This window comes from Neoarius graeffei, chromosome 18, assembly GCF_027579695.1.
Source record: "Neoarius graeffei isolate fNeoGra1 chromosome 18, fNeoGra1.pri, whole genome shotgun sequence".
Lineage (NCBI taxonomy): Eukaryota > Metazoa > Chordata > Actinopteri > Siluriformes > Ariidae > Neoarius > Neoarius graeffei.
The window spans coordinates 64,918,577-65,188,065 of NC_083586.1; the positions used below are offsets into that span (position 1 = coordinate 64,918,577).

The window sequence follows — 269,489 nt, forward strand, 5'->3', positions numbered from 1 at the left end:
TCCCCATTCCCCCACCGCGGAGGCGGGGGCCGGCTCCACCCCAGCCGGCCCGCCGCACCCGTGGTGCCCTCCCATTTCTCCCTTCTGTGTCTGTCTCTCCCCCCCTTCAGGTGAGTGAGCCCCAGAACACAGCTGCAGAGGGAAGGCCTGGGCCAGTCTGCTGGCGCTGCGGGGAACCGGGCCACCTGCAGCAACAGTGTGCAGCGATGGAAGTGGGGGCGGTGGTGTGGATCCCCGACGCGCCAGAGGCTGCCCTCGATCGGGCCGGAGCGTATCGCATACCGGTAAGTGTACAAGGGGCTACATATCAGGCGTTGGTGGATTCAGGTTGCAATCAGACCTCAATCCGCCAAAGCCTGGTGCAAGACGAGGCATAGGGGGGAGCACAAGGGGTGAAGGTGTTGTGTGTGCACGGGGATATTCACAGCTACCCGTTGGTGTCGGTCCACATACATTTCAGAGGGGAAAAATCGATAGTGAAGGCGGTGGTTAATCCTCGCCTTACCCACTCTTTGATTTTGGGGACTGATTGGCCGGGATTTCGGGGTTTAATGGCACGCCTAGTAAAGAGTGGGTCCTGCCAGTTGACAGGGGAGGGTCCCGGTGTCGCTTTGGCTGGAGCTGCGGTCGCAGAGCCGTCTACGTCATCTCCACGACAGAGTGAGGAGCCACCGGCCCCTCCTCTTTCTATTGGGGAATCCCTCGCAGATTTCCCACTGGAACAATCGCGAGACGAGACTCTGCGACACGCATTTGACCAAGTGAGAGTAATCGATGGTCAGACGCTCCAGCCGAACGCCACCCCGTCCTTCCCCTATTTTTCCATTTTGAAGGATAGGTTATACCGAGTGACGCAGGACACTCAGACAAAACAGCGAGTCACCCAATTGTTAATTCCAAAGAGCCGCCGGGAATTGGTATTCCAGGTGGCTCACTTTAATCCCATGGCTGGACACCTCGGGCAGGATAAGACACTTGCCCGGATAATGGCCCGATTCTATTGGCCGGGGATTCGCGGCGACGTCCGTAAGTGGTGTACGGCGTGCCGCGAATGCCAGTTAGTAAATCCAGCGGCCATTCCAAAAGCGCCCTTGCGCCCCCTACCATTAATCGAGACCCCGTTCGAAAGAATTGGGATGGATCTCGTAGGGCCATTAGATCGGTGAACACGAGGGTACTGCTTTATATTGGTTCTGGTGGACTATGCAACGCGATACCTGGAAGCGGTGCCTCTTCGCAATATCTCAGCACGCAGTATTGCGGAGGCCCTCTTCCACGTCATCTCCCAGGTTGGAATCCCGAAAGAGATTCTGACTGACCAAGGCACCTCGTTTATATCACGGACACTGAGCGAACTGTATGGGCTACTGGGTATTAAGCCGATCCGCACCAGCGTGTATCACCCACAGACGGACGGTTTAGTTGAACGGTTCAATCGCACCCTCAAGAACATTATCAAAAAATTCGTAAGTGAGGACGCACATAACTGGGATAAGTGGCTCGAACCCTTGTTGTTCGCAGTGCGAGAGGTCCCCCAAGCCTCCACGGGGTTCTCCCCGTTTGAATTATTATATGGGCGTAAGCCGCGCGGCATCTTAGATGTCCTGCGGGAAAATTGGGAGGAGGGACCTTCACAGAGCAAAAACGAAATTCAGTACGTTATGGATCTGCGCGCAAAACTCCACATGCTCACCCACCTAACTCAGGAGAATTTGCGGCAGGCCCAGGAAGGCCAAGCCTGCCTGTACAACAAGGGCACGCGCCTTAGAGAGTTCACTCTGGGAGATAAGGTACTCGTCCTGTTGCCCACGTCGAGCTCCAAATTAATCGCCAAGTGGCAAGGACCCTTTGAGGTCACACGGCGAGTCGGGGACGTCGACTATGAGGTTAGGCGAATGGACAGGGAGGGGGCGCTACAGATCTACCACCTCAATCTGCTGAAACTCTGGAACGAGGAGGTCCCCATGGCATTGGTGTCGGTAGTTCCGGAGAAGGCGGAGCTGGGGCCAGAGGTCCAAAAAGGGTCATTGGCAACACGTACCTCTCCGGTCCCCTGTGGAGACCACCTCTCCCCGACCCAACTCACGGAGGTCGCCCAGTTGCAGGCCGAGTTTTCGGATGTGTTCTCGCCCCTGCCCGGTCGCACTAACCTCATAGAACACCATATAGAGATGCCCCCGGGGGTGGTAGTGCGGAGCCGTCCTTATAGATTACCCGAACACAAAAAAAAGGTGGTTCGGGAAGAACTTCAGGCCATGCTCGAAATGGGCATCGTCGAGGAGTCCCACAGTGACTGGAGTAGCCCGGTGGTCTTGGTTCCCAAGGCCGACGGCTCGGTCCGGTTCTGTGTGGACTATAGAAAAGTCAACGCGGTGTCTAAATTCGACGCGTACCCAATGCCTCGTATTGATGAGCTGCTCGATCGACTAGGCACGGCTCGCTTTTACTCGACACTGGATTTAACGAAGGGATATTGGCAGATCCCCTTGACTCCATTATCCTGAGAGAAAACAGCCTTTTCCACACCGTTCGGCTTACACCAGTTCGTCACACTTCCTTTTGGGCTGTTTGGGGCGCCCGCTACGTTTCAGCGGCTGATGGACCGGGTCCTCCGGCCCCACGCCACCTATGCGGCCGCTTACCTAGATGATATCATAATTTATAGTAATGATTGGCAGTGGCACCTACAACACCTGAGGGTTGTCCTTAGGTCGCTGAGGCGGGCGGGACTCACTGCCAACCCGAAGAAGTGTGCGATTGGGCGGGTGGAAGTACGGTATCTGGGCTTCCACTTGGGCAACGGGCAGGTGCATCCCCAAATTAATAAGACGGCAGCGATTGCGGCCTGCCCAAGGCCCAAGACCAAAAAGGGGGTGAGGCAGTTCCTGGGGCTGGCTGGCTACTATCATAGGTTTATACCTAATTATTCAGACGTCACCAGCCCGCTGACTGACCTCACTAAAAAGGGGGCGCCAGATCCGGTCCAGTGGACGGAGCAGTGCCAGCGGGCTTTCTCTGAGGTAAAGGCTGCACTGTGTGGGGGGCCACTTTTACACTCCCCTGACTTCTCTCTCCCTTTTGTGTTGCAGACCAATGCGTCAGACAGAGGGCTGGGGGCCGTTTTGTCCCAGCAGGTGGAGGGGGAGGACCGCCCGGTCCTGTACATCAGCCGGAAGCTGTCAGTGCGTGAGGGGCGCTACAGCACAATTGAAAAAGAGTGCCTGGCGATTAAGTGGGCGGTCCTCGCCCTCCGTTACTACCTGCTGGGGCGCTCTTTCACTCTCTGTTTGGACCACGCGCCCCTCCAGTGGCTCCACCGCATGAAGGATGCCAACGCGCGGATCACCCGTTGGTATCTGGCACTCCAACCCTTCAACTTCAAGGTGGTCCACAGGCCGGGGGCGCAGATGGTCGTGGCGGACTTCCTCTCCCGTCAAGGGGGGGGAGTCGGCTGCGGGCCGGACGAGCGCCCGGCCTGAGTCGGGCGGTGGGGGTATGTGGCAGCGGGGGCTTGGTCAAGCGCCGGTCTGTGACAGGAGGGTGGAGCCGGGGAAGGTGAGTGGCAGAATCGCGACACCTGAGGATAATTAACCTGTTTGTGTGTGTGTTTTCCCAGTAACCGCTCCCTATTTAAGGAGGCAGAGAGAGAGGAGAGGGAGCGCAACCCGGGACCAGACAAGTGTGCGTGTGTGTGTGTATGGAAGGAAATATTTAGACTGAAAAGTTGTTAAAATAAATAATTTATCTGCCTCCAAGCTTTGTCCTGCCGTCCTCTGTGCTCCACCCACACTCGAAACTCGCTACAATGACCTAACATGGAGTTGCGTTGTATCTGGAACTCCTGAAGTTTATTTTTACCTCAAAGTATACAACAATTTCTAAAGGGCTGCTCACCACTCGAGGTTACCGATCAAAAACAAAACAGCACTCCACTGGTTTGGTACTCTGACATCCCATTCTTCTTCTGCCCTTCCTGGTTCTTAAGTCCCATTTCAAAATGAAAGTCCTTGCACATTTTAAGTGCTACATTTGGAAAATAACCATCTTCCGGGTGCTATTGGAGCATCCATCAGACAAGTCACAACTACTCCTACTGTCAGAACTGCTGTTAGAGAAAATGAATCAACAAGTGCTGTGAAAATCTTTGAAATTTCCCTTCATAAAATGTGCATAAAAAGGACCTAATGGTTAGAGAAGCAGCTTTGAGACCAAAAGTTCTCCGGTTTGATTCCCGGGACCAGCAGGACTGGTTGAAGTGCCCTTGAGCAAGGCCCCAAACCCCAAACTGCTCCCCAGGCTGCTCCGGGTATGTTGTACTTCACTCTGGATAAGATCGACAGCTAATACCATTAATGTAATGTCATGTGCTTGTGATGGCAGAATGAAGCTTTCACACCATTGTTATCAAAAAAGAGTTAATTTCTCAAAGCATTTTATCACAGCATGTGGTAGTGACACCTAGTGGTCAAAAGCAGGAAATTCAGCTTTTATTGCATTGAATCTTGTAGATTTGAACTCTGTCCAGAGCACCAGCACAGATAAAGAAATAGGTATGGACAAAATACAACAAAGAAATATAGAAAATCATCCAATATATATGTGGGGGGGAAAAGTTGATCTAACTGATCGTTATCAGTATGTTGATATAAATGGTGATATTTCTAGACGTACTGAGGTAAAGTTTGGTGTTCCACAAGGTTCTGTCTTGGGTCCACTGCTTTTTTCTCTATACATGTTACCTCTGGGCGATATTATTCGTAAACATTGTATTAGTTTCCACTGTTATGCTGATGACACACAGTTGTATGTCTCTGCAAAACCTGATGAGAGACACCAGCTTAATAGAATTGAGGAATGTGTTAAGGACATTAGACACTGGATGCTTATTAATTTCCTTCTGCTTAACTCTGACAAGACTGAAGTACTTGTGCTAGGACCACATACAGCTAGAAGTAAGTTTTCTGATTACCCAGTGACTCTGGATGGCCTTTCTGTTTCTTCACGTGCAGCAGTAAAAGACCTCGGAGTGATTATTGACCCCAGTCTTTCATTCGAAACTCACATTGATAACATCACCCGGATAGCTTTCTTTCATCTCAGAAATATTGCAAAGATAAGAAATTTAATGTCATTGCATGATGCAGAAAAACTAGTCCATGCTTTCGTTACCTCCAGGTTGGATTATTGTAATGCCTTACTGTATGGATGTTCCAATAAGTGCATAAACAAGCTCCAGTTAGTTCAAAATGCAGCAGCAAGAGTCCTTACTAGAACTAGAAAATATGACCACATCACGCCTGTCTTATCCACACTGCATTGGCTCCCAATCAAATTTTGTATTGATTATAAAATACTACTATTGACCTTTAAAGCACTAAATGGTCTCGCACCACAGTACCTGAGTGAACTTCTGCTCCTCTATGACCCGCCACGCCTACTTAGATCAAAAGGTGCAGGCTATCTGCTGGTACCTCGTATAGTGAAGGCTACATCAGGGGGCAGAGCCTTTTCTTACAAAGCCCCACAGTTATGGAACAGCCTTCCAAGTAATGTTCGGGAATCAGACACAGTCTCAGCATTTAAGTCTAGGCTGAAAACATATCTGTTTAGTCAAGCCTTTTGTTAATGGTGTTTATGAGGTAAAGGAGTAGATCTGGAGGGTCCTCAGACAGAGTGTTTTGGTAAACTGGGATGTATGGATGCTGTCAGTCCCCACTCGCTTGCTCACTCGAGTTTGTTGACGGTGTAGTGGCTTGCTGCTTTATGTCCCGGGGCTCCCTCATGCCTGTGTTACCTTCTGGCTCTCTCCTTTTAGTTATGCTGTCATAGTTAGTTGCCAGAATCCCTGCTTGTACTCGGTGCAATATGTATACTGCTCCTACTTATTCAGGTGACATTGGGCATACCTAACAACCTGTGTTTTCTTTCCCTCCCCCCCACCCCAAATCTGTCCCTCTGAGTTACATGGAGTCAACAGGAAATCTTTTGGTGGAGAGGATGGAGACCTCGACTGGCTATCATAGCCTGCAGGGAATCGGCCGTCAGACATTCTGTCGCATGTCCCAGACCCGGTGAAATGTAACTGAATTGTCTTGGCCAGCCCTAAGGGTCCCATCTGCATCTCATCATTGCTGAGGAGTGTGCTCCCATCACCCAATCAAGCATCCAGCCAGAGCAGGTCATGATATTTTTTACCATATTAACATGCCATTGTTGTGTGTTATGCCTGATGTAAAGACTCTCGTCCCTGTGAGCCTACCACACAGATTTAATACTTGTCACTTTTAGGGCATACCTAACAACCTGTGTTTTCTTTCTCCCCCCCCCAGTCTGTCCCTCTGAGTTACATGTTGATCCTGGGATTGAGATGCTGGCCACTTCTGCCCCTCGGACCTGCTTGATCCATCCTGGTGCCCTGTGTCTGGTCGGAGTTTTATCGCACCGCTCCTGTGAAGGACGGCCCCATGAGGACAGTTGAGGGTTATACCTGTTAAAACTGTTAATATTATAGTCAGGCTGTCTGTTGTTGCCCAAATGAGGATGGGTTCCCTTTTGAGTCTGGTTCCTCTTGAGGTTTCTTCCTCATGTCGTCTGAGGGAGTTTTTCCTTGCCACCGTCGCCACAGGCTTGCTCATTGGGGATAGATTAGGGATAAAATTAGCTCATGTTTTAAGTCGTTCAAATTCTGTAAAGCTGCTTTGCGACAATGTTTATTGTTAAAAGCGCTATACAAATAAACTTGATTTGATTTGATTTTGATTTGAAAAAATTTAGTAAGAAAGATAAGACTTGTTCTGTCTAAACACCAGGTGGAGATGAGTCGAATGACATCAGTGTACATGACATGAAGTATTTCACACCACTGTAAAACTGATTAAGAATGTGACATGATGATCCAAACGCAGTTCACCTTCAAAATAAAAGTTAAATAAGCTTATCAAGGTTGGAGTGATAATTATGGAGATGAGTCATTGAAAAGGAACAAATTTTGTTTTGTACATAAAAAATGGAGATATTTGAAACGCTTGGTCATTCCCAACCACCTTCAGACACCACTTTGGCTTCACATCCTCAGACTGAGTGAAGAAGAAACCTTTATTTGTCACACTTCAAGCACAGTGAAATTCATCCTCTGCATTTAACCCATCTGAAGCAGTGAACATACACACCCAGAGCAGTGAGGGGAGCATTCAGGGGTTAGGTACCTTGCTCAAGGCCACCCCACGTTAACCTAACTGCGTGTCTTTGGACTGTGGGGGGAAACCAGAGCACCCGGAGAAAACCCACACAGACACGGGGAGAACATGCAAACTCCGCACAGAAAGGCCCTCACCAGCCACTGGGTTCAAACCCAGAACCTTCTTGCTGTGAAGCGACCGTGCTAACCACTACACCACCGTGCTGCCCGTGATGTGAAGAAAGCAGACGAACACATGTACTGCTTCAGAATCATAACAAATGAAGAGAAAAAAAGGTGGCTGGGTTTTCCTGGAGTTACACTCACTGTCACAGGTAAATATTACAAATCTTATTTTCTACATACCGTTACTCCAAAAAGTATTTGGACACTTACAGTTATATAACTTTAAAAAATAGATATAAATTTCACGATTATAGTTTTCACTGCATTAGAAAACAGCGTCGGACCAAAGAGGATTATTTTATAGAAAAATGAATACCGCAAGCACATTTTTCAAGCCAAACACTTCCCAAAAAATACACTTTTATGCTTAAATATATAAAAATAATCGACTAACAGTTTATATATAATTAGACGAAGTACTTCACTCAATAGCGGCTTCAGTAAAGATCACAGTTACATTCCAGGCATTTAGCAGACGCTCTTGTCCAGAGTGACGTACAACAAGTCCCTGTTGTACTTACAGCAGGGGGCAGCCTGGGGAGCAGTTGGGGGTTGGGCACCTTGCTCAAGGGCACTTCAGTCATGCCTGCTGGTCCAGGGAATCAGTCCAGCAACCTTTTGGTTCCAAAGCTGCTTCTCTAACCTTTAGGCCAGAGGTCACCAACCCGTCGATCGCGATTGACTGGTCGATCTCAGAGGCTTTCCAAGTCGATCTTGGGGGATGAGGAAAGAAATTGTAAGATTATACAGAAATACACTGCAGTATATCTGATTGGCGTTCATATTACATGTCTTCCAATAGGCCCACTACAGCTTTCCCCCTCTGTGTCGCAGGGTTCTTTTTTTTAACTCCTGCTGCTTACGTCTTACGTCTCTGAGCGTCGTCACCATGGTGATAGCCTCGCAATACAGTTCAGGGTTCTCCACGAGGGGTTTTAGAAGTGCGGGCCGCCCCCCTTTCTGTGATTCCCGCCCCCGTTTAATTTCTGCCACCCCTTTACAAAAGGAAGCATGATATTGCCTATAAAACCGTGAGGATATAACCTGGCTGTCAGTGTTACTGTAGCTCTTGAAGTGTTTCCACGGAGTGGTGGATCGGACTCGAGCCTCGCACAGGCCCGGCGCCATGGGGGGGGCGAAAGGGGGCGTCACCCCCTCGTGGCTACAGCCCCGCCCTCTCAATGGAGACTCAGATCGCTTAATTGTTTTCTTATGAAAATATAATGTATTATAGATGTATTAATAATTTGCTTTGTGTGCAAATAGTGTAAGAATATGTGTCGTTGACGTCACCCCCCATGCAGCGGGGGTGAAAATTCATCACTTCAGAGTGTTTTGTCCCCTACACGCCTAAACTGGGATCGCGGATTAAGTGGTTAGCATTGACTCGGTGCGAGTCAGGAAGGCTATTACTGGTGCAGCCGCAGGGTGTGTTGATTTTTTTTAAATTATGATTTTGGCCGCCGAGCCAAGAACCTTAGACTTGCATTGACATTTTGTTTTCATGCCACGGAGCTATTTGTATGTATTTTAAATGTAAAGGACTTGCCTGTAGGTTTGTGTGTGTTGTTTTATGTTTGGCATCTTTCCGGTTGTGACGTGTGTCTGTGAGAAAATTGGAGGGGAGGGTTAACAGGTGGGCACGGGTGTTGATAAAGCGCAACTGCCCTGGTAATATGTCGCATGATTTTCCCGTACTAAAGCAACCTTCGGGGCCGTAGTTTGGTTGGCGCAGTTAATTGTTTGAAACACGTTGTCAGACCGCCATCACTACTACACACTATATGAAAAATATTTGCCCCCTTGCGATTTCTAATTGTCCCCTTAGTAAACTGTTCCTGGCGCCGGGCCTGGCCTTGCATGAACCGCTCCGACGCGCTATAATGACACCAATCTATCACCAGCCAATCAGGAGACTTAATCAAACGCATCCCCCGCCCACCAATCTATCACCAGCCAATCAGGAGACTTAATCAAACGCATCCCCCACCCACTCGTGTCCACGTCTGAGACGTTGAATTTTCACAGAAGGAGGGAAGAAGTTGACTGAGGTAAGACTGTGTGATAAAGTAACGAACGAATAAGAGAGGAATTTCAACATATAGGGCTCAAGTTTGTTACTGTTAAATAAGCATTGCTTATACAGTAACGTTATGTTGTTACAACGCTGACCCACTTTTAACGTGCCGAGTACCGACTGTAGCCGCTAACAAATGCTAACAAATTGCTGTCAAGTTTTTCCTTTGTCGAGCTTTAAGCGTAAGGTCATGGATGTTCCTACTGCTTGTTCCTGCCGTAATATGATACGTGATATGAACCTAGGGCGGCACGGTGGTGTAGTGGTTAGCACTGTCGCCTCACAGCAAGAAGGTCCTGGGTTCGAGCCCCGGGGCCGGCGAGGGCCTTTCTGTGCGGAGTTTGCATGTTTTCCCCGTGTCCGTGTGGGTTTCCTCCGGGTGCTCTGGTTTCCCCCACAGTCCAAAGACATGCAGGTTAGGTTAACTGGTGACTCTAAATTGACTGTAGGTGTGAATGTGAGTGTGAATGGTTGTCTGTGTCTATGTGTCAGCCCTGTGATGACCTGGCGACTTGTCCAGGGTGTACCCTGCCTTTCGCCCGTAGTCAGCTGGGATAGGCTCCAGCTTGCCTGCGACCCTGTAGAACTTGGGTGGCCAACCCACGGCTCGCGAGCCGCATGCGGCTCTTTGGCCGGTGTCATGCGGCTCTTACGTTCATATCGAAGTTTGCGTGTTTTTTTTTTTAATGTGCGTGTGCGCTTTGCTTGAGTTCAGTATGGTATTTTTGTCAAATGCAGCTTCGCTTTGCTTGGGTATATTACGGTATTTTCAGGTCATGTCAAATGCGCATGTGCGTGTGATAATCGCTAAGTTTTTGGGCAAGGTGTATCTTGTGTCAAGTAGCCTCTCAAAATGGCAATGAAAAAATGCATAGCAAAACGAAAATATGAAGACGAACATAGGACATTTTTAACAGAGTGGGAGAGTTTATACTTTTTTGTTGAACGTAATGGCAAGCCATTCTGCCTTATATGTCAGTTGTCATTAGCTCATTTCAAAGCTTCCCGCCTCCCTGAATAAGCAAGGAGCCAGATATGCAACACTAATTGAAAACCTGCACGCAAGCTTTGTAACCCGGTTCCGTGATATACTGTACAACTGAAAAGGCCACAGGTTACGTTCCTCGTCGACCCATTCAATGCAGAGATGGACTGTTTGAAAGCCCTGCTTGTCACAGATGAGGCTGCGGCTGAGTTGGAGATGATCGATCTTCGTGAGGAAGACCAACTGAAACCTGTTTTGAGGGAAGGCACCATTGAGTTTTGGAAAAGTGTGCCATTGGAAAAATACCCGAATGTGAAACGGGCTGCGCTTAAGATACTGTCAATGTTTGGGTCAACATACGTCTGCGAGTCTGTGTTCTCTACCATGAAACACGTGAAGTCAAAGCATCGTTCTGTTCTGACTGAAACCCATGTGAAAGAACTGCTTCGAGTGGCAACGACGGAATACAAGGCAGATTTGAAGAGGATTGTTCAAGGCAAGGAATGTCAGAAGTCCCACTAAGCAACATGCATAGTAAGTGCACACAATATTGATTGCTGTAAATGACTGGCCTGTGGTATTAGTACTGACTGAAGGAGTAAATTTCTCTCATGTTGGCGTGTGACATTTACTATTAATCTGGCTGAGCAGAGGTGCGTGTGTGTCTGTGAGAGAGAGAGAGAGAGCGAGGGGGGGCGATGTTCATGTGCGGTCATGTGTATGGTGTGGCTTTTTTTTGGTAATGCCATAAGTCCCAGTAAGCAGCATGCATAGTAAGTGCACACAATGTTCATTGTTAAAAATGACTGGCCTCAGCCTGTGGTCTTAGTACTGTAGGAGTAAATATGTTGGTGTGTGACATTTACTATTAATCTGGCTGAGCAGAGGTGTGTGTGTGTGTGTGTGTGTGTGTGTGTGTGTGTGTGTGTGTGTGAGAGAGAGAGAGGAAGGGATGGGTGATGTTCGTGTGCCCATGTGTATGATGTGGCTCTTTGCGGTAATACAGTAAAAAATGTGGCTCTTGGTCTCCAACTAGTTGGCCACCCCTGCTGTAGAAGGATAAAGCGGCTAGAGATAATGAGATGAGATATGAACCTAACTATAAGGCACTCACTGACCGTGTTCAGTCACAGCCATCACATTGACTTGAGTTGCGTGATGAACTGTAACCTCTGTAGCATGACAGCAGTCATTGGTAGTAGCATCACTGCAAGTCCATATTTGTCTTTATTGTGTATGTATGGTTAAAGAAAATCAGTCCATGTTGAATTGAAGTTGTCATTTTGTCACTTAAGTTACAATTTGTGATATATCATCACTGTTGTGTTGTAATTTCAGTTGACAATTTCCATTTTATGTTTCTGTGAAATTAATTAATTTAGTGTTACAATACAAACAAGACAGTGCAACTGATGTTAACAGTTCAGCTTTCTCATTACAATATTATTAGTTGATATTAATAACAATCTGAGTCATTGGTGGTTCATTCATTCTGCTCACTACAGATATCGGCCTATATATTTTTTGTGTATAGTTAATTTCCATTGTATGTTGTACTGAAATTAAGTCATTTAGTCAGCTCTCACAAGAAATTAAAAAGTTGGACCAGGGTCTTAAATCTTATTCAGTTAAAATTAGGCTAAATAAAAAGCCTCAACTTGAAACAGTCTAGTCTGGATTTGTTTTTCTGTCAACGCTTCAAGGGGTAGATCTTGCTTGCCATCTAGGCAGAGGTTAGGGATCTCGGGCATAAAAAGGTTGGTGACCACTGCTTTAGGCCAAGGCTTCCCCAACATGGTTACAGTGTTGACATACTTTGTTGGGCAGAACTTCTTGACAATGCTTGTGACAAGATTCATGTCATGTACTATGGACTTGTACAGCCATCTAGTCACACTTTACATCACCCAGGGGCCTGCTGGCAGACTTATGCTGCATCCAAGAACCATCGACTTCTGAAACACACATGTTCACTTGATCAACTCCGAAAACAATAGAGATGCCAGCAGCAACATCTGTCATCTCACCTGCATGGCCTCTGAAATATGTTAACTTTACATTTATACACTTATTATTATTAGCTCACCTGGTCAACAGGTGATGAGTTTATGCCATTATGTGTTGTCCATCAGCTGGTGTCCGTATGGCATCATCCACATTTCACAAAAATCACTTCTCTCTCAATTCTTCACTGATTTTTATTCTTTTTGGCAGGAAGGTTGGTCTGCCTGGGGTGCATATAACTTCTACCCAAATTTGCATAATTGCAATTAATAATGAAGATATGGAGTAATTAAGCCCTAATGAGCAGTTTCCACACAAATCGCTTCTTCTCCCTCAATTCTTCACTGATTTTAATTCTTTCTGGCAGGAAGGTAGGGGTCCCTAGCATGCATTTAACTTCTACCCAGATTTGCTTCATTGCAATTATTAATGAAGTTATGGACTAATTAACCCTTAATGAGCAGTTCAACAAAAATCACTTCTTCTCGGTCAATTCCTCGCTGTTTTGAATTCTTTCTGGCAAATAGGTCAGTATTCCTAGGGTGGATATAGCTGCTATATAAAGCTTGTATATTGCTTGCAATATTTATTGCACAAGATGTCCCACTTTAGATCATTCCTTCTGGACCAGAGGGGGCCGGAGTGAGCTACAGTACGTTGTCCCTGATGGTTTTATAACGCTTATTTAGATTTTTATTATCATAATTATTTCTAATTATTTATTATTATATTCAAATTATGTTATATTGTTGAATTATTTATAGCCAATGTCTGGGCCTGAAATCAGCCAGTTTCTGCTGTGGTAGAAGTTTCTCAAAGTTCGTCCACACTAGAGCATTGACAACCTGCTAATTTCTAAAAATTTTGCATCCATGGATGCTCTAGAGGGATTAAGTCACAGTTTTGGGAAATATTGTTTCAAAATGCAGGTGGTACATTGGATCCTAATCCTGCTGAAAAAATCCATTTCTGTATCTTGAATAATTTCTTCACAGATTTCTGCAAGTTTTCATCCAAAATGCCTTGTACACCTCTGAGATCTTAATGCCATCAATGTGAACATGAGTTGCCCAACAGCACTGTAGGAGACACAGCCTCAGCCTCCTGTGTGTATTATAGTGCCCTCGTGCTCTAGTGTGGTTTGGTTAGATCTCTTCTGCAAGCTGTTTCCTCACAAACCCTCTACCATCAGATCCCTCCAGGTTACATTTGGAGTCAGCTGAAAATAAGACAGTTCTGAGAAGCTGCTGTGTTTCTGTTCATGTTCTTTTGCACAGTTCACCCTTGCTTTTCTAATTCTTGAGGTTGATCAGTGGTTTCTGCTGCATTACCCTCCCTCTGTATCTGGGCTCGTTGATCCAGTTTTGAATAGTTTGTGTCGTAAAGTTGTATCTCTATCATTAATGTCTGAAGAAATCTTTGCTGCTGTTTCTCATTTTTCTTGATTTTACTCAGTTACCCTGCTCAGTCTGCTGGTGGTCTTTCTGGGTCTGTCTGTCTGTTGTCATTTGTATGTCCTTCAGCTTTGAACTTTAAGCTGTTCCCAAGCTAATTTATCATGCACAATTTATAATTTATAATCCATAAACAGAGATGGTTCAGAAAATACAATCCATGAGAGAAATATCCACAAAGACAGAAGTAAGTCCACTTAGGAAAAGTAATAAAATCAAAGTAACCTACAAGGAAGGTGGTTTGAGCAGACTCCACCACAGGAACTAAACAACACCCAGGAAGATCACGACTGAATACTGAGGCCTGTCTCAGCTCAGTTTAAATCCCCAGCAAACACGTCATGTGACCACCAGATGAATCCGTTCTTGAAGCTCAGCTAAAAGTGTTCCAGAAGACTGTTTCCACCTAGTGGTGACCACCAGGAACTGTGTGAGGTCTGAAATCTCATCTCATTATTTCTAGACGCTTTATCCTGTTCTACAGGGTCGCAGGCAAGCTGGAGCCTATCCCAGCTGACTACGGGCGAAAGGCGGGGTACACCCTGGACAAGTCGCCAGGTCATCACAGGGCTGACACATAGACACAGACAACCATTCACACCTCACATTCACACCTACGGTCAATTTAGAGTCACCAGTTAACCTAACCTGCATGTCTTTGGACTGTGGGGGAAACCGGAGCACCCGGAGGAAACCCACGCGGACACGGGGAGAACATGCAAACTCCGCACAGAAAGGCCCTCGCCGGACACAGGGCTCGAACCCGGACCTTCTTGCTGTGAGGCGAGAGCGCTAACCACTACACCACCGTGCCACCCTAGGTCTGAAATCTTTAATTTGAAATATAATTTCATTTGAGATGCTGATTAATAATTCAGTGAAGTGACATATGTTTGTAAGTGTGGCTTCCAAGTTCAAGTACTTTTTAGGGCCACTGTCTGTCCCTCAGGCCATAATCTGTCTTTATACACAGGACTGTCAGAGTTATCTAAAAGAAAAAAAAAAAAACTCTAACATCTTTCAGGATTGGTTGTTTGTTTATTTATTTATTTATTTATTTATTTTAAACCTGATTAATGAGAGTCACCAAAACATTCATACTCTGTCAATGTTTTTATGTCAAAGTACAAAGTGTTTTCTCTCACCTGATCAATGAGGGGTTGATATAAAATGACTCACCTCCAGAGTGAAGGTTATTAACACTGAAAATAATTGTGAAAAGAATATCATTAGACTGAAAAACACTTTGAGAGAGAGCAGAGTTTTAAAAGTAGATGCTCTACAGGCTTCAGGACAGCTTTCCTGATTGAATGTTTCTCTCGTTGTTTCAGATCTTCAGGTGATCGTTCCAAAAAAAGTGACAGAGGGACAGTCGGCTGTTCTGACCTGTAAAACCACCTGCAGTCTGACTGATCCAACATTCATCTGGTACAAAAACAGTCAGGATTTAACCACAAAGCCCACCAGGGGCAATGAAGTTCACCTGCAGCGGGTCAGCAGTGAGGATGCAGGCAGTTATAGCTGTGCTGTAAGAGGATATGAACATCTCCCCTCTCCTGCTCAAACCCTCAGCGTCAGATGTGAGCTTTATTCACTTTCTTCTTATATACTGTCAAAATAAAAAGGTCATAAATTACTTCATATTTACGGGAATGAAGGAAAAAGTCCTGGTGTAAGTAAAGAAAGTGAAAAAGACATTGACTGTGACCTTGAACTACCTTCATTGTCCTTGTAATGTTACAACATAAAAATTGTTTCTTATATTAGCAAATAATTGCAAATAACTTGAAGCATTTATGGATCACAAATCTATACAGAATCCCATCTTGACCATGAAAAGAGAAAAATACAAGCACATGCAGGATTGATTAAAAGGTGTCCCAGAATTATCACAGGATAAAAAGATGATCAGAATTATGACTGTATAACGGCAGTGAAGTGGGTTTTATATTCAGTGGGAACGACACATAATGAGATGAGCTGAAAAATGTAGTCAAGAACTGATGAAAGGAAAAAAAAAACACTCGGCTTATGACCATGAACTGCTTTCTTCACTCTTATCATGGAACTCTTTAGATCCTCCAAAGAACGTCTCAGTGTCCATCAGACCCTCTGGTGAGATAGTGGAGGGAAGTTCAGTGACTCTGACCTGCAGCAGTGACGCGAACCCTCCTGTGGAGAACTACACCTGGTTCAAGGGGGCAACATCAGTAGGAAAAGGAAAGACCTACACCATCTCCACTATCAGCTCTGAGGACAGTGGAGAGTACAAGTGCAAGTGCAGGAATGAACTCGGAGATCAGGACTCCATCAGTGTAACTCTGAATGTTCTGTGTAAGTTAAAGCTGAAGATCTTCTCACAGACAATAACAGAAAACAATATCATAGATTTACTTTAAAGTTTATCTTTCTGTCCATTTTAGATCCTCCAAAGAACGTCTCAGTGTCCATCAGACCCTCTGGTGGGATAATGGAGGGAAGTTCAGTGACTCTGACCTGCAGCAGTGATGCGAACCCACCTGTGGAGAACTACACCTGGTTTAAGGAGAACGAATCCTCACCTGTAGGATCTGGACAGAGTTACAGAGCTCTTCAGAGTGGACAGTACTCCTGTGAGGCTCAGAATAAACACGGCTCTGAGAGATCTGCTGCAGTGTCCGTCATTTTCAAAGGTGAGAGCGATGGTGTAAATCTATAAATCTGAATGAGGCTGATAAATATTCAACACTGATTCATGATCACATCATTATCTACACAGGGTTTCAGAACATAGTTGTGTATGCAGGAGTTGGGGTTGTTGTGTTTGTGTGTGTTTTCTTCATCGTCATCTTCTGGTTTCTAAGGCAAGAAAATATGGATTTTTTTCACCTCAATATCAAAAATAGAGTGAGGTTATAGTCATAAGTTTTACAGAATTTTCTGCTGTACAGCTCTGTGTGTTTGAATGTTTGTCCAGTAAACACTCCTGTTTTTAACTGACCAAGGTTGATGTAAACTCTTTGGTCACTGGTTTGTGCACCTTCACTCTCACCATCAGATATCCCTGCTGAACATCTCATTCCAGATTTATTCTCATTGTTACTGTTATAATAAGGCTTTCCACTAGATTTTGGGGCGTGGCTGTGGGGATTTATATTCATTCAATTCAGTGACAAGAGCATTAGTGAGATCAGACTCTGATGTTGGGATGTTGAGGCTCCAGTTCCAGTTCATCCCAAAGGTGTTCAGTAGGGTTGAGTTCAGTCAGGGCTCTGTGCAGGACACTCGAGTTCTTCACTCCAACCTTCACACACCACATCTACATGGTGCTCGCTTTGTGCTCAGGGGCATCATCATGCTGGAACAGGTTTGGACCTGAACATTCTGTACAGTTGTGAGCTTCCAACATTGTGCTTAGAGTTTCAGGAAGCACCACATGTGGGTGTGATGGTCAGGGGTGGTCCGGTATCTTTAGTGTTTACTGTAACATGACTTATTGATTTATTATTTCATTTTACAGGAAAAAGAAGAGAATTGGTTCAACAGCAGACCGAAGTTTAAAACAGGTAAATAAATGTCCAGATAATTGCTGAGAAGTGTGTTTAGATAGCTAGAAGTTTAGTGTCATTGTAATTCACAAGTAGAGGACAATGAAATTGGTTGGCTGTCCTTTTCTGGTGCACATAATGTAAAATTTAATTAATCGATCAATATTACGATACACATTTCAAAAAAAAAAAATCAAGAGATATTTCACATTTTAGGTGTTCATGCTATTTGTGTGTCCATGTTCAGTGCTGTTATGGCTTTGGCATAAAAACTAGTTTTCAGTCTGTTAGTTCTTGTTTTTCTTGCCCTGAAACACCTTCCAGAAGGCAATGGTTTGAATAGATGATGTCTGGGATGTGATGGGTCCTTGAGGATGCTGTGAACTTTTCTGAAGCTGTGTCTTATGTACATATCCTCCAGGGAGTTTAGGGAGCAGCCAATATTTTTTTCAGCTATGGAAATGACCCTCTGGAGTGCTTTCTTCTGTGCTGCTGAGAAACTGGTGAACCAAGCAGAGATGCAGTATCTCGGTGCACTTTCAACTGAACACTGGTAGAAGGACACCCACAGTTTGTCAGCCAGGTTGTCTTTTTCTGAGTATCTTCAAGAAATGGAGATACTGCTATGCCTTCTTTCCCAGTGCTGTGGTGTTGGTGTTCCAGGACAGATCATCATCCACATGTATGCCCAGGAACCTGAAGTCCGAAACCCTCTCCATGCGGACTCCATTGATGTACAGAGGATGCAGATCAAACTTTTTCCTTCTGTAGTCGATGATCAGAGCTTTGGTTTTGGAGGTGTTCAGGACCAAGTTATTCTGTGTGCACTACACTGGCAGCCTCTGGACCTCATCTCTGTATGCCACCTCATCTTCTCCAGAGATGAGCCCCACCATGGTTGTATGATCCACAAATATAATAATGGCATTACTCGGATGTGTGGGTTTGCAGTCGTGCGTGTAGAGATTGTAGAGCAAGGCGCTGAGCACACAACCCTGTGGAGAGCCAGTACTGAGACTGAGGGCGGTGTAGAGATGGGGGCCTACTCTGATTCTCTGAGAGCAATCTGTCAGTAAGTCTCTGATCCAGTAGCAGATGGTGTGTGGCAGTCCTAAGTCCAGTAATTTGTTGACCAGTCTGCTTGTGATGATCGTGTTGAAGGCAGAGCTAAAGTCTATGAAGAACAGCCTTGCACAGCTCCCCTGATGTTCCAGATGGGTTAAGACTGTGTGAAGAGCTGTGACATAGGCATCTTCTATCGATCTATTAGCTCTGTATGCAAACTGGTGGGAGTCCAATGTGGGTGGGAGCCTGGAAATGATGTGATGTCTGACCAGTTTCTCAAAACACTTCATGACCTCTGGTGTGAGTGCCACTGGACCGTCATCATTAAGGCCGCTGATGGTGGGGTTTTTTGGCAACGGGATGATTGTAGCAGCTTTCAGGCAGGGTGGGATCATGGACTGAGACAGGGACAGCTTGAAGATTTTTGTGAAGACCCCAGTGAGTTGGTCTGCACAATCCTTCAGCACCCTCCCTGACACTCCATCAGGTCCCGTAGCTTTCCTTGGGTTCACCACCCTCAGTGTGCGCCTTACCTCATGTTCCTGCATTGTGAGGATATGGCTTCTGTGGGCTGGTGGGTGGGATGTAGCTGCCTCTGGTGCCTTCACCTCAAAGCAGGCAAAGAAACAGTTCCGTTTCTCAGCCAGCATGGCATCTCCATCAGCAGCTGTGGTATTACTGGACTGTGTTGAAGTCCCTGCCACACCTGCCACATGTTGGGACTGTAGAAGTTGTCCTCACGCTTCCTTTTATAAGCTGCCTTGGCTGCTTTGATGCCGCTTCTCAAGTTGGCTCTGGCAGCACCAACCTGTGCCCCATCACCAGACCTGAAAGTGGTGTTCCTACCCCTCAGCAGGATCTGAACTTCTTTTGTCATGTCATTTGTACTGTCATTTAAACACTTGAGCTCATCTGAGCTTACATTTGAGATTCTTGTCAGCAATAAAAGTCAAGAATGAGTGTTGCGTGTTTGTAACATTTAGATTAGATTAGATTAGATTTGACTTTATTGTCATTGCACATGTCACAGGTACAAGGCAACGGAATGCAGATTGCATCTAACCAGAAGTGCGAAGTAAATAAGTGTAATATACATAAATATAAATATAAATGTACAAGAATTACCAGGTATGGAATGGTATAATGATATAATAGAAATTTACAGTGTGTTCAAAATGTGCAATATGAACAAACTGTAGTGCAATGGTATGATACATTGATATTTGGAAGATATACAGAACACGGTATGAATAAACAGTAGTGCAAATAGTGATAGTGCAATGAAGTCAGTTCAAGTCAATTCAGTTTGTTGGGGGGGGGGTTGTTGAGTGTCTGGGGGGGCTTTGGGGGGTGGAGTTCAGCAGTGAGACAGCTGAAGGAAAAAAAAACTGTTCCTGAACCTGATGGTTTCGGTCCGAAGGCTCCTGTAGCACCTTCCAGAGGGCAGCAGAGTGAACAGTTTGTGTGCTGGAAGGCAGGAGTCTTTGATGATGTTTATGGCTCTCCTGAGACATCGCTTCTTGTAGACATCTTCAATAGCAGGAAGCGAGGCTCCCACAACACACTGGGTGAACTTCACCACCCTCTGCAGTGCCTTCTGGTCCGAGACAGAGCAGTTGATGAATAATATGGAATTATCATCATAAGCAGCAGATGAATAAATTACATTTTTCAATTGATCCAATTAGGATCAAGGTCACATCAAGGTCAAATGTCAAATATGTTTATCGATGCACTAGTGTCAGAGAAGCTGTTATAGAAAATTAATCAACACCTTCTGACCAATCAGAATCAAGGATTCAACAGAGCTGTGATGTAGATGTTCAGCATTTTCACCCTTCGGTCTCTGTGCATCTCCCTCAGGATGATATTCACGGCAATGTTGCAGTGACAAAGCCAATCAACACCATATCTGATTCAGCTTCAGCCAATCAAGACGAAGTTCTGTATGCCAGTGTGGTACGCCAGAGAACCGCTGACCCCGGGAACGCTGAGAGTTCTGCTGTAAAAGCTACTGTCTCTGAGGAAGAAGAGGTTCAGGACGCTAGTCTTCGATTTCCTCGCACCGGTGCTGATGACAGGTGAGAGGATCAGGTCTGTTTCCTCCACTCTAACAGAGCTGGATATGATCTTCTGCTGGATCTGAGTGTGATCATTTCCTCTCTTTCTGTAGGCCTTCCAATGCTGAGGATCCCACTGTGATCTACAGCAGTGTGAAATAAACAACATTCAGCCATTTATTCAACCTCACCACAACTTCCACCTGCTCAGTGGAAAGCTTCAGGAAACTCTCCAGATGGACACAGTCACAGGATCCTTATTTTTCGAAACTTACTGATGTATTGATGTGTATATCATGTTTTCCAATGTATACCAACTTTAAACTTCACAACTGGAGAACACTGGATAACTAGGAAAAAAATTATATCTCGATGAAACTGTCAGCTCCCATTCACATTTGGAATATTTAAAGAACTGTTTTTATGCAACTTTTTTTAAACGTGTTAGCTTCATGAGATAAATATAAATGTAGATGACTCGCTTATGGATCATAGATGACATCTTTTGTTTGCTCTCTCAGAGAATGTGAAGCTCAAAAAGAGCGAGTTTAACCACAGTGTTGGTTCTGTTCTACTGGAGTGAACTTCAAAAAATTATCCTTAGCAGCAAGCTAGCTGGCTAACATTAGCAATAACTAATGTTGATTATATTTATACCTTCTCAATACTATACTGTCTGTATATTAACTTATCTGAAGCCAGTACTGTTATAAACTCATTTATAATTTATCATTTAACCCTCTGGGGTCGAGAGCTTCTCCGGTGAAGCTCGGCAGGTTTGGAATGAGTAGGTCATGTATTTAGATAAATATCTTCAAGGTTTTTGTTTTTTTTTGTCATACAAGCATGAGAAACATATTGACAGAAACTTTATACTTTACACTTTCCTGTGTGCCCACTGCCAAAAAAATGATAGTTTTTAAATTACCTAAATTCAATGAAACATAAAATTGTCACCTTCCTCAGTCACACCAGAGTCGGAGCACTGAGCGCGCAATTACACGTTCATAAAAGATAAACATTCACAGGGTAATGGCATGATAATCATTTTCACTCTTTCGGTTTCGATTGGTTTTCTCTTTTGTGGTGGGAACGCCCACCATGAACAGAATAAAATCTGTCTGACATAGTTCAGGCTATTTGGAGGTAAAACTTGTTGAGATGGCACGCGGATTTTATGCACTTTGGATGATTCAGGACAGCGATTCAATTCATTATTCAATTCATGATTCAGGACAGTGATTCAATTTCAGGACAGTGAATTAATTTATGATTCAACTCATATTTCAGGACAATGATTCAATTCAATCTTGAGAACTGCGACACTGATGATGAACGGTGCCTTTTTTTAAAACTATGACTCCATCCCAGCACAGATCAACTCGAGTAACTGGAATTTTTCTTCTGTTTCTGATGAGCAGTTTGGTTGATATGCGGGCGCTGTAGTGCATATGCAGGAGAAATGACTGAGCAGGGCTTTTTTCCAGATTTAAAAGTATTTTCCTCAAAAAATAGTTAATTTTGCTCTATTTTGAGTTTAGAGAGTAAAATTTGGAGTTGGAGTTGGAGCAATATTGCAGAGTAATTGTGTAACAGAGTAACAGAGTTGACTGTGGCTCTGAACTGAGTAAAACAGTACAAGAGTTAATTTCAAGACACACTGAATAGAGTCAAATACCAAAATGAAGTCAAATACCAAAATTAAGTCAGAGACCAGATAAATGAAGGTGTTGTATAAATCAGTTTTAGAACTGTGTTGGAATGTGTGAAAAAGCATGACCTTACCCATTGGGACTTGACCTGATGGGATTAAGAGTTAACCTGATGGGATGAAGAGTTGGCAGTGTTTTCACTCTTCTCATTGAATGGAATGGATTTTTTTTAAACTTCTCATTGAATACCCCTCCCACTGCCAACCCTTTATCCCAAAACTTCCATCTATCCATTATCTGTAGCCGATGATCCTGTTCTACAGGGTTGCAGGAAAGCTGGAGCCTATCCCAGCTGACTACGGGCGAGAGGTGGGGTTCACCCTGGACAAGTCTATCCCAAAACAATCGGAGATAATTTTTTGACGGCCAGTTAATTGTGCAAATCAAAGGAGCAGATTTAAGTTTTTGTGCTTGATCCATTCCTCAGACTGAACAGAATCACCTCAAGTGACCAAAATGGTTTGACACAATGGATAAGATCATGTTTGTTTTTTTTTCACACTGTTAGGACTGGGACTGTTTTGGCCTCTAGAGGCCGCTGTTATTTCCTTTTCTGGTCATGTTTGTTTTGGCCTCTAGAGGTCACCACTGTGTTCTGTGTTTTGTTTTTGTCTTATTGCCTGTTTCCTGCCCCACCCTGTCCTTAATTAGTTTGTGTATTTATACCCCTGAGTTCAGTCCTCTTGTCACGGAGTCTTTGTGCTGTTATGTTTAGCTCCAGTTTCCTCTGTACCGTGTTCCTTGTCTTTTTGGTTTTGCACTTTGCTTTTCTTTTTGAACCTAGTATTTACTGTGTTTTTGGATCTTCTGAGCATTGGTATTTTTGCCTTTTCTTTTCTGTTTTTTTGGCTTTTGTTTTGTACTTTGGATATTTCTTATTCCCTTCATCTTCTGAGTGTTTTGGATAATTTTCGTTGGACTGTATATATTGTAAATAAACCTTTTGATACTTTTCTACTTCCACCTCACGCCTCTGCATTTGAGTCATCCCCCTGGTGGCCTAGTGGGGGTTTGCTGGATTATCACACCAGCGAACCAGGTTCGAATCCCAGCAAAACCCTAACAGAAAGACTCCGTCATGACAGACTCAGCAGAGGCTGCTTCAACTGTCTACCAGGCCAACCTTCAGGGAATTATGGCAGCTTTGACATGCTTCGGAGCGACCATGGACGCTCATGGACGTACGCTCACCAGCCAATGTGAGGACCTTGCTTGCCACGAGGAACTGCTTCAGCAAATTGGGAAAACCCTGGCACAGCTGACACCTCTGCCTGCATCTCCTCATCCTGATCCCGCTCCAGTGCCTCCTTCAGTGTAGGAGCTCCAGCCTACCACCTACACTACGGATCGCCGCAAGATTGCCTTGTTAGCTGGTAAGGCATGAGCTTGGGCAACGGCCATCTGGCAAAGACAGGGACCTGAGTGTTCTGACTTCAAGCTATTTACGGAGGAGATGCTTCGGGTTTTCGATCAGGCAGACATCAGTAAAGATGCAGCCAGGAAGCTCATGTCTGTCCGACAAGAGGGAAGCGTTGCAGACTACGCCATCTCATTCCGGACCCTTGCAGCAGTAAGTGGATGGAACAAGACTGCCCTGGTGTCAGCCTTCCACCATGGTCTGTCTGACCCCATCAAAGATGGTCTGTCTTCTATCGGATGCCCAAGTGACCTCGAAACTCTGATCTCACATTCTACTCGCCTTGACAACAGGATGAGAGAACGCCACCAAGTCCTGAGCCTCCCTGCCTCTACCTGGAGCCCGTCTACCTCCTCCAGTGACTGTCCAGAGCCCATGCAAGTTGGCCGTACTCGTCTCTCCGTAGCCGAGAGGGAGCGCAGAAGGAGGGACAAGTGCTGCATCTACTGTGGCAAGCCTGGTCACTTCTGAGCATCATGTCCCGAGCTCTTGGGAAAAGGACCACCCCGTCCAGCCGAGGGAGGGTTGTGACAGGGCCTACCCTCTCTCCTGGACTCCCTGGCCAAGGAATCTACATCCTGGTCTCCATCTCCTGGGGTGAGTCTGTCCACTCTTGTCAAGCCTTGTTAGACTCAGGGGCGGCTGGAAACTTTATGGATATCCACTTCGCCCAAAGCATCAATGTCCCGACTGCGCCTCTTGAAGTCCCACTGTCTGTGTCTGCCCTCGATGGCCAAGCGTTAGGTGATGGAAGAGTCACCCAAGTTACTTCTCCAGTCTTCCTCCAGTCTCAAGGTCACAAGGAAGAAATATCCCTGCACCTGATTCCTTCACCTGAGTGCCCAGTTATTCTAGGTCTTCCTTGGCGTACCCGCCACAACCTTCGTATAGACTGGGTCACTAGCCAGGTTGTGGAGTGGGGTCCTGCTTGCTATGCCTCGTCTGGTCTCTAGCTCTCCTGTGTCTCCTGCCGAGCCTCCCGATCTCACCAAGTTATCTCAAGTTCCCACAGAGTACTGGGATCTCAAGGAAGTTTTCAGTAAGAGCAGGGCCGCCATTCTCCCTCCGCACCGTGCCTACAACTGTGCCATCGACTTGCTCCCTGGGACTACCCCTCCTCATGGCAGACTGTTTTCCCTCTCTCAGCCAGAACGCAAGGCCATGGAGGAGTACATCAAGGAGGCCTTGGCCTCTGGGTTCATTCGACCCTCCACTTCACCCGCTGGTGCCGGCTTCTTCTTTGTCGGCTAGAAGGATGGGGGGCTCCGGCCATGTATTGATTATAGGCGCCTGAACAAGATCACCATGCGCAACCGCTATCCCCTTCCGCTGATGTCCACAGCATTCGACCTGCTCCAAGGCGCCACCATCTTCACCAAGTTGGACTTACAGAACGCATACCATCTCGTCCATATCCGACAGGGAGACGAGTGGAAGACCGCCTTTAACGCCCCATCAGGGCACTACGAGTACCAGGTCATGCCCTTCAGACTCACCAATGCACCAGCTGTTTTTCAGGCCCTTATCAACGACATCTTGAGGGATATGATTAATCAATACATTTTTGTCTACCTCAACGACATCCTGATATTCTCGAAGACCTTACAGGAGCACCGCCACCATGTCCGCCAAGTCCTCCAGAGACTTTTACGGAATAATCTGTTTGCTAAAGCCCAGAAATGCGAGTTTCATGTCCCCGAGGTCTCCTTCCTGGGATTTATCATACGAACGGGGCAACTCCAAATGGACCCAGCCAAGACCCTGGCCATCCGGGACTGGCCTACTCCCAAGTCCGTTAAGGAGGTTCAGCGGTTCTTAGGATTCGCTAACTTCTACCGCAAGTTCATCAGGAACTTCAGCTCCGTAGCAGCACCTATGTTGGACCTCACCAAAAGGACTGGTGGTTCCTATGTCTGGTCCCCTCAGGTGGAAAAGGCATTTAATGACCTCAAACACCGCTTTTGCACGGCACCTATTCTGGTTCTCCCGGACACCTCCCAACCATTCATCGTGGAGGTGGACGCCTCGGACAGTGGTGTCGGCGCGGTGCTCTCTCAACGCTCGGAAGGGAAGCTGCACCCCTGCGCTTACTTCTCCCACCGCCTGAGCCCTGCGGAGTCCCGCTATGATGTGGGGGATCGGGAACTGCTAGCGATTAAATGGGCCCTTGAGGAGTGGAGGCACTGGCTGGAGGGAGCGCAACATCCATTCCTGGTGTGGATGGACCATAAGAACCTGGAGTACCTCCAGCAAGCCAAGAGGCTGAACCCACGACAGGCTAGGTGGGCTTTGTTTTTCAGCCGTTTCAATTTCACCCTATCATACCGCCCGGCTCTAAGAACACCAAACTGGACGCGCTCTCCAGGCTGTTCTCACCCAACAACAGGGAGAGTGAAGTTGGGCCTATCATCCCTGTATCCCGGATTGTGGCTCCTGTCCGCTGGGGTATTGAGGAGACCGTTCGACAAGCTCAACGCCGGGACCCTGATCCTGGGACGGGACCACCGGGCCTCCTGTACGTCCCTCGTCAAGCCCAGGCCAAGGTTCTCCAGTGGGGTCACTCTTCCCCACTCACCGCCCACCCGGGAGCTCGGAGGACCCTGGACTTCCTGAAAAGACGCTTCTGGTGGCCTAACATGGAGAAGGAAGTAAGGTCATTCATCCTGTCCTGTGAGGTCTGCACCAGAACCAAGAACCCGCGACAGCGTCCCCAGGGTCTCCTGCATCCTCTGCCCATTCCCCAGCGTCCCTGGTCCCACGTGGCAGTCGACTTCATCACGGGTCTCCCTGAGTCTCAAGGTTACACTGTCATTTTGGTCATTGTGGATGGACAGATTCTCCAAGGCCTGCTGCTTTATACCACTGTGCAAACTCCCTTCTGCCCTTGACACTGCTAAATTGCTATTTAATCACGTCTTCCGAGTCTTTGGTCTTCCACAGGACATCGTCTCTGACCGGGGGCCCCAGTTCTCCTCCCGAGTGTGGCACGGCTTCTGCAAGGCAAGGCAAGTTTATTTATATAGCACATTTCATACACAATGGCAGTTCAATGTGCTTTACAGAAGTAAAAACAAAAACAGTAAACAATAGAGAAATAAAATTACATAAAATAATTTTCTTTATTCTAAAATAATTAATTAAAAGAATTAAAAGAAAATAATAAGAATTAAACAATAGTAGAAATAAAATATTAAAATGCCAAAAAGAAAAAGGAGAAAAAGAAAGAGAGAAAAAAAACCTAGCAGAATAAAATAGAATAAAGTTAAAATAAATTTAAAACATGCAGAGAAAAAGATTATAAAAAATGTAAAAATATTAATTATTTAACAGAAAGCATCTGAAAACAGCTTGGTCTTTAACCTAGATTTGAAGCTGCCAACAGCAGAAGCATTTTTAATGTCCTCTGGCAGTTGGTTCCATAGCTGTACTGCATAGTAGCTAAAAGCTGCTTCCCCACACTTTGTTTTAACAACTGGTTTTAATAGTAAATTTTTCTGTTGCGATCTGGTAGATCTGATTGGGTTAGGCCGCTGCAACTTATCAGAGAGGTAATTGGGCCCTGTACCATTTAGAGATTTGTACACCAGCAGCAATGCTTTAAAGTCAATTCTGTAGCTTACTGGAAGCCAGTGAAGGGACCTTAGAATTGGAGTAATGTGCTCTGTTCTTTTTGTTCGTGTGAGAACCCTAGCCGCTGCATTTTGAACCAGCTGAAGTCGTTTAATGGTCTTTTTTGGCAGGCCTGTGAAAAGGCCATTGCAGTAATCAACCCTACTAGAGATGAAGGCATGTATTAGTTTTTCCAGATCATGTTTTGACATAAGTCCTCTTAGTTTGGAAATGTTTTTTAGGTGATAAAATGCCGTTTTAGTGATTGCTTTCATGTGACTGTCAAAGTTTAGCTCGCTGTCAATGAAAACACCAAGATTTTTAACCATTTCTTTAGTTTTAATCCCTTTTGTGTCAAGAATAGTGGTAATCCTGAGTCTTTCATCTTTTTTTCCAAATAGAATTATTTCTGTTTTATCTGTGTTCAGCTGAAGAAAATTTTGTGACATACAGCTATTGATTTGATCGATACACTGGTAGAGACATTCAAGGGGGGCATAATCATTTGGTGATAGAGCAAAATAAATTTGGGTATCATCTGCATAGCAGTGATACAAAATTGAATTTTTATTGATAATTTGCCCAAGTGGGAGCATATAAAGGTTGAAAAGTAATGGTCCAAGAATCGACCCCTGGGGGACACCACAGGTCAAGGGCATTGACGTTGAGGAACAATTTCCCAGGGTAACAAAGAAGCTTCTATCTTTAAGTATGATTTTAACCAATTGATAACTTTACCAGTCAATCCAACCCAGTGTTCAAGTCGATATAGCAGTATGTTGTGATCAACAGTATCAAAAGCTACACTGAGGTCCAGTAATACCAGGACCGATGTTTTGCCTGCATCAGTATTAAGACGTATGTCATTTATAACTTTAATCAGCGCTGTTTCAGTGCTATGATTGGCACGAAATCCTGACTGAAAATTATCAAAACGGCTGTTTGATATCAAGAAGGCAGTTAATTGATTGAAGACAATTTTTTCCAGGATTTTCCTGATAAATGGTAGATTTGATATTGGCCTGTAATTATTTAACACTGAAGGATCCAGATTATTTTTTTAAGAAGGGGCTTTACAACAGCTTTTTTTAGGGACACAGGAACAACACCAGTCTCCAAGGATGTATTTATAATTTGAAGCACATCTGTAATTATAAGATGAAGAACAGACTTAAAAAAGTTGGTGGGCAGAATGTCCAATTCAGATGTTGAGGAACTGAGATTTTGTACAGTTTTTTCAAGAGTCTCATAATCAATTAAACAAAATTCTGACATTGTGTTGAAGTTATCTATCTGTGTCATTGGTGATTGCAGTTTTTCAATTTTTTGCAACTGAGATATATTATGAGAAATATTCTGCCGTATTTTATCAATTATACCTTTGAAGAAGGATGCAAACTCATTGCATTTATTAACTGAGAGAAGTTCAGGTGCTAATTGTGGTGGGGGATTAGTTAGCTTCTCTACTGTTGAAAATAGCACACGGGCATTGTTCATATTCCTGCTGATGATATTGGAGAAGAAAGACTGTCTTGCTTTACGAATTTCATAATTATAATTACAAAGCATCTCTTTATGGATTTGATAATGGATGTGAAGTTTAGATTTGCGCCATTTTCTTTCAGTCTTTCTACATTCTCTCTTTAGCAGTTTAACAGCCGGGTACTGCTTCCATGGTGCTTTCTGCTTATCATTGATTCTTTTGATTTTGAATGGAGCAATATCATCCATAATTTGGGTCATATTTAAATTAAAAAATTCCAGTAAATCATCTACAAATCTTCTGCAAGCTCATCGGGGCCACTGCCAGCCTCTCCTCTGGGTTCCACCCCCAGTCCAATGGCCAGACGGAGAGGGTCAACCAAGACCTGGAAACCACCCTGCGAGGCCTGGCTATGGATAATCCGACATCGTGGAGCACCTGGCTGCCATGGGCTGAGTACGCCCACAAACACCCTGCAGTCATCGGCCACCAAGCTGTCGCCGTTCCAGTGCCAATTTGGGTTCCAGCCACCTCTGTTCCTGGACCAGGAGGAGGACGCTGGGGTGCCCTCGGTCAACCAATACATGAGATGGTGTCGCAAGACCTGGAGCAAGGTCAGGAGGACACTCATCCAGACCTCCAGTACCAACCAGACTCAGGCCAACCGCCATAGGAGACCTGCCCACACCTCCCGCCCTGGGCAGTGGGTTTGGCTGTCCACCAAGGACCTTCCGCTATGGGTGGAGAACCGCAAGCTTACTCCTCGCTACATTGGCCCCTTCAAGGTTGTATGCAGAGTTAACCCTGTCTCCTACCAGCTCCAGTTACCACGTACACTAAGGATTAACCCCACATTCCATGTTTCCCTGTTGCGGCCCGTACTGACATCCACGTATGCCCCTGCCCCTAGGAACCCCCCGCCCCCCCGCATCTTCCAGGGTCAGACTGTTTTCACCGTGCACCGCCTGCTGGACTCCCGCTGGGTTCGCGGGGGTCTCCAATATCTTGTGGACTGGGAGGGCTATGGCCCTGAGGAGCGCTGCTGTGTCCCAGCTCGGGACATACTAGACAAAGAACGTTGTCGGGAATTCCATTCGGCCCATCCTGATCGTCCTGGGAACGTCAGGAGACGCTCCTGGGGTGGGTCCTGTTAGGACTGGGACTGTTTTGGCCTCTCGAGGCCGCTGTTATTTTCTTTTCTGGTCATGTTTGTTTTGGCCTCTAGAGGTCACCACTGTGTTCTGTGTTTTGTTTTTGTCTTATTGCCTGTTTCCTGCCCCACCCTGTCCTTAATTAGTTTGTGTATTTATACCCCTGAGTTCAGTCCTCTTGTCACGGAGTCTTTGTGCTGTTATGTTTAGCTCCAGTTTCCTCTGTACCGTGTTCCTTGTCTTTTTGGTTTTGCACTTTGCTTTTCTTTTTGGACCTAGTATTTACTGTGTTTTTGGATCTTCTGAGCGTTGGTATTTTTGCCTTTTCTGGTTTTTTGGCTTTTGTTTTGTACTTTGGATATTTATTATTTTTCCCTTCATCTTCTGAGCGTTTTGGATTATTTTCGTTGGACTGTATATATTGTAAATAAACCTTTTTGATACTTTTCTACTTCCGCCTCACGCCTCTGCATTTGCGTCATCCCCCTGGTGGCCTAGTGGGGGTTTGCTGGATTATCACACCAGTGAACCAGGTTCGAATCCCAGCAAAACCCTAACCCACACATTCCAAAGCAGTTCTAAAACTGCTTTTTACAACATCTTCATTTATCTTTTTTTAAGTACAAGCATAACATACAGACTACAGAGATATTATTGTCACAGAACTTGTGCTGAAAACAAAAAAAAAAAATCCTATGACTTTGAAAACACTGCTTAGAGTTGTTGAAATTGACAACAAAATCAGAGCAAACCAAAATCGTTAAAGTGCCAGAACATACCCTCAGAGCCCAGAGGGTTAATCAGTTTATATGCGTGGGGTGAGGTGTGAGATCAGTGTGAAGGTTGAGGTGTGAGATCGGTGTGAAGGGTGAGGTGTGAGATCGGTGTGAAGGGTGAGGTGTGAGATCGGTGTGAAGGGTGAGGTGTGAGATTGGTGTGAAGGGTGAGATCACTTTTCGATGTGAGAGTGTGCTTTATGATTAGTGTTGCACCGATACCATTTTTTTTGCCCCGATACCTATACCTGGCTGTGCAGTACCGGCTGATACCGATACCATACCGATACCACTCCGTTTGAAATGTGTGTGTGTGTGTGTGTGTGTGTGTGTATATATATATATATATATATATATATGTGTATATATGAATGAAGAGCTGCATACTTGGATGTAAAATCATTGCTATCATGGCTTTGTCAGGCTGCTGCTTACCTTTGTGAAACAGGAAAAAGACTAATACAAAGTGAATCCAGTAGAACTTTTTATTGCCTACCTGGTATGGATGACTGACAATAGTTCAATAAACTTTTAGCTCTCACAGGCCAAAATAGTGAGAAAGTAAAATTACATTAATAATTGAATAAACTCTTTTAAACCCTGAGTTTTGGCTCTCAAAGGCCAAAATAGTGCAACTTTCATGAAATTATAACATGTATAATACTAGTGCAGCAGTAAGAAAGTAAAATTATATTAAAATAAGAAATAATATACATATGAGGTATATTTGAGAGATAGCAGCATTAAGGAGTATCTGAGGTAAGAACAAATCAGATTAATCAGAATTGACATAAGAAATGATTTCTTCCTGTAAACTAGGTCTAGGCTGATGTGCACTACTCTAAGTGCAGCCAGAATTTGGTAAAATAAATAAAGGACTATTTTACCAGGGTTTGTTGCTGCGGTCCATCCCCCTTTCTCTTGCTAGCAGTTGCTGCAACCTCAAAGTCTTTGTGTTCGTTCACATGTTTCGTCTTCAAATGTTTTATCAGGTTCGAGGTATTGAAACCGGCCGATTTAACTCCACCTTTCGAAACTTTCAGGCCGCAAATCTTGCATGTAGCCATTGTACTCGCCGGAGTTTCTATGCTGAAATATATCCAGAGCGCTGACATTTTCTTCTCGTGGTTTGTTTTTCCTCCGCATGAAAAAAAAAAAGCTGCCCCTGTATTGGTTAAGAGCGGCTATTGGCCCGCTCTCATTGGTCTGGAGCAGGTCAATAGCAATAGCTGCTTGGCGTGCTTGGCAGGCATGCACAGTGATCATGTGTGATCACACAACACAGAGTGTAGTGAGTGTCGGGAGAGAGAAGGCTGCGTTCAAGTGTCATACTAGCATCGGTAAATGGTATCGGCGCCCTATTTCTTGCTACTCGCCAATACCAATACCACCATTTTAGTGCCAGATCGGGGCCCCGCCCGATACTGGTATCGGTATCGGTGCAACACTATTTATGATCATTGTTGTGTTGCTTTCTGATGTATAAATGCATTATGATGCTTTGTATTTTATAATATGAATTATTTTTTTGTTAATGAGTTTCATGCTACTTATTATTTTTATCTTATGGAGTATACCAGAATATTTTAAATATTTACACCTTGCCCTGAGTATATTTTATTCCTGTTTATGACTGTTGTCGTGTTGTTTAGTATATATCCGTTACTTTAGCATTATTTTTGTGTATTTAGTTAATTTTTTTAACTGTAACTCAATAACATATTAAATAAGAAGGTTCAATCTCAATATGACTTACAGGATCCAGTGAATTATATAAATATACTGTATAATGTTTATCATGTGGTCTCTGTTGCAGTTTGCCTTTAAATGAGCTCATTTACTTTTTTCTTGAATAAATTTACATTAAATACATGTCAAATGGAGGTCTGTTCAAATTTCAGTGCTCACATCAACCTACAGTACACACTGTATATACTGTACACACACTCCTGATGTCCTCATGTGACTCCCATCTTCTGTCAATCCCAATATCAGACACTAGAGGGCAGAGTTACTCTGGATTCTCGGATTATGTGGAATGAGGTTGAGTGCAGGTGGAGATGGTGGATCTGTCCATGGTGCTGATTCTCCTCACATCCACAGGTGATGGAGAGATTGATGATTTTAATTTTATCAGAATGTGTTACAAATATTTATTTACATCTTTCATTTTCACAAAATCTCCGATTTCTTCACAACATTCGCTTACTATTACTGTCGAGAAAATAAAAATAAATCAGAGTTAGAGGTGTGTATTGTAGTGCTCATGGAGCATGCAAATCATGTTTTACTCATTATTATTATTATTATCATTATTATTATCTTAATATTTTTAGGATGATATTTCTCACTCAGGTTTCAACCATCCATTATCTGTAGCCGCTTATCCTAGACAGGGTCACAGGCGAGTTGAAGCCTATCCTAGCTGACTATGGATGAGAGGTGGGGTTCACCCTGGACAAGTCACCAGGTTATCGCAGGGCTGACACACAGAGACACACAACCATTCACACTCACACCTATGGTCTATTTTGAGCCATCAGTTCGCCAAACCCGCATGTCTTTGGACTGTGGGGGAAACCGGAGCACCCAGAGGAAACCCACACAGACACGGGGAGAACATGCAAACTCCGCACAGAAAGGCCCTCACCGGCTACGGGGCTTGAACCCGGACCTTCTTGCTGTGAGGCGACAGCGCTAACCACTACACCACCGTGCCACCCCACAGTCAATTATTATTATTATTATTATTATTATTATTTTATATTCCCTGTATAATTTATTGAGTTACTTTTAAAATCAGCATTGACAGCTACACACAATGGAGCGAACTGGCAGCCAAAATTCTTTTAAAATCTTCCATTTTAAGGAAGCAATTGTCACTGTCGCTCACTACCACAGAAGTTTTATGTCACTGATGTGTGATGTCATGTTGTCTTGACAATGTGCAATATCTCATCTCATCATCTCTAGCCGCTTTATCTTGCTCTACAGGGTCGCAGGCAAGCTGGAGCCTATTCCAGCTAACTATGGGTGAAAACAATGTGCAATATTGTAAGAATATTGCATGCTCATTCTCCATTGGGTAGAGTGACATAATACATATAGGATAAGCAATATGATAAGAACATTCCATGTTACCTCACCAAATATTTCAATATTTATGAATATAACTCATCTATGGCCTCATGGTTAAAGAAGCAGCTTTGGGACCAAAAAGTCACAGGTTTGATTCCCTGGACCAGCAGAAATGGCTGAAGTGCCCTTGAGCAAGGCATCAAACCCCCAACTGCTCCCCAGGCTGCTGTGCATGTGTTTTACATCACTCTGGATAAAAGCGTCTGCTAAATGCCATGAATGTAATTTAATGATCTTCACTCATGATTATTTCTAGCTGTAATATTCTCTGTAGCTGCAGTGTTTTATGGATTTATGAGTGATGAAGGGAGACATTTAAATCAGGATTCAAATGTGAGGAGTGTTTGAAAAGTAACTGCTCATTACTGCCCCGTGTGGCAGAGCAGCAGTACTGCACTACAGGACAATTCAACACCATGTTAAAGCTGAATTAGTCAAGACTCGAATGGTTCAGGAGTCGGGTTCAACATTTCAGTGTTTTTTTTTTTTTTTTTTTTACTCCCTCAGCTGACCCCAATCCGGCCCCTGTTCACAAAGATCTGCCCCCAGGATGTACAGTGGGCCCTAGAGGAATTTTCAACAAGCATTAGCATTAGCAAGGATTAGCAATTGTAAAGATTAGCATCAGCATCAGCTCAATTTCAAGCAATGAGTGAAGCTGTTTATTTATGAAGGGTTTACATCATCATTTAAATATAGATGATAAAATTACTGAATGTCTGTTGTATCACATTATGGAGAAAAGAAGTTCTCATAGTAAGATAAAATAGACCACACAATCTGATAAAAACCCATAATACCTATAAATTACTTTAAGATGTGTATCTTTTATCTCTTCTTTTCTGTGTAATTTCTTCCATTCAGAAGAAGGGACTAATGCAGCAAAAAGAGGAAACCAAGTGGTGTGTTAATGCAAACATCTGCAACATGTCTTCACCACACCCTCATTTCCTCACACATTTCTTTATTCCTTGTTTGTTTGCTGGACATGAGGGTTGAGAACGCACAGTAAGAACACATTTATGTTTAATATGCTTTAATTGCTAAATTTCCTCATTATGTGTACATTTCCTGAACATAGAGAGGCTCAGTGTTGATTATTTTAATGCAGTTGTAGTTTGTGGTGTTAAATTTGGAACTTTGTGACTTTTGATAACTTTTGCTGATGACGTATCTGTGCTGGGAATGATGGATATACAGCATAATACTGATTTCTGAGAGATTATGTCTGTGTTAATTGTGCAATTTTATGTATTTTTAGAACAATTTCAATCTGTGAATGTTAAAATATTTTTTTTATTGAATGTTTAAAATGGTAAAATGTTGCGTTTCCCCCATATTTTTCATGGTTCCTTATTTTCCTTGATGAATAATGATGTTTATAGTTAATGAAACAATATGACATGAGCTAGAATGCTGTTATAGTGAATATCGGTGTGGCTGTGACCCAGCCATAGGGACGAAGCGGCAGATAAACAGGATATAAAAAATATAACAGATAGAAAGGACTGCAAGTGTGATGGATCTGTTACTAAGGAATTAATATCAAGTAACTGACATGTCAGACACAATCTGGCCAAATATTTTGGTTATTTTTGCTCCGTCAATGGAAATAGTTACCAAAAAAGCCACAGTAGCATGTTGCCATGGTGATGCACAGACCAACTGACAGGCCACAGCAACTGTCATAACCGGTGGGTTTTTTGTTGTTGTTTTTCTCCTGACAGTTTCTTCAGAAGTCTTTAGTAATGTATTCTGTGTACCTGAAAATGTCTGCAAGTCTGGTCTGTAGTTTGATTTGGTCTTGTGGCCCCACCCCTATTGTCATGTTTCTGAGCCCTGCTACAGGAATAATGTAATCTTAGTCCTTTTGTCTGAGAGAGTATTTTCCTGCTTTAACACACTCACGTCTGCTTTGGTCATTAGCTGAAGTGTTGAATCAGGTGTGTTGTCTCATCTCATCTCATTATCTGTAGCCGCTTTATCCTGTTCTACAGGGTCGCAGGCAAGATGGATCCTATCCCAGCTGACTACGGGCGAAAGGCGGGGTACACCCTGGACAAGTCGCCAGGACATCACAGGGCTGACACATAGACACAGACAACCATTCACACTCACATTCACACCTACAGTCAATAGAGATCTTGCAGTCACGTGACCGGAAAGTACACAACCGCCATCGTGTCGGTCAAAAACACCGCTGAATACTGCTGCACTCGTGTACAGAATGGATCGATTTCAACGGATGGACTACACGGCTCATTTTTCTAATGAACAGATAACTAGATATATGTCTAAAATAAATGATCTACAGATTTGTGACCCTTATGGCTTTCCGGACGGAGTTTTCACGACCGGATTTTGAACTGCCAGCGTGAATACCCAGACTTGTATGATTACCTCATTAACTTTCACTCGCTGTTCAGTGGTGAAGCACTGCGTGCTTATAAATCTCTGGACAGTTTTCTTTACAGAAATTCAGGATTTGTCAGCGACTCAGATGTGGCATCTTGTAAACAAGAAAATGATCCTCACTGGATGGGTAAGTCACTTAAGTATTGAGTATAGCACTGACCAGCCGATTATAGAATAGAATAAGGTAATTCCAAATCGTCCGTCTTGTTTACATGGATCTGGCGTTGGAGAGGTAGAGGCTTGGCAGTGCAGGTTTGAGTGGCTGTTTTCTGAGCTTAGTCAACAGGCCGGCTCTGCCTGTAGCCTCGCTTTTGCTTCGGCTCCCGGCGCTGCCTCCTTCGCTTTGCTTCCGATAACAATCCACGTAGACCCCACTGGTCTCGCAATCTGGTCTCGTCCGGAATGTTTTTTTTTTTTTCTCATCCGGAATGTTGTGCATGCGATGGAAATCACTACAAACCGTCATTTTCTGCTGGAAACCAATGTCCAGTAAGTCCATACGGTTGTAGTGGATATTGAAGTCCGGTACAGACGAACAACACGCAAAAATACACACAAAAAACATAAAAACCGTGCACAGGTAGGGAGAGCTTGTAGCCGCAGCCGTTGTAGTAGAATTGTATATAGTAGGGTTTTCCAGAAGAAAAGGTAGAAGTAAAAGCAGATCCAGAAGGCGGAATATGGCGTTTGACCGACACGATGGCGTCTGTGATGTCACATGCAAGATCTCTATTAGAGTCACCAGTTAACCTAACCTGTATGTCTTTGGACTGTGGGGGAAACCAGAGCACACCCACGCGAACACGAGGAGAACATTCAAACTCCACACAGAAAGGCCCTCGTCGGCCACGGGGCTCGAACCTGGACCTTCTTGTTGTGAGGCAACAGCACTAACCACTACACCACCGTGCCGCCCCAGGTGTGTTGTGAAAAGGGAAAACACTGACATTAGTAGAGCAGGAGGACTCCAGGAACAGAGAGGAGAAAGGAGGATGATGGGGCAGGGGCTGTTGGTTGGATTGTCCTGAGGTAGTGTGGAAGGCCATCAGGGTCAATACATGTAGCTCCTGTTCATTGATCAAATGTGTTTCGTTTCAAGTTTCTGATGAAATCTTCTGCTGTTCAGAAGATTCAGCTTATTGGTGACGATATTGAGACTTATGTGCTTCATGCACAGGGAATAAAGCGGCAAGGGGGGGGTTGAAAGGTGTGAGAAGGGTGCAACTGATGTCTGTGTTAACCTGGGGGAGGGGGGGAGAGGTGTGGCAGTGGGGGAGTGATTGGGTCACAGGTTGGTCTGGGCTCTGTTGGGTGGGGGAGGAAATGGGTGCAGAAACCACCTGTTGAGAAAGAGGTTCATGTCATTTGCTCATTTCAGGTCTCCAAATTCAGGGCCCCTCCCACTGTCTTTACTGTGGCCAGAGATGGTTTTCAGGCCCCTCCCCACCTCTCGTGTGTTGTTCTGTTGCAGGTGCTCCTCCAGATTCCTCCTATAGCACTCCTTGCTCTTTCTTATATCCCTTTTGAGATTGTTCTGCACTCTCCTCTGTTCCTCTTTGTCCCCAGATCTGAAGGCCATCTTCTCCTCATTCAGCAGGGTTTTCAGGTCAGGAGTCCCCATGGTTTGTTGTTGGAAAAACACTGTACCTTCCTGGTTGGCACAGTGTTCTCCACACAGAAATTAATGTAGTCTGTGATGCAGTGTGTAAGACTGTCAGTGTCCTCCCCATGTGGACTACACAGCACTTCCCAGTCTGTGGTCTCAAAACAGTTCCTCAGTGCCATGCTGCTCTCCTCCGACCATTTTCTCACACACCTAGTGCTGGGAGGTTGTTTGTTCACCATAGGAATGTAAATGGGGATGAGTTGAACCAGGTTGGTGGACTACATACTCTGCAGAAGGGGTAACCTGAAGGAGATTGGAGACTGTAAAGTGATGTCAGGGAAGAGTGTAGCTAGACAACATCGAGTGGTCGTGTCTTGAAAGTGACAAAGAGGATGCGTGAAATAGTGGAGCCGAAGATTAAGTGGTGGAAACTAAAATGGGTTGAACGTCAGAAGGAGTTTAGGGAAGAAATGAGACGAGCATTGAGTGGTAATGGAAGTCTGCCAGAAGATTGGGATACTACTGCTGTACTTGTAACAGAGGCAGCAAGGAAGGTGCTAGGGTGGTCATCGGGAAGGAGGAAGGAAGACAAAGAGAAATGGTGGTGGACCAAAGAAAGGCAGGAAATTATAAAAGAGAAGAGGTTAGCAAAGAAGAATTGGGATGATCAGAGAGATGAGGAAAGCAGATGGTTATACAGAGAGATGAGACAAAAGGCAAAAAGAGTGGTAGTGAATGCAAAAGCAGATTATCCTGTAATATTGCACGCTCATTCTCCATTGGGTAGAGTGACACATAGGATAAGCAATATGATAAGAATATTCCATGCTACCAAACCAAATATTTCAATATTTATGAATATAATTCATTCATGGGGAAAGCCATGGCCTCGTGGTTAAAGAAGCAGCTTTGGGACCAAAAGGTTACAGGTTTGATTCCCTGGACCAGCAGGAATGGCTGAAGTGCCCTTGAGCAAGGCATCAAACCCCCAACTGCTCCCCAGGCTGCTGTGGGTGTGTTTTACATCACTCTGGATAAAAGCGTCTGCTAAATGCCATGAATGTAATTTAATGATCTTCACTCATGATTATTTCTAGCTGTAATATTCTCTGTAGCTGCAGTGTTTTATGGTTTTCTTTTTCCCCCATGCTACACACTTCTGAGTGATGAAGGGAGACATTTAAATCAGGATTCAAATGTGAGATGAGTGTTTGGAAAAGTAACTTCTCATAACTGCCCCGTGTGGCAGAGCAGCAGTACTGCACTACAGGACAATTCAACACCATGTTAAAGCTGAATTAGTCAAGACCCGAATGGTTCAGGAGTCGGGTTCAACATTTAAATGTTTTTTTTTTTTTACTCCCTCAGCTGACCCCAATCCGGCCCCTGTTCACAAAGATCTGCCCCCAGGATGTACAGTGGCCCCTAGAGGAGTTTTCAACAAGCATTAGCATTAGCATGAATTCGCAATTGTAAAGATTAGCATCAGCATTAGCTCAATTTCAAGCAATGAGCGAGGCTGTTTCTTTATGAAGGGTTTACGTCATCATTTAGATATAGATGATAAAATTACTGAATGTTTGTTGTATCACATTACGGAGCACAGAAGTTCTCATAGTAAGATAAAATAGACCACACAGTCTGATAAACCCCATAATACCTATAAATTACTTTAAGATGTGTATCTTTTATCTCTTCTTTTCTGTGTAATTTCTTCTGTTTAGAAGAAGGGACTAATGCAGCAAAAGAGGAAACCAAGTGGTGTGTTAATGCAAACATCTGCAACACGTCTTAACCACACCCTCATTTCCTCACACATTTCTTTATTCCTCGTTTGTTTGCTGGACATGAGGTTCGAGAACACACAGTAAGAACACATTTATGTTTAATATGTTTTAATTGCTAAATTTCCTCATTATGTGTACATTTCCTGAACATAGAGAGGCTCAGTGTTGATTATTTTAATGCAGTTGTAGTTTGTGGTGTTAAATTTGGAACTACGTGACTTTTGGTAACTTTTGCTGATGACGTATCTGTGCTGGGAATGATGGATATTCAGCATAATACTGATTTCTGAGAGATTATGTCTGAGATAATTGTGGATTTTTATGGATTTTTATCACACTTTCAATCTGTGAATGTTAAAATATTGTTTATTGAATGTTTAAAATGGTAAAATGTTGCATTTCCCCCATATTTTTCATGGTTCCTTATTTTCCTTGATGAATTTGATGTTTATAGTTAATGAAACAATATGACATGAGCTAGAATGCTGTTATAGTGAATATCGGCGTGGCTGTGACCCAGCCGTAGGGACGAAGCGGCAGATAAACAGGATATAAAAAATATAACAGATAGAAAGGATTGCAAGTGTGACGGATCTGTTACTAAGGAATTAATATCAAGTAACTGACATGTCAGACACAATCTGGCCAAATATTTTGGTTATTTTTGCTCCGTCAATGGAAATAGTTACCAAAGAAGCCACAGTAGCATGTTGCCATGGTGATGCACAGACCAACTGACAGGCCACAGCAACTGTCATAACTGGTGTTTTTTTTTTCCCCCTGACAGTTTCTTCAGAAGTCTTTAGTGATGTATTCTGTGTGCCTGAAAATGTCTACAAGTCTGGTCTGTAGTTTGATTTGGTCTTGTGGCCCCACCCCTATTGTCATGTTTCTGAGCCCTGCTACAGGAATAATGTAATCTTAGTCCTTTTGTCTGAGAGAGTATTTTCCTGCTTTAACACACTCACGTCTGCTTTGTTCATTAGCTGAAGTGTTGAATCAGGTGTGTTGTGAAAAGGGAAAACACTGACATTAGTAGAGCAGGAGGACTCCAGGAACAGAGAGGAGAAAGGAGGATGATGGGGCTGTTGGTTTGATTGTGCTGATGGAGTGTGGAAGGCCATCAGGGTCAATACATGTAACTCTGTTCATTGGTCAAATGTGTTTCGTTTCGAGTTTCTGATGAAATCTTCTGCTGTTCAGAAGATTCAGCTTATGGAGCACTTGCATGTGACGTCACAGCCGATCCAGATTGTGACAGACGCCATCGTGTCGGTCAAACGCCATATTCCGCCTTCTACTTCTGGTTCTACTTCTGCTTTTACTTCTACCTTTTCTTCTGGAAAACCCTACTATATACAATTCTACTACAACGGCTGCGGCTACAAGCTCTCCCTACCTGTGCACGTTTTTTATGTTTTTTGTGTGTATTTTTGCGTGTTGTTCGTCTGTTCCGGACTTCAATATCCACTACAACCGTATGGACTTACTGGACATTGGTTTCCAGCAGAAAATGACGGTTTGTAGCGATTTCCATCGCATGCACAACATTCTGGACGAGAAAAAAAATAAAAAATAACATTCCGGGGTCTCCGTGGATTGTTATTGGAAGCAAAGCGAAGGAGGTGGCGCCGGGAGCAGAAGCAAAAGCGAGGCTACAGGCAGAGGCGGCCGGTTGACTAAGCTCAGAAAACAGCCACTCAAACCTCCACTGCCAAGCCTCTACCTCTCCAACGCCAGATCCATGTAAACAAGACGGACGATTTGGAATTACCTTATTCTATTCTATAATCGGCTGGTCAGTGCTATACTCAATACTTAAGTGACTTACCCATCCAGTGAGGATCATTTTCTTGTTTACAAGATGCCATATCTGAGTCGCTGACAAATCCTGAATTTCTGTAAAGAAAACTGTCCAGAGATTTATAAGCACGCAGTGCTTCACCACTGAACAGCAAGGGAAAGTTAATGAGGTAATCATACACGTCCGGGTATTCCGCTGGCAGTTCAAAATCCGGTCGTGAAAACTCCGTCCGGAAAGCCATAAGGGTCACAAATCTGTAGATCGTTTATTTTAGACATATATCTAGTTATCTGTTCATTAGAAAAATGAGCCGTGTAGTCCGTCGGTTGAAATTGATCCATTCTGTACACGAGTGCAGCAGTATTCAGCGGTGTTTTTGACGGACAAGATGGGGGTTGTGTACTTTCCGGTCACGTGACTGCAAGATCTCTATTGGTGACAAGATTGAGACTTATGTGCTTCATGCACAGGGAATAAAGCGGCAAGGGGGGGTTTGAAAGCTATGAGAAGGGTGCAACTGATGTCTGTGATTACCTGGAGGAGGGGGGAGAGGTGTGGCAGTGGGGGAGTGATAGAGGCACCGGTTGGTCTGGGCTCTGGTGGGTGGGGGAGGGAGTGGGTGCAGAACCCACCTGTTGAAAAACAGATTCAGTTCATTTGCTCATTTCAGGTCTCCAAATTCAGGGCCCCTCCCACTGTCTTTACTGTGGACAGAGATGGTTTTCAGGCCCCTCCCCACCTCTCGTATGTTGTTCTGTTGCAGGTGCTCCTCCAGATTCCTCCTATAGCTCTCCTTGCTCTTTCTTATCTCCCTTTTGAGCTTGTTCTGCACTGTCCTCAGTTCCTCTTGGTCCCCAGATCTGAATGCTCTCTTTTCCTCATTCAGCAGGGTTTTCAGGTCAGGAGTCCCCACGGTTTGTTGTTGGAAAAACACTGTACCTTCCTGGTTGGCACAGTGTTCTCCACACAGAAATTAATGTAGTCTGTGATGCAGTGTGTAAGACTGTCAGTGTCCTCCCCATGTGGACTACACAGCACTTCCCAGTCTGTGGTCTCACAACAGTCCCTCAGTGCCATGCTGCTCTCCTCCGACCATTTTCTCACACACCTAATGCTGGGAGGTTGTTTGTTCACCATAGGAATGTAAATGGGGATGAGTTGAACCAGGTTGGTGGACTACATACTCTGCAGAAGGGGTAACCTGAAGGAGATTGGAGACTGTAAAGTGATGGCAGGGAAGAGTGTAGCTCGACAACAACGAGTGGTCGTGTCTTGAAAGTGACAAAGAGGATGCGTGAAATAGTGCCGCCGAAGATTAAGTGGTGGAAACTAAAAGGGGTTGAACATCAGAAGGAGTTTAGGGAAGAAATGAGACGAACACTGAGTGGTTATGGAAGTCTGCCGGAAGATTGGAATACTACTGCTATACTAGTAACAGAGGCAGCAAGGAAGGTGCTAGGGTGGTCATCGGGAAGGAGGAAGGAAGACAAAGAGAAATGGTGGTGGACCAAAGAAGGGCAGGAAATTATAAAAGAGAAGCGGCTAGCAAAGAAGAATTGGGACGATCAGAGAGATGATGAAAGCAGGCGGTTATACAGAGAGATGAGACAGAAGGCAAAAAGAGCAGTAGTGAATGCAAAAGCAGATTATCCTGTAATATTCCACGCTCATTCTCCATTGGGTAGAGTGACACATAGGATAAGCAATATGATAAGAATATTCGATGCTACCAAACCAAATATTTCAATATTTATGAATATAATTCATTCATGGGGAAAGCCATGGCCTCATGGTTAAAGAAGCAGCTTTGGGACCAAAAGGTTACAGGTTTGATTCCCTGGACCAGCAGGAATGGCTGAAGTGCCCTTGAGCAAGGCATTGAACCCCCAACTGCTCCCCAGGCTGCTGTGGGTGTGTTTTACATCACTCTGGATAAAAGCGTCTGCTAAATGCCATGAATGTAATTTAATGATCTTCACTCATGATTATTTCTAGCTGTAATATTCTCTGTAGCTGCAGTGTTTTATGGATTTCTTTTTTCCCCCGTGCTACACACTTCTGAGTGATGAAGGGAGACATTTAAATCAGGATTCAAATGTGAGATGAGTGTTTGAAAAGTAACTGCTCATTACTGCCCCGTGTGGCAGAGCAGCAGTACTGCACTACAGGACAATTCAACACCATGTTAAAGATGAATTCGTCAAGACCCGAATGGTTCAGGAGTTGGGTTCAACATTTAAAAGTTTTTTTTTTTTTACTCCCTCAGCTGACCCCAATCCGGCCCCTGTTCACAAAGATCTGCCCCCAGGATGTACAGTGGGCCCTAGAGGAGTTTTCAACAAGCATTAGCATTAGCAAGGATTAGCAATTGTAAAGATTAGCATCAGCATTAGCTCAATTTCATGCAATGAGTGAGGCTGTTTTTTTATGAAGGGTTTACATCATCATTTAGATATAGATGATAAAATTACTGAATGTTTGTTGTATCGCATTACGGAGCACAGAAGTTCTCATAGTAAGATAAAATAGACCACACAATCCACTAAAAACCCATAATACCTATAAATTACTTATTTTAAAGTTAGACCCAGTTTTAAACAGTGTGTACTGTGTGTTTGGTGATTGGGGGGGGGGGATTTCACTTCCTCAGTTGCTGGGCAACTGGTTCATTTGTTCACACATTGGACTGAGGTGTTAAAATGTCCTGTACACGATACATACGATGCAGTTTTTACTCTGGTGCAGACACAATCTTCCAGATGCATGAGCAGGTTAGCCAAAAGCTAACAGCTAGCAGCTCAATGTCCCGTGTGCAGCGCTGTTCTTTAACACCAATATGCCCGGGGTTACCTCATCTCTCGTTCACAAACATCGTGACCCCCCACCCTTCCTCTTACCAGTGTCATTCGCTCTCCTGTCCGCGAGTTGAAAACCATCCAGAGTGACAAGTGAAATCAGAGTGAGTTCATTCAGCCAGGTCTCTGTGAGGCACATGATGCTTCTCTCCCGATCCTCCCTCTGCAGCCTGGTCAGCACTGTGAGCTCTTCCATCTTATTAGGGAGGGATCTTACATTCCCCATAATAACAGACGGTATGGATGGTTTATACTGTTTTTTCCTCTTGTGGCGCTTAACTCCAGCTCTGCATCCCCTTGTCCTCCTCCTTATTTCCACGGGGATCTTGTGTCTCTCCTCGGGGAGTATCCTCATGCTGCGCAATGCCATCAGCTGATCGTGGGTGGAAACAATCGAGCTGTGACTGAATGGTTCTCCTGATATTGTGATAAGTCACAAAACAAGTAAAAAACACAAAAGGATTCTCACCAAAAGCACATCCATAGTTGCACGTGAACGAATAAGATAAAATACTAAGAATGGTACGACTAAAAGTAAAAAAAAAAAGAACAAAAAAAAGTCAGAAAAGTAAGAGCTGCTGAAACTGGCTGCCACTCACACGGTGCTGAAAGTCGTCAAAACATCTGGTTTGTAAAATATCTGTGATTTTTGTATTCTATTCTACAACCCCAAATTAGAAAAAGCTGGAGTGGTGTGTTGAAATTTAAATTCAAACTGAACACACTGATTTGTAAATGATCTCTGACCTCTACTGCACTCAATACAATACAACAGCACATTATTTGATGTTTTACTTCAAGATATTTTTCCCAAAATGAACACTACATACACAATATACATACAAAATAAACATTTCAAATTTGATTCACGCAACACATTTCAAAATAGTTGTTACAGTAAAGTGTTTCCCACTTTATAATGTTCCCGTTCCTTCTCCCAACACTTCAGAGATGTTTATGGACTGAAGACTCCAAGTGATGAAGTGTTTCAGGTGTTATTTTTGTCCTGTTCTTCCTGTAAACAGGTCTTAAGGTGTGGAACAGTACAGGGTCGTCACTGTCATATTTTTCATTTCTAAATTCTCCACACATTCTCTGTTGGGGACGGAGGGGACACGCCCTCTTCTTCCACAGCTTTTGTAATGGAATGTGTGCAGAATGTGGTTTTGCAGTCTTGTTGAAATCTCCCTGGAAAAGACGTCGTCTTGAAGGCAGCAGATGTTGCTCCAAAATCTCAGTGCACTTTTCTGCATTAATGCTCCATCACAGAAGGTGCCTTTACCAAGGGCACTGACCCAACCCCATACCATGACACACCCTGGCTTTTGGACTTGTTCCTTTTAACAGTCTCGATGGTGACAGTCTTTTTGTCTTTGGTCTGGAGCACATGATGTCCATTTCGCACTGTGTGATGGTCCATCCCAGATGCCTCCGAGCCCAGAGAAGTCGACGGCGCTTCTGGACACAGTTAACATAAGGCTTCCTTTTTACACAGTAAAGTTTTAACTGGTGTTTGTGGATGTAACTCTGTATTGTAACTTCACAAATGTTTTCCAGAGTAATCCCAAGCCCATGTGGTTCTATCAGCTGTAGATGAACGACGTTTCTTGATGCAGTGAGGGATTGGCGCTCACGGGGGTTCAGATTAGGTTTGAGCCCTTTGGACAGTGAAATTTCTTCAGATTCCTTGAATCAGTTAATGATATTATGCACCGTAGAGGGTGAAATATCCAAATCCCTTCCTAACTTTCTTTGAGGAACATTGCTTTTAAACAATTCAAAAAATTTCTCATGAATTTATTGACAAACTGGAGATCTTCAGCCCATCTTTACTCCTCAAAGACGAGTGTCTTTGAAAATTAGAATACTGATTTTGCCCCAAATCATGATTACAGTCCCCTGTTTCAAATCACATCATTATTTAATTGTTGTCCCTCATTACTTGCCCTAAATTGCCCCTGTAACAAATTTTTTTTGAATGTGTTTCAGGGGGCGGCACGGTGGTGTAGTGGTTAGCGCTGTCGCCTCACAGCAAGAAGGTCCTGGGTTCGAGCCCCGGGGCCGGCGAGGGCCTTTCTGTGTGGAGTTTGCATGTTCTCCCCGTGTCCGCGTGGGTTTCCTCCGGGTGCTCCGGTTTCCCCCACAGTCCAAAGACATGCAGGTTAGGTTAACTGGTGACTCTAAATTGACCGTAGGTGTGAGTGTGAATGGTTGTCTGTGTCTATGTGTCAGCCCTGTGATGACCTGGCGACTTGTCCAGGGTGTACCCCGCCTTTCGCCCGTAGTCAGCTGGGATAGGCTCCAGCTTGCCTGCGACCCTGTAGAAGGATAAAGCGGCTAGAGATAATGAGATGAGATGAGATGTGTTTCAGGTCTGAAACGCAGGAAGGGATGTATATTAAAAAATGACCCCAGATAGCAGGCTGACATTGAAACGATGTAGAATCAACATTGCATTGTCGACGTTAAACCATTGAATCAACGTCAGATTTCGATGTTGATTTAACATCAGTTTGCACCCTCCGCTAACATTGAAACGATGTTGATTTATTAACTATGGACACACGTAACTTCAATTGTATTTCAATTCGCGTCGATATTGAAACAACATTGAAATTTCGACATAACTAAAAATCAATGCGCTTTCAATGTTATTTCAATTGATAGCCTACCAGAAATATCTGGCTCATATATCCTGCTTTATCTACAGCCAGGATCTCCATTTTAATTGCCTAAAATAGTAAATATGAAGCACATGCCTTTTTTTAAGAAAACAAGATTTTTATTTTAAGTTCATTTAATTTTCATGTCTTTCGGCGCGAGCGACACCTCCAGTTCTGTCTGGCGCATATCGTAGCCATTTCTGCACAGCCTGGGTGAAGACCAGATCATTCATGCCAGGCTGTTGAGTGAGGGCATCTGAAACACACACAAAACATAGTTTTCAGTTACACATTGTACTACTGCTGCTAATAATAGGCTGCTACCAAAAAAAAATAGGCTATATATTTTGTGGAATACTATTATTTAAATGTCATCTATCCTCATAAAGGTCAAACACGCTCAGGGAGGGGGAAAAGATAACAAAAAGTAGGCAAGTAAAACTCGAGGATCATAATTACAGTAAACTAGAATGTCCGAGCTAGCTCGCTAGTGCTGGCTCGCGGCCGGCTAGCTCGCAGCGGCTCAGAGCCAGCGCTAGCGAGCTAGCTCGGACGTTCTAGTTTACTGTAATTATGATCTGGCAGCTATTTACACCGGATCCAGTGTAAATAGCTGCCGGAGCCAACGTCCGAGGTTTCGGAGTCAGCGCTAGCTTGCGCCCGGCCGGAGCCAGCACTAGCTCGCTAGCTCGGACGTTGGCTCTGGCAGCTATTTACACTGGATCCGGTGTAAATAGCTGCCAGATCATAATTACAGTAAACTAGAATGGAATGTTAACAGCAATGTAATGCCTTTTCTGGCTAATTTCATTCGTCTTACCTCCAACAAAGTGGTCACTACACAAGCGTTGGTATGCCGCTATCCATCTTCTCTGTCGGTCAGCATCTACCGGGATCCGATAAAACGATAAACCTTGCCTTGTTTGTTGATGGTTACTACATCCAGGTACACAACAATATAGTGGCATGATGGAAGTCTTGCTGAAAGTAAAAACTTTCTTTGCTGTCGTTCCTCAGTGTTGGCTGTGGTAAACTACTGGTAGTACATGTCCAAAATGACGTGAAAAGGGTCCATACATTGAACTATGTGTAAGGATTAAATGCTGAAAGTGCTGCTTACCTGTAATTGATCCCGGATCCGAGAACGGGTGCCTGTGCGCCGCTGCCGGTCTTTGTCTCACGCTGTCCCCTGTCCCGTTCAACAATGATCGATGACTTTTCAATCATCTTTCCCGGTCAACTATATATCGATGGCTTTTCGACCATACGTGATTTCCCGGTCAACACAAAATCAATGACTTTTCAACATGACTGTTATCACCCGGTAAACCAAATATCAATGATACATCAATCATAATAAGGACGACTATGAATCAATGTTGTTTCAATATCACTGCTGTCAACTTTATTTTAGGTCGGGTTACATCGGTTTAACAATGGTGATTCAACATCTATTTTGCATCAAGATTTCAATGTCGACCATTCTGATGATTCAGATGGAAAATCAATATCTATTCAATGTCAGCTTGCTATCTGGGACATGAAGTTGACCAACAAAACATGAAATATCTTGGGTTCATTCTGTCTGCAATGAAATAGAAGTCAAAATAAATTCAGAAATCACCGCTTTATTAGTATTTTTTATTTGCATTGTCCACACTGTTCCATCTTTTTTCTGATTTCTGGTTGTATTTTAGACATCTTTCCAGAAAATCTTTCTTTCAGGCATCAAATTTTGATGCGCAAATAATTCATGCACTTCTGTGAATATGCAAATTAGTTCCTGACAGGTAAATAAAGTTTTTTTTTTTAATATTTTCATTACATTTTCTCAAAACACACCGAACTGCTCAGACATGACAAAAAAGAAAAAAAAAATACAGCAGAATGTGGGCATGTGGGTACAGTAAATAGAAAATAAATATGAAAATAAATGACAGTGGGCACAGTCTCCATCCAGCCCCCTCCCTTTCAATCTCCTGCAGCAAAACAGGGCATTATCCAAATAGGAATCAATACAGAGCATACAAACATAGCAAGGCTACAAGGTGCTTGTTAGATCGTGAGCACTTAAAACAAAGTCACAGAGACAGGCTAGGCTGATCTGGGAAATCCACGAAGCAAGGAAGATGACAGCGTGGGCCCAATATGCTGCAAGTAAGGGTTCTTGACAACAGGTGTTATATGCGTTCGATGTACAATTCTGAACTGGATGGATTTAGTGCGGTTACACACAGAAATGTTCATGGCCTGAGACCAGACTTCCTGCCAGTCAGCATCATCTATAGCAATGCCTAGATCTTTCTCCCAAGCTAGCTTGATGGTTTGTGAGGTAAGAGGAGAATTAGAGTTCAGGGCTCTGTAAAAAGCAGGCATGCATTTCGTATTAATCTGTAGAGACAGGGCCTTCTCCACACATGAAGTGGTGTTATTAGTCATTAAGGTGGTGTCTTTAACTATGAAATCTCTAATTTGTAAATATCTGTAGAAGTCACCTTGATTGAATAAACCAAATTGCTGTTGCAACTGCTGAAAGGATAGTAAAATCTGGGCTTTAAATAGATCACCTATTTTCTTCAGCCCTTGGGTGCTCCACACTTTAAAGCCCTGGTCCTTACAGCCTGGCAGGAAGTCCAGGTTATCAAGAATGGGAGTGAGAAGAGATGATCAATGAGCCCGGCCTTCTATAGAGTGAATGGATCTCCAGGCTCTGATGGTACTGAGAGTAATAGGGTTAGAGCAGTGTTTTTTTAACAGATTCAGGATTAATCAAAAACAATAGATTCAACAAGGGACACTTCGACTGAGAGGATTCAATATCATGCCAAATCGAGGTTGAATCACAGTTGTGCCAGCTTGCAATCACCTGCAGGTGTGATGCCAGTTGGTAAAATGTAAGATTTGGTACATCTAACCCTCCATCACAACCTGCCATTTGAAGTTTTGTCATCTTGAGATGAGGCTTCCTTTTGCTCCAAATGAAGGAGCTTAGTCAGCCTTCAAGCACCTTAATAACCTTGTTGGATAATAAGATAAGATAGGGATCATTTGCAGTGGGTATAGCAGTCTGGGCAGGACGCAGTGGCGGAACAAGTCAGAGCCGGGCCGGGGGCGGGGCAAATGACCGGGCCCTTTATTAAAGCTTATCATAACATCATTTTAGGCTACAAAATGTCCGCAACTGCGGTGTTTACCAATTTCAACACTACCGGGTGCAACTATGTTATTTAGTACATCAAGTCCTTCAAACGAACATGTAACTCAGAAACAAAAAACATTAGGATACTGTACATGGCTCATAATAAAACATCAATAGCCTATACTGCGCACATTATTTGAAGGGCATACGAATGAGCGCTCAGAGGTTGCAACGGTGACGGGAAGAGTCAGAAGTAAAAGGAGGGCGGTGCAAACCTCACTGAATGCACTGTGTTTACCAATTTCAACACTACGGGGTGCAACTATGTTATTTTGTACATTAAGTCCTTCAAACGAACATGTAACTCAGAAACAAAAAAACATTAGGCGACATACTGTACATGGCTCATAATAAAACATCAATAGCCTACTGTGCGCATTATTTGAAGGGCATACGACGAGCCTTGCGCTCCGCGAACTCGTCCATGATGCTCTGTATGTCCAGTTTCTTTGCTCTCTCATTCTCTATGGACAACATGGCAAGTCCACTCAGTCTCTCCTGTCCCACTGCGCTCCTCAAGTGGTTTTTAATCAGCTTTAATTTGGAGAATGAGCGCTCAGAGGTTGCAACGGTGACAGGAAGAGTCAGAATGTGATGACGATTTTACCCAAAATACACTTGGAGACAATATCTTATTAAATTTGCACGTTGTAAAGCAAAACGCGAGAGTGAAAAGCAGGACAGTTATACAAAACATTTTATTCTATATTTTACAGCTGTTGAATCTTGAGTTCAGTTTTTAGCAACTATGAGGCATAACTCACCCTGACTGTGTCAAGCTATAAGCCCTAACACAACCCCTGAGCTAGGGCAACATACATTATCTTACAACATTGTACACGCTCGTGCGCTCGACTATTTGCAACACATTGCAATGATTTTAAGGGGTGCATCAGATAACTCCCCGGGCCCTCACATGGGCCCGACGAATGTAATCTCGATGGACTGAGTGTAAGCGATATATCGGGCTTATCTCCGGGCCCTCCCACGGGCCGGGGGCGGTTCGCCCTCTCAGCCCCCCCCCCCACGGTCCGCCCCAGGCAGGACGTTCATTTTTTTTTTTTTTAAAGATATTTTTTTGGGCTTTTTGCACCTTTATTGGATAGGACAGTGTAGAGACAGGAAATGAGCGGGAGAGAGAGACGGGAAGGGATCGGGAAATGACCTCGGGCCGGAATCGAACCCGGGTCGCCCGCATTCATGGTATGGCGCCTTAACCACCTGAGCCACGACGCCCCCCAGGACGTTCATTTTTATAAGAGCAACTCTACCAAGCCAGGAAATAGGGAGAGGGGCCCAGAGGTCTAAGTCTGCCCTTATGGCATCCAAAGCGGGGGAGTTGAACTTAAACATCTGACCAAAAGTGGGTGTTACATGCACTCCTAAGTAAATGAAACCATTGGGAGACCAGCAGAACGGGAAGGGACCAGCCATATCTGGAACACATGTTAATAACCCTAGGGGCATAGCCTCGGATTTTGCAAAGTTAATTTTATATCCCGAAAAGACACTGAATGACGAAATGACCTTAATCAGGTGGTGGGGAACAGAAGTTTGGGGTTGCGATAAATGTATCAAAATGTCATCCACGTATAAAGTAATTTTGTGTTCCTTTTCACCAGCGAAAATACCAGAAATTAAAGTGTTTTGCCTGACTGCTTGGGCCAGCGGCTCAATAGCAATATCAAAGAGCAAGGGGCTGAGGGGGTCGCCCTGCCTATTCTCACGGTGGAGGGGGAAGTTGTCGGATCTCAGTCCATTAGTCAGAACCGCCGCCATCGGAGAATTATACAGAACCCTAATCCAATTCACAAAAATTATCACCTAGGCCAAATTCCTCCAGAGCGTAGAACAAATACGACCACTCGACCCTGTCGAACGTCTTCTCGGCGTCAAGAGACAGCACGAGGGCCGGGTCCTTGCAGCTCTGGGTTAGTTGAATGATCTTAAGGAAACTCCTCATATTATCATAGGAGTTCCGGCATAGATTTCAAAGCAAGTAGTGCTTCCTCTGTAGTAATTGGGGCATTCAGACTCAAAAACTCCTTTGTCCCTCACGCCATCAGACTGTACAGCTCCTCTCTGGGGGGGATGAGGGGTAACAGGAGGACAGAGGATGGGAAGGAGCAGTAGCCTAACCTAACAATAAGCAATACTGGACAATGTGCAATATAATGTGCAATATCTCTCCTGCCGCAGCCCCCCCTTCTCCCCCCCTTTTTTCTTTCCCTCCACCCCTCCCCATTCCTCTCTTCCTCATATCTTATTCTTTTTATATTTGTATATGTAAATACTTAATTTATATTATTTTATCTAGAAGTTTTCCTCTATTTCTTTTCTCTGTTTATCTGTAATGATGCTGCTGGAATCTTAATTTCCCTGAGGGAACCCTCCCAAAGGGATCAATAAAGTTTTATCTAATCTAATCTAATCTAATCTAATCTAATCTAATCTAATCTAATCTAATCTAATCTAATCTAGTTGTAATTTTTGATCATCCGTAGCTTTGGGGAGTCTTAAGTCTGCAAAAAACTGATGCATAAGGGTCAGGGCACCATCAGGCTGCTCGGAACTATATAGGTTGGAGTAAAACAATGCAAAGTGTTTATTAATGGTTCAAATATCGAACGATCTTACACCATTAGAGTCAGTAATAGAGACTATATTTTGAGAATCTGCCCTCTTTTTGACAAGATTAGCAAGATATCTTCCAGGTTTATCCCCAAACTCATGTAGTTTCTGCCTGGCAAATTTAAGGGACTGTTCAGAGTCCTGAATCAGAAAAGTATTTAATGCAGCACATGTGGATAACAGTTCCTTAAACAAATCAGGACTCGGACTAGATATATGATTTTTCTCTAATTCAGCTAGTCGAGATTCGAGAAGTTTACGCTGTTCATTCTTCGCACGTCTTTTGGATGCAACAAAAGACATAATCAGTCCACGAGAGTATATTTTACACGTCTCCCAGAGGACAGAGGGATTATCTGTGGATGGTGAGTTGATAGAATAAAACATCTTAAATTCTGAAGTAAAGTAGGAGATAAGGCTGAAATCTCCAGCACCATGACAATGCCCTGTCCTCAGCGAGAGAGTATACCAAGTAAAGGGGGGCATGGTCTGATAACACAATGTTGCCTATAGAACATGATAAAGCAAGAGACATTTTTGAAGAGGGGATGAAAATGTAATCAATTCTGGTATAGCTTTTATGTGGGGCCGAAAAAAGTGAACTCTGAATCAGTAGGGTGAAGCTGCCTCCACACAACAGAATATTCAATATTGTGACATATATTAGTGAGCACCCTCGCTTGTTTAGAAGGGGGAGAAATGTCAAATGGAAGTTTGTCAAGAGGGATTAAGGTGACAATTGAAATCTCCCCCCACAAAAGAGTCCCCTGAGGCCCGATCCATAAAAACTGCAAAAGCCTTGGAGAGAACATCAGGGGAAAAGGCTGGGGGACAATATAGAGTCATAAATGTTACTTATTTTCCTGCGAGTATTCCTTTAACAATTATATACCAGCCCAGGCTGTCTTTAACACAATCAAGAGACCTAAATGCCAGCTTTTTACAAATCAAAATGGCTACACCCCTACTGAAATAATAATGATAATAATAATAAATAAAACAAATAATAATAATAATAATAATAATAATAATAAAAACTTTATTTGCCAGATATGTGAACACACATGAGGAATTTGACTCCGGTTTCACTTAGCTCTCTTAGTACAAACAGATAAAAAGCATAGACAAAAGCAAAAAGCTATGCACATGTAGAAGGGTAAATGTATAGACAGCATAGTGCATGGATGAAGTAGTACAACCCCGATTCCAAAAAAGTTGGGACAAAGTACAAATTGTAAATAAAAACGGAATGCAATGATGTGGAAGTTTCAAAATTCCATTTTTTATGCAGAATAGAACATAGATGACATATCAAATGTTTAAACTGAGAAAATTTATCATTTAAAGAGAAAAATTAGGTGATTTTAAATTTCATGACAACAACACATCTCAAAAAAGTTGGGACAAGGCCATGTTTCCCACTGTGAGACATCCCCTTTTCTCTTTACAACAGTCTGTAAACGTCTGGGGACTGAGGAGACAAGTTGCTCAAGTTTAGGGAGAGGAATGTTAACCCATTCTTGTCTAATGTAGGATTCTAGTTGCTCAACTGTCTTAGGTCTTTTTTGTCGTATCTTCCGTTTTATGATGCGCCAAATGTTTTCTATGGGTGAAAGATCTGGACTGCAGGCTGGCCAGTTCAGTACCCGGACCCTTCTTCTACACAGCCATGATGCTGTAATTGATGCAGTATGTGGTTTGGCATTGTCATGTTGGAAAATGCAAGGTCTTCCCTGAAAGGGGATGGTCTGGATGGGAGCATATGTTGCTCTAGAACCTGGAAATACCTTTCAGCATTGATGGTGTCTTTCCAGATGTGTAAGCTGCCCATGCCACACGCACTAATGCAACCCCATACCATCAGAGATGCAGGCTTCTGAACTGAGCGCTGATAACAACTCGGGTCGTCCTTCTCCTCTTTAGTCCGAATGACACGGCGTCCCTGATTTCCATAAAGAACTTCAAATTTTGATTCGTCTACCACAGAACAGTTTTCCACTTTGCCACAGTCCATTTTAAATGATCCTTGGCCCAGAGAAGACGTCTGCACTTCTGGATCATGTTTAGATACGGCTTCTTCTTTGAACTATAGAGTTTTAGCTGGCAACGGTGGATGTCACGGTGAATTGTGTTCACAGATAATGTTCTCTGGAAATATTCCTGAGCCCATTTTGTGATTTCCAATACAGAAGCATGCCTGTATGTGATGCAGTGCCGTCTCAGGGCCCGAAGATCACAGGCACCCAGTATGGTTTTCCGGCCTTGACCCTTACGCACAGAGATTCTTCCAGATTCTCTGAATCTTTTGATGATATTATGCACTGTAGATGATGATATGTTCAAACTCTTTGCAATTTTACACTGTCGAACTCCTTTCTGATATTGCTCCACTATTTGTCGGTGCAGAATTAGGGGGATTGGTGATCCTCTTCCCATCTTTACTTCTGAGAGCCGCTGCCACTCCAAGATGCTCTTTTTATACCCAGTCATGTTAATGACCTATTGCCAATTGACCTAATGAGTTGCAATTTGGTCCTCCAGCTGTTCCTTTTTTGTACCTTTAACTTTTCCAGCCTCTTATTGCCCCTGTCCCAACTTTTTTGAGATGTGTTGCGATCATGACATTCCAAATGAGCCAATATTTGGCATGAAATTTCAAAATGTCTCACTTTTGACATTTCATATGTTGTCTGTGTTCTATTGTGAATACAATATCAGTTTTTGAGATTTGTAAATTATTGCATTCCGTTTTTATTTACAATTTGTACTTTGTCCCAACTTTTTTGGAATCGGGGTTGTAAATATAAATATACAGTGTGCACAGGATGACGGTATGATGGTATGAGCGTGCAGATATTTCACAGCATAGTGCAAGGATGACCTACTAAATCTCATCTCATTATCTGTAGCCACTTTATCCTGTTCTACAGGGTCGCAGGCAAGCTGGAGCCTATCCCAGCTGACTACGGGCGAAAGGCGGGGTACACCCTGGACAAGTCGCCAGGTCATCACAGGGCTGACACATAGACACAGACAACCATTCACACTCACATTCACACCTACGCTCAATTTAGAGTCACCAGTTAACCTAACCTGCATGTCTTTGGACTGTGGGGGAAACCGGAGCACCCGGAGGAAACCCACGCGGACACGGGGAGAACATAGAAACTTTGCACAGAAAGGCCCTCGCTGGCCACAGGGCTCGAACCCGGACCTTCTTGCTGTGAGGTGACAGCGCTAACCACTACATCACCGTGCTGCCCGACTAAGTAAATATAAATATACAGTGTGCACAGAATAACGGTATGACGGTATGAGTGTGCAGATGTTTCACAGCATAGTGCAAGGATGAATTAGTAAACATAAATATACAGTGTGCACAGAATGACGGTATGAGTGTGCAGATGTTTCACAGTTGATGTTACTGATATTTGAGTCTGGTTTTAGCTGTTCATCACAGAGACAGCCTGAGGGGGAAAAAAAAAAAAAAACATTCTTGTGTCTGGTTGTTTTTGCATACAGTGTTCTGTAGCGTCTCCCAGAGGGGAGAAGTTTAAACAATTTGTGGGTCTGCAGAGATGTTACCTGCCCGTTTCCTGACTCTGGACAGGTGCAGGTCTTGGATGGAGGGCAGGCTGACACCAATAATTTTCTCTGCAGACCTTATTGTCCATTGCAGTCTGCCCTTGTCCTTGAATATGAAGTAGCAAAGACCTGCCCCACCCAACTCCTTTAGTATTATCCTTGTCCTCCAGGTGAGTCTCCTGGAGGAATGCAATAGAAACATCTTCCTTATTCAAAAATGACAATAGTGCCATCCTCTTGGCAGGTTTTTGGAGGCCACGGATGTTCCAAGAACAGATCTTAATATTATATAAATCGGACATGGCCATAAGATACTATTTGCCATAAGGGCAGGATAAAAAAGTCAGAGCCGTTTACACCTACACTCACCCTGTATATGCATCCCATGACCCACATTATCAGATACATAGGACAGTTACATTTAACAGGAATGGAAAAAGCCACACTGATACCCCACATAAATCTTATACATAAGTCATGTCCTGAGCTAAACACATGAACTACACTAAACAAGCATAACAAACGTACAACAGAGAAAAACAAACTGAGGGTCTTTCCCCAAATAAACAGGGACTGTTCACCATACTGTACAAGCACCTTTCAAACTCACCATGAGCGAACTGACTGCATATGATGAATAGCGTGCCAAGAAAGCGAAAAAAGTCCTCCCTATGGGAGTGAACGAAATAAGGTGGAAACAAAATATTCACGTTATGAGCGGCCGCGCCACTCGATTAGAAAATGTTCAATATCTTCAAAATGTTAAGAGTGTTCAAGAGTAGGCGACGTCTAGAACACAGAGCATGACATACCAGCCTGAATGGGAAACCTACGTCTGTTACAGAAAAAGTATCCCAAACCAGACAAATGGAGCGCCGTGCTCCGCAAAGTTATCATCCAGGCCTCCTCCGGGGTGGAAAACCTCTTTTTAGAGCCTCTGTGTATCACCTGTAGAGTAGCCGGGAAAAGCATAGCATATGGCATCCCTCACTCTCGCAGCCACTGTTTCACCGCATCGTATGCCTTGCGTTTCTTCATCACCGTCGAGGAAAAATATCTGTAGAAAGAGACCCTGGATCCATTGTAGATTAAGCCACCGTCCTGGCTCGCCCGGCGCACCACTTCCATGACCCTCCGTTTGTCTCTGAACGCGTGGAATCATAGCAGCAGCAACCTGGGCCTCATGTTCGGGTCCAGTTTCGGTGTGAGGGTGCAGCGGACTCTCTCCAGCTTTATGCAGCCGGGCTTCATGCTCATCTTTAGGATGCGGGGTAGCCATGACTCGAAAAACTCCACCGGCTGCCCAGTCTCCGTATCCTCCGCCAAGCCGACGACTCAAATGTTTAGTTGCCTACTATAGTTTTCGGCCATGTCCAAACTCTCCGTGAGGGCACTAACCTGCTTTTCCAGCTTCACAATCCACGGCTCTTGTGCTGCGGTGGAGTTTTCAACTGCTAGTAACCTAGCCTCTGCTTCATCTAGCCGCTTGCTAGCGGCCTGGAGCTCCGTAGCATGCTTGTGGATAGTCTCGGCCAGAGGGCTAAGTTTTTCATCAATAACTTTAATAATGTTGGAAGTCATTATGCCCAGGGCTTTAGCAAGGGCAGGGTCAAGCCCATCTGCAGTTACAAATTCGGCCTGATCGCCATCTTGTGTGTCGTCGCCGGGCTCGCACGGGACGTCTTTTTTGTCTTTATTTCCTCTGGTTTTTCCCATCTTGTCGAAAGACTGTGGCCAAAAGTTTTCCAAGGACATAGCCTGTTATGTTCATAACAAAAATGGCTTAAAGTGCCCGGTTGTTGTCAGGATAATGAAAAAATTAGCACCGAGTGACACGGAGCTCTGACAAAAGCGTCTGCTCAGCTCACCACCATCATGTGACCCCCAGGTAAATAAAGTTTTAATCATGTGTTAGCTTCTCTGAGTCGAGCTGCTAACAGTGAATTATTGTACAGATTTTCATTTGTGGCTTGTGAATGTGTGATTTTTTTGTGATTCATTAAAATATTCATAAAAAGTTAATAAGCGCAGTCCTCATGTTCAGAGAATATAATCTGATTATTCTGTAAGAAATGCTAAAAGAGTGTGTGTGGTGTAAAATACTGGTGTGATGAAACGGAGTTACTGTTACCAGCCTGCAGTTGACTGTTTTTCTTCCAGCAGCGCGTCCACACTGTTTATTCCTTTTATACCACAGCAATTGGCCAATAATGAGATTTATTTTTCTTAAAGAATGAGACATCATACTTTTTCATCTCCTCTGGTTAGGTGCCTTGCTCACGGGCACTTCAGCCATGAATACAGAGGGAGGTGGAAGTGCTGTTCATTCACTCCCCCCACAGTGTTCCTGTAGGTTTAGGGAATTGAACCTGCAACCCTTTAGGCCCGAGGCTGCTTCTCTAACCTTTAGGCCATGGCTACCAGCATGAGCTGTTACTATAGAAACAATAAGGTATTATAACAAGTGCATTAATATAAACATGTGATTTGCAGCTGCACTGCTGTCAGAGCTGCTGTGACAGAAAATTAATCAACACCTTCTGACCAATCAGAATCCAGAATCCCACCACACTGTGGTATGAAAATAAATAATCCCTCAGCTAATGAGAGACTTCTGATGGATGCTGGGATTGCTGTATGTCATCACATCATATATCTGTATGTTGTTGCTGTTCTTGTTGTTGTGACTTATTATTAGCTCACTTTATTATTTTTTTTTTCTCTCGAAGCTTTCCAGCAATGATGTCTCTCAAAATGGCTTCTCCACTTTATCTGGTTTTTCTGTTCATGATCTCAGGTGAGTCGCACATTAACATCATCACAGCTACACACGCCAGAGACAATAAATACAAGTTTAACCCCAGGATATTTTAATACTTGTTATAATTATAACATTATAAATATAATATAACGCTGCTCCTCGCTGATATTACGTGTGAAAAATGTGCTTAAGTTCAAGGTCAGAATCATGTTTAACTCAGACACGCCTCTGTTTTTGGAAAAACTCCGCCCCCGTACATAACTCTGACATCACGTGTGAATAGTGTTTAATTCTGAGGCCTGAATACTGATGTGTGTTTTCTGAACTCAACTCTGAATAAGATATAAAATAGAATAGAAGAAAAAATGTCATTTCCTGCCACCAAAAGCTGAAGTCTGGGTGAAATATTGTTGTTAAATTTTCCTGGATTTAAAGAAAAACAGATGTGAGTGAAGACTGAATAGTAGTGGACGCTTTTAAATATTAATTCCACACAACGAGCCCTGAATTCAGAAGTTTGTCAAAATCCTGCACACAGTTTTCTTCCAGTGGTAAAGAAATGTTTTTATTTCTCCAACTCGGACTTCCAGAGGAGGGAAGTGAAGCTGTAAGTGAACTCACTGTTTTACGGGGCTCAGGATAATGACCTCTAATCACCTCTTTCATGTGTCATGTTTCAGGAGCTCTTGGGAATGAATGGAGTGTAAAATACAGCCAAGAAAATCTCTGTGCTTTAAACGGATCTACAGTGTTTATGAACGGCACGTACACACGCCCAACACGTCTTACAGTGAAGGAGGAGTTTTGGTTCATAAGAGAGTTTACTGACCTGCGTATTGTATCAGGTTACTCAGACAGAGTGGAGTATTTAGGAGATAAACAGAAACACTTCTCCCTCAGACTGAGTGATGTGAAGAAAACAGATGAACACGTGTACTCCTTCAGAATCACAACAAATGAAGAGGAAGAAAGGTGGGCGGGTAAACCTGGAGTTAGACTCACTGTTACAGGTAAATAAAATCATCTTATTTTCGACACACATCACTCAGACCATAATCTCTTTAGATACAGGAGAGTCAGAGTTTTGTAGCAGATTAATGAAGAGCTCGAACACATTCTTACTGAAATGAACTGAACAATAGGTGCTCGGGGAAAAACGTGACTCGCCTCCAGAGTGAAGGTTATTAACACTGAAAATAATTGTGAAAAGAATATCATTAGACTGAAAAACACTTTGAGAGAGAGCAGAGTTTTAAAAGTAGATGCTCTACAGGCTTCAGGACAGCTTTCCTGATTGAATGTTTCTCTCGTTGTTTCAGATCTTCAGGTGATCGCTCCAAAAAAAGTGACAGAGGGACAGTCAGCTGTTCTGACCTGTAAAACCACCTGCAGTCTGACTGATCCAACATTCATCTGGTACAAAAACAGTCAGGATTTAACCACAAACACCACCAGGAGCAATGAAGTTCACCTGCAGCGGGTCAGCAGTGAGGATGCAGGCAGTTATAGCTGTGCTGTAAGAGGATATGAACATCTCCCCTCTCCTGCTCAAACCCTCAGCGTCAGATGTGAGCTTTATTCACTTTCTTCTTATATACTGTCAAAATAAAAAGGTCATAAATTACTTCATATTTACCGGAATGAAGGAAAAAGTCCTGGTGTAAGTAAAGAAAGTGAAAAAGACATTGACTGTGACCTTGAACTGCCTTCATTGTCCTTGTAATGGTACGACATAAAAATTGTTTCTTATATTAGCTAATATTTGCGAATAACTTGAAGCATTTATGGATCACAAATCTATACAGAATCCCATCTTGACCATGAAAAGAGAAAAATACAAGCACATGTAGGATTGATTAAAAGGTGTCCCAGAATTATCACAGGATAAAAAGATGATCAGAATTATGACTGTATAATGGCAGTGAAGTGGGTTTTATATTCAGTTGGAACGACACATAATGAGATGAGCTGAAAAATGTAGTCAAGAACCGATGAAAGGAAAAAAAAAACACTCGGCTTATGACCATGAACTGCTTTCTTCACTCTTATCATGGAACTCTTTAGATCCTCCAAAGAACGTCTCAGTGTCCATCAGACCCTCTGGTGAGATAGTGGAGGGAAGTTCAGTGACTCTGACCTGCAGCAGTGATGCGAACCCTCCTGTGGAGATCTACACCTGGTTAAAGGGGACGACATCAGTAGGAAAAGGAAAGACCTACACCATCTCCAATATCAGCTCTGAGGACAGTGGAGAGTACAAGTGCAAGTACAGTAATGAACTCGGACATCAGGACTCCATCAGTGTAACTCTGAATGTTCTGTGTAAGTTAAAGCTGAAGATCTTCTCACAGACAATAACAGAAAAAAATCATAGATTTACTTTAAAGTTTATATTTCTGTCCATTTTAGATCCTCCAAAGAATGTCTCAGTGTCCATCAGACCCTCTGGTGAGATAGTGGAGGGAAGTTCAGTGACTCTGACCTGCAGCAGTGATGCGAACCCACCTGTGGAGAACTACACCTGGTTTAAGGGGATGACATCAGTAGGAAAAGGAAAGACCTACACCATCTCCAATATCAGCTCTGAGGACAGTGGAGAGTACAAGTGCAAGTGCAGTAATGAACTCGGACATCAGGACTCCATCAGTGTAACTCTGAATGTTCTGTGTAAGTTAAAGCTGAAGATCTTCTCACAGACAATAACAGAAAAAAAAATCATAGATTTACTTTAAAGTTTATCTTTCTGTCCATTTTAGATCCTCCAAAGAACGTCTCAGTGTCCATCAGACCGTCTGGTGAGATAGTGGAGGGAAGTTCAGTGACTCTGACCTGCAGCAGTGATGCGAACCCACCTGTGGAGATCTACACCTGGTTTAAGGAGAACGAATCCTCACCTGTAGGATCTGGACAGAGTTACAGAGCTCTTCAGAGTGGACAGTACTACTGTGAGGCTCAGAATAAACACGGCTCTGAGAGATCTGCTGCAGTGTCCGTCACTTTCAAAGGTGAGAGCGATGGTGTAAATCTATAAATCTGAATGAGGCTGATAAATATTCAACACTGATTCATGATCACATCATTATCTACACAGGGTTTCAGAACATAGGTGTGTATGCAGGAGTTGGAGTTGTTGTATTTGTGTGTGTTTTTTTCATCGTCATCTTCTTGTTTCTAAGGTAAGAAAATATGGATTTTTTTCACCTCAATATCAAAAATAGAGTGAGGTTATAGTCATAAGTTTTACAGAATTTTCTGCTGTACAGCTCTGTGTGTTTGAATGTTTTTCCAGTAAACACTCCTGTTTTTAACTGACCAAGGTTGATGTAAACTCTTTGGTCAATGGTTTGTGCACCTTCACTCTCACCATCAGATATCCCTGCTGAACATCTCATTCCAGATTTATTCTCATTGTTACTGTTATAATAAGGCTTTCCACTAGATTTTGGGGTGTAGCTGTGGGGATTTATATTCATTCAGTTCAGTGACAAGAGCATTCGTGAGATCAGACTCTGATATTGGGATGTTGAGGCTCCAGTTCCAGTTCATCCCAAAGGTGTTCAGTGGGGTTGAGTTCAGTCAGGGCTCTGTGCAGGACACTCGAGTTCTTCACTCCAACCTTCACACACCACGTCTACATGGTGCTCGCTTTGTGCTCAGGGGCATCATCATGCTGGAACAGGTTTGGACCTGAACATTCTGTACAGTTGTGAGCTTCCAACATTGTGCTTAGAGTTTCAGGAAGCACCACATGTGGGTGTGATGGTCAGGGGTGGTCCGGTATCTTTAGTGTTTACTGTAACATGACTCATTGATTTATTATTTCATTTTACAGGAAAAAGAAGAGAATTGGTTCAACAGCAGACCGAAGTTTAAAACAGGTAAATAAATGTCCAGATAATTGCTGAGAAGTGTGTTTAGATAGCTAGAAGTTTAGTGTCATTGTAATTCACAAGTAGAAGACAACGAAATTGGTTGGCTGTCCTTTTCTGGTGCACATAACATAAAATTTAATTAATCGATCAATATTAAGATACGCATTTCACAAAAAATCAAGAGATATTTCACATTTCAGGTGTTCATGCTATTTGTGTGTCCATGTTCAGTGCTGTTATGGCTTTGGCATAAAAACTGGTTTTCAGTCTGTTAGTTCTTGTTTTTATTGCCCTGAAACGCCTTCCAGATGGCAATGGTTTGAATAGATGATGTCTGGGATGTGATGGGTCCTTGAGGATGCTGTGAACTTTTCTGAAGCCATGTCTTATGTACATATCCTCCAGGGAGTTTAGGGAGCAGCCACTAATTTTTTTGAGCTATGAAGATGACCCTCTTGAGTGCTTTCTTCTGTGCTGCTGAGAAACTGGTGAACCAAGCAGAGATGCAGTTTCTCAGTGCACTTTCAACTGACCACTGGTAGAAGGACACCCACAGTTTGTCAGCCAGATTGTTTGTTTTTTTCTGAGTATCTTCAAGAAATGGAGATACTGCTGTGCCTTCTTTCCCAGTGCTGTGGTATTGGTGTTCCAGGACAGATCATCATCCACATGTACGCCCAGGAACCTGAAGTCCGAAACCCTCTACATGCGGACTCCATTGATGAACAGAGGATGCAGATCAAACTTTTTCCTTCTGTAGTCGATGATCAGATCTTTGGTTTTGGAGGTGTTCAGGACCAAGTTATTCTGTGTGCACTACACTGGCAGCCTCTGGACCTCATCTATGTATGTCACCTCATCTTCTCCAGAGATGAGCCCCACCATGGTTGTATCATCCACAAATATAATAATGGCATTACTCGGATGTGTGGGTTTGCAGTCGTGCGTGTAGAGATTGTAGAGCAAGGGGCTGACCACACAACCCTGTGGAGAGCCAGTACTGAGACTGAGGGCGGTGTAGAGATGGGGGCCTACTCTGATTCTCTGAGAGCAATCTGTCAGTAAGTTTCTGATCCAGTAGCAGACGGTGTGTGACAGTACTAAGTCCAGTAATTTGTTGACCAGTCTGCTTGTGATGATCGTGTTGAAGGCAGAGCTAAAGTATATGAACAGCAGCCTTGCACAGCTCCCCTGATGTTCCAGATGGGTTAAGACTGTTTGAAGAGCTGTGACAATGGCGTCTTCTCTAGGTCTGTTAGCTCTGTATGCAAACTGGTGGAAGTCCAATGTGGGTGGGAGCCTGGAAATTATTTGATGTCTGGCCAGTTTCTCAAAACACTTCATGACCTCTGGTGTGAGTGCCACTGGACTGTTGTCATTAAGGCTGCTGATGGTAGGTTTTTTGGCAACGGGATGATTGTAGCAGCTTTCACGCAGGGTGGGATCATGGACTGAGACAGGGACAGGTTGAAGATTTTTGTGAAGACCCCAGCGAGTTGGTCTGCACAATTCTTCTGCACCCTCCCTGACACCCCATCAGGTCCGGTAGCTTTCCTTGGGTTCAATGCCCTCAGTGTGTGCCTTACCTCATGTTCCTGCACTGTGAGGATATGGCTTCTGTGGGCTGGTGGGTGGAATGTAGCTGGCTCTGGTGCCTTCACCTCAAAGCAGGCAAAGAAACAGTTCCGTTGCTCAGCCAGCGTGGCATCTCCATCAGCAGCTGTGGGATTACTGGACTGTGTTGAAGTCCCTGCCACACCTACCACATGTTGGGACTGTAGAATTTGTCCTCACGCTTCCTCTTATAAGCTGCCTTAGCTGCTTTGATCCCGCTTCTCAAGCTGCCCGATATGATTGAAGTGGTGGGCAAAGCTGTCGGCACTCAGACTGTGGCAGAACTTGAACCACAACATGATTGTCATCATGGAGACGCTTTCGGCTTTCAAGGAATGAGTATTTCGGAGACCAAATGGAATTTCATTGAACAGAATGGACGAAATGGACAGATATGGATGAGTGGTGTGGACGTGTAAAGACTGCGTCTGTTTGAAAGACCAAACAATCTCTATCTTATTGACATTCGGCTCCCTGAACAGCACCGGCCTCGATCAAGGCCATTGCTGGGGCAACATTTCCCTCAGAAGGTCACTGCTGGGAGACACTCTTGCATTCTTCACATTCCTTCCCCAATTTTCCACAGTCGCCGTTTTTTCACCCCCAGTGTGACAAGCGGGTGCGTGACCAGCACCGCTTGCATGGCTGCAGGAGCGGATGGCTGCTTGCTTGCGCTGGGTTACCTCTACCTCCTCCCCTCCCCTGTCATGTCATTTGTACTGTCATTTAAACACTTCAGCTTTTCTGAGCTTACATTTGAGATTCTCGTCTGCAATATAAGTCAAGAACGAGTGTTGTGTGTTGCACTATTCCGCACTACCTCACCTTCACAGTTATTAGTTTATTGTTTATACTGCTTATTTCATGTTTACCTGCTATACCTCAAGTGCCCTTGACTGTTTATTTTGTCCTTTTGCTCCAATTTGTGTGTGTGTGTGTGTGTGTGTGTGTTTAGTCTGTGTCTATTTCTCATCTAGAGTGTTTATACTGTTTATATTGTTTATTTCAGTTATTCTATTTTTATTTATTGCATTGCCTGTTTGCACCGTGGGTCAGAGAGGACTGAAATTTCATCTGTGCTGTATGTCGAGCATGTATAGCATATTTGACAATAAACTTGACTTGACTTGACTGATAACATTTAGATTAGATTAGATTAGATTAGATTAGATTAGATTAGATTCAACTTTATTGTCATCGCACATGTCACAGGTACAAGGCAATGAAATGCAGATTGCATCTAACCAGAAGTGCATAGCAGTAAATAACATAAGTGTAATATACATAAATATAAATATACAGGAATTACAGGGTATGGAATGGTATAATGATATGATTGAAATTTACAGTCTGTTCAAAATGTGCAATATGAACAAACTGTAGTGCAATGCTCTCCTGAGACATCGCTTCATGTAGACATCCTCAATAGCAGGAAGCGAGGCTCCCAGACGCTGGGTGATCTTCACCACCCTCTGAAGTGCCTTCCGGTCTGAGACAGAGCCGTTGATGGATGATATGGAATTATCATCATAAGCAGCAGATGAATTAATTACATTTTTCAATTGATCCAATTAGGTTCAAGGTCACATCAAGGTCAAATGTCAGAAATATGTTTATCAGTGCACTAGTGTCAGAGCAGCTGTTAGAGAAAATTAATCAACACCTTCTGACCAATCAGAATCAAGGATTCAACAGAGGTGTGATGTAGATGTTTCCCATTTTCACCCCTCTGTCTCTGTGTATTTCCCTCAGGATGATGTTCACGCCAATGTTGCAGTGACAAAGCCAATCAACACCGTATCTGATTCAGCTTCAGCCAATCAGGACGAAGTTCTGTATGCCAGTGTGGTATGCCAGAGAACCGCTGACCCCGGGAACGCTGAGAGTTCTGCTGTAAAAGCTTCTGTCTCTGAGGAAGAAGAGGTTCAGTACGCTAGTGTTCGATTTCCTCGCACTGGTGCTGATGACAGGTGAGAGGATCAGGTCTGTTTCCTCCACTCTAACAGAGCTGGATATGATCTTCTGCTGGATCTGAGTGTGATCATTTCCTCTCTTTCTGTAGGCCTTCCAATGCTGAGGATCCCACTGTGATCTACAGCAGTGTGAAATAAACAACATTCAGCCATTTATTCAACCTCACCACAACTTCCACCTGCTCAGTGGAAAGTTTCAGGAAACTCTCCAGATGGACACAGTCACAGGAGCCTTTTTGTTCGATACCTTCTGATGTATTGATGTGTATATCATGTTTTCCAATGTATACCAACTTTAAACTTCACAACTGGAGAACACTGGATAACTAGGAAAAAAATTATATCTCGATGAAACTGTAAGCTCCCATTCACATTTGGAATATTTAAAGAACTGTTTTTATGTGACTTTTTTTTAAACGTGTTAGCTTCATGAGATAAATGTAAATGTAGGTGATTCGCTTATGGATCATGGATGGCATCTTTTGTTTGCTCTGTCAGAGAATGTAAAGCTCAAAAACAGCGAGTTAACCACAGTGTTGGTTCTGTTCTACTGGAGTGAACTTCAAAAAATTATGCTTAGCAGGAAGCTAGCTGGCTAACATTAGCAATAACTAATGTTGATTATATTTATACCTTCTCAATACTATACTGTCTATATATTAACTTATCTTAAGCCAGTACTTTTATAAACTCATTTATAATTTATCATTTAACCCTCTGGGGTCGAGAGCTTCTCCGGTGAAGCTCGGCAGGTTTAGAATGAGTAGGTCATGTATTTAGATAAATATCTTCAAGGTTTTTTTTTTTTGTCATACAAGCATGAAAAACATATTGACAGAAACTTTATACTTTACACTTTCCTGTGTGCCCACTGCCAAAAAAATGATAGTTTTTAAATTACCTAAATTCAATGAAACATAAAATTGTCACCTTCCTCAGTCACACCAGAGTCGGAGCACTGAGCACGCAATTATGCATTCATAAAAGATAAAAGTTCACATGTTAACGGCATGATAATCATTTTCACTCTTTCGGCTTCGATTGGTTTCTCTTTCGTGGTGGGAATGCCCACCGTAAACAGAATAAAATCTGTCCGACATAGTTCAGGCTATTTGGACATAAAACTTGTTGAGATGGCACGCGGATTTTATGCATTTCGGATGATTCAGGACAGCGATTCAATTCATTATTCAATTCATGATTCAGGACAGTGATTCAATTTCAGGACAGTGAATTAATTTATGATTCAACTCATAATTCAGGACAGTGATTCAATTCAATCTTGAGAACTGCGACACTGATGATGAACGGTGCCTTTTTTTAAACTATGACTCCATCCCAGCACAGATCAACTCTAGTAACTGGAATTTTTCTTCTGTTTCTGATGAGCAGTTCAGTTGATATGCGGGCGCTGTAGTGCATATGCAGGAGAAATGACTGAGCAGGGCTTTTTTCCATATTTAAAAGTATTTTCCTCAAAAAAATAGTTAATTTTGCTCTATTTTGAGTTTAGAGAGTAAAATTTGGAGTTGGAGTTGGAGCAAAATTGCAGAGTAATTGTGTAACAGAGTAACAGAGTTGACTGTGGCTCTGAACTGAGTAAAACAGTACAAGAGTTAATTTCAAGACACACTGAATAGAGTCAAATACCAAAATAAAGTCAAATACCAAAATAAAGTCAGAGACCAGATAAATGAAGGTGTTGTATAAATCAGTTTTAGAACTGTGTTGGAATGTGTGAAAAAGCATGACCTTACCCACTGGGACTTGACCTGATGGGATTAAGAGTTAACCTGATGGGATTAAGAGTTGGCAGTGGGAGGGGTTTTCACTCTTCTCATTGAACGGAATGGAATTTTTTTTAAACTTCTCATTGAATACCCCTCCCACTGCCAACCCTTTATCCCAAAACATCCATCCATCCATTATCTGTAGCCGCTTATCCTGTTCTACAGGGTTGCAGGAAAGCTGGAGCCTATCCCAGCTGACTATGGGTGAGAGGTGGGGTTCACCCTGAACAAGTCTATCCCAAAACAATCGGACATAATTTTTTGACGGCCAGTTAATTGTGCAAATCAAAGGAGCAGATTTAAGTTTTTGTGTTTGATCCATTCCTCAGACTGAACAGAATCACCTTAAGTGACCAAAACAGTTCGACACAATGGGTAAGGTCATGTTTGTTTGTTTTTTTCACACATTCCAAAGCAGTTCTAAAACTGCTTTTTACAACATCTTCATTTATTTGTTTTTTTTTTAAAGTACAATCATAACATACAGACTACAGAGATATTATTGTCACAGAAGTTGTGCTTTCTGATGTATAAATGCATTTTGATGCTTTGTATTTTATAATATGAACTATTTTTATGTTAATGAGTTTCATGCTACTTATTATTTTTATCTTATGGAGTATACCAGAATATTTTAAATATTTACACCTTGCCCTGAGTATATTTTATTCCTGTTTATGACTGTTGTTGCTTTGTTTAGTATATATCCGTTACTTTAGCATTATTTTTGTGTATTTAGTTTATTTTTCTTTACCTGTAACTCAATAAAATATTAAATAAGAAGGTTCAATCTCAATATGACTTACAGAATCCAGTGAATTATATAAATATACTGTATAATGTTTATCATGTGGTCTCTGTTGCAGTTTGACTTTAAATGAGCTGATTTATTTTTTTCTTTAATAAATTTACATTAAATACATGTCAAATGGAGGTCTGTTCAAATTTCAGTGCTCACATCAACCTACAGTACACACTGTATATACTGTACACACACTCCTGATGTCCTCATGTGACTCCCATCTTCTGTCAATCCCAATATCAGACACTAGAGGGCAGAGTTACTCTGGATTCTCGGATTATGGGGAATGAGGTTTAGTGCAGGTGGAGATGGTGGATCTGTCCATGGTGCTGATTCTCCTCACATCCACGGGTAATGGAGAGATTGATGGTTTTAATTTTATCAGAATGTGTTAGAAATATTTATTTACATCTTTCATTTTCACACACTCTCCCATTTCTTCACAACATTCGCTTACTATTACTGTCGAGAAAATAAAAATAAATCAGTTAGAAGTGTGTATTGTACTGCTCATGGAGCATGTGAATCATGTTTTACACATTATTATTATTATTATTATTATTATTATTATTATTATATCTTTAGTGAGTAAAAGTTGTACTGTTCTTATTTATGTATTGTTTTTAGCAATTTATTTTCTTTCTAAATTTAAAAGCAAGAAAACCTGTGATGATAAGAACCAGGCTTGTAATACTCGAGTCCGACTCATGTCTTAATTTTAAGGACTCATGACTTGACTTGGACTTGAGCACTGATGACTCAGACTTGGACTCGGACTCGTGCATTAACTGCATTCAGACTCATAAATTGGAGATGAGGACTCAGATTTTTTCTTTATTTTTTGTATCATGCCATAATAATTTGGCATAAAATATTTATATCTACATGAATTTTTGTACAAATTTTGTGCAAGAGTGTCACACCTGTGCGCCTTGGCGTGTGCATCAGATAGACTCTCGGGCGTGCTCCAGACAGCATGCGCGCTAAGTGGACTCTCATGTGCCATAAATGTTTTCACATAAAGGCAGCAACAGCCACTGCCAAATGGTGCGGTTGGAGTCTTGTTCTCGGACTCGACTCAAAATTTTATTTAATGACTTGGTCTTGAATTTGACTTGAACACTGGGGACTCGAGACTGGACTCAGATTTGAGGTTTAGTGACTCGACTACAACACTGATAAGAACGTATAAGTTATTGATGTCAGGGGTCAGCCTCTGTCTGCTCCAAGAACAGGGAGGCTGTTAAACCCACATCACCACCAGAGGGAGACAGAGAGCTTGTAGAAAATGCACCAAGTGCAAAAAAAAATAAAATAAAATAATTTATACAAAAGAATGTTACCCCACATAAGTACCATATTAGAGAATATAAAGAAAGAAAACTAATAATAAAAAGAAATTAATTAAATTCAAACAGCCAAGTTCTAGTCTTCAGCAACCTCAGAACAGCCAAGAATGTCTTGAATTTCTCTTCATGAGTGTAAACATCTCAAAGTCTCATAGAAGTGAAAATATTTCTGAGATCTCAGCATGTTCCAAGAAGTCTCTGTTCTCACAAAAGCAACAGCAGCCACATGAGTTTCTCCTTCTCTTTTTAGCTAATTAACTCAACTGTTATAGAAATTTTAGAGGTTCTGAGGTTGTGCCTGTTCACATTAGTGTTGCTGTATCGGAATAAATCCGTCTCACTCCTCCACAGAATAATGGTTAATGATCATGATTAATAAATATTTTGTTTTGTAAGTGTACATTGGTCCTGAGAACCTCTGGGATGCAGTTTCCTCTTTTTTTATTCGTTTTGCAATGAGTGAAGAGTTGTGCAACTTGTTGAAGCAACCTTCTGGAAATTTTGAACGCGTAGTGCAAGTTTTTTGAGAGAACATTAAGACACAAAATGCCATTTTAAAATCTGTTCTCCTGTTTAAAGGCTCTACACGGCACAAATCTGGCAGCCCTGAAGGTTTAAACTACTCACAGGTCATTTTAATCATCTGGATCAACCATAAATAAGCATGGTTTTATCATTGACTCTGGAAGCCTTCCTATAACAGAGGAATGCACAGTGTGAAACAAGCGGCGGTTTTTGTTGCCGAATGTGGTTTCTCTACACTGATGTAATGCTCTACAGTGATATAATGCATGCAAGTTCCCACCGTTTTAATTGAGGATCTTCAAAATTGCAGAATTGTGGCATTTCCCCCATCAGTCCCCTGATTCTCATCTCATCTCATCATCTGTAGCCGCTTTATCCTGTTCTACAGGGTCGCAGGCAAGCTGGAGCCTATCCCAGCTGACTACGGGCGAAAGGCGGGGTACACCCTGGACAAGTCGCCAGGTCATCACAGGGCTGACACATAGACACAGACAACCATTCACACTCACATTCACACCTACGGTCAATTTAGAGTCACCAGTTAACCTAACCTGCATGTCTTTGGACTGTGGGGGAAACCGGAGCACCCGGAGGAAACCCACGTGGACACGGGGAGAACATGCAAACTCCGCACAGAAAGGCCCTCACCAGCCACGGGGCTCGAACCCGGACCTTCTTGCTGTGAGGCAACAGCGCTAACCACTACACCACCGTACCGCCCCCCTGATTCTCTTGACTTTAATATTTATTTTACACGGCTGACTATAAAGAAGAAATATAAAGAATATAAGGAAGCACAGAGTTGGCCGAGTGGTTAGTGTGTCCACCTCTGCTGTAGTATGCTCTGGCCCCATTCCAGTGCGGCGTGGCGGTGTAGCTTACAGCAGGTTATGGTAGCTGAACTGCTGGTTGTCCAGGTGGTGCTCTGAAAACAGTGTGGGCTTTATAGATAATTGGACTAATCGGGAAGGTGCTGCTCTCATTTCTTGCAGTATAGTCATAGTCTCAGAACAGGTCTAGTTAACTTCTGACAATCCAGAGCCAAGGCCAGGGAGCAGACGAACAGGCTAAACCGACTGTCTGCTAGCTGCACAGAGTCGTCACTCAGGGTCCACTACATCGAGACTGTGTCTGTTCCCCGAGCTCAACAAAAAGGTAGAAATATTCAGAGAGTTTGTTCCAGTAACCTAATCAATATCCTAGTAACCTAGATCATACTGACTGTACAGCCGTTGCCAGCACCTTTGATCTAAAGGTGAGGCTATTAAATATTAGATCTCTTAGATCTACAGTGGATATAAAAAGTTTACACACACTGTTAAAATGATCGCTTTTTCTGATGTAAAAAAATGACACCGCAATAAATTATTTCAAAACTTTTCCCACCTTTAATGTGACCTATAACCTGTACAATACAACTGAAAAACAAACAAATCTGTTAGGGGAAAACATTTTTAAAAAAGGTACAATATGCTGGTTGCATAAGTGTGCACACCCTTAAACTAATACTTTGTTGAAGCACCTTTTGATTTAATTACAACATTCGGTCTTTTTGGGTTCACACCTGCCATCGATTAAAATGACTCTGATTAACCCCAAATAAAGTTCAGACATTTGCTCAGTTGCCTCCTCCAGCAAAAGCCAGGGTTCACAGACAGCTTCCAAAGCATCAAAGGGATCTCATTGTTGAAAGGTATCAGTCAGGAGAAGGGGACAAAAACATTTCCACAGCATTAGATATACCATGGAGCACAGTGAAGACCGTCATCAAGAAGTGCAGAAAATATGGGACAACAGTCACATTACCGAGAACTGGACATCCCTCCAAAATTGATGAAAAGACAAGATGAAAACTGGTCAGAGAGGCTGCCGAGAGGCCTACAGCAACACTGAAGGAGCTGCTGGAATTTCTGGCAAGTACTGGTTGTCTACTACATGTGATAACAATCTCCCGTATTCTCCATATGTCTGGACTATGAGGTAGGGTCAGAGAAAAACATCCAGGCCTGGCTAAACTTTGCAAAATAATACATCAACTCTCCCAAAAGCATGTGGGAAAATATATTATTGTCCGATGAAACCAAGGTTGAACTTTTTGGCCACGATTCCAAAAGGTATGTTTGGTGCAAAATCAAAACTGCGCATCACCAAAAGAACACCATCCCCACGGTGAAGCATGGTGGCAGCAGCATTATGTTTTGGGGTTGTTTTTCTTTAGCTGGAACAGAGGCTTTAGTCAAGGTGGAGGGAATTATCAACAGTTCTAAATGCCAGTCAATTTTGGCCCAAAACCTTCAGGTGTCTGCTAGAAAGCTGAAGAGGAATTTCATTTTTCAGCATGACAATGACCCCAAAAAAGTTTTGGAATGGCCCAGCCAGAGCCTAGACCTAAATCCAATTGAAAGTCTGTGGGGAGACCTGAAGAGGGCTGTGCACAAGAGACGCCCTCGCAATCTGACAGATTTGGAGCACTTTTGCAAGGAAGAGTGGGCAAATATTGCCAAGTCTAGATGTGGCAGGCTGATAGATTCCGACCCAAAAAGACTGAATGCTGTAATTAAATCAAAAGGTGCTTCAACAAAGTATTAGTTTAAGGGTGTGCACACTTACGCAACCAGCTTATTGTACGTTTTTTGTTTGTTTGTTTATGTTTCCCCCCTAACAGATTTGTTTGTTTTTTAATTGAATTGTACAGGTCACATTAAAGGTGGGAAAAGTTTTGAAATTATTTATGGTGGTCTAATTTTTTTTTTTTTACATCAGAAAAAACAATCATTTTAATGGGGTGTGTATACTTTTTATATCCACTGTACACCAGCCTCGTCTAACTGGCAGAGGAGGAGGCATCGCAGTTATTTTTAATGATTATCTCGGTGTAACACAAAAGCCTGGTTATAAATTTAATGCATTTGAAGTTTTTCATACTAATATAATGTATGTAATCTTTTTTGTTCAACGGCCCAACATCGTAACTGCTGAGCTGTTTTATAACTGAACGGTCAGTAAGTATCCTATTGTGTGCTCAGGAGCACTAAAGCCTCGGACACGATGATTTAACAGAGAAACAGAAGATACAGAGCAATCAGTAATAGATCCAGACCTGTTTATTCATTATTCCATCCGTACACATCAGTAGGGACCTGTTCGTTTCTTTTTGGACTTCTTTCTTGCTTAAATAATCATAATTATGTTTCTCAAAAACCCAACTCTGTTTCTTTTTCAGTTCCAGCCTCAGGCAAATTCCTACTTTGTGCCTCCTACATACCCTCCCTGTCCCGTCCTGCCACCCCACTCCTGCCCCGTGTCCTACCCTAGGATCCAACACCACCCCGTCATGCCCTCAATCCAGGTAGAACACTGTACAAGTCGAAGTGAAACATTTGGCTGTAATATAAACACATCTTTATTTCTTTGCTGATTAAGATTGAAGACTGTAATGTAAAGTGTTGTCTTTTGCATTTTTTATGTTTATTCCTGATCATGAACAGTACTTTTGATTCTTTCTTGTAATTTTTATCTTACCCTGACTCTCCGTCTGTTCAACAGCAGTATCCAAGACCTGCTGCAGAGGATATTATGATGGCCACTTGTACGGTAAGGAGCATTTAAACTGCTTCTTTTTCTCCGTAGTCTTTTGCCCGGAGGCGGCACTGCGGTGCAGCAGGTCGCGCTGCTGCCTCATAGCTCCCTGGTTCGATCCTGAGCTTGGGTTACTGTCTGTATAAAATTTCACATGTTCTCCCAGTGTCCATGGGCCTTCTCCCAGTTCTCATAAACATGGCTGGAGACTTTAAATCGCCCCTTGGTGTGAACGAGTGTGTGATGCTCTACGATGACGCAGTCCGGATCAAACCCTTGTTTTATTGGTGTTAAGGAGAAATAAAGCCCAGTAAACATTTACATCGGGCTGTAATATTTCTGATTTGGTCCAGGCCCTGAGATGTTCCTTGACTGACCTGATGTTGGTTGTTACCTCGCCCGAGATGGAGTCCACCGGAGGGCGAGGTATTGCTTTCGGTGGGGTTTCTTTGTTTGTTTGTTTTTTTTTTGTCTTTTTTTTTTGTTAGCAACATTACGGGAAACGGCTGAACCAGTCTTCATGAAACTTTCAGTATAGATGGGTATTGGACTCAAATAGAACAACCAACATTTTGAGGGTCATCTGGTCAAGGTCAAGGTCACCAAAAAGGTCTTTTTTTCATGATATCTTCCTTCATATTTATCATATTTAGTTCTAACCAATTCCAAAATGTTCATCTTTCAATTCTGCATCCATTGATACACTACATGATGGGCTATCTCTCATAGTTTTCTTAGCAGTTGGGGGGCAAATGTCAGGGGGGTCAAGGTCATTGCTAAAATTTGCATATTTTCCATTATAACTCAAAAACCATTAGAGATACAGTAGAGAGATGTTTATCATTATCAACATATAGGAAGTCATATATGGGCTTTCATTTAGCACCATGACCTTTGACCTTGTTTGTTTGTTTGTGTCTGTTAACAATCTAGCGTCTAGACGGTTGCACGGATTGACTTCAAATTTTCAGGGTATGTGGACAATGGTGCGTAGATGGCCTGATTAAATTTTGTGGGTAATCGGGTCAAGGTGAAGGTCAAGGTCACCAGAAAGGTCAACCTTTCGGTCAAAATAACATATTTTCCTTTTTAACTCAAAAACGGTTGCTGATAGACAGATGTTTACTATTATGAGCATATAGGAACTCCCATATGGCCTTTCATTTGGCACCATGATCTTTGATCTTGAGTGACCTTGAAAGGTCAAGTTCAAAGTCACAGATTTTCAGAGGGCTTGTAACTTGAAAACGATTGATGGTAGACAGATGTTTACCATTATCAACTTATAGGAAGTGCCATATGGGCTTTCAGTTGGCACCATGACCTTTGACCTTGAACAACTTTGAAATGTCAAACTCAAGGTCATGGATTTCCATAGGACTATAACCTGACAGCTGATGACTGAGAAATATTAACATTATCAACATATACGTATAAAATAAGTGCTGCTGGGCGAGGTTTGTTTTGTCTGGAAACACTTGTTTTTCTTGTTTCAGATGGAGTGTATTATCCTGCTCCTGAGTCTCCTCAGCGTGACTACCCACGTCTAGAAAAAAGGCAGCCCACGCTGGTAAGAAATAAAACAAGCATGACAGTAAAAATGTTTCACGTCCCCATCATGGTGTCTTCACATATGAACCCTAGATGTTTCACACCTCTAGACTTTCATAGATTTCCTTATTTGCTGCACATTTCTTTCTGAGATCATTTACAACCACAATAGTACAGATTAATACACACACACACACACACACACACACAGAGGACCATAATGAGTTTCATGATGTCACAGTTGTGAATATTGTAACATATAGACTGTAAAAGTCACTTTAAAGCCCACGCTGTTCAGGAGACTAAAGGTCCGAAATAATACACGCTTTTAAACATGCTCTGAATATCCGGTATTATAATTCTTGTTCATATATTTTAGTTATTGTCATTTTTGTTTCTTCATTTAATGGTGCTCCTCAACTGCTCCGATCTCCAGGAGCATCACATTTTAACTTGAGTGTTTAACTTGTATTCCCGACTGATTAGAATTCAAGACCCCAGTGGCCGAGATGTCACAGTTGACGAGCTCCTGGGAGGAACAGCGACGTCTCCCCTGCCATCACCTCCTGTAAGATTCGTGCTCATGCTTTTATACACACACTGGCTCTGCTTTAAAACAGGACTCCAGAGTCCAAAAGACATTCATAACAAGCAGAGAATTATTTCACAAGACATTTTGTTCTCCTTTTTTCTCTCTCAGTGTGAAGATGAAGGTGTTCAGGATGGCAGTGATGTCACCACTCAGGCTCCTGCTCCTGTTGCCCTCACACTTGGTAAACAACATTAAAATATCACTTGGCTTTCCACTGTTCAATCTTCTGCACATGAATTAACATGGCAATGTTTCTATGCACTCTTCTCTGGATTAAAATTCCATTTTATCTGCTTTTTGTCCTGGACTTTGTGCAGATGAACAGGAGACACCTTTCATGACACCACAGCAGGTGATTGAGCCCAAGTCTGAACCTGCAGAGGAGGTAGAGTCGTCTAGATCACCGTCACCTCAAGCACTTCCATGGGGGATTATTATGAGCTTTGAAGATGCCAAGATGGAGGAGACAGAGTGACAGAAGGAGGAGACTGAGGAGAATGTGCAGAAGAAGGAACAGATTGTGGAGGGAGAGGAGAAGATTGAGGTGGTTGAGCACCAGAAAGAGAAATATAAGGAGATTGTTGAGAAGAAGAATGAAAAATCTACACCACCATCACCTCAAGCCCTTATCTGGGGGGAAAGTATGGATGTGGAATACACAATGATGAAGGAGGCAGAGAGACAGAAGGAGGAGGCTGAGGAGGTTATGGAGAAGAAGGAACAGAGTGTGGAAGGAGAGGAGAAGATTGAGGAAGTTGAGAATGACAAGGAGAAGATGATTGTGGAGCAGGAGAATAAAATATCAACACCACCATCACCTCAAGTACTTCCCTCAGGGGACGTTATGGATTTGGAAGACGCAAAGATAGAGGAGGCAGAGAGGCAGAAGGAGGAGCCTGAGGAGGATGTGGAGAAGAAGGAACAGATTGAGGAGACTGAGGATGAGAAACAGGAAGATAAGGAGATCATAGAGCAGAAAGAGAACACTAACGAGGTGGAGGAGATACAGCCGGTGCCTGATGACAAGAGGCTTCTTATGGACAACTCAAGCTCCAGCAACAACACCAAGACAGCAGTAAAGTCTGTCTGAAGATCACAGGCCTGAGAGGATGTCCCTTTGTGTCCATGTATGGACATGGGGGTGTGTCTCTGAGTTGGTCTGTGGATGGAAATGTTGGTGTGTCTTTTGGTCTTTTAGGGACTTTGAGAACATGGGAAGTGGGGAACATCACAATGTGGAACTGTGTGTCCATGTTCAGAGAAATGACTCATTATGAGTCTGACATTGTAGAAGGTATTTAATGTTCCACAGTAAATCTGATTCTCATGAAACCAGCTAGCGGCTAACAAGATGACACAAACCCAGCTGTCACTCAAATCGGCCCCACCCCTAATTATGTATAAATATATGGCTCAATATAATTTAAACAGGGCGGCACGGTGGTGTAGTGGTTAGCACTGTTGCCTCACAGCAAGAAGGTCCGGGTTCGAGCCCCGTGGCCGGCGAGGGCCTTTCTGTGCGGAGTTTGCATGTTCTCCTTGTGGGTTTCCTCCGGGTGCTCCGGTTTCCCACACAGTCCAAAGACATGCAGGTTAGGTTAACTGGTGACTCTAAATTGACTGTAGGTGTGAATGTGAGTGTGAATGGTTGTCTGTGTCTATGTGTCAGCCCTGTGATGACCTGACGACTTGTCCAGGGTGTACCCCGCCTTTCGCCCGTAGTCAGCTGGGATAGGCTCCAGCTTGCCTGCGACCCTGTAGAACAGGATAAAGTGGCTAGAGATAATGAGATAAACTGTTGAATCCTATAAAATTTACCTCCTGTACAGTTGTCATGAAGGGGGAAACTAGCTATAGAGACTGAAACTGTTTTTTGTCGCAGGCTGTATATGTTTGTTTTCACTGTAAAGTCAACATTTTAATTAACATGGGGCTCTTTGGGAAGTGACTTGCTTTTGGACCCTACCACAAGTGGCCATTTGAGGAACTGCAGATTTTAGCGCTTCTGCACTGGCTTCACTTTTCAGGTTACCACTTGATTTTAACTCACACACACTCCTGAGCTCCTGTTCCTCTTTGTACAGAGTTTCTGGGTGTGTTCTCCTCAGCGTTTGTGTGGGTTCCTCTGGGTTCTCCGGTTTCCTCCAACCTCCTACAAACCTGCCAGTAGGTTGACGGGCTACATTAAAGTGCCCCTGTGTGTGAACAAGTGTGTGAATGTGTGTCTTCTGTTGTGTTGTTTGTTACTTCAGTGAGTTAAACTTCTAAATGTATAAATTACAGCCAACATCGTTTGTATAGAGACATTAGTGATCATTGTTCCACATGGACAAGAGTGGAATCGTAATTTAAGCGTGCTTCATGTGCAGTATTTCAAGCTGTTGTGCTTGTTATAATCAGATGCTAATTGTGAGCAAAGATTCTGAAGAATTTATTATTAATTTACGCTGGCAGCTGTAGAGTAAATTGTGACTCTCAGTCAGGATCTTTCTACTTTATTTCATTATTAATTATTATTATTATTATTATTATTATTATTATTATTATTATTATTATTATTATTATTATTATTATCCTAACATTTTTAGGACACTCTTTTCCCCTCAGTTTTCAACCAATCATCACCATATTTCACATGAAGAATCCCTCTGGGCTGAACTGAGTTGCTGTGACTTTTGATGCTGATCTGGATCACTGATCCGGAATGATCCATGAAAAACAGGATTTCTTTTTCAATCACTTATAACTCTGGCAATTTTCATGATTTATTCAATTTTTAATTTTAATTTTATTTTTATTTTTTTGTTGTTGTTGTTCAGGGAAGCAGGGCACAACTTTTCCTTGACCTTCAATTGAGAAAGGTCAGCTAGCACAAATTACTGTGACTTTAGTCACAGTCTCTATCTAGTTATTATTATTATTATTATTATTATTATTATTATTATTATTATTACACATGTATAACAGGTGCAGCTAACATAAAACTGCACTGCATTATACGAGACACACACACACACACACACACACACACACACACACACACCAATGAAAAGTTTGAACACACCTTCTAATTCAGTGTTTTTCTTTATTTTTATGAATTAAAAGTCACTTCATATCTTACAGTAATGATGGATGTTGTTTCTCTTTACTCAGTTGTTCGGCTCTTGACATAAAATGGATTACTACAGTTGTGGTGTTGAATAAGGCTGTTTATTTACTGTATGTTTATTATTTACTATTTACTGTTTGATCTCAAATGCATTAAGAAGGTAAGAAACTAGTCCACTAATGACCTTTTGATGAGACACATCTGTTAATTGAAAAGCGTTCCAGGTGACTCCCTCATGAAGCTGGTTAAGAGAATGACAATAGTGTGGAAAGTGTCATCAAGGGAAATGGTGGCTATGCTGAAGGATCAAAAATAAAATATCAAACATTTGGGGTTTTTTAACACTTATTTTGTTTACCATATAATTCTGTACATGATCCAGATGTTATTTAATAGTTGTGATGTTTTCAGTATTGTTCTCCAGTGTAGAAAATAAATTGAGAAAATGCAGAAAAACCTATGAATGGGTCAAGTAGGGGTGTACAAACTTTTGACTATATATAAAATCTCATTAAATGAAGATATGGATTGGAATAAGAAAAAAAGGTTTGCTAATATTTATCCTTATGTGATTAACAATTCACATATATAAGGCCATTAAATCCATTTATAGACATATTTATTAATTTCTCGCTAAAAAGTGTCTTATTTCAATTGGCAGGTTTCAGATATTTAAATCTTTACAAAGCAACAATATCTACAGCATTAATAAGTTTATATTTGTGTAAAATGTATATTTTGACCCAGGCTAAGTGCAGGTGCGGTTAATAGTGAAAGAGCTGAGCTGATGGTTCGTCCATTTCCTGCATTTTCAGAGCAAAATCTCACACCATGCAGGATAAACCTGTTACACTCACATCTTCACATGAGCTTTCCAGTTACGGCCAATTTAAACATCACATTACTCTTTTCTCCATCATCGCGATCGAGTTTAAAGGGCTAAAACCCACTGGGATCTTCTCATAGTCAGAGGAGGTGTGTGTGTCAGCAGGAGGACTGAGATGGGCGATCTGTGTGACACAGGAAAGGCGTTAAAAAACAAACAAAAAAATTTGGAAAGAAAAACTGACCATGTTGGATTTGACCAAGTCTAAAATTTAAATTAATTAATTAATTAATTAATTAGTTGGAAAGAAAAATTGACCAAGTCTTTAAAAAAAAATAAAAAATAAAAAAAATTGACCATGTTGGATTTGACCAGGTCTAAAATAAAAATTCAAAATATAAAATAATAATAATAATAATAATAATAATAATAGGCGGCACGGTGGTGTAGTGGTTAGCGCTGTTGCCTCACAGCAAGAAGGTCCGGGTTTGAGCCCCGTGGCCGGCGAGGGCCTTTCTGTGTGGAGTCTGCATGTTCTCCCCGTGTCCGCGTGGGTTTCCTCCGGGTGCTCCGGTTTCCCCCACAGTCCAAAGACATGCAGGTTAGGTTAACTGGTGACTCTAAATTGAGCGTAGGTGTGAATGTGAGTGTGAATGGTTGTCTGTGTCTATGTGTCAGCCCTGTGATGACCTGGCGACTTGTCCAGGGTGTACCCCGCCTTTCGCCCGTAGTCAGCTGGGATAGGATCCAGCTTGCCTGCGACCCTGTAGAAGGATAAAGCGGCTACAGATAATGAGATGAGATAATAATAATAAACCTTGAAAAGAGACACTGACCATGTTGGATTTGACCAAGTCTAAAATTAAAAAAAAAAAAGCCCATTCCCCTCACTCCAAAACTGAATGAATATCGGTGCTGTAGTGTGGCTGCCCACTGCTCTGAGTATGTGTGTGTGCTCATTGCTCACTTGTGCGTGTGTGTGTGTGTGTTCACTACTTCAGATGGGTTAAATGCAGAGGATGAATTTCACTGTGCTTAAGTGTGCATGTGACAAATATAAGCTTCTTCTTCTTTACCTGAGCACTGCTTCAACTGTAAATTTAAAACTATGCATAAAATTATATATACAGTATATATATATATATATATATATATATATATATATATATAGGGTGGCACGGTGGTGTAGTGGTTAGCGCTGTCGCCTCACAGCAAGAAGGTCCGGGTTCGAGCCCCGTGGCCGGCGAGGGCCTTTCTGTGTGGAGTTTGCATGTTCTCCCCGTGTCCACGTGGGTTTCCTCCGGGTGCTCCGGTTTCCCCCACAGTCCAAAGACATGCAGGTTAGGTTAACTGGTGACTCTAAATTGAGCGTAGGTGTGAATGTGAGTGTGAATGGTTGTCTGTGTCTATGTGTCAGCCCTGTGATGACCTGGCGACTTGTCCAGGGTGAACCCCGCCTTTCACCCGTAGTCAGCTGGGATAGGATCCAGCTTGCCTGCGACCCTGTAGAACAGGATAAAGCGGCTACAGATAATGAGATGAGATTATATATATATATATGCCTTTGAAAATACAAATGAAAATATTCACAAAACTGCCATTGTTTCTGTGAACTGCCACTGACTTCCAAAATATTATTTTTATAATTCTGTGTCTTATTGGCTTTTTGCAAGCCTTTCCTTTCCTGCATTTGCATAATTTTCTCTGTTAATTTGAAACTGCTGAGCTGAGAGTTATAGGAAATGCAGTGTTTCCTCTGTATTCAGACATTTTCAACTACATTTCCCATAATGCACTGCAGCCAGGAAGCCAGAAGCATGTGACTGTTTTTTTTTCTTTTCAGAAAATATCCAACTTTTTTTTTCTCTCTTTTAACCTCCTAAGGCCCAAGCTGTTTTTTTACATGCATTTTTTATTTCTCTTTGCTATTTGGGCTGATTAGAACCTGATTAGAATAAAAACTAAGCATCATCTTTTGATAAGATGTACGTTTAGAGAAAAGGTACGTCCACATATGTGGATTCTTGTTCCGAATTTCTAAAAAGTGCTGTCCACGCATGTGACCTAGGAGGTTAAATGTATTACTTTAATTTCAGAAATTCTTGGAACTTTTTTTCTCTGAATATTACCCTCTCTCTCATGCCATAATTTTTAATTATTATTATTTCCCCACAGTGACCCTAATATGGAGTCTTGTGGAACACATGAAATTGTTGAAAAAAAATGTAAAAAAGTAAATAAATAATAAATAAATAAAAACATTTTAAAAATGAGAAAAAAAGCTATAAAATCTATGGGGTGAGAGAGATAGAGAGAGAGAGAGAGAGAGAGAGAGAGAATGGTTTAAGCCATGACCTTATGATGCATGACGTGTCTGAAAAAAAAAAAAAACATTTATAAAATCTGTAAATTCACTTCACTCTGGAATGGTTTGGATGGGCCTCGTGTCAGTCATTTTCCTCGATGCCATAAGATTCTAGGAGGAGGAGTCTCTCAACCGTCCCCATAAATCAGTACGAGCCAAATTTCTCTAATTTCTGGTGCTATAATTTGTACGGCTGGATGACCAAGTGGACAAAAGCTAAATGCTAGCATAAGCCACTCAACACACTGGAGATACAGAGCTCGGATTCTAGCTGCTGTGAAGGTACAAGTGAAGTACCTGTGTGACATGTCCCTCAGGATATGGAAATCTAATGTCATTAATCATAATGAGCTGAATTTAATGTGTTTCTAACACTATAACTGGACTTTCAATTACTTGAAGGCCCAAGTGGGCAAATGCTAAAATGCTAACATGGTGACAAGACGATAAAGTCACTTGGATAAATTCGGTATGTCGTTAATCGTCAAACACAAGAAATCAGTGCCTGCTGAGGGGAGATGCGAATCAAAGAGCGAAGTTAGAGGCTAAGGAACAGACAGGTGAATAAAGAACAAAACTTCAGAGGAAACTTCTCGCTTTATCAGCTAATTCAGTATCAGAACTGTGTTGTAAACTGTAAAACAGAATGAATTAAAGTTGCTTGTTGTATCGAGAGAGTGCCACAGTTCCACTGCAGGGCCTAATGATCGTACTCGTTCTTATGGTAGTACAACTTGATAACTTTCGCTGAACTTTACTCTCCCGGCCACTGTAGGTCGTGGGGGCGGAGCTTTGTGAAGATAGGTAGGATTTGGGATGGGCTCAGAAGGTTTAAAAAATCATTCAAATTATGAACCCACCCATTTAACTGTCAAAGAATTAGTTTTTTGGGGAAAAATTATATATATATATATATATATATATATATATATATATATATATATATATATATATATATATATATATATATATTTCATTTTCTGTGGCAAAATGATTATACAACATATTTCTTTAATAAAAAAAATTTAGTGCAGAAGTTTTAATTTATTTGGGGTTTTCTGAAATCAACACAGGGTCAAAATTATACATACAGGGTCAGAAATTTACATACTATCACTTAGATTATCAATTCAGAGGTGCTGAAATTTCCAAAATGTCTTGTATCTTGCCAAGGCCAAGGTCTCTTAACTTCCTGTTAGTAATTATGATTGACTACAGCTGGTAGCTTCTCTGTGCCATCATAAAAAGGGTTTGCTTATAGCACTCATTGGATTGACCAATACATCGTAAAATGGGAAAGTCCAAGGAGCTCAGTGCAGATCTGAGAAAGAGGATCGTAGATATACACAACTCCAGAATGTCTTTTGGAGCCATTTCTGAACAACTGCAGATCCCAAGACAGGTTCAAACAATTGTATGCAAGTTATTGCAAGGTGTAGACACTTTGCCAAGCTACTTTGCTTTAAGAAAACCCAAACTGTCACCCTCAGCTGAAAGGGAATTGGATTGTATGGTCAGGAACCATCGTGGCACAGCCCTGCCATGAACTGGAAGCTGATGGATCACTGTCTACAGTTCAGTGAGTTTCACATCACCATGGACTAAGAGGCTGCTATCCAAAAAATAACCCCCTGCTCCAAAATTGACAACTTTAAGCTTAACTAATGTTTGAAGCTGACAACACAGACAAAGAAAAAGCCTTCTGGAGGAAAGTTGTATGGTCAGATGAGACAAAGATTGAGATGTTTGGCCACAATGACCACCATGTACAGAGGAACACTGTACCAGCTGGTGGTGGTGGTAGGATCATCATGCTCTGGGGCTGTTTTGCTGCCAGTGGAACTGGTTCATTGTGCAAAGTGGATGGAATAATGAAGAAGGAGGACGACCTCAGAATTCTTCAGCATAACCTCAAACCATTGGAAACGTGAACATGATTGGGAGTTACAACAGGACAATGAACTCTAACACGCATCAGAGCTGGTTGTGGAGGATAAAGCAGGCTAACATTAAGCTTAAAACAAGTCCTGACTTCAACCCTATTGAAAATATATACCGTGCTTATAAGTTGCGTCCATGTCAAGAAAAAGGAAAAAAAAAAATTCAACTCTACCAATTCTAGCATGAAGAGTCATGAAATATCCAACCAGAATTGTGCCAGAAGCTTGTTCATGGTAAACAAAAATATTTGGTCAAGGTGAATCTTGCGAAGAGACATTTTACCCAAATATTAGGTGTGCTGTATGTAAAATTTTTACCCTTTATGTATACTTTGACCCTGTGTTGATTTCAGAAAACCCAAAGAAAATTGTGCACCGAATTCTAGTTGTTTTTTCTTTTTTAAATATGTATGTTGTATAATCATTCTGCCACGGAAACAGAACAGTTCAGAGAAATCATTGAAAGCCCAAATATTGCCATGACATTCATATCACTGTATGTAAACTTCTGACAAGAACTGTAAAAAAAACAAATATCTCATCTCATCTCATTATCTCTAGCCACTTTATCCTGTTCTACAGGGTCGCAGGCGAGCTGGAGCCTATCCCAGCTGACTACGGGCGAAAGGCGGGGTTCACCCTGGACAAGTCGCCAGGTCATCACAGGGCCGACACATAGACACAGACAACCATTCACACTCACATTCACACCTACGCTCAATTTAGAGTCACCAGTTAACCTAACCTGCATGTCTTTGGACTGTGGGGGGGAAACTGGAGCACCCGGAGGAAACCCACGCGGACACGGGGAGAACATACAAACTCCGCACAGAAAGGCCCTCGCCGGCCACGGGGCTCGAACCCAGACCTTCTTGCTGTGAGGCGACAGTGCTAACCACTATGCCACTGTGCCGCCCAAAAACAAATAAACAAACAAACAAACAAACAACAAAAAAAAAAAATATATATATATATATATATATATATATATATATATAAATAACAGTTGTTGTCAGAAGTTTACATACAGTGACATGAATGTGATCTTGGATATATCCTTTATTTAAAAAATAAATAATGAAATTAAAGCAGAGATTAAGATGAACTGTATTTTTCAGTAAATTTTTCACTTACTGCAAGTGTGTGATACACATCATCAGATATCAGATGTCCGTCCTGCAAGGTTGAGAGCTGCGTACGTGTCGTCTTTAGCACTCGGCCCAGCGTTCTGCAGAGAGGAGGGGTGGAGAACGTGAGCAGGTTCTGCTGAAGACCTTTACAGTGAAAGTTTATTATGAACACGGCAACCACCTGATGGACATTTCTGTAATATCTCACCTGATCGTCACCTTCATCTGCCTTTTTCTTCTGTCTCTTGCATCTGCTCACACAAAGTTAAATATTTATCCATCGTGAGCATCTTCAGAGTAATTAGTGATGAATTTATCAGCACAAATATTCTCACCTCAGCCAGAAGAGCGCAGAGAGAAGAGCAGCAAGGCCAAAAAATCCGAGTCCAACAGCCACATAAACAATTACAGAATTACCTGGTACCACACACACACACACACACACACACACACACACACACACACAGCAGAACTGAGATCCACAGTGCATGATGTATAACGGTGCAGTGATCAAACAGGAACGAATAATCATCGCTCTCACCTTTTAAAGTGACGGACACTGCAGCAGATCTCTCAGAGCCGTGTTTATTCTGAGCCTCACAGTAGTACTGTCCACTCTGTAGAGCTCTGTAACTCTGTCCAGATCCTACAGGTGAGGATTCTTTCTCCTTAAACCAGGTGTAGATCTCCACAGATGGGTTCGCATCACTGCTGCAGGTCAGAGTCACAGAACTTCCCTCCACTATCTCACCAGAGAAGTTCATGGACACTGAGACATTCTTTGGAGGATCTAAAATATTGTAATACAAATATGACCTTTATAAACAGAATACCTTTTGCTCTGGTTATACAAAATACTAAAAACTAAATCTATGCAGACAGCAGATAATCCAGAAATCCAGAACCTTTTGAGAGAACTTCTGAGATAAAGATCTAGCCACAATAGATTTAGACAGATTCGTTAAGTGTGTGTAGATGAATGATATTGTTCACCTGCCTTACATTTCATAGTGATGTTCACAGGTGAGGAGCGCAGGTCTTCATGCCCACTGATGGAGCACTGGTAGCTGCCTTCATCCTTCACATTCATGTTTGTTAGCTCCAGCTGGTAGTCTCCACGCTTTTGCTTGTACAGATGCCCATCTTTGTACCAGGTGTACATGGGAACAGTGAGGGAAGGAATGCAGGAGCCACAGATCAATGTCACCCAGTCTCCCTCCAACACCATGTCCAACATTGGCTCGATGTCCACTTGGAGCTCTGCATTAAAGAGTACACTTTTAATTAGGGCTGTAGCTTGTTTCAAGAATATTAACGTGGTACAAATGTTCATATGGATAATGGAACTAATAACATGCTGTGTGTGTGTGTGACTGTTGCAGTAAAATCCTGAGTGATGGGATGGTGTGATGAAAAGCAATTACTCTCACCACCCCAAAATTGATTATTGTCCTCTAACACGACACCCTCAAGTGTTTTATTCCTCTTATACCACAGCAGCTTGTCAACAATCATGTCATACTTTTTATCCATTTATAGTTACATTCCTACACTGTTAGAAATGGGGTACAGTAGGAGTCAATTTCTGTCCCCCAGGGTACAGTCTACGCTAATGTACCCCTGCAGCTCATTATTAGACCTCAAGGGAACTATGTGTCCCTTTTTAGTGCCAAAAAGGTACATAGAGTGCTGTGAAAAAGGATTTGCCCCCTTGCTGATTTCTTCCATTTTTGCTTATTTGTCACATTTAAATGTTTTAGGTCATCCAACTAAGTCTAATATAAGATAAAGACGATGTAAGTAAACACAAAATGCAGCTTTTAAATGATTGCTTCATTTCTTCTTCTTCTTCATTTAACATCCTTTTGTTCCCATATTTCATGGGGTTGGATGAGCTATGAGCGTTCTCCATCTCAGTCTGTTGTAGACCATCTCTTCTTCGAGGTTAAGTTCACTCAGATCTTCCTCTATACACTTCTTCCATGTTTTCAGGGGCCTTCCTCAGGGGCGTCTTCCATCAGTTACAGCTTCTGCTGCTCTCCGTGCCACACTACTCTCTTCTTTTCTTTTGATATGCCCGAACCATCTCAAACGTTGTCTTCTCATTAAATTCCATATGCTTTCCACTTGACATCTCTCTATCAATTCCTCACTTGATATTCCCTCTTCCCAATTTATATTTGCCATATATCGGAGCATCCGGCAATCACATCTCTTCACCATGTTTTCAAGGTTCCTCATCATCAGTCATGTTTCTGCTCCGTATCTAAGTACTAATGCATGCACAGTATATTTGTACTCTACTTTTTAGGGGAATTCCTTGATTTATCAAAAGACTAGATATCTGTCTCCATTTTGACCAAGCAGCTGACATTCTGGTTCAAACTGCTCTCTCTGCACCTTGACCGCAGTCAATAGTGTTGCCTAGGTAACAGAAGCTTTCAACTTCTTCAATAGTACCATCATCAACCCTTATTCTGTCACGTCTCCTTATCTCAGCACCTTGTTCTCTTCTTTCTCTTCTTCTTGTACAGGCAGAGCAGACAAAGTTTTTGCCTGCTTGATTTACTCTCCTTAGTCCAGAACATCTCATGTGGCACCACTTCCTGCATTCTATACATAATATAGATTTGGCACCTACTCCCATTCTACAAACACTGCATAGATATCTACCTTGATCCCTGATCTCAACCTCCTCCTTTCCCGATATCATCATCTTCGTCTTTTCTAAGTTTACCTTCATACCTCGCCTTTCCATCTTTCTTATCCAGTTATTAAACATTCTTATTACTTCTTCTTCTGTCTCTGCTGTTAACACCACATCGTCGGCATACAAGAGTTCCCAGAATTCATCACTGCATCCTTCCTTTGTTACTTCCTCCATGACAATTATGAAGAGGAGTGGAGAGAGAGGGGAGCCTTGGTGGACTCCCACTCTGATATCAAACTCCTCAGAGATTCCAGCCTTAGACTTGACCTTTAGCCTAGAGTTTGTATAGATAGCCATTATTGCCTGTATCATATGCTCAAGTACAAGTTGCTTTCTTAAAGCCCAGACAATTACATCTCTAGGCACCCGGTCAAAGGCCTTTTCAAGGTCCACGAAGATGTGATGAAGTTTTCTTTTTCTTTCTTGATACTTTTCTTTTAACTGTCTAATGATAAATTTTGCATCGGTTGTTGATCTCCCAGCCTGGAATCCAAACTGGCAATCTGTTTTCGAGAACCTTCTCCCAAACCTTCATCAGATCTTCTAGAAGCCGAACTCCTCTGTAGTTATTACAGCAAAGAGCATCCCCTTTACCCTTAAAAATCGGTATGGTAAAGCTGCTGCACCATTCCTCTGGTGCCTCCTCACCTTGTAAAAGCTTTTGGAAGAGCTTTGTGAGCTCCTGTACTCTCATCACTCCTGCAGCCTTTATAAGATCACAAGCGAGTTCTGTTGGTCCTGCTGCTCTTCCATTTTTCATGCTCCTGAGGGCTTTACATACCTCCGCTGGCATTATCTCATCAATTGGTCCCTCTACTTTATCTGCTTGCTCAATCTCATATTGATTTTCTTCATTCAGAAGTCCTTCATAGAGCCTCCTCCATACTCCCATTATTTCTTTCTTGTTAACTACTACATTACCATTCTCATCCTTCAGATATATAGCTCCATTGATGTCCTTGCAGTCCCTTTTCATCTGTTTTGCTACTTTGAACATCTTCATCCTTCCTTCTGCTGATTCTATGTCCTCTGACCATTCTTGCCATGCCTTGATCTTTGCTCTTCTAATTTCTTGTTTCACAATTCTCTTTTTTCTCCTTATACAGTCTCTTACTATCTTCTGTACTTTGTCTCTTCCATATTCTAAAAGCTCGTTTCTTTTCTACTATTGCATCTTGAACCTCTTCACACCACCACCATGTTTCTCTTTCTTTCTGTTTCCTTCCTGATGTCTCCCTCCAAACGTGTCTGGCCACTTCTATGCAGGCGTCACTAAAAGTCTCCCACCTTCTTTCTTCTTGGTTATTAAATAGTTCCTCTAGTTTTCTCTGGTACTCTTTTTTTCACTTCTGGATTCTTTAATTTCCAGCTTTTTATTTTCCTCTCTCTTCTCTCTGCCTTTGGCCTTCTCATATATTTTAACACAACATCTGCACAAAGAATTCTATGCTGTGTGAGACATTCTTCCCCAGGTATTACTTTGCAGTCCTTTGCTCTTATTTCACGGTCTCTCCTCAGTAAAATAAAATCTATTCGAGTACAGTTTTTGCCACTTTTGTATGTTATTAGGTGCTCCTCTTTCTTCTTGAACCATGTATTTACTATTTGAAGGTTTATTTGTTGGCAGAGTTCCAACATATCGTCCCCTTCTTGGTTTTGTTTGCCAAATCCAAAATTGCCTATAACTTCCTCGTAGCCACCCCTCTCTCTACCAGCATGACAATTGAGATCCCCGGCTACAATAACTAAATCATTTGCTGGGATCTCTGTTATCCTTCCAAGAAGTTTTTCTCTAAATTCCTCTTTCTCCTCATCAGGTCTGCCCTGTTGAGAGGCATATACCGAGATAAAGTGGAGGATCTTCTTCCCACATAGAAGGACAATTTTCATAATTCTATCATCTGTCCTTACTATTTCAATAACATTCTCTGTCCATTCCTCCTTGGCCATAATCCCAAATCTTCTCTTACCACCCTTATTACTGCTTCACCATATTTCTCTTCTCCAGTGCCAAATATCTTTGCTCCTCTGTCCTTGTATCTTACTTCCTGTATGGCACAGACATCTACTTTTCTTCTTCCTAGAATTGCTGCTACTTCTCTTCCTTTGTTTTTCACTGAACCAACATTTTTCGAACAAACTCTGAATTGTCCAGCTTTATGTGATAACCGGGAGATTCTTAGCACCCCTTGCCAATTTAAGGGCTGCCTGGGACTAGGGGCCATTTTGATCTGGAGGTTCATAGCTTGAATCGATTGGAGCTGTATTTTTTTTTTCAGTTGGCGGATGCCCTTCCGGCATTCATTTATTAAAAGAAAAGGGTGAATCAAAACCTGTATCACCCATGTGAAAAAGTAATTCCCCCCCTTAAACCTAATAATTGGTTGGTGGCAACAGCTGCTATTAAATGCTTGCAATAACTTGCAATGAGTCTTTTACATTGTTGTGGATGAATTTTTGCCCACTCTTCTTTGCAGAATTGTTTCAATTCAGCCACATTGGAGGGCTTTCAAGCATGAACTGCCCATTTAAGGTTTTGCCACAGCATCTCAATTGGATTCAACTCAGGACTTTGACTAGGCCACTCCAAAACTGTAATTTTATTACTTTTGAGCCACTCAGAGGTGGACTTGCTTGTGTGCTTCAGATCATTGTCCTGCTGCAGCACCCAGCTGCACTTGAGCTTTAGGTTGCAAACTGATGGGTGGACATTCTCCATCAGGATTTTCTGGTAGAGAGCAGAATTCATGGTTCCATCAATTATAGCAAGTCGTGCAGGTCCTAAAGCAGAAAAGCAGCCCCAGACCATCGCACTACCACCACTGTTTTTTACTGTTGGTATGATGTTCTTATTTTGGAATGTTGTGTTAACCTTACGCCAGATGTACCGGGACCCGTGTCTTCCAAAAAGTTCTATTTTTGACTCATCAGTCCACAGAATATTATTCCAAAAGTATTGGGGGTCATTAAGATGCTTTTTGGCAAATGTGAGATGAGCCTTTGTGTTGTTTTTGGTCAGCAGTGGTTGGTTTGCACCTTGCAACTCTCCCATGGATGCCATTTTTGCCCAGCACCTTCCTTATTGTAGAATCATGAACACTGACCTTAACTGAAGCAAGTGAGGCCTGCAGTTCTTTAGATGTTCGTCGGGGTTCTTTTGTCACCTCCTGGATCAGTCATTTAATTGCTCTTGGTTGAATATTGGAAGGCCGCCCCACTCCTGGGAAGCTTTGCCACTGTTCCAAGTTGTTTTTTTGTTTGTTTGTTTTTTTCATTTGTAGATAATGGCTCTCACTCTGGTTCGCTGGAGTCCCAGAACCTTAGCAATACCTTCGTAACCCTTTCCAGATGGATAGATTTCAATTATTTTGTTGCACATCTGTTCTTGTAACTCTTTACTTCACAGCATCTTTTTAAGATCTACAGTATGAGCCTACTTCAGACTTCCAGCCCCAGCCTGATTCTATTTATGTGATATTTAGATCAAACAGGTCTGGCAGTAATCATGCCTTGTTGTGGCTTGTGAAATTGAACCCAATTATCAATTAAGTTTGGTTAATTGTTTGATTGGTTGTGGGGGTAATTACTTTTTAACATAGGGCCAGATAGGGTTGGGCAACTTTTTTTTCCCCCTTAATAAATGAAATCATCATTTGAAAACTGCATTTTGTGTTTACTTGGGCTATCTTTGTCTAATATTAAAATTAGTTTGATGACATGAAACATTTAAGCGTAACAAATATACAAAAATAGAACAAATCAGGAAGGGGGTAAATACTTTTTCACAGAACTGTATACGGTCCAAAGCAGTATATAAAGGGCACAAATAAATACCTTAGAGGGTCCTGATCCAGTAACAAACCATTGTACCCCGAAATGTACTTAATTTTCTGAGGGAGTAATCGGTTCCTATTCTCTCTTACATTATCGCAGCTCTCGTCAGCTCTTCCCTTACCAGCAACTCTTCTCTCTCAAAGTGAATAAGATGTATTAGAACAAGGGCATAAAAATAAATCTGATTTGTTGCTGCACTACTGTCAGAACTGCTGTTATAGAAAATTAATCATCAGTTTATAAGCATCCAGAATCAACAGTGCTATGCTGCAATACTTTTAGGAAATATTTTATGCTAAATTTTCTGTTGCTTAAAGTTCCTCTGAAATCAAAACAATTGTTTCAGCACTTTTTAAATCCGTCCCAGCTATGAAACTATTTCATAGAAACTTGAAGTCAAGAGGTCAGTTTGGTCAATTTATACAAACACATTTCCTTTTAGGGAGACCACTTCATTTCCTTGGAAGTATCACCATAGATACATTGTGATTATTATTGCGACAGGAAACATTGATGCTTATAAAAACTCTCCAATGAAGCGTGAAAAAGATGAATATAATCAAACAGAAGAAAATACTGATCATAAGCATGGCAATAATTCAGGAGAAAATGCAAGACAGCTTCATGAGGATTTTCTGCAACAAACACACCCATTATAAGAAAAGTGTCCATTTTTCAAAGGCTTTCTCTCTACTCACTCCTCACCTGTTATCTCCAGTGTAACTCCATCTTCATTTGTCAGATCCTGGGTGGAGCCGCTGGTCCTGAAGCTGAACTGATAAAAACCAGCATCACCTTGAGTTACACTGTCCAGTGTGAGAGAGCAATTTAACCCATCAGCTAGAGAATGCGCTACAGGTCTTTCAGTCGCCGCGCCCTTTGACGTCCTATAGTGCCATGTGGAACTGGTGACCGTTTGACCAGTGGGATAGGTGTATTTGCAGGGTAACACAACAGTGGAATGATGAACAGCACACAATTTGCTTGGTGTGTGAGACACACTCCAGTTCTGAGCCACAGACCCTGAAATACACATATATATGAAAGAGTGAAATTATTTATCACAGCTCTGACAGTAGTCCAGCTACAAATCACAGGGGCCCGGAGCGTTTACTTTGGACAAATTAGAGTGTTCAAAGTGGGCCACCCAACCTGCCTGAATACCTGAGCTAGGAATAATGGAATAGGGTTCTGGGTTGATTTTGTGGGTTTTTCAGAACCTGGGCCATGATTAAGAGGGACGGCCGGGGGCATTCATATTGCGCCGCTAGAGGTGAAATTCTTGGACTGGCACAAGACGGATGAAAGTGAAAGCATTTGCCAAGAATGTTTTCATTAATAAAGAACGAAAGTTGGAGGTTTGAAGACCATCAGATCCCATCGTAGTTCTGACCATAAACCATGCTGACCTGCGAACTGGCAGGGTTACTCCCATGACCCGCCAGGCAGCGTGCGGGAAACCATGAATTTTTGGGTTCCGGGGGAGTCTGGTTGCAAAACTGAAACTTAAAGTCATTGACAGAAGGGCACCACCAGGAGTGGAGCCTGCGGCTTCCGGCCTGGACACAGAAAGGATTGACAGATTGATAGCTCTTTCTCGATTCTGTGGGTGGAGGTGCATGGCTGTTCTTCGTTGGTGGAGCAATTTGTCTGGTTAATTCCGATAACAAATGAGACTTCAGCATGCTAAATAGTTACGAGGCCCCTCGTGGTGGGCGTCCCAAACTTCTTAGCGGGACAAGTGGCATTCAGCCATGCAAGATGGAGCAATAACAGGTCTGGGATGCCCGTAGATATCTGGGGCTGCACACACGCCACAATGGCCAGACTAGCATGTGCCTACCCTAGGCTGAGAGGTGCGGGCAATCCACTGAACCCCAGTCGTGATTGGGACTGGGGATTGCAATTATTTCCCATGAACGAGGAATTTCCAGTACTGTAAGTGCAGGTTATAAGCTTGTATTGATTAAGTCCCTGCACTTTGTACACACTGCCTGTCGCTACTAACAATCGGATGGTTTAGTGAGGTCCTTGACTCGGCCCTGCCGGGGCTCCTTACGGGCCTTGGTGGAGTGCTAAGAAGTTGATCAAACTTGACTATCTAGAGGAAGTAAAAGTCATAACAACGTTTCCATAGGTGAACCTGCAGAAGGATCATTAACAGGTAGCGCCCCACAGGGGGTGCACCGCCTCCTCCTCCATGCTCACAGGGAGCTGAGGCCAGGGGAGTAACCCTCTGGGGAGAAAGATTGCTGAGGTAACCCTTTTTTTTTTTTTTTGTCGGTGTCCTGAGAAAACAAACGAGACAAAAACATCCATGACACTGGGCAAACAGCTGAAAGAGAGAGGCTCTATTAGAGGGGCCATTTCCCCTTTCCCAGAATCCAGTTCAGCAGTTCAGCAAAACCTCTGCAAATTGCACTGTTCATAATCCCTTTGAAATCCATCTTGAACTATTTCTTCATCCATGTGTCATCTGTAGAAAACATGGAAGCTTTGAACACAATATGCCTGATATTTTCTTTCCTTTCATGGCTGCCTCTGGTCCATTACAACAGAATCATCATACAAAAACAAAACAAGGTGTTTTTTTGTTTTTTAATCTGCTATAATATAAGTGAGAACAGCAACTAACTTGTTTTGCCACTGTAACACATCATCGCATGTAACTATAAGTGGATAAAAAAGTCTGTTAAGTTCTTTCAAAAATAAATAATTGTAATTGTAACAGTAACTCAGCTTCATCACTCCACACTGTCACTCAGTGTTTCACTGGAACAGTAACACAGCGTTTCATAATGTTCACTTCTTTTTTCTCCCAGTCATGTAATATTACAGCTGTAACTCAGATAAGAAATAAATATTACCCAGGTGTGAAATCAATCAGGATAATAAGGAGCACGTGCAAGAACACTGCAGGTCATCGTGTATTTATCAGATCAGCAATACGCAGTGTCATATTCAGGAATGTGGAGTTCTTCTCCATGTTACAGCTCACACTGAGTTAATTTACAGACTATATTTCTACAAACTTCTCTAGAAATGCAGAAGAAGGGATCTTCCATCATAAGAGCTAAATGTGATGACTTTACACTCCAGACTTCAACAAGAAACATTGTTTTAAGTGTCTATTCATCTCATCTCATTATCTCTATCCGCTTTATCCTGTTCTACAGGGTCGCAGGCAAGCTGGATCCTATCCCAACTGACTACGGGCGAAAGGCGGGGTTCACCCTGGACAAGTCGCCAGGTCATCACAGGGCTGACACATAGACACAGACAACCATTCACACTCACATTCACACCTACGCTCAATTTAGAGTCACCAGTTAACCTAACCTGCATGTCTTTGGACTGTGGGGGAAACCGGAGCACCCGGAGGAAACCCACGCGGACACGGGGAGAACATGCAAACTCCGCACAGAAAGGCCCTCGCCGGCCACGGGGCTCGAACCCAGGACCTTCTTGCTGTGAGGCGACAGCGCTAACCACTACACCACCGTGCCGCCCCTTAAGTGTCTATTGTTTACAAAAAAAAAGGATACCTGGTATCACTTGGAAAAGGATCGCAGTTAATTTTAGCAGCAGCAGCAACAGTGATGAGGCGTCCTGTAAGAGTCAGAAAGGGTGAAAATGTTTTTTACAATATTATTTTAACAATATTTTGCCAGTAATCAGGTTATCAGTGTCCGAGCATAATGCATTACTCATAGAAGTGTAAAGGAATGAAATAGATATTTGTCTTACCATGAGTTAATGTGTCTATGTCTTTAGGAGGAGAACTCCAAGTCTGTACCAAATTCTCAAACCTGCTGAGTGTCTGAGAAAGAAAAAAAAACACTGAGTGTCTCAAAACTGAACTATAAACTTCCTCCTTGGGATTAGGATCAGGGCAGTGATTAACTCTTTAACTGCTTAACTGCTCTGTGCTGTTTAATCAGAACAAACCCTGGTCTGGTGTGGATTTGTGCAGATGGTGAAATAGTAGTGGATGTGTGCCATTGTGTCCTACACTGTAAAAAATGTCCATAGAATTAACAGTGAATTTATGTAAAATCATGACATAAAAAACTGTAAATACAAAAACAATGAAGCAGTGTGTAATTTACATCAATATACTGTAAAACTCCTAACCAAATTCCACTGTTAATTTAACAGTAAGAATATGTTGAATTGATCATATTTTTTTGTAGAATTTACAAATTGTTGTAGTTTAAACACAGACAAACTGTAATACTAAAACAGAATGTGATAGTTAAAATTACATCATTACCCTGTTAAAAAAACAAAAAAATGGCCACTGTCGTGGCTCAGTCAACTAAGGCGCCATACCATGAATCTGGGGACCTGGGTTCGAGTCTGACCCAAGGCCATGTCCTGATCTCTCTCCAGCTCATTTCCTGTCTCTACACTGTCCTATCCAATAAAGGTGAAAAAGGCCCCCCAAAAAATATCTGTTTTGTAGATCATTGCTTGTAACCATTTTGAATCATTGTTTATTGTACAATGAATATCCGTAAAATTAACAGTTATGTATTCATTATTGTACATTGAATACCTGTAAAATTTACATTTAGTTATCATTAATTGTACATGGAATCCCAGTGAAATGTACAAGTTATTCTGTAATGTTGTTTACATTTCACTGTATTTTTAACAGGATTATTCTGGCAACCACAGCTGCCAGTGTTTTTCCGTAAAAACAACGGATTTTTTTTTACAGTGTAGTTAAGGGTTGGGGAACTGAAAAGGTGAAAAGGTGTGGTGGGGAAATGTGGAGGAGCTTACATCAGGCTGACCCAAGCCAGCTGTTAGGAATTAAGGACAAAGGGACAAAATATTGGGCTCCTCATCCACACCCACTCCTCCACCACCACCACCACCCTTAGCTCTAATACCAAAATGATCAATTTCAAATCAGATTTTATCCGCAGCCTTGTAGAGACACAGATGGAGTCTCTAACAACATTTCCAAGTCCAGTGTTACACACCCATCCAGGCCATGTGCTCGTTTGCAAACATTTCCTCAGTACGATTATAAATATACAGATCACAAATCAGGACAGGGATGGGATGGAAGTGGATGATCTGCTGTGACGACGCCTAACAGGAGCAGCTGGAAGAAGAAGAAGAAGCTCAATATGCTTATAAAGCACACAAGGGCAAGTCAGTTATTTTAAAAATAATTATTTCGAATTAGTGTGACAGTTATCCATCCATCCATTATCTGCAGCCACTTATCCTGTTCTACAGGGCCGCAGGCAAGCTGGAGCCTATCCCAGCTGACTATGGGCGAGAGGCGGGGTTCACCCTGGACAAGTGTGTGACAGTTATATTCCTCCTTTTAACTTCAAATCAAACAAGAGAAGAAAAAAATGGAGGAGAGGAAAGAATGCTCTCACTAGTGACTGAATGATGAAAGAAAAGTAAAATCACAAACACTTACTGAAGAAATTACTGCAAGACACTAAATCATGAGAACAAACAATCATGAACAGTCATGAAATCATGAACAAAACAAATTAAGTTGTCTTTCATCGTCTGCCATTGGAATTACATCCTGACCCTCTTTTGATGGATTTTTTATTTTTTATTTTTTGGTAATTGTAAAGTGATCTTGGGTGTGAGAAAGGTGCTATACAAGTTGAAATTATTATTATTATTATTATTATTATTATTAAAACATATATCAAATTCAATCTTGAGATTTACATTAATCAAAGGATTAGTTACATTTTTTTGCAGAACTGAAATACTGTATCTAGTATAAATCTCATCTCATCTCTAGCCACTTTATCCTGTTCTACAGGGTCGCAGGCAAGCTGGAGCCTATCCCAGCTGACTACGGGCGAAAGGCGGGGTACACCCTGGACAAGTCGCCAGGTCATCACAGGGCTGACACATAGACACAGACAACCATTCATACTCACATTCACACCTACGCTCAATTTAGAGTCACCAGTTAACCTAACCTGCATGTCTTTGGACTGTGGGGGAAACCGGAGCACCCGGAGGAAACCCACGTGGACACGGGGAGAACATGCAAACTCCACACAGAAAGGCCCTCGCCGGCCACGGGGCTCGAACCCGGACTTTCTTGCTGTGAGGCGACAGTGCTAACCACTGCACCACCATGCCGCCCCTAGTATAAATCTGTCAGCTGAAAACATAATAATAATAATGATGATAAAGCAGGGTGGCATGGTGGTGTAGTGGTTAGCACTGTTGCCTCACAGCAAGAAGGTTCTGGGTTCGAGCCCTGTGGCTGGCGAGGGCCTTTCTGTGCGGAGTTTGCATGTTCTCCCCGTGTCCGCGTGGGTTTCCTCCGGGTGCTCCGGTTTCCCCCACAGTCCAAAGACATGCAGGTTAGGATAATTGGTGGCTCTAAATTGACCGTAGGTGTGAATGTGAGTGCGAATGGTTGTCTGTGTCTCTGTGTGTCAGCCCTGTGAAGACCTGGCGACACAGAGTGTACCCCACCTCTCACCCATAGTCAGCTGGGATAGGCTCCAGGTCACCCACAACACTGTACAGGATAAGCGGTTACAGATAATGGATGGATGGATGGATGGATGGATGGATAAGAAAGCAGAGGTTTCTCTGCCTGTTTCTTATGCTGGTCATGAGTGCTCCTTTTGACTTTGCTGCCCTCTAATGGTGATCTGCATAATCGCTGAAAAGGAGCCAAAGTTCTAACTCATGCTCTATTTGAGTGAGCTTAAATAAAGAAATAAAAAGGTTAATAACATTAGAAAAACTACAACATTGAGCATATGTAAATTATTAACCCTGCATGTATAATGTTGACCCTGTGTTAATTTCAGAAAACCCAAAGAAAATTAAAACTTGTGCACAAAATTCTATTGTTTTTTCTATTAAAGATGTATGCTGTAAAATCATTCTGCCACAGAAAAAGAACAGTTCAAATTACTGAAAGCCCAAATATTGCCATGAAATTCATGTCACTGTATGTAAACTTCTGACCACAAATGTACATCCCTTCCTGCGTTTCAGACCTGAAACACATTCCAAAAAAAAAAAATTGTTACAGGGGCAGTTTGGGGCAAGTAATGAGGTACAACAATTAAATAATTATGTGCTTTGAAACAGGAGACTGTAATCATGATTTGGGGCAAAATCAGTATTCTAATTTTCAAAGACACCCATCTTTGAGGAGTAAAGATGGGCTGAAGATCTCCAGTTTGTCAATAAATTCATGAGAAAAATTTTGAAATGTTTAAAAATAATGTTCCTCAAAGAAAGATAGGAAGGGATTTGGATATTTCACCCTCTACGGTGCATAATATCATTAAATGAGTCAAGGAATCTGAAGAAATTTCACCGCCCAAAGGGCTGAAGCCTAATCTGAACCCCCGTGAGCTCCGATCCCTCACTGCATCAAGAACCGTCGTTTATCTACAGCTGATAGAACCACATGGGCTCGGGATTACTCTGGAAAACATTTGTCAAGTTACAATACGGAGTTACATCCACAAACGGCAGTTAAAGCTTTACTGTGTAAAAAGGAAGTGTTATGTTAATTGTGTCCAGAAGCGCCGTCGACTTCTCTGGGCTCGGAGGCGTCTGGGATGGACCATCACACAGTGCGAATGGGTATTGTGGACAGATGAATCAGTATTCCAGGTCCTTTTAGTAAGAAATGGACACCATGTGCTCTGGACCGAAGACAAAAAGACTGTCACCATCCAGACTGTTACCAGGAACAAGTCCAAAAGCCAGGGTGTGTCATGGTATGGGGTTGGGTCAGTGCCCTTGGTAAAGGCACCTTACACTTCTGTGATGGAGCATTAATGCAGAAAAGTACACTGAGATTTTGAAGCAACATCTGCTGCCTTCAAGACGACGTCTTTTCCAGGGAGATTTCAACAAGACGATGCTGTGGCAGCAGGGGCGTGGTCAAGCACCGGTCTGTGACAGGAGGGCGGAGTCAGGGAAGGTAAGTGGCAGAATCACTACACCTGAGAGCAATTAACCTGTGTTTGTGTCTTCCCAGTGACCGCGCCCTATATAAGGAGGGAGAGCAGAGAGCAGAGGAGATCCCTGAACGAGACACCCGTCGTGTGTGTGTCTGTTTGAGTTATGGTTAGACTGAAAAGTGAACCAATAAATGCTCATTTGAACCTGATCTCTGTCCTGCCGTCCTCTGTGCTCCACCCACCAGTACTGAACCGTTACAGTGGTGCTGAAACCCGGGATCTGGAGCACAGCAGCCTCACAGCCCCATGGAGTCCTCCCCGTTGGCTGAACTGGTCCACGCCCTCGCCACGGCCCAACAAAGCCAGCACCAGGCGCTACTCACCCTCCGAAAGGAGCAAGAAGAGCGGTTCGAGGCCCTGGTGTTGGCCCAACAAGAAGATCGACAGGCGTTCCGGCACCTCCCCGCGTCGGCGGGGTCCACCAGCGCTCCTACCGCGGGCCCGTCTCCCCTCACTGTCACCAAGATGGGCCCGCAGGACGACCCCGATGCGTTCCTCACATTATTCGAACAGGTCGCCGAAGCCTCGGGGTGGCCGATGGAGCAGTGCGCGGCGCGCCTTCTCCCCCTGCTAATGGGAGAGGCACAGCTGGCCGCGCTACAGCTCCCCGCCGACCGCCGACTGGCCTACGCAGACCTCCGCCGGGCCGTCCTCCAGCGCGTGGGGCGCACCCCGGAACAACAGCGCCAGCGCTTCCGCGCGCTGCGGTTGGAGGAAGTCGGCCAGCCATTCGCGTTCGGCCAGCAGCTCCGGGACGCCTGCTGGCGGTGGCTGAGGGCCAACGATCGCGACGCCGAGGGAATCGTCGACCAGGTGGTACTGGAACAGTTCATCGCCAGCTTACCAGCAGGAACCGCGGAGTGGGTCCAGTGCCACCGCCCAGCGTCGCTGGATCAGGCAGTTGAGCTGGCAGAGGATCATCTGGCGGCTGTCCCGGCGGCAGGACAGCAGATGGCATCATCTCTTCTCTCCTCTTCTCTCTTTCCCCCTCCTCCTGTGTCCCGTCCTGACCCCATTCCCCCACCGCGGAGGCGGGGGCCGGCACCACCCCAGCCGGCCCGCCGCACCCGCGGTGCCCTCCTGTTTCTCCCTTCTGTGTCTGTCTCTCCCCCACCTCAGGTGAGTGAGTCCCAGATCACCGGTGCAGAGGGAAAGCCCGGGCCGGTTTGCTGGCGCTGTGGGGAGCCGGGCCACCTTCAACAGCAGTGCACAGCAATGGAAGTGGGCGCGGTGGTTCGGATCCCCGACACGCCAGAGGCTGCCCTCGATCGGGCCGGAGCGTATCGCATACCGGTGAGTATCCAAGGGGCTACATATCAGGCGTTGGTGGATTCTGGTTGTAATCAGACCTCAATTCGCCAAAGCCTGGTTCAAAATGAGGCATTGGGGGGAGCACAAGGGGTGAAGGTGTTGTGTGTGCACAGGGATGTTCACAGCTACCCTTTGGTGTCAGTCCACATTATGTTCAGAGGGGAAAAATTTATAGTGAAGGCGGCGGTTAATCCTCGCCTTACCCACTCTTTGATTTTGGGGACTGATTGGCCGGGATTTCGGGGTTTAATGATGCACCTAGTAGAGAGTGGGTCCTGCCATTTGACAGGGGGAGGTCCCGGTGTCACTTTGGCGGGAGCAGCTGTCACAGAGCCATCTACGTCATCTCTGCGTCGGAGTGAGGAGCTGCCGGCTCCTCCTCTCTCTCTTGGGGAATCCCTTGCAGATTTCCCATTAGAGCAGTCGCGAGACGAGACTCTGCAGCATGCGTTTGACCAAGTGAGAGTAATCGATGGTCAAACGCTCCAGCCGAACGCCACCCCGTCCTTCCCCTACTTCGCGATTATGAAGGATAGATTATACCGAGTGACGCAGGACACTCAAACTAAGGAGCGAGTCACACAGCTTTTAATTCCGAAGAGCCGCCGGGAATTGGTATTCCAGGCGGCTCACTTTAATCCCATGGCTGGACACTTGGGGCAGGATAAAACACTAGCCCGAATAATGGCCTGATTCTATTGGCCGGGGATTCGCGGCGATGTCCGTAGGTGGTGTACAGCATGCCGCGAATGCCAGTTAGTAAACCCAGCGGCCATTCCAAAAGCGCCGTTGCGCCCTCTGCCGTTAATCGAGACCCCGTTTGAGAGAATTGGGATGGATCTCGTTGGGCCATTAGATCGGTCAGCACAAGGGTACCGCTTTATATTAGTTCTGGTGGACTATGCAACGCGATACCCGGAAGCAGTGCCTCTGCGCAATATCTCAGCATGCAGTATTGCAGAGGCACTCTTCCGCGTCATCTCCCGAGTTGGAATCCCGAAAGAGATTCTGACTGATCAAGGCACTACGTTTATGTCACGAACACTGCGCGAACTGTATGGGTTACTGGGGATTAAGCCGATCCGCACCAGCGTGTATCACCCAAAAACAGACGGTTTAGTGGAACGGTTCAACCGCACCCTCAAAAATATTATTAAGAAATTCGTAAGTGAGGACGCACGTAATTGGGATAAGTGGCTCGAACCCTTGCTGTTCTCAGTGCGAGAGGTCCCCCAAGCCTCCATGGGGTTCTCCCCGTTCGAATTATTATATGGGCGTAAGCCGCGCGGCATCCTGGACGTGCTGCGGGAAAATTGGGAGGAGGGACCTTCACAAAGTAAGAACGAAATTCAGTACGTTATGGACCTGCGCGCAAAACTCCACACGCTCACCCACCTAACTCAAGAGAATTTGTGGCAGGCCCAGGAACGGCAAGCCCGCCTGTACAACAAGGGTACGCACCTTAGAGAGTTCACACCGGGAGATAAGGTTCTCGTTCTGTTGCCCACGTCGAGCTCCAAATTGATCACCAAGTGGCAAGGATCCTTTGAGGTCACACGGTGAGTCGGGGACATCGACTATGAGGTGAGGCGAACGGACAGGGGTGGGGCGCTACAGATTTACCACCTCAATCTGCTTAAACTCTGGAACGAGGAGGTCCCCATGGCGTTGGTGTCGGTGGTTCCGGAGAAGGCGGAGCTGGGGCCGGAGGTTCAAAAAGGGACATTGGCATCACGTACCTCTCCGGTCCCCTGTGGAGACCACCTCTCCCCGACCCAACTCACAGAGGTTGCCCAGTTGCAGACCGAGTTTTCGGATGTGTTCTCGCCCCTGCCCAGTCGCACTAACCTCATAGAGCACCACATAGACGCCCCCGGGGGTGGTAATGCGTAGCCGCCTGTACAGGCTACCCGAACACAAAAAAAAGGTGGTTCGGGAGGAACTTCAGACCATGCTCGTAATGGGCATCGTCGAGGAGTCCCACAGTGACTGGAGCAGCCTGGTGGTCTTGGTACCCAAGGCCGATGGGTCGGTCCGGTTCTGTGTGGACTATAGAAAAGTCAACGCGGTGTCTAAATTTGACGCGTACCCAATGCCTCGTATTGATGAGTTGCTCGATCGACTCGGCACTGCTCGCTTTTATTCGACGCTGGATTTGACGAAGGGATATTGGCAGATCCCCTTGACTCCACTATCCCGAGAAAAAATGGCCTTTTCCACACCGTTTGGTTTACACCAATTCGTCACCCTTCCGTTTGGGCTGTTTGGGGCGCCCGCTACGTTTCAGCGGCTGATGGACAGAGTCCTCCGCCCTCACGCCACTTACGCGGCTGCATATTTAGATGATATCATCATCTATAGTAATGACTGGCAGCGGCACCTCGAACATCTGAGGGCCGTCCTTAGGTCGCTGAGGCGAGCGGGGCTCACAGCCAACCCAAAGAAGTGTGCGATTGGGCAGGTGGAAGTACGGTATCTGGGCTTCCACTTGGGCAACGGGCAGGTGCGTCCCCAAATTAATAAGACTGTAGCAATTGTGGCCTGCCCGAGGCCCAAGACCAAAAAGGGGGTGAGACAGTTCCTGGGGCTGGCTGGCTATTATCGTAGGTTTATACCTAATTATTCGGACATCACCAGCCCGCTGACTGATCTCACTAAAAAGGGGGCACCAGACCCGGTCCAGTGGACGGAGCAGTGCCAGCGGGCTTTCTCTGAGGTAAAGGCTGCACTGTGTGGGGGGCCACTTCTACACTCCCCTGACTTTTCTCTCCCTTTTATGTTGCAGACCGATGCGTCGGACAGAGGGCTGGGGGCGGTTTTGTCCCAGGAGGTGGAGGGGGAGGACCGCCCTGTCCTGTATATCAGCAGTAAGCTGTCGGTGCGTGAGGGGCGCTACAGCACCATAGAGAAAGAGTGTTTGGCCATCAAGTGGGTGGTTCTCGCCCTCCGGTACTACCTGCTGGGGCGCCCTTTCACCCTCTGTTCGGACCACGTGCCCCTCCAGTGGCTCCACCGCATGAAAGATGCCAACGCGCGGATCACCCGTTGGTATCTGGCGCTCCAACCCTTTAATTTCAAGGTGGTCCACAGGCCGGGGGCGCAGATGGTCGTGGCGGACTTCCTCTCCCGTCAAGGGGGGGGGGGGGGGGGAGTCGGCTGCAGGCCGGACAGCCACCCGGCCTGAGTCGGGCAGTGGGGGTATGTGGCAGCGGGGGCGTGGTCAAGCACCGGTCTGTGACAGGAGGGCAGAGTCAGGGAAGGTAAGTGGCAGAATCACTACACCTGAGAGCAATTAACCTGTGTTTGTGTCTTCCCAGTGACCACGCCCTATATAAGGAGGGAGAGCAGAGAGCAGAGGAGATCCCTGAACGAGACACCTGTCGTGTGTGTGTCTGTTTGAGTTATGGTTAGACTGAAAAGTGAACCAATAAATGCTCATTTGAACCTGATCTCTGTCCTGCCGTCCTCTGTGCTCCACCCACCAGTACTGAACCATTACAGATGCAAAACCACATTCTGCACACATTACATTACAAAAGCTGTGGAAGAAGAGGGCGTGTCCCCTCCGTCCCCAATAGAGAATGTGTGGAGAATTTAGAAATGAAAAATATGACAGTGACGACCCCGTACTGTTACACACCTTAAGACCTGTTTACAGGAAGAACAGGACAAAAATAACACCTGAAACACTTCATCACTTGGAGTCTTCAGTCCATAAACATATCTGAAGTGTTGGGAGAAGGAATGGGAACATTATAAAGTGGGAAACGCTTTACTGTAACAACTTTTTTTTAAATGTATTACAAGAATCAAAATTGAGATGTTTATTTTGTATGTATATCGTGTATATAGTGTTTATTTTAGAAAAAATATTGAGGTAAAACATCAAATAATGTTCTGTTGTATTGTATTGAGTGCAGTACAGGTCAGAGATCATTTACAAATCAGTGTGTCAATTGAAATTTAAATTTCAACACACAATTCCATCCATCCATCTTCTGGCGCTTATCCAGCTCCAGGTCATGGGGTAGCAGCTGTGAGGGAAATTTAGTGGATGAACATTCCTATTCTCTGTGTTTCTGTGAGTTGAGCTCAAGTGGCCTAGTGTACTGAGAAAGTTGTTTTTCCAATGCTGTAACCGCCTTTCTGTGGTCTTGGCTGATGATAAGCAGGGTGCCTGAGTTCTCCATAACTACGCGTCCGCCTGCACATACGAGAGCACGCCAGGTGCACGCTTTAACAAAGCTCCATAGAAAATCTTGAGCCAATCACATGAAGATGCAAGCAGTAAGCGAATGCCTTTAGAGTATAATACGGTAGATAACAGCCACTAAAACACAACTCAGATTGCGCATACTCTCGGCATCATCAGAAGTGGTGTCTTCTTCTATTCTCTTTCCTTTCCTATTTTATATATCTGTTTTATATGATCTATTATAATAAATAACTGAAAAGACGACTGCTAAGTGTTCTGAAGTGTTTATTAGAAATTTCCATTACAATTTAGCATCCCCTGGGTGGGCCCTACGCGTCTGATCCTCGGACGACGGACCATTCCCAAGGTTACGGTGCGGAGCTGAGAACTCGGACGAGAGACCAGACCATCAGGGCTCACCGAACCAGTAAGTGATAACTTTGCATTCTTGTGTAAAGAAATTAGTGGAAACAGTATTTAAAGAATGATACCGTACAAGAAATGGACAGAGATTTGTCCTAGTATTTAAAGAATGATAAGAGATGGACAGAGATTGTCCTAGTCAATGAAGACTGATATAAGAGATGGACAGAGATTGTCCTAGTCAAGGAAGACTGATATAAGAGACAGACAGAAGTTTGTCCAAGCCCAGAAGGACTGCTAAGCTGTGGTACCATCAATATGTTTGCTGAAACAGATAAAACACAATTTTGAGACAATAAACTGCGCGTAGTTTATAGGGTTGTGTAAGAGAATTATCCGCCTAAGTGACGACTGGGTAATCGCTCACCTACTTGAGGAGGGGAAGTACGGGTGCGTGTCTCAACAGACTCACATTCAGCGATTCGTAGGAATTGAATCTTGCTCCCTTTGTTCTGTGTGAACAACTGGCCCATTGGGGGAACGGGATAGAGAGCTTCGATCACGAAGTCACAAAGACACACCGGTGTGCACGCGAAATATTGATGAATTAACAGAGTACTGTCCTCCTCCAAATTCTGAAACAGAGAAACAGATTTTGTACACGTGCGTGAGTTGTCTTTGAGGTTGTTGTGCTAAATGATACCGACTTTAGTTTAAGGCAAATGTCAGATAATTTTTTATTAATAAGAACACACTGAAAGGATTATTGTGTCACATTTTTGGACATAGTCCAACTTGCTCTTCTTGTGATCCTAATAAAAACTCAGCCATTGTTGTCATAACCTATTGATATAACAGTGTACAATGAGGAACAGAAACGGTAAGTTAGGGAAAGAAAATAAAAAGCAAGTACACAGTAAAAAATGGAGTGTCAATATTGCAGTGTAAACCTATTTTCCTCTGGATAGAGTAGTTATAACACTATGCAGAGTAAAATCGTCTAAATGGTAGTGTCAAAAGTGAGAGTTAATTCCCACTTGCACACAACGACAAAATCTACTCTGCAGGGTGATGATTCCCCATGAAAATACAATATACACGGAGTGCAGAATTATTAGGCAAGTTGTATTTTTGAGGATTAGTTTTATTATTGAACAACAACTATGTTCTCAATCAAACAAAAAGACTCATAAATATCAAAGCTGAACATGTATGGAAGTTAGAGTGGGGCGTTTTTAGTTTTGGCCATTTTAGGAGAATATGTATGTGTTCAGGTAACTTTCACTGTGCAGAATTATTAGGCAACTTAATAAAAACCAAATATGTAGCCATTTCACTTATTTATTTTCACCAGGTACACTGATATGACAACTCCAGATTTGCAAATAAACATATCTGACATTCAAACACAAAACAAAAACAAATCAGTGACCAATATAGCCACCCTTCTTCATGAGGACACTCAAAAGCCTTCCATCCATAGATTCTGTCAATTTCTTTATCTGTTCACGACCAACATTGTGTGCAGCAGCAACCACGGCCTTCCAGACACTGTTCAGAGAGGTGTACTGTTTTCCCTCTTTGTAGACCTCACGTTTTATAATGGACCACAGGTTCTCTATGGGGTTTAGGTCAGGTGAACAAGGGGGCCATGTCATTATTTTTTTCACCTTTCAGACCTTTACTGGCTAGCCACGCAGTGGAGTATTTGGATGCATGAGATGGAGCGTTATCCTGCATGAAAATCATGTTCTTCTTGAAAGATGCTGACTTTTTCCTATACCACTGCTTGAAGAAGGTTTCTTCCAGGAACTGGCAGTAGGTCTGGGAGTTGAGTTTGAGTCCATCCTCAACTTGAAAAGGTCCAATAAGCTCGTCTTTGATGATACCAGCCCATAGCAGTACTCCACCTCCACCTTGCTGGCGTCTGAGTCAGAGTGGAGCTCTGTGCCCATTACTGATCCAGCCACAGGCCCATTCATCTGGCCCATCAAGAGTCACTCTCATCTCATCAGACCACAGCACCTTAGAAAAATCAGTCTTAAGATATTTCTTGGCCCAGTCTTGACGTTTTATCTTGTGTGCCTTACTCAATGGTGGTCGTTTTTCAGCCTTCCTTACCTTGGCCATGTCCCTCAGTATTGCACACCTTGTACTCTTTGACACTCCAGGAATGTTGCAACTCTGGAATATGGCAGAACTGGATGCTAATGGCTGCTTGTTAGCTTCACGCTTGATTTTCCGCAGATCATGTGCAGTTATTTTGCACCTTTTTTCCCCCGCACGCTTCTTTCGACCCTGTTGACTATTTGCAATGAAACGCTTGATTGTTCGGTGATCACGTTTCAACATCTTCGCAATTTCAAGAGTGCTGCATCCGTCTGCAAGACATCTCACAATTTTATACTTTTCAAAGTCTATCAGATCTCTCTTCTGACCCATTTTGCCAGAGGAAAAGAGGTTGCCTAATAATTATGCACACCTGATATAGGGTGTTGATGTCATTAGACCACACCCCCTCTCATTACACAGATGCACAGCACCTGATATACTTAATTGGTAGTAGGCTTTCAAGCCTAAACAGCTTGGAGTGGGACAACATGCATTAAAAGGATGTTGTGGTCAAAATACTCACTTGCCTAATAATTCTGCACTCAGTGTAGAGTCAGATTAACTCTGAAAATCTTACACTATCTATAGTGTTAAATATTTTTACACACCTCATTGTTAATTTTGACACAAAATAGAGTAAAATTAACTCTAAAAATCTTACACTGGCTATAGAGTAAATTTTACACTGATTTTGAGTGGGACCAAATGTTATCTGACAGAGAGTTAAATTCAACTCTTAAAGAGTAAAATTGACACTATGATTTTTACTGTGTAAGCCTGAAGCTACATGTGCTATAATAAGAAGTGGGTGTTCCTATGACAGCCCAAACATCCAGTTTATGAAAACCTCATATGGTGAGGATTGCTTAGCACAGTTTGATATATGGATAAAGGACTTAGAATTCCCTGAAAAGGACAGTTTTAGTCCCAGGCAGATAGAACAGTTAGAAGAAAAGTTGAAACGGAAGGAAAAAGAAGAGCCTACAGATAATGTTAAGTTCTTAGGGGACTGGAGGGCGTTTTCTGCATGGAAAGAAGAAACACTTAAGAGAGAGTACAAAAGAGAGAAACAACAGGCAGGGCTCTCACCCTCTTCTCAGTGTTTGAAATTTCAGATGGACCCTGACCTGGAGTCTGCCCCACCACCCCGACGCACACTGCCTCCTCAGCAAGACAGAGCATCACTCCCACAAGTGCTTCACCCACAGAAAGGGGGAGAAGTCGAGACAAAAAAAAAACTGAGCCTCTGGAATCTCTCCCAGCCTACCAGCTGCCTCCAGCGTCAGCGCCTCCCCTTGCTTCTCCATCACACACGAGATCTGGTCTTGCATATGGCAATGGAAAAGACACCATCAGGGACCTGACCACATGCTCACCAGTGGGTCCACAAGGCCGTAACCTAAAGTCTGAAGTCCTTCATCTTCCAATGATGGAAGTGGCTGGAGCTGACAGCGTGCTTCTAGTTCACAGACCCTGGATGACAGCTGACATGAAGGAAAGCATGGCTTCTCTTCCCAACATGAGAGAGATAGGAGGAAAGAGATTTAGTAATGAGCTGTTGATATTTTGCAGAGAATTCTGACCAACCACCCATGAACTTCGCTGCCTACTCATGATCAAGATGGGTATAGATTGGAACAAAGTTTCCAAAGAGTGGCCAGAAGCTGACCAGTGAGCAACTACACCAGACTGGAGTGTGGCTGTCAATGGTGAGTGCAGAGATACCATCACTGCTCTCTGTGCTTGTCTGGACAGTGCTTTCCCTTGAATATAGACATTACTAAGATCAGTATGTGTAGGCAAGAAGATGGTGAAGTGGTGTCAGCGTTTCTTGCCCGTCTCACCGCCGTGCATGAGAAAAAAAACACAGTGGCCTGACCAGGCCCATGACCCTGGCTGCAGTGGAGGGCACTCCTGAGCCTCACCAAGATCGAGCAGTATGCTGTGCATGCAGAAAAGCTGCTGAAAGAGAAGGAGAAGACAAAGTCAGCACAAAGAGACCAAGACCTACACGCCGCCACTCACTCTTCCCCAGACTGCTCAGCCTGGACCTAGAGGAAAAGGTCGAGGTAGGGGCCGAGACAGGACAACCTGGAGTGACTCGTCCTGGATAAAAGGTGCAACCTGCTACAACTGCAATCAGAAGGGACACATTGCTCGAGATTGTCTCCACAGTAGCAGCCAGAGGCCCTGTGAGGAGTACAGCAAAGCAGACTGACGGGCGGACTCCGGGAATGGGCCCCACACAGAGAACAGGGGAGGTAACACACACACACACCTGATGATACACATACACATAGACAGGAGCATTCACATAACGTTAAACACATTAGTAGCAGCACCTGCATGCAACAGCAAGACTACACAGAAACGCCCGATACACCAGTCCAGATAGATACACCTGAAGTTGCATTAAGTTTGTTAAAAGACACAACTACTCCCTTCTCTAAACTCCCTTGTATGCCCCTCACTGTGTGTGGGCATGTGTTAACCTTTTTAGTAGATTCTGGAGCAGGACATTCAGTGATACAACATGGGGTATTTCCAGTAGACCCACCGCTCAGCTCAAATTCTATTCAGACAATGGGCATCTCAGGACGACCTGTAACCAAAACTTTCTCAGTCAACCTCCCGTGTGAAAGCGAGGGAGGAATAGTTATGTCCCACTCATTCCTCATCTCACATACATGTCCAGTAAATTTGTTAGCGCACGATTTAATGTGCAAATTAGGAGTAAATCTCACGTCCACTCCAGATGGACTAACTATTGAAGTAAGTGAAATGTGCAGTGTGCAGTATGGGTTTGGAAGCCCCCTGTATGTGTATGTCTGGTGGCTCTGCTCAGATCAACTCACACAAACTCCAAAACACCTTGTACAGCTCGCACACTTGAACACCTCATCAGTTGACACAGATTATATGAAAGAGGAAGATTTACATTGCACAGCACATGTTCACCAAGGTCAAGATGTAGAGTTTGAAAAGACTTGGTTTGCAGACCCCCACGCACGTGAAAGATTGACCCTCAAAACTACATATTGGTCTAAACATTATTGTGCTGTGCAGGTCCATTTTACTCGTTGTCCGAACAGCTGCATCAATGTTCATCGCAGTGTTCTCAAACATGTTATACGCGGCCTCGTGTCAGAGGACTCTGAAGTCGACTGCTGCCAGTATGATTTCTTTGACATCGTTAATTCTATACCCCATGTCTCATTAGCAAAGCCATGAGCCGCCCATTGGAAAGACGTGGGGGAGTGGGTCAAAAAGTGCGCAGCCAATGGCAATGATTGGTCCCAAACAGAGGACCCTAGTGTGTTGTTTTGCCAAAAGCTTGGGGTCTACAAACAAAGTCATGCTATGTGTGTGTATGTTAAGCGCAGCGTAATATTAGCCACTGATGACCGGGATCCTGGGGACCCCAGCCATAGTGGCCTGTTTGTCTCTGTTTCCACAGGCATAACTCCAGCAGAGGTGCATCCCAAATTGGCGGAAGTTCCAAATTCCGTTTGGGCGAAGGGTAAACATGATGTGGGCCTAGTAAAGAATGCTGAACCAGTGGTGATCACCCCAAAATCAGATTTCAGGCCTAGACAGACCCAGTACCCACTCAAACCAGAAGCAATCGCAGGTATAAGACTGGTCTTTGATTCGTTGCTGAAGGCAGATGTAATTGTCCCTTGCCAGGACTCTCCAGTGCGCACCCCTATTTTTTTCCAGTTAAGAAGGCAAGAAAACCATCCCAGCCCGATGAGTGGAGGTTTGTCCAAGATCTGCAAGCAGTCAATGCTGCGGTTGTTCCGCGCGCGCCTGACATCCCTAAAGAGCGCTCTGCAGACCACACCCACTCTGGGATTGCGTGACCCCAATAAACCATTTGTTCAAACTGTAGATGAAAAAAAGGGTTTGTGACCTCTGTTCTTTTGCAGAAACATGGGGATAGATTGAGACCTGTAGCCTACTTCTCCAGCAGGCTGGATCCAGTGGCGGCTGGACTTCCTGTTTGCCTGTGTGCAGTTGCTGCAGCTGAAAAGGCGGTAACTGCCTCCAGAAATATTGTGGGGTATTCTAACCTCACCCTTTTGGTCCCACATGCTGTCTCCCTGCTTCTGTTGGAGAAAAAGACATCACATTTGTCAGCACAGAGATGGTTGAAGTATAACACTGTCATACTTGATATGCCTAACATTATTGTGAAACATTGTTCTGTTCTGAATTCTGCGTCTCTTCTCCCTACAGAGGACGATGGAGAACCACATGACTGTGTTGCTCTCACTAATGATTTTTGTTCCCCCAGGGCAGACTTAAAGAGTGACCCTTTGGAAAATCCAGACATGATCCTCTATGTGGATGGTTCAGCCTCCAGAGACCCAGAGACGGGAAAGAACAAAGTAGGTTTTGCTGTAGTCTCAGATCACGAGGTCCTCAAGGTGTCACGTCTGCCCTCGAACCTGTCGGCGCAGGCTGCAGAGCTCTGTGCCCTCATTGAGGCATGCAAATTGGCGGCAGGGCAATCTGTCAATATTTTTACGGACAGTAGGTACGCATTTGGCGTTGTGCATGATTTTGGCACCATTTGGAAACAGAAATTTTCTCACTAGCACAGGATCTCCCACTGAACATCATAAACTGGTCTCCAAGTTGTTGGATGCTATTCTACTCCCTAGAGCCATTGCTGTGTGCAAGTGTGCTGTGCATACTAACAATACTGATCTTGTGTCTCAAGGGAATGCCAGGGTGGACGCGGCAGCTAAGTGTACAGCCTCAGCTTCCAGTTCACCCTCTAACCTTGCTTTTCCTCTGGTTTCTACCTCCTTTTTACAGCTAGCAGACCTTCAGAGCACTGACACTCAGGATGAGAGACAAGTCTGGAAACAGACAGGCTGTATCTTTGCAAACTTGGTCTAGGTTTGTCCCTCGAGCCATCCCTGTCTACCAAACGCATGTTCCCTTTCTATGCAAAATTTGCCACATGGGCTCACCCATGTGTCAAAAGGGGGGATGGTAGCAGAAGTAACAAAGAGATGGTTCACAAAGGGGTTTTCAAATTATGCTGCAAAATTTTGCAAGCAATACTTGAAATGCACACAAAATAATGCAGGTCAAGGTATCAAACTAACTCAAACAGCACACCCAATACCAGACAAACCATTTGATCATTTCCAAATGGACTTCATTGAACTGACATCTAGTGAAGGGAAAAGCTATTGCCTGGTAATAGTTGGCATGTTTTCAAAATGGGTTGAAGTATTCCCCACAGCTAAACAAGACTCAGAGGCGGTAGTCAAAGCACTCCTGAGAGATATAATTCCTAGGTGGGGTATACCTAGCAAAATCTCAAGTGACAATGGAACACCCTTTGTTAATGCAGCCCTAAAGAAAATACGAGCATTCCTAAGGATAGACCTGAAACAACATTGTGCCTACCATCCTGCCAGTGTGGGAGCAGTAGAGAGGGAAAATGAGTCCCTTAAAAATAAACTAAGCAAAGCTTGTGCAGAAACAGGGCTAGGATGGACAAAGGTCCTCCCTGTAGTACTCACACAAATGAGGATGCAAACTAGGCCTAAACATGGATTAAGCCCATTTGAAATTCTGTTTGGGCAAGTACCCAACACGGGGATAGGGCCAGCCCAAGGAACACTGCCGGACATCAGACTGTGTGATGATGCAATGTTGAATTACTGTGCAATGTTGTCCTCTGCTTTGAAGTCTATCCACAAACAGGTAAAAGAAGCACTTCCCAAGCCCTCTGAGGGACCTCTGCATGATCTACAACCAGGGGATTGGATCGTGGTGAAGGACTTCCGACGAACCAAGTGGAACAAGCCACGGTGGAATGGCCCATTCCAGGTCCTGCTCACAACCCTAGTGGCAATGAAGGTCACAGGCAGAGTGATGTGGATCCACGCTAGCCACTGCAGAAGGGTTCCTGAACCAGCTGAGCAGGAGGGAGAGGAAGGCCTAAGTGACCCGAATGTTGGTAAAGTGCGTGAGGAAGAAAGGCATCACTACATGGAACAGTGCGAGTATCACATCAATCACACACGCACCCTCAATAGGCAAGAGTATTTCAGTGTCTAGCCAATAGATAAGTCTTAGGGTTTTGAGTTTCCTCCAAGTCCCAGTGAGGTGGGACAAGGGCTGATAGGGCGTGCCCGCCCTCTGAGCACCAATACACATCAAGAAGGGCAAGGGTTAACTTGGAGACATAGTTAACATAAAATGAAGGGGGTAAATCATTATAAGCTAGGTCCAGTCGTGGGCCTGAGCATCCTGATCCTGCTGGGGCTCACGGGAGGATTCGTGTGGTGGTCGATACAGGGAACCCAGGCTGACACAGAGTCAAAGACAGTTGGTTTAGTGGATGGAAGACTCTGATTCTATCCACCATACCGGTCCTAGGTTTAGTGATTGTGATGCTATGTTTGCTCCCTGTTTTCTGTCAATGTTGTATGTCTGTGTTTCAGAGGCAGCTGACAAATATTGGTTACCAGATGGTGAAAATAGACCCAGATGACTTACCTGACTGGCCTCCAAACCCACACGAAGACTACAACCCACCGTTTGACGACATCAGCACAGCTAATATGAAATTAGCCCCAGCTTAAAACACTCTCATTTGTGGTTGTTTTTCTGTTCTATTGTTTCCTGATCTATGTATATAGCTTGCTAGCATTAACTTAAGACATCTATGTCTTACAAAACAGCCTTATCCCTGTACACTCAATGACGTGTTAAGTCGAATTTCTCTGGGAACTCTTACCACTGAAATTGTGTACATTTCTTTCTTTAGCAATTATTATCCTGTAGGATAAAAAGGGGGGAAATGTGAGGGAAGTTGAGTGGTTGAACTTTCCTATTCTCTGTGTTTCTGTGTGTTGAGCTCAAGTGGCCTAGTGTACTGAGAAAGTTGTTTTTCCCATGTTGTAATCGCCTTTCTGTGGCCTTGGTGGTGATAAGCAGGGTGCCTGAGTTCTCCCTAAGTATGCATCTGCCTGCACATATCAGAGCATTCCAGGTGCATGCTTTAACAAAGCTTCATAGAAAATCTTGAGCCAATCACGTGAAGATGCAAGCAGTATGCGAATGCCTTTAGAGTATAATATGGTAGATAACAGCCACTAAAACACAACTCAGCGTGCGCATACTCTCAGCATCATTGAAGTGGTGTCTTCTTCTTCTCTCTTCTTCCTCTTTCCTTTCCCATTTTATATCTCATCTCATCTCATTATCTCTAGCCGCTTTATCCTTCTACAGGGTCGCAGGCAAGCTGGAGCCTATCCCAGCTGACTACGGGTGAAAGGCGGAGTACACCCTGGACAAGTCACCAGGTCATCACAGGGCCCCATTTTATATATCTGTTTTATATGATCTATTATAATAAATAACTGAAAAGACAACTGCTAAGCATTCTGAAGTGTTTATTAGAAGTTTCCATTACACAGCCTAAGCAGAGCTGCCCAGACTTCCCTCTCCCCAGCCGCCTCCACCAGCTCTTCCGAGAGATTACCGAGGCATTCCTAGGCCAGCCGAGAGATGTAATCTCTCAAGCGTGTCCTGGGTCTGCCCCGGGGTCTCCTGCTGGTGGGGCATGCCCAGAGACCCTCTGCTGGGAGGTGTCCAGGGGGCATCCTAACAAGGTGTCCGAGCCACCTCAATTAACTCCTTTCGATGTCGAGGATTGTTGTTGTTGTGGATCTTTTTATCATCTTTAGTTCTACCTTTCTAAATATTTTATCTTACTCATTCACACGCAACTATGGATGTACTTTAGGTGAGCCTACTCTTATGATTTTTACTTGTTTTGGGACTTTTTATCACTATATTAAGATAACCACTCAGTCACAGCTCGATTGTTTACACCCACAATCAGCTGATGGCATTGCACAGCATGAGGATACTCCCCGAGGAGAGACACAAGATCCCCATGGAACTAAGGAGGAGGACAAGGGGATGCAGAGCTGGAGTTAAGCGCCACAAGAGGAAAAGACAGTATAAACCACCCATACAGTCTGTTATTATGGGAATGTAAGATCCCTCCTTAATAAGATGGAAGAGCTCACAGTGCTGACCAGGCTGCAGAGGGAGGATCGGGAGAGCAGCATCATGTACCTCACAGAGATCTGGCTGAATGAACTCACTCTGATTTCACTTATCACTCTGGATGGTTTTCAACTCACGGACAGGAGAGCGAATGAGACTGGTAAGAGGAAGGGTGGGGGGGTCACGATGTTTGTGAACGAGAGATGGTGTAACTCCGGGCATATTAGTGTTAAAGAGCAGGACTGCACATGGGGGGCGGCACGGTGGTGTAGTGGTTAGCGCTGTCGCCTCACAGCAAGAAGGTCCTGGGTTCGAGCCCCGGGGCCGGCAAGGGCCTTTCTGTGTGGAGTTTGCATGTTCTCCCAGTGTCCGCGTGGGTTTCCTCCGGGTGCTCCAGTTTCCCCCACAGTCCAAAGACATGCAGGTTAGGTTAACTGGTGACTCTAAATTGAGCGTAGGTGTGAATGTGAGTGTGAATGGTTGTCTGTGTCTATGTGTCAGCCCTGTGATGACCTGGCGACTTGTCCAGGGTGTACCCCGCCTTTCGCCCATAGTCAGCTGGGATAGGCTCCAGCTTGCCTGCGACCCTGTAGAAGGATAAAGCGGCTAGAAATAATGAGATGAGATGAGACTGCACATGGGACATTGAGCTGCTAGCTGTTAGCATTCGGCTAACCTGCTGAGGGAGTTCAAACATATTATTGCAATAACGGTGTACATCCCACTGGTAGCTGATGCTGCAGCAGCCTGTGAGCTTTTACGCACTGTTGTATCACAGCTGCAAACATCACACCCACCAACTTTCCTCATAATCTCAGGGGGCTTTAATCATGCTACCCTCTCCTCCACTCTCCACACTTTCACTCAGTATGTTGACTGCTATACCAGGGACAATAGAGGCTTTGCACCATCACATGACCCCATAACAATGGTAGCTAGGGTGCCATGACAGGGGGCACACTTATAGTGTTCATTCAGCTGAGTTAGTTGCTATTGATCAGTCTGGGAAGGTTTTGCTGAGTTTTTGGACATGCAAATCATTTTGAATGAAATAAAGACATCAGATTTTTTTAATTTACCAAACGTAATTCAGGGAAAACCTTGAAAGATTTCTAAATGTAGAAGGGAAAAAAAACATTCATCAGGACTGGGTGTGGAATGGAGAGGTCAAAAACCTGATGGTTTGCTCACTTCATTGATTGCACTCAAATCAGCATCAGGTGTTTCCCATAATGACTGGGTCTCAAGCACACAACATGCTCCACAGGATCCCAAATGTAAATGCACCTCGGTGAAAGTGACTCTGCAGAGCTGCTGTGTTGTTGCTCATGTTCAATAGATAAGAATGAGCATCTTGCTGTAGTTGTGATATTATTATTTTTTTCTTATTCTTACCTTTGTGGAAATGAAGTGAGTGTACGATAGAGTTTTTGACTTCTCTGTTTGACACCGAGTCCCGCTGAATGTTTTCCCCCCATTTTTCCCTTCTATGTTGAGAAATTTTTCTATTTTTTCCCCGATGATGAATTAGTTTTGGTAAATATAAAAAGAAATCTGATGCCTTTGTTTCGTTTGAAACAATTTGCACATCCAAAAACACAGCAAAACCTTCCCATACCAATCAGTAACAACTAATTCAGCTGAATGGAGCATTTTAACCATGCCGCTGGTCATGGTGCCCAAGTTACCATTGCTATGGGGTCACACGATGGTGCAAATCTCTATAAGACATTGGACTTATGCCACTTTTCCACTACCAACGTGGCTGAGTCGGGCTGAGCCGTGCCGTGCTAAGTCGAGCTGAGTGGGGCTGTTGGAGTTGCATTTCGACTACAACTGCGCTGAACCGTGCTGGCTGGAAGTGGGTGGACACATTGGGTGGAGTTAGCGAAAGTGGGTGGACGTCACGTGATGTCGTTAAGCAGCGCAAACAGTGACATCAGTGAGCTTTTAAGCGGTAGTCTCACGACCCGAATAGTAAACAATAAACATGGAGTCGTTAGTGTTGCTGGTCTTGGTGCTGTGGCTTGTTGTCACTGACAACGCCAACAGATACTGGCAAGAGCGTATAGATGAGGCGAGGCGCATAAGGCTTCAGAAATTCTCGTAATTCGTAATTCTTCTTCTTCCGGGTTTACGGTGTTTACAGATCTCAGCGTGCTTGCGGGGCGTGTGTGGGCATGTGAGGACACTCCTCCTCACCAATCAATGCACAGGGGAGTGTCTGCTCACGCCCCCAGCCTCACTCGGCTCGCTTTGGCTCGCTTCAGCCCCACTCCAAAACGGTGCGAGTTTTAGGGGCTAAGCAGGGCTGAAGCGAGCCGAGTCGTGCTGTTCTTTGCTCTTTGCAAAGCCGAGTCATGCTGTTCTTTGCTGTTCTTTGCTCTTATCTCAAAAGGGAGATAAGAAAGAGCAAGGAGTGCTATAGGAGGAATCTAGAGGAGCACCTGCAACAGAATAGCACATGAGAGGTGGGGAGGGGCCTGACAATCATCTCTGGCCACAGTAAAGACAGTGGGAGGGGCCCTGAATTTGGAGTCCTGAAATGAGCAAATGAAATGAATCTGTTTTTCAACAGGTGGGTTCTGCATCCACTCCCTCCCCCACCCACCAGAGCCCAGACCAACCAGTGCCCCCATCACTCCCCCACTGGCACACCTCCCCCCCTCCCCCAGTTTATCACAGACATCAGTTGCACCCTTCTCATACCCTTCAAACCCCCTCCCCACTTGCAGCTTTATTACCTGTGCATGGCAACAGGTAATAAAGGGCCACAAGACCAAATCAAACTACAGACCAGACTTGCATACATTTTCAGGTACACAGAATACATCACTAAAGACTTATGAAGAAACTGTCAGGGGAAAAACAAAAGCAACAGTTACAACAGTTGCTGTGGCCTGTCAGTTGGTCTGTGCATCACCATGGCAACATGCTACTGTGGCTTCTTTGGTAACTATTTCCATTGACGGAGCAAAAATAACCAAAGTATTTGGCCAGATTGTGTCTGACATGTTAGTTACTTGATATTAATTTCTTAGTAACAGATCCGTCACACTAGCAATCCTTTCTATCTGTTATATTTTTTATTTCCTGTTTATCTGCTGCTTCGTCCCTACGGCTGGGTCACAGCCACGCCGATATTCACTATAACAGCATTCTAGCTCATGGCATATTGTTTTATTAACTATAACCATCATTATTCATCAAGGAAAATAAGGAACCATGAAAAAATATGGGGGAAATGCAACATTTTACCATTTTAAACATTCAATAAAAAATATTTTAACATTCACAGATTGAAATTGTTATAAAAATCCATAAAAATCCACAATTATCTCAAGCATAATCTCTCAGAAATCAGTATTATGCTGAATATCCATCATTCCCAGCACAGATACGTCATCAGCAAAAGTTACCAAAAGTCACGTAGTTCCAAATTTAACACCACAAACTACAACTGCATTAAAATAATCAACACTGAGCCTCTCTATGTTCAGGAAATGTACACATAATGAGGAAATTTAGCAATTAAAACATATTAAACATAAATGTGTTCTTACTGTGCGTTCTCGACCCTCATGTCCAGCAAACAAACGAGGAATAAAGAAATGTGTGAGGAAATGAGGGTGTGGTTAAGACGTGTTGCAGATGTTTGCATTAACACACCACTTGGTTTCCTCTTTTTGCTGCATTAGTCCCTTCTTCTGAACAGAAAAAAATACACAGAAAAGATAAAAGATACACATATTTGAATGAATCTAAAAGAAAATACTCTTGATGTTCGCTTAATATATAGTCACGATATATAAATTTAACCTGATGAGACTAGCGCTGAAGCAGAGAGTTTTCACCTCAACTGTGATAGGCATTTGATGCAAAAGCAAATTATTTACACCAGAAAGAGAAATATAAGGAGATTGTTGAGAAGAAGAATGAAAAATCTACACCACCATCACCTCAAGCCCTTATCTGGGGGGAAAGTATGGATGTGGAATACACAATGACGAAGGAGGCAGAGAGACAGAAGGAGGAGGCTGAGGAGGTTATGGAGAAGAAGGAACAGAGTGTGGAAGGAGAGAAGAAGATTGAGGAAGTTGAGAATGACAAGGAGAAGATGATTGTGGAGCAGGAGAATAAAATATCAACACCACCATCACCTCGAGTACTTCCCTCAGGGGACGTTATGGATTTGGAAGACGCAAAGATAGAGGAGGCAGAGAGGCAGAAGGAGGAGCCTGAGGAGGATGTGGAGAAGAAGGAACAGATTGAGGAGACTGAGGATGAGAAACAGGAAGATAAGGAGATCATAGAGCAGAAAGAGAACACTAACGAGGTGGAGGAGACACAGCCGGTGCCTGATGACAAGAGGCTTCTTATGGACAACTCAAGCTCCAGCAACAACATCAAGGTACAGCAGTAAAGTCTGTCTGAAGATCACAGGCCTGAGAGGATGTCCCTTTGTGTCCATGTATGGACATGGGGGTGGCTCTGAGTTGGCCTGTGGGTGGAAATGTTGGCGTGTATTTTGGTCTTTTAGGGACTTTGAGAACATGGGAAGTGGGGAACATCACAATGTGGAACTGTGTGTCCATGTTCAGAGAAATGACTCATTATGAGTCTGACATTGTAGAAGGTGTTTAATGTTCGACAGTAAATTTGATTCTCATGAAACCAGCTAGCGGCTAACAAGATGACACAAACCCAGCTGTCACTCAAATCGGCCCCACCCCTAATTATGTATAAATATATGGCTCAATATAATTTAAACAGGGCAGCACGGTGGTGTAGTGGTTAGCGCTGTTGCCTCACAGCAAGAAGGTCCGGGTTCGAGCCCCGTGGCCGGCGAGGTCCTTTCTGTGCGGAGTTTGCATGTTCTCCTTGTGGGTTTCGTCCGGGTGCTCCGGTTTCCCCCACAGTCCAAAGACATGCAGGTTAGGTTAACTGATGACTCTAAATTGAGTGTAGGTGTGAATGTGAGTGTGAATGGTTGTCTGTGTCTATGTGTCAGCCCTGTGATGACCTGACGACTTGTCCAGGGTGTACCCCGCCTTTCACCCGTAGTCAGCTGGGATAGGCTCCAGCTTGCCTGCGACCCTGTAGAACAGGATAAAGTGGCTAGAGATGATGAGATAAACTGTTGAATCCTATAAAAATTTACCTCCTGTACAGTTGTCATGAAGGGGGAAACTAGCTATAGAGACTGAAACTGTTTTTTGTCGCAGGCTGTATATGTTTGTTTTCACTGTAAAGTCAACATTTCAATTAACATGGGGCTCTTTGGGAAGTGACTTGCTTTTGGACCCTACCTCAAGTGGCCATTTGAGGAACTGCAGATTTTAGCGCTTCCGCACTGGCTTCACTTTTCAGGTTACCACTTGATTTTAACTCACACACACTCCTGAGCTCCTGTTCCTCTTTGTACAGAGTTTCTGGGTGTGTTCTCCTCAGCATTTGTGTGGGTTCCTCTGGGGTCTCCGGTTTCCTCCAACCTCCTATAAACCTGCCAGTAGGTTGACGGGCTACATTACAGTGCCCCTGTGTGTGAACAAGTGTGTGAATGTGTGTCTTCTGTTGTGTTGTTTGTTACTTCAGTGAGTTAAACTTCTAAATGTATAAATTACAGCCAACATCGTTTGTATAGAGACATTAGTGATCATTGTTCCACATGGACAAGAGTGGAATCGTAATTTAAGCGTGCTTCATGTTCAGTATTTCAAGCTGTTGTGCTTGTTATAATCAGATGCTAATTGTGAGCAAAGATTCTGAAGAATTTATTATTAATTTACGCTAGCAGCTGTAGAGTAAATTGTGACTCTCAGTCAGGATCTTTCTACTTTATTTCATTATTATTATTATTATTATTATTATTATTATTATTATTATTATTATTATCCTAACATTTTTAGGACACTCTTTTCCCCTTCAACCAATCATCACCATATTTCACAGGAAGAATCCCTCTGGGCTGAACTGAGTTGCTGTGACTTTTGATGCTGATCTGGATCACTGATCCGGAATGATCCATGAAAAACAGGATTTCTTTTTCAATCACTTATAACTCTGGCAATTTTCATGATTTATTCAATTTTTAATTTTAATTTTATTTTTATTTTTTTTGTTGTTGTTCAGGGAAGCAGGGCACAACTTTTCCTTGACCTTCAATTGACAAAGGTCAGCTAGCACAAATTACTGTGACTTTAGTCACAGTCTCTATCTAGTTATTATTATTATTATTATTATTATTACACATGTATAACAGGTGCAGCTAACATAAAACTGCACTGCATTATACGACACACACACACACACCAATGAAAAGTTGAACACACCTTCTAATTCAGTGTTTTTCTTTATTTTTATGAATTAAAAGTCACTTCATATCTTACAGTAATGATGGATGTTGTTTCTCTTTACTCAGTTGTTCGGCTCTTGACATAAAATGGATTACTACAGTTGTGGTGTTGAATAAGGCTGTTTATTTACTGTATGTTTATTATTTACTATTTACTGTTTGATCTCAAATGCATTAAGAAGGTAAGAAACTAGTCCACTAATGACCTTTTGATGAGACACATCTGTTAATTGAAAAGCGTTCCAGGTGACTCCCTCATGAAGCTGGTTAAGAGAATGACAATAGTGTGGAAAGTGTCATCAAGGGAAATGGTGGCTATGCTGAAGGATCAAAAATAAAATATCAAACATTTGGGGTTTTTTAACACTTATTTTGTTTACCATATAATTCTGTACGTGATCCAGATGTTATTTAATAGTTGTGATGTTTTCAGTATTGTTCTCAAGTGTAGAAAATAAATTGAGAAAATGCAGAAAAACCTATGAATGGGTCAAGTAGGGGTGTACAAACTTTTGACTATATATAAAATCTCATTAAATGAAGATATGGATTGGAATAAGAAAAAAAAGTTTGCTAATATTTATCATTATGTGATTAACAATTCACATATATAAGGCCATTAAATCCATTTATAGACATATTTATTAATTTCTCACTAAAAAGTGTCTTATTTCAATTGGCAGGTTTCAGATATTTAAATCTTTACAAAGCAACAATATCGACAGCATTAATAAGTTTATATTTGTGTAAAATGTATATTTTGACCCAGGCTAAGTGCAGGTGCGGTTAATAGTGAAAGAGCTGAGCTGATGGTTCGTCCATTTCCTGCATTTTCAGAGCAAAATCTCACACCATGCAGGATAAACCTGTTACACTCACATCTTCACATGAGCTTTCCAGTTACGGCCAATTTAAACATCACATTACTCTTTTCTCCATCATCGCGATCGAGTTTAAAGGGCTAAAACCCACTGGGATCTTCTCATAGTCAGAGGAGGTGTGTGTGTCAGCAGGAGGACTGAGATGGGCGATCTGTGTGACACAGGAAAGGCGTTAAAAAACAAACAAACAAAAAAACTTGGAAAGAAAAACTGACCATGTTGGATTTGACCAAGTCTAAAATTTAAATTAATTAATTAATTAGTTGGAAAGAAAAATTGACCAAGTCTTAAAAAAAAATAAATAAATAAATAAAAATTGACCATGTTGGATTTGACCAGGTCTAAAATAAAAATTCAAAATATAAAATAATAATAATAATAGGCGGCACGGTGGTGTAGTGGTTAGCGCTGTCGCCTCACAGCAAGAAGGTCTGGGTTCGAGCCCCGTGGCCGGCGAGGGCCTTTCTGTGCGGAGTTTGCATGTTCTCCCCGTGGCCGCGTGGGTTTCCTCCGGGTGCTCCGGTTTCCCCCACAGTCCAAAGACATGCAGGTTAGGTTAACTGGTGACTCTAAATTGAGCGTAGGTGTGAATGTGAGTGTGAATGGTTGTCTGTGTCTATGTGTCAGCCCTGTGATGACCTGGCGACTTGTCCAGGGTGTACCCTGCCTTTCGCCCATAGTCAGCTGGGATAGGCTCCAGCTCGCCTGCGACCCTGTAGAACAGGATAAAGCGGCTACAGATAATGATATGATTATGTATATATATATATATATATATATATATATATATGCCTTTGAAAATACAAATGAAAATATTCACAAAACTGCCATTGTTTCTGTGAACTGTCACTGACTTCCAAAATATTATTTTTATAATTCTGTGTCTTATTGGCTTTTTGCAAGCCTTTCCTTTCCTGCATTTGCATAATTTTCTCTGTTAATTTGAAACTGATGAGCTGAGAGTTATAGGAAATGCAGTGTTTCCTCTGTATTCAGACATTTTCAACTACATTTCCCATAATGCACTGCAGCCAGGAAGCCAGAAGCATGTGACTGTTTTTTTTTCTTTTCAGAAAATATCCAACTTTTTTTTTCTCTCTCTTTTAACCTCCTAAGGCCCAAGCTGTTTTTTTTTACATGCATTTTTTATTTCTCTTTGCTATTTGGGCTTATTAGAACCTGATTAGAATAAAAACTAAGCATCATCTTTTGATAAGATGTACTTTTAGAGAAAAGGTATGTCCACATATGTGGATTCTTGTTCCGAATTTCTAAAAAGTGCTGTCCACGCATGTGACCTAGGAGGTTAAATGTATTGCTTTAATTTCAGAAATTCTTGGAACTTTTTTTTTTTTCTCTGAATATTACCCTCTCTCTCACGCCATAATTTTTAATTATTATTATTTCCCCACAGTGACCCTAATATGGAGTCTTGTGGAACACATGAAATTGTTGAAAAAAAAAGTAAAAAAGTAAATAAATAATAAATAAATAAATAAAAACATTTTAAAAATGAGAAAAAAGCTATAAAATCTATGGGGTGAGAGAGAGAGAGAGAGAGAGAGAGAGAGAGAGAGAGAGAATGGTTTAAGCCATGACCTTATGATGCATGACGTGTCTGAAAAAAAAAAAAACATTTATAAAATGTTTATAAATGTTATAAAAAAAAACATTTATAAAATCCACTTCACTCTGGAATGGTTTGGATGGGCCTCGTGTCAGTCATTTTCCTCGATGCCATAAGATTCCAGGAGGAGGAGTCTCTCAACCGTCCCCATAAATCAGTACGAGCCAAATTTCTCTAATTTCTGGTGCTATAATTTGTACGGCTGGATGACCGAGTGGACAAAAGCTAAATGCTAGCATAAGCCACTCAGCACACTGGAGACACAGAGCTCGGATTCTAGCTGCTGTGAAGGTACAAGTGAAGTACCTGTGTGACATGTCCCTCAGGATATGGAAATCTAATGTCATTAATCATAATGAGCTGAATTTAATGTGTTTCTAACACTATAACTGGACTTTCAATTACTTGAAGGCCCAAGTGGGCAAATGCTAAAATGCTAACATGGTGACAAGACGATAAAGTCACTTGGATAAATTCAGTATGTCGTTAATCGTCAAACACAAGAAATCAGTGCCTGCTGAGGGGAGATGCGAATCAAAGAGCGAAGTTAGAGGCTAAGGAACAGACAGGTGAATAAAGAACAAAACTTCAGAGGAAACTTCTCGCTTTATCAGCTAATTCAGTATCAGAACTGTGTTGTAAACTGTAAAACAGAATGAATTAAAGTTGCTTGTTGTATCGAGAGAGTGCCACAGTTCTACTGCAGGGCCTAATGATCGTACTCGTTCTTATGGTAGTACAACTTGATAACTTTCGCTGAACTTTACTCTCCCGGCCACTGTAGGTCGTGGGGGCGGAGCTTTGTGAAGATAGGTAGGCTTTGGGATGGGCTCAGAAGGTTTAAAAAATCATTCAAATTATGAGCCCACCATTTAACTGTCAAAGAATTAGTTTTTTGGGGAAAAATTATATATATATATATATATATATATATATATATATATATATATATATATATATATTTAATTTTCTGTGGCAAAATGATTATACAACATATTTCTTTAATAAAAAAAATTTAGTGCAGAAGTTTTAATTTATTTGGGGTTTTCTGAAATCAACACAGGGTCAAAATTATACATACAGGGTCAGAAATTTACATACTATCACTTAGATTATCAATTCAGAGGTGCTGAAATTTCCAAAATGTCTTGTATCTTGCCAAGGCCGAGGTCTCTTAACTTCCTGTTAGTAATTATGATTGACTACAGCTGGTAGCTTCTCTGTGCCATCATAAAAAGGGTTTGCTTATAGCACTCATTGGATTGACCAACACATAGTAAAATGGGAAAGTCCAAGGAGCTCAGTGCAGATCTGAGAAAGAGGATCGTAGATATACACAACTCCAGAATGTCTTTTGGAGCCATTTCTGAACAACTGCAGATCCCAAGACAGGTTCAAACAATTGTATGTAAGTTATTGTAAGGTGTAGACACTTTGCCAAGCCACTTTGCTTTAAGAAAACCCAAACTGTCACCCTCAGCTGAAAGGGAATTGGATTGTATGGTCAGGAACCATCGTGGCACAGCCCTGCCATGACCTGGAAGCTGATGGATCACTGTCTACAGTTCAGTGAGTTTCACATCACCATGGACTAAGAGGCTGCTATCCAAAAAATAACCCCCTGCTCCAAAATTGACAACTTTAAGCTTAACTAATGTTTGAAGCTGACAACACAGACAAAGAAAAAGCCTTCTGGAGGAAAGTTGTATGGTCAGATGAGACAAAGATTGAGTTGTTTGGCCACAATGACCGCCATGTACAGAGGAACACTGTACCAGCTGGTGGTGGTGGTAGGATCATCATGCTCTGGGGCTGTTTTGCTGCCAGTGGAACTGGTTCATTGTGCAAAGTGGATGGAATAATGAAGAAGGAGGACGACCTCAGAATTCTTCAGCATAACCTCAAACCATTGGAAACGTGAACATGATTGGGAGTTACAACAGGACAATGAACTCTAACACGCATCAGAGCTGGTTGTGGAGGATAAAGCAGGCTAACATTAAGCTTAAAACAAGTCCTGACTTCAACCCTATTGAAAATATATACCGTGCTTATAAGTTGAGTCCATGTCAAGAAAAAGGAAAAAAAAAATGAACTCTACCAATTCTAGCATGAAGAGTCATGAAATATCCAACCAGAATTCTGCCAGAAGCTTGTTCATGGTAAACAAAAATATTTGGTCAAGGTGAATCTTGCGAAGAGACATTTTACCCAAATATTAGGTGTGCTGTATGTAAAATTTTTACCCTTTATGTATACTTTTGACCTTGTGTTGATTTCAGAAAACCCAAAGAAAATTGTGCACCGAATTCTAGTTGTTTTTTCTTTTTTAAATATGTATGTTGTATAATCATTCTGCCACAGAAACAGAACAGTTCAGAGAAATCATTGAAAGCCCAAATATTGCCATGACATTCATATCACTGTATGTAAACTTCTGACAAGAACTGTAAAAAAAACCAAATATCTCATCTCATCTCATTATCTGTAGCCGCTTTATCCTGTTCTACAGGGTCGCAGGCGAGCTGGAGCCTATCCCAGCTGACTACGGGCGAAAGGCGGGGTACACCCTGGACAAGTCGCCAGGTCATCACAGGGCCGACACATAGACACAGACAACCATTCACACTCACATTCACACCTACGGTCAATTTAGAGTCACCAGTTAACCTAACCTGCATGTCTTTGGACTGTGGGGGAAACCGGAGCACCCGGAGGAAACCCACGCGGACACGGGGAGAACATGCAAACTCCGCACAGAAAGGCCCTCGCCGGCCCCGGGGCTCAAACCCGGACCTTCTTGCTGTGAGGCGACAGTGCTAACCACTATGCCACCGTGCCGCCCAAAAACAAATAAACAAACAAACAAACAAACAAACAAACAAAAAAAATATATATATATATATATATATATATATATAAATAACAGTTGTTGTCAGAAGTTTACATACAGTGACATGAATGTGATCTTGGATATATCCTTTATTTAAAAAATAAATAATGAAATTAAAGCAGAGATTAAGATGAACTGTATTTTTCAGTAAATTTTTCACTTACTGCAAGTGTGTGATACACATCATCAGATGTCCGTCCTGCAAGGTTGAGAGCTGCGTACGTGTCGTCTTTAGCACTCGGCCCAGCGTTCTGCAGAGAGGAGGGGTGGAGAACGTGAGCAGGTTCTGCTGAAGACCTTTACAGTGAAAGTTTATTATGAACAAGGCAACCACCTGATGGACATTTCTGTAATATCTCACCTGATCGTCACCTTCATCTGCCTTTTTCTTCTGTCTCTTGCATCTGCTCACACAAAGTTAAATATTTATCCATCGTGAGCATCTTCAGAGTAATTAGTGATGAATTTATCAGCACAAATATTCTCACCTCAGCCAGAAGAGCGCAGAGAGAAGAGCAGCAAGGCCAAAAAATACGAGTCCAACAGCCACATAAACAATTACAGAGTTACCTGGTACCACACACACACACACACACACACACACAGAGCAGAACTGAGATCCACAGTGCATGATGTATAACGGTGCAGTGATCAAACAGGAACGAATAATCATCACTCTCACCTTTTAAAGTGACGGACACTGCAGCAGATCTCTCAGAGCCGTGTTTATTCTGAGCCTCACAGTAGTACTGTCCACTCTGTAGAGCTCTGTAACTCTGTCCAGATCCTACAGCTGAGGATTCGTTCTCCTTAAACCAGGTGTAGATCTCCACAGATGGGTTCGCATCACTGCTGCAGGTCAGAGTCACAGAACTTCCCTCCACTATCTCACCAGAGAAGTTCATGGACACTGAGACATTCTTTGGAGGATCTAAAATATTGTAATACAAATATGACCTTTATAAACAGAATACCTTTTGCTCTGGTTATACAAAATACTAAAAACTAAATCTATGCAGACAGCAGATAATCCAGAAATCCAGAACCTTTTGAGATAACTTCTGAGATAAAGATCTAGCCACAATAGATTTAGACAGATTCGTTAAGTGTGTGTAGATGAATGATATTGTTCACCTGCCTTACATTTCATAGTGATGTTCACAGGTGAGGAGCGCAGGTCTTCATGCCCACTGATGGAGCACTGGTAGCTGCCTTCATCCTTCACATTCATGTTTGTTAGCTCCAGCTGGTAGTCTCCACGCTTTTGCTTGTACAGATGCCCATCTTTGTACCAGGTGTACATGGGAACAGTGAGGGAAGGAATGCAGGAGCCACAGATCAACGTCACCCAGTCTCCCTCCAACACCATGTCCAACATTGGCTCGATGTCCACTTGGAGCTCTGCATTAAAGAGTACACTTTTAATTAGGGCTGTAGCTTGTTTCAAGAATATTAACCTGGTATAAATGTTCATATGGATAATGGAACTAATAACATGCTGTGTGTGTGTGTGACTGTTGCAGTAAAATCCTGAGTGATGGGATGGTGTGATCAAAAGGAATTACTCTCACCACCCCAAAATTGATTATTGTCCTCTAACACGACACCCTCAAGTGTTTTATTCCTTTTATACCACAGCAGCTTGTCAACAATCATGTCATACTTTTTATCCATTTATAGTTATATTCCTACACTGTTAGAAATGGGGTACAGTAGGAGTCAATTTCTGTCCCCCAGGGTACAGTCTACGCTAATGTACCCCTGCAGCTCATTATTAGACCTCAAGGGAACTATGTGTCCCTTTTTAGTGCCAAAAAGGTACATAGAGTGCTGTGAAAAAGGATTTGCCCCCTTGCTGATTTCTTCCATTTTTGCTTATTTGTCACATTTAAATGTTTTAGGTCATCCAACTAAGTCTAATATAAGATAAAGACGATGTAAGTAAACACAAAATGCAGCTTTTAAATGATTGCTTCATTTCTTCTTCTTCTTCTTCTTCTTCTTCTTCATTTAACATCCTTTTGTTCCCATATTTCATGGGGTTGGATGAGCTATGAGCGTTCTCCATCTCAGTCTGTTGTAGACCATCTCTTCTTCGAGGTTAAGTTCACTCAGATCTTCCTCTATACACTTCTTCCATGTTTTCAGGGGCCTTCCTCAGGGGCGTCTTCCATCAGTTACAGCTTCTGCTGCTCTCCGTGCCACACTACTCTCTTCTTTTCTTTTGATATGCCCGAACCATCTCAAACGTTGTCTTCTCATTAAATACCATATGCTTTCCACTTGACATCTCTCTATCACTTCCTCACTTGATATTCCCTCTTCCCAATTTATATTTGCCATATATCGGAGCATCCGGCAATCACATCTCTTCACCATGTTTTCAAGGTTCCCCGTCATCGGTCATGTTTCTGCTCCGTATCCAAGTACTAATGCATGCACAGTATGTTTGTACTCTACTTTTTAGGGGAATTCCTTGATTTATCAAAAGACTAGATATCTGTCTCCATTTTGACCAAGCAGCTGACATTCTGGTTCAAACTGCTCTCTCTGCACCTTGACCGCAGTCAATAGTGTTGCCTAGGTAACAGAAGCTTTCAACTTCTTCAATAGTACCATCATCAACCCTTATTCTGTCACGTCTCCTTATCTCAGCACCTTGTTCTCTTCTTTCTCCTCTTCTTGTACAGGCAGAGCAGACAAAGTTTTTGCCTGCTTGATTTACTCTCCTTAGTCCAGAACATCTCATGTGGCACCACTTCCTGCATTCTATACATAATATAGATTTGGCACCTACTCCCATTCTACAAACACTGCATAGATATCTACCTTGATCCCTGATCTCAACCTCCTCCTTTCCCGATATCATCATCTTCGTCTTTTCTAAGTTTACCTTCATACCTCGCCTTTCCATCTTTCTTATCCAGTTATTAAACATTCTTATTACTTCTTCTTCTGTCTCTGCTGTTAACACCACATCGTCGGCATACAAGAGTTCCCAGAATTCATCACTGCATCCTTCCTTTGTTACTTCCTCCATGACAATTATGAAGAGGAGTGGAGAGAGAGGGGAGCCTTGGTGGACTCCCACTCTGATATCAAACTCCTCAGAGATTCCAGCCTTAGACTTGACCTTTAACCTAGAGTTTGTATAGATAGCCATTATTGCCTGTATCATATGCTCAAGTACAAGTTGCTTTCTTAAAGCCCTGACAATTACATCTCTAGGCACCCGGTCAAAGGCTTTTTCAAGGTCCACGAAGATGTGATGAAGTTTTCTTTTTCTTTCTTGATACTTTTCTTTTAACTGTCTAATGATAAATTTTGCATCGGTTGTTGATCTCCCAGCCTGGAATCCAAACTGGCAATCTGTTTTTGAGAACCTTCTCCCAAACCTTCATCAGATCTTCTAGAAGCCGAACTCCTCTGTAGTTATTACAGCAAAGAGCATCCCCTTTACCCTTAAAAATCGGTATGGTAAAGCTGCTGCACCATTCCTCTGGTGCCTCCTCACCTTGTAAAAGCTTTTGGAAGAGCTTTGTGAGCTCCTGTACTCTCATCACTCCTGCAGCCTTTATAAGATCACAAGCGAGTTCTGTTGGTCCTGCTGCTCTTCCATTTTTCATGCTCCTGAGGGCTTTACATACCTCCGCTGGCATTATCTCATCAATTGGTCCCTCTACTTTATCTGCTTGCTCAATCTCATATTGATTTTCTTCATTCAGAAGTCCTTCATAGAGCCTCCTCCATACTCCCATTATTTCTTTCTTGTTAACTACTACATTACCATTCTCATCCTTCAGATATATAGCTCCATTGATGTCCTTGCAGTCCCTTTTCATCTGTTTTCATCTTCATCCTTCCTTCTGCTGATTCTATGTCCTCTGACCATTCTTGCCATGCCTTGATCTTTGTTCTTCTAATTTCTTGTTTCACAATTCTCTTTTTTCTCCTTATACAGTCTCTTACTATCTTCTGTACTTTGTCTCTTCCATATTCTAAAAGCTCGTTTCTTTTCTACTATTGCCTCTTGAACCTCTTCACACCACCACCATGTTTCTCTTTCTTTCTGTTTCCTTCCTGATGTCTCCCTCCAAACGTGTCTGGCCACTTCTATGCAGGCGTCACTAAAAGTCTCCCACCTTCTTTCTTCTTGGTAATTAAATAGTTCCTCTAGTTTTCTCTGGTACTCTTTTTTCACTTCTGGATTCTTTAATTTCCAGCTTTTTATTTTCCTCTCTCTTCTCTCTGCCTTTGGCCTTCTCATATATTTTAACACAACATCTGCACAAAGAATTCTATGCTGTGTGAGACATTCTTCCCCAGGTATTACTTTGCAGTCCTTTGCTCTTATTTCACGGTCTCTCCTCAGTAAAATAAAATCTATTCGAGTACAGTTTTTGCCACTTTTGTATGTTATTAGGTGCTCCTCTTTCTTCTTGAACCATGTATTTACTATTTGAAGGTTTATTTGTTGGCAGAGTTCCAACATATCGTCCCCTTCTTGGTTTCGTTTGCCAAATCCAAAATTGCCTATAACTTCCTCGTAGCCACCCCTCTCTCTACCAGCATGACAATTGAGATCCCTGGCTACAATAACTAAATCATTTGCTGGGATCTCTGTTATCCTTCCAAGAAGTTTTTCTCTAAATTCCTCTTTCTCCTCATCAGGTCTGCCCTGTTGAGAGGCATATACCGAGATAAAGTGGAGGATCTTCTTCCCACATAGAAGGACAATTTTCATAATTCTATCATCTGTCCTTACTATTTCAATAACATTCTCTGTCCATTCCTCCTTGGCCATAATCCCAAATCTTCTCTTACCACCCTTATTACTGCTTCACCATATTTCTCTTCTCCAGTGCCAAATATCTTTGCTCCTCTGTCCTTGTATCTTACTTCCTGTATGGCACAGACATCTACTTTTCTTCTTCCTAGAATTGCTGCTACTTCTCTTCCTTTGTTTTTCACTGAACCAACATTTTTCGAACAAACTCTGAATTGTCCAGCTTTATGTGATAACCGGGAGATTCTTAGCACCCCTTGCCAATTTAAGGGCTGCCTGGGACTAGGGGCCATTTTGATCTGGAGGTTCATAGCTTGAATCGATTGGAGCTGTATTTTTTTTTTCAGTTGGCGGATGCCCTTCCGGCATTCATTTATTAAAAGAAAAGGGTGAATCAAAACCTGTATCACCCATGTGAAAAAGTAATTCCCCCCCTTAAACCTAATAACTGGTTGGTGGCAACAACTGCTATTAAATGCTTGCAATAACTTGCAATGAGTCTTTTACATTGTTGTGGATGAATTTTTGCCCACTCTTCTTTGCAGAATTGTTTCAATTCAGCCACATTGGAGGGCTTTCAAGCATGAACTGCCCATTTAAGGTTTTGCCACAGCATCTCAATTGGATTCAACTCAGGACATTGACTAGGCCACTCCAAAACTGTAATTTTATTACTTTTGAGCCACTCAGAGGTGGACTTGCTTGTGTGCTTCAGATCATTGTCCTGCTGCAGCACCCAGCTGCACTTGAGCTTTAGGTTGCAAACTGATGGGCGGACATTCTCCATCAGGATTTTCTGGTAGAGAGAAGAATTCATGGTTCCATCAATTATAGCAAGTTGTGCAGGTCCTGAAGCAGAAAAGCAGCCCCAGACCATTGCACTACCACCACCGTTTTTTACTGTTGGTATGATGTTCTTATTTTGGAATGCTGTGTTAACCTTACACCAGATGTAACGGGACCCGTGTCTTCCAAAAAGTTCTATTTTTGACTCATCAGTCCACAGAATATTATCCCAAAAGTCTTGGGGGTCATCAAGATGCTTTTTGGCAAATGTGAGATGAGCCTTTGTGTTGTTTTTGGTCAGCAGTGGTTGGTTTGTGCCTTGCAACTCTCCCATGGATGCCATTTTTGCCCAGCACCTTCCTTATTGTAGAATCATGAACACTGACCTTAACTGAAGCAAGTGAGGCCTGCAGTTCTTTAGATGTTCGTCAGGGTTCTTTTGTGACCTCCTGGATCAGTCATTGAATTGCTCTTGTTTGAATATTGGAAGGCCATCCCACTCCTGGCAAGCTTTGCCATTGTTCCAAGTTGTTTTTTTTTTTTTTTCATTTGTAGATAATGGCTCTCACTCTCGTTCGCTGGAGTCCCAGAACCTTAGCAATACCTTTGTAACCCTTTCCAGATGGATAGATTTCAATGATTTTGTTGCACATCTGTTCTTGTAACTCTTTACTTCACAGCATCTTTTTAAGATCTACAGTATGAGCCTACTTCAGACTTCCAGCCCCAGCCTGATTCTATTTATGTGATATTTAGATCAAACAGGTCTGGCAGTAATCATGCCTGGTTGTGGCTTGTGAAATTGAACCCAATTATCAATTAAGTTTGGTTAATTGTTTGATTGGTTGTGGGGGTAATTACTTTTTAACATAGGGCCAGGTAGGGTTGGGTAACTTTTTTTTCCCCTTAATAAATGAAATCATCATTTGAAAACTGCATTTTGTGTTTACTTGGGCTATCTTTGTCTAATATTAAAATTAGTTTGATGACATGAAACATTTAAGCATAACAAATATACAAAAATAGAACAAATCAGGAAGGGGGTAAATACTTTTTCACAGAACTGTATACGGTCCAAAGCAGTATATAAAGGGCACAAATAAATAACTTAGAGGGTCCTGATCCAGTAACAAACCATTGTACCCCGAAAGGTACTTTATTTTCTGAGGGAGTAATCGGTTCCTATTCTCTCTTACATTATCGCAGCTCTATAAAAATAGAGCAGGCATAAAAATAAATCTGATTTGTTGCTGCACTACTGTCAGAACTGCTGTTATAGAAAATTAATCATCAGTTTATAAGCATCCAGAATCAACAGTGCTATGCTGCAATACTTTTAGGAAATATTTTATGCTAAATTTTCTGTTGCTTAAAGTTCCTCTGAAATCAAAACAATTGTTTCAGCACTTTTTATATCCGTCCCAGCTATGAAACTATTTCATAGAAACTTGAAGTCAAGAGGTCAGTTTGGTCAATTTATACAAACACTTCCTTTTAGGGAGACCACTTTATTTCCTTGGAAGTATCAGCATAGATACATTGTGATTATAATTGCGACAGGAAACACTGATGCTTATAAAAACTCTCCAATGAAGCATAAAAAAGATGAATATAATCAAACAGAAGAAAATACTGATCATAAGCATGGCAATAATTCAGGAGAAAATGCAAGACAGCTTCATGAGGATTTTCTGCAACAAACACACCCATTATAAGAAAAGTGTCCATTTTTCAAAGGCTTTCTCTCTATTCACTCCTCACCTGTTATCTCCAGTGTAACTCCATCTTCATTTGTCAGATCCTGGGTGGAGCCGCTGGTCCTGAAGCTGAACTGATAAAAACCAGCATCACCTTGAGTTACACTGTCCAGTGTGAGAGAGCAATTTAACCCATCAGCTAGAGAATGCGCTACAGGTCTTTCAGTCGCCGCGCCCTTTGACGTCCTATAGTGCCATGTGGAACTGGTGACCGTTTGACCAGTGGGGTAGGTGTATTTGCAGGGTAACACAACAGTGGAATGATGAACAGCACACAATTTGCTTGGTGTGTGAGACACACTCCAGTTCTGAGCCACAGACCCTGAAATACACATATATATGAAAGAGTGAAATTATTTATCACAGCTCTGACAGTAGTCCAGCTACAAATCACAGGGGCCCAGAGCATTTACTTTGGAAAAATTAGAGTGTTCAAAGTGGGCCACCCAACCTGCCTGAATACCTGAGCTAGGAATAATGGAATAGGGTTCTGGGTTGATTTTGTGGGTTTTTCAGAACCTGGGCCATGATTAAGAGGGACGGCCAGGGGCATTCGTATTGCACCGCTAGAGGTGAAATTCTTAGACTGGCACAAGAGAGATGAAAGTGAAAGCATTTGCCAAGAATGTTTTCATTAATCAAGAACGAAAGTCAGAGGTTTGAAGACGATCAGATCCCATCGTAGTTCTGACCATAAACCATGCTGACCTGCGAACCGGCAGGGTTACTCCCATGACCCGCCAGGCAGCGTGCGGGAAACCATGAATTTTTGGGTTCCGGGGGAGTCTGGTTGCAAAACTGAAACTTAAAGTCATTGACAGAAGGGCACCACCAAGAGTGGAGCCTGCGGCTTCCGGCCTGGACACAGAAAGGATTGACAGATTGATAGCTCTTTCTCGATTCTGTGGGTGGAGGTGCATGGCTGTTCTTCATTGGTGGAGCAATTTGTCTGGTTAATTCCGATAACAAATGAGACTTCAGCATGCTAAATAGTTACAAGGCCCCTCGTGGTGGGCGTCCCAAACTTCTTAGAGGGACAAGTGGCATTCAGCCATGCAAGATGGAGCAATAACAGGTCTGGGATGCCCGTAGATATCTGGGGCTGCACACACGCCACAATGGCCAGACTAGCATGTGCCTACCCTAGGCTGAGAGGTGCGGGCAATCCACTGAACCCCAGTCGTGATTGGGACTGGGGATTGCAATTATTCCCCATGAACGAGGAATTTCCAGTACTGTAAGTGCAGGTTATAAGCTTGTATTGATTAAGTCCCTGCACTTTGTACACACTGCCTGTCGCTACTAACAATCGGATGGTTTAGTGAAGTCCTTGACTCAGCCCTGCCGGGGCTCCTTACGGGCCTTGGTGGAGTGCTAAGAAGTTGATCAAACTTGACTATCTAGAGGAAGTAAAAGTCATAACAAGGTTTCCATAGATGAACCTGCAGAAGGATCATTAACGGGTAGCGCCCCACAGGGGGTGCACCGCCTCCTCCTCCATGCTCACAGGGAGCTGAGGCAAGGGGAGTAACCCTCTGGGGAGAAAGATTGCTGAGGTAACCCTTTTTTTTTTTATTTTTTTTTGTCGGTGTCCTGAGAAAACAAACGAGACAAAAACATCCATGACACTGGGCAAACAGCTGAAAGAGAGAGGCTCTATTAGAGGGGCCATTTCCCCTTTCCCAGAATCCAGTTCATCAGTTCAGCAAAACCTCCACAAATTGCACTGTTTCCATCTTGAACTATTTCTTCATCCATGTGTCATCTGTAGAAGACATGGAAGCTTTGAACACAATATGCCTGATATTTTCTTTCCTTTCATGGCTGCCTCTGGTCCATTACAACAGAATCATCATACAAAAACAAAACAAGGTGTTTTTTTTTTATCTGCTATAATATAAGTGAGAACAGGAACTAACTTGTTTTGCCACTGTAACACATCATCGCATGTAACTATACTAAGTAACTTTAAAAACGCACAATGGAATTCAACACGATATCACTTTAGATCCATGCATATATTTGAAATTTATGATATTGTATGTAATGCACACACATCTTGAAACATCGATAAAGGACATTTATTGTCAAACTCAAGAATTAATTCACAATAAAAAAATTCAAAGTGACAGTTGGTCCATGTTCGGACCGTCATGCTGGAGATTCTGGGTCTGTGTCGTCCAGGGGTCTCAGCAGCAGTGACTGAGGGGGTCAGGAATCTGTCACGGAGGTGAGCTAGCCTGATGTGCTGATCCTGAACTGGCGTCGTGACTCGAGGCTGACCAGGGCGTGGACGATCCCTGGTGCTCCCTGTCTGTCTGTAACACTGACTCAAACGGGAAATGGTCGAATGATGAACACCGAAGTGCCGGGCGACCTCTGTCTGTGTACTTCCGGCACGCAACATCCCGATGGCCTGTTCACGTTGATTTTGGCTTAGGCGTGGCATCTTCAATAATGACAATTTTCCCATCATTTCCCCCGGGTATTTATAGGCAAGATTGTGTGTGTACAGTGTATGCAAAATTTGTTTGAAAATTAAAGCCTGTCCATGTCATTGACTCAGGCCCGGCGCCAAGAATAGTTTACTAAGGGGGCAATTAGAAATCGCAAGGGGGCAAATATTTTTCATATAGTGTGTAGTAGTGATGGCGGTCTGACAACGTGTTTCAAACAATTAACTGCGCCAACCACAAAACCACCACGGCCCCGAAGGTTGCTTTAGTCTGGGAAAATCATGTGGCGCATATTACCAGGGCATTTACGCTTTATCAACCCCCGTGCCCACCTGTTAACCCTCCCCTCCAATTTTCTCACAGATACGCGTTACAACCGGAAAGATGCCAAACATAAAACCACACACACAAACCTACAGGCAAGTCCTTTACATTTAAAATACATACAAATAGCTCCGCGGCATGAAAACAAAACGTCAATGCAAGTCTAAGGTACTTGGCTCGGCGGCCAAAATCACAATTTAAAAAAATCAACAGACCCCGCGGCTGCACCAGTAATAGCCTTCCTGACTCGCACCGAGTCAACGCTAACCACTTAATCCGCGATCCCAGTTTAGGCGTGTAGGGGACTAAACACTCTGAAGTGATGAATTTTCACTCCTGCTGCATGGGGGGTGACGTCAACGACACATATTCTTACGCTATTTGCGCACAAAGCGGACCATATATGAACACATACACCAACATAAACGGAGATAAACTTAGCCTACAAAGAAAGAAAATGGATTCACAATATTGTGATTGAATTCATTTAATTCGGTGGGGGAAAGACTACTCCCGTAAACTGACTGCATATTACAGGATATTGCAGAGACAGTGCACTTGTAAGTGTACATGTAAAACCCCCGCCCGCCCTCACGACCCCGCCCCTTGTCCTTATCACAGGTCTGTGTGTGCGCAGCTGTGTCAGCATTACATATCTATGTCTAAAACAGGTGATTTATGTGAAATGTATTTTTGTGCAATGCGCAACCACTTAATATTTCGTATTTGAAAATGCAAATTATTAATACGTCTATAATACATTATATTTTCATAAGAAAACAAGTGATCTGAGTCTCTGTTGAGGGGGCGGGGCTGTAGCCACGAGGGGGCGACGCCCCCTTTCGCCCCCCCACGGCGCCGGGCCTGCATTGACTACCCGAGTCATATTGTACGTTATTGAGTACAACTCCCTTAAATTCTGATTTGAGCACAGATTTGGAACTTATTCGGGCGGAACGAAGTTATTTTTCCATTGTGATATATTTCTTTTCTTCTTGAGATAAACTCAGCACGAATTCAGCAAGTTTTATCAATGTGCGTTTTTAAAGTTACTTAGTGTATAAGTGGATAAAAAAAGGCCGTTAAGTTCTTTCAAAAATAAATAATTGTAATTGTAACAGTAACTCAGCTTCATCACTCCACACTGTCACTCAGTGTTTCACTGGAACAGTAACACAGCGTTTCATAATGTTCACTTCTTTTTTCTCCCAGTCATGTAATATTACAGCTGTAACTCAGATAAGAAATAAATATTACCCAGGTGTGAAATCAATCAGGATAATAAGGAGCACGTGCAAGAACACTGCAGGTCATCGTGTATTTATCAGATCAGCAATACGCAGTGTCATATTCAGGAATGTGGAGTTCTTCTCCATGTTACAGCTCACACTGAGTTAATTTACAGACTATATTTCTACAAACTTCTCTAGAAATGCAGAAGAAGGGATCTTCCATCATAAGAGCTAAATGTGATGACTTTACACTCCAGACTTCAACAAGAAACATTGTTTTAAGTGTCTGTTCATCTCATCTCATTATCTCTAGCCGCTTTATCCTTCTACAGGGTCGCAGGCAAGCTGGAGCCTATCCCAGCTGACTACGGGCAAAAGGCGGGGTACACCCTGGACAAGTCGCCAGGTCATCACAGGGCTGACATATAGACACAGACAACCATTCACACTCACATTCACACCTACGCTCAATTTAGAGTCACCAGTTAACCTAACCTGCATGTCTTTGGACTGTGGGGGAAACCGGAGCACCCGGAGGAAACCCACGCGGACATGGGGAGAACATGCAAACTCCACACAGAAAGGCCCTCGCCGGCCACGGGGCTCGAACCCAGGACCTTCTTGCTGTGAGGCGACAGCGCTAACCACTACACCACCGTGCCGCCCCTTAAGTGTCTATTGTTTACAAAAAAAAAGGATACCTGGTATCACTTGGAAAAGGATCGCAGTTAATTTTAGCAGCAGCAGCAACAGTGATGAGGCATCCTGTAAGAGTCAGAAAGGGTGAAAATGGTTTTTACAATATTATTTTAACAATATTTTGCCAGTAATCAGGTTATCAGTGTCCGAGCATAATGCATTACTCATAGAAGTGTAAAGGAATGAAATAGATATTTGTCTTACCATGAGTTAATGTGTCTATGTCTTTAGGAGGAGAACTCCAAGTCTGTACCAAATTCTCAAACCTGCTGAGTGTCTGAGAAAGAAAAAAAAAACACTGAGTGTCTCAAAACTGAACTATAAACTTCCTCCTTGGGATTAGGATCAGGGCAGTGATTAACTCTTTAACTGCTTAACTGCTCTGTGCTGTTTAATCAGAACAAACCCTGGTCTGGTGTGGATTTGTGCAGACGGTGAAATAGTAGTGGATGTGTGCCATTGTGTCCTAGTTAAGGGTTGGGGAACTGAAAAGGTGAAAAGGTGTGGTGGGGAAATGTGGAGGAGCTTACATCAGGCTGACCCAAGCCAGCTGTTAGGAATTAAGGACAAAGGGACAAAATATTGGGCTCCTCATCCACACCCACTCCTCCACCACCACCACCACCCTTAGCTCTAATACCAAAATGATCAATTTCAAATCAGATTTTATCCGCAGCCTTGTAGTGACACAGATGGAGTCTCTAACAACATTTCCAAGTCCAGTGTTACACACCCATCCAGGCCATGTGCTCGTTCGCAAACATTTCCTCAGTACGATTATAAATATACAGATCACAAATCAGGACAGGGATGGGATGGAAGTGGATGATCTGCTGTGACGACGCCTAACAGGAGCAGCTGGAAGAAGAAGAAGCTCAATATGCTTATAAAGCACACAAGGGCAAGTCAGTTATTTTAAAAATAATTATTTTGAATTAGTGTGACAGTTATCCATCCATCCATTATCTGCAGCCACTTATCCTGTTCTACAGGGCCGCAGGCAAGCTGGAACCTATCCCAGCTGACTATGGGCGAGAGGCGGGGTTCACCCTGGACAAGAGTGTGACAGTTATATTCCTCCTTTTAACTTCAAATCAAACAAGAGAAGAAAAAAATGGAGGAGAGGAAAGAATGCTCTCACTAGTGAATGAATGATGAAAGAAAAGTAAAATCAAACACTTACTGAAGAAATTACTGCAAGACACTAAATCATGAGAACAAACAATCATGAACAGTCATGAAATCGTGAACAAAACAAATTAAGTTATCTTTCATCGTCTGCCATTGGAATTACATCCTGACCCTCTTTTGATGGATTTCATCTCATCTCATCTCATTATCTGTAGCCGCTTTATCCTGTTCTACAGGGTCGCAGGCAAGCCGGATCCTATCCCAGCTGACTACGGGAGAAAGGCGGGGTACACCCTGGACAAGTCGCCAGGTCATCACAGGGCTGACACATAGACACAGACAACCATTCACACTCACATTCACACCTACGCTCAATTTAGAGTCACCAGTTAACCTAACCTGCATGTCTTTGGACTGTGGGGGAAACCGGAGCACCCGGAGGAAACCCACGCGGACACGGGGAGAACATGCAAACTCCGCACAGAAAGGCCCTCGCCGGCCACGGGGCTCGAACCCGGACTTTCTTGCTGTGAGGCGACAGTGCTAACCACTGCACCACCATGCCACCCCTAGTATAAATCTGTCAGCTGAAAACATAATAATAATAATAATAATACCATAATAATAATAATAATAATAATAATAATAATAAAGCAGGGTGGCATGGTGGTGTAGTGGTTAGCACTGTTGCCTCACAGCAAGAAGGTTCTGGGTTCGAGCCCCGTGGCCGGCGAGGGCCTTTCTGTGCGGAGTTTGCATGTTCTCCCCGTGTCCGCGTGGGTTTCCTCCGGGTGCTCCGGTTTCTCCCACAGTCCAAAGACATGCAGGTTAGGATAATTGGTGGCTCTAAATTGACCGTAGGTGTGAATGTGAGTGCGAATGGTTGTCTGTGTCTCTGTGTGTCAGCCCTGTGAAGACCTGGCGACTTGTCCAGGGTGTACCCCGCCTTTCACCCATAGTCAGCTGGGATAGGCTCCAGGTCACCCACAACCCTGTACAGGATAAGTGGTTACAGATAATGGATGGATGGATGGATGGATGGATGGATGGATGGATGGATGGATAAGAAAGCAGAGGTTTCTCTGCCTGTTTCTTATGCTGGTCATGAGTGCTCCTTTTGACTTTGCTGCCCTCTAATGGTGATCTGCATAATCGCTGAAAAGGAGCCAAAGTTCTAACTCATGCTCTATTTGAGTGAGCTTAAATAAAGAAATAAAAAGCTTAATAACATTAGAAAAACTACAACATTGAGTGTATGTAAATTATTAACCCTGCATGTATAATGTTGACCCTGTGTTGATTTCAGAAAACCCAAAGAAAATTAAAACTTGTGCACAAAATTCTATTGTTGTTTTTTCTATTAAAGATGTATGCTGTAAAATCATTCTGCCACAGAAAAAGAACAGTTCAAATTACTGAAAGCCCAAATATTGCCATGAAATTCATGTCACTGTATGTAAACTTCTGACCACAAATGTACATCCCTTCCTGCGTTTCAGACCTGAAACACATTCCAAAAAAAAAAAAATTGTTACAGGGGCAGTTTGGGGCAAGTAATGAGGTACAACAATTAAATAATGATGTGATTTGAAACAGGGGACTGTAATCATGATTTGGGGCAAAATCAGTATTCTAATTTTCAAAGACACCCATCTTTGAGGAGTAAAGATGGGCTGAAGATCTCCAGTTTGTCAATAAATTCATGAGAAAAATTTTGAAATGTTTAAAAACAATGTTCCTCAAAGAAAGATAGGAAGGGATTTGGATATTTAACCCTCTACGGTGCATAATATCATTAAATGAGTCAAGGAATCTGAAGAAATTTCACTGTCCAAAGGGCTGAAACCTAATCTGAACCCCCGTGAGCTCCGATCCCTCACTGCATCAAGAACCGTCGTTCATCTACAGCTGATGGAACCACATGGGCTCGGGATTACTCTGGAAAACATTTGTCAAGTTACAATACAGAGTTACATCCACAAACGGCAGTTAAAGCTTTACTGTGTAAAAAGGAAGCCTTATGTTAACTGTGTCCAGAAGCGCCGTCGACTTCTCTGGGCTCGGAGGCGTCTGGGATGGACCATCACACAGTGCGAATGGGTATTGTGGACAGATGAATCAGTATTCCAGGTCCTTTTAGTAAGAAATGGACACCATGTGCTCTGGACCGAAGACAAAAAGACTGTCACCATCCAGACTGTTACCAGGAACAAGTCCAAAAGCCAGGGTGTGTCATGGTATGGGGTTGGGTCAGTGCCCTTGGTAAAGGCACCTTACACTTCTGTGATGGAGCATTAATGCAGAAAAGTACACTGAGATTTTGGAGCAACATCTGCTGCCTTCAAGACGACGTCTTTTCCAGGGAGATTTCAACAAGACGATGCTGTGGCAGCGGGGGCGGAGTCAGGGAAGGTAAGTGGCAGAATCACTACACCTGAGAGCAATTAACCTGTGTTTGTGTCTTCCCAGTGACCACGCCCTATATAAGGAGTGAGAGCAGAGAGCAGAGGAGATCCCTGAATGAGACACCCGTCATGTGCGTGTCTGTTTGAGTTATGGTTAGACTGAAAAGTGAACCAATAAATGCTCATTTGAACCTGATCTCTGTCCTGCCGTCCTCTGTGCTCCACCCACCAGTACTGAACCGTTACAGATGCAAAACCACATTCTGCACACATTACATTACAAAAGCTGTGGAAGAAGAGGGCGTGTCCCCTCTGTCCCCAATAGAGAATGTGTGGAGAATTTAGAAATGAAAAATATGACAGTGACGACCCCGTACTGTTACACACCTTAAGACCTGTTTACAGGAAGAACAGGACAAAAATAACACCTGAAACACTTCATCACTTGGAGTCTTCAGTCCATAAACATCTCTGAAGTGTTGGGAGAAGGAACGGGAACATTATAAAGTGGGAAACGCTTTACTGTAACAACTTTTTTTGAAATGTATTACAAGAATCAAAATTGAGATGTTTATTTTGTATGTATATTGTGTATATAGTGTTTATTTTAGAAAAATATTGAGGTAAAACATCAAATAATGTTCTGTTGTATTGTATTGAGTGCAGTACAGGTCAGAGATCATTTACAAATCAGTGTGTCAATTTAAATTTAAATTTCAACACACAATTCCATCCATCCATCTTCTGGCGCTTATCCAGCTCCAGGTCATGGGGTAGCAGCTGTGAGGGAAATTTAGTGGATGAACATTCCTATTCTCTGTGTTTCTGTGTGTTGAGCTCAAGTGGCCTAGTGTACTGAGAAAGTTGTTTTTCCAATGCTGTAATCGCCTTTCTGTGGTCTTCCTGATGATAAGCAGGGTGCCTGAGTTCTCCATAACTACGCGTCCGCCTGCACATACAAGAGCACGCCAGGTGCACGCTTTAACAAAGCTTCATAGAAAATCTTGAGCCAATCACATGAAGATACAAGCAGTAAGCGAATGCCTTTAGAGTATAATACGGTAGATAACAGCCACTAAAACACAACTCAGAGTGCGCATACTCTCGGCATCATCAGAAGTGGTGTCTTCTTCTATTCTCTTTCCTTTCCTATTTTATATATCTGTTTTATATGATCTATTATAATAAATAACTGAAAAGACGACTGCTAAGCGTTCTGAAGTGTTTATTAGAAATTTCCATTACAATTTAGCGTCCCCTGGGTGGGCCCTACGCGTCTGATCCTCGGACGACGGACCATTCCCAAGGTTACAGTGCGGAGCTGAGAACTCGGACGAGAGACCAGACCATCAGGGCTCACCGAACCAGTAAGTGATAACTTTGCATTCTTGTGTAAAGAAATTAGTGGAAACAGTATTTAAAGAATGATACCGTACAAGAAATGGACAGAGATTTGTCCTAGTATTTAAAGAATGATAAGAGATGGACAGAGATTGTCCTAGTCAATGAAGACTGATATAAGAGATGGACAGAGATTGTCCTAGTCAAGGAAGACTGATATAAGAGACGGACAGAAGTTTGTCCGAGCCCAGAAGGACTGCTAAGCTGTGGTACCATCAATATGTTTGCTGAAACAGATAAAACACAATTTTGAGACAATAAACTGCGAGTAGTTTATTGGGTTGTGTAAGAGAATTATCCGCCTAAGTGACGACTGGGTAATCGCTCGCCTACTTGAGGAGGGGAAGTACGGGTGCGTGTCTCGACAGACTCACATTCAGCGATTCGTAGGAATTGAATCTTGCTCCCTTTGTTCTGTGTGAACAACTGGCCCATTGGGGGAACGGGATAGAGAGCTTCGATCACAAAGTCGCAAAGACACACCGGTGTGCACGCGAAATATTGATGAATTAACAGAGTACTGTCCTCCTCCAAATTCTGAAACAGAGAAACAGATTTTGTACACGTGCATGAGTTGTCTTTGAGGTTGTTGTGCTAAATGATACCGACTTTAGTTTAAGGCAAATGTCAGATAATTTTTTATTAATAAGAACACACCGAAAGGATTATTGTGTCACATTTTTGGACATAGTCCAACTTGCTCTTCTTGTGATCCTAATAAAAACTCAGCCATTGTTGTCATAACCTACTGATGTAACAGTGTACAATGAGGAACAGAAACGGTAAGTTAGGGAAAGAAAATAAAAAGCAAGTAAGCCTGAAGCTACATGTGCTATAATAAGAAGTGGGTGTTCCTATGACAGCCCAAACATCCAGTTTATGAAAACCTCATATGGTGAGGATTGCTTAGCACAGTTTGATATATGGATAAAGGACTTAGAATTCCCTGAAAAGGACAGTTTTAGTCCCAGGCAGATAGAACGGTTAGAAGAAAAATTGAAACGGAAGGAAAAAGAAGTCTGCAGATAATGTTAAGTTCTTAGGGGACTGGAGGGCGTTTTCTGCATGGAAAGAAGAAACACTTAAGAGAGAGTACAAAAGAGAGAAACAACAGGCAGGGCTCTCACCCTCTTCTCAGTGTTTGAAATTTCAGATGGACCCTGACCTGGAGTCTGCCCCACCACCCTGACGCACACTGCCTCCTCAGCAAGGCGGAGCATCACTCCCACAAGTGCTTCACCTACAGAAAGGGGGAGAAGTCGAGACAAAAAAAAAAACTGAGCCTCTGGAATCTCTCCCAGCCTACCAGCCGCCTCCAGCATCAGCGCCTCCCCTTGCTTCTCCATCACACATGAGATCCGGTCTTGCATACGGCGATGGAAAAGACACCATCATGGACCTGACCACATGCTCACCAGTGGGTCCACAAGGCCGTAACCTAAAGTCTGAAGTCCTTCATCTTCCAATGATGGAAGTGGCTGGAGCTGACGGCGTGCTTCTAGTCCACAGACCCTGGATGACAGCTGACATGAAGGAAAGCATGGCTTCTCTTCCCAACATGAGAGAGATAGGAGGAAAGAGATTTAGTAATGAGCTGTTGATATTTTGCAGAGAATTCCAACCAACCACCCATGAACTTCGCTGCCTACTCATGATCAAGATGGGTATAGATTGGAACAAAGTTTCCAAAGAGTGGCCAGAAGCTGACCAGTGAGCAACTACACCAAACTGGAGTGTGGCTGGCAATGGTGAGTACAGAGATACCGTCACTGCTCTCTGTGCTTGTCTGGACAGTGCTTTCCCTTGAACATAGACATTACTAAGATCAGTATGTGTAAGCAAGAAGATGGTGAAGTGGTGTCAGCGTTTCTTGCCCATCTCACCGCCGTGCATGAGAAAAAAAAAACACAGTGGCCTGACCAGGCCCATGACCCTGGCTGCAGTGGAGGGCACTCCTGAGCCTCACCAAGATTGAGCAGTATGCTGTGCATGCAGAAAAGCTGCTGAAAGAGAAGGAGAAGACAAAGTCAACACAAAGAGACCAAGACCTACACGCCGCCACTCTCACTCTTCCCCAGACTGCTCAGCCTGGACCTAGAGGAAAAGGTCGAGGTAGGGGCCGAGACAGGACAACCTGGAGTGACTTGTCCTGGATAAAAAGTGCAACCTGCTACAACTGCAATCAGAAGGGACACATTGCTCGAGATTGTCTCCACAGTAGCAGCCAGAGGCCCTGTGAGGAGTACAGCAAAGCAGACTGACGGGCGGACTCCGGGAATTGGCCCCACACAGAGAACAGGGGAGGTAACACACACACACACACCTGATGATACACATACACATAGACAGGAGCATTCACATAACGTTAAACACATTAGTAGCAGCACCTGCATGCAACAGCAAGACTACACAGAAACGCCCGATACACCAGTCCAGATAGATACACCTGAAGTTGCATTAAGTTTGTTAAAAGACACAACTACTCCCTTCTCTAAACTCCCTTGTATGCCCCTCACTGTGTGTGGGCATGTGTTAACCTTTTTAGTAGATTCTGGAGCAGGACATTCAGTGATACAACATGGGGTATTTCCAGTAGACCCACCGCTCAGCTCAAATTCTATTCAGACAATGGGCATCTCAGGACGACCTGTAACCGAAACTTTCTCAGTCAACCTCCCGTGTGAAAGCGAGGGAGGAATAGTTATGTCCCACTCATTCCTCATCTCACATACATGTCCAGTAAATTTGTTAGCGCACGATTTAATGTGCAAATTAGGAGTAAATCTCACGTCCACTCCAGATGGACTAACTATTGAAGTAAGTGAAATGTGCAGTGTGCAGTATGGGTTTGGAAGCCCCCTGTATGTGTATGTCTGGCGGCTCTGCTCAGATCAACTCACACAAACTCCAAAACACCTTGTACAGCTCGCACACTTGAACACCTCATCAGTTGACACAGATTATATGAAAGAGGAAGATTTACATTGCACAGCACATGTTCACCAAGGTCAAGATGTAGAGTTTGAAAAGACTTGGTTTGCAGACCCCCACGCACGTGAAAGACTGACCCTCAAAACTACATATTGGTCTAAACATTATTGTGCTGTGCAGGTCCATTTTACTCGTTGTCCGAACAGCTGCATCAATGTTCATCGCAGTGTTCTCAAACATGTTATACGCGGCCTCGTGTCAGAGGACTCTGAGGTCGACTGCTGCCAGTATGATTTCTTTGACATCGTTAATTCTATACCCCATGTCTCATTAGCAAAGCCATGAGCCGCCCATTGGAAAGACGTGGGGGAGTGGGTCAAGAAGAGCGCAGCCAATGGCAATGATTGGTCCCAAACAGAGGACCCTAGTGTGTTGTTTTGCCAAAAGCATGGGGTCTACAAACAAAGTCATGCTATGTGTGTGTATGTTAAGCGCAGCGTAATATTAGCCACTGATGACCGGGATCCTGGGGACCCCAGCCATAGTGGCCTGTTTGTCTCTGTTTCCACAGGCATAACTCCAGCAGAGGTGCATCCCAAATTGGTGGAAGTTCCAAATTCCGTTTGGGCGAAGGGTAAACATGATGTGGGCCTAGTAAAGAATGCTGAACCAGTGGTGATCACCCCAAAATCAGATTTCAGGCCTAGACAGACCCAGTACCCACTCAAACCAGAAGCAATCGCAGGTATAAGACCGGTCTTTGATTCGTTGCTGAAGGCAGATGTAATTGTCCCTTGCCAGGACTCTCCAGTGCGCACCCCTATTTTTTTCCAGTTAAGAAGGCAAGAAAACCATCCCAGCCCGATGAGTGGAGGTTTGTCCAAGATCTGCAAGCAGTCAATGCTGCGGTTGTTCCGCGTGCGCCTGACATCCCTAAAGAGCGCTCTGCAGACCACACCCACTCGGGGATTGCGTGACCCCAATAAACCATTTGTTCAAACTGTAGATGAAAAAAAGGGTTTGTGACCTCTGTTCTTTTGCAGAAACATGGGGATAGATTGAGACCTGTAGCCTACTTCTCCAGCAGGCTGGATCCAGTGGCAGCTGGACTTCCTGTTTGCCTGTGTGCAGTTGCTGCAGCTGAAAAGGCGGTAACTGCCTCCAGAAATATTGTGGGGTATTCTAACCTCACCCTTTTGGTCCCACATGCTGTCTCCCTGCTTCTGTTGGAGAAAAAGACATCACATTTGTCAGCACAGAGATGGTTGAAGTATAACACTGTCATACTTGATATGCCTAACATTATTGTGAAACATTGTTCTGTTCTGAATTCTGCGTCTCTTCTCCCTACAGAGGACGATGGAGAACCACATGACTGTGTTGCTCTCACTAATGATTTTTGTTCCCCCAGGGCAGACTTAAAGAGTGACCCTTTGGAAAATCCAGACATGATCCTCTATGTGGATGGTTCAGCCTCCAGAGACCCAGAGACGGGAAAGAACAAAGTAGGTTTTGCCGTAGTCTCAGATCACGAGGTCCTCAAGGTGTCACGTCTGCCCTCGAACCTGTTGGCGCAGGCTGCAGAGCTCTGTGCCCTCATTGAGGCATGCAAATTGGCGGCAGGGCAATCTGTCAATATTTTTACGGACAGTAGGTACGCATTTGGCGTTGTGCATGATTTTGGCACCATTTGGAAACAGAAATTTTCTCACTAGCACAGGATCTCCCACTGAACATCATAAACTGGTCTCCGAGTTGTTGGATGCTATTCTACTCCCTAGAGCCATTGCTGTGTGCAAGTGTGCTGTGCATACTAACAATACTGATCTTGTGTCTCAAGGGAATGCCAGGGTGGACGCGGCAGCTAAGTGTACAGCCTCAGCTTCCAGTTCACCCTCTAACCTTGCTTTTCCTCAGGTTTCTACCTCCTTTTTACAGCTAGCGGACCTTCAGAGCACTGACACTCAGGATGAGAGACAAGTCTGGAAACAGACAGGCTGTATCTTTGCAAACTTGGTCTAGGTTTGTCCCTCGAGCCATCCCTGTCTACCAAACGCATGTTCCCTTTCTATGCAAAATTTGCCACATGGGCTCACCCATGTGTCAAAAGGGGGGATGGTAGCAGAAGTAACAAAGAGATGGTTCACAAAGGGGTTTTCAAATTATGCTGCAAAATTTTGCAAGCAATGCTTGATACGCACACAAAATAATGCAGGTCAAGGTATCAAACTAACTCAAACAGCACAGCCAATACCAGACAAACCATTTGATCATTTCCAAATGGACTTCATTGAACTGACACCTAGTGAAGGGAAAAGCTATTGCCTGGTAATAGTTGGCATGTTTTCAAAATGGGTTGAAGTATTCCCCACAGCTAAACAAGACTCAGAGGCGGTAATCAAAGCACTCCTGAGAGATATAATTCCTAGGTGGGGTATACCTAGCAAAATCTCAAGTGACAATGGAACACCCTTTGTTAATGCAGCCCTAAAGAAAATACGAGCATTCCTAGGGATAGACCTGAAACAACATTGTGCCTACCATCCTGCCAGTGCGGGAGCAGTAGAGAGGGAAAATGAGTCCCTTAAAAATAAATTAAGCAAAGCTTGTGCAGAAACAGGGCTAGGATGGACAAAGGTCCTCCCTGTAGTACTCACACAAATGAGGATGCAAACTAGGCCTAAACATGGATTAAGCCCATTTGAAATTCTGTTTGGGCAAGTACCCAACACGGGGATAGGGCCAGCCCAAGGAACACTGCCGGACATCAGACTGTGTGATGATGCAATGTTGAATTACTGTGCAATGTTGTCCTCTGCTTTGAAGTCTATCCACAAACAGGTAAAAGAAGCACTTCCCAAGCCCTCTGAGGGACCTCTGCACGATCTACAACCAGGGGATTGGATCGTGGTGAAGGACTTCCGACGAACCAAGTGGAACAAGCCACGGTGGAATGGCCCATTCCAGGTCCTGCTCACAACCCTAGTGGCAATGAAGGTCACAGGCAGAGTGATGTGGATCCACGCTAGCCACTGCAGAAGGGTTCCTGAACCAGCTGAGCAGGAGGGAGAGGAAGGCCTAAGTGACCCGAATGCTGGTAAAGTGCGTGAGGAAGAAAGGCATCACTACATGGAACAGTGCGAGTATCACATCAATCACACATGCACCCTCAATAGGAAAGAGTATTTCAGTGTCTAGCCAATAGATAAGTCTTAGGGTTTCGAGTTTCCTCCAAGTCCCAGTGAGGTGGGACAAGGGCTGATAGGGCGTGCCCGCCCTCTGAGCACCAATACACTTCAAGAAGGGCAAGGGTTAACTTGGAGACATAGTTAACATAAAATGAAGGGGGTAAATCATTATAAGCTAGGTCCAGTCGTGGGCCTGAGCATCCTGATCCTGCTGGGGCTCACGGGAGGATTCGTGTGGTGGTCGATACAGGGAACCCAGGCTGACACAGAGTCAAAGACAGTTGGTTTAGTGGATGGAAGACTCTGATTCTATCCACCATACCGGTCCTAGGTTTAGTGATTGTGATGCTATGTTTGCTCCCTGTTTTCTGTCAATGTTGTATGTCTGTGTTTCAGAGGCAGCTGACAAATATTGGTTACCAGATGGTGAAAATAGACCCAGATGACTTACCTGACTGGCCTCCAAACCCACACGAAGACTACAACCCACCGTTTGACAACATCAGCACAGCTAATATGAAATTAGCCCCAGCTTAAAACACTCTCATTTGTGGTTGTTTTTCTGTTCTATTGTTTCCTGATCTATGTATATAGCTTGCTAGCATTAACTTAAGACATCTATGTCTTACAAAACAGCCTTATCCCTGTACACTCAATGACGTGTTAAGTCGAATTTCTCTGGGAACTCTTACCACTGAAATTGTGTACATTTCTTTCTTTAGCAATTATTATCCTGTAGGATAAAAAGGGGGGAAATGTGAGGGAAGTTGAGTGGTTGAACTTTCCTATTCTCTGTGTTTCTGTGTGTTGAGCTCAAGTGGCCTAGTGTACTGAGAAAGTTGTTTTTCCCATGTTGTAATCGCCTTTCTGTGGCCTTGGTGGTGATAAGCAGGGTGCCTGAGTTCTCCCTAAGTATGCATCTGCCTGCACATATCAGAGCATTCCAGGTGCACGCTTTAACAAAGCTTCATAGAAAATCTTGAGCCAATCACGTGAAGATGCAAGCAGTAAGCGAATGCCTTTAGAGTATAATACGGTAGATAACAGCGACTAAAACACAACTCAGCGTGCGCATACTCTCAGCATCATTGAAGTGGTGTCTTCTTCTTCTCTCTTCTTCCTCTTTCCTTTCCCATTTTATATCTCATCTCATCTCATTATCTCTAGCCGCTTTATCCTTCTACAGGGTCGCAGGCAAGCTGGAGCCTATCCCAGCTGACTACGGGTGAAAGGCGGAGTACACCCTGGACAAGTCGCCAGGTCATCACAGGGCCCCATTTTATATATCTGTTTTATATGATCTATTATAATAAATAACTGAAAAGACAACTGCTAAGCATTCTGAAGTGTTTATTAGAAGTTTCCATTACACAGCCTAAGCAGAGCTGCCCAGACTTCCCTCTCCCCAGCCGCCTCCACCAGCTCTTCCGAGAGATTACTGAGGCATTCCTAGGCCAGCCGAGAGATGTAATCTCTCGAGCGTGTCCTGGGTCTGCCCCGGGGTCTCCTGCTGGTGGGGCATGCCCAGAGACCCTCTGCTGGGAGGTGTCCAGGGGGCATCCTAACAAGGTGTCCGAGCCACCTCAACTAACTCCTTTCGATGTGGAGGATTGTTGTTGTTGTTGTGGATCTTTTTATCATCTTTAGTTCTACCTTTCTAAATATTTTATCTTACTCATTCACATGCAACTATGGATGTACTTTAGGTGAGCCTACTCTTATGATTTTTACTTGTTTTGGGACTTTTTATCACTATATTAAGATAACCACTCAGTCACAGCTCGATTGTTTACACCCACAATCAGCTGATGGCATTGCGCAGCATGAGGATACTCCCCGAGGAGAGACACAAGATCCCCATGGAAATAAGGAGGAGGACAAGGGGATGCAGAGCTGGAGTTAAGCGCCACAAGAGGAAAAGACAGTATAAACCACCCATACAGTCTGTTATTATGGGGAATGTAAGATCCCTCCTTAATAAGATGGAAGAGCTCACAGTGCTGACCAGGCTGCAGAGGGAGGATCGGGAGAGCAGCATCATGTACCTCACAGAGATCTGGCTGAATGAACTCACTCTGATTTCACTTATCACTCTGGATGGTTTTCAACTCGCGGACAGGAGAGCGAATGAGACTGGTAAGCGGAAGGGTGGGGGGGTCACGATGTTTGTGAACGAGAGATGGTGTAACTCCGGGCATATTAGTGTTAAAGAGCAGGACTGCACATGGGGGGCGGTACGGTGGTGTAGTGGTTAGCGCTGTCGCCTCACAGCAAGAAGGTCCTGGGTTCGAGCCCCAGGGCCAGTGAGGGCCTTTCTGTGTGGAGTTTGCATGTTCTCCCCGTGTCCGCGTGGGTTTCCTCCGGGTGCTCCGGTTTCCCCCACAGTCCAAAGACATGCAGGTTAGGTTAACTGGTGACTCTAAATTGAGCGTAGGTGTGAATGTGAGTGTGAATGGTTGTCTGTGTCTATGTGTCAGCCCTGTGATGACCTGGCGACTTGTCCAGGGTGTACCCCGCCTTTCGCCCGTAGTCAGCTGGGATAGGCTCCAGCTTGCCTGCGACCCTGTAGAAGGATAAAGCGGCTAGAGATAATGAGATGAGATGAGACTGCACATGGGACATTGAGCTGCTAGCTGTTAGCATTCGGCTAACCTGCTGAGGGAGTTCAAACATATTATTGCAATAACGGTGTACATCCCACTGGTAGCTGATGCTGCAGCAGCCTGTGAGCTTTTACGCACTGTTGTATCACAGCTGCAAACATCACGCCCACAAACTTTCCTCATAATCTCAGGGGGCTTTAATCATGCTACCCTCTCCTCCACTCTCCACACTTTCACTCAGTATGTTGACTGCTATACCAGGGACAATAGAGGCTTTGCACCATCACATGACCCCATAACAATGGTAACTAGGGTGCCATGACAGGGGGCACACTTATAGTGTTCATTCAGCTGAGTTAGTTGCTATTGATCAGTCTGGGAAGGTTTTGCTGAGTTTTTGGACATGCAAATCATTTTGAATGAAATAAAGACATCAGATTTTTTTTAATTTACCAAACGTAATTCAGGGAAAACCTTGAAAGATTTCTAAATGTAGAAGGGAAAAAAAACATTCATCAGGACTGGGTGTGGAATGGAGAGGTCAAAAACCTGATGGTTTGCTCACTTCATTGATTGCACTCAAATCAGCATCAGGTGTTTCCCATAATGACTGGGTCTCAAGCACACAACATGCTCCACAGGATCCCAAATGTAAATGCACCTCGGTGAAAGTGACTCTGCAGAGCTGCTGTGTTGTTGCTCATGTTCAATAGATAAGAATGAGCATCTTGCTGTAGTTGTGATATTATTTTTTTCTTATTCTTACCTTTGTGGAAATGAAGTGAGCGTACGATAGAGTTTTTGACTTCTCTGTTTGACACCGAGTCCCACTGAATGTTTTCCCCCCATTTTTCCCTTCTATGTTGAGAAATTTTTCTATTTTTTTCTCCTGATGATGAATTAGTTTTGGTAAATATAAAAAGAAATCTGATGCCTTTGTTTCGTTTGAAACAATTTGCACATCCAAAAACACAGCAAAACCTTCCCATACCAATCAGTAACAACTAATTCAGCTGAATGGAGCATTTTAACCATGCCGCCAGTCATGGTGCCCAAGTTACCATTGCTATGGGGTCACATGATGGTGCAAATCTCTATAAGACATTGGACTTATGCTGCTTTTCCACTACCAACGTGGCTGAGTCGGGCTGAGCCGTGCCGTGCTGAGTCGAGCTGAGTGGGGCTGTTGGAGTTGCATTTCGACTACAACCGCGCTGAACCGTGCTGGCTGGAAGTGGGTGGACACATTGGGTGGAGTTAGCGAAAGTGGGTGGACGTCACGTGATGTCGTTAAGCAGCGCAAACAGTGACATCAGTGAGCTTTTAAGCGGTAGTCTCACGACCCGAATAGTAAACAATAAACATGGAGTCGTTAGTGTTGCTGGTCTTGGTGCTGTGGCTTGTTGTCACTGACAACGCCAACAAATACTGGCAAGAGCATATAGATGAGGCGAGGCGCATAAGGCTTCAGAAATTCTCGTAATTCGTAATTCTTCTTCTTCCGGGTTTACGGTGTTTACAGATCCCAGCGTGCTCGCGGGGCGTGTGTGGGCATGTGAGGACACTCCTCCTCACCAATCAATGCACAGGGGAGTGTCTGCTCATGCCCCCAGCCTCACTCGGCTCGCTTTGGCTCGCTTCAGCCCCACTCCAAAACGGTGCGAGTTTTAGGGGCTAAGCAGGGCTGAAGCGAGCCGAGTCATGCTGTTCTTTGCTCTTTGCAAAGCCGAGTCGTGCTGTTCTTTGCTGTTCTTGGCTCTTATCTCAAAAGGGAGATAAGAAAGAGCAAGGAGTGCTATAGGAGGAATCTAGAGGAGCACCGGCAACAGAATAGCACATGAGAGGTGGGGAGGGGCCTGAAAATCATCTCTGGCCACAGTAAAGACAGTGGGAGGGGCCCTGAATTTGGAGTCCTGAAATGAGCAAATGAAATGAACTTGTTTTTCAACAGGTGGGTTCTGCATCCACTCCCTCCCCCACCCACCAGAGCCCAGACCAACCAGTGCCCCCATCACTCCCCCACTGGCACACCTCCCCCCCTCCCCCAGTTTATCACAGACATCAGTTGCACCCTTCTCATACCCTTCAAACCCCCTCCCCACTTGCAGCTTTATTACCTGTGCATGGCAACAGGTAATAAAGGGCCACAAGACCAAATCAAACTACAGACCAGACTTGCAGACATTGTCAGGTTCACAGAATACATCACTAAAGACTTATGAAGAAACTGTCAGGGGAAAAACAAAAGCAACAGTTACAACAGTTGCTGTGGCCTGTCAGTTGGTCTGTGCATCACCATGGCAACATGCTACTGTGGCTTCTTTGGTAACTATTTCCATTGATGGAGCAAAAATAACCAAAGTATTTGGCCAGATTGTGTCTGACATGTTAGTTACTTGATATTAATTTCTTAGTAACAGATCCGTCACACTTGCAATCCTTTCTATCTGTTATATTTTTTATTTCCTGTTTCTCTGCCGCTTCGTCCCTACGGCTGGGTCACAGCCACACCGATATTCACTATAACAGCATTCTAGCTCATGGCATATTGTTTCATTAACTATAAACATCATTATTCATCAAGGAAAATAAGGAACCATGAAAAAATATGGGGGAAATGCAACATTTTACCATTTTAAACATTCAATAAAAATATTTTAACATTCACAGATTGAAATTGTTATAAAAATCCATAAAAATCCACAATTATCTCAAGCATAATCTCTCAGAAATCAGTATTATGCTGAATATCCATCATTCCCAGCACAGATACGTCATCAGCAAAAGTTACCAAAAGTCACGTAGTTCCAAATTTAACACCACAAACTACAACTGCATTAAAATAATCAACACTGAGCCTCTCTATGTTCAGGAAATGTACATATAATGAGGACATTTAGCAATTAAAACATATTAAACATAAATGTGTTCTTACTGTGCGTTCTCGACCCTCATGTCCAGCAAACAAACGAGGAATAAAGAAATGTGTGAGGAAATGAGGGTGTGGTTAAGACGTGTTGCAGATGTTTGCATTAACACACCACTTGGTTTCCTCTTTTTGCTGCATTAGTCCCTTCTTCTGAACAGAAAAAATTACACAGAAAAGATAAAAGATACACATCTTTGAATGAATCTAAAAGAAAATACTCTTGATGTTCGCTTAATATATAGTCACGATATATAAATATAAACCTGATGAGACTAGCGCTGAAGCAGAGAGTTTTCACCTCAACTGTGATAGGCATTTGATGCAAAAGCAAATTACTTACACCAGATTTTTTAAATTGAATTAAGACACAAAAACTTTCCTGCGATTTTCAAACATGTGCTCATGCATCTGCAAGATTGTGTCTGCACCAGAGTAAAAACTGCATCGTATGTATTGTGTACAGAACATTTTAATACCTCAGTCCAATGTGTGAACAAATGAACCAGTTGCCCTGCAACTGAGGAAGTGAAATTCCCCCCCCCCCCAAATCACCAAACACACAATACACACTGTTTAAAACTGGGTCTAACTTTAAAATAAGTAATTTATAGGTCTTATGGGTGTTTGTCGGATTGTGTGGTCTATTTTATCTTCCTATGAGAACTTCTGTGCTGTCAAACTCACCGACTTTTTCTCCAATTGCTGGCATCAGGGCAAGATCCCAGATACGTGGAAGCGCTCCACAATCATGACCATCTACAAAAAGAAGGGAGACCGCTCCACGTGTGGCAACAGCCATGGTATCTCCCTCTTCGACGTTGCTGGCAAGATCCTTGCTCACGTCATGCTCCACAGACTCATCGTCCATGTTGCTGAGTGAGTTCTCCCTGAATCCCAAGCTGGCTTTCATGCAGAGAAGCACCATTGATATAATCTTTGTCACTTGTCAACTTCTTGAGAAAGCTTGTGAGCATCAGAAAGACATCAACTTCGCCTTTATTGACCTTACAAAAGCATTTGACACTGTCAATCGCTCACTTCTCTGGAGCTTGCTGCAGAAGTTCAGATGTCCGCCAGCATTCCTGACCATCCTCCATCAGTTTCATGAAGGCATGCGGGCGAAGATCCTTGTCGGAGGTGAAACCTCTCCTGCCTTCGAAGTCTCTGTGGGAGTGAAACAGGGATGTGTTCTTGCTCCAGTACTCTTTAACATCTACCTTGTCACCATCACCCTCCTCTCCAGAAATGCCATTGAAAGCACTGATGAACTACAGATCTGCTACAGGCTCGAAGGAAATGTCTTCAACCTTCGACGCCTCTCTGCCACTACAAAGACCCAATCCGTTATCATCGTGGAGCTCCAGTATGCCGTTGATGGCGCCGTTGTCTCCTTGTCTACAGCAGGCCTCCAAAGGATCATTGTGTCCTTACAGGAAGCCTATCATAGACTTGGACTCCTGGTCAATGTCCCCAAAACTCACCCTATAGACATCCTTCTACCACAACCAACCACCGGTGGCAATCACCATTGGCACTCAAGCCCTGGAGCATACGGACTCATTCACCTACTTGGGGAGCACCATCTCAAACAATGCCTCCCTGGACAGGGAGACCATGAACCGCATCCGCCAAGTGTCCTCTGCTTTCAGGCGTCTTCGCAAATGTGTCTTTGTGAATCATCACCTGCGAATCAAGACAAAAGTCTTAGTCTACCATGCCATCTGTGTCTCTGCCCTCCTGTATGGATCTGAGGCCTGGACCCTGTACAGGAGGCAAGTCAAGATGTTGGAAGCCTTCCACATCTGATGCCTTCAACGCATCCTTGGCCTTAGCTGGGAGGATCGTGTCCTGCACACCAAGATCCTCAGCACTATGGGATCTTCCAGCATCAAGTCCGTCCTCCTCCATCATGTTCTTTGAAGGACTGGACATCTCATTCGCATGCACTCCTCTTACCTTCCTTGCCTGGTCCTCTACAGCAAACTCGCTGAAGGCAAGCGCCCCTGTGGGCACCCAAAGAAGAGATGGAAGGACCACCTGAAGTCATCTCTGAATGCATGTGGTATCCCTCCCAGAGATCTTGATACACTTGCCTCCAACCAGACCACTTGGAGGAGCACAGTCAAGAATGGAGTCCAGCACTTTGAGGAGAAGCACACAAGAGACCAGGAGGAGAAGTGTGCAGCCTGAAGACTCCACCCAACTGCCCCAGCTGGCATCTTCCCTTGCACCATCTGCCCCCGGATTTGTGGGTCCCACATTGGTCTCCTTTCTCACATGCGAGCCCATGGAAGGCATCGAGAGGATGGATGTCAGGGGGAGGAAGATGTAATGTCATCGTTGACCATGATGGACTGCCATAAGCAAGTCAGCAATGGCAGCTTTAGAATGTATGTGCTTGAGTAAGGCTTAACAACCCTCTTATTCCCAGAAACACTTGGAGATAAGGGTAACATGGGCAAATCAGACAAATCAAAATCAGAGGAATCAAAATCAGACAGATCAAAATCATAGTCTCTTCCAGTCAGCCCGAGGAAACACCATGGGACTATTTATACAATGCACATGTGTGAATAGGAGAACCAGATTTCAGATTTCCAGATGGAAGAAGAGAACCCAGTGTACTTCATAAAAAAAAAAGATCTTATCTCCCACATGGCAATCCCAGACGAGCCCCCATAAAACTGCTCTGAAGGAGGTTGAATTATCAAAATCTGATCTAGGAATGTAGTCCTCTGCTGCCCAGGAGATTCTACCTCACAGATCCACTTCAAATTAACTGTTAATCCTTGAGGTTCACATACTTTTGCCACTCACAGATATGGAATATTGGATAATTTTCCTCAATAAATAAATGACCAAGTATAATATTTTTGTCTCATTTGTTTAACCGGGTTCTCTTTATCTACTTTTAGGACTTGTGTGAAAATCTGATGAACCTTTAGGTCATATTTATGCATAAATATTGAAAATTCAAAAGGGTTCACAAACTTTCAAGCACCACTATATCTGCGATCTCATCCTTTCAGTCACTACCCAAAGTTCATGACCATAGGTTAGGGTTAGAAGGCAGATTAACTGGTAAATTGAAAGCTTTGCCTTCCAGCTCAGCTCACTCTTCAACACGACAATCCGGTACAATGACCACATTACTGCTGATGCCACCCCAATCCACCTGTCCATCTCATGCTCCATTTTACCATCACTCGTGAACAAGACCTTGAGATACTTGAACTCCTTCACTTAGGGCAGCAACTGATCACTAGATGTCCTTGGGGTTGCTGAGACATGGAGGGGTGGGAATACCATCTAGCCCACAGTTCAGGTGAGAGTCCTTTGTGAGTAAATGCTTTGGCTTTTGCAACATTCTGTTCCCAAAAACTGATGTTGGGAAAAAGTCTTTACACAAAGAAGGTTTTCTTGCTTTTGTAGTTTTTTAACTGCTCTTCTGTGTCAGGACTTTTCAGGAAAAGGAAGGTATATTCCAACATGTAGCTAATGCTAATGCTCGGCCACAAATCTGCACTGTCACTCCAGTCATTTTGAGTCAAGTCAAGTTTATTTGTATAGCGCTTTTAACAATAAACATTGTCACAAAGCAGCTTTACAGAATTTGAACAACTTAAAATATGAGCTAATTTTATCCCTAATCTATCCCCAATGAGCAAGCCTGTGGCGATGGTGGCAAGGAAAAACTCCCTCAGATGACATGAGGAAGAAACCTCCAGAGGAATCAGTCTCAAAAGGGAACCCATCCCCATCTGGGCAACAACAGACAACATGACTATAACATTAACAGTCCTAACATAAAGTCAGCTTCGTTGATGCTACCGTATAAACCCCCCACCGACAGAAACCTGAGCGCAAAACCATTCACGACAACCATAGTCCCAAAGTCAGCAAGTCAACTGCAGTCCCCAGCCACAAAAGCACCACTGCAAGAGTCCAGAGCATCTTCCAGGTGCAACCCCCAACTGTTCACATGGGGCCGCCCTCCACAGGAGTGATGCGATGAGACTCCAACCAGACACAGGGCACCAGGATGGATCAGGTAAGTCTGAGGAGCAGATGAGGTCAGCATCTCGATCCCAGGACCGACATGTAACTCAGAGGGAGAGATTTTTTTTTTTTTTTTTGGGGGGGGGGGAGAGAAAACACAGGTTGTTAGGTATGCCCAATGTCACCTGAATAAGTAGAAACAGTATACATATTGCACTGAGTCGAAGCAGGGACTCCGGCAACTAACTATGACAGCATAACTAAAAGGGGAGAGCCAGAAGGTAACACAGGCATGAGGGAGCCCCGGGACATAAAGCAGCAGCCACTACACCATCAACAAACTCAAGTGAGCAAGCGAGTGGGGACTGACAGCATCCATACATCCCAGTTTACCAAAACACTCTGTCTGAGTATCCTCCAGATCTACACCTTTACCTCATAAACACCATTAACACAAGGCTTGACTAAACAGATATGTTTTCATTACTTAAACACTGAGACTGTGTCTGAGTCCCGAACACTACTTGGAAGGCTGTTCCATAACTGTGGGGCTTTGTAAGAAAAGGCTCCGCCCCCTGATGTAGCCTTCACTATACGAGGTACCAGCAGATAGCCTGCACCTTTTGATCTCAGTAGGCGTGATGGGTCATAGAGGAGCAGAAGTTCACTCAGGTACTGTGGTGTGAGACCATTCAGTGCTTTAAAGGTCAATAGTAGTATTTTATAATCAATACGAAATTTGATTGGGAGCCAATGCAGTGTGGATAAGACAGGGGTGATGGGGTCATATTTTCTAGTTCTAGTAAGGACTCTTGCTGCTGCATTTTTAACTGACTGGAGCTTGTTTATGCACTTATTGGAACATCCAGACAGTAAGGCATTACAATAATCCAACCTGGAGGGAACAAAAGCATGAACTAGTTTTTCCACGTCATGTAGTGACATTAAATTTCGTATCTTTGCAATATTTCTGAGATGAAAGAAAGCTATCCGGGTAATGTTAGCAATGTGAGTTTCAAATGAAAGACTGGGGTCAATAATCACTCCGAGGTCTTTTACTGCTGCACGTGAAGAAACAGAAAGGCCATCCAGTGTTACTGTGAAATCAGAAAACTTACTTCTAGCTGCATGTGGTCTGAGTACAAGTACTTCAGTCTTGTCAGAGTTAAGCAGAAGGAAGTTAATAAGCATCCAGTGTCTAATGTCCTTCACACGTTCCTCAATTCTATTAAGCTGGTGTCTCTCATCAGGTTTTGCAGAAACATACAACTGTGTCATCAGCATAACAGTGGAAACTAATACAATGTTTACAAATAATATCACCCAGAGGTAACATATATAAAGAAAAATGCAGAGAGAGAGAGAGAGAGTGCGTGCAGTGCACAGCAGTGGGAGGAACTGTTGAAATGCTTTCATTTGATTCCATCCAAGATGGTGCTGCAGACGGTTGCCATGGGACTTTGCTCTCTCGTACTTTCTATGTTTTTGTGTAATTGTTGTGTTAATTCTTCTCCGTGCTTCACGGAATGCTGCGCTGAGGTTTTTTTTTAATGCCTACACATTCCGGTCCTGATAGGAGCAAAATGTGTGGGTGTTTTTTCCTCTCATCTCTCATTTCTCAGCCTCTCCCTTCCTGACAAGCCTCTCTCCTGCTTTGCTTCTGCGGACTCGTCTTGTCTGAGAGACCCTTCCTGCACTGTTCTCTGAATCGAAATTATGGATTTGATCAACTGGTCACTTCACGCAATTGACACAATCTTCTCGACTGCCTGTCCTGCCGGAACGTTTGCAGCCGGATACACCAGGGATGCCTGGGAGAAGTGGCATGTGGTGTGCTTGGCGATTCTTTCCATGGAGGACATTGAGGATATTTACCTATTCGGAACCATGATCACAAGATTTTTGCTGATTGGACTTGGCATTGCCCTGGTGTATCGAGGAAATCAGATAACGGTGGCAGCTGTTCAAAGCCCCACAAAGCTGCCCGACATGATTGAGGCGGTGGGCGGAGCTGTTGGCACTCAGACTGTGGCTGTTCAGAACTTGAGTCGCAACATTGATAACATCATGGAGAAGTTGATGGCTTTGCAGAGGGAAATGGATCATTTTGGTGGCCAGAATGGACAAGCGGGTTAGGCGAAAAAAGACACATCTACCCATCTTAAAAAAGGACATGTCAACCCATCTTAAGTCTAAACAAATTCTAATCTTATCTTGGCTCTCCCAGCCAGCACTGCCTTCAAGGCCATCACTGTAGAAATGCGATTCTCCCCCTGGAGTTCACTGCAGTGAGACTCTGTGTGTGTGTGTGTGTGGTTTTTTTTGTTTGTTTCTATGCTTTCTTTCTGTCTGTACTATGAAAGCTAAGTCGAACCGGGGTCAAATTCCTCGTGTGTGTAACATACCTGCCAATAAAGTGCTTCTGATTCTGATTAAACACATTCAAGGAAGCTTGAGTTTCAGTTGTGCAATGTGAAGATGAGGAAATGTTTTAGCACCTCGTTCATCCGTGAGACTGTGTGTGTGTGTGTGTGTGTGTGTGTTTTTCTTTCTATGCTTTCTTACTGTCTGTACTATGAAAGCTAAGTCGAACCGGAGTCAAATTCTTCGTGTGTGTAACATACCGATTCTGATTCTGATTAAACACATTCAAGGAAGCTTGAGTTTCAGTTGTGCAATGTGAAGATGAGGAAATGTTTTAGCACCTCGTTCATCTGTGAGACTCTCTCTCTCTCTCTGTGTGAGTGTGTGTGTGGTTTTTTTTGTTTTGTTTTGTTTCTATGCTTTCTTTCTGTCTGTACTATGAAAGCTAAGTTGAACTGGAGTCAAATTCCTCGTGTGTGTAACATACCTGGCAATAAAGTGCTTCTGATTCTGATTAAACACATTCAAGGAAGCTTGAGTTTCAGTTGTGCAATGTGAAGATGAGGAAATGTTTTAGCACCTCGTTCATCCTACTGGCTGGTAAGTTGTTGCAATTTTTGAAGTTTTATTTACAAGAAGTACTCACCCAATTGATTTCTTGATTTCTAGTACCTTAAGTTATACTTAGCTGTTCAAAAAAGAAAGGAAAAAAGGAAAAAGTCCTTCAGTAGACATTCAGGTTGGCATTTCACCTGACTGGAGCAATAGTGCAAAGCAAGATAAATTGGTACAGCATATTTACATAAAATAATCTTACTTAATTTACTTACTTTTTACTTTTCCCATCCGCTTCTACTCTGAGGTGTTGCAGGGAGATGTAACCTTCTTTTTGTGGCAAGGCGAGAGGCTTGAAGTGCTGACATGCCGTGATCTCATAGTGTCTTTTTTTACCCCATCTATCCATCTCTTTCTCGGTCTTCCCCGTGTCTGGAATTGTAGACCCGGGGAGCTCACTGATTTGTTGGAATCCTGATAAGATGGCCGAACCACTGGATCCTTTTCTTTTCGATATGGTGCAGGATGTGTGTTGTCCCAACAATGCTTCTGATCATTTCTGATTTTGTCCCGTCTTGTAACATTTGCCACTTTCCTCAGACACTTCATTTCGCATGCTGTTAGTTTTCTTTCCAGTGATTTTATTAATGTCCATGTCTGGCACTGTATTGTTGTTTTGTGAGCATGGGGATACTGGGGTATTATAGGAGAGGAGCGAATTGTTGACTAACAGCGTTTGCCTTTTGGCACCATGTTTCTATTTCCCTGTCCAAGCTCCCATTTTCAGTAAAGAGACTGCCTTGGTATTTAAATCTGGTTGCTTGTTTCAGTTGTACCACATTTATCTTTATTTCCAGCTTTCCTGGTGTTCTGCCAACTGACACAGTTTCAGTCTGTCCTAATTTTCATGTCGTAGCTCTCGCAGCACATGTTTAGTCAGTCCGTGTGATCTTGAAGTTGTGGTTATTCTCTATCTAGCATGACCTAGTCATTTGTGAATACCCACTCGTTTAATGCCTCTGGGTCAGGGTTTGCCTCTCTGGTGATCCTATCCATGTAGATGATAAAAAGCAGGGGTGATGGTACACAGCCTTGCCTACCTCCTGAAGTCACTGAAAACCATCTGTATAGTCTACTGGGAGTGCGAACTGCGCTCGCGCTCTTGGCATAGATGGTTCGTATGTTTTTGAGGAGCTGACCTTTAACAGTGTACCGTTCCAGGGCTTTCCATAGTTTGGCCCTGTTGACTCGATCGAAGGCTTTCTCTTGGTCAACAAATATGAGGTTAAGGTGCCGGTCGTATTCCACTGCCTTGGACACATAAGATAATCAGTTACCATTTATTTGTTTACTTGTTTGTTTGTTTGTTTGTTTGTTTGTTTGTTTGTTATAAAAGTACAGAACACCTCATATTATTAAACATTTCCATCTGTTCAATATTTGCATTGCATTTTCTCTCTTTCATTCTTTACATTATGTAACTAAGTGAAAATCAGACTGTTTTCTTCTTTGCAGTGTCGGTCCTGGGTGTCGTACTGAACGATGATGTCTATGAGAATGAACGCGAAGGCAGTGCTGCGGTCATCCAGTGTCCTTACGCTGCAAACTATAAAACTTACCCCAAATATTTCTGTAAAGGAGTTTCTATAGACTGTAAGACTCTTCTAGAAACTGATGGTCAGACAGACTGGATGCTTCAAGGAAGACTGTCTCTGTATGACAACACTGAGAAAAGCATGTTTGTGGTGACCATCAATAATCTGAGCATCGTGGATGAGGGACAATATGGTTGTGGAGTCAAAATAACAGGACAAGACTTGTTTACTGTTGTCCATCTGACTGTGCGGAAGGGTATGGGTTAAAGTTTTCTCTACATTTTGATTTAATTGTGATTGTGTGAATAAGCTGATTGATCTGTTGGTTTCAGGTTTAAAAAAACAACTTTTACCCACATTGTTGACCAGCGTCTCCACTTTCACTGCTCAAGGTAAGTGAGTAATTCTGCTGAAGATTTTGTGGATACACATGTAAAAATGTGTTTATCACTAGTCAAAGGAATAAACAAAAGAAGAACTTTTTGGCACTTCCAAAGGTAGACTGCCTTTCAGAGTTTTCAAGTGTAGGTTATAAAAAGAATTTTCCCTGACACCCAATTATTTTTGTTTAGTGGATCGAAAGCTAGTGATTTTGAATTTAATAGAACAATTAATTAATTTAGAGCCATGTAGCTCTAAATTCTCCACTATTTTTTCCTGCTTCACCATGACCCAATTCAAGATACTACATCATGCATCACGTGGTGGGCTTTCCCCATTCATGCAAGGCATTGTGGGATACAAATTTGAAACAGGAGAGAAAAATGGAGGACGTGAGTGTGCGAATGAAACATGAAAGACTGATGACAGTAACAGAACATGAGAAGAAAAGACGTTATATTATATACGAAGGAAAGGAAACGCAGGACCAAACTAATAAATATGGGCGCTCAGCGAGCACCTCGGTGTGATCAGCTGTTAGTTTAGCGACAGAATGATGGAACTGTCAGTGCACGCTCAAAGGGAAACCTGTAGATGGCAGTAATGTGACACTGTGGATGCCAGCTGCTGTAAAACCCAAAAGAAGAAGAAGAAGAAGGTAAACCTGCGCATGCGCACACGGACTCCGTCTGTCTGCTTGACTGCATGAAGCGAGCGATTTCATGCAAATTATTTGCTTTAATCTCCTCAAGTTAAATAACTTCCCAGCCACAGAACGGCCTGATATTTTGTGAGATATTACAGAAATAAACAGATATCACAATCACCACATTTCAGACGGAACTAAATTTCACCGATTTTATGAAATTGAAAAGCCGTCTAGATGCGGGTGGAGTGCCTACTCCAGGTCAGGGGGGAGTTGCTACCTAAAGTGGAGGAGTTTAAGTATCTTGGGGTTTTGTTCACGAGTGAGGGTAAGGGGGAGCGGGAGTTGGACAGACGGATCGGGGCCGTGTCAGCAGTGATGTGGACGCTAAGCCAGTCTGTTGTGGTAAAGAGAGAGCTGAGCCAAAAGGCAAAGCTCTCAATTTACTGGTCCATCTACGTTCCCATTCTCACCTATGGTCACGAGCTATTGGTAGTGACCGAAAGAATGAGATTGCGGATACAAGTTGTAGAAATGCGTTTCCTCCACAGGGTGGCTGGGCTCTCCCTGAGAGACAGGGTGAGAAGCTTGGTCATTCGGGAGAGACTCAGAGTAGAACCGCTGCTCCTCCACATCGAAAGGAGTCAATTGAGCTGGTTCGAGCACCTTGTTAGGATGCCCCCTGGACGCCTCCCAAGGGAGGTTTTCTGGGCATGCCTCACCAGGAGGAGGCCCCAGGGCAGACCCAGGGCACACTGGAGAGATTACATCTCTCGGCTGGCCTGGGAACGCTTCGGTATTGCCCCAGAAGTGCTGGTGGAGGTGGCCAGGGAGAGGGAAGTCTGGGCTGCTCTGCTTAGGGTGCTACCCCCACGACCTAGATCTGGATAAGCAGTAGAAGATAGATGGATGGATGAAATGGATGGATGAATGAATGGATAAATGCATCAAAGTGTGTCATGTAATTTATTATTAAAAAAAAGAATTTAACAAATCAGTGGAAGTAAAATTTTGAATTTCAGCATCTCTGGGAGAAAAATGTGATTTCTAGATTCCCATGTGCTGCATCTTTCTCTACCATGTGGCGAGTTAAAGCACATTCAGAGAGAACTCACAGCTTCATACTAAGCACTCAGAAGTAATGAGAATTTTCTGTGGAATCTGTGAAAGCCACTTTATAAACACAGCCAATCTGGGGGGGGGGGGGGGGGGGGGGTGTCCAAATATACCTCAATCTGTAAAAAAATCTTATAAAATCTATAAAGAAATTCCTGACCTTGCAACACGAGAACAATGCTGATCTATAATGTGCATGTGTGTGTTGGTGGACATTTGATGTTGAAGTGTATGTGTGTGTGTGTGTGTGTGTTATGAACAGGAAGTCCCATTTCTGCAGTAACAAGCAGACCAGGATGTCAGACAGACAGCACAGGAAGTTCTTTCTATGTCAAGAAGTCACTTTCAGGTCAGGAGCAAAACAAAAAGCCCAAGTGAACACACAGCTTGACTCAGTGATACTGAGGATATTTTGTTACGCTGCATTACTTTTAAATATCCATAAACACTGAGCTGTTTGATTCTGAGACTCGTTCATCCAAACTTCTCGATATTACACATCTTCAAGCAGGCCAAAAGAAGAAAGGCTTCGAGTTGTTTTTTAGATTTTATACAATAAAATACAAACACAGTTTAATTGTTTAAACCATCAGTTGTTTACATGCTTGATAATATCGCGATTAATTAAATTGTGATAAATGTACAGTTAATTTTAATGGAATATAACATTTGTATTGAAAAAAAACAAACTATCTGTTAGAATTTCAGTTCTAATTTCATTAAGTTCAGCATCTGGCACATTTATTGTGACACTCCTAATATTTAATGACATATTTACAGAGTGGATCTGTCTCATGTAGTTGTTTGTAAGGAACTGTTTCATTTTTGAGTCTATAAAAGTGTGCATGTACTTGTAGTTCCTACATATTGAGGCCCAGAATATGGTTTTTCCCAACAGAGTGGGGACACTTTTGGGAAGTGAGGACATTTATCTGGTCCTCACTTTTTCAAAGGGCTGTTTGAGGGTTAAGACTCAGTTAAAGGGTTCAGGATAGAATGAGGTTTAGGTTTGGGTTAGGGTAAAGGGTGGGGTTTGGCACTTAGTTGTGATGGTTAAGGTTAAAGTTGGTTAGGAACGTATATGCCAATGGTTAAAGAAGTAGCTTTCAGACCAAAAGGTCACTGGTTCAATTCCCTGGACCAGCAGGAATGGCTGAAGTACCCTTGAGCAAGGCACCTAACTCCCAAATGCTCCCCAGGTTGCTCTGGGTATACTGTACTCTGGATAAGACCAGTAGAACTCACAATCTCCTGGTCAGGAGGTGGACATGTTAACCAATAGGCCAACTCACAGTGATTGATTGATATAATATCAGTGAGTCCCCACAAAGATAAAAGTACAAGACTGTGTGTGTGTGAACAGCACTCAACCTACGATGTGTCGGTCAGTCGGGTTTCAAACACCAAAACCAAAAATGTCCAAATTAAAATTAGTCTACATGTATCTTTGGACTTTTTGATTGATTGATTGATTGATTCAAATCAAAATCCTTCCCATGCCTTACAGTAGGGGAGGGGGGTGGTCCTCTGGTAACTGCAAGAGTTTGACTCCCTACTAACATCTGTACAGTATTGTGGTGCCTCACCATATGGCAGTAGGTACCATTTTTGTGATGGCATTTGGTATGACCTGACCGCATTACATTAATTACACTACATTAATGGCATTTATCAGATGCTCTTATCTTATCCAGAGTGACCTGGGGAGCAGTTCGGGGTTTGGTGCCTTGCTCAAGGGCAGTTCAGCCATTCCTGCTGGTCAAGGGAATCAAACCGCCAACCTTTTGGTCCCAAAGCTGCTTGTCTAACCATTAGGCCATATCTTCCATGCAAGTAGAACTCACAATCTCCCAGTCAAGAGGTGGACACGCTAACCACTAGACCAACTCACAGTGATTGATTTATTGATTGATTAGACATATCTCTTGGATTAAAATGCCTTATATACACATACTGTACCAGACTAATATTGATCATTCAATGAATATTGGTTGCTGGATTATTGGCTGTGATTATTCTTTCATACAAAACATACAAACCTTATTTAATGGCTGCTATTTTTATGTGGTGTGATGTACAACCCCGATTCCAAAAAAGTTGGGACAAAGTACAAATTGTAAATAAAAACGGAATGCAATGATGTGGAAGTTTCAAAATTCCATATTTTATTCAGAATAGAACATAGATGACATATCAAATGTTTAAACTGAGAAAATGTATCATTTAAAGAGAAAAATTAGGTGATTTTAAATTTCATGACAACAACACATCTCAAAAAAGTTGGGACAAGGCCATGTTTCCCACTGTGAGACATCCCCTTTTCTCTTTACAACAGTCTGTAAACGTCTGGGGACTGAGGAGACAAGTTGCTCAAGTTTAGGGATAGGAATGTTAACCCATTCTTGTCTAATGTAGGATTCTAGTTGCTCAACTGTCTTAGGTCTTTTTTGTCGTATCTTCCGTTTTATGACGCGCCAAATGTTTTCTATGGGTGAAAGATCTGGACTGCAGGCTGGCCAGTTCAGTACCCGGACCCTTCTTCTACGCAGCCATGATGCTGTAATTGATGCAGTATGTGGTTTGGCATTGTCATGCTGGAAAATGCAAGGTCTTCCCTGAAAGAGATGTCGTCTGGATGGGAGCATATGTTGCTCTAGAACCTGGATATACCTTTCAGCATTGATGGTGTCTTTCCAGATGTGTAAGCTGCCCATGCCACACGCACTAATGCAACCCCATACCATCAGAGATGCAGGCTTCTGAACTGAGCGCTGATAACAACTTGGGTCATCCTTCTCCTCTTTAGTCCGAATGACACGGCGTCCCTGATTTCCATAAAGAACTTCAAATTTTGATTCGTCTGACCACAGAACAGTTTTCCACTTTGCCACAGTCCATTTTAAATGAGCCTTGGCCCAGAGAAGACGTCTGCGCTTCTGGATCACGTTTAGATACGGCTTCTTCTTTGAACTATAGAGTTTTAGCTGGCAACGGCGGATGGCACGGTGAATTGTATTCACAGATAATGTTCTCTGGAAATATTCCTGAGCCCATTTTGTGATTTGCAATACAGAAGCATGCCTGTATGTGATGCAGTGCCGTCTAAGGGCCCGAAGATCACGGGCACCCAGTATGGTTTTCTGGCCTTGACCCTTACGCACAGAGATTCTTCCAGATTCTCTGAATCTTTTGATGATATTATGCACTATAGATGATGATGTGTTCAAACTCTTTGCAATTTTACACTGTCGAACTCCTTTCTGATATTGCTCCACTATTTGTCGGCGCAGAATTAGGGGGATTGGTGATCCTCTTCCCATCTTTACTTCTGAGAGCCGCTGCCACTCCAATATGCTCTTTTTATACCCAGTCATGTTAATGACCTATTGCCATTGACCTAATGAGTTGCAATTTGGTCCTCCAGCTGTTCCTTTTTTGTACCTTTAACTTTTCCAGCCTCTTATTGCCCCTGTCCCAACTTTTTTGACATGTGTTGCTGTCATGAAATTTCAAATGAGCCAGTATTTGGCATGAAATTTCAAAATGTCTCACTTTCGACATTTGATATGTTGTCTATGTTCTATTGTGAATACAATATCAGTTTTTGAGATTTGTAAATTTTTGCATTCCATTTTTATTTACAATTTGTACTTTGTCCCAACTTTTTTGGAATCGGGGTTGTACCTCAATGACGTAATTATAGCAAGTGATACTTGATAACCCACCCTTACAGAAAAAAACACACGAATTTCCCATGTATTTCACGTGATCACATGTTAACACGTGTAAAACATTCCCACGTGATTCATATAAAATTGGGCCAAAACCACATGTTTCCCATGTGCAAAACACATTTTCCACATATTTCACATGTGAGAAATCACATGTTAAAGTTACATGTACAAAAGTCACATGTGATCACATGTGAAAACTCACATGTGAAGTTCATGTGGTTTTTCTGTAAGGGCAGCCTCTTGTGGCATGACACATGACCTCAGGCTAGCCGTGGAGGGTACAGGGGTTGGGGGAGTGGGTTTTTAAAACTAAATTATGGAGAAAAATGGGGAAGGAAAAAGGAAAAGGACTAAGACTATGATCTAGCTAACTTGTCAATAAATTATTACATCGTGTTAGTGACCACTTCTTTAGCCAAGTCAGTGAAATTTCAAGGGAAACCAAACCGTGGGATGAGCATACTGGAGCTTCCACTTTTCCAGGATTCATTCACACCTGATTCAAGGTGAAATCCTGGAAAGCACAATGCTGTAGTGGAGTTATCACTCACAACAAGGGGGCAAACTGCTTCTTGTGGCATAAAGTTTTCTTTTTTTTTTAATATACAGGAATCTTTGCCTGTGTTGGAGGGGCTTTTGTTGGAGTGCTGCTGCTGTTGTTAATCATTCTGTGTGTCTTCAAATGCAGAGTAATTAAAGGCAGTGCAGGTACAGAATAATCAGCTTCATTACATCAATACATTAAAAACAACTGAATCAAGGTAATTTGCTCTCTCTCTCTCTCTCTCTCTCTCTCAGGCACAACGTGGCCCAATTCAACAAAGAAAATAGAGAACATGAAAGTTTGTACATATGTGTTTACTTAATCACTTTAAAGATGCAGACTTTATTTATTTATTTACATTTGTGTAATTTGTATAATTTCAGGACGTCTCCATATATGAGGGAATACAGCACAGCAATCCTGCAGGAGAGAACATCTCAGAAACCCCAGACATAATGTCCACTCCGAATCCTTAACCAGCCTCAGAACCAATCAGAAGCAAGCACCACACCTTCGTGACACTTTGCAAAACAATCATGTCTCCTGTAGGATGAGATTGAACAGTGACATTACTGAGAACCATGGAGTCACAGGAGCACTGGGAATTAATGAATGAATAAAAATAACAAGAAATAAAAGAATACAAAAATAAATGCAGCAATAAAAATAAAGGAATAGGAAAATAAATAAAAACAAAAATAAAAGAATAAGAAAATATATGCATAAATAAAAAATAAAAAATAAGAAAATAAATAAAAATAACAGAAGAAGAAATTAATGCAGAACTAAAAATAAAAATAAAATAATAAGAAAATAAATACAAATAAAATAATATGAAAATATTGTATTGTAAATGCAGAAATAAAAATAAAAGCTTAAGAAAAAAATAATAAAGGCAAAAATACAAGAATAAGAAAACAAATAACAATAAAATAATAAGAAAATTAATAAAAACAGGGGCGGCACGGTGGTGTAGTGGTTAGCGCTGTCACCTCACAGCAAGAAGGTTCTGGGTTTGAACCCAGCAGCCAGCAAGGGCCTTTCTGTGCGGAGTTTGCATGTTCTCCCCGTGTCCGCGTGGGTTTCCTCCGGGTGCTCCGGTTTCCCCCACAGTCCAAAGACATGCAGGTTAGGTTAACTGGTGACTCTAAATTGAGCGTAGGTGTGAATGTGAGTGTGAATGGTTGTCTGTGTCTATGTGTCAGCCCTGTGATGACCTGGCGACTTGTCCAGGGTGTACCCCGCCTTTCGCCCGTAGTCAGCTGGGATAGGATCCAGCTCGCCTGCGACCCTGTACAGGATAAGGCGTTATGGATAATAGGAGGCGTCCTGACACTCAGCTCTATTAAGCTGAGCTTAGGAATAATTTATGAGTTCAGATATTTAGAGGATCTTGTACATAACCAACTTGATTTCTTCACCACTGATTGCTATCATTGTAAAAGCCCTTAGCATGTTCAACACAGAATTGCCATTGTGTAGTTAAAACCTTAATATGGTGGGAAACATGAGCAGGTCTGTTCTATTTCAAGTTCAGCAGATGTTATGCTTTAGCCAATGAGAAGCCTGTATTGGGCAGCCAATCAGATACCTGTATTCAAACAAAGAAAAGTCCTTTTACAGTGATTTTAATAGGAGCCACCATTTTATTTTGGGGTGGTTCTAGGGTGGGTCCCTTGTAGCAGAACAGAGTTTAAAAACTACTGGGAGAAGTTTAAACTTTGAATGATGTCCAGGATGCACACTAGTGCTGAAATTGTTTTGTTTTATTCAATAAAAGCACTTCAAGGTGACTTCTTTCATGTCAGTGTATTTCTGGCTGCTTCTGAGGTTCAAACTTCCACAACATTCCTCAACATTATGTGATTTGCAGGGGACTATTTACCAGGTTCATATATCAAGAGACAAAAAACCAAAAAAAAAACCAAAAAACAGTTTGTGTATTCTAATTGATTTTACGATGTTCTTTTTCATGTAAAAAAAATAAATAAAAGTGTGTTTTATTCATTCAAGAAAGGAAGGTTCTACTGATATCACTTACAAGTACAACCCCGATTCCAAAAAAGTTGGGACAAAGTACAAATTGTAAATAAAAATGGAATGCAATGATGTGGAAGTTTCAAAATTCCATATTTTATTCAGAATAGAACATAGATGACATATCAAATGTTTAAACTGAGAAAATGTATCATTTAAAGAGAAAAATTAGGTGATTTTAAATTTCATGACAGCAACACATCTCAAAGTTGGGACAAGGCCATGTTTCCCACTGTGAGACATCCCCTTTTCTCTTTACAACAGTCTGTAAACGTCTGGGGACTGAGGAGACAAGTTGCTCAAGTTTAGGGATAGGAATGTTAACCCATTCTTGTCTAATGTAGGATTCTAGTTGCTCAACTGTCTTAGGTCTTTTTTGTCGTATCTTCCGTTTTATGATGCGCCAAATGTTTTCTATGGGTGAAAGATCTGGACTGCAGGCTGGCCAGTTCAGTACCCGGACCCTTCTTCTACGCAGCCATGATGCTGTAATTGATGCAGTATGTGGTTTGGCATTGTCATGTTGGAAAATGCAAGGTCTTCCCTGAAAGAGACGTCGTCTGGATGGGAGCATATGTTGCTCTAGAACCTGGATATACCTTTCAGCATTGATGGTGTCTTTCCAGATGTGTAAGCTGCCCATGCCACACGCACTAATGCAACCCCATACCATCAGAGATGCAGGCTTCTGAACTGAGCGCTGATAACAACTCGGGTCGTCCTTCTCCTCTTTAGTCCGAATGACACGGCGTCCCTGATTTCCATAAAGAACTTCACATTTTGATTCGTCTGACCACAGAACAGTTTTCCACTTTGCCACAGTCCATTTTAAATGAGCCTTGGCCCAGAGAAGACGTCTGCACTTCTGGATCATGTTTAGATACGGCTTCTTCTTTGAACTATAGAGTTTTAGCTGGCAACGGCGGATGGCACAGTGAATTGTGTTCACAGATAATGTTCTCTGGAAATATTCCTGAGCCCATTTTGTGATTTCCAATACAGAAGCATGCCTGTATGTGATGCAGTGCCGTCTAAGGGCCCGAAGATCACGGGCACCCAGTATGGTTTTCCGGCCTTGACCCTTACGCACAGAGATTCTTCCAGATTCTCTGAATCTTTTGATGATATTATGCACTGTAGATGATGATATGTTCAAACTCTTTGCAATTTTACGCTGTCAAACTCCTTTCTGCTATTGCTCCACTATTTGTTGACGCAGAATTAGGGGGATTGGTGATCCTCTTCCCATCTTTACTTCTGAGAGCCGCTGCCACTCCAAGATGCTCTTTTTATACCCAGTCATGTTAATGACCTATTGCCAATTGACTTAATGAGTTGCAATTTGGTCCTTCAGCTGTTCCTTTTTTGTACCTTTAACTTTTCCAGCCTCTTATTGCCCCTGTCCCAACTTTTTTGAGATGTGTTGCTGTCATGAAATTTCAAATGAGCCAATATTTGGCATGAAATTTCAAAATGTCTCACTTTCGACATTTGATATGGTGTCTATGTTCTATTGTGAATACAATATCAGTTTTTGAGATTTGTAAATTATTGCATTCCGTTTTTATTTAGAATTTGTACTTTGTCCCAACTTTTTTGGAATCGGGGTTGTACAAGTGCATGCAACATAACACAGCAGGAAATAGTGTGTGTGTGTGTTGATTCTGTTCTGTCTAATTTGGAAACTCAAGAGTAAACCACATGAAACACAGAACAAGGTCAAAGGACCACAGAGCATCTACACCCCTCCCACACAGACTAACCCTGACTGTAACCACAGTAACCAGTAGCTTTCAGGGTGGGTTTTTTTGTTTGTTTGTTTGTTTGTTTTGTTTTGTTTTAATTTAAGTAAAGCTACAGCTCAAACCTGTGACATTTTCCTGTTCTTTAGGAGACATTTCATTCAAGATATGAAACACACAGTCAGTCAGTCTCTCTCTCTCTCTCTCTGTCTCTCTCTCTCTCACTTCCTCCCAGCTCTGCTCGGTGGTCTGGATTGTGTTGCATCCTGAAAACCGCTGTAGTTTACTCAGATACACACAAACCCTGTCTTTATTCTCTACTCTCACTGTTTTATTTCGATTTTAAAAATAATTTCATTATCACATTTTTGAAGGTTTTTCTTCTCCTCCAGCAGCATTATGAACATTATAGCTGTGAGTGTGATTCTTTTGGGGGGTGAGTATACTTTTTCACACGTGATGCAAAAATAATTTGGAAAAAAAATGTTATGAAAAAGTATTGTCATGCATTTTATTAATGATATCTGAAGGTAAAGTGATGTAGCTCCAGTGACCTGGGACAAGCAAAAATGCAAAACTGAAGGTTTTTTTTTTTTTTTTATAAATAATAAAACGTGTTGTACTTGTGGTGTAATATCTTTTGCATATTTGGAAATGTATAATCAGTTGGACACATCAATTGCGTCAATCATATCTTTCACCTGGGAAAGTGAATAGCGTCCCTTTTAAAACATCTAATCACACTCGTTTATAATTCACTGACTGTTTCCATCTGGTGTATTGGCAGTATGAGAAATATGAAATCCTTAAAGGTGGTGAGGTCTTCACTTTAACGTGAACATTATTCTCTGGACATTAATTTCACTTTTAAAACATGCACAATAAATATACAAAATATGTCTTCTTGAGACCAGCTAGCGTCCCAGTGAACAGTGACGGTTTAACATGTGCTATTCATGAAGGTGTCGTTCGTTTCTCCTCTTCTTTCTGTGAAAATGAAGTGCATGCCAAATTTTTGTTTTTAGATAATGCATATTTTTCTTTTTCTCTTTCTTTCAGCTGTACCTGACGTGATGTCTGGAGGAGTCAGAGCGAAAGGACTGCTAGGAGGAAATGCATCTATTCACTGTCCATACCACAAAGGAAGTGAAAACTACCCAAAGTACTTCAGTAAAGGCAAACCCACGACACAGCTTGTGAAACTGGACCACAGGGCAATGCAGGTCTGGGACAGCAGATTCTCTCTGGAGGACGATAAGGAGAACAGTGTGTTCACCGTGATGATCAGGAACCTGAGTGTGGAGGATGCTGGGCTTTACTGGTGTGGGGTGGACAAGTGGTTTAAGGATTTTTTGATTGAGGTTAACCTTGATGTAGTGCAGGATCTAACACAAGATACAACTAGTGAGAGTGGTAAGAACTGAGTCATACAAGTTCTTTTGAACTAAAAATGGATGAAGATTATAATCTTAAGGGGCTTCATACAGTAAGTTCCAAGAGAGGGAAACATCTTCAACACTCGAATGACAGTTGGTAGAGTGCATATTTCCACCAAGCCCCATGTTATCAACATCAAAATTAAAATCACTTGAACCTTAGATAATACTAAAGCTTTCCACCAAATTTCACCCAAATCTGTTCACTACCTTTTGAGTTACATTGGGAACAAACAAACAGAGGCGAAAACACAACCTCCTCTGACACAGTTGATGGAAATAATTATTACACAGATTTAATCAACAAATGTGAAATCCCTGATTTGAAATTGTCATGTATATATTATTACTTTAGTCAGAACCCAGAACTCATATGGTAGATCACAGGTATCACGGTGTTTAACTCATCTCATCTCATTATCTCTAGCCGCTTTATCCTTCTGCAGGGTCGCAGGCAAGCTGGAGCCTATCCCAGCTGACTACGGGCGAAAGGCGGGGTACACCCTGGACAAGTCGCCAGGTCATCACAGGGCTGACACATAGACACAGACAACCATTCACACTCACATTCACACCTATGGTCAATTTAGAGTCACCCGTTAACCTAACCTGCATGTCTTTGGACTGTGGGGGAAACCGGAGCACCCGGAGGAAACCCAAGCGGACACGGGGAGAACATGCAAACTCCACACAGAAAGGCCCTCGCCGGCCCCGGGGCTTGAACCCAGGACCTTCTTACTGTGAGGCGACAGCGCTAACCACTACACCACCGTGCCGCCCGGTGTTTAACTCATTTATTATATTTGAACTGCAGCATTGTTGAATTCTGATTGGATTAGCATGAAGTGGCTGCTAACGTTGCATGAGCTACATCATTTTGGTGTGTTCAAAGAATCTTGGCCTTTTTTTTCCCTCCCTCTCACTAGCTTTTGTTTCCCAAACTACACCTTCAGCCACCGTAGCCATGCTGAGAACCTCAGAACCACAGGACCAGCCAAGCTCCATTCAAGGTAACCCAGTGCAAATACTTATTCACTTTGACTTCATTTGCCAGTTCCTCTAATTCACTGACTTGTCTGTTTATAGTCTCACAAATGACCTACCTCGCCATACTAGCAAGTTTCTTTGGGGTTACCTGTATTTTGAATTCCAAATACAGGATAAGGGCGGGGAGTCTGCTAACTGGGGCCCATTCTCATCTCATCTCATTATCTGTAGCCGCTTTATCCTTCTACAGGGTCGCAGGCAAGCTGGAGCCTATCCCAGCTGACTATGGGCGAAAGGCGGGGTACACCCTGGACAAGTCGCCAGGTCATCACAGGGCTGACACATAGACACAGACAACCATTCACACTCACATTCACACCTACGGTCAATTTAGAGTCACCAGTTAACCTAACCTGCATGTCTTTGGACTGTGGGGGAAACCGGAGCACCCGGAGGAAACCCACGCGGACACGGGGAGAACATGCAAACTCCACACAGAAAGGCCCTCGCCGGCCACGGGGCTCGAACCCAGGACCTTCTTGCTGTGAGGCGACAGCACTAACCACTACACCACCGTGCCGCCCCGGGGCCCATTCTTTATACGTAAATTACTCGGGTAACTGATTGGATTGCTGATGATTGTGGATTTGTTCATTCTTTGGGGGTTTGATGGACCTGAACCAAGAAACCAAATCTGTAAGCTCAAAGCTCCTCAGGAGCTGCTGATTCAGAATAAACAAAATAAGAGGTGCTTTATAAATATACAAAATTGTATGGATATCTCATCTCATCTCGTTATCCCTAGCCGCTTTATCCTTCTACAGGGTCGCAGGCGAGCTGGAGCCTATCCCAGCTGACTACAGGCGAAAGGCGGGGTACACCCTGGGCAAGTCGCCAGGTCATCACAGGGCTGACACATAGACACAGACAACCATTCACACTCACATTCACACCTACGCTCAATTTAGAGTCACCAGTTAACCTAACCTGCATGTCTTTGGACTGTGGGGGAAACCGGAGCACCCGGAGGAAACCCACGTGGACACGGGGAGAACATGCAAACTCCGCACAGAAAGGCCCTCGCCGGCCCCAGGGCTCGAGCGCAGGACCTTCTTGCTGTGAGGCGACAGCGCTAACCACTACACCACCGTGCTGCCCATGTATGGATATTTTATTGCTAAATAAATCTCATGTACTTGCTATGACAAATTCGTGAGATAGCCTCACATTTAAAGTGTGAGCATAAGGATGTGAAACACATTACAGTTGCCACCAACAGCATCATTGTCAGATAGTCGAGACATAATTTAGTTTTGTTTTTGAAAAGCAATAAATAAATAAATAAATAAATAAGCAACATTTCAATTATTTAAAGCTTATGCATACATTATGATTCCATTAAACTAAACCTTACAGGTCTTATTACACAAAAAAACAAGAAAAAAAGAAACTTTTAATGCTGTCTCCAGGCTTTCATACCCTTCTCATTTGTCTTCATATACTGTAAATCAGAAGAGTGCAGTTACACGATATGGTCAAAAGTATGTGCACCCCTGACTATCACACCCATATGGTATGTCCTTGTTGAACATCCCATTCCAGATTTATTCCCCTTTTACTGTTATAATAACCATGAGCTGGCCTAGTGGTTAGCGTGTCCACCTCTCAACCATGAGATCATGAATTCTACTCGTAATCGGGTCATACCAAAGACCATCATAAAAATGGTACTTACTACCATCTGGCGGGCGGCATGGTGGTGTAGTGGTTAGCGCGGTCACCTCACAGCAAGAAGGTCTGGGTTCGAGCCCCAATTGAGTGTGAATGGTTGTCTGTGTCTATGTGTCAGCCCTGTGATGACCTGGCGACTTGTCCAGGGTACTGTCCAGAAGTCAGTACTTTTTTTCCAAGAAGTAGAAGCAGTCAGATCCAATGTGTTTTTAGGGAGTGAGGAGCTTGAACTAGTAAAACAGTTTAAGTACCTCAGGGTGACATTGGACTCAACCCTAACATTTAAAACTCACATCAAGAAGGTCTCAAATACCATCAAGTTTAATCTGCAGAATTTTAAACAAATTAGACCTTTCTTAACAACCGGTGCCTCCAAGGCGTACCTGCATTGTATGATCTTGTCTCACATCAACTACTGCTTCTCAAATTGGTCCTTCACAGGTGTCACAACTCTCAGACCAATTGAACAACTTTACAAGAGAGCCCTAAAGGTACTTGATAAAAGAACATATTCGTACCATTATTGCAACATCCTGGAAAAATATAACTTTTTTAGTTTTGACAATTTTAAGCTTTTTAAACATGTGTGATCTATAAATCCCTACACAGATTGTACCTGCTTCCCCTGGAAGAGTTCATAAAAAAAAAAAAAAAAAAGCCAGATAGCAGCATAGGGACCAGAGCTGCCAAAAGAGGGGACTGTGAGGTGCAATTTAGACACACAACATTTGCCCAAAACATGTTATTAGTTCAGGTGTGTTTGGAATGGAATAAGCTACCCATCAGTATCAGAGTGTGTCCGTCTTTTGGGACTTTTAAAAGTACAACTTACAGATTGGATCTTCGACAAACAAACCTGCGAGTATCTGTAATCATGTTCAGTCTGGGATCTCCCTTGTGCGTGTAACTGTATGCTGCACACACAGGGAAGTTTGTTCATATGTTTATATCACCGATATACACTCACCGGCCACTTTATTAGGTACACCTGTCCAACTGCTCGTTAACACTTAATTTCTAATCAGCCAATCACATGGCGGCAACTCAGTGCATTTAGGCATGTAGACATGGTCAAGACAATCTCCTGCAGTTCAAACCGAGCATCAGTATGGGGAAGAAAGGTGATTTGAGTGACTTTGAACGTGGCATGGTTGTTGGTGCCAGAAGGGCTGGTCTGAGTATTTCAGAAACTGCTGATCTACTGGGATTTTCACGCACAACCATCTCTAGGGTTTACAGAGAATGGTCCGAAAAAGAAAAAATATCCAGTGAGCGGCAGTTCTGTGGGCGGAAATGCCTTGTTGATGCCAGAGGTCAGAGGAGAATGGCCAGACTGGTTCGAGCTGATAGAAAGGCAACAGTGACTCAAATAACCACCCGTTACAACCAAGGTAGGCAGAAGAGCATCTCTGAACGCACAGTACGTCGAACTTTGAGGCAGATGGGCTACAGCAGCAGAAGACCACGCCGGGTGCCACTCCTTTCAGCTAAGAACAGGAAACTGAGGCTACAATTTGCACAAGCTCATCGAAATTGGACAATAGAAGACTGGAAAAACGTTGCCTGGTCTGATGAGTCTCGATTTCTGCTGCGACATTCGAATGGTAGGGTCAGAATTTGGCATCAACAACATGAAAGCATGGATCCATCCTGCCTTGTATCAACGGTTCAGGCTGGTGGTGGTGGTGTAATGGTGTGGGGAATATTTTCTTGGCACTCTTTGGGCCCCTTGGTACCAATTGAGCATCGTTGCAACGCCACAGCCTACCTGAGTATTGTTGCTGACCATGTCCATCCCTTTATGACCACAATGTACCCAACTTCTGATGGCTACTTTCAGCAGGATAATGCGCCATGTCATAAAGCTGGAATCATCTCAGACTGGTTTCTTGAACATGACAATGAGTTCACTGTACTCAAATGGCCTCCACAGTCACCAGATCTCAATCCAATAGAGCATCTTTGGGATGTGGTGGAACGGGAGATTCGCATCATGGATGTGCAGCCGACAAATCTGCGCCAACTGTGTGATGCCATCATGTCAATATGGACCAAACTCTCTGAGGAATGCTTCCAGCACCTTGTTGAATCTATGCCACGAAGAATTGAGGCAGTTCTGAAGGCAAAAGGGGGTCCAACCCGTTACTAGCATGGTGTACCTAATAAAGTGGCCGGTGAGTGTATGTGCAGTCATATATATATGTGTGTGTGTGTGTGTGTGTGTGTGTGTGTGTGTACATGATTGTACATTGTACACATTTATATTGTTAAGCGTTTTATATTTCTTGTTTGGGGACTACGGATGGAATTTAGCATTTTTGCTAATTCCATTGTATATCTCATGTATGCAGTGTTCATTTAATACACATTGTCCCATCTAAATAAATGAAATGAAATGGAGGCCGGAGCGGCACGGTGGTGTAGTGGTTAGCGCTGTCGCCTCACAGCAAGAAGGTTCAGGGTTCGAGCCCCGTGGCCGGCGAGGGCCTTTCTGTGTGGAGTTTGCATGTTCTCCCCGTGTCCGCGTGGGTTTCCTCCGGGTGCTCCGGTTTCCCCCACAGTCCAAAGACATGCAGGTTAGGTTAACTGGTGACTCTAAATTGAGCGTAGGTGTGAATGTGAGTGTGAATGGTTGTCTGTGTCTATGTGTCAGCCCTGTGATGACCTGGCGACTTGTCCAGGGTGAACCCCGCCTTTCGCCCGTAGTCAGCTGGGATAGGCTCCAGCTTGCCTGCGACCCTGTAGAACAGGATAAAGCGGCTACAGATAATGAGATGAGATGAGAAATGGAGGCCTACATATGGGCGTAATGGTCAGTGTGTTTGCACATACTTTTGGGCATAGAGACCATATTAATAAATCAACCAGAAGAAAAAAAAAAAAAAAAAAGTCACATAATACAAGGTTCAGAACTGACATGAATGTCAAAATTGGAAAGATTTTGCACTTACTGAACTGCTGTTATGTAGTTTATACACCAGAAGTGATTTAAACTCATCTGATTAGCAGATAAGTCAGATTATATGTCATAATTCAGGAAAAGATTGTTTATGTTTGAAGTATGACCAAAATGTCTTACACATGCCAAAATAACCAGCATCAAATTCATACACAAATCATATTTGAGTCACAGCAGTGTATCCTGTTATTCGTTAATTAAATCTTTACTTAAGATAAACCTGTCTGGCTTGGAGCGTCTCTGGCTGCAGTTCTGCTGCTGTGTGGGATTTCCAGTGCCGTATTCATCATTCTGAAGAACAAGGCAAAAGCAGGTGGGAAGACAAGTACTCTGTCACACTCCGCCTTTCTACATTGGTTACATAAAAGTAATTTACATAATTACATTTAATTGTGATGTAGAGACACATTATTTTGTTTCCTGTAGCCTCCACACAGTCTGGAGATGACACGGAACCAGATGTGGTAAGTGGACAAGGGCTTTCTGTGTGTGTGTGTGTGTGTGTGTGTGTGTGTGTGTGTGTGTGTGTGTGTGTGTGTGTACAAATACAGATATGAGAGGTTCACTATCATTATTAGGCTTTGTTAGGATTCTTGCCAGAACAGTTCACAGGACATCTGGGTTCCCAACAAAAATGTTGCATAAGCAGGAGGTTTTTACATCTTGGTTCATTCATTCAGCTTTGCTGCTCAGGGTCATTGTAGTTTAAATCAGGCTCCCAGTTTCTTTAAAGGTAAACTGCCTTTCAGATTTTTCAAGTGTACTGTAGGTCATAAAAAGAATTTTCCCCAACACCCAATTATCCATCCATCCATCCATCCATTATCTGTAGCCGCTTTATCCTGTTCTACAGGGTCGCAGGCAAGCTGGATCCTATCCCAGCTGACTACGGGCGAAAGGCAGGGTTCACCCTGGACAAGTCGCCAGGTCATCACAGGGCTGACACATAGACACAGACAACCATTCACACTCACATTCACACCTACGCTCAATTTAGAGTCACCAGTTAACCTAACCTGCATGTCTTTGGACTGTGGGGGAAACCGGAGCACCCGGAGGAAACCCACGCGGACAACATGCAAACTCCACACAGAAAGGCCCTCGCCGGCCGCTGGGTTTGAACTCAGGACCTTCTTGCAGTGAGGTGACAGCGCTAACCACTACACCACCGTGCCGCCTGGACACCCAATTATTTTTGTTTAATGGACCAAAAGCTACTGAATTTGAAATCACATAAAATTAGGAGTATTATTTTTTTTTCTAATAGAACAATTAATGAATTTATCTCCACCTGCCCCTAAATTCTCCACTATTTTTTCCTGCTTCACCATGACCCAATTAAAGATACTACATTCACACAAGGCATTATGGGATACAAATTTGAAACAGGAGAGAAAAATGAAGGACGCGAGTGTGCGAATGAAACGTGAAAGACCGACTACAGTAACAGAAAGCAAAAAGAAAAAAAAGACATTGTTACTGTATATACAAAGGAAAGGAAACGCAGGACCAAACTCAGCGCTCAGTAAGCACCTCGTTGTGATCAGCTGTTCGTTTAGTGACAGAGTGATGGAACTGATAAAGGAGAAGGATTTTCTCATGGACATAGTAGACCAACTGGAGAATCAAAGCCCATGCAATAATGTCCGCATTGTTAACCTACAAGAGGACGGAGAGGGAACGGATCCAGTGTGCTTTTCTACAGATTGGATCCCCTCCGTGCTGGGAGGGCAGGACTTTCCCGAGCCACTGATTATTGAAGGAGTGCATCGGTCCCCGACATCCTGCCAACCAACAGATAAATGGCCCAGACCCATCCTCATCCGTCTGCTGAAGTACCAGGACCGTGATAAAATTCTCCGAACAGCCGCTAAGATATCCAGAGAAAAAGGTGGGACAATCACTTTCAATGGGAATGCGGTGCTGTTTTTCCCGGATCTGAGTGCAAACCTGGTGAGGCACAGAAAGGAATACAACAACATTAAGGAGCTGCATGCAAAGAAGCTCCAATTCAGCCTTCTACAGCCAGCGATTTTGAAAGTCGTCCTGCCTAATGGAGAGAAGTTGTTTTTCCAAGACACCCAAAGCGGCGGCATCTTTTCTCCGAGACTTCCCGGGAGGAGCTGGGTCCTGATCAACACCGGTGACTACAGGTGCAGCTCTGTAGCTCCTCTAATGCCGAGAGGAGAACGACATTTTTACATATCCTTTCCACGAACTATCTAGTGACTTTTACAAATGCAATGATATCCCTCTCATAACTTTTTATAATTATCTATCTTTGGACATTATGGACAGAAAAGGGAACTTAGCCTACTGTTCTGAGGCTGCATTTGATAGAACTTTTATTTACTTTTAAAGTGGGTGTTAAAATGTTTACATTTCAGTTTGCTTATGTACAGAGTGATTATAGGTTTCTTTACAATTGAGCTCTGGGCCCGACAAGGTATTAGTTAGGCAAGATACGTTTAGGGAGTGTTCAACGGAGGCCCCGGTCGGTGATTTTGGATGGTGCCGAGTATTCAGGAGGTTGGCACTTAAAGGTCATAGGCAGTGGTTGGAGGTGAAACATAGAATATCAACTTTATTGTCTAGAACAGCCCCAAAAGTGAATTCAATCTTCCTAGTGTCTAATTTGCACCCTAAAATTGAATAAAACTGTTAAAATATACTGTTTTGCCCAATTTCCGAAGGTTTGTTTACATCTCACTTATGAGCACCTTCACCGCCAGGGGACCGCCGTTGTGACGTCATTCAAGCCAAACAGACCGGGAGCAGCTCTGTGTTTACTTGCGAACCGAGAACACGTGTACGGACTTTGGTCGTGAGAGGTTGTGTAAAATGTCTGAAAGCGAGAGCGATTTTGAAGTAGGAACTCTCCAAATTGAATATCGAGAGGTGAAACCATACATGTATGAACCTATGACCGCTGCAAAGCAATCGGTGAATGTGGCTCACTGGTTTGACCGTGCGGCCTCGGAATCGGACAGCGACTCAACCAACTCTGATCGCGGTGACCCCGGACCTCAAAAAGACTCGCGCCCAAACGAGTTATCCTAGTAATTATGATAAATTCCTACTTTCATCGTAATACTAAATAAGAGCCCTTTTGAAGAATAATTAAACCGCCTCCCTAGTGGATATAGGGAACGATTACTGGACAGTGCGCCGGTAGGCCACATTAGCCTGCCATCCGCGGCATTATACTATTTATAGCCGACTCTAAGCGAGGAAATATCTGTCTCATTTCCACAATGATTGTACAGAATCCCTCAGGATTCTTGACTTGTCAATTGCAAGCAAAAGTAAAATGTTTATCTCCAATCTTCTTTTTGCTTGAGCATCGCTGCTTTGTTTCTTCTTTGACTGCTTGATTTTGTGTTTCACGCGCACAATCCACTCTCTCTGCCTCTTCTCTTTTGGAAAAAGCCAACCCACTCACTCCACCTCGTCTCCTTTTTCGGAAAAAGCCAATCCTCTCGCTCTGCCTCTTCTCTTCCAGAAAAAGCCAATCCACTCTCTCTGCCTCTTCTTTCTCGGTAAAAGGTAAAAGCTTCTTCCTGAACCGGTCCCGCTGTTACAGTTCACTGCACAACAATAAGGCATGGGGGTTTTTCTTTGGAAATTCCCGAACGCACGTCTGCACTCAAGCCGAACGGCAATGTAAGTAAACGGAAGTGGACTCAACTCAAGCAGTTTGTTTGTCTTGAATGACGTCACGCAATGAGTGGTCACGAAAATCGCCGAACAGAAATTCGCCATGATCCACGCCAACTTATTTTAATTATTACTTATTAACAATACTTCTTGGGACCAGAAGAAAATTACAGAGGGTTTAACATAAAGTTTCAAATGTGCATAAATTGAAAACTGTTGCCTATGAGCTTTAAGGGGACGGGGAGGCTTTTTTTGTGCATGTGTGTGTGTTTAGTTTGATCAAACTAGAGGCATTGTCTTTAAACTTATTGACCAGAGATTACAAGGAGAGTTACAGTCATACCTCTATATTTTTCACATGAACAAGGTGGTGAAATTTGTCAGTTTTAATGTCAATGGTCTAAATAGGCCCATTAAGAGGGAAAGGGTGTTAACATCTCATCTCATTATCTGTAGCCGCTTTATCCTGTTCTACAGGGTCGCAGGCGAGCTGGAGCCTATCCCAGCTGACTACGGGTGAAAGGCGGGGTTCACCCTGGACAAGTCGCCAGGTCATCACAGGGCTGACACATAGACAGACAACCATTCACACTCCCATACACACCTACGCTCAATTTAGAGTCACCAGTTAACCTAACCTGCATGTCTTTGGACTGTGGGGGAAACCGGAGCACCCGGAGGAAACCCACGCGGACACGGGGAGAACATGCAAACTCCGCACAGAAAGGCCCTCGCCGGCCACGGGGCTCGAACCCGGACCTTCTTGCTGTGAGGCGACAGCGCTAACCACTACACCACCGTGCTGCCCGAGTGTTAACATATTTAAAAAAAAGATTGAAACGGATATAGCCTTTATCCAGGAGACCCATCTTACTGTGCAAGAGCACAACAAATTAAAGAGAGGGTGGATAGGCCGAGTCTTTTCTTCATCTTTCAGCTCTAAGGTGAGAGGAGTTGCTATTTTGATAAACAAAAAGATTCCCATCACTATTCAGGAAACGATCAGTGATCCATTAGGCCGCTATGTTTTAATAAATTGCCGGATCTATTCGGAACACTGGACCTTATTAAACCTCTATGCCCCAAACTATGATGATGTTTCCTTTATTCAAGACATTTTTCTTAAAGTATCAGGAGGCCACAAACATATTCTAATGGGAGATTTTAATTTCTGTTTAGATCCAATTTGACAAATCAGCAACCTCCATCTTTAAAACTAAGTCGGCCTCAACTACTCTATCATTCATGAAGGATTTAAACTTAACAGATGTTTGGAGGCAAACGCATCCTCAAACCTTAGACTGCTCTTTTATTCAAGCAGTCATTCACAGACTAGAATAGATCTCTTCCTACTGTCAGCACAAGTGACTTACAGATCATTACAATCTGATTATTTGTCGAGGATACTTTCTGATCATTCTCCACTTACTTTATCTGTAGAAATGCCTGAGAAAATGTCCAGTATGTACAGGTGGCGATTGAATCCAACCCTCCTTTAAAAAAAAAAGTGATTTTTGCAAATTTATTAGGGAGCATATAAAACTATTTTGTGAAACAAACTGTCCTTCCTCTCCCAATAGTTTCATATTATGGGACATATTTAAGAGGACAAAATCTCATGGGGCGGCACGGTGGTGTAGTGGTTAGCGCTGTCGCCTCACAGCAAGAAGGTCCGGGTTCGAGCCCCGTGGCCGGCGAGGGCCTTTCTGTGTGGAGTTTGCATGTTCTCCCCGTGTCCGCGTGGGTTTCCTCCGGGTGCTCCAGTTTCCCCCACAGTCCAAAGACATGCAGGTTAGGTTAACTGGTGACTCTAAATTGAGCGTAGGTGTGAATGCGAGTGTGAATGGTTGTCTGTGTCTATGTGTCGGCCCTGTGATGACCTGGCGACTTGTCCAGGGTGTACCCCGCCTTTCGCCCGTAGTCAGCTGGGATAGGCTCCAGCTCGCCTGCAACCCTGTAGAACAGGATAAAGCGGCTAGAGATAATGAGATGAGATCTCATATACAAAAGGGCTTTAAAAAAAAAAAAATCATACAGCAGAAATTGAACAATTAGAGAAATTCTTGGGCTGGAAAAAGACTTAACATAGAGATAAGAATATATACAGCTTACTGGTTAATAAACTTAAATATAATACATTATGTACATATAGGGCTGAGAAAAATATTTTACAAACAAAACAAAAGGTATTATGAACTGGGGGAGAAGGCTCATAGAGTCCTATCCTGGCAATTAAGGAAAGAGGAGAGTTCAGAAACAATTAATTAAATTGAAAGCAATTAAACTGAAACTTTTATGCTAATCTGTATAAGTCAGAATCACCAGAGGATCTATCCATGATAGATACTTTCTTATCTAATATTGAGTTAGCTAAACTGAATCAGGATGACCAAAGGGATTTGGATTCACCAGTCACATCAAAAGAAAATCGATAAAGCTTTATCTATGCTACAATCTAATAAGTCACCAGGGGAGGATGGGTCCCCCCCCCCCGAATTTTATAAAGAGTTTAAGGATTTGTTTATACCTCTTCTCATGGATGCAATTAACCTAGCATCTAAAACACACAGCCTCCCTGATTCATTTTCAATGGCTATAATTACAGTGATCCATAAGAAAAACAAAGACCCCTTAAAATGTTCCTCCTTTCGGCCAATCTCACTTTTGAATACAGATTATAAATTGATTTCTAGGGCCTTAGCAAACAGACTGAGTAAATACTTACCAAAATTGATAAAGCCAGACCAGGCGGGCTTTATCCAGAAGAGATCCTCTGCCAATAACTTGTCGGTTACTTAACATTATTCATGTGGCAACCTCCAGTACTGAACCTAGTACAGCTGTTACCTTAGATGCTGAAAAGGCCTTCGATAGGCTTGAGTGGCCACATTTATTCAAGGTCCTGTCTGCGGTACATTTAGATTTGGCTCTTATTTTATTAATTGGGTCAGAGCACTTTATAAGAAACCACAAGCCAAAATAATTACCAATGGACAAATGTCCACTGTCTTCCCCCTGAGCAGGTCTAGCAGACAAGGGTGTCCCTTGTCCCCTGGGCTCTTTGTTATAGCCATCGAGCCTCTGGCTGAGATAATCAGACTAGATTCAGAGATAAAGGGTGCTAAAGTGAGTCAGACAACACATTGATTTTATCTTATGGCAGGGGACATAATTTTATACTTACAGTAACAAATCCATTTGATTCCCTTGCTAATTTACAAACAGTTTTACATACGTTTGGGTCTGTCTCAGGATATAAAGTAAACTATGAAAGAAGTGAAATTCTCCTCCTCTCCAACTTTGATTATGCTGAATATCAGCAGAGGGGCTCATTTAAATGGCCGCCAAATGGGATAAGATACCTTGGGATAATGGTGGATAATAACCTTAAAAATATCTCATCTCATTATCTGTAGCCGCTTTATCCTGTTCTACAGGGTCGCAGGCAAGCTGGAGCCTATCCCAGCTGACTACGGGTGAAAGGCGGGGTTCACCCTGGACAAGTCGCCAGGTCATCACAGGGCTGACACAGACACAGACAACCATTCACACTCACATTCACACCTACGGTCAATTTAGAGCCACCAGTTAACCTAACCTGCATGTCTTTGGACTGTGGGGGAAACCGGAGCACCCGGAGGAAACCCACACAGACACGGGGAGAACATGCAAACTCCACACAGAAAGGCCCTCGCCGGCCACGGGGCTCAAACCCGGACCTTCTTGCTGTGAGGCGACAGCGCTAACCACTACACCACCGTGCCGCCCCACCTTAAAAATATGTATAAACTTAATTATTTGCCACTAGTTAGTCAAATAATAGAGGACTTACAGAAATGGATAAGTTTGCCTATTACTTTGATTGGTCAAATAAGTTGCATTAAAATGAATATCTTACCAAGGTTACAGTACCTCTTTCAGTCCTTACCGATTCCAGTGCCACGCAGTTTAAAAAAAAAAAAAAACCTTAATAAAAACAGATAATTCTTATGGAATGGTAAGACCCCAAGGGTCTCAATAGAAAAACTTACATGGGACTATAAACTTGGGGGGCCTTTGATTACCTAATCATGAAAAGCATTACTTGGCTGCTCAAATGCAACTTGTTTCTTTTCTTTTTGAAAAGGAAAAATGTTCCACCTTGGGTTTCAATTGAAATGTATGCTCTTAAAGAAAATGTTCCTGCAGACTTTGTCTACAAATGGACACCTACAACTGTCTCCAACAGAACTAGCAACCCTGTCTTGATACATATAATCAAAACGTGGTATGAAGTCCGGGAAAAAGTATTGGACTAAAAATATTTTTTCACCTAAAACACCTTTGAAAGAGAATGGACTCATACCTATGTCAGTGGATAATAAGACCCTGGAAATATGGCACCAGAAAGGGGTTCGTTACTTGGAAGACTGCTACAAGGATGGATCACTGATGTCTTTTGAGGACCTGAGGAGGAAGTATGATCTCTCCGGTAGAATTTTTTTCTGTTTGTTATTTACAGTTAAGATCATTTCTTAGAACTGCTCTGGGATCTGAGATAACTTTACCTGTGTTCAGTGATGGGCGGCACGGTGGTGTAGTGGTTAGCGCTGTCGCCTCACAGCAAGAAGGTCCTGGGTTCGAGCCCCGGGGCCGGCGAGGGCCTTTCTGTGTGGAGTTTGCATGTTCTCCCCGTGTCCGCGTGGGTTTCCTCCAGGTGCTCCGGTTTCCCCCACAGTCCAAAGACATGCAGGTTAGGTTAACTGGTGACTCTAAATTGAGCGTAGGTGTGAATGTGAGTGTGAATGGTTGTCTGTGTCTATGGGCCAGCCCTGTGATGACCTGGCGACTTGTCCAGGGTGTACCCCGCCTTTCACCCATAGTTAGCTGGGATAGGCTCCAGCTTGCCTGCGACCCTGTAGAAGGATAAAGCGGCTAGAGATAATGAGATGAGGTGTTCAGTGATCTGGAGGGACTGCTTCATGAGACAAGGTGCATTTTCCTCATTTCTAAAGTACATTTCCTTCTGATGGATGATGCTCTAAAACCAGGGTTACATAAATTAAGGGAGAAATGGGAGTCTGACTTGGGTGTGACAATTGGTGCAGAGCTTTGGTCTGAATTGTGTCAAAAAAAAAAGTCAAACTGCCACCATTACCTCCAGATACAGACTGACTCAATTTTCTCCATCAAACCTATATTACACCACAGAAATTACATAAATATAAACCTGATATATCCAGTTTGCATTTTAGATGAGGTATAGAAGAGGGTTCATTCCTGCACTGTACTTGGTCTTGCACAAAACTTAATACATTCTGGCATGAATTTCCTAACATCAAGGCAACAGAGGTTGTGGTAGACCAAGGAAATCTTGGATGGAGCGTGTCAAGAAGGACATCAAAGTGTGCAGCCTCACCAGTGTGGATCCGCTGGACAGAGCTGCTTGGAAACGCGGTGTGAAGACTATCCGACTGCTGCCTACCCGTGTCAGGGACCCCCACAGCAGTATAATCAAATACTGGATACTACTACATGACACTTTTAGGGGTACAGCTTTCACCAGATCCTCAAATCTATTTATTAGGAGATACAACAAATATTGATGCACAGTTAAGAAAAGCCCAAAGGAAGTTTCTCACATTGGCCCTGTGCATTGCCAGGAAGTGCATGGCCATTACGTGGAAGTCTGACTCCCCAACTCCCTATAGCAAGATGGGTATCGGAAATGAACAGTTGTATTACACTTGATAAGATTACATACAGGGCAGCAAGGTGGTGTAGTGGTTAGCGCTGTCGCCTCACAGCAAGAAGGTCCGGGTTCGAGCCCCGTGGCTGGCGAGGGCCTTTCTGTGTGGAGTTTGCATGTTCTCCCCGTGTCCGCGTGGGTTTCCTCCGGGTGCTCCGGTTTCCCCTACAGTCCAAAGACATGCAGGTTAGGTTAACTGGTGACTCTAAATTGACCGTAGGTGTGAATGTGAGTGTGAATGGTTGTCTGTGTCTATGTGTCAGCCCTGTGATGACCTGGCGACTTGTCCAGGGTGTACCCCGCCTTTCGCCCGTAGTCAGCTGGGATAGGATCCAGCTTGCCTGCGACCCTGTAGAACAGGATAAAGCGGCTACAGATAATGAGATGAGAAGATTACATACAAACTTAGAAATGATTACAATACTTTCGTAGAGATTTTGAAGCCTTATTTGGCATATACGGACACTCTGCCAACTTCTATAGCGGACAAGATATAGAAAGGTTATTAGAATTAACAAGCCTTTGATCATAAGTATACAAGTATTGTTTGTCTCGCCTCTCTTTTTAGTTACCTCTCCAGTTGATGGGTGGGTTAAGGAAGGGGTTTGGATTCATGTTTTTGTATATTCGTATGTTTGTGTATGTCTTGTTAATTTGGAAAATTGAAAATAAAATATTCTAAAAAAAAAAAAAAAAAGATGGACCCGTCAGTGCACGCTCAAAGGGAAACCTGTAGATGGCAGTAATGCAACACTGTGGATGCCAGCTGCTGTAAAACCGAAAAGAAGGTGGTAAACCTGCGCATGCACACACAGACTTCCTCTGTCTGCTTGACTGCATGAAGTGAGTGATTTCATGCACATTTGCTTTAATTCCCTCAAATTAAATAACTTCCCAGCCACAGAATAGCCTGATATTTTGTGAGATATTACAGAAACAAACATATCAGAGGGAACTAAATTTCACCGATTATGAAATCAAAAGGCCGCCTAGCTTTAATTAGAAAATCTCATGCAGATCCAGTCAAAAACACCACCAAATACAGATACTGATAGTGGCATCGTGTTTCACGCATAGTGTGGGTCCATTAAACATTGATACACACCTGATATCAGAACTTCACACAGGAATGAAAGCCTCTGTGAGCCTTAAAGGAGATTTATCACAGCTTTTTGAGATCCACAATGGTGTTAAACAAGGTTGCGTTCTTGCTCCAACCCTATTCTCCATCTTCATTGCCATGGTCTTGAACCATGCTTTCTCCGACTGCCATCATGGAGTGTGGATACGAACCAGACCAAGTGCAGACCTGTTTAACGCAAATCAGTTCAAATCTCTCAAGAAAAAAACCAAGCTTGTGCTTATTAGAGAACTTATGTATGCTGATGACACAGCCTTTGTGGCACATCACCACAATGAAGCTCAAGAAATTACAACCAGGTTCGCAAGATCAGCCAAAGCTTTTGGTCTCCAAATCAACATCACTAAGAATGAGTTAGTATACCAACCAGCCCCTGGATCACATGTAGAGGGAGGTAACATCCAGATTGACGGCACTAACCTTACCAAGGTGAATGAATTTAAATACCTGGGGTCGATAGTTGCCAACAACAACAAGCTTGATGCTGAGTTAGCCTCAAGGATGTCGAAAGCTTCGAAAGTGTTTGGCAGACTAAGAGACAGAGTTTGGCAAAATAGTGATCTTACACTGTAAACCAAATGTGCCGTATACTCTGCTACTGTTCTCTCTACCGTGCTTTATGGAGCCGAGTCATGGACTGTCTACAAAGCTGCTGCTCATAAACTTGGTGCATACGTAATGAATCATCTGTGCCAGATTCTAAACATCAAGTGGTGGCACTTTGTGTCCAATCAGAAGATTTTGCAATAAACCAAATTGCCCAGCCTCTATGATACCCTTATTCTGAGAAATCTTCGTTGGGCCGGCCACATAAACAGGCTCAATGATGGGAGGTTCCCCAAGCAAATTCTTTTCTGTCAGCTGTGTGAGAGTAGTCGTGCAATTGGAAGGCCTAGGTTACATTTCAAGGACACCTTAAAAAGGAACTTAGCCACAAGAAACATCTCACCTGGTACCTGGCAACGTTTGTCACTTGATAGAACAGGATGGAAAAGAGCAATTAATAGATTGTCATTGTCGGATACGACAGACAGATAGTAAGTAAGTAAGGGTCCATTAAACATTTCTTTGTTATATATGCATCTTTTTTTTTTTTTATTTCAGGGCAAAAACTTCCCAACAGGCAGCACCTCTTTAGCCACGATCCAGAGCCCAGATTCCATCATCTATGCTACTCCGGTATTGAACCCGAACCAGATTTGTTCTCTTCCACCCTACTGTGAACCTGCCGCAGTCTGGGGCTGCTCTGGAGAAACCCGATGTCCAGATCCTGATGCAGTGGTGTATTCTTCTCTTCTACAAACCCAAACCAGTCCACGACCTCAGGGTTATGCACCACTTTTCACTTCAACACAATCCGTTTCCCGACCCCATTCAAAATGCGACTTTGAGCAGAGATCACATGTGCTCAGTGACACTTCTTTCTTAGAAGAGTCACATGATGTCTACGCGACTGTCCAGCGGCACTGTTAGCACTCAGATGCTATTTATTTGTTTCTAAACTGAATCTATATTTTGTAGTAAGTTACAGTACAACAGTGTTTGGCTGAATCAAATGTAATGTAATGTTTTGATTTGATGGTACCAAAATTATAATGAAAGCTTTTATAATTTGTCAACAAATTTGCTTCATTTTCCTCTACAAATAAACAAGAGACGTGACAGTTCAAGAATATTTGTGAACCAAAAACTTAGTCAGACATGTTTGTGCATATTGGATGCACAAATGTCAATCATCTTGGTTTGTTTGTGAATCACTTAATCTTTTTTTTTTGTAATTCATATTCAACTAAAAAAAACTCCATATTCACGGAGTTTATGCCAAACCTCAACAAATTTAAAATAAGTAGGTCTAAAATTAAAGGTCCGCTTGAATCTAATGTGTTCTATGAGTGGAAAGATACAGAATAAAATTAAATAAATAAATAAATAAATACTTTATCGCTACAAAACATAGCCAGAATATTATTGTACTGGTTTAAATGACCTATTTTTATATTTAGATTTGTATATATTTATGTTCTTCAATCTGTGTGTAACAGAGTAAGAAAATCTCATCTCATCTCATTATCTGTAGCCGCTTTATCCTGTTCTACAGGGTCGCAGGCAAGCTGGATCCTATCCCAGCTGACTACGGGCGAAAGGCGGGGTACACCCTGGACAAGTCGCCAGGTCATCACAGGGCTGACACATAGACACAGACAACCATTCACACTCACATTCACACCTACGCTCAATTTAGAGTCACCAGTTAACCTAACCTGCATGTCTTTGGACTGTGGGGGAAACCGGAGCACCCGGAGGAAACCCACGCGGACACGGGCAGAACATGCAAACTCCACACAGAAAGGCCCTCGCCGGCCACGGGGCTCGAACCCGGACCTTCTTGCTGTGAGGCGACACGCTAACCACTACACCACCATGCCGCCAGAGTAAGAAAATACTGTTCATAAATAATATAGTTGTGTGAGTTTTGCCATTATTGAGCACAACAGTGTTCTGGTTAATTGTTGTTGGAGACACCTCTGGACGCTGAGAGAACTGCAGGTCTGCCACTTTGACCCTTCGTGGTCACCATACTCCCAGCCAGAAGAAAGTTATCCTGGCTTGGGTAAGGTTCATTGTATTAAGCACTCTCATTTTATTCTATGCTTCTGCATGTTAAAATGCACTGTAATTTGTAAATTCAATACATGTTATGATTTATGTAAGTGTGCACATTGTGAGGATATGGTTGGAATTAGCCAAACTGTTAAGAAGTTTTATTCATTTTTCCCCCCATCACCACGAGTTACCATGAGTGACTAGCTCATTCCTCACGATGGCTTTCGCATTTGATGCATTAGCATTCTGTTCATTTTGTGGGTAATATCCTAGTATGCATGCAAAATCCATTTAGCTTTACATGCATTAAGCATCAAGATTGTATTGTGCATGCATTGTTATATGGGCGTGAAGGAATTCCGAAGGTTTACTTGGTTTCCGGAAGCTAATTAACTACCAAACTCATGCATAAACATTGTCTGTCCCGTCTCCCGTAATCCGAGACGGTGGCATTGCATACATCAACACAAATGAATGTAATGTTATTTGTTTGCTTATTTTGATTGTACAGACGCTGCAGTCATGCTGATTCAGAGTGCTGTTCTGTTAAATATTTTTTGTCTAAGGAAATAAACTGCCGTCCAAGAACTTCTGTCTCTGTGCTGCTTGAGATCCGTTACATGTGCTGAAACTGCATGTGGAATTTGACAGTTAAATCAGCCACTGGCTGCAAAACATTCAAGAACTGCTGATTGAGGTGAAGGTGTGGCCTGTACTCTTGTTTTGTGTTTATACTCGTCCTCTAATTCCAGTTTGTCTGTGGGTCACAATTTGCTTTACAGTATTTTGAGAAACATTTTGAACAACAACAACAATAATCCTTATATTTCACCTTTCTTACACCCCAAGTTGCTTTACAATTAAAGGGGGAGGGGAAACAAAAATCCACCAAAAAAGGGTCAGGATATAATTCCAATGGCGTAGCTGCCCATAGTCCCAACAAAAGGCATATGAAGATATGTTCCACAGAGCCGTCATGACCGCCCCCCCGGCAACATCGCTCAGAACATCACACCATGGATCCACAAAGCAAGCACAGAAACAATGCTGCACAGAGTGCCAGTACATCCCAAACCACCTGTACAGCCACCACGACGCCACTGGGCAATGTCACTCGGAACACTGCACCAACACAAAAGCTCGACACACAGAGCGCTGGACAACCCTGATGTTAAAAGAGCAACAAACTGACTGCAGTCCATAGTGAGGAGCACAGGCATGACCCATGGCGAACCAAGGCCTGAAGGAAATCGACACCCAAAACTGGGTCCGGAGCTACATCACAACCGGTGGACAAAACACTCAAAGAACAAACATCAAATCATACAACCCCGATTCCAAAAAAGTTGGGACAAAGTACAAATTGGAAATAAAAACGGAATGCAATGATGTGGAAGTTTCAAAATTCCATATTTTATTCAGAATAGAACATAGATGACATATCAAATGTTTAAACTGAGAAAATGTATCATTTAAAGAGAAAAATTAGGTGATTTTAAATTTCATGACATCAACACATCTCAAAAAAGTTGGGACAAGGCCATGTTTATCACTGTGAGACATCCCCTTTTCTCTTTACAACAGTCTGTAAACGTCTGGGGACTGAGGAGACAAGTTGCTCAAGTTTAGGGATAGGAATGTTAACCCATTCTTGTCTAATGTAGGATTCTAGTTGCTCAACTGTCTTAGGTCTTTTTTGTTGTATCTTCCGTTTTATGATGCGCCAAATGTTTTCTATGGGTGAAAGATCTGGACTGCAGGCTGGCCAGTTCAGTACCCGGACCCTTCTTCTACGCAGCCATGATGCTGTAATTGATGCAGTATGTGGTTTGGCATTGTCATGTTGGAAAATGCAAGGTCTTCCCTGAAAGAGACGTCGTCTGGATGGGAGCATATGTTGCTCTAGAACCTGGATATACCTTTCAGCATTGATGGTGTCTTTCCAGATGTGTTAGCTGCCCATGCCACACGCACTGATGCAACCCCATACAATCAGAGATGCAGGCTTCTGAACCGAACGCTGATAACAACTTGGGTCGTCCTTCTCCTCTTTAGTCCGAATGACACGGCGTCCCTGATTTCCATAAAGAACTTCAAATTTTGATTCGTCTGACCACAGAACAGTTTTCCACTTTGCCACAGTCCATTTTAAATGAGCCTTGGCCCAGAGAAGACGTCTGCGCTTCTGGATCATGTTTAGATACGGCTTCTTCTTTAAACTATAGAGTTTTAGCTGGCGACGGCGGATGGCACGGTGAATTGTGTTCACAGATAATGTTCTCTGGAAATATTCCTGAGCCCATTTTGTGATTTCCAATACAGAAACATGCCTGTATGTGATGCAGTGCCGTCTAAGGGCCCGAAGATCACAGGCACCCAGTATGGTTTTCCGGCCTTGACCCTTACGCACAGAGATTCTTCCAGATTCTCTGAATCTTTTGATGATATTATGCACTGTAGATGATGATCTGTTCAAACTCTTTGCAATTTTACACTGTCAAACTCCTTTCTGATATTGCTCCACTATTTGTCGGTGCAGAATTAGGGGGATTGGTGATCCTCTTCCCATCTTTCCTTCTGAGAGCCGCTGCCACTCCAAGATGCTCTTTTTATACCCAGTCATGTTAATGACCTATTGCCAATTGACCTAATGAGTTGCAATTTGGTCCTCCAGCTGTTCCTTTTTTGTACCTTTAACTTTTCCAGCCTCTTATTGCCCCTGTCCCAACTTTTTTGAGATGTGTTGCTGTCATGAAATTTCAAATGAGCCAATATTTGGCATGAATTTTCAAAATGTCTCACTTTCGACATTTGATATGTTGTCTAGGTTCTATTGTGAATACAATATCAGTTTTTGAGATTTTGTAAATTGTTGCATTCCGTTTTTATTTACAATTTGTACTTTGTCCCAACTTTTTTGGAATCGGGGTTGTACAATCACAAAAACAAAGGGGGAAAAATAAAAAGAGTTCTGATGAGAAGTGGCAGCCAAAATGCACACAGCATACTCTCAGCCGGAAACGGAAAACCACAATGATGACAGCAACCTAAGGGCGGCACGGTGGTTATTACTGTCACCTCACAGCAAGATGTTTCTGGGTTCAAACCTCATGGCCTATGAGGGCCTTTCTGTGTGGAGTTTGTATGTTCTCATGTTTGTGTGGGTTTCCTCTGGGGGTTCAGTCCAAAGACATGCAGGTAGGTAAAATACCCAGCCACTGGGGTGTGTGTGTGTATATATATATATCAATCAGAGTTTCACCATGGGCGGCGCGGTGGTTAGCATGGTCGGCTCAGAGCAAGAAGGTTCGGGTTCGAACCCAGTGGCCAGCAAGGGCCTTTCTGTGTGGAGTTTTCATGTTCTCCCCGTGTCTGCGTGGGTTTCCCCCACAATCCAAAAGACATGCAGTTAGGTTGACGTGGGGACAGCCTTGGGCTGAGGTGCCCTTGAGCAAGGTACCTGACGCTCTGGTGTGGCTGCCCACTGCTCTGGGTGTGTGTGTGTGTTCACTGCTTCAGATGGGTTAAATGCAGAGGATGAATTTCACTGTGCTTGAAGTGTGCATGTGATGAATAAAAAGGTTTCTTCTTCTTCCCCTAAAGCATCACAGCATAGCAACCCCGCTATGCCCCGATACGCTTAGTGCTGTGTTGCTACCCATTAAACTGCTGCCATGATGCTTATAATTTAGGCTTACGTTATAAAGCTAGACTCAACGTCCATGTGTTTTGTTGCCTTTGAGCAGGTAATCAATACAGTCCATATGAGCCCATGGCCCTGAACTTGATCTGAATTCACAGCTGATGTCATAGAAGGGTATTCCACGCTGATTGGCTGAGTGCGTGTAGTATTCTGCATTGACTGGATGACCGGCATGCAATTAATATTCAAAAGGTTACTTATACTAAATATGGCAGAGCCTTCAAGCCAGGTACGAGTGAGCAAAACACTGACAGGTTGCAGCTTAATTACGGAGTTTTTCCACAAAGAAAACAACTGAGCAATAGTGGCAGACCACAGCTGCGAGACTGCGACGGCCAGTTCACTGTATAGCGCCCCCATGCCACTGGAACTGGCATGCAATAATATCAACCTTCAAACTCACTACAGGGCGCCCTGTGTTCTTGTAACCTTAGCGACAACACACTGTGTGTATATCTAAAGATTTTTTTTTTTTTAAATATAATGTTGTACTTAACTATTAATGGTTTGGTTTTTAATAGAATCAAATCCCACAACAATGAATTAAATGAAAAATCTTTTACTCTCCTGTATTGTCTCTTTTATATAAAACATGAAATTATTTTTGTGTAAAGTATGAAATTCTCTTTTTTACCTTTTCAAATGTTACGCTGTTATCACAAAATGTCTTTCAAATGGAAATGGGTTCCTTGAACCTCCAAACTTCTTTTAAAGTCAAAAATCCTAAGTTCCCATTCAATGGGAAAATTGACGTATTGTCCCTTTAAACATAACCAAATGGGCTATAGTGCCTTTAAAATGAAATACGCGCACTAGCACACCCAATGTAAAGGGCACACACAAGCCCCCGTGTGCCACACCTTCACACACAAATTCAACCAGTTCTTAATAACTCAGTTCAAAATTAAACCCCCTATGTCAGCAATTAAATGAAAAAGAAAACCCTTGCTGCAGGCCTGGTTTCAGTGCTTGTGAGCGGTGAGACCCAGAAACGTGAGTGGTCGCTTTGCTCAAAGAGCAAAATAAAATGGAGCAGCTACCTGAATTCGGACAAGGAAAAAAAAAAATTATATATATATATATATATCTCCCCTCACGCAGGCATCAAATCCCTAATGCGTCGAACTTGTCCAGATGAACATGGGGGTCACTGTCATCTTAGCGAAGCAGTACGTCTCTGTGCACCGAGAACGATGAAGCTGTGATGTGCCTGGAGCACATTGCTAAGATGGCGGCCAGGCGTCTTCTCGAGGCAGGCCGTCGTTGAATTAAACTCGGACAGTACTCGACATACACGGTCACCAAAAGTGCAGTTATCAGTCTGATAAACTATTATTAGTAACTCTCCCCTTCTAAAGCCTAGATGCAGAAAACATCCGTGTAATTCTAAAAGTAACATTCATGAGCTCAGACTAGCTGTCTGCTCTCCACCATCCCCTCTCTTCTTCCCATAACTCCCCCGTTTCTGTTCGAACCAGTCAGGGTTCAAAGTTCACCATTAAAAAAAAAAGTTAACCAATTAAAAAAAAATTAAACGTTCAAATAAAATACAGGCCTTAGAAAAATAAATACATGTCAGCATATGCATTCAAAACTTACATTTCTTAATATTTTACAGTAGGAAACAAAATAAAAGAAATATATAGCACAGGGCTACAACTGCATGTTGCTGAGCAGCTCGAGTCTGACAGTGAGTATTTAGTCATGTGCACTACTGCCAACATTTAAATGATCAGCATTTTGAACAACTCGTGCCATGTTGCATCACCATTCACTTTGTTTAATGTGAAATAAACTGCAGTCTCCTTTGGAACAGGACACTACTTCTGAGATGCAAGTGGGTATTGTATTGACTTTGCATTTTTTTCTCTGTTTCTAGAGTAGGAATTTAGTAAAATAGAGTCTTTTCCCCCCCAACATGTTGAACTGGTAAAAATCAGTTCCAGATGTCACCAGAAGCCACAAAACGAACCCTATATTTCAAAGTTTTCCAGGGGGGAATGCCCCTGGCCCCTCTAGCTACAGTGGCGTGTTCTTTGCACCTCACTGCACTCAGGGGGTGGTGGGGGGGTGGGGGAATACATCTCCTTGGTACAGTGGTGTTTGAAAGTTTGTGAAACTTTTAGAATTTTCTATATTTATGCATAAATTCAGAATTCATTGTTCCATCAGCAAAGAACTAGAGACCAGAGGTTTAAGATGGGACATGTGGAACATGGGGTGGATGCGTCGCATGGTGAGTGGTAGTGCCAGTCTGATGGAACATGGGTTGATTACCTTTTTGATGAGTTAGGGTCCTAGGTACCTGGGAGTCAGCTTGCGGGAGACAGTTCTGAGTGGCAGATGGTGTGTGGAGAGCATGACTCATTGCCCCACCTGGTAAGTGGAAACCTTAGAGCAGCGTTTGTCGGCCTGCCTCTTGGATGCTAGGGCAGCACGAAAGAGTTTTCTCCGGGCCAATGCCCACGTCCTCCTGCAGCGGTGTATGAAGATCTGGGCAGAGGGTACGGCGACCTCCTCCTCTTGGTTGGGGAAGAGTGGTGGTTGCTGGAAATCCTCAGGGTGAGCGGGGCGGTAAAGTGGGTGATGGTGGTCAAGCCAGTGCCATTGAGTGTCAGGACTGTGAGAGAGACGTCGAGGGTGAATAGCGGAATTCCCAGATGCTTGGCAGTGGCGGAGCAGATCAGGTTCCTGTCTGCCCCAGAGTCAACAAGGGCCTGGAGATGGTGATGCTGGTTATCGTGGATGACAGGGGGTAATGGTCAATTAGCAGGGGGCTGGTTCCGAGTGTTGCCCCCCCAGGCCCCTCAATTCACTGGTGGTCTCGTTCCCTTTAGCAGGCAGGCTCGGCAGATGTGTCCTCACTGACCACAGTAGAAACAGGTCCCTGTGCTCCGCTGGCACTGTCATTCCTCTACTGACACCTGTACCCAGTCTACCTACATGGGTTCGACGGACGAGGTGGGAGGTGGAGAGGAGGTGGCTGGGCAGGGGTAGGCATGGTTTGGGAGTGCTGGAGTTGTGTGGCTTGAAGGTTGAGTGAGTTGGACAGGGTGGCCAGGTTCTGGGTGATCTGCTTGAGTTCCTGTTAGTGGGTCCCGAGGAGGGCTCCTTGCTGCTGCATAGCTGTTCTCAGATGGTTCAGTTCCGCTGGATCCATGTTGGCCAGAACGTACTGCTAGGGTGGGAGGTATGGTGAAGTTAGGATCCACAAGCAGAACACAGAGTAATCCAATAAATAATATGATTTAATCCAGGGAAAAAAGGGCATGGCAAAAAGGTAAACAAACAGGACAAAAAACAAATGGCAAAAATAGTCCGGACAAAATAAGACAAGCAACTTGACCAAAAAACGAGACAGGCAAAGACAAAAACGCTGGTGCCAAAAACCATAAACAAGAAAAGAACCTTAGTGCAAGAAACCATGAATCTGAAATAACCCTTAGTGGAAAAAACACCATGAACCAGAAAAGTGCTAGTGCAAAAACCATGAACAAGAAAAAGTCACTAGAAAGAATAACCATGACCAGTAAGAGAGGCACAGAAACAGCTAAAGAAGCAAACAAGACATTCTGGCATAGTTGTAGTCTGAAAACTGGTTATTTATACACAGCAGTGAAAACCAGGAAGTGAATACGGGTGAGAGGGAATTCCTGTCCCGGATCCGGATCGGTGCTGGAGTGAGAGATCCATAATCTCCGGAGTGGATGTCCGGGGCAGAGCATGGCAGTGCCATGATACACTTCCACAAACATGTGTTGTGAAGATCAGACTTTGATAGATCCCTGTTCTTTAAATAAAACAGGGTGCCCACTCACACCTGATTGTCATCCCATTGATTGAAAACACCTGACTCTAATTTCACCTTCAAATTAACTGCTAATCCTAGAGGTTCACATACTTTTGCCACTCACAGATATGTAATGTTGGATCATTTTCCTCAATAAATAAATGACCAAGTATAATATTTTTGTCTCATTTGTTTAACTGGGTTCTCTTTATCTACTTTTAGGACTTGTGTGAAAATCTGATGATGTTTTAGGTCATATTTATGCAGAAATATAGAAAATTTTAAAGGGTTCACAAACTTTCAAGCACCACTGTATGTCTGGTTCTGCAGTCTCGAGCTACTGCACTGTCTACCAGTAGCTGATGTTTTCCTCCTCTGGTGTTCTTACCAATTCCTTTCTGGACCTCGTGTATTGAGTCATGTGCCTACTCATCTTATCCACTATGATGCCTGACAGGAGCTTCCTTGTTGTGCAGAGGCAGGTTATCAGGCGGAAGTTGGATGGGACTGCTCCTTCTGTGGGTCCTTCAGGATAAGGACTGTCCAACCTTCAGTCAGCCCTTCTGGGTGAGCCCCATCCATTAGCAGCTGGTTCATCTGTGCTTCCAAGCACTCATGTAGTGAGGTTAGCTTCTTTAGCCAGTAGGTGTGAATCATATCCTGGCCTAGTGCTGTCCAGTTCTTCGTTTTTGAGACTCTTACTTGCATGTCTGTCACAGTGATGGTTACTGGGTCTTGTTCAGGGAGATTGCTGTATTTGTCTCTCAGGTCAATTAGCAACTGAGCACTGCAATTGTGTGATTTTTCCTTCTCCCATATCCCAGGTGCAGACTGTGCAAAGATGGCCCCGTGACAATCCAGCACATAACAGCAGGGTGTAAGATTCTAACAGGAAGAGCTTACATGGAATGCCATAACCAAGTGGTTGGCATAGTGCACAGAAACTTCTGTGCCAAGTATGGACTGGAAGTCCCAAGGTCAAAGTGGAACACACCTCTTAATATGGTTGAGAATGACCAAGCTAAGATCCTGTGGGACTTCCAGATACAGACAGACAAAGTGGTAATGGCTAAACAACCGGACATGGTAGTGGTGGACAAACAGGAGAACAAGGCTGTAGTGACAGATATGGCAATACCAAGTGACAACAACATCAGGAAAAAGGAATATGAGAAGCTCAGAAAGTATCAAGGGCTGAAAGAAGAGCTAGAAAAGATGTGGAAGATGAAGACAACAGTGGTACCTGTGGTGATAGAAGCCCTCGGTGCAGTAACCCCCAAACTGGGAGAGTGGCTCCAAAAGATCCCAGGAACAACATCCGAGAGCTCTGTCCAGAAAAGCACAGTCCTAGGAACAGCTAAGATATGGTGCAGGATCCTCAAACTCCCAGGACTCTGGCAGAGGACCCGAGCTTGAGGGGGGGGAAAAATACCACCCGAAGGAGGGGCACGTGGGGAATTTTATTTTATTTTTTTTAATATTCATTAAATATAAGGTATTGGCCATAAGTATAGTTGATGTGTGAGAGATGTCCCTCAAAACTAATAATATAATAATCAGAGTAAACTCAATTTAGTAAAAATTCTAAAGTTGGGCAGCTGTGCTTCTTACCCAAAGGTCTTCAGTGGCAAGGAGACAAATACAGTTATAAATTCTAAAATGTGCAAGAGAGGAATGACCACAAAGTTTCAAGAGGATGTTTGAGTAACTGAAAGCAGGGCAGAAGGAAATGGGTGTTGCTGATATAAATAAATCGAGAGAGACACTTCAGCAGCACAGAAATCATTTTAGTCTCTCTGTGTGACTGCAGGACTGCGGTGACCTTTTAATCATCTTAAAACATTTTTTTTTTTCATGAATTTTGAGCATCTGGACTTCTGGGTTAGACAGCAGAAAATGATACTTTTCATTTTCACCTTGCTGTCAGGTCAGATATTCTACTTCTATTAAATAAATAAATAAATAAGAGTTAAGATTCTGTCATTCTACTGTTTATGTTTTGTGAATGATATATATTTATATAAATATAAAATCTCTGCTTTGTATAATGTAATGCCCCATGTTTAAGATCAGGAGAATCTAAAAGAGGAACTTGATTTCATTCCCCAGCTCAAGTTGGCTGTGATGACAGCATTGAACTGAAAGGATACAGAGGAGGAAGTGTCATCATAATTTATAAATATGATTATCTCAAATACAGCAATCACACAAAATATTTTTGCAAGATGAAAGAAGGGGATTGCAAATACATCGTTTCTCAGACAGAGAAAAAGCAGGATCTTAAAGGAAAATTCTTTGCCCTGGATGAAATTCAGTCTGGAGTTTATAACGTGCTCATTAGGAATCTGAGCCAGGAGGATGGAGGAACGTACAAATGTGGAGTGACAAACCAAAATGACTCACAGTTAAACGTGAAGCTGGAGGTGAAAAATGGTGAGATTCTGGATTTTAAAATGAGGCATATTTTAATGATTTTAGTGGTTTTAATTATACCACAGCACTGTTGAATGCTGGACTGTGATTGGTCTGAATGTGTTGATTTATTTTCTATAGCAGCACCTCTGACAGTAGTGCAGCTGCAAATCACAGGTTTATATTAATGCATTCGCTCTCATACATTCTTGTTTCTATAGTAACGGCTCATCCACGGGGACTTGTACAGTAGACACTCCACATAAACCGATAAATCATGCAATAGTTGATATGTTGATGTTTTCTCTAAGATGTTTACTTACACAACATTGAGGGAAGGAGTCTCCAGTTGTGGTAGTACATCGTAACACTCAGAGGTAAAGCTACAGTATAACTGTCAGAATCATACAGTTATACAGAATAGTAACTATATAATAAATAAATAAATATATGCACAAAATAATAACAGTAAATGGATTGAAAGGATGATTGGCGAATTGGTAAACTGTTGTAGCATGAGAGGAAATAATTTGAAAAATAATCAACTTTTGGGTGGAAACAGTAACTTTGCTTTATTAGTCATTCTCTTCCTATAAAAGCATGCCCATTTTTTAGACCGTCTCTATTTGTGCCCAGGTCAGAATAGCCACATGGCAGCTATTCATCCATTAGCTATACCACTTAAGGCCTGGTCCCACAATACAGATAATCTCATCTCATTATCTCTAGCCACTTTATCCTGTTCTACAGGGTCGCAGGCGAGCTGGAGCCTATCCCAGCTGACTACGGGCGAAAGGCGGGGTACACCCTGGACAAGTCACCAGGTCATCACAGGGCTGACACAGACACAGACAACCATTCACACTCACATTCACACCTACGGTCAATTTAGAGTCACCAGTTAACCTAACCTGCATGTCTTTGGACTGTGGGGGAAACCGGAGCACCCGGAGGAAACCCACGCGGACACGGGGAGAACATGCAAACTCCGCACAGAAACGCCCTTGCCGGCCACGGGGCTCGAACCCGGACCTTCTTGCTGTGAGGCGACAGCGCTAACCACTACACCACCGTGCCGCCACAATACAGATAATGATAACTATAAATAAATGGGTCCCCTGCAGTTTATGTGGTTGATGCTCACACCAGACCGATAACAATCCCTATAGCCCAGGCCTGGGTTTATCTGTATTGGTGAGATTGCTTCTGGAGCGATTTTTCCAGGCCTGGACCTGATCCGATAAAACATCTGACCCATCAGGTCATTGTTTACATCTGTTGTTGTCTGAGCATATGCTATTTTTCCCCGGGCATCTCTGTACATGCTTGTTGTATCTTGAAGTCACGGAATACGGATTCAAGGAAAATAAAAAAATATAATACAAAGCACGGATATTTTATTCACGGATATGTGATTTTCCATGAAATATCAATTGTAAATTAATAAACGCATAGATGCAGGTAAGATATTTTAATGACAAACTTCAGCAGTTGAAAAATTTAACTGTTTTAGATTTCTTAATTTTTTATCCGTTGTAGGTGTAATTAATGATTTTGTGTATTTAGGATTGGATAAGTGATCAATCTTTAATAATTACATGAAATCAGTCTCATTAAATTTGAAGGTTAATAGTTAAAATGAATCAATCCTATTGAATCGTTTGATTTGACTCATTTGAATTGAATCATACCATAGAATCAGTCTCATTTGAATCGTTTGAAGTGAATCATTTAGTGAATCGTTCAATGAATCATTTAGTGAATCATTTAGTGAATCATACCATTGATCCTGGGTAAATTACCACACAGCTAAAATGGTATCTTCCAAATTATTATTGCTCACTTACCCTATTACAAATTATCTACACCTTTCCTTGAATTTTTTGTGATTGGGCCACCTCAAAAGTATTAGAACAGCAGATGAATACACACAGCTTTGATAATAAATGAATTTATTATACAAAGATCAAAAATGGATAATCAGTTGGAATATAGACAGTGAGGTGTGTGTATGTGAATGTGTGTGTGTGTGTGTGTGTGTGTGTGTGTGTGTGTGTGTGTGTGTGTGTGTAAGAGAGGGAGAGAGAGAGACACCTTGGGTCTCTCTTGAAGTTGGAATGTGTCCGTGCAAGGACGAGCCAGGGTGTGGAATGTTTATCTGCAATCTTGGTATGTGTGTGTGCGGGGGGAAAGCCCTATGGCCTAGCTAAAGTGTGTTTGTTATCTGCAATCTTGGAGGAGGTGAATCCTCATGATTTAGGCTACGTTTACATTAGACCGTATCTGTCTCGTTTTCTTCGCGGATGCACTGTCCGTTTACATTAAACCGCCTGGAAACGCCGGGAAACGGGAATCCGCCAGCGTCCACGTATTCAATCCAGATCGTGTCAGCTCCGGTGCTGTGTAAACATTCAGAATACGCGGATACGCTGTGCTGAGCTCTAGCTGGCGTCTCATTGGACAACGTCACTGTGATATCCACCTTCCTGATTCGCTGGCGTTGGTCATGTGACGCAACTGCTGAAAAACGGCGCGGACTTCCGCCTTGTATCACCTTTCATTAAAGAGTATAAAAGTATGAAAATACTGCAAATACTGATGCAAATACTGCCCATTGTGTAGTTATGATTGTCTTTAGGCTTGCCATCCTTCCACTTGCAAGTGGTAAGTGATATGCACTGGGATCACACACACAGCGGCTCAGTCCCGAATCACAGCTTGTTCACTTCACTCGCGCGCTGTGTGAGCTGCGCAGGGCCAGAGTGCGCACCCTTCAGAGGGCACTCGCTGTTCAGGGCGGAGTGATTTGGAGCGCAGGATGCCTGCGGAGCCGAGCGTATCCGTGTGTTGGTGTTGCTGTGTGCACGCAAATCGTGTATTGGTGTTGCTGTGTGCACACTAATCGTTTTAAAAACGTTAATCTGATGATCCGCTGATACTGTCTAATGTAAACATGGGCTTAGTGAGCACGTGTTTTCTAAGTAACAAAGGAATTCCACACTCATAACATTATCAAACTCACTGAAATCTTAATAAGGTCAAAATGTATAATAAGAATTAAATTGAGGGTTTTAGTAAGGAATGAGAGAGAGAGAGAGAGAGAGAGAGAGAGAGAGAGAGAGATGCACAAACTTATGGATTAACCAATTTTAAATCAACAAACAAATAATAGAGAACCAAAATTCAGTGTACACTTCATTTAACTTCATATAACTTCACATTAAGTGAATAACTAATTCCTAAGACTTAAACTTCTGCCCAATGCCTTTCTTACTGCAAAAGTCTCGCCTTTTGTAGGAAGCACAGTCTTACTGGAGAAGTGGATCTCAGAGAGGAAGTTTGCGCTTCGGTGAGGAAGAGAGAAGTTTTCTCTGGAGATCTTCGTAGTTGATGAGATGAACAGTCTTTGTTCAACACTGTGCACGGATTTAAAAGAAAGAAAAGAGAAGGGCTCTTCAGAAAACTGCTTTTGCTCGCAGTTGCGTACGCTTTAAAAGAAAAATAATACTTGCAAACCAGTTTAATAACTCGCTTGAGTTGATGATCACGTGTTTCCGAAATCTAACTTGATCAGGGTTAGATAGAGAAGAAAATGCGCGGTTTAGACGTCTGATGGTGAGTACTCTTCTTCTGGTCAGTCTTGCTTGGAGTCCAATGCGAAAGAGCGAAAATGGCTGGATTCCAACTCTTTTCCTTGGAATGCTGAAAGATGTGATGTAAGTGATCCCGCCCAGGCGTGACGTAGTCAACACGGAAGTTAGCTGGGAGTTGTAGTTCTTAGACACAAGATGGCGCATGATACCTACACCGTGATGCATCATCCATATGAAATCTGTAACCAATCTGTAATATACTGAAACGTCCATGACCAATCCGTAAATTATTAGCATCCGTGATCTATCCATATTAAAATCTGTAACCACTCTGTATTTTGTATCCTTTTTTACTATATTTCCATAATCCATGACCTATCCGTGTTTTATCAACCACCGGAGTGTGTGCGTGGGTTGTTTTGGAGTCCAAGCTGTACAGTATGACCCGGAATAATGTGCTACTACTTGGAAAAAACTTCCATGACTATTCCTAAGTTGCATGTATATATATTTCCCTGAGTGTCAGAACCAAGTGATATTATAGTGGGGATTATATTTGTGGTGATTCTGCTCCAAACTGGAACTAAATTCAGACAGAGGGAAAGTCAGAGTTGGAGTTATAGATGTAGTTAGAGTTATCGGTGTTGTGGGACCAGGGCCTTACCTGTCAGGGTCTTGGGAGTAGCTGGAGCCAATCCCATCTGACTTTGGGTGAAGGACAGGGTTCACCCTGGACAAGTCACCAATCTATCACAGGGCTACACAGAGACGAACAGCCATTCACACTCACATTCACACTTATGGGGGGATTTAGAGTCATCAGTTGAAGCATGTCTTTGGACTGTGAGAGGAAACTGGAGCAAACATGCAAACTCCACACAGAGACCCCAGTCAACCAGCAGGTTCAAACCAAGAACCTTTTTGTGGTAACCACTGCATCACTGTGTGGTCCCATTCAGATATTATTTGCACCAAAATTAGCTACTTGGCTAGGATCAGGGGTAGCGTATAAATTGCATTGTTGGCTACGAACACCTGGATGCTTGTCTTGTCTCTGGGTGTTGCTATGAACAATACCATGGCCATCCACCTTAGATACAAATCACTTCGTTAGCTATTGAAACCCTGGATGCAAACAGGATTTGCCTTTTTTAAAATTTCTTCCATATTTACTGATGGGAAAATTCATATTTTATGATCAAGTTGATTTAATGCCTTTGACACTTCTGCTGATCGTTAGCCAACCAACATGGTCTGAAAGAAGAAAATGTAACTCATTAATTTGTGTCAAAGCTACATTACTCCTAAAAGTTTTACCTGTTTCATTCATCTTGACTGACAGGTCTATATTATGGGAAGTCATTTTCACAGACGACTTATCCTGGAGACACTGTTACCTTCAGCTGTACATATCCAAAAGAGCAGAAGGATCACATTAAAAGCGTGTACAGAGTGGCCAGTCAGTACATATCTGCCATCATCTTCACTTATACAGACTATGAAAAGGGAGACAGGTACGTTCTTCGCGTTTCCAAAGAGGATAAAGTCATCAATATGAGCATCAACAACATGACAGTGGATGATGGAGGACTTTATCTGTGTGGAGTTTTCAACAAAGAGTCCTCATATGTGTCTGTCTTCAGTGAAATGCAGCTTCAAGTTATTGGTGAGAAAAAAAAAAATCAGTCCTGTAATATTATTTCATGTATAGTTAGGTCCAAAAGCCTGAGTTACTCATCTGGAAATACAGTCTGTTAGAAGTATGGCTGTGTTCGCATTTACAAAACACTTTGCACATACCATCTTTAGTCAAATTCAGTATGGAAGCCATGACATTCTGATGACATTTCCAGACCCAATCAGCAGTGATGACTGGTTCTGATCTCCGAGCAGCTGAGGAGGACACTTGAGCAATTCCACTGATTTAATCACCTGTTAATCACCATTTCATTCTCATAAGATGCTACGCTTGCAGACTTATTGTTAAGTGGCAGACAATGCACACAGGAATGCTTACAGAAGCTTATGTGAGAACATGTGACATAAGTGTGAGTGTTTATGTGGGTAATTGGGAGTTTGTTGAATGTAAACTTCATATGTTTGATGACTTGGAATGTTGCTAAAACAGCTTGCTAGTTCCAGTAATATTAGTTGATGCATCCAGCATTACTCGTGGGGTGCACAGCACTTTTAATGCCTTTTTAGTAAATAGTCATTATTGTCATCAAGACCACCTAAACAGAGAACAAGTCATGACCAAGACCAGAGTATATCAAGACCGAGACAAGACCAAGACTATGAAGGGTTGAGATCAAGTCAAGACCAAGGCAGGGCGAGACTGAGTCAAGACTAGGCCCATGGCCTAGTGGTTAGAGAAGCAGCTTTGGGAACAAAAGATCGCTGGTTTGATCCCCTGGACCAGCAGGAATGGGTGAAGTGCCCTTGAGCAAGGCACCTGCTCCCCAGGCTGCTCTAGGTATGTTGCTCTGGATAAGAGCCTGTAATGTAATGACCAGATCAGTGTATGAGAAGGGGGAGTGGCGACAGCCGTTAACAGGAAGAGAAGTTTCAAATTAGCAATGAGCTGCATTCGAAGTAGGAAGTTTTACATCCAATCACAGTAACAACGCTAACAAATAAATCAGACAATGCACAGGAAATTCAGTGAAATCCCCACAGGTGTGGTCATCATCAGTCTTGAAATAAAATCCCAAGTTCTTGATGTCCAAGAGGGAAATAAGACTGAGTAAAAATGGGGTCGATTCTGAGACAAGACTGAGACCTTCAAAAAGTGGTTGTGAGACCAATCTCAAGACTAAGACTGGTCTCAAGTACTACAACACTAGTGAAGAGAATCAAAAAGAAAAGAAAATGAGGACAAACTCATGCACAGAGAAAGACAGCAACATACATGCAAAGCAAAATATTTAATTGAATCTAGCAGAAATCAATTAGCAATTGGTAATACATATTCACCATTCTAATATAAGAAGTCTAACACGTCCATCCATTATCTACATCACTTATCCATCAGGGTCACGGGCGAGAGGCGGGGTTCAGCCTGGGGAGGTCACCCATCTGTCAGGGCTAGCAGTGCTAACACAGAGAAAACAACCATCACACTCACATTCACACCTATGGGCAGTTTAGAGTCACCAGTTGACCGAATCCGCATTTCTTTGGACTGTGGGAGGAAATCAGAGCACCCACAGAAAACACACAGAGACATGAGGAGCACATGCAAATGCCATACAGAAAGACCCCAGTCAACTGACAGGTTAGAACCTTCTTCCTGTGAGGCACCAGTGCTAACCACTGCACCACCATACTAACCGAATCCACTTTCATTTAAATGTAAATTCCATAGTATTTTTTATGCATCTAAAATGAATTTGATTCACAGGGATTTCTTGATTAGTACAAGTATTAACTGTACATGGTTATATTTTCTTTCAATAAATGTTAGTGGATGCAGGTTTAGGAGGTCACATGGGAATGAACCAAACATTCAGATATGAAGGTCAAGGTCCAAAGAACAGTCCTTAAAATGAGCATGTACTGTGTGCTCTCACTATACAATGCCTTTATTACATGTATTCTCTTCAGTAACCGCTTTAGCCTGGTTAGCGTCACTGTGGTTTAAAGATCTAGGTTTTTTTATGTTATTAGGAAATTAAGTCACCTATGATTGTTAGATAAAAATACAGTACAAGTGCTTGAGTGAAGGGGATTGGTCACAATTCCTTTAGTCCATACTGGGTATGACTTTTAGTCCTGGACTAAAAATGACTTTAAACTGCAGCTGGTGGGGAGTCTCAGGTCCAGGAGGACTTAAGTATTGGGGAAAGTGGAGTTACCCCTTAATCACCATTGCTCCCAGGTCCGCTCTGACCCAGAGTGGTAGCACTTGCCTGGATTCCAGCTATGGTTTAAATAGTACATCACCAATAAGGCGCTGGCAGCAGGGCACTTTTCGGTGCAGTGTGGCAGATGAACCCAACAGGGTCAATGGCACACCATCAGATAGCATGCAGAAGAGCCACTCAAATGGCCAACGGATGGTACCACTCGGCAAGTCAGTGGTCACTGCAGGGCAACTTCCATACCTGTCAGGTCTGTGGCACTTTTGTGCACCACTTGGCATCAGGTCTGGAGGTCCAGATAGACAACACGATGGGGGCACAACATCGTTTGTCTTACCTTACTGTTCAAGGCACTTTGTTAGGAGAGGAGAATAGTAAGTGAGAGCTCACGAAACCAGAATACAGTTCCGTGGCAGCTCAGCCAGGCCATTCATGCCACTACTGCGGGTGACTCTGTTGCTCTGGTGTGGGCCTCGTGGCCCATCTGCGTTTTCTGCACATCCTAATGAAGCAGTCATCATTGCTAGTGATGGACAGCCGACAACAAGTCCACACTGGATTAAAAAATCCCTCACACACTCTTACACTCAGGCTTTTGGTCCCTAAACAGTGACTGTAACATGTGATTACTGAGCAATTCCTCATTAATATGTGTTCTCTCTTTTATTTAATGGCACCTCAATGGACACGACCAACATCAAGCACCTGCAAACATACCACGTAATATCCAAAGTTCTACAAACATGCAGATTTCCATGTTGTGCTCACAGCCAGATTCAGGTCTGTTTTAAATGTTCTGTATCTTGTAGCTCCAGGTTCTTTGGCCATCAGCATCACCATGGGTGTAGGCGTGGCTTTGCTGCTAATCGCAGGATTTGTGCTGATCTTCTACAAACTGAGGTCCACAAAGGCAAAAGGTATTATTTTGCACACAAAAACAACTTATTAAAAGCTGTGGTTTGTGTTAAGAAAAAGTTTAGTTTTTTCTTCTTCTGGCGACAGCAAAGATAAAGAACATTGGCAGATGTTTTTGTGAAGCAATTATTTCTTGAAATACTTCTTGCTGTCTATAGAACAAGACAATTTCATGGTTCATAGCAAATACATAAATTTTAACTCACCATCAGACATTACAAACACACACCTTTATCGTGGCCTGTTCTGTAGCTCAACACAGAACTTTCAGAACATGTCACAGGTAATAAAGTGAGATGGAAGATAAAGACACATTTTATGCACTATAATTTGAAGACATTGTGTTGATTCCTACATGTCCCTTTCTGTCAGCAGATGCCTCCTCGCCAGCCAACAGAGAAAACCGTGTGAACAGAGAGGTCAGTGATGAGAGGGCGCAAGAGAGAGGAGTAAAGTCTCAGCTATCTGTTTTACTTGACTACTTTCATGTTACCCATAATGCTTTGTGCCTTGGGGGGGGTGTAACCAAAATATAAACAAATTAAAACAACATAGCATCGCACACTGACAGTAATCTTTGAATTTAAATCTCCCTTTGAATTTAAACCTTCAAAGAAGTGTCAACGCTAACTAAACCAAAACTTAAAGAAATCTGCAAAGCCTTTTCTGTGGACTTCGAGAAATCAATCGGTAAAAAAAAGCACTTGTAAATATCATATCAAATGCTTTGAACATCTCTACTTCGGGTGACAGTGAGCCAGCAGCCTTCTTCATCTGTCAGCACGGGTGTTCCAACAATTACTGACCCGAAGAAGTTGGCAGAAGAGCTGAGAAAGATCGACACTGATCATAGAAGAATCCACAGTGAAATCATTTCTGCTGGGTGCTGATTAAGATGAGAAAGCCGTAAAAAAAATACAAAACGCATCATGCACAGGAACACAAGCATGGAATTCAGTCAGTCAAGTAAGGACTGTAAACACAGCAGAACTCATCTCATCTCATCTCATTATCTCAAGCCGCTTTATCCTGTTCTACAGGGTCGCAGGCAAGCTGGAGCCTATCCCAGCTGACTACGGGCGAAAGGTGGGGTACACCCTGGACAAGTCGCCAGGTCATCACAGGGCTGACACATAGACACAGACAACCATTCACACTCACATTCACACCTACGCTCAATTTAGAGTCACCAGTTAACCTAACCTGCATGTCTTTGGACTGTGGGGGAAACCGGAGCACCCGGAGGAAACCCACGCAGACACGGGGAGAACATGCAAACTCCGCACAGAAAGGCCCTCGCCGGCCACAGGGCTCGAACCCGGACCTTCTTGCTGTGAGGTGACAGCGCTAACCACTACACCACCGTGCCGCCCACAGCAGAACTGCCAGATTTATTTTTTAAGTTGAAGTTGATTTTGATTTCCTTCACTCTGATTTGAGCTCATATGCTACAGAATTACAAGAATCTTTGGGCTGTTAGAGGAAGCTGTTCAGACTACAGGGTCAGACAGGATCAGGACACTTTGTCCAATGACCATTTCATCCAATAGTTAAGACATTTCGTCCAAAGCCTTTTTCATATGCACCATCAATTATTTTATACGTGTGACAAGATCAAGATATAAATAAACCATAATTCATTTAAGGGAGTACATTAAGTACTATTAAAAACACACAGGTAAACAATCCAAAATGGCAGGTGATCTCGTAAACATGAAACTAGCAAAAGGTCGGGCGAGGCACAAACAGGCTAAATCAGGCAAAGACAAAAACAGAAACTAAGAACAGGAAACAGGATTGGAAACCCAGGGAATCTACACGGGAGAATAAAGCTCGGTAATGCGCACTGATGTGGTGCAATACTTCGTACTGAACGTGTGTTTTCTCAGTCTTTATACAGGCACGCTGATGCTTCTTGATCATGTGCAGGTGAGCCTCATTAACAGCGTGCATGCAAGAGGCCACTCAGTGCACGCGCAGTCTGGAGCACACCCGAGCAGACTCTCGCAAGCATGCCGTTAATCAGGCTCACCTGCGCATGATCAAGAGGCATCAGCGTGCCTGTATAAAGACTGAGAAAATGCACATGTTCTCATATCTGGATATCATATGTCATATCTCGCACTTGCCAAGGATATCTGGCAAGTGCAAGTACAGATTTTCTATGTAATTTGGTCTAATAAAAACAATCTCTCCCCACAAGCAGCCCTAGCCGAACGCGCCCAAAGCTGACACTCGCTGATTCCCATCATTTCTGGTTTTGTTTTTATTTTGTAAAAATGTGTTTTGCTGCTGTCAAATTCCATTGAGAATTCCTCCTTTTTTTGAACAAGCAAATACCTGAAATATAAAATAATTGATAGTTCATATGAAAAAGGCTTTGGATGAAATGTCTTAACTATTGGACGAAATGACCTGTATCCAGTCAAACACTGCATTCAGTCTCCCTACATAAACACTAAAAGGGGAAGGACATGGAAGCTTACTTACACTGCATCATTTGTGCTTTGTTTTGGGAGTTAATCCTTCAATAAAGTCGTCCTTTTCAGTTCTTTGACTTGTCCTTGTTTTTCAGTTTTTGCTGATTAAACACAAAAGCAGAGCGGTTGTAGGCTTTGTGACTTGGATCATTAGACTTTACACCACCACTGAAGTGTGCAGAACGCAGTTGTGTGTTGTCTCTCGGTGTAACATTTTGACAGTGAATTCTCTTTAGATTAGATAGAACTTTATTGATCCCTTTGGGAGGGTTCCCTCAGGGAAATTAGGATTCCAGCAGCATCCTTACAGGATAAACAGAGAATAGAAAATGGAGAAAAAAACTTCTAGATGAATTAAATTAAATTAAGTATTTACATATACAAATATAAAAAGAATAAGATATGGGGAAGAGAGGAAGGGGGTGAGGAAAAATAAGGGGGGGGGGGGGCAGGAGAGATATTGCACATTATATTGTACATTGTCCGGTATTGCTTATTGTTAGGCTAGGCTACTGCTCCTTCCCGTCCTCTGTCCTCCTGTTACCCCTCCTCCCCCCCAGAGAAGAGTTGTACAGTCTGATGGCGTGAGGGACAAAGGAGTTTTTGAGTCTGTTTGTCCTGCACTTGGGAAGGAGCATTCTGTCACTGAACAGGCTCCTCTGGTTGCTGATGATGGTGTGCAGAGGGTGACTGGCATCGTCCATGATGTTCAATAGTTTGTCCATAGTCCTCTTCTCTGCCACTGTCACCAGAGAGTCCAGCTTCATGCCGACCACAGTGCCGGCCCGCCTGATCAGTTTGTCCAGCCTGGATGTGTCCTTCTTGGATGTGCTGCCCCCCCAGCACACCACAGTGTAAAACAGGACACTGGCGACCACAGACTGATAGAACATCCACAGGAGTTTCCTGCAGATGTTAAAGGAGCTCAGCCTCCTAAGGAAGTATAGCCTGCTCTGTCCCTTCCTGTATAAATGATTGGCATTGCAAGTCCAGTCCAGCTTGCTGTCCAGCCACAGCCCGAGGTACTTGTAGGAATCCACAACCTCCACCTCGACTCCCTTGATCAGAACTGGTCGTGACCTTGGTCTGGACCTCTCAAAGTCAATGACCAGCTCCTTGGTCTTCGAGGTGTTGAGCTGCAGATGGTTCCTGTTGCACCACACAGCAAAGTCCCTCACCAGGCTCCTATACTCCTCCTCTCTGTCGTCACTGATACACCCAATGATGGCTGTGTCATCGGCAAACTTCTGAATGTGACACAGCTCCAAGTTGTAGCAGAAGTCCGCAGTGTACAGGGTGAAGAGAAGAGGGGCCAGCACCATGCCCTGGGGTGCTCCAGTGCTGCTAATCACAGCGTCAGACGTGATGTCCTTCAGCCTGATGTACTGTGGCCTGTCGGTGAGGTAGCTGGAGATCCAGGTGACCAGGCAGGGGTCCACTCGCATCCTGTTCAGTTTGTCCTGAAGCAGTAGGGGCTGGATGGTGTTGAAGGCACTCGAGAAGTCCAAGAAGAGGATCCTCACTGTGCCATTTCCCTTATCCAGGTGTGAGTGGGCTCAGTGTAGCAGGTAGAGGATGGCGTCTTCCACACCAACACCTGCCTGGTACACAAACTGCAGACAGTCCTGGGCATGTTGTACCTGGGGCCTGAGGAGGCTGACGAAGAGCCACACCAACGTCTTCATCAGATGTGAAGTGAGTGCCACCAGTCGGAAGTCGTTCAGCTCGCTGGGCCGATTCTTTTTGGGAACTGGAACGATACATGATGTCTTCCAGAGGGTGGGCACTCTCCCCAGCTGCAGGCTAAGATTGAAGATGCATTGGAGTGGTTCACCCAGTTCAGCAGTGCAGGTCTTCAGTAGTCGGCGACACACCTTGTCCGGGCCTGCTGCTTTCCTGGGGTGAAGCTTCCTCAGTTGACCTCTGACCTGGTCTGCAGTAATGCATGGAGGAGTCTGTGTTGAGGTGGGGGAGGAGGGGGCTGCTGCGATGACTGGGGGGAGGTGCATTGAGGGAAGAAGGAGAGATGGCTGCAGTGAGGTGGAGGGTGGGAGGGACGTGGGCTGGTTGAACCGGTTGAAGAAGTCATTCCACTCATTCGCCCTCTCCACTGTCCCCTCAACAACTCTGGTCTCTGTATTGTGGCCTGTGATGGTTTTCATACCTTCCCAGACCTCCCTCATGCTGTTCTCCTTCAGCTTCTGCTCCACCTTTCTCCTGTAGCTGTCCTTAGCTTCCCTCACGCAGTGTTTCACCTCCTGCTGTGCTGCTTTCATTGCCTCCCTATCCCTGCTCCTGAAGGTGGCCTTCTTCCTGTTGAGGACAGCTTTGACTTCCTGTGTTACCCATGGCTTGTTATTAGAGTAACAACGTACAGTCTTAGCGGGGGAAACCACATCTGCACAGAAGTTGAGATAATCTGTCAGACAGTGTGTCAGCCCCTCTATGTCCTCAAAGTGTGGGCTAAGCAGCATATTCCAGTCCATGATGTCATAGCAGTCTCTGAGGGCATATTCCATTTCAGGGGACCACCTCCTGATGGAGCTAGTTGTTGCAGGCTACCTTTGAACCAGGGGGGTGTACTTTGGCTGTAAACAAACCAGGTTATGGTCAGACTTCCCTAGTGGGGGGAGGGGTGTAACTCTGTATGCATCCCTCACATTAGCATACAGCAAGTCAATTGTCCTGTTGTTCCTTGTTGGACAGTCCACAGCCTGGTAAAAAGCAGCCAAAGTAGAGTCCAAAGTAGCGTGATTAAAGTCCCCAGAAATGATCATAAATGCCTCAGGGTGCTGTGTCTGCAGCCTTGCTGTGACAGAGTGAATCCTCTCACATGCAGCGGCTGCGGCTGCCCTCGGAGGGATGTAAACACAGATGGTGATCACGTGACTGAATTCCCTCGGCAGATAATATGGCCATAGGCTAACAGCTAGCAACTCCAAGTCCAGGCAACATAAAACTGTCTTTACAGAGATATGTCCTGGGTTACACCAGTGGTTGTTAATATAAATGATGAGTCCCCCACCTTTGCTTTTCCCACATGCATTAGTGTCTCTGTCGGTTTTCACAGCAGTGAATCCCCACAGGTCCACGTTAGCATCCAGTATGAGGTGTGTTAGCCATGTCTCCATAAAGATAAACAAGCTGCTCTCCTGATAAAGCCACTGATTGTTCATTGCGGATAGCTCATCGACTTTATTTGACAGCGAGTTCGCATTCCCCATGATAACGGAGGGAATGGATGGTTTGTAGTGCTGCCAGTTGTCTGCTAGCCTAGCTTAGCTCCAGCTTTGCAGCCCCTGGGTTTCCTCCTCAGCTCTGCTGGGATGGGGTGTCGTATCCCAGCTTGTCCCATTTTTTTCAGGGCCAGCAGCTCCTCTCTCGAAAAAGTGAGAAAACTGGCTCCTGGTTGTGTGTTAAAGTTAAAAATATCCATGTGATATAAGTAAAACACACAATGTCTTCGTAAGAAGAGCAGAAAAGTAAAAAAGGTGGAAAAAAGAGGTATAAAGGGCTAAAAACTACAGAGCTACTGGAGAGGCAGTTGTCTCACCACAGTGCCCCATTGATATCTTTAACTACACTTTTCGATGCTTAGCCTCTTTAGGTATTCTATAAAACTTTAAATCAGGATTTATTTTATGGTTAGGCAAGTTGGTGCACAGCAAAAGTTGTTTTCCCCATGTGAATTCGAAGGAATGACGGAGGTTATCTGACTTAGTAGACAAATATAGCACCTGGTTACCCCCCATGGCACAAGGCATTATGGGTATATGAAAACAGAGAATGCAAGGTTTAAATTTGCCAATGGGGGAAAAAATGCAACTGCTTTTTATGGGTTTTTTTGTAAGTGGCATAGAAATGAGATTAGATGGATGGAAGCAAAGATGGATGGATGGATGGATGGATGGATGGATGGATGGATGGATTGTGTCCCCATCGTGAACTCCCCAACTGCATACTACTGTAAAAATATGAAATAATAAAATACTAATCTTGGCACGGTGGTGCAGTGGTTACTACTGTTGCTTCACAGCAAGAAGGTTCTGGGTTCAGACCTCCCAGGCCTTTCTGTGTGGAGTTTGCCTGCATTGGTTCATTCCCAAAGTCAAAGACACATGGATTAGGTTAACTGGCTACTCTAAATCTCCCATAGGTGTGAAAGTGAGTGTGAATGGTTGGTTAATTCTGTGTTAACCCTAGCGAACTGTGCAGGGTGTACCCCGCCTCTCACCCAATATCAATGTCCCCATGACCCTCATACCCCTTTTCCACCAAATCAGTTCCAGGGCTGGTTCAGGGCCAGTGCTGGTGCTGGTTCACAACTCGTTCAACTTGCGAGCCAGCTGAGAACCAGTTTGCTTTTCCATAGCTCGGGGTGCTAAGGGGAGCCACGTCATTACGTCACTGTATATGTCAGTTACGTTACTGCGTTTGCATAAACCTTGGCGCGAACATTGAAGCAACAACAGCACGGAGAAGAAGAAGAAGAAGCAGCAACAACAATAATGGATGACTTCGCGTTTGTAAAGCTGCTGCTTCTGGCTTTACAGTGCTTCATTGGGATCAGAAAACAGCACATCCAATATGTTTGTGTTGATTGACAGGTTTTGAGTGGACGGCGATTACGTTCAAGGAGACAGGTAATAACCTAATAATGTTTTGACTCTTACTTACACTGAATGTGAGATGGTTATGTTAGCCTTTGTTATGAGCTAACATTAGCCGGTGTTATGTCGGCTTTGGTGGTCTTGCTATTGTTGTTGGTCTTAACAACTCCGCCCCCGCTGACGTAAGCGGTTCTTTCCTCTGGCTCAGCAAAGAGCTGGTGCTAGCCTGGGACTGGTTTTTATGGCCCCAGAGCCAGTTCTTTGTCAGTGGAAACAGAAAACCCAGTTCCAAACTAAGCACTAGCCCCAAACCAGCCCTGGAACTAATTTGGTGGAAAAGGGGCATCAGTGAATAAGTGGTATAGAAATGATGAGTGATAATCTTGTTGTGTGTCTCTCTCTCTCTCTCTCTCTCTCTCTCTCTCTCTCTCTCTCTCTCTCAGGGTGCCAATTCTACCTATTATGAGGAGATTCAGGATCTACAGGTCACTACTCTTTATTCCATCGTCCAGAAACCCAGAACTCATCACAGCTCTCCAAATCCAGCTGGTAGATCTACCACTTCACCTCCAAACGCTGCTAAGCAGGATGTCTACTCTTTGGTCCAACTTTCCAAAACAGAAATGGAATGAAAACAATAATAATCACATTTTTACGCATTTTAATTGTGATATAAGTGCATATAAATAAAGCAGGTGGTAGTGGAGTTAAAAGAGCAGTCATACATGTATGATTTACCCACTTACCCTCCTATTTGTCAACTAACACCTCTGATTTACTGAGTAACCAGCCAGTTTAACCACTAACCCGCCGATTTAACCAATAACCCCTCCAATTTATCCACTAACCCCTCCAATTGACCCACTAACCCTCTGATTTAACCAATAACCCTTCGAATTTACCCACTAACCTTCCGATTTATCCACTAACCCCTCTGATTTACCCATAAAGCCTCTAATTTACCCACTAACCATCTGATTTGCCCACTAACCCTCTGATTTAGCCAATGACCCCTCCGATTTACCCACTAACCCCTCTGATTTACCAGCTCACCTCTCTGATTTACCCACTAACACCTCTGCTTTAACCACTAACTCACTGATTTAACCAATACACCCTCTGATTTACCCACTAACCCCTCTGATTCACCCATTAACCCCTTTCATTTATTTATTAATCCTGAGTTTTACCACTGATTTACTTACAAACTCTCTGATTTAACCAAGCATCCCTCTTGTTCCTCCACACACACAGTAATTTATCCACATACCCAAGTAAAAATAGAAATCACATGAAACATTGTATGATCAGTGTATGAAACAACAATATTATGACACTTCCCGTTAAAGTTTCAGAAGTGGCTGAAGGAGGGAAAGTCTGTTCTGCTTTTTGTAACCATTACTGTTTACTATGTTTATGCTGTCAGCACATTTGAAATTAGTCACGAATGTTGCGTGTATGAAGTATAATTCTTATCTTTAAAGACTTAACACATCAGACATTTTCTTTTTGTAAAAAGTTTACTATGATGATGACAGTCAGGTTCTTTATAGCACTGGTGACACCCCACCTCAGAAACTGGTCCATGCAGGTTTTGTCCTTTCTCACTTTGACTGTTACAATGCAGCAGCCTCAGGACTTCCTACAATGTGTGTAAAATGTGGAAGCATGAATATTAACATTTTTCAATAACAAGAGAAGTTTTAGCATCAGTCCATTGATCACTTGCTTCCCATAAAATTGACTTTTACATTGTATCACTAGTTTATAAATCTCATGATGGCAAAGCACCTTCATACACAGAGGTCTCCGATACTGTAAATAGTGATCCTGTTTGTCATCTAATGTTTTCACATTCTCCATTTTTAGGTTCTGTCTATCGCTAGGGGAAAAATAATAATAAATTTAATTAGTTTTGCATTATTTTCATTATTTTTGCTGGTATATTATTTTCATTGTGTTTTTTTTCCCAAGTTTTAGTTTGTTAATCTAATATAAACCAAGCTCAGGATCAATCCTGAGGTCAGGTTACTGTTTGTGTGAGGTTTTGCATGTTCTTTACATGTCCATGAAAGTTCTCAGGGTTCTCCGGTTTCCTCCAACCTCCGCAAAACATGCCAGTTGGTAAATTAGGAAGATAAATTACTCTTAAGCCAGTATCTCACTGGGCAGCGACAGCTTGCGACAAATTGCGAACACCATTCGCGAGAGAGTTTCAAAAGTGTCTTGAAATATTCACGGGGCTTCTCAATTTCCTCGCATGAGTCGCAAAGTGTCGCTCCTTCATTACTGAAATTTTGAACATGTTCAAAATATTCGTGTGACATAATTTCTCTCAAAGTAGCCGCAAATGTGTCGCTGGTGTCGCAAAGCTGTCGCAAACCCTTCTCAAGTCAGTTTCCGTGAGGCTTCCTCTACTTCCCTGCCTGCCGAGGGAAAGCCGGGCTGCGACAGCCTGCGACTAGTTGGAGACACAACAATTGTGGTAAAATATGCGAATATCAATTCAGTGTGATTCCAAGTGAAAACTGTCGCTAATTCGCATATTTTTTCGCAATTCTTGTGTCTCGAACTAGTCGCGGGTTGTCGCAGCCCAGTGAGATACTACCCTTAGGTGTGAATGTGTGTGTATGTTGTACACTGTGATGGACCAGAGACCCATCCGGGGTGTATTCTCACCTCACACTGGTGTTCCTGGGATGGGCATGGGATCCATTGTGACCCTGATCAGGATAAAGCATTTCCTGAAAGGGAGTGAGAGTGTTAATATTGATATTGCTATGTTTTTACTAATATTTGACTATAATTCTAATTTTATGATTATTGCTTCCTTATTTTATGCTTTCTTCATCATATCGTAATTCACAACATTTTAAATGCATGAAATATTGATTCTGAAATTGTGTATGTTCTATCCGGGATCTTTTATTGCAAAGAAACTGGATATTACAGTATGTTTGTAATGGCCGTATGTGTCTGTATTGTTTGTATTTTCCTGTTATAACAATGGTTGCTGCTTTCTTGACCAAGTCACTCTTGAAAAAGAGATTTTAATGTCAGTGAGCTTTTTTTTACCTGGTTAAATAAAGGATGAAGATGATGATGATGATGGATACATCACAGTTTTATTGGTGAATCCAAGGCAGGCTGCAACAAGCGGCCTTAGCATACCAGGGCTCTTCTGAGGCTCCTCACCAAAGCCAACAAAACAGACGTCTGCACTGTGATGGGCTTGATGTCCACATGAATATCCTTTAGATATTTTTCAAGTCTCTCTGTTACACTTCCAAGCACCTGTATAACAACAATGGTGATCACAACTTTCATCTTTCATGCTACATAATCTACAGAGAGAGTCATTCTGAGTCTTATCTATCCTCATTTGTTCTGAACGACTGGCTCTGTGCTGCCATTATTAATCCTTCAGTCTGCTTTTTGAGTCGGGCTTTTTCAAACCATGCCCAGCTTTTTTCACTAGCAAGTCCACCAAGCTCTCTGAAGAACTGTCCATGAAGCTCTTTCTCTTTCAATTCTTTCATCTGTTCCTCACACCGTCTTTCTTGAACTCTTTAGTACTCTCGATTGGACTGCTCATATTTCCACTGGCTGCTCCCAGTAACCTTTCATTGCTTTCAACTGAATAGTTTTCCAATCCAAGTATAGCTTGGTCAACACAGTCCTCGACTGAGATCAGACCTCTGCCACCTATCCTTCTGGGAAGGTAAAGTTATAGACAGCTACACTGTCTCTTGGATGGAAGGTGTTGTACATGTTGAGATATTTTCTGGTTCTTCTGTCTTATATTCTCAGTTCATCTCTGGTCCGATTAATGAAACTTGTCAAGTGGCTCAACAATGAGACAGCCCATGTACTGATACTATTTATAGAGGTGGACAAAGAACCCAACTTCATTACTTAAGTCAAAGTACAGGTCCCACTGATCAAATGTTACTCCAATACAAGTGAAAGTTGTACAGTCAAATTTTTACTTAAAGCATATACGCAGAGCCATGTCCTCGCTTTCATTTATAAATGCCTTGAGACCTCAAGAATGGCACAGGAATAGTTTTAAGCGTTAACAATAAATCTAATATAGTAATTTTTATGATTAAAGTGATTTATATAGGTAGCGGTCTGAGTGAATGACCTTGACGTCTGTAAAGTCACAGCAGGAAGTCTATTGGTCTCATCGCCATTTCCGCTATACTAAAACACAGAGCTGACTGTAACTCTGATCCTCCATTTTGAGCTAATTTATCGCCATGCCACGTAGATGTGTTGCTGGCCGGTGCAGCAACATGACAGAAGGTGGATTTATGTTGCATTCATGGTCCAAGAATGTTCAAACTGCAGAGATTTGGACGTGTTTTGTGAGAAGTTCATGGGCACACTGGGCACCTACGAAGTGGTCTCTCCTCTGCTCTGTACATTTTACTGAGGACTCATACGAGACCTCTGATCTGTTGAGGAGCATTGGCTATAAGCCTGTATTGAAAGAGGGTGCAGTACCAACAATTAAAGAAAAAGAAAACAAGAAAAGGAAAGTATTGGGCTTCTGGTATGGCGATGTGGGGGTGAGACGCGTTCTACAAAGCTCCCAGTGAACTTGTGAAATTATACTGTTTTAACATCGCTCTGGTCTTAAATATTTGTTTTTGTGGGATCATACATTGGTGAGACAATGGTTATTGCATTTTATGTTACCTCTGAAATGAGTGGCAAATCGAAATCTTTGCAACAAACTCCGTTGACACGACAGGCTAGTCTGCCTAGCAAAGTTTCAGCTATGGCGGAGGACAAGGCTAGTGGCAAGGTGGCAGATATTGTATCACTGCCTCAACTGGTGACTGAGCTAGGTAAGCAGAGGTCTGTTTTAAAAGAAGACATCTCCATGTTGATTACAAAAATCTGCCATGGTTTACTATGGTTTTACCATGGTTTTTATGTAGTAACCATGATTCTACCATGGTATCTCATGGTTATTCTAAGTACTATGAACCAACCTTAGTATTACTATGGTTCCTCCATGGTAGTAACCATGGTTCTACTATGGTATTTCATGGTGATTCTAAGTACTATGAACCAACCATAGTATTACTATGGTTTATCCATAGTACTGCAGTAGCTGTGGTAGCATCATAGTTGTATGTGTAATAGGTCATAGTAACTACGAAATTAGTTTAAAAAGGGATAGTATGTTTTTTAAAAGGATGCATTAACTGTAGTATTACCATGCTTTCATCCAACAGTCAATGCTGTAGAGAAGGATCTCGATTAACAGCCCAGATACATTAACATTTACATAGAACCTAAAAATTTAAGTGAACATTGAGGTAAAATGCACCATGGTTTTCATGGTTACCCAAAAAACCATGAATAACTATAAACCATGGTAAAACCATGGTTAGTTTTCATAGTAAAACCATGGTTAATTTTCGTAAGGGAAGAGTTGCTAAAACCACTCCAGACTGCTGTGGACACTTTTGCCGCTTTTCCACTACAAACGCGGCTGAGTCGGGCTGAGCCGTGCCGTGCTGAGTTGGGCTGAGTCGGGCTGAGCCGTGCCGTGCTGAGTCGAGCTGAGCGGGGCTATTGAAGTTGCATTTCGACTACAACCGCGCTGAACCGTGCTGGCTGGAAGTGGGTGGACACATTGGGTGGAGTTAGCGAAAGTGGGTGGACATCACGTGATGTCGTTAAGCAGCGCAAACAGTGACATCAGTGAGCTTTTAAGCGGTAGTCTCACGACCCGGATAGTAAACAATAAACATGGAGGACATGGAGTCGTTAGTGTTGCTGGTCTTGGTGCTGTGGCTTGTTGTCACCGACAACGCCAACAGATACTGGCAAGAGCGTATAGATGAGGCGAGGCGCATAAGGCTTCAGAAATTCTCGTAATTCGTAATTCTTCTTCTTCCGGGTTTACGGTGTTTACAGATCCCAGCGTGCTCGCGGGGCGTGTGTGGGCGTGTGAGGACACTCCTCCTCACCAATCAGTGCACAGGGGAGTGTCTGCTCACGCCCCCAGCCTCACTCGGCTCGCTTTGGCTTGCTTCAGCCCCACTCCAAAACGGTGCGAGTTTTAGGGGCTAAGCAGGGCTGAAGCGAGCTGAGTCGTGCTGTTCTTTGGTAGTCAAAACGCGAGCCGTGTTGGGCTGAAGTGAGCTGAAGCGAGCTGAAGTGAGCTGAAAAAGGGTAGTGGAAAAGGGCCATATATGGGACACAGTAAATTCGTTCCAAGCCAGGCTGACATCAGTGGAGGCTATAGCTGATGAGAATTTTGAGTGCTTGAACACTGCTGAAGCAACCATTAAAACTTTGAAATTAGCAAATCAGGAATTGTTGGATCGGGTTGACGATCTGGAAAACAGATCACGCAGGTCGAACCTGCGAATCGTGAATATTCCGGAGGGTAGCGAGACTGGCAAAGACACCGTTAAATTCATGGAAGAGCTACTTATGGAATGTATGGGGTCGAGGGTGTTCACTGTGCCGCCAGAACTGGAGAGAGCTCATCGATCCTTGGCTCCTAAACTGGTGCACGGGAGGCCTGCTAGAGCATTTGTGGTGTGCTTTTGAAGTTTTCAGCAGAAAGAAGCAGTGCTGCATTGGGCAAGGAACCATGAGGTTAAGTTTCATGATGCTAGCTTTGGATTCTATAACGACCTGAGTGCTACCTTAGCGAAAAAACGCAGGGCTTTCAACAGAGTTAAACAAGCGCTGCATGAGAAAGGGTTGAAGTTCCGCCTGGTTTATCCAGCCAGCCTGAGAGTGACTCTGGGAGAAGAGATGCTTACCTTTGAATCACCGGATGAAGCACAGGAATTGTACAACAAACGCATTCGGTCCAACGAGCGAAAGTAGGTGATGGGCATTATGCAACCTGGGCTGTATGACAACTAGGTAGCCTACTCTGCTGTTAACTTGTGCTTTACTTAGTTTGTAAAATATATGACACTTTCATATTGATGTAAATTGACACATGGGAGACTTTGTGTAGATAACGTAGTTCTTAAAGGATGTTCACCGGTAAGGCATGTTTAACGAGCCTGCAGTTTATCCCATTTTGGGATCTAGACATCGGCAGTTCATGTGCTATGGGTTTCAGTTTGTTATGGTTTTGTTGTAAGGGGGGAGAGGGGGTTAAGGGGAAGTGCGTCGGGGTTTTCTTTGTGTGTCAGTTTTGTTGGGTACATGTAGCCTACCAGTTTTAAGTTTATTATGATTAATAGTAGGCTTAATCAAGACTTGGGTGAAGCTGTCAGATTTATAAGCTGGAATGTCAAGGGGATGAATGGGCCTGTGAAGCGAGCAAGGATATTTGCACATTTAAAGTTTTTAAAAAGTGAAATTGTTTTTTTGCAAGAGACTCATTTATTGGTAAAAGATCAGCTCAGATTAAGGAAATCATGGGTAGGTCAATTATGGCGGCATGGTGGTGTAGTGGTTAGCACAGTCACCTCACAGCAAGAAGGTTCCAGGTTCGAACCCAGCAGCCGGTGAGGGCCTTTCTGTGTGGAGTTTGCATGTTCTCCCCGTGTCTGCATGGGTTTCCTCCGGGTGCTCCGGTTTCCCCCACAATCCAAAGACATGCAGTTAGGTTAACGTGGGGCAGCCTTGGGCTGAGGTGCCCTTGAGCAAGGTACCGAACCCCTGACTGCTCCCTGGGCGCTCTGGTGTGGCTGCCCACTGCTCTGGGTGTGTGTGCATGTGTTCACGGCTTCAGATGGGTTAAATGCAGAGGATGAATTTCACTGTAAAGTGACGAATAAAGGTTTCTTCTTATTTCATTCAAAATTTGACCATAAGTCTAGGGGAGTGGCTATTCTGATACATAAAAAAGTTCCTTTTAGCCCAACAAAGCTAATAGAAGATTCACAGGGGCGATATGTTATTGTATTAGGGTCTTTATATTTTAAGCCTGTCATACTGGTGAATGTATATGCTCCTAATTGGGACGATGAGAGATTTATGGAAAGAGTCACTGCATCCATACCAAGTCTCAATTCTCATTCTCTCATTTTTGGTGGAGATCTAAATTGTACAATGATTCCATCTTTGGATCGTTCCAACCCAAAATCTAATTCTCCTTCTAAAATGGTGAAGAGACTGTCAATGTTCATGGATCAGGTGGGCTGCACTGACCCATGGCGTTTCTGTTTCCCCTTGAGCAAGACCTATTCTTATTTCTCCCATGTACACCATACATATAGTAGAATTGACTATTTTTTCATTGATAGTGCACTGCTATCTTTGGTTAAAAAAATTGAATATTCATTGACCATAGGTGTGAATGTGAGTGTGAATGGTTGTCTGTATCTATGTGTCAGCCCTGTGATGACCTGGCGACTTCTCCAGGGTGTACCCCGCCTTTCACCCGTAGTCAGCTGGGATAGGCTCCAGCTTGCCTGCAACCCTGTAGAACAGGATAAAGCGGCTAGAGATAATGAGATGAAATGAGATCTATAATTGAATCTGACCATGCCCCGGTACTTTTAGACCTCTCTTTGTCACACAAGGGAATGGAGTACACTCCTTGGAGATTGGACACTTCTTTATTAAAAGATAAGGGATTTTGCCAAATTATTTCATCTGCCATTGATGATTTTCTTCAATTTAATAGAGGTGATGGTGTGTCTCCTACTATTTTGTGGGAGACGCTTAAAGTCGTTATTAGAGGGAATATTATCTCATATAAATCCATGGTAAATAAAAGTAATCGTGTAGAGCAAGAAAGATTGATCACAGCTATATAGGTGATAGATAGCCAATATTCAACCTCCCCATGCCCAGAACTTTATAAAGAAAAAGTGGAACTTCAGGCTAAGTATGAGTTATTGATGTCGGAAAAAACTGAAAAGATGTTGCTGAAATCACAGGGCATTATGTATGAACATGGGGAAAAGTCAGGTCATCTTTTAGCCCACCAGTTAAAAAGCAGATCATCTGAGCAGCATATTTCATGTATTAGGAAAGAGAATGGGGAACTTACAGTTGATCCTGTAGAAATTAACGATACATTTCAGGCATTCTATTCAAAGCTGTATTCATCTGAAGCTCCTATAGACAATATAGTTATGGATAATTTTTCAGCAATCTGGATATGCCTAAAATTAGTGCAGTTAGTAGAGCAGAATTAGAATTTCCAGTCACGCATACTGAAATTGCAGATGCTATTAGGACCATGCAAAATGGTAAGGCACCGGGCCCTGATGGGTACCCAGTTGAATTTTTCAAGAAATTTTCTGAGCAATTAATTCCACTTTTACTTGACATGTTTAGAGAATCAAAAGCTAATGGTACCTTGCCCAGGACATCGACTGAAGCTTCCATAATTCTATTGTTAAAACCAGGGAAGAACAGAGAGGAATGTGGGTCTTATTGCCCCATTTCCGTCCTCAATTGTGATGTCAAGATATTGGCAAAAGCACTTGCATGCCGTTTAGAGAAAGTTATGCCAGAGGTGATTTCCCCTGATCAAACAGGGTTTATAACAAGTCGTCACTCTTTTTCTAATGTGCGTCACCTTCTAAATGTTTTATACTCACCAGCATCTACTGTGGTGGCTGAAGTGGTCATTTCCCTGGATGCTGAAAAAGCGTTTGATAGGGTAGAGTGGAGTTTTTTGTTTGAGTGTTTGAGTAGATTTGGTTTTGGCCCCAATTTTAGATCATGGATTGAGCTTTTATATTTCAGCCCAAAAGCATCAGTAGTCACTAATAGGAATCATTCTAATTGTTTATCCCTTGACGAGGGGAACATGTCAGGGATCGCCAATAAGTCCACTTCTGTTTGCTTTGGTGATTGAACCTCTTTCTATTGTGCTTAAGTCAAAGACAGAAATATATGGAATTCATAGATGGGGTTTATCTCATAAGTTATCCTTGTATGCAGATGACTCATTATTATACATATCTGACCCTATAAATTGCATTCCCCATGTTTTGAATAGGGGCGGCACGGTGGTGTAGTGGTTAGCGCTGTCGCCTCACAGCAAGAAGGTCCTGGGTTCGAGCCCCGGGGCCGGCGAGGGCCTTTCTGTGTGGAGTTTGCATGTTCTCCCCGTGTCCGTGTGGGTTTCCTCTGGGTGCTCCGGTTTCCCCCACAGTCCAAAGACATGCAGGTTAGGTTAACTGGTGACTCTAAATTGAGCGTAGGTGTGAATGTGAGTGTGAATGGTTGTCTGTGTCTATGTGTCAGCCCTGTGATGACCTGGCGACTTGTCCAGGGTGTACCCCGCCTTTCGCCCGTAGTCAGCTGGGATAGGCTCCAGCTTGCCTGCGACCCTGTAGAAGGATAAAGCGGCTAGAGATAATGAGATGAGATTTAGTGTTTTTTCTGGTTATAAATTGAACCTAACTAAAAGTAAGTGCTTCCCAATAAATGCCTTGGCCCGGTCTCTTCAGGACTCAGATTTACCCTTCTGTATGTCCAGAGAGGGGTTTAAGTATTTAGGTATTCATTTAAGTCATACCTTCCCTGAGCTATACCATAAAAACTTTACTCCATTAGTAGATAGGTTAAAGTCTGATTTCCAGAGATGGAATGCCATTAATTTGTCGTTGGTTGGTAGGATTAACTGTATTAAAATGAATGTTCTCCCTAGATTTCTTTATCTTTTTCAGTGTCTTCCAATTTATTTGCCCAAATCATTTTTTTCTGTCTATGGATAGGCATATAACATCTTTTATTTGGGCTGGTAAAGCGCCTAGAATTCAAAAAAGATTTCTTCAAAGACATCGCGCTCCAATGGAGGCTTGGGTTTGCCAAACTTACAATTTTACTATTGGGCAGCAAACTGTCAGAAAATACTTTATTGGTGCCAGTCATCAGATATGGGCTGGTGTGAGTCTGAAAATAATTCTTGCCTTTCAGCTTCACTCCCAGCCTTAGTGACGTCTAAAATCCCTCTGGCTAGTTCAACATATACTTCAAATCCAATGGTTATTAATGCCTTGCGTATTTGGGAACAATTTAGAAAACATGTGGATCTACTGTACCTAATTTCTCCATTCAAGCCCCAATTTGTCAAAATCACTCATTTATTCCAGCTAGAATAGATGCCACTTTCTTGGAATGGAGTAGACAAGGCCTTGCCAGATTTAAAGATTTTTATAAGGAAGGTGTATTTGCAAGTTTCAATGATATGTGTGAAACATTTAATCTCCCCTGCTCAAATCATTTTAGATATCTACAGATTCGCCAATTTATTCGTAGTAATACGACTGATTTTCCAAATGAACCAGATCCATCTGTTTTGGAGGATATTTTGGATGTGTCTTCTAATTTAAAGGGGCTTATTTCTAGAATTTATAACATCATCACTTCCCATGGTGATAATACCCTGGATAAGATTAGAGCAAAGTGGGATGATGAACTTGGAGAGGCAATACCAGATAGTGTATGGGAGGAAGCCGTACATAGGGTCAGGGCTGCTGACAGCTTTGGCTGGACCCGGGACAAAATGCTCTGAATGGGCCCCCCCTAACAACCCCCCCGGGCCAACCCCCACACACACACACACCTCTCTTATCCCAGTCTCTACTCACTCCAACCCTTAAATGACAGGTATTCAAAAACCATTCAACCGGTCAACAACCATTTCATTTTAGCATTTCAACATTTTTACAGTTTTAACATTTTAACATTTCCTTAGTCTGCAGCTATTCAGGTGCGAAATGCAATGCGCCGGACTTTTGTTGTGCGTGAGTGCGTACTGTCCAGTGTGAAAAGCAGAGAAAAACACACCGCTCGAGAAACGGCGGGATATGATTGCGGGCTAATGTGAATATTCTTAGCTTCAGTCAGATATATGAAACACAATGTTATTAAGCCGTTGTGGTTATGAAATGATTCAATGCCCTGTGCGTTTGATATGGTGTTCAGTGTGACTTGCTCTCCCCTCGTTTGTAACATGAATTGCGTGCGGCGCGTGCCTTGGTTGGGGTTACTTTACGGGGCTGGAAAAAGTTGGCTGTGTCTTACCTGGCTCAGCTGCCCCACTGCCTTTGCTAGTACCTGCTGCATCATCCCAATCTTTTTTAAAATATTTATGCAGTGAGCCCCTGAGTCTCTTGGTTTCTTCCTCTCTTTTTCTCTTTTCTTTTCTGTGCTCCTGACTTGTGCATGTTGGCAAATGGCACGCACGCTGATTGTCGAAGCGCTATGATCGAACGATGTCGTTTTTTTCCCCTTAATCAAAGAGTCAGACCAAACCATTTTTGCATTAGGGGTGGTAGGGGGTTCTTGATGCCTTTTTCAAAGACAATAAAGGCAAAAGATCTAGAAATCATTTATTGAATGCAAATATAACACATTTCTCCCCCAAATCAACACATTTTGAAATGAAATAAAATAATCGCAACTTCATGAGAGCCCAGTTCTGGGCCCTCCCCATTCCTGGGCCCAGGACAACATACCCGTTTGTCCCCCCCTGTCGGCGGGCCTGCATAGGGTCAATGGGACTAAATCCTGTGCTCGTCTAAGTTTAATCCAGTTTAAAGTTTTACACAGGATGCATTTTTCTAAAGCTAAATCGGCAAAAATATTTTCAGGCATGGATGAACATTGTAGTAGATGTCATAGTGCTCCAGCAACGTTGACTCACATGTTTTGGTCATGCCCAAGTTTGGATCAATTTTGGTCAGGGGTCTACAAAACGATATCTGAACTTATAGAAATAGAATATGAGCCCAATATGTACACCTCAATTTTTGGAACTGTGTCAGGTGACCCTGTGAGGCTTTCTGGGTACAAAGATGTATTAGCCTTTTCAACTTTGATTGCCAGGCGGCAAATTATTTTACATTGGAAATACCCATACGCACCAAAAGTATCTGTATGGCTGACTGATCTTATGATGCATCTGAAATTAGAAAAGATTAAGTATGCACATAGAGGGTCTGATGACCGTTTTTATGGTATCTGGAATCCTTTAATAATTTTGAAAAACTCAAGTCCCTTCCTGAGTCTCTGTAATGACATGTAAAGCACCAAGATAGTCTGATGGCATAGGCCTAAAGAAGTCTGCAATATTGTTTTATGTACCACTGGTATGGTTTGATATTACTGGATAATGTATGTATGTTTTTGGTTTTTTTTGTATAAGAATTGTACAAGTGACTTACTGTCTTTTGTTTGACTGGTGACACACTAAGATGCACATGTTCTGATGGGGGTGGAAGGGTGGGCAGGGGGTTGTAGATTGAAAATGTAAGAGAAAAACGAATGTCTGTCATCTAAGCTTGTAACTTTGTTGTCTTTCATTAATAAAAAGAGTTTTAAAAAAAGAAAAGGAAAGTATTTATTTATTTTATTTATTTATTTTTAAGTGAGTTTAGTTGCACCAGTTCTCCCGGAGCATGAGCCGAGGGTTGTTGGTAAAACCTGGGACGGAACAGGACGGGACATATCGCTCGGGCAGTGACCTCCCCGCGGTTGTTGCTAAAACCGGTGACATCCCTTTCCATTTTGGGTTTTAGTAATTGCCTGAGCCCAGCATTAATGGCGGAGTAGTCAGTATGGAGAATGAGTGGAGCAGCCGTCTGATTTCTAAACTGGATATTGCTGCCATCTCACACTTATGTGGATGAAGTGAATGAACGGAGAACTGAACAAAGAACTGAAAGTCAGATTGTTTCAAAACAATCGGCCACAAGGTCGGCCTTCAAGAAGCGAGAACACAGACGGTTAAGCTCCGACTCGCATTTGGATACAAAACAACAAAAAGAACACTCGTTGTTTACCTGCATTTAGATTAATCCATGTGACTTGTATTGTGTGTTTAAGTTGGCGGTATAAGATTATTTAATTTGCTTCAGAATGGGATTGTCTCAGTTCATCTGATTATTTAATGAGCCTTTTACGTTTAATCAGTGAAAATGCATGCATGTACATGTATGTTACATAAGTTATAACACCTGTCCTGTTTTAATGAGAGTCAACCCACAATCAATGAAGTCAAATCAGTCTTAGTTGAGTGAGTCGGTAACGGTGTTTCTTACTTTCACCATAAATTTTTATTTATACCATATGACTTTGGTTTATTGCTGTAAAAGGCCTTGGCCTTAAAACCGGTTACCGCTGTGACGTCATGCACTCAGGGCTGGCTGGCTCAGCGCCAATGACAACTTTGTGGTCGATTTTAACTCTCAAAAATATATATATTTTAATTCCCATTTATGCAGCATACAAGAGTCAAAGATGAAGATACTATCCACTCAGAAATGTATTTGAAAATAAAGGTTCTGCATGCATCCTTTAAGTTAAAGTACTGAAGTATTTGCTTTTAAAAATACTTCAGTATTAAAAGTACATTTTCTCTCAGCGCATTGTTGTATTATTGCCACAACGCTTACAAAACCGAATGCCTCTGAAGCAATCGACTGGATTCACTGACTAACTTGTAGAACCTGTAAAATAAACACCTGGTAGAATGCTACAAAATGAAACACAACTGAACTGAAAAAAGAACCATTGTCTTTTTTTTTTTAATTGTAACCCTCCTCCCCACCGCCACAAAGCAGCATGGTAGTGTTCTGACCTGGCTCTGGCAGTGTGTGCACACATGTATGTGTGTGTTAATCAAGAAGACAGTGGAATAGCTGTAAATGCAGCTTGCTCAGAAAATAAAAATGACAATCCAACCTGATTAAAACCCAGATCCACACGTCAAGCTTAATAACTGCCCAACAGCAACACTAATTTAAGCAAGACAAAAAAAAAAAGCAACACCATCATCTGACATCAAAACAAAAAATTCCAACAATTTTTTGTGACTGACTAGTACAATACTGTCCATCTCACAGGTCTTGTGCGCGCGCGTGTGTGTGTGTGTGTGTGTATTCATGCACATATGAATCTGCCTGTGGAATCATGGTGGTGTAATGTTAAGCTAGCTAGTCAGTAAAGCTCCACCTGACATGCTAGCAAAATCTTTTCAAACTCAAAATCATATTGAGTAGCTAACATTACTAGAAAAGAAAGATTTCTACATTTTGTTTATTTGGCAAGATTATTAGCGCTGTCACCTCACAGCAAGAAGGTCCGGGTTTGAGCCCCGTGGCCGGCGAGGGCCTTTCTGTGTGGAGTTTGCATGTTCTCCCCGTGTCCGCGTGGGTTTCCTCCGGGTGCTCCGGTTTCCCCCACAGTCCAAAGACATGCAGGTTAGGTTAACTGGTGACTCTAAATTGAGCGTAGGTGTGAATGTGAGTGTGAATGGTTGTCTGTGTCTATGTGTCAGCCCTGTGATGACCTGGCGACTTGTCCAGGGTGTACCCCGCCTTTCGCCCATAGTCAGCTGGGATAGGCTCCAGCTTGCCTGCGACCCTGTAGAACAGGATAAAGCAGCTAGACATAATGAGATGAGATGAGATGTTAGCATAACTCTGTTTTTACATGCTAACTAACAGTGTCCAAGTTAACTAGCTAGGTGTTAACGTTAGCCATGGACAAGGCTATGGCAACTTGGCGGGCAAATCCATTGGAAGTCATTTGACTAACCAGACTGCATCGCTATTGCAACGTTATTGCGAGCTCTAAAAGCACAGACAACTTCATTGCAAACTTTCTCTTGGAATAAAACGTTTATATCCCTCAAGATTCTTTTGCAGGTTGGACGGTGAGTTTTTGTAGGCCATAATGTGGTTCATTTTAGGCAAACATTTAAAATGAAATGACTCTTTATTCCTTTCAAAAAACTGAAACTTGGGTTCTAGCTATAGCCATGAGTGTGTGCGCTCCCCAGAAGAACCGCCTCCTTCCATCCTGTCATCAACTGATTGTGTTAAATAACACTGCAGAGAAATCATTGATCTTGATTTTATCCAGTCTGTGGATGTGACGTGACCCATGTGATTACTGTCAGTCTGTCTCAGTGTCACCTGCGAAAAAAACAATCACATTAAAAAAAAAAAAAGCCATTCATATTCAAAGCTGCTTCATAGTAACAAGTAACGAGGACCTTGATAGAAATGTAGTGGAGTGAAAAGTACGATATTTGTCTTTCAAATGTAGTGAAGATAAAGTCATAAGCTGCCAAAAAATTTAATACTCAAGTAAAGTACAGATACTCAAAAAGTGTACTTAAGTACAGAACTCAAGTAAATTTACTTTGTTACTGTCCACCTCTGACCATTTATAACATAACCACCATTAATCTTAGACTGTAACAGCTTTCATAGTCTTCGAAGATATTCCTTTGACAATCTCTTCTTCATTTCATCAGACTGTAATTCATCAGCCTCCAGTGTGCCAAGATATTTGTAATTTGACAACTTATTCAGATTATTGATTTCTCTTCCATCTGGTAACATGAGTCCTTTTTATTATTATTATTATTATTATTATTATTATTGTATAGAAGACTGGAAAAGTAGAAGTGGTTGTCACTTTTGCAGAGACAGAGAGGGAAGAGGAAGTGACGCATGGCAGTATTTAGTTCAGGGAAAATTATCATGAAAAGATGAAATGATAACGCAATAATGTGGATTGCACCTGCAGGAAAGCTCGGCTTTAACACTCTGCTCGTTCTTATCATCGATTTTATTCTGGGTAAGTGTTAAGTTTACTGTGTGTTATTGTGCATCAGAGGATTTAAGGACCAAACTAAACTGCCGACAGTGATTACGAGTGTTTATTCTGGCATAATCATGATACACACTGCAAAGAAATGATTTATTATTAAGAGAAAATGTCTCATATGGGTGAATTTGTCTAATATTTCTTATCATTAGAATATTTTTAGAACTCAAATATAAGATTATTTATCTTTTACATGCTTTTACTCATTTCAAGCTTGAAATTTTCTTATTCTTATTCTATTGTCAGATAGTTTTGCTAATTTTAAGCATTTAATTCTAGGAAGAAGCAAACTTATCTGCCAATGGGAGAAGAATAAAACAATTTAAAGCTTGAAATGAGTAAAAGTGTCTAAAAGTAAGATAAATAATCTTATATCTGAGTTCTAATAATCTTCTAATGAGAGAGATCCTGTGACTAAAGTCACAGTGATTTGTACTAGCTGTTACAAACTGGGACGTCTGGTCACCGTACCCTATAGATATGGAATTGTAAGAGATAGAGAATGACACTTAGTGAGGGAAAAAGCACAGTTTTTCATGGATCATTCCAGATCAGTGATCCTGATCAGCACCAAAAGTCATAGCAATGTAATTCAGCCCAGAGGTATTCTTCATGTGAAATTTGGTGATGATTGGTTGAAAACGGACAGAGAAACAGCATCCTAAAAAATGTTATGAGAATAATAATAAGAAGAAGTAGAAGGTAGAAATGTCCTGAGTGAGAGTCACAATTTATGCCACTCCTATTAGCACAAATTAATAAGAAATATTAGATAAATTCACCTATATTAAAGATATTTTCTCTTAACCAGATATCATTTTTGGCAGTTCACTTATCACCTATGAAGACAAACAAACAAACCAAAAAAAAGCTTTTTTATTTATTTATTTATTTATTTATTTATTATTTTTTTTTTTTTTACATGTGAAACAAATACTGTAGTCATCTGTTTTTAATTGATTGCATTTGGTACATAAATTATATCTGGTACCTGTAAGCTCTGAATGCATAAATCTGCCACATGCCATCACATGACAGCTACAGATGCTAAATCCACAAAAAAACCCACCAGAGCACCACCACAGGTGCCGACCACCATGACATCACCATCATCTTCATCCCATACGGCAGGTAAAAAGCATACGCATCAACTGAGTTTTAAAAAAGTAAATTCAAAAGAAATTGAATACATTTTAAAGTCATTTTTGTGATTTGGTTCTGTCTGTAGTTCCAGGTACCTCTGTGATCATCATCCTCTCGGTCTTTGCGGTTCTTCTGCTCTTTGCTATTGTTCTCTACTTGTTTATTAAATGGAAACGAAATAAACACGGTAAATCTGATTCCTTCCACAACAAAATAGCATGCATCATATTTTTGATTCAGAGCATTTATTATTGTGTTTTTGTTTATTGTGAATGTAGTTTAATATTTTCTCTGCTGTTCTGCGCAGATCACAGTTCCTCATCTAACACAGATCACTTAAACAACAGACAGGTGAGGTGTTGTTACGACACTCTGATCTTTCACTGTGACACACTTCACTTTTCTTTAGTTAGTAAACTTCATTAATCTCGTCAAACATAAAGAAATATGAAACATTAGCACAAAAAAACAACCTTTTCAGCACAATGTCATAAAAATGGTCTAACACTCTACTGCTTTTGGTTTCTTCTTATTTTTATGTCAATCATTATTGGTTTAAAACTGTTGGTCTGTTATTATCTTAGTTTTTGTTTCCCATTGTTTTGTTTTAACAATGCAAATTTCCAGCCATGTAATTCTTCCCCAAATGCAGATCCAAATCTAGAAGGTCACTCGGTAGAGCTCAAACCTCTGCCAAGCCACGTATTATCAACATCAACATCAGAATCAAATCACTTGGAATTAGGATAATATTAAAGCTATTCACCAAATCGGTTCACTACTTTTGACTTACATTGGGGAAAAAAAAAATCCTGGATCCACAGACATATCCAGATGTGCATCAAAATCTAATCAATTATTCCTTGGTCCATGGCTCAGCTTTTCTCCAAATTTCATCCAAACCTGTTCACTACTTTTTGAGTTACATTGGAAACAAACAAACAAACCAGGCTTGTAGTACTCGAGTCTGACTCGTGCCCTAATTTTAAGGACTTGGGACTTGACTTGGACTTGAGCACTGATGACTCGGACTCGTTCATTAACTGCATTCAGATTCATAAATTGGAGACAAGGACTCGGATTTTTTCTTTATTTTTTGTAACATGCCATAATAATTTGGCATAATATATTGATATTTATACACTACCGTTCAAAAGTTTGGGGTCACTTTGAAATGTCCTTATTTTTGAAAGAAAAGCACTGTTCTTTTCAATGAAGATCACTTTAAACTAATCAGAAATCCACTCTATACATTGCTAATGTGGTAAATGACTATTCTAGCTGCAAATGTCTGGTTTTTGGTGCAATATCTCCATAGGTGTATAGAGGCCCATTTCCAGCAACTCTCACTCCAGTGTTCTAATGGTACAATGTGTTTGCTCATTGCCTCAGAAGGCTAATGGATGATTAGAAAACCCTTGTACAATCATGTTAGCACAGCTGAAAACAGTTGAGCTCTTTAGAGAAGCTATAAAACTGACCTTCCTTTGAGCAGATTGACTTTCTGGAGCATCACATTTGTGGGGTCGATAAAATGCTCAAAATGGCCAGAAAAATGTCTTGACTATATTTTCTATTCATTTTACAACTTATGGTGGGAAATAAAAGTGTGACTTTTCATGGAAAACACAAAATTGTCTGGGTGACCTCAAACTTTTGAACGGTAGTGTATATCTCTACATCTATTTTATACTAATTTTGTACAAGAGAATGCACATTCACCTGTTCATGTTCAGGAACAAACTAATGTTAATGGCGCTAAAATGCCTGGAGAGACGCCCCAGGATTGTATGCTTTGCTTATACAGACTTCTTGTGCAGTGGGAATAAAGGCACTGCTATGTGTTCCATATGCAGAAGAACTATTGAGCAGATGACGGGGACGAACTTCAATTGCCATTTGGCAAGACTCCACCCAGAGAAGGAAGTGACATGCTATTTTCATTGCTCTGTTGATAGTGGGCGGGGCTTGCTCTCTCATGTTATTTGCCCTGTTGATAGTGGGCGGGGCTTGCTGAGCGATGAACAAGCTTTTTATCTGTAGTCTATTAACTAAAATGAGGCAGTGGAGCAGGAATGTTAGTCCAACACAGTAGCAGAGACACTTTCGCATAAAGGCAGCAACAGACACCGTCACATGGTGCGGTTGGAGTCTTGTTCTCGACTCGGACTCAGATCAATAGTGGACTCGATTCAGACTTGAACACTGGGTACCTGAGACTGGACTCAGACTTGAGGTTTAGTGAGTCGACTACAAAACTGAATCAAATAAACAAACAAACAAACAAACAGAGATGAAAACATAACCTCCTCCAACCCAGTTGGCAGCAGTAATGAAATAGTGATTATATAAATATCAAATCCAAAACCTATTTTCTGTTTCCCAATTCAGCTTCAGTTTCATAATCACTGATGTTCTGTAAAATTGTAAATTATGCAACTATTTACACTATAAACACTGTCCATCTGCATCTATTTACACAGTTTCAGTCTCTGATCCATGTACAGATTTAACCCCCGGAATGTGAATTTGATTAAATTGACTACAGACGTGTGCTGCTTTTCACAATCAATTCCAAAAATACACTTTGAAAGATGTTGTGATGTACTTTACAGCAGTGGTGTGATGAAGCAGAGTTACTGTGACCACCACAACCTTGATTATTTTCCTATAACAGGACATCATTAAGTGTTTTATACCACAGCAAACTGCCAAACAGTACAATTATTTCTGTTCATTAAAATACAACACTAGCCTATACTTTTTATCTATTTATAGTTACATTTAATGTTGTAGAATGAACATTAAAATAGTGAAACATGAAAAATGTTAGTTCCTGAGAACTGAGAAAAAGTAAAGAGTAAACTCCTCTGTCCTGAAGATGTTGGAAAACTTAAACGTACAGCTTCACCTCTGACTGTTACAAAGCACTGACACTAGATACTCCTTCCAGAAACGTTACATAAAATAAACATATTTTAATATATACAAAAACAGAAATACCTAAAAGAAGATAGTTTTTTCTCCCAATATCTCCTGTTCTACACTCCAGCCCAGTCGGTGGCAATATATTAACATATTACATTTTTCCATGATAAATCACTTTTTTTTCCTGAAATCCATTTATTATTAGCTATACCTATATAAACAATATTATCCTATCCAGATTCACTGGATATGAGCAATCGCACGCTCTGATTGGCTACTCTACTACTAGGATATCAGCTCATATACCGTGAGTAGAGAAAAACAAAATGTGTTGCTGAACCAACCAAGGACAAAATAAAAACTCTACTTGAAAACAAAACCCCAAAAATTACCACATATTTTAAAGAAACAGAAATACCTAAAAGAAGATAGTTTTTTCTCCCAATATCTCCTGTTCTACACTCCAGCCCAGTCGGTGGCAGTAATGGCACAAGTTAAGTTGGTTTGCCAACCACCAAAAAACCCTAAAGAAGAAGAAGAAAAACCCAAAAAATGAAAAAAAAAAAAGCAACAAAATATGGAATAAAAGTATCTTATGGTAAGAATGTCACTTTTTTATTTTTCAAGAATTATTATTATTATCGTATTTTTCGCAAATTGCTCCTGTCATTTTGCCAGTTTGTTTACATTCTAAGTGGAAATTATTTCATTGGATGTTTTTTTTACAATTTTTGTATTTATTTGCAAAAAATAAAAATAAAAATGCTCTGTTTCTCAAAATCCAGTGAATGTGGATAGAATAAAATAGTTATTCCACTCAATCTCTGTGCTACGCTCCTCGTTGGCTATCAGCTCATACACGACGAGATTGAGTGGAATAACTGTTAAATATCCTCCTGGGAACCAAGAAAAAAAATGTGTCTCTCAATTTCTGTTTTGTTGTGATTTCCTTACTAGGAATTTCCCAGCAACCCTCCTAGTCACATGATATATCATTGGAAAGCCCAGGATGTACTCTTTACAAGACACCAGGATTCAAGTGAATAGCTTGAAAGAGTAAGACGGTGTGCACGTAAAACTAATGTCAACTACAGAGGACACAAGTCTATGGGTTGGTTCTCAGGAGGATATATTAGAATGAGTGCATTAATATAAACCTACTGCTGTTATAGAAAATTAATCAAAACCATCTGACCAATCAGAATCTACAATCCAGTAGCGCTGTGGTATAAATTTCTTTGAACAAAGGCTTTAAGGAGGAAAAACACACACACACACACACAACAGGCTTGTACAGAAGGTGTGTTGTTCATTGTGATGAAGACATGTTCCTCTGAATGGTTGGAACAAGGGCTAATGATTTCACAGCTTATATAAAATGTACTAAAATCCTTCTGAAACACCAGAACTCTTTGAAATCATCTTTGAAATTTGTCTCTTCATTCCTGTGGTCTTTTTCAGCTTGAACATACTGCAGAGGACTACGAGGAGATTAAAGACTACAGATTCCACGCAGATCAACATGCTGTTTACAACAACATTAACAAAGCCACAGATCCCTCAGATTCACCTACTGAGGTGAGCAAAAGTTGCAGAAAAATGTTCACAGTTCTTAAAGCTAGACTGCCTTTCAGATTTTTCAAGTGTAGGTCATAAAAAGAATTTTCCTGACACCCAATTATTTTTGTTTAATCGACCGAAAGCTACTGAATTCGAATCACAGACTTCCAATTTTATTAGTTTTTTTTTTGTAATAGAACAATTAATGAGTTTAGAGCCACGTGTCCCTAAATTCTGCACTATTTTTTCCTGCTTCACCATGACCCAATTCAAGATACTACATCATGCATCATGTGGTGGGCTTTCCCCGTTCACGCAAGGCATTGTGGGATACAAATTTGAAACAGGAGAGAAAAATGGAGGACGTGAGTGTGCAAATGAAACGTGAAAGAGCGACTACAGTAACGGAAAGAAAGCGAGAAGAAAAGACGTTATGTTATATACGAAGGAAAGGAAATGCAGGACCAAACTAATAAATATTGGTGGTCAGCGAGCACCTCGGTGTGATCAGCTGTTCGTTTAGTGACAGAATGATGGAACTGTCAGTGCACGCTCAAAAGGAAACCTGTAGATGGCAGTAATGCAACACTGTGGATGCCAGCTGCCGTAAAACCCAAAAGAAGAAGAAGAAGGTAAACCTGTGCATGCGCACACGGACTTCCTCTGTCTGCTTGACTGCACAAAGCGAGCGATTTCATGCACATTATTTGCTTTAATCCCCTCAAATTAAATAACTTCCCAGCCACAGAATGGCCTGATATTTTGTGAGATATTACAGAAATAAACAGATATTACAATCACCACATTTCAGAGGGAACTAAATTTCACTGATTTTATGAAATCGAAAGGCCGTCTCGCTTTAAAATATGTATTAGTTTCACTCATGGTTCTGATCTGTATTATTCCACCCTCATTCCATTAAATGTTTTGTGTGTGTGTGTTTTAACAATCTGTCAGCTTGAACATACTGCAGAGGATTTCAATGAGATTAAAGATACGGAATATCATACAGAACTATGCAGCGAGAACACCATTACTGAGACACCAACAGATCCTTCAGATCCCTCGGAACCTCCCACAGATCCGACTCAAAGCCACGAGTACAAAGAAGTGAACTTCCTGCCGCATTCACACTGTTCTGAACTCGAATCTGCTTCCAGCTCTCCAGTACAGGAGATGAATGATTAATGTACTTGTCAATCATCTGTCAACAGACCAGACTCCTGATATTTAAATAACATTGTCTGGCTTTTTTGTGGTCGATCAGATATATTCCATTCAGCTAGCATGATACTGAACAAGTCGAAGATGAGGAGCTGAATGGAATGTATTTGATATACCATGAAAAAAGCCATCCAATATTATTATTATTATTATTATTATTATTATTATATACACATTCCTTTCGGGCATTCAACGCATCTTTCTCTTTCAAAATTCTCTCAAAATATTCCGTATTTAAGCAAGCAAACCTGGCAGCCATGTTTGTTTATAAATTGTCACAGTCGCTCGCTAGTGCGGAAATTTAAAGTCTCCAATGTGTGACATCATGTTGTCCTGACAACCATGCAATATCATAAACCATATTCAACACTCATTCTCCATTGTGTAGAGTGATGTAAAACACATAGGATAAGCGATATGCTAACAATATTGCATGCTGTCAAACCAAATGAATGAAACCCGCTAGAAGGGAATAGAACACATTTTTATTCCATTAAAAAAGTGTGTTAGATAATTAAATTTTATTGTAACTACACCTTATCTGAGTGTTTCATGGCAGAAATATCTGACTTTTCAGTCGGTTATATTAATGCTTACATTTATGAAATATGCATTTGTATCAATTTTTTATTTTAGTTGTAAGTTACTATAGGCTTGATTTTCATAAAATAAAACAAATAAACCCATACAATATGCGTGTCCACCAACACACCAGCAGCACTTGCTGTGCAGTAAGCGCCTATCCATTTACATTGTAAATTGCAAATTTTTGATCGCAATGTACCAATGTGAAAAATATGGTCTGCTTCACAAGAGTTAGGTATTTTATAGAAAAAACCTGAATGTTCAGAGTATGCACTCAGATTTGCAGGATATTGCTTAGTTTTGACACACCGATCTTTTTTTCTGAATGTTGATGGTGCAATCGCTGGGCGTGGCCATGTTGGATTTTGGTCGAAAGTGGATGATGTGCCGCCCCTGTGATTCTAGACTCTAGCTCACTTTCTATTGGTCGAAACTGTCCAAAATCGATACCAGAAGTAGGGAACAATGATGACCCCTGGTGGGCCTTTTCACTGTAATTTTGGTCAAACCGGAAGCCAGCCAGAGACAGCGGAAGATCTAGTGACGGTCAATAGATGTGTATCCTTCCATGGAAAACAATAAAAATAGTAGATTCTGGGGAATAGGGGAAAAACGAAGGTTCAGGGATGTTAATAATATTGTTCTGAAGAAGCTACATTGGATTAGAAACATGATTGATAGATAGCGCTTTTGAGCATCGCCCTTTGTAAAGTAACCTGTGGAACTGTGCCACCAGTATGCAATAAGGTGTGTTTGAATGGCAATTAGGTGAGTTTAAATAAATTTTAGTAGTTTACATAATCTCCCTATGTAAATAATGCAATTAACTTTCACAATAGATTAAAAAAAATACGAGAGTAAAAGGTTATTTTTAAACTCTGAGCAACTGATAGACATGTTTTAGGCACAAGGATCTCTCTTGAATGTGCTTTACTGTACTTTCTTGAGATGGATGTACATTACTGGACACGGCCAATTAAGGCTTACAGGAAAAAAATAAAATAAAATAAATGTCCAAAAATGGAAAATTTCAAACGGCTGTGACTTTTGTTCTATTTAACCAATGGGGGAAAAAAAACAGTTTTGAATTCAGACTGCCATACCCTTTCTTTTGTTATGCCACACTCCTTGATTACAAGTAGATTTAAAAATGCCATGTCATTGTGAATATAGTGTGTTATGCTGGAATAAGAATAAATGTTTTTGCTATTTTTGTTGCATACTTTTTTTTAATGCTTTAATAATAAAGTTGGAGAGATTGGTTGAATGAACTGTCAGTGCTCATGGTTGCAGTGTGAATGTGTCTTACATTTGGGTAATCCTGCCCCAAATCACCAGATTTAGAAAAATGTTCGCCACTGACCATCTCAGATTTGCTTCATACTTTCTGGAAATATTGTCAGTGTGCCCAATAAATAGTGTACAAAATTTTAGGCTTGTACCTTCATTAGTTTCTGAGATATAGGGGCTTAAAAAAAGGGGCATGGCCCCAATTTCACTGTTGAAACGCATGCTACAGAAAACGGACCTAAATTCCATAAGTCATTACTTTTAAACTATTCATGCAAGATACATGAAATTTTCAAGGATTGTTCTTCAATGCCAGACGCCTTTAAATACAATAATAGAAAGTTCACAGTTCAATATTTGCCAAGTTATGGCTTGCTGAAAATCATAAAAAAATGTCTTCTATCGTGCTTTGGAGCAACTTTGACCCCCCCATATCTCCACATTAAAGCATACCAGATCTTTCAAATTTTCTTAATTATTACTCATGTTATAGTACTCTTTAGCCAACTAGGTATGTGTTCAAAAGAAATAAAACTTTCTGATTTATTAGGCTTTAAAAATTAAAAAAAACATTTTGCACTTATAATTCAAATGCATATTGCAAATGTATGAGAAGGTCTACCATAAAAAAAAAACAAAAAACAATTATGCCACTGGAAAGAGCTTGTTTTGATTTGCAAATGCACAAAATATGAAGTTGGTACCCTAAACCAAACTATAAATATTAACATATCAAGTAAAAAAAACTCTAAATATTTAACAAAATGCAAAATAAATGAAATTGTGAAATCATTTTTAATCAGATCTGTTGCTTATGAAATGCGAATATAATCAAGAGCTATGAGCTTCTGTGAAGTTTCTCTCAAAGAGGTCACTGGACTTGATATTTAGATGATTTTCAAAGGAAGACTTACTGACTAAGAGAGTTCAGGGCAGCAGAACCAAAAGTCCTGAATGCAATTCAATTCATCCCATAACCCGAGGTCTGAACCCACAAGACACTTGACAACCTGAATAACAAACAAACTCATCCAGCCTGAAACACACTGAGTCATGTTCATCCCTGGACTTTAATTTGTCTCTGCCCGGGTAGGAGGAGGGCAGCACAATGGTGTAGTGGTTAGCAGTGTCACCTCACAGCAAAAAGGTTCTTGGTTCAAGTCCAGTGGCCTAGTGGAGTTTACATGTTCTCCCCATGTCTGCGTGGGTTTCCCCCAGGTGCTCCAGTTTCCCCCACTGTCCAAAAACATGCAGTTAGGCTAACTGGTTTCTCTAAATTGTCCATTGATCAAGCTTGGTATGGGCTCCACCAAGTTTAAATGCCCCAGACATACCAATGATGGCCTTTAAGAAGACAAAGAAGAAGAAGGTAGGAAGAGCTAACTCTCTTCCTGTCATGGTCCTACCTGTGGGCTTCTCCCTACATCTCCACTCAGCATTACCGGCCACGCCCGCACTCACTTCCTCTTATTAACTTCCAGTGGCTGTCATTGGCTGTTGCCGATCACCTGCTTCCCCCCTGTGTGTATTTAAGCTGCAGTCCTCCCAAGCTTCTGTGTAAGATCGTCTGCAACTTCCAGCGTGATAACCTGCTCTGTGGTCCTATTACTCTGACTCCTGACGATATTCTGTTCCGTCTGACTCTGTCTGCTCTCCAGCCCCGGTAACCTGATCTGCCTTCTGTCCTGTCAACTCTGCCTCTTGCCTGCCTCTCCTGTACCTTCGCCTGATCTCCAGCCTGCCCAGCCCTGCTGCTCGCCTGCCTCTCCATCAGCACGGTGTGAGCAGCCCTGCCTCGAGCCCTACTCTCCAGCCCCGGTAACCTGACCCTGCATTTCTGTCCCCTATCTTGCTATCTGATCTGTGACTCTGTGTTCCAGCCTGCTCCCTTACTCCAGCCTGCTTAGGGACTACTGCTGGGAGACTGCCTGAAACCCAAGTGCTGTCAGCCTACAGCCACACCTCTCTGACAACGCCTGATCCTGTCTGATCTCAGAAGCTAAGCAGGGCCAGGTCTGGTCAATACTTGGATGGGAGACCTCAGATGTCACCACCACGCTCCCACCAGCCATCCCTGCCTCTCAGTCCTCCTGCCACTGAACTTCACACACATTCTCCCAACTCCCTTTTCCCCTGTTATTAATAAACTGTGGTTTGAGTGCATTTGATCTCCTCTCCTGTCTGGTCCCTGACAGAACGATCTGACCAAGACATGGAGTCAGCACCTGAACCCTCTGCCCTAGACTGGCTGCAGCGCACCGAAGGAGATGTCAGTCGGATGTCTGCCGACATTGCAGCCCTGATCTAGCTTGGTCAGCAGCAACAACGACTGGACCAAGCACACCAGCTGCTCACCACCCTAGCGCCTCTGAGTCAACCACTGCCACCCCTCGTTGCATCAGCCCCTGCCATACCCGCCGCTGACTTGCCAGCTCCGGGAGGTGCTTCTGCTGCACTCGATGCCCCGGAACCCAAGGTCGGCAGTCCGGAGCGTTTTGACAGTGACCCCTCCCAAGTCCGTGCTTTCTTGACCAGCTGCTGGTTGCTGTTCGACCTGCAGCCCAGAACCTTCATGTCAGAGGCAGCGAAGGTGATCTTTGTCATCACTCATCTGACTGACCACGCCCACCTGTGGGGGACTGCTGAGTATGAACGCTGGATACCGGCGTGTGCCTCCTTCTCCCTGTTTGCAGCGGAGATGATTAAGGTCTTCAACCTGGGCTCGTCATCAGTAGAGGCATCCGGAGGACTGATGAGTATTCGCCAAGGCAGACGTACAGTGGCTGACTACTTGATCGATTTCCGGACCTTGGCCCGGCACAGCAAGTGGAACATGCAGGCGCTGGTGGACGCTTTTCTGCACAGCCTGGCCGACTACATGAAGGACGAATTGGTCTCGTACGAACAACCGTCGACACTCGATGAGGCCATCGCCCTGGCCGTCCGCATTGACCGCCGGGTCCAGACCCGTTGACGAGAGAGGGCCCGCCAGACTCAGTCAGTCATCAGCGCACGGAGAAGCCTGAGCTCGCCGGACATAGGAGGGGCCCGGCTGGGTTCAATGATCCTCCAATCCTCCACCAGCCAGAAACCTATGCTCCAAGTTTGCCTTCGTCTGTCGGATTCCACCCACACCCTGGCCGCCCTGGTTGACTCTGGCGCCGAGGCTAACATCATGGACACCGAGCTTGCGTGCCAGTTGGGTCTGCAAAGCCATCATTTATCCTCTCCCGTTCCAGCCAGGGCGCTGGATGGCCATCTCCTTGGCACCGTCACCCGCCTCACTGCCCCTGTCCCGATGACTCTGTCTGGTAACCACCACGAAACCATCCAATTTCACCTGCTCCGTTCCCCCAGCCAACCTCTCATCCTGGGCTATCCATGGCTCCGCCAGCACAGTCCTCACCTCGACTGGGCCACTGGAGAGATAAGAAAATGGGGCAAGGACTGCCACCGGACCTGCTTATGAGCCACCACTCTAACCTCTTGTACTCCTCCTGCCAGCTCTGCCGCCGACCTCACTAATGTCCCAGTGTGTTATCACAGCCTTCAGGAGGTATTCAGCAAACCCAAGGCCACTTCCTTGCCCCCTCACCAGCCCTACGACTGCGCCATTGATCTCCTCCCAGGCACTGCACCACCCAAGGGCCGTCTCTACTCTCTGTCCGCCCTGGAAAGGAAGGCGATGGAGGCCTACATCAGTGACTCTCTGGCTGCCGGCCTCATCCGTCCATCCTCTTCTCCCGCCGGCGCTGGGTTCTTCTTCTTGGGAAAGAAGGATGGATCCCTGCGCCCCTGCATCGATTACAGGGGTCTCAACGACATCACCATCAAGAACCGATACCCTCTCCCACTGCTTACCTCCGCCTTCGAGCTGCTCCAGGGAGCCACGGTCTTCATCAAACTCGATCTCCGGAATGCCTACCACCTGGTTCGGATAAGGGAGGGAGACAAGTGGAAGACCGCGTTCAACACCCCCACCGGTCACTATGAATACCGGGTGATGCCGTTTGGCCTTACCAATGCGCCAGCGGTATTCCAGGCTCTGGTGAATGATGTCCTGCAAGATATGTTGAACAAGTTCGTGTTCGTTTTCCTCGACGACATCCTGATCTTCTCAAAGACCCTGTCTGAACACACCCAGCATGTCCAGCAAGTGCTCCATCGTCTCCTTGAAAACTCCCTCTTCGTCAAGGCAGAGAAGTGTGAGTTTCACGCCAAGTCTGTGGGGTTCCTTGGGTACATCATGGCAGAGGGGAGCATCCAGATGGACCCTGCCAAAGTCTCAGCAGTGACTTCATGGCCAGTACCAGAGAGCAGGAAGAAGCTTCAGCAGTTCCTGGGCTTTGCAAATTTCTACAGGAAATTCATTTGTAATTACAGCACCGTTGTGTCACCCCTCACCGCCTTGACCAGCACCAAACAGCCCTTCACCTGGACTCCGGCTGCCAATGAAGCCTTTGCCACCCTCAATGCTTGGTTCACCACTGCTCCCGTCCTCCAGATGCCAGATGCGGAGCAGCAATTCATCGTTGAGGTGGACGCCTCGGATGTGGGAGTTGGGGCAGTGCTCTCACAGAGGTCAGCGGATGACAACAAACTCCACCCCTGTGCATTCTTCTCCCGCCGGCTATTCCCGGCTGAACGCAATTACGACATAGGCAACCGGGAACTGCTGGCGGTCAAGCTTGCCCTGGAGGAATGGCGTCACTGGCTGGAAGGGTGCATAGTCCCATTCCTGGTCTTGACAGACCATAAGAATCTGGAATACATCTGCACCGCCAAACGACTCAACCACAGACAGGCCCGCTGGGCTCTCTTTTTCACCAGATTCAATTTCACCCTTTAATTCCGGCCCGGATCTTGCAACACCAAGCCTGACGCCCTCTCCCGCCAGTTCCAGAAGGATGATGCCCCCTCCAAGGATCCGGCTCCCATCCTACCCGACCCCTGTATCGTTGCTGCTCTGACCTGGGACATCGAAGAACGAGTGCGGGAAGCCCTCCGTGACCAACCCAGCCCCAGTGCATGCCCTGCAAGTCGCCTCTTTGTTCCTGAAGACCTGCGATCCCAGGTTATACAATGGGGACACGACTCCTGTCTAGCCTGCCACCCTGGTTCCACTTGCACCTACCACCTGCTTGCCCAATGGTTCTGGTGGTCTTCTATGAGCAGGGATGTGCGAGACTTCGTCCGAGCCTACCCTACCTGTAATCAGAATAAGTCCTCCAGCTGGCCTCCTGCCGGTTTGCTCCAGCCTCTGCCCATGCCAATGCGACCCTGGTCCCACATTTCCCTGGATTTTGTTATGGGTCTGCCCCCTTCTAATGGGATGACTGTCATACTCACCATCGTGGACTGCTTTAGTAAGATGGCACACTTTGTTCCCCTCCCTAAACTACCGTCGGCCAAAGAGACCACCCAGATCATCCTGCAGCAGGTCTTCCGCATCCATGGGCTGCCCAGGGACATTGTTTCAGACCGGGGGCTGCAATTCACCTCCTCGTTCTGGAAGGAATTCTGTCACCTACTCGGGGCCACCACCAGCCTCACCTCCGGATTCCGACCCCAGTCCAACGGCCAGTCAGAGCGGACTAACCAGGAGTTGGAGAAGGCACTTCGGTACATGGCGTCACTCAACCCTAGGGCCTGGTGTGAGCACCTGCTGTGGGTGGAATACTCCCACAACTCCCTCACCAGCTCAGCCACTGGACTGTCCCCATTCCACTGCATGTATGGCTACCAACCACCCCAGTTCCCCAGTCAGGAGGGAGAGGTCACCTGCCCGTCTGCCCTCACCAATGCACGCTGATGCCGCTGCACCTGGTCTCAAGCCCGCGCTGCACTCCTCAAGTCAGTCACCAGCTACTCCATTGGAGCCAACCGGCAGAGGACGCCTGCACCCACCTACCGGGTGGGCCAGAAGGTGTGGTTGTCAGCCAAGGACCTGCCCCTCCAGGTGGAGTCTCGTAAGCTGGCACCTCGGTTCATCGGACCATTCCCGATCCAGAGGATAATCAGCCAGTCAGCTATCCGGCTCCGACTGCCCAAGTCTATGAGAGTGCACCCCACCTTCCACGTCTCAAAGATTAAGCCAGTGCACGAGAGCCCACTGGTCCCAGCTGCACCTTCTCCTCGTCTCATCGATGGTGGCCCAGTCTACTCTATCCAGTGACTTCTGAAGTCACAGTGCAGGGACCTCCAATACCTGGTGGATTGGGAGGGCTATGGTCCTGAGGAGAGGATGTGGGTTCCTGCTGGGAGAATCTTAGACCATACCCTCATCAGCACCTTTCATCGCCTGCAGCCGGCCAACCGGAGGGGTCGACCAAAGGGCCCTTGTCGGAATGACAATGCGCCAACCGCTACTGTCCCCGAGTCCGATTCTGAACCAGATCCTGAGGCCTTGGACACGGACCGGTCAGAGGAATTCTGACCCTCCACCGGTATTCCCCCTCCTCCTGCCCGTCTTGGTGGATCTGTGGCTAGGGACTTCTGGAGCCGTCCCTTGAGGGTGGGGTTCTGTCATGGTCCTACCTGTGGGCTTCTCTCTTCAGGTAACATCTCCACTCAGCATTACCGGCCACACCTGCACTCACTTCCTCTTATTAACTTCCAGTGGCTGTCATTGGCTGTTGCCGATCACCTGCTTCCCCCCTGTGTGTATTTAAGCTGCAGTCCTCCCAAGCTTCTGTGTCAGATCGTCTGCAACTTCCAGCGTGATAACCTGCTCTGTGGTCCTATTACTCTGACTCCTGACGATATTCTGTTCCATCTGACTCTGTCTGCTCTCCAGCCCCGGTAACCTGATCTGCCTTCTGTCCTGTCAACTCTGCCTCTTGCCTGCCTCTCCTGTATCTTCGCCTGATCTCCAGCCTGCCCAGCCCTGCTGCTCGCCTGCCTCTCCATCAGCCCGGTGTGAGCAGCCCTGCCTGGAGCCCTACTCTCCAGCCCCGGTAACCTGACCCTGCATGTCTGTCCCCTATCTTGCTATCTGATCTGTGACTCTTTGTTCCAGCCTACTCCCTTACTCCAGCCTGCTTAGGGACTACTGCTGGGAGACTGCCTGAAACCCAAGTGCTATCAGCCTACAGCCACACCTCTCTGACAACGCCTGATCCTGTCTGATCTCAGAAGCTAAGCAGGGCCAGTACTTGGATGGGAGACCTCAGATGTCACCACCACGCTCCCACCAGCCATCCCTGCCTCTCAGTCCTCCTGCCACTGAACTTCACACACATTCTCCCAACTCCCTTTTCCCCTGTTATTAATAAACTGTGGTTTGAGTGCATTTGATCTCCTCTCCTGTCTGGTCCCTGACACTTCCATCTTAATCCCCTGGACTTCTGGCTCTGGAGCAGGGCTACTCAGAGTCTGAATATAGCAGCCTGGGGTTCAGTGCCTTACTCAAGGGCACTTCAGCCATTCCTGATGGCAAAGAGAATCAAACCAGCAACCTTTTGGTCCCAAATCTGTTTTTCGAACCATTAGGTCATGGCTTCCCCCAAAGCTCCAACCAATTGCTGGGTTTCATGTGACATCAGATCTGCCTCATTAGTTATTCAAAACTTTAGCTGGTGGTCTACTAAAGCTCAGTTGACAAAGCGTTTATACGGAGAAGGTGTATTGGTCACATGAAAAATGCCTTACACTTGCGTTGTTTTAGGTTGTTCGAATCGATCAAATCATGAAACTTATAAAAGTTTCTTCAGGGTTCCCTGTGAACTAATAAAAAAGGGTGAACGAACACAGGATTTCACAAAAAGACATGGAGAAAGGTGACTTTTGAACCTCTGACTGAAGTCGAATGGAGCCAAGTTGAAGCGTGCTCGAGTTTGCAGTGATCACTTAGTGAAAGGTTTGTATTTCCCTCTCAGCTCTGTCCTTCATGTTTTCCAAGTACTTTTCTTGCGATGTGTCATGATTTTATGACACTTTTTTTGAAGTCATGAAGTGCTAAAGTTCCCAGCTGTTTCTTTGTTCACTCCTCACAAAGTCCATATGCATGAAGGTCGCGACAAAATTCTTCCCCAGCCGTACAGTTACACTGCGCCATGATCACTTCTCCATCTCATTTAACTAAGATCCAGGTCTTTAAAGAGGTTTCTGATGATCTTTGTGAATGATTTAGCTGAGAGATAAGAGCCAACACAAGTGAGAATCAAGCCAACTGTTGTTTGTTTACACTTCAACTTGCAGCGCTTCATTGTAAAGACGTGAACGAAAAGCTTAAAAAAAAACCCACTTACACGGGCAAAAACAATCCAGGATTCATTCAGCAGCAACTCGATACTGAGGTCCTTTACCCAACCACATACAAAAAAGTTGTAAGCCTCCATACTCTTCCAACCTTTTGTAGCACCCCTTTACTCTACTAGGACAAATATAAGTACATTTAAGAGAGGTGTTATCTAACTAATATCAGGTAGTTCATTTAGTTTAGGCCAGTTCTAGGTATGGCATTACAGGGGGAGTGAATTGACAAAAAGGCAACCATTTAAAAGGTAAAAAAAACAGTATAATATTTATTAAATTAAAGTTAAATAATATTTATTAAATTAAAGTTAAATTTGACCCTTTCTCTTAATAGAGAATAAAGAAAATAGTAACAAAAAGAGGGTGGCACGGTGGTGTAGTGGTTAGCACTGTCGCCTCACAGCAAGAAAGTCCGGGTTCGAGTCCCGTGGCTGGCGAGGGCCTTTCTGTGTGGAGTTTGCATGTTCTCCCGGTGTCCGCGTGGGTTTCCTCCGGGTGCTCCGGTTTCCCCTACAGTCCAAAGACATGCAGGTTAGGTTAACTGGTGACTCTAACTTGACCGTAGGTGTGAATGTGAGTGTGAATGGTTGTCTGTGTCTATGTGTCAGCCCTGTGATGACCTGACGACTTGTCCAGGGTGTACCCCGCCTTTCGCCCATAGTCAGCTGGGATAGGCTCCTGCTTGCCTGCGACCCTGTAGAACAGGATAAAGCGGCTACAGATAATGAGATGAGGTGAGTAACAAAAAGATTCAAATAATAAATACCCCAAAAAATAAATAAAAGAGAGCTCTTCAAATTCAAAGTATCAAATCAAATACAGTAAAATGTCCAAAAGAGAAGAAAAGTGTGGGTGTAAAATATGTGACCCCTCACCGAATCCAGGGACACATGTCGGCCGAAATGAATCCGAGATAATCGCCTAACACACTGAGTCATGCCTAGGTCACAACCGGACATACGATTTTTTGGCCGTGTGATTTCTGGCGTTTCCCAAATCGCTGCAGTTTTTTTTTTTGTTGTTCACGGAGAAAGACGCGCGTTGGCCGTAAGTTTGTCTTGCAACCTGAAAAAAACGTAAGCGCCCGTAGAGTTTGTTTGACATGACAAAGAGCCTCTGCGGCCGGTCTGCGGCTCGAAAATCAGCGCGTTACACGCGCGCTCTCGTGCGTTTCTTGCGCACTCTCCGTGTGTTTCTTGCGTTTTTTGCATGTAGACCGGCCGTAGGAGCATGTACGGCCAGTTGTGACTGAGGCTTTACATGAAACTAGTGTTGTGTTAGTTGTGTCATCACCGTGCTATCTTTCTTTCTTACGGTGTGAGTAATTTTTCAACCACAAAATGTTAAAGTATACTTTAGGACTTATTTTTGTACTTCATAATTGTGTTGGGCATACTTTGCATGGAAGGAAAATTGACGTGGTGAGCTTTGTTTACATGAAAGAAGCATCGTGCTAGCTCGTAGGGGGTAGGGCTTTCCTTAATGTCATGCAAATGAGCACCATTATGTGCCCGCCCTACACCCAGAGTAGCTGAGATGGAAAACTTTGAGGGCAATTTTCTCCCTTTTCTGTTTTAAGAAGTATACACTTTCAAAAGGCCACACATTCTTCAAATATTGTCAGATCTCCACATGGAAGGCATCATTGGAAAGCTTAGAAACTGTACTTTCTGAATCTGTCAATAACTCAAAATGCCCCCGGGCAGACATGTGTCCCTGGATTCTGTGATCTGCCACATATCAGTGCATGTGTGCTTAGCGTAATCCAGCTGATAGCGCTGATCTTCCAGATGGCCCAGAGGAGGTTCCAGTGTCAGAGGAGGTTCCAGGATCCAGGGACTGACTTGCCATCCAATTTCAGTTCACATCAAAAACCAATCTGCGGTATAGATAGTTTTCACATGACGTCACAGAGTCGGGGATTCCCTGGTGGCGGCCATCTTGGTGGGCCAGCTTACCGTATGGGTCACTGAGCACACATTGTAGCGCGCAAGTTACATTCATTTATATATTATTTACATTTATAGTTACATTACTACTATTTAAAGCTAGCAGTGGTGCAGACTTGTTGTATTCATGGCTGTCGTAATAGGTCAAATGATGACGTCAAGCGGAGCTTTTATGGAATTCCCACTGTACGGGAGCACGAAGGTGAGCAAACAAAGAAACTCAGCATAGAAAGGAGGAATCAATGGCTTGCGAGAATCAACCGCAAGGATTTTCAGCCTTCCAAACACAGCAAAGTCTGCTCCAATCATTTTATAAGTGGTAAGTTGTTTAAATAAACAATCAATTGTGTTTAAGTTTGTTTTTGGAAACCGAAACATAGTGTAAACAATCTCTGGAGACTGCCTAACTGGAACCGCTGAGTGTACGTTTACATTGTACACTGACATGGTACTGTAATACCACTAATGGATGTAAAATTGGTCTTAAATCAACTCGATATTATACACACACATATATTTATATGCAGTGTTGAGAGCTCTAAAATTCCAATGTTTACATACCTTGGCTGTAATTAGGACACGACTCTCACTGGTTTTTATATGGTGGACTTCGCAGACCCAGCCACAGACAAAATAATTGTATGACTCCAGCGACTTGTATGCTTTGAGGTCGTCAAGTGTGTAGGCGCTTTTAGTATTCACGAAATAGTTCACAATATCAGGGTACGATATGGATGGCAGCCCTGCATAGTCACTGGAAAATGCTTCTTTGTCCACTTCGTAAGGGTCAATTCCCCCAATCAAGGCCAGTTTGGCTGCATACCGTTGTCGTGAGATGTCGTCCAATGTATCTATATACTTCCGTTTGCTTGATTTTGCCGACATTGTTCTTTATTTTAGAAAACTGACTATATAACTTAATAAATTCGTCCAAGACAACGTGGCCGGTAGTGGCGATGGTCCGTTTTGTTTGCCCACCAAGATGGCGGCTGGGGGGCGTTCCCCGGGATGCCGTGACGTCAGTGAAAACTATCTATAGCAGTTTAATCAGAAATCAACATTTCACTCAATGAGGCTCAGCTACAACATTCCGTCATTCACTCACGTAATGAGAGAGAAGAGTTCTCTCTCACACACACACAGGCTACTGTGCACGTGCCCCCTAACATTCCACATCGCTCTTTAACGTCTCCCATTTCTGAGGAGTCCAGTACTATTTGCATTTACATAGATAATAAATACAATACAATATATCACATTGACGATAATAAACTCATCCCAGAACATAAACAAACATACACTAGTAGAACAGCAAAAGAGTAAACATCTCCGATTGGTTTTTAAACATCGATAAAATATCTGTCCATAAATATTACCTTAGCATGCTAATATGCTAGCCCCATACAATTCAGTGCATCACCAAGTGATGCTAACGGAAACAAAATCAGAATAACTCACCGGAGAGATCCAGAAGGAAATTAAAACAAGGGAAAGATGAATGTTCGGGCAGTATAAAGAGTGAAGTAATTTGAGAGTGTAAGTGATTTGGGAAGTAAATGTGGAAAGATAATTTAAGGTTCAAGAGAGATCAAGTTATCCAGTATTAAAGCTATCGAAGGAATCAAGCGTCAAGCGCGGGAAAGTAATACAATGCCCGTATCTCGGTGACAAGAACGACCTTGCCAAAATAAAAGCCCTGCTTCCTGTTAACAGCAAACAATATTTATAAACTCCTAAGTAGTTATATTAATCTATTTATCCCTATGTATATATTTATGTATTTAAATATGTATCTGTATATTTATAATATTTACTCAATATATTTAGGTTTAGTAACCAAATCTTTAGGTGGGTTACACTTTCATCTGTTTTGCAGTGTAGAAGGACGTCTGCAACACCAGATAGTTCGAGATGTCTGGGAACTCGACTGAAGGGTAGTTTTCAAGATCGTACGACAAATCCTTCTTTCCCAGACTGTAGGCATCGATTCCATTGCACATAGCAATCTTCTGAATATATCTAAAGCCAGCAGTGGCTTCTAGGTTATGAGTGTACTCTGATAAGTTATCGCTAGTTGTTTGCATTACGGCAGCCGTTTAGACCACCAGCTATTTCACTTCCGGTAAAACCGCTAAGAAAAGTCATGTGACTGAAAACCAGTGTGGCAGTATGCGGTGATTGGCTGTAGTGACTTTCAGCTGGGTGCTGATTTCAGCCAATCACTGCCGCAAATTGCCGTATAAAGGCGGGCTGAGAGCACCTGTCTGTCTTTCACTGGCCAGAGGCTGAGCACGTCACGTCCTGACGTCGTCCACTTCCGTGTCCGCGTTCCTGTGGTACAGGTAGGCTGTTGGCGGCAGCTGTGTTCTCTCCCACATCGTCCATCCAGTGCTCATTCTGTTTATTTTTGTCATAGAGGCTCGCTTGGGTGTTGCTGGACGCTGCTCATTGCTTCTGTGCACTCACTGTTCGTTGCTGGTGATGCTCGTGTAGCATCGATCCCTCCGCTTCACGCTGTGTTGTTTGGAACAGCCTGATCGGTAGGTAGTACAGTGGCTTTGGCTTTCTCCTCCAGCCATTTGTGCATTTCTCATGTCTGTTTTATCATTATAGAATAAGGATCGCCTAGCAGCAGCACTGCGCCGGCTAACCCAAGAACCCACTGCTGCTTTGCTTTGCTTTGCCTTGTGTTGCTTTGCTTCGCATGTGCTTCGCCTTTGCTTTGTGTCTGTTTCGCCCTGCGCTATTTGTGCAGCTTCGCTTGTTCGGCGTTGCTGTTGGTGCTTGTTGTGGCTTAGCAACGCCGTTTCCCTTTCCCGTTTTGTTATCAGGGCAGCCACATTTTAACGGTGTGTGTGGGGGGGGGGCAGCATGGTTAATCTTTTTTGTCCCTTTGTTATTTGTGTGTATTTGTTTTGTTGATTGTGTATTCCTTATTTTTTTGTTATAATTGGCATTACGTAATGTGTTCAAGTTATTGATTTTGCATTTCATTCAATTTTGTACATTTGGATTAATTATTTAATTTGTTAGTATTTTATTGTTATTGTTCCTTTTCTCAATTTATTTCTTTGATTTCTTTTGTGTTATTAGTTTTGTTTTATTTTTCCTGATTTTTAACCTGTGCTTCTCATCTCCCCCCATTCACATGCTGAGTCTTTGGTGGTGGATTGGTGTCCTGGTGGTGGTGTCCCTTTTTTTTGTGTTTTGCACTTTTGAGTTGATTTTGCTTCATTTTTAGTCTTATGTGTGGTGTTCCTGGGGTCCCCTTTCCTTTGGACAGCCCCTCACCGTAAGTCTCAGCCCTGATTGGTTCCCTCCTTTGAGTGAGAGAGATTTTATCCTTTTTAAAGTATTATGTAATTAATAAAAAGTATCTTTTGTATTGGACCTATGTGTCTGCCTCTTTGCTGATGGACCTGAGTGCCTCCCCCTTTTGCTGTGTTTTTTTTTTTTTTTTTTTACAATTTAAACTATTTCCCTGGGCGAAATTCCCAGGGTGGCGTTGTCTGGCAATTTCAAAACTTTATACTGCCTTATCTAACCCCCTTTATATCGCGCCTCGTGCCGCCACAATCTGGCGTAGCTGGCGGGATTTGCAATTGGAGAGCAGAGACGTATGTTCCTTTTACATTTGTTGTTTTTTCTTTTGTTTGTGGTGTGGTTGTCTTAACTAACTTGTTTGACCTGTGTATTTTTTTGTTGTTGTTTTTCTCCCAAGGCAAAGCAGCAGTTGGTTTTGTGGACCTGCAACGAGCCCTTTCCGCCCCCTTTTCCTCATCTCACTGTCACGGTAGGGAGAGTTGTAGCTAGGTTTAGGGATGGAGGCAGAGATGCAGGAATTGAGAGATTTAGTCACTCAGTTAAGAGTGGACAACAAGAGGCTAAGACAGGAACAGGTTGCAGCCATGCCTGACCCTAGCACAGCGCCCTCAGTTCACCTCATACCTGCTGCTCCTTCCACCACCAGTGCTCCCTTAACAGAGAGACTGTTTTTTGTTCCTAGAGACAGGAAATGTCCAATTTTTAGGGGAAGGTCAGGCATGGGGTTGGCTGAGTGGCTGGAGGAGGCACAAGCCTGTATGAGAGCATGTCACTTGTCTGCCTTTGATCAGGTGTTCTTTTTATACGACCATCTAGAGGGTCAGGCATGTGAAGAGATTAAGTACCGATCTGGTGAAGTGCGTGCAGATCCAGATAAGATCATTGAGGTGTTGCAGGAGCTGTATGGGTGTACAGAGTCATATGTAGCATTACAGGAGGCCTTTTTCTCCCATTGGCAGCATGAGGGAGAGACTCTACTAGAGTTTTCATTGGCGTTGATGGGCCTTATGACTTCTGTTAAGCACCGTGCACCTGGTGGCATACCCAATGCGGAGGTTTTGTTACGTGACCAGTTTGTGGAGCATGTGCTGGATGGGTCACTTCGTCGGGAGTTGAAGCAGTTTGTATGCCGGCAGCCTACTACTACATTGCTGGAGGCTAGAAGTGAGGTGATCAGGTGGGAACGAGAGGGCTTACCTGGCGGTGTTAGGGATCGCAGTCACTCCGTCCCTTCTGTCCTTGGCGCTCAGTGTGTGGTCCAGGGCAGTTGCTAGGTAGGCGTTGGTCCTTCTCAAGCCTCTGAGCTGGTGAGATGAGGGAAATGCTCAAGTTACAGCAGGAGCAGTTAAAGCAACTGACTCACAGCATTTCCCTTCTGCAGGGCTTTCAGCCGCATAGATGAACAGTTTTTCGTGGTCCCATAGTGTGTAGACGGTGTCAGCAGCCAGGTCATATTGCTAGGGAGTGTGATGGAGCTCGTGCTCCTCCTTGCACCCAGATTCAGCCAAATAGGCCCTTCCACTCCACCCAGGGGCTGGGAAACTAGCACCCACTGACCTCCAGAACCACAGTTTGGAGGGGGCAGTTACTGGCTCAGGTTTAGGTGCAGGTGATGTGGAAGCATCAAAGCTCATGTCATCTTGCCCTTATTTAAGTGTGAGTATGGGAGGGGTTGCGGTCTCATGTTTGATGGATACAGGGTCGATGGTGTCAACAATCACAGAGTCTCTCTTTCACCAGCAGTTTGAGCCCTGGGGTCAAGAGCAGCTCAAATTATGTCACTGGCTGCAGCTTAGAGCAGCCAATGGCCTGGCCACCCCTTATATTGGTTATTTAGAGTTGGATGTGGAGCTCTGTGGTTATTGCCCGCTTGTGGAATCTTGGTCATTAAAGACCCCCCTGGTGGCATGTCTTCACAGGTTCCTGGGGTTTTAAGGATGAATATCATTTGCAGGTGTTATGGAGAACTCTTTGGGCAGCATGGCTTGGCGTTGTTTAACCTGCCAGTGGTATCTGAAGCCCCCAAGCTTGTGACACAGGCTCTCCAAAGGTGCTATGAAGTCAGTGTTACAGCTGATCGGGGAGCAGGGAAAGTCAAGGTCCATGGTAAAAAGGCTTGTCGCATCCCAGGTGGAGTGATGAAAAGTGTCGTGGCCACATGCTCGGAGCAGTACTCTGGTGCTACTGTGCTGTTTGAGTCTTTAGACTCCGGCTTGCCTGCCGGCCTGCTTGTTTCTCCTGCCCTGGTACCGGTGGTACGGGGCACAGCCTACATTCCTATTGTGAATGTAGAGTCTTTGGATGTGCTGCTGTATGCCCATGTGGTTGTTGGGACCATAGAGGAGGTATGGGTGGTGAGTCTAGTTGCTGATGTGACTGAGGTGCCACCCGTGGTGGCTACAGTGGCTTCTCAGTCTGTGTCCCCACCAGTGCAGGAACAGATAGTAGACTTAGAGTTGGATCATTTGCCAGCAGAAGCACAGGGCAAGGTGAGATTGCTTTTGGGTTAGTATGGGTCCATCTTTTCAGTCCATGATGGGGACCTGGGTTGTACTGACCTGATCTCTCATGAGATCCTGCTCCTGGACAATGTCCCTGTGCAGCAACGGTATCGCTGGATTCCCCCATCGGAGTCTGAAGTTGTTAAAGACCACATTAACCAGCTGCTCAGTGCGCAGGTCATCAGGGAGAGTAGCAGCCCCTATGCCTCTCCAATTGTTTTAGTTAAAAAGAAGGACAGCAGTCTCTGGATGTGCATGGATTACAGGCTCCTGAATAGCAAAACCAGGAAGGATGCCTTTCCATTGCTCCAGATTGATGAGTCCTTAGATGCCCTGACCAGAGCTTGCTGGTTTTCCACCTTGGACCTGGATAGTGGGTACAGTCAGGTCCCCATGGCAGACTCTGATCAGGCCAAGACAGCCTTTTGTACCCCCTTTGGTTTGTTTGAGTGGAACCGCATGCCCTTCAGGCTTTGCAACGCTCCCAGCACCTTCCAAAGGTTGATGCAGCAGATTTTTGGCAATCAGCAGTGCCAATTGCTGCTGCTGTACCTAGATGACATTGTGGTCTTCTCCTCCACCACAGAGCAACATCTGGAGAGGTTGGGTGTGGTGCTGGGGCATTTGCAGCATGAAGGGCTGAAGGTGAAACTTAGCAAGTGCGCCTTCTTCCAGCAGGAAGTGTGTTACTTCGGACACGTCATCTCCAACCAAGGTGTCTCCACAGACCCCAGCAAGGTCGATGCAGTCTCCCGCTGGCCATCTCCTACCACCATCTCTGAGCTGCGCTCATTTCTTGGGTTTGCCAGCTATTACCGCCGCTTTGTAGAGGGTTTTGCAAAGCTGGGCGCACCTCTGCATAAGCTGGTGGCGGAGCTGTCAGGCCCGAAGTCTAAGTGGGAAGATCGCGCAGTCTCTGGCCATTGGACAGTGGAGTGTCACCATAGCTTTGAGACTTTGAAACCCCGTCTCACCTCTGCACCTGTACTAGCATATGCAGACTTTTCCCTTCCCTTTATTTTGGAGGTAAATGCCAGCTATGGTGGTCTTGGGGCTGTATTGTCCCAAGAACAGAATGGTAGGGTTAGGCCCATCGCCTATGCGAATCACGGTTTGAGGCCCACTGAGCGCAATATGAACAACTACAGCTCCATGAAGTTGGAGTTTTGGCGCTCAAGTGGGCAATCAATGAAAAGTTCAGGGAGTACCTTTTGGGCCACAAATGTGTGGTTTATACTGACAATAACCCACTGAGTCACCTATCGTCCGCCAAGCTTGGAGCCACGGAACAGCATTGGACAGCCCAACTGGCTTGCTTTGATTTCGAGATTAAGTACCGTTCGGGCCGGATTAATAAGAATGCTGATGCTCTGTCTCATTAGCAGCCCCCTGCAGCACTGGACATGCATGCCATGGTCTGTGGCACCCCATTCCCTCGACCCTTGCAGCAGGCCCTGCAGCTGGACAAGGTAGATGCGACACAAGCTGTTGTTGCAGCCTTGCCCCATCATCCTCCATCTGATCTTGCCATGTTCCAGCACACTGATCCAGTTATCTGGGAAGTGTTGGTCTTCTGGACACACAAATAGCATCCAGATAGAGAGGAGCGAAAGCAGGTATCGCAGGCAGCCTTGGTCTTGCTTTGCCAGTGGGATCGACTGGTTGAGAGAAATGGCATTTTGTATCGCCAGGTTTTTAGGCCATATGGAGCGGAGGTTGTTTTTCAGTTGTTGCCTGCAGCGTTAAAAATCAAGGTGCTGACTGAGGTCCATCAGGGGCATGGTCATCAGGGGGTCGAAAGGACCTTGGAGTTTCTACTCCAGCGTTGTTACTGGCCAGACATGTCGGCTGAGGTGACACAGTGGTGCCAGGTATGTGAGAGGTGCCAGGTGGCCAAGGTGAGCCAACCAGCTGCTCATAGCTTCATGGGACACCTGTTGGCTTCTCAGCCTAACAAGATCCTGGCCATTGATTTTACAGTTCTTGAGCCCAGCCGTAATGGGTTGGAAGATGTCCTGATTATGATGGACGTCTTCAGCAAGTACACATGGGCTGTCCCCACCCATGATCAGTGAGCTGCTACCGTAGCTCGAGTCCTAGTTACTGAGTGGTTTTCGAGGTTTGGTGTTCTGGCCCGGATCCACTCAGACCAGGGACGGTGCTTCGAGAGCTCCCTGGTTCAACAGCTCTGTGGTTTATATGGCATCAAGAAATCTCGTACCACACCATACCATCTCTCCAGGAATGGCCAATGGGAGCATTTTAATAGAACACTTCATGACCTGCTGCGCACCTTGCCCATGTCCCGGAAGCGTGACTAGAGGTCCTGTTTGCCCCAGGTCCCTATGCCTATAATGCCACCCCGCATCAGGCAACCGGTGAGTCTCCATTCCTTCTGATGTTCGGTCAGGAGCCGAGGCTCCTGGTTGATTTCTTGTTAGTTAGAGTTCAGGATCCTGTTGGCGGCTATGTGCATGAGTGGGTTCTGGAGCACCAGGCTCACTTGCAGATGGTGTTCGAGGGAGCTTGTGACAGGTTGAGGGCTGCTGCAGAGCAGCCTAAGAAAAACCATGACCAACATGTCCGAGATGTTCCCTTGAAGGAGGGCCAGTTGGTGTGGTTGCGAGACCTTGGTGTACAGGGGCACCACAAGATCCAGGATCAGTGGGCCTCAGTCATGTATGGTGTCTTAAGGGCACCGAGGGAAGGTGGATCGGTTTACACCATTGACCCTAGGGATGACCGAACTAGAGCCAGGCAGGTCCATCGATCTCTGCTGAAGGCTGTCATAGGGGTCGGTTCTCCAGGTGATGCCACTGTTGTTTCTCCACCTCCTCCTGAGCAGCCTCAGTCAGAGGATGAGCCATTTGATGATGGTGATTGGTTTGTCTTGGGACCTGAGAACCCAGTGCCTGTTCCTGTTCAGGCTGAAGTAGTGGCTCAAATCACTCCTCGGCAGCTGGTTTCATCACCTGTCTCCGTCGTGCCACCTTCGGTTGTGGATCCCATGGCAGGTACTTCTCTCCCTGTCTTGGAGGAAGCTGCTGTCCATCAGACCACTAGGTTAACGGGAGGTCATCACTCCAACGTTCATCGCCTCCCACAGCCTGCAGGGCGGGCTGAACGAGGAGCTGTTAATCCTCCTGACCCTGTGTCTAATGCAGTTGTCGCACTGTTTAGGCCTTGGAATTAATGGTTGGCTTCTTGGTTGTTTCATCGTTGGGATGATGAGTCAATTGTTGGGGGCAGATTGTGGCAGTATGCGGTGATTGGCTGTAGTGACTTTCAGCTTGGTGCTGATTTCAGCCAATCACTGCCGCAAATTGCCGTATAAAGGCGGGCTGAGAGCACCTGTCTGTCTTTCACTGGCCAGAGGCTGAGCATGTCACGTCTTGACGTCATCCACTTCCGCGTCCGCGTTCCTGTGGTACAGGTAGGCTGTTGGTGGCAGCTGTGTTCTCTCCCATGTCATCCATCCAGTGCTCATTCTGGTTATTTTTATGCCATAGAGGCTCACTTGGGTGTTGCTGGATGCTGCTCACTGCTCCTGTGCACTCACTGTTCGTTGCTGGTGATGTTCGTGTAGCGTCGATCCCTCCGCTTCATGCTGTGTTGTTTAGAACAGCCTGATCGGTAGGTAGTACAGTGGCTTTGGCTTTCTCCTCCAGCCATTTGTACATTTCTCATGTCTGTTTTATCATTATAGAATAAGGACCGCCTAGCAGCGGCACTGTGCCGGCTAACCCAAGAACCCACTGCTGCTTTGCTTTGCCTTGTGTTGCTTTGCTTCGCATGTGCTTCGCCTTTTCTTTGTGTCTGTTTCGCCCTGTGCTATTTGCACAGCTTCGCTTGTTCAGGGTTGATGTTGGTGCTTGTTGTGGCTTAGCAACGCCGTTTCCCTTTCCCATTTTGTTATCAGGGCAGCCACATTTTAACGGTGTGTGTGTGTGGGGTGGGGGGTGGGGGCAGCGTAGTTAATCTTTTTTGTCCCTTTGTTATTTGTGTGTATTTGTTTTGTTGATTGTGCATTGCTTATTTTTTTTGTTATAATTGGCATTACGTAATGTGTTCATTTAAGTTGTTGATTTTGCATTTCATTCGATGTTGTATATTTGGATTAATTATTTGATTTGTTAGTATTTTATTGTTATCGTTCCTTTTCTCAATTTATTTCTTTGATTTCTTTTGTGTTATTAGTTTTGTTTTATTTTTCCTGATTTTTAACCTGTGCTTCTCATCTCCCCCCATTCACATGCTGAGTCTTTGGTGGTGGATTGGTGTCCTGGTGGTGGTGTCCCTTTTTTTTGTGTTTTGCACTTTTGAGTTGATTTTGCTTCATTTTTAGTCTTACGTGTGGTGTTCCTGGGTTCCCCTTTCCTTTGGACAGCCCCTCACCGTAAGTCTCAGCCCTGATTGGTTCCCTCCCTTGAGTGAGAGAGATTTTATCCTTTTTAAAGTATTATGTAATTAATAAAAATGATCTTTTGTATTGGAACTATGTCCTTGCCTCTTTGCTGACCCTTTTGCTGTGGGTTTTTTTTTTTTTTACAATTTAAACTATTTCCCTGGGCAAAATTCCCAGGGTGGCGTTGTCTGGCAATTTCAAAACTTTATACTGCCTCATCTAACCCTCTTTATATCACGCCTCGTGCCACCACACCAGCAATTAAACAAACCTGAGCTGATCACATGACCAGAGAGTAAACCATGACAGTAAGTTGCTTATTACATGCCACACATTTTAATTTCAAATTCTACATGAACTTTAAGGATAAACAAGTAAACATATACTAGTGCATCTCAAAAAAGTTAGAATATTGTGAAAAAGTTCAATATTTTCCATCAGTTATTTAAGAAAGTGAAAATGTTATATATTATAGACTCATTACACATGGAAAAATGCTTGAAACATTTTAGTTTATTTTAATTTTAATCAGTATGGCATACAGTACAAAAACATAAAAAAAACATCTCAAAATATTAGAATATTTCATTTCGAGTGTTTTGGTCCACTGTATTTTATCAAGTCCAAAGCCAACACAGGCATCTACCAGGAGATTTTAGAGCACTTCATGCTTCCATCTGCTGACGAGCTTTTTGGAGATGCTGATTTCCTTTTCCAGCAGGACTTAGCACCTACTCACAGTGCCAAAACTACTACCAAATGGTTTGCTGACCATGATATTACTGTGTTTGATTGGCCAGCCAACTTGCCTGACCTGAACCTCATAGAGAATCTACGGGGTATTGTCAAGAGGAAGATGAGAAACACCCGACCCAAAAATACAGATACGCTGAAGGCCGCTATCAAAGCAACCTGGGCTTCAATAACACCTCAGCAGTGCCACAGACTGATCACCTCCATGCAGGCACATGCACACATAGGGCTTTAGGGGTGCTTGAGCCCCTGCCCTTCTTGCCTCAAATTAAATGTTGCCCTTTTAAAATAATAATAATAATAATAATAATAATAATAATCTTATTAATAAATAATACAGTCCTGTTAGAAGTTTAAAACAACGGCGGTACAAAAACTCCACGGCAATCTACCAATTTTCTTGTAATACGGGGTGGTTGTTTGTGTGTGTTGAGCTGCCGCTTCTCTGTCCATTGCTGCTCTGCTCGAGTGCGGCCAGAGAGAGGGGGTGCGCGGACTGAGAGAGAGGGGGCACGCGGACGGGAGTGAGAGGGAAGAAGTCGCTGTGCTGCCACAATGATAACAGAGGAGACGGACAGTGAGGCAGCTTGAACATGTGAGTTATGGTCTAACAGTTCGCCCTTTCAAACTGTATGTACATGACATTTGGGCGTTTGTAGGGCTACTGACATTTGTGCGAGTAATTTAAGTCTCTGTAGTTTAATAATCTGCTTGTTAACTGACGTGACCTGACCTGTTACTGTTCACAATTGATTGCCTCGGCCGTGCTTCGGTCTACATGCAAGTATCATATATCGTCAGGAAGCTTACATTCTCCTCTTGTATATATAACTAGTCGTCGACCTCTTCCACAACGTGCTCAAATCAAATGTGGGTTATGTTTCAGAAAAAAACAAAAACAAAAGCTTGTGAAAAATGTACTCAGAAGCCTATGCAAAGAAGAGAGGCTCTCTGATCTCCTTCTCCTCTCGATTGAAAAAGACATACCCATAAATCACAATGAGGTCAGTAATACAGTGGGGCAAAAAAGTATTTAGTCAGCCACCAATTGTGCAAGTTCTCCCACTTAAAAAGATGAGAGAGGCCTGTAATTTTCATCATAGGTACACTTCAACTATGAGAGACAGAATGGGGGGAAAGAATCCAGGAAATCACATTGTAGGATTTTTAATTAATTAATTGGTAAATTCCTCAGTAAAATAAGTATTTGGTCACCTCCAAACAAGCAAGATTTCTGGCTCTCACAGACCTGTAACAACTTCTTTAAGAGGCTCCTCTGTCCTCCACTCGTTACCTGTATTAATGGCACCTGCTTGAACTCGTTATCAATATAAAAGACACCTGTCCACAACCTCAAACAGTCACACTCCAAACTCCACTATGGCCAAGACCAAAGAGCTGTCAAAGGACACCAGAAACAAAATTGTAGACCTGCACCAGGCTGGGAAGACTGAATCTGCAATAGGTAAGCAGCTTGGTGTGAAGAAATCAACTGTGGGAGCAATTATTAGAAAATGGAAGACATACAAGACCACTGATAATCTCCCTCGATCTGGGGCTCCAAGCAAGATC

The 269,489-nt window shown here is 43.3% G+C and overlaps 6 protein-coding genes across 13 annotated transcripts; 4 read left to right on the plus strand and 2 right to left on the minus strand.

Moving 5' to 3' along the window:
• Nucleotides 1-7,397: 7,397 nt before the first annotated feature.
• Nucleotides 7,398-63,252, plus strand: LOC132865823 (B-cell receptor CD22-like; the record flags this gene model as incomplete). Its single annotated transcript, XM_060898321.1, has 10 exons — nucleotides 7,398-7,512; nucleotides 15,215-15,463; nucleotides 15,960-16,217; nucleotides 16,307-16,542; nucleotides 44,231-44,243; nucleotides 61,192-61,449; nucleotides 61,537-61,794; nucleotides 61,884-62,132; nucleotides 62,219-62,303; nucleotides 63,231-63,252. Coding segments are annotated over 10 exons (1,743 nt in total), but the record flags the coding sequence as incomplete, so codon positions are not given.
• Nucleotides 63,253-80,435: 17,183 nt separating this feature from the next.
• Nucleotides 80,436-120,318, minus strand: LOC132866462 (B-cell receptor CD22-like). Of its 3 annotated transcripts, none has more exons than XM_060899246.1 (10): nucleotides 120,276-120,318; nucleotides 96,436-96,508; nucleotides 96,234-96,297; nucleotides 93,394-93,711; nucleotides 87,147-87,404; nucleotides 86,686-86,934; nucleotides 86,480-86,561; nucleotides 86,353-86,395; nucleotides 86,149-86,242; nucleotides 80,436-80,893 (listed from the first exon to the last, which is right to left on the minus strand). In XM_060899246.1, the coding sequence occupies exons 2-9, from the start codon at nucleotides 96,436-96,438 to the stop codon at nucleotides 86,171-86,173; spliced, it is 1,089 nt and encodes a 362-aa protein (XP_060755229.1). In that variant the 5' UTR covers nucleotides 96,439-96,508; nucleotides 120,276-120,318; the 3' UTR covers nucleotides 80,436-80,893; nucleotides 86,149-86,170. The 3 variants fall into 3 exon arrangements, with proteins under 3 accessions (XP_060755229.1, XP_060755227.1, XP_060755228.1); XM_060899244.1 differs by having other exon boundaries at nucleotides 87,138-87,404; XM_060899245.1 differs by lacking the exon at nucleotides 120,276-120,318 and adding an exon at nucleotides 107,027-107,114 and having other exon boundaries at nucleotides 87,138-87,404.
• A 3,331-nt stretch (nucleotides 120,319-123,649) lies between these two features.
• On the minus strand, nucleotides 123,650-157,134 carry LOC132866460 (B-cell receptor CD22-like). 4 transcript variants are annotated; one of them, XM_060899243.1, is made up of 10 exons: nucleotides 157,103-157,134; nucleotides 140,713-140,785; nucleotides 140,511-140,574; nucleotides 135,802-136,119; nucleotides 129,612-129,869; nucleotides 129,151-129,399; nucleotides 128,957-129,038; nucleotides 128,830-128,872; nucleotides 128,633-128,719; nucleotides 123,650-124,099 (listed from the first exon to the last, which is right to left on the minus strand). In XM_060899243.1, exons 2-10 carry the CDS (start codon nucleotides 140,713-140,715, stop codon nucleotides 123,986-123,988), a joined length of 1,218 nt encoding a protein of 405 aa, XP_060755226.1. In that variant the 5' UTR covers nucleotides 140,716-140,785; nucleotides 157,103-157,134; the 3' UTR covers nucleotides 123,650-123,985. The 4 variants fall into 4 exon arrangements, with proteins under 4 accessions (XP_060755226.1, XP_060755223.1, XP_060755225.1 ...); XM_060899240.1 differs by having other exon boundaries at nucleotides 129,603-129,869; XM_060899242.1 differs by lacking the exon at nucleotides 157,103-157,134 and adding an exon at nucleotides 145,820-145,907 and having other exon boundaries at nucleotides 129,603-129,869.
• Nucleotides 157,135-163,791: 6,657 nt separating this feature from the next.
• LOC132866470 (CMRF35-like molecule 5) lies at nucleotides 163,792-172,746 on the plus strand. The gene is made up of 7 exons (XM_060899260.1): nucleotides 163,792-164,059; nucleotides 165,530-165,865; nucleotides 165,942-166,001; nucleotides 168,015-168,101; nucleotides 172,096-172,194; nucleotides 172,285-172,328; nucleotides 172,414-172,746. The coding sequence occupies exons 1-7, from the start codon at nucleotides 164,020-164,022 to the stop codon at nucleotides 172,504-172,506; spliced, it is 759 nt and encodes a 252-aa protein (XP_060755243.1). The 5' UTR covers nucleotides 163,792-164,019; the 3' UTR covers nucleotides 172,507-172,746.
• Nucleotides 172,747-205,351: 32,605 nt separating this feature from the next.
• On the plus strand, nucleotides 205,352-224,524 carry LOC132866464 (polymeric immunoglobulin receptor-like). 3 transcript variants are annotated; one of them, XM_060899249.1, is made up of 7 exons: nucleotides 205,352-205,472; nucleotides 205,655-205,978; nucleotides 210,893-211,216; nucleotides 214,116-214,133; nucleotides 214,223-214,330; nucleotides 214,701-214,747; nucleotides 221,862-224,524. In XM_060899249.1, exons 1-7 carry the CDS (start codon nucleotides 205,400-205,402, stop codon nucleotides 222,048-222,050), a joined length of 1,083 nt encoding a protein of 360 aa, XP_060755232.1. In that variant the 5' UTR covers nucleotides 205,352-205,399; the 3' UTR covers nucleotides 222,051-224,524. The 3 variants fall into 3 exon arrangements, with proteins under 3 accessions (XP_060755232.1, XP_060755233.1, XP_060755234.1); XM_060899250.1 differs by having other exon boundaries at nucleotides 214,704-214,747; XM_060899251.1 differs by having other exon boundaries at nucleotides 211,046-211,216.
• Nucleotides 224,525-237,885: 13,361 nt separating this feature from the next.
• Nucleotides 237,886-246,648, plus strand: LOC132866472 (uncharacterized). The gene is made up of 6 exons (XM_060899262.1): nucleotides 237,886-237,969; nucleotides 239,038-239,130; nucleotides 239,228-239,329; nucleotides 239,450-239,493; nucleotides 243,532-243,648; nucleotides 244,588-246,648. The coding sequence occupies exons 1-6, from the start codon at nucleotides 237,900-237,902 to the stop codon at nucleotides 244,816-244,818; spliced, it is 657 nt and encodes a 218-aa protein (XP_060755245.1). The 5' UTR covers nucleotides 237,886-237,899; the 3' UTR covers nucleotides 244,819-246,648.
• Nucleotides 246,649-269,489: the final 22,841 nt, after the last annotated feature.

Coding starts and splice junctions, on each gene's coding strand:
- LOC132866462 (XM_060899244.1), bottom strand. Junction 86,935..87,137: donor CACTATGAAATGTAAGGCAG/GTGAACAATATC, acceptor ACAATATTTTAG/ATCCTCCAAAGAATGTCTCA. Junction 86,562..86,685: donor AGTGTCCGTCACTTTAAAAG/GTGAGAGCGATG, acceptor GTGTGGTACCAG/GTAATTCTGTAATTGTTTAT.
- LOC132866460 (XM_060899240.1), bottom strand. Junction 136,120..140,510: donor CCTTTTCCAAGTGATACCAG/GTATCCTTTTTT, acceptor TGTGTATTTCAG/GGTCTGTGGCTCAGAACTGG. Junction 128,720..128,829: donor CAGATGAAGGTGACGATCAG/GTGAGATATTAC, acceptor TCCTCTCTGCAG/AACGCTGGGCCGAGTGCTAA.
- LOC132866470 (XM_060899260.1), top strand. CDS start 164,020: ATGAGGAAATGTTTTAGCACCTCGTTCATCCTACTGGCTG. Junction 165,866..165,941: donor CCATCTGACTGTGCGGAAGG/GTATGGGTTAAA, acceptor TGTTGGTTTCAG/GTTTAAAAAAACAACTTTTA. Junction 166,002..168,014: donor CTCCACTTTCACTGCTCAAG/GTAAGTGAGTAA, acceptor TGTTATGAACAG/GAAGTCCCATTTCTGCAGTA.
- LOC132866464 (XM_060899249.1), top strand. CDS start 205,400: ATGAATTTTGAGCATCTGGACTTCTGGGTTAGACAGCAGAAAATGATA. Junction 205,979..210,892: donor GAAGCTGGAGGTGAAAAATG/GTGAGATTCTGG, acceptor CTTGACTGACAG/GTCTATATTATGGGAAGTCA. Junction 214,748..221,861: donor AAAACCGTGTGAACAGAGAG/GTCAGTGATGAG, acceptor TCTCTCTCTCAG/GGTGCCAATTCTACCTATTA.
- LOC132866472 (XM_060899262.1), top strand. CDS start 237,900: ATGTGGATTGCACCTGCAGGAAAGCTCGGCTTTAACACTCTGCTCGTT. Junction 237,970..239,037: donor TATCATCGATTTTATTCTGG/GTAAGTGTTAAG, acceptor ATCACATGACAG/CTACAGATGCTAAATCCACA. Junction 239,131..239,227: donor ATCTTCATCCCATACGGCAG/GTAAAAAGCATA, acceptor TTCTGTCTGTAG/TTCCAGGTACCTCTGTGATC.